General features: G+C 49.6%; 1 protein-coding gene and 1 long non-coding RNA gene across 4 annotated transcripts; one reads left to right on the top strand and one right to left on the bottom strand.

Annotated features, from left to right (window-relative positions):
• Positions 1 to 10,739: 10,739 nt before the first annotated feature.
• TBX3 (T-box transcription factor 3) lies at positions 10,740 to 160,575 on the top strand. 3 transcript variants are annotated; one of them, XM_053959207.1, is made up of 8 exons: positions 10,740 to 10,876; positions 23,424 to 23,524; positions 150,255 to 150,522; positions 151,758 to 151,904; positions 154,056 to 154,132; positions 155,472 to 155,629; positions 156,969 to 157,672; positions 158,321 to 160,575. In XM_053959207.1, the coding sequence occupies exons 3-8, from the start codon at positions 150,259 to 150,261 to the stop codon at positions 158,765 to 158,767; spliced, it is 1,797 nt and encodes a 598-aa protein (XP_053815182.1). In that variant the 5' UTR covers positions 10,740 to 10,876; positions 23,424 to 23,524; positions 150,255 to 150,258; the 3' UTR covers positions 158,768 to 160,575. The 3 variants fall into 3 exon arrangements, with proteins under 3 accessions (XP_053815182.1, XP_053815183.1, XP_053815181.1); XM_053959208.1 differs by lacking the exon at positions 23,424 to 23,524; XM_053959206.1 differs by lacking the exons at positions 10,740 to 10,876; positions 23,424 to 23,524 and adding an exon at positions 147,066 to 148,460.
• LOC128797026 (uncharacterized) lies at positions 11,314 to 14,970 on the bottom strand. Its single transcript, XR_008433982.1, has 3 exons — positions 14,874 to 14,970; positions 13,958 to 14,123; positions 11,314 to 11,864 (listed from the first exon to the last, which is right to left on the bottom strand). It is a non-coding gene; the product is annotated as an uncharacterized LOC128797026 (long non-coding RNA).
• Positions 160,576 to 253,763: the final 93,188 nt, after the last annotated feature.

Below are 253,763 nucleotides of genomic sequence, written 5' to 3'. Positions count from 1 at the left end.
TGGATCCATCCTGAGGGCATTGATTGATGGCCCTGTGCCAGCCAGGGTGACCCTGGTCTGGAGTCTCTGCTCCCTCCTGGAGAGCCTGTGGATGCCCATCCAAGAGGTGCTCAGGTCATCCAACAGCCAATTAAAACAATCAAGAGGGAGGAGTGGAAGAGGAGGCCTTAACTCTTTCCACCCCATCATAAACACCTTTGTGGAGCCATATTTTTCTGCCAAAAGGAGGTGTGTGAGGGAGGTAAAAACAAAGATCCATCTCTATAAAATTTACCTGTGGGATCTCTTTAAAAATTGAGCAAGCAGAGATCAGGAAACAATTAACTGTCTATGTAGCTGTCAGTTATTTAGGGCCTGGAATGAGGCTGGAAAGGCCTTCCTTTCCATTTTATATTTTATTTCTGAAATGCTCATCATAAAGCACCCATGAAATTCAGTGTAGGGTAATGAATATATAATAATACATTTCAAACTCCAACACTGCTTGGAAGAGTTGAATTTTCTATCATGGCTGTTGCTATCTGAAAAGGAGCATGGCAGCTGACAGCAGGCAGAAGGCAATAAATTTAGGAGTTATTTAGCATCAGCTTCTGAATAATGGCATCAGAAGGACGTGCTCTTCACTTGAAGAACCTGAGGTAGAAGTGCTACAGCTGGGAATTAAGAGCACCACTGGGATCAGGGATAATAAAAGATCTGTGATCTGCCAGGGGCTGATGCTCAGACCAATGCAGGGTCAATCCCAGTTGTTTCAGTGCTAATTTGCAGGCAATGTTGTAAGATCATGCAGCTTTTCCTAAAATGCTAACAAAAATGCATGAGAACCCAGCTTATTTTGCCTCTTGAGCTTTAATCCACACTTACTCTGAAGTCTTCAGGTACCAGTTTTGTGGAAATGCTGACAAAATAAAGACTGGTTGAGGGTTAAGTGTAGAAAGGTTACTTTTTGAACAACTCATCGCATCCACACTCAATTCCTGATCCAGACACAGAATTTCAGAGTGGCATTGTCCTGTACTTCAGTTTCCAGATTATAAAAGAGGGAAGAACTCCTTTTTTCACCCAAGAACACTAAAATACGTGCAACACAATAATGCTAGAAATGATCTTGGTGTCTGAAAAAGGGAAGACCAAAAAATCCCCTTCTCCCCTGCAGAAGCTACCCTGTTATTCTTGAGTGCAGCACACACTCCCCCCAGATCTTCCTTTACCTGCTTGTACTTGTTCAATTTTTGCTCTAATATCATCATCTAACCGATGCAAAGGCATTGAATCCACTTTCTGACTGTTGGGTAAATGATGGTTAAGTGTCAGGAGATTTATTTAATTGTCTAGCTATTAAAAAAAAAAAAGGTAGTGAAAAGCTGAGTGAAAGCTTTTATGCTTTTAAATGAGGTATTGTTGTGATTGGAGTTTAAACAGCAATGATTTCCTCAAAAATGCATTGTCAATAATCACTGGCTTGTTTGATTGTCCACATAACTGCACCACCCTCACTGCCAAGAAACTCATCTGACCCACCAATGGTAAGAATAGCTATTTTTTCCATTAAGTGTGCAGTAGATCTAATGCTCAGGGCCAGGAACATCTTCATTAGGCAGTACGGAAAGTGAACACATTGTTCATGAACCAGCCTCCAGAATAATGGACTAGAGAGACTTCAGAGGTGAGGGATGGAGGTTGTGGGAGTGGGAAAGGGGCTTAAAGCTTCACAAACCACATAGAGAGAGGATTTGAGTGGGATATGGGCAATTGATTCCCTTAAGTGTCTTTGAAGAGGCTGGTCTAGAGGTGGAGAAGCTCCAGATGACTCACTGTGATCCTGCTCAGTCTCATCACAGCAGCTCGATGCTCATTTTACTCTTTTCTGTGTATTTAATTCAAAAAGCCAAGAATTTAAAGGTAATTTAGCTGGCATAACCCAAACCCACAGCACCACCATGGCAGGTTCCTGGGGTGAGGTGATGACCTGCAGGTCAGGTGGCTGCTCCTCAGCTTACCAGGATGTTTCAGAGACTGATTTGGGAAATGCAAACAGGCCAAACCTTTTCTTTATGCTTTTGTTTGTTTGTTTGTTTGTTTGTTTGTTTTCCCCCATGGGAAATCTATTTCCCAAGTGAATGCCACTTCCCTGCTAGCTCTTGTCCCAAAATCTGTGCCAAGTGTGCAGCTCAGGATGGGTTTTTGCCCAGAACATTTGCTGCCTGGGGAGTGTGAAGGGCCTATGGAAAAACACGTGTTCCCAAGGGCAAAGGGAGATGTTCTTCCCTGTCCACCTTCACATCTTCCTGAATTTCCCATTCATTAATCTATTTAGGCACTGAGAGCTGCTGGTTCCAGGTGTCAGGCCTGGGCAGGATTAAGGCTGACACTTGCCCTGAGACTTGAGCAGGAATAATATCCCCATTTCTCACTGCCCCCCCGTGCTTGGGGAATCCCAGGCAGGGCCAGCAAGGAGAGCCCAGCTGTGTCCCTGGCAGCACCCCGGGCAGCAGAGCAGGGCTGCTGTGAGCAGGGCTGAGCTCCTGTCCCCCCTCCCTGCCCCCATCAGTCCCAAGGGCCACTTAGCCACGTTTGCTGCCTGCTTTTCCTGGCTGGACAGGAATTGCTCACTGTTGGAGAGCTGTCAGTGAAGGGAGAGCCATCCATCCCTGTGGGAAGTAATCTCACCCAGCAGGGGTGCACCACCTCCTCCCAGCCAGAACAACAGGGATTTGACAGCCTTGATGTATTTACTCTCTTCTGTGGGGCAGAAATGCTGCCACAGCAGGCAGCAGAGAGGGGGGAGGATGCTGCTGGTGAATTGGAAGAGAAAGCAAGGAAAAGCACAAAGTGCCAAGGAGCTGCTGCAGGGAGCAGGGGGTTGGGACTAGGTGGTCTTTTAAGGTCCCTTCCAACCCAACCATTCTGTAATTGTATGGTAAAGGGAAATGAGGAAAGAAAAGGGCATTTATTTTATTTTTGTGCTTAACTCATCTCCTGAGCTTGAGAGCTGAGAAAAGCAAAGAGCAAGTGCAAAAGCAGAGGTTGCAGCTCAGAGGGGCCATGGTGTCCCAGCCAGGCTGGGGATTCAGGGATGGGTTTGGAGAGCTGTCACCTTGTGAGGAACACAAATCCCTGCCCCTTGTGCTCCTTGTCCTCAGGCTTGGCTCCCCTCTGGACTTACACCATCATCTGGGAGGGTTTCACACAAGTGCCATTTGTCAGGTGCTTTTGCCAAGCCCAGTTTGGGTTCATTTTGCCTCTGCAAAGTATCGAAGGACATTTTGACTTTAAGGACAAGCTGTCAGGTAATTTCAGGTGCACAGTTATGTCACATCCTCTGCAGCTGTGCCAGTTCATAGGGCTCATCAAATTTAAACTCAGCCTTGTTACTAGGTTTGAACTCCTGGGCAACAGTGGGGGTTGATCAGGAGCTTGGGCTTTGGGAAGACAACAGCTAATGTGGCTTCTTCCCTTTTTCCAGTCATCCAAGAGTTAAATCCCCCCACAAAAATGGAAAATTTTCTCTTGCTAGAAGGTTCCTGACGATGTTCAGGTGCTTTCTGTTAGCAGGAATTAAGTACAAATTGGCAGGGCCTGGCTGCACCCATAGGATCTTATTGCCCTAGCCAGCCTCACCTGTGCTACTGAGGTTTTTCTAGAGGCTTTGGAACAGTGGTGTTACAATATATCATGATTGTTTTACAGTATGTCATGGATACTCACACTGGTTTTTCCCTTCTGCATGACCCAGGTTACTACACAAGCACAAAGGGGCTCCCCAGCTATTGATTGTTCCAATTGCAGTGGCAAGCCTTGGCTAGCTGAAGTTTGTTGGCCACAGCAGTTGGATGCATTTGTGGTATCAGCTCTGCGACCCCTGCAAAGTATCTCCTCCTCCTCTTGGCTTCCAGCTCTATGGGGGAAACACTGTGCTGTGCTGGCCAGCTTAGCTCTTTAGATCATCTGCAGGAGTCACAGAATCCTAGAAATTACAGAATGGTGTGGGTTGGATGGAGCCTCAGAGATCATCCATGAGCAGGGGTGTCACCCACTAGATCAGCTTGCTCAAGGCCCCAGTACTGTCTGACAGAAGTATAGATCCTTCCTGGAAGTTATCTATTCAGCTCTTATTTTGGGGAGTAAAAGCTGTGGTTAGGGGAAAGTATGGTATTGGCTTAACTCATTAAAAATGCTTGGGTTTTTATTTTAATTCATGTTGAATATATGAAAGAAAGGACTAAATGCAGTCCTTTGGGGTAGGAATAACTGTGTAAACGTTTTGCTTGTGATGAAATAGTTTATAGGAGGAGGAAAGCTTTGCAGTGTGCCTTCAGGGGTGGATTGCCAGGCTAGTTTCCTCTGGAAGGCTGTTCCACAGCCAGATTGTTTTCTTTGGAAATGCTTTGTTCCTGTTGTGATCCTTGCTGGGCTTTGTGACCTGTGAGTTGCTGGCAAAACATTTGCACTGGCAGGGGTGCTTCAGCCTCTGCCACTCCTGTGCCATCACCAGGTCTCCCCTCACCTTGGCTCTAGCAGAGAGGCACAAGTTCAAGTGGGAAACAGGCAGTGGTTTTCTCCTCTAGCAGTTACGTGCCTGAATTCAGGGTTTGGTTTCCTCCTTCAGCCCTTCTGGCAGCCCAGTCCCTCCACAACACCTGAAGTCAGACATGTAAAAAGTGACTCCTTGCTAAGCACGGGTTTTCCTGTGCATGACCAGCCTCAGCCCAGGCTCTGGCTCTGTCCTGCTCTGATTTCATCCCTCTCTGAGCTGTTCAAGTGTCAGTGCTCTGCCTCACCCACCCTCTGGACCTGTGCTCCAGGCACCGTGTGCTGCTCTTAATGGCTTGTCCAGTCCTGGGTTCTCGTGGCTGTGCACGGAGCGCTCGGAGGCCATGCTCTTGGTTTCCTGTCGTATTTCTTGGCTTTTGATGGCAGCTCAGCTGAGGAGTTATGAAATTCATATCCTCCCTGCCTAGGAGAAAATGGCAACTGGAAGATTTAATGTCCCAGAGGGTTGGTGTAGGAAGTTGTACCAGAGGGGAGGAGGAGGGGGCTTAAAGCTTCAGGTCCATCACAAATCTCTGTGAGTCAGGCTTTCCAAAGGTTGGAAAGCTGTGAATTATCCCAGCTGAATTACGTGCATGGCACAGTGTTACAGCACTTGTACTGAGCTCCCTTCCTCACCAGTAATCCCAGGATTTATATTTGGAGGAAATGGCCTTATTTCATTTGGTGATGGATTTCACTCACCAGCACACAACACTTGGGGATCAGGAAAGACAAACTCATGGTAAAATCTATCACCTCTTCCTCTGTGCTGCTTTGGAGTCACAGATTAGGATCAGGTCCTGGTATCCCCAGGAAACATTCTGTTTTGGGGTTTCCAGGGGAGGCTGGAGCTGACCCTTCTATACAAGGCAGGGGATGGAAGCCTGTTTTGTGTGATGACTTGGTGGGCACTGACCAGCTTCTGCAGGAATTTTGGGCTGGAAACATCAACCCTGGTCACTCAGGTGCACAGAGCACATGGTGTGTGTTAATGACATGCTATGGCTGGACTCCAAACAGTGTCTCAGCTCTGACCCTTCTCCAGAGCCAGTCCTTTAATAAGGAAAAACATTGGTTGGAGATTTTTTCCCTTTTCAATTGTACTATCCTTCTAAAACTAAAGCTTTACCATTTATATGGCCTAAGAGCTGCAGCCTGGCTTTGTGTGGCAGCAGTTGTGATGAAGCCAAATGTCAAGGATCAGCAAAGAGAAGCTGTTGGTTGGGCACATTTTACTGTTTACATGTTTACTTCTTTATCTTAAAAAAAAAAGCATTCGGTTTTATAACAAGTTGTAATGAAACAGTAGCTAAAAAAAGGTTCTTTTATTTTCTTCCTTTAAAAAGCAAAAGCTTCATCTCCCTCCGTAACTCACCACAAAGTGTTTCATCACCAAATTATCTTGAAGTCCTCAAAAACAGGAAAAGAATTTAGAGGAGATGGAAAAAAAAATAATTGAAATGCTTTTATAATGGAAGATTATGTGAGAGTAATTTAGGGAGAGGCAACAAAACCCATAATTAAAAATGCTGATGGTTGGATGGCAACTATTTTTGGACAAAGACACAGATTCAGTCCTAGAAGAATAGCAACTGCTCTGTGGCTCTTGGAGGTGGTTTTTCCCCTCGTGGATGTGTTGGCTACGGAGCTGTCTGGTTGCTGTTACCAGAGTCATTTTAGTGAAGCTGTTCCTGCCACGTGGTCTGTTCTCATCTGCCTCTTCTGACAGGAGACATCAGAAGCCTGAGCAGAAACTATTCAATCATAGTGACAGAACCCCTTTTTTTGGATGGTAAGATGTTCTGTTGGTTTTGTATCTGTAACTCCATGTTTGTCTCTCCACTCGCATCCAGCTCCCTTGATAAAATCCAGCATGAAGGGCGGCTCTGGGAGATCCCTGCCCTGCCCTGCAGGGCTCCAAGGGGAGGATTCCAGATCCTGTGTCCCTGTTCTGGCTGGTGAGCAAGCAAGGAATAGGATCATGGAATATCCTCAGTGGGAAGGGCTCCACAGGGGTCATCCAGTCCAACTCCTGGCCCTGCACAGACACCCCAACAACCTCTCCTTGTCCCTGGGAGTGTTGTCCAAACAGTCCTGGAGCTCTGGCAGCCTCGGGCTGTGCCCATTCCCTGGGGAACCTGGGCAGTGCCAGCACCCTCTGGGGGAAGAACCTTTCCTGATGTCCAACCTAAACCTGCCCTGGCACAGCCCCAGCCATTCCCTGGGTCCTGTCCCAGCTCACAGGGAGCAGAGATCAGAGCTGCCCCTCAGGAGGAGCTGCAGCCCCTAGTGAGCTCTGCCCTCAGTCTCCTCCAGCTGAACATTCCAGGTGACCTCTGCCATCCCTCTAGACCCTTCACCATCCTTGTAGGTCTCCTTTAGAATAGGTAGCTTGGTGGGAGACTAGGGATTATCCTAAATTTTGGGTTGTTACTAGTGGGAATGCTGTACAATTGAGAAAATATAACTGGTGATACTTACACCTGGCAGAGAGCTGACAAAATCTGTATCTTCCCAAAAGTTTCACAGTTTAGTCTTATGTACCTGGTTGGTGGTGTGGAGAACCTGGAGCTTGTTGATTAGGGCTTGATTCCCAAACCAGGCAGATCCCGTCCCTGCTTTGTGCTGCATTCCTTGACTGCAGAACAGGGCTGAAAACCAGCTCAGCTGATGACAGTGGTGAAAGGAGAAAGAAGCCTCTTCTCCTCTGATGTTTGTCAGGATGCAGGGTGCTGACCCAGATCTGCACAATCAAAGTGCATGTAAGCTGCAGAGGGCAGTTCCACTGGACAGCATCTGGGCACATTTAGGCTGGCTGGCAAATCACTGCCTGCACCAAGAGTACAGGCATCACTGTAAGATAAACAGACTGTCTGATGCTCTCTATTTAAAGCAAAGATGTGTGAGTTTTCAAGCTCAGATTCTCTGGAATGATAAAAGGACATTTGTCAGGTCTGAATCTATGGGTGGCAGTATGTGGCTTCCGTGGTGTTCATTGCAGGGGTGCAGTGGATATGTAGTATGTGGGTGTGGATAGGTAATGTATGCCTTGTGTCCTATATGCTTTCAAGTCCTGTGTCCTTAAAATCCTGTAAGATCCTGTGGAGTAGCTGGATTCCTGCCTTGGCTCCTCTCAGAACAAATTTTGTGTCTGCTTTGGGGTGTTACAGACTTTTTACTCAATGGATTTTATCTCTGTGCTTTTCCCTTTCTTCCTTCTCCATCCCAGTTTAAGAGGACTCCTCGCAGTCCCCTGCCCAGGGACAGGGGGTTTTGTAAGGGATTTTTAAGGGTCTTTGGAGTGGATCCTGTCACTCCAAGGGCACTGGCAGCAGTGCTGCTGCTGTGTCTGCACTGTGCTGGCCATTGCTGACATCCAACTTCTCCAGGAACAGGATGAAATCCAAGTGGCAGGGCAGGCACCTCTGAGGAGATAGCTCCTAACTGTTCCCACAGAGCTTGAAGAAAAAGATTTGACGGATTTACAGAGGAAAATGGCTGAGAAGGGATTGATAAACACACAGAGAGATCTAACTAGTGTGTCCCATCACTCTGAATAGCTGATCATAGCGAAAGTGCTTCAGGGCAGTGTCGGGAAGGATTTGTTGATGTGAACTCGTGTCTCCCTGAGAGAATCATGCTGTTTCGGGGAAGGGACCATCCAGGGAAGGTTGTTGTGAGGAAAAATGCAACAAGAGTGGGGTGGGCATGTGTGTCAGGAGCAGTTGGTGAGATGCTCACCAGTGCTGTCTGAAGGCAGAGCTGTGAGGATGCCAGCCAAGGCTTGAGAGCTGAGCTTCCTCGGAGCAACAGCACCGAGCCAAGCCCCACTCCCCAGTGCAGGCACTGGCCACAGCAAGGCCTCTGTGCCAGCCAGGGTCCCAGGCATGAGGAATTCTGCCCTGATTCGGCTGCCCTGCAGCAGTCAGCAGTGTGACCTGGCTTAGCTGAGCAGCTCTGGTATAAATCACTTCCTACAGTGCTGTCAGTGCCAGGAAAGGCTCAGGACAGGAGAGAAACCATGGCTTTGTCAGTGACCTCCTCAAGGGTCAGTCTGGAAGTAGTCAGATTTGAGCAGCTCTTGCTTGAAGACCTGGGGAAGTGTCCATTGATATGCATGAATAGTTTAAGGAGGACCCTGTGTCACAAACACCTGGGCTAAAGTGAGAACTCTGCAGTCAGAGTTTGAGCATCAGAGGGGGTGCAGAACTGCACTAAATATTCCCCAAAATTCTCCTTTGCCTTTGTTAGAGCTCACATAAACCATTAGATGCAGTGTTGGGGAAGCTTTACCTTATGTGAAGGTAGAATGAAATTTTACCGTGTGTGGAGAGCATCACTGTCAAGTGAATTGTGTCATTTTTTAATGTTGAGCTCCATTTCACCTGCACTGACATATTTTCTTGGACATTTAATGGAGTGAACATATATATTCGCAGCAGGGCACAATGCTTCAAATACTTTATTAGCATGTATCATATACTTATCGAGTCTTTAAAATATTTTAGCTTTGCACTCAACTATTCTGCATGAGAGTAATCATCAGAGTTCATAATTTCTGGTTGTTAATAAGGGAAAAAATCCAAAGTTCCATACCAGCGGAAGCATTGACACAAATATTTGTACCACACTTTGAAGATCAAAACTAAGAAGTCCTGTCTAAGTGCAAGGGAAAATAAGAGATACTAAGGCTTTGAAACTTTCAGAAGTGTGAGTATTTTATGTTTGCTTTAGTGGGAGAGAGGTGTCCAACCCTTGGAAAGCTTTCTCCTAAAACACAGGATTGCTGGGGATATTTGTGTGCATCCAAGGAATTTCTGTCTGACAGGCTCTAAGCTGGGATGGCAGGCAGGGTGACCACGGTGTCCCCTCACCTGGGAAGGCTGAGGTGAGGCAGCCCTTTGTAAGGATGTTTTCCAAAGCTTTTGTAAACAAGCTGTGTGTGTCTCTTACACTTCAGGCCAGGCTAACAAATTGAGATGAGCCACAGCAGCTCTGTGAAGGCTGGCTCTGCACACACAGGGGCCTGAGCTGATTTATCTTGATGTTTGGTTGAATTCTTCGCATTTTGGGTCCCTTCTGTAACCTTTTCACCTCGTTCTTTTTTAAGGTGGCTGCCTGGCTGTTACAATTTATCATGAACGCATCTCACTTCACTTCTGGCTCCTCTGACGGAAGGAACAGCCGGTCTCCGGGAGGTCAAAGACATTATTTTCCCCTAGTCTTTCTCAGTTTCCAGCGCATATTTGTCACTTTGAAAAAGCATGAATTCTGGATTTGATGCACTTTAATTGATTTCACCCTCAACAAGTCCAACTGTCCATCAACCTTTCCTTTTTCTTTCCTCTCCCCCTTCTTCATTTCTTTCCTCTGTCCCTTTGCTTTGAGAGTGATGCTTTCACCCTCCTGCATGTTGGAGCTGTTGCAAAGCCCATGACCCTATCAAGGCTTACTGTCACTAGCCATTGCTCTCATTTTCCTTATTCTCCAAGCTGAACTTTGGATGCTGAATGAGAATGGTGTAGGAGTACTGGTCTTGTAATATCTCAGTGATGTTACACTTGTCAAAGTAAAAGTAAAAGTGGTGGCTGATGGTCCCCTTATTTTGAGACAACTGTGTAGAACTGGAAATGTGAGGGAATTAATTAATTATATGCTGGCATTGATATTTAAAACAATTTGCAGTGTAATGGCAGAGATGAATGTGCTGTTTCTTCTTTCCCTCTGGAAAGATGTGTATCACCAGTGCTGTGCATGTATCCAGGGTAGTGTGGTTGTAAATTCGGTGTGTAAAGTAGCATTGTCACCTCAGAAATGGAGATCATGGAATCATAGAACATCCCGAGTTGCAAGGGACCATCCCAAAAATCCTATGAGGTGCCATCACACTCTTGTTTGCGAATTCTTCTGGCACGGAATAAATGTGGGTGTGTAACAACTTGTCCTTTGCACAAAAATCCTTAGAGTATGTCCTGGAAACCAGGGGCTGCTTATAGTGGAAGCTGAAGGAGTCACAGGTGCTCCTCTGGGTGCTGCCATTACATCCTGGATGCTGTCAGGACATGGGGCAGGGAACAGGTTTCTGTTTACAGCAGAGCAGAGATTCCAAGTTCTCTGCCCTCTTATGAGGTGTCCACCCGAGCTCCGCAGGGAGAAGGGTGTTGCTGGGGCTGTTGTGAGCTCACTGAGGAGCCTCAGCGCTCAGGGTGAGCACAGCTGGCTCACGACACGTTACCTGAGTGTTCCCAAGCTGCAGCCGAGGAATCCAAGCCCGCTCCCGCCCTGTGCCCGGCGCTGGGCTCGGAGCGCGCCGGGAGCCGGGAACTGCTGTCCATGGTCCTGGGTGAGCAGCCGGAGCGCTGGGGCTCGGCCGGGGCCCTGGGGACACCGGGGATCCCTCCCTCCCTCCCTCCCTCCCTCTCTGTGCCACACCGTGTCAGGCACGTCTGCACATCAAGGTTTGCCAGCGTGCATGGGGAGGGAGTGGAGTGTCCTCCAAGGACTTATCAAGGGCTTCCACTGGTGCTTGTGGACCTCATGCCGACCTCTCCTTCCTTCCCACTGCCAGAGGGGTGGGTTTAGATGAGCTATTAGGAAACAAGCTCTTCCCTCTGAGAGTGCTGGGGCTCTGGCACAGGTTTCCCAGAGAAGTTGTGGCTGTCCCTGGCCTTCTGGAAGTGTCCAAAGCCAGGTTGGGCAGAGGGTTTTTAAAAGACATATAGATGTGGCATTTGGGGACATGGGTTAGTGGTGGGGGAATGGTTGGACTCGATCTTAAAGGTCTTTTCCAACTTTAATGATTCTATATTCTACCAGGAATAGTACAAGCTGGGGAAAATACTGTATTAAGGGAACTCATGAAAATACTGGAGCTGGGAATGCCACAGATCCAATCTTCCCATCCCTGTGATGTACATTAGGAAAGTAGCAAACATTAGCACTGCATTGTGGCTGCTTATAATAAAATATCAGATAACCTCAGAGTTCTGGGAATGTTCAGCTGATGTTGGAATCATTTGAAGATGTAGGCTCAAGATTGATACTTGGATTAGGATTTAAATGAAGAACAGCCTTAAAACAGTCCAGTTCAAGTCTGGTGTTGAGAGCATGCAGCTCTAGGAACCCCTTTGCTGGAAGTCTGGGGGTTTGAGCAGTTTTTGTGTCTCCTGTGCTGTATCAGACAGCCCTGAAGAAGCCCTTGCTCCTGAGCAGCCCCACATCCTCAGACAGCCACACCTTCCTCTCCCAGCCCAACCCCAGGAGCCAGTGGGGTGGGAATTTTCTCAGGTGGCTCCATGGAGGCTGCACAAGCCACGGTTTGGCAAACATGCCTGTGGAAGTATTCAGAGCACCAATTTTAATAGATAGGCAAATGAGGAGGAGGAGGCAGAGCTCATGACAAGGCGATGCAAAGCAATTGTATTACACAGTTCATGATTTCAGTCTGAAGAGCTCTGAATTCCCCTCTGAAATCTTCTCTTGGGAGTCTTTGTCCTTAAGTTAAATGACTAATTAGAGCCTGTTCACACCACAGATCAGCCAAGCAAGGCAATCTCCTAAGAGCTAATGCTGCTTACTTGCTCCCAGAGGGAGATGAAGGTCTCAGGATCTTGCAGAGAGATTTTCCCCCTGGAAATCTGTGCCTGCTACCAGGAGAACTTAGGTGGGAGGGAAGCAAAGAAAAATCGTCCCCCATGAGACAGGGCCTGCATCATTCCTTTTCTCAGGCCAATTTCTTTGCCTTGTTCTTCTTTTGCTTGAACATCTTGTTTAGTGGGAGAAAAAATGTGAAACTAAGTGCCCCAAGCTGAGAGATGTTGGGCACCCAGCAGGACCCTGACCTCCCTTGCAGGTGACAAATTGGATGGCATGTCAGCTGAGGAGGGGAGGGAGGGGCACGGCTCACGGGGCAGGGGGTAAAGTTACAAAGCCAGCATCTGTTCTGAGGGTCTGTACGGGCTGCAGGCCTTCCCATTCCCTTTGGGAAGGCACGCGGGAATGGCCTGGGGTCACTGCAGGACAAAGGCAGGGGTGTGCACGGCGTGGGTCTGAGGGGATATAGAATAGGTGCAGATATAGAAATAGATCCTGAGGGGCTGCTTGTGGAGGGATAGAAGGTGGAGAATGAGTCTTTAGAAGGAGCAGTGATGTGTTCATCTGTGAGGTACAAAAATCTGGGTTTGGTTTTCTTATCTCAGGGCCCCACAGGAATTAGTCATCCCTGAGTAATGGAGGGAAGCAAAGCTGTTATTCATCCCTCCCAAAGTCCCTCCTCTGATCATCTCCTACATTCATATTCTCTGTCTCTGACTTGTATCTTCCTTGCTATTTAGCCCCATGAGCCATTGCAAGGGGAAAAAAAAAATTCGGTAGGACTGGCAGTCTGAAATCATCTGGAGAGATGATGTGCCACAGCTTCCATGGAGGAACAGGAGTCTGGGCAATGGTATCTCACAGCATTCAGCTGTGAGATTTTGCCCCAAATGCTTTCTGTCATCTCAGCAGACCCCATCCTTTTTACTTTAATTGATTCTGTCTGGCTTTAATCTGGTGTGAGAAGAGACCTCCCACCGTGAGCACTGAGAGCTGGTTTGTGCACGGTGAGAAGCACAAGGTTATTTTATTGGAAAAGGGAGACAAGGATGTTTTGGGAAGGACACTGCCTTCTGTAAACCCATTAACAATTGAAATGAAGCCTTTCACTTCCATTCAGGGTTTGTGGGAAGTGCTTGTACAACTGGAAAGCAAAGAGCTGTAATAATAATTTTGCATTATAGCCATGTGTAGGGTTTCCTGAAGTCATCCACAGTTGGGTTGGCTCCATGCAGTGGGAGACAGTCCTGGAGACCTGGCCTTTCCCTGGGGAGCCGGGGGAGAGGAGAAGGGAATGCGTTTGGCTGTGCTCACCCCAACTGCACGATGGCAGACATGAGAATAAATAGGGAAGTTGAAAAGGAAACCTCCATTGTGAGTCTGCTCAGGCAAAGTCTAAACAGTTCAGGAGTTTGTTTTATCCAATCAAAATATTTTGGTTCAGCGGTGGTGTTGGCTTGAGTCAGTGTGTCTGGGCTGACACAGTGTTGGAGAAACACTCAGGTTTGAGGGGCTGGATCCCTGGCACTAGGGGCTCAGGAGTTCTGAAGCCATAGGAGAGGAGGGTGTTGTTCGTTGTGGCCTGGGGAGGCTGGATGGGAGCAATCCCATTTCCCATGGCTTGGCTTTAGAGTGTTCAGATATTTTAAAGCCTCTCCAAAGCTGCTCTGCAGCCCTGTTGAGTCTGATCTGCTGCTTGGAGCACAAATAAGGGGTTTAAGTGGAATGGGAAGATTTTTGAGGGAAAACAGATGAATAAGTATGGAGAGTTAATTGTCTGCAAACCCCTGAAATGGCATGAGTAATAAAATATAGATAGGCACACACTTACTCCTATCATGCCATTAGTGGTCCGTGTCTCTGTGTCAGGGAATGATGTGCAAGACAATACTCCAAAATACAAAACTACTGCCTGCAGCACTGAAGGTTCAGCTCTTTGGAAGTATGGTCTGGTTGAGGTGTTCTTCCAAAAGTATCTTGCCAAAAAACCTGAGGATCTAAGAACAAAACAAGTAAAGCAGTTGAGGATAGGCTGGAATAGATCCTGTGTAGCTCCTGACCTCTCCCACATCTCCCCCAGATACAATTCCCAGTGAGAGCTCATTGTTCTTCTAAAAAGAGACTTGTTCCTACCTGTTAGTTTTGCTTAGGATGTGATAGAAACTGTAGAAAATAATACAATGTGGGTTTTGTTCAGATATTTCCTCCTTTCCTTCCCTATCCCAGAAATCTTCCTATTTTTTAACTTTTTAGGCATTCCACCTGACCCTTCAATATTTCCATATTTCAAGGGGATTTAGCCAAATGGTGTGTTTCCATGGCTGATATGCAGCAATAATGCAGGGTTAATACCTAATTAGTTCCCAGGGACATTGAGCTTTTCATGGATATTCAGTAACAAAAGCAACAACAAACAAGCTGAATTCCTAGGTCTTAATTCATCGGGGAGGAGGAAATAGGAACCTAAAAATGCAGGAATTATTCAGTGCAGTCTGAAAGCCCCGTTCTTTCTCTCATGAAGCCCAGAGGATGCTATAGTAGCTGACAAGGGAAATATAACCTCCTCCTCCTCCTTCCCTCCCTCCCTTCAGGGGGGCTGGAGATGTGTCTGCGTTTGCAGCCCTGACATCTCCAAACAGGAAAATTCCCAGTTCTGCAGCACACTTTAAACATCTCCCTGCCCGTTCCCCTCCCTGCCTCAACCCCCAGCCAAGCTGACCCTGGGTTTTTTTGACATCCAGCCATACCTGATCAGTCGTATCCCCAGCAGCTGGATGTGATCAGAGCTGGCCTTCCACCTCGCAGGATGGCGAGCATATGGGCCTGCGGGCTGCAGCCATTATGTTCCTGAGCACTGAGCTTGTCTGCCCCTGGCTACAGAGGGTTTTTTCCCCTCTCAAGCAATCGCAAATAAACCTTTCTGATAAGTAACAGCAAAACAAACAGGCCCTTTGGCTCTGTAGGCAGTGAGAAGGAGGGAGGAATAAAAACCTGACCCAGTAACAAAATCTTTGCTGTGTTTAGGCAGTGCCTCCAGGAAAGAGAAGCTGTCTGCCCTCAGCCAGACAGAGCTTTTCTGGGAGAGGGAATGGTTTCAGGATGATTAGCCCTCAGTGCTTTGCAGCCAGGCCCTGCTGTGGGAGCTCCAGAGCATGGAGGAGGTTTGGCTCGCAGCACAGCCCTGGAGATCATCTGGACCATCAAAGGGACACTTTGAGCTGACCCGTGTGGGCAGTCTGGTCTCAGCCTGGAACTGAAGCAGTTGAAAGCTGAGAGTTGTGAGGGTCCTCAGCCCTGAGCAGGAGGGTGGTGCAGTGCAGGAGTTCAGGGCAGCTGTGGGAAGAGGCTGGGGACAATCCCAAACAGCCTCTCTACGTCCTTTCCTATTTCCAAAAACTTTCCAAAAAGTGTCTCAGGTTCTGGAAGGACTCACAGGAGGCCTCTGGAATTTGTCATTCTGTGTTCCAAGTGAAGTGTAACCAAGTCCCCATGTCTTGGGGGATTCACTGTGGTGCTTGGAGAGCTCAGGAGAGGTCCCTGAATGTCCCCAGCACCTTAGTGTGACCTGAGCCCTGATCACTGTGGAAAGCATGAGGCAACAAAGAGATTTTTGCATGGAACGTGTTATAGAAATGGTGGAGTTTACCTTCCTTTCTGGAATGCCAAGGAAATAGGACTTCAGCCTTCCCAGACAATCCTGGCTTCCCAAAACTATGGAGCTTAGAGTATGTGCACGCCAGGGCATCCAGATGAGACCTGACATAGTCTTAAATTATGGTCTAAGCCTGAGGAGGTGAAGAACACCCTCATTTTGCTCTCTGAACCCTGCTAATACAACCCCACTGTTGCTGCCTCATGTGTGTGGTACTTGAACACCCAGGGCCACAGAAATCTGTGGATGAGCAGGCAGGGGAAAAGCTTGTTTTGAGATGTTCAAAAAATGTGATGAAAGGTGATGAACTAAAAAGCCTCCTGCTAACACAGGCACAACCCCTTTCAAGCCAGGAGTCTGTGTTCTGGGTAGATGTCCCATTTCTCCAGGGTTCTTTGAGGGGCTGAGCCTCTCCAGTGCTCTCCCAGCTGCAGTCAATAAATGATGGGCTTTTTCCACTTGGAAGCCAGACCTGTGAGGAACCTTTGAGCCCTTTGCCTGGGCAGATATGGGCAAGGTTATCACCCTGGCAGGGCTATGGTGAGCCCGGACTCTGCCTTGAAACGCTGCCAGAGTCTGCCCCAGGCTCGTGCTGAGAGGCTGGAAGCACATGAAGGGCCCGTGGCGCTGTCACCTCGGGCTGACAGGGGCCAGAGCACTGATGTCACCACACAGTTACAACAGATGGCACCAGGGACAAGCAGTGTTGCTGCCAATGCTTCTTCTCCTTCAGCAGGAATCACTCCTGCGGAGTGGTGGAGTTCTGCACCCCTAAACACTTGAGCTGTGGAGAGGAGCTGGAAATCCATCTGGGAAATGCATTCAGAGAGGGGAAAATGAGAGCATAAGCCATGGGATCAGCACCAAGTGGGCCAAACATCGCTGTCAGTTACGTCCCAAGCAGCTCTATTGAAGCAAACAGCATTAATTGTAGATTTATGCCAGCATTTCTGAGAGTCACTCCTGGGACAGAGCCAGTTCTGGTAGAGGATTAATCTTGTTGGAAAACTCCCTCTTGTTCTTTGCTTGGTGTCTGACGCTCGCACATGCACAAAAACAAATCTCGGTGACCCTCCGCCAACCCAGTTAACTAGCAGGGAATTTGGGGATGTGAAACCTTAGCTTCCCCTCCAGCACAGCTCTGCATCTGCCACAGCCCTTTTGGAAGGCAGGACAAGCCACCTGCTACTTGTTTTGCTCAAAGAGAAAATGGCTGTTGGGCACATAGGAAACAGCTAATCTGGTCCCATGGGAGGGAGCAGCCATTTGTCATTCCCACAGTCTCCAGCACAGGTACTCAGCACCTTGCAGGGCTGGGATTTTCTGTGGGTGTTCTTCCCAGCTGCCAGTAGTTCAGTGGTTGGCTTTATCTGATGTGGGTATTTCTCAGGCACTGGCATTTGGTCATTCATCTCAGGACACAGAAAAATACAGTGTGTTCTATTCCCACACATGCATCCCTTCTCAACTTAAAAATTGACAGAGAAAGCCGTGCATTGCATGTGCCGGGTGTGTGTCTCCTTTGCATAAGGACACATGTTTTACAATGGGACATTTGTGCAGTTCAAGATCTTCCAGAAACATGGATCTTCTCTAGTTCTGATCTGTCTGTGCCTTAAGGATGGTCAGTGGCATCCTCTCATCACACTTCCATAGTGTCATTGCACTCCATGTGACACTGGAGTGTGATTTTTTTTTTTAAAATATTTTTTAAATTCAGATTTGCCAGTGGAAGTGCTTCAGATACTTCCCTGAAGTCTCAGCAGCAGAAGGGATAGTTTAAATGTCTCGAGCAGCAGGCTCAGCTCTGCAGGCTGCTCAGCCTTTCCCCCTTCCGAGGGCAATAAATGGAATACCATTCAGTTTACTGCCTGCCCACAAGTTTCAAGTGGAAGAGGTGAAGCAGAGCCTGAGGCCAGCCACTCCATGGGTACAAATCAGTGTGGCTGTGCTGGCTTACCCCAGCTGTGGGGCTGGCCCTGCGGTCTTGTGTTCACATTATCCTGGGGCTCTTATTGCAGGAATGCAGGGTTGGCCAGATGTGCTGGTCACAGCATCCCCTCCCAAAGTGGCAAGGTACCAGCTGCCACTCCCTGCCCTTGGAGCAGCCTGGTGGGGCCTGCCTGCAGCATGGAAGGTGCTCTGGGATCCTTGGGAATAGCCACCAGCACATCAGGGCTAACCCTGTTCTGAGACACAACACTGAGAGAGTAAGAGCAGTCGAGGAACTTTTCCCCCTTGGAAGTGATGTTCATCTCCTCCCCCAACCCAGCATATGGAATTCTGGATCACATTTCTCTCTCTTGCCAATAAATATTGCAGATTTATTGCTCTCTACCTGGTGGGTAGTAAATTGCATTCCACCTCTGTTATAAGGCTCTTTGCTATGACACAGCCTTGCAGCTCCATTAAACCTTAATTACAGCAACACTTCATTGGGTTGCTGTGATGGCCCGAGTGCCATTGCAGTAGGGAGGAAGTATGGCCAAAACAGGCTGATGCAGAGGGGCTTTGTTTTGTTTTCTTTCCTCCCTTTTTAAGGATTATGGAGAGTTGAGCCCAGCAAGGGGAATAGAGGGAGCCTCAGCCTCCTGCTCTCTGCTCATTTTCCACAACAGCTGGCGTCACCTGCCGCAGCCCCGGCAGCTCCTCTGCGCCCTGATGAAGTGCTCAGCAAACAGCCTTGCAGGCTGCCTCTAGTAAAGGCCTGATTTGCATTTGTGCTGATGGGATGCATCCCAAAGCCAGAGTTATCCCTGGGTTTGGTTGCGTGAGGAGTGTGGAGTTTGGCCAAATGGAACACCAGGAGCAGCACAGCACTTGGATTTCTCTAGGCTGCAGCGAGACAAATGTAAGAGCAGCTCTGCAAGTGTGCAGGCTCGTCCTGCAGCAGGCAGCTTGCTCTGTGTCAGCTCAGGGCACTGTTTCTGGTGCCATCTGTCCTTCCCTGCAGCCTGACAGGGAGTGAAGCTTTGCTTCAGCAACCTCTGGCTGCTGAGGCAGCTCCTCAGAGGCCAGTGCTGCCTGATGTGCTCCCCAAGCTCCTCTGGCCCTGCTGCCTGAGGCCCCAGGAGAGGCTGGGAGAGGGTGGAGGGCTCCATGCCTGGGGACATTGCATGTGTGGATTGATGGTTCTCGTCTCCTCTCTGCAGCCAGGCATGGAGGAAGCACAGCTTGGAGCTCCAGGAGAGGCTGCCCAGTGCCTGTGCTCCCTCCAGACTGAGGGGGTTCTGCTTGGCCTTATGGCTTTTGTTTTGGAGATCCTTCCTGGTGTGGGATGAGTCCCCCAGCCCCTGATGCAGGTTCAGTAGGAGTGTGCATTGTACAGACACCTCTCCTCGTGTGGATGCTCAGGCCTCTCTGTGGGATGATGAGCTAACCAGAAGGCACTAATGGCTACGCCAGCCACTTGGATTTGGTGCCGTTCCAGAGGTGAGGCTGTATTGTCAGATCTGCTCATGACAAGGACTGTTTCATTCCCAGTTTGGAAATTATTTGCCTCCTTGGCCATACTGGTGTGATACCAAGTGTCAGGTGTGGAGTAGCTATGCCAGTAACCAAAATGCTGGGATTATCCTCAGGATTCCCTTTACCTTCAGTACTGATCTCGACTGGTGTGATCACTCTGTGTAATGCTCTTCACTCTTTTGTAAGTCCACTCATGTGAGCAAGGATGTTTGACAGAATTTTACCACACCTATAACTTTGTCTGGTACATCCACACAGGGTGTACTCGGGTATCCACAGGGAGCTGCAGGTAGGCAGCACAGAAATCTTCTACACCACTACTAGTGCAGAAAGCAGCTACCAGGAATCAGCTAAAACCCTTCTGCAAATTGAGTTGCTGAACTCTTTAACGAACAACCAGCACATGGGAAATACTTTCCTATGGAGAGCCTGTGTTCGAGCCTTGTTTGTCCTTATTCTCCCCTCTTGCAGCAACCTTGAGATGTCAGACGTAGGAAATGTGGCCACAGCTGTTTATGCACTTAGAGGGTTTTTTCCAAGGCCACATCCTTCTATTCTCCCATAGATTACTTGAAAAGATGCTGTGGGGACTCCAGCAAGCCAAGGTCTATGTGCCATGTGCAGGTGTTGCCAGGAGATTGACATTCTGAACATTTGAAAACTATCAGAGAACTCATTTGGTGGTGGGCTTCCCCCCTCTCCTCCTTCCTTCCCTCCCGAGCTCTGTGCTGCAAGACTTTTTGCTGGAGATTGATATTTCTAGCAGAGCCACATTATTCAAGCCATAGTCAAACAGGGCAGCACGTATTAGGAAGGAGATGGGCACCTCAAACTTTTCAAAGTGTTCAACTTCTCTGGGATGAACTGTCCCTCACCAAAGCCCTGTGCAGCCCTTGACTTATCTTCCTCTATAGGGTAGTTAAGTCATGCTCACCCTAAGTGGCTCAGAAAATACCGCTGCATCTTCTAGGAAAATGTCGTCACCTTGATGAAAACGGATTATTTTTCTATGTGAAAATGAGTAAGTTTTGAAGAATCTTTGTTTTAAATAACATGAGGGAAATAGTATCAGAGGTCTGACTTTGGTAGGTGCAAACCAAAGGAGTTTGTTCTTTCTTCTTGGAGGGAAAACTTTTAATTTTTAAAATGCAGTTTATGTGTAGGCAAATTAAAGATGTATAAAATTAAATGGGACTGTTTTGAAGGGATTGAAAATATATATTTTGATTAACTCAAATGAATTTAAAAATAAATCATGGGGAAATGAAATGTTGGTGGAGGATTTTTTTTGGTCCTCATTTGAAATGAAAAATAATTTGCAATCTTGACACTTTTCACAGAATGAAAAGTCCATTTGCTGATTAAGGTCCAGATTCATCCTGGCTAATTTCAGGCACTATTGAACTGCTTTGTGCCAAAGGGCACTTTAATCCACCTGAGGTTTAAATTGCCCTCTGGAGGTACCTATTTCTTCCTTTGATAAGACAAGGGCAACGTGACTGGTCCTACGTGTGCCTGAGATATCCACCTGAAGCTGGGTGCCATGGACAGGGTGCAGTGCTTGGCCTTGTTTTGGTGACCTCTCAGGTCCCTTCCAGCCCAAACTATTCCATGATTTTATGATTCTGGCTGCTCTGTGTGCTGCTCTTGTGTTCATGTGCCCTTCCATCTCTCCCCTCAAAAGCTGAGGGACTTGGGCTTGGGTTGGATTCAGGAGTTGGACTCCATGATCCTCCTGAGTCCCTTCCAACTCAGGATATTTCATGATTCTATGATTGATTTTTTTTTTTCTGAAGTGGGAGGAGATTTCCACTAAAACACAGTTTATCTACTTGTTTCCTGTTGGTGGGGAAAAAAAAATCTGGAGAACTGGCAAGATCTCCTGATGAGAAGGAAAGGAACAAGATTTGTGGTTAAGATTGAGGGAATCACAGGTTCATTCTCTTTTAAGAACCACATCCCCCGAGTCTCAGCTCCCACATCTGGTTGGCAGAAGGCAGGTCCTCTCCAAGAGCTCCTCCACAATGTACCAAACACTCTGCTCCATCTTTAGCACTCCTTGACCCAGAACAAAAGTGAAAATACTTGGCATGCCAGGAAAGGTTAACAAATAAATGATGCACAGCCTTCTCCTCCCCATGACATCATTTCCATGTGAGAGAACAATCTTTGTGCCACACCTGGCAGTCTGGTGACAGCAGAGGGACACATCTGCTGCAAGTCATTTCCCATGTTGGGATTACACAGCGCTGTCCTGCCTGGCTGGGTTCTCCACTCCCCTCTGGGTTGAGGAGGTAACCTCTGGGAGGTCAGGTCTGGCTCACTTTGTCACCAACCAATGTCATCTTGTCTTGTCCATGGGGGCTTTGGTCACCTGTCCAGTCAGCCAGATGCCTTTGCTTTTGGTAGCTGGACATTTGGGAAGTATTATTTCTTTTGAATATGTAGCCTGTACTGTTCTTATTTTGGGCTCATAAAACATAATGAGATATGGGTCAACATTTAAGCTGTGTGGAAAATTACATCCTGGAAGACTTTGTGGAGCCGAAAGCTTATCTGGTATTAACTCTCATTATACCATTGAGCTGTGCAGCAGCAACTGTGGCCTTTGGACTAAGACCTTATTCTCCTTTTAGAGAGCTCTCCATGGCTATTACACCTGGTGCCATGAGCAGCGTTCATCCTCCACTGCATTTTGCTGGGAATCATGGAAAGCTTTAAGTTGGAAGGGACCTTAGAGATGATCTAGTTCCACCCCATGCCATGGGCAGGGACACCTTTCCCTTGATGGAGCATCTCACCACACTGACATTGCCTCACTTCTTTGTCCACTATGGAGCATTTTATTCACCTTTCAAGTTTCCAGGAACTTTCTCAAACTTGTTGCAGCAGCAGCTCCTTGGCAGAGCGCGTAGGATGTGTCTGAGTGTCTCAGTCTGAGCATCGCAGGCGTGTGCTCTTGGAGGCAAGCAGGCAGCATAGGAGGCTGGGGGAAGGAGATTAAAATATAGTTGTTGGCTGATATGAAACAAAAAAAATGCTTAAATAAACCACAAATTACAAAAAAAAAAAAAAAAAAAAAAAAAAAAAAAAAACCTGTGAGAAAGAAAGAAAGTAACAAGTCTGTGGAGGATGGATGTTTGGAACTGTTCAGCCTAATGCATGCCAGATTCCTTCTCTCCTCGCTCCCCCCACCCCCTCCCACTGCCTTCCCCTTACCAAATGCTGTCTGCTAAACTTCTGAAACACCCTTTGCCTTTTTGACCCTTCAACTCATCTTGAACTTAGGAAAAATTGGGGAGGCGGGAAGGACTCGTTGCCTGCGCAGTGCATGTGGCTGTGCTGGGGCAGGGGGTGTGCGCCGGGGGTCTGCGAGCGGGGGGGCTGACATGGCTTTGTGTGCTTGATGCTCCCCTGAAAACAATTTGTATCCTGTTAATAGAATTAGTAAATATTTGTAGCTCCCTTTGAAGCCTGTGTCCCCAGGGGAAGTCTGGGGGTGGGGGGGCTCAGAGAAATTAGAGACAAGTTGCTGATTTAGTCATCCTGGCCCCTTCCCCCCGCCTCTCTCTTTCATTTTCCCCTCCTTTATGAAGACACTAAACAGACAAATTGGAGGTTTGAAACGAGGCTTGTGCTGGTGCCTGCGGAAGTGACAGGGGTGGTACTGGGGGGCCTGAGAGCTGCTAATGCAAAAGCCATTCACATCTAATGACCCCATTTGGGAGCCAAGTTCCTGAGGGCTGGGGGGGCCCTGCCAGGCACAGAGCCCTGCAATGGGCAGGTGCCCGGGGGGCTGGCAGGGCTCTCTGGCAGGGCACTGCCCCATGCCATGTGGGGGTGGCTCCAGACAGCAGGATTTGCCTTCCTGGGCTCTTTCAGCTCCATCACCCTAAGTAACCATAAAGGAAGATGTGTGTATAAAATTTCACTTCTTCCAATTACACAACCACAGGATGGTTTGTGTAGGAAGGGACCTTAAAGACCATCTCATTCCTACCCCTGCCGTGGGCAGGGACACTGTCCATAGACCAGGCTGCTCCCTCTCTCTTCTTCCTGGTGAAGGATTATAAACCATAAAGGACAATGGGAGAAGAAAGTGATCTTGGATCGGAAAACTGAGTCATGAAGGGCTGAGACATTTCATTTCCCGTTGTTATTCCTGATTTCTTTACAGAACTGCACAGATGCACAGGCTGAGCTTAGATCACCTGCAAGTTTTTAGGGGGTGGCCGTGTTCCAGCTCTCTGCCTCCAACAGCTGGCAGTTGGAGTCCCTGTGAGTGACAAGGGCCACCCAAAAGGAGGCTCAGGTTTGAACTGGGGGAAATTCAAAGAACTGTTAGCATCTCCTGATGGCAGCATTGCTTGGGAGTGACTTTGACAGGCTTTAGGGGGAAATTTGTACCAGTTATGTTACTTTAAACCTGTGTTGTGCCATTGTTTAGGGAAACTCTCACTGAGTTGACAAATCCACCCAACTCCATAGCTCTGTGATCATGCAAAGCAGCTGAGCTCTTACAGGTGAAGTGACCTGTAAAAACGTACATCTGAAATAAGCTTTTGCCTTACCCACAGTCTGTAAACAAACTGCTGAGTCGGGGGAACCAAGGAGGGGACACCACATTTCCTGGAAACCACTGGGGCTGGGCTGGAAACACCTTGTGCAATAGGAGTTGCTGTGCTCCAGGTGTTGTAGAATCAGATAAATGTGCATCTTGGTGCCTGTCCAAATTAAACTGGTTGGACTCGAAAGCCTGTGTTTTGAGGGTTCAGTGTTGGTAATATCAATGCTTTCTATGTTTTTTCCCTGTGAACCCTGGCTGGGAAGGAAATGATGGAGGCAACGCTTAGCTGGGAGAAAGTGTTGCTGCTAGAGGGGCAGCCTGTGCTGGAGAGGAGAGGCAGCACTAGATGGGAGCCACCTAAAAAGAAATCAACTGGCCATCACACAATTTTCCTGTGTGCCTTAGAGGATCCCCTTGCTCCTTGAAAACAGAACAAACCATTCCAAATGGTGGTGGGTCTGCCTGCTAGGTGAGGCCAAGCAGTGATGGCATCTCATGCAGCTGAGAACACGTGGGAGGTGAGGGAATGACTCCCCAGGCCTGGGTTGTGAGGTTGGAAACTTGCCTTGTGAATCTGGGGGGCTGTGGAAAGCAAGGAAGGAACCTCAGGTGGGTAATTTCTGTCTTGAGGGACGGAGCGAGCGAGGCAGGCTCTGCAGTTGTTGGATATTGGGTTGTCTGCGTGATGGGAATATTTAATGGGATTGACAGAGGCTGCCAATGTCACCTCAACAAGTCCTGGTGGAGAGAAGCTGGGGGTCAGGAGGGTGACCCCTCAATGTCTGCTGGTTGTCTGGTCCTCTCCAGGAGCTACCAAGTCACCCAGGATTACTGACTGAAATATGTGCTTCAAGTTAGGATGGATAAATCCATTTCTCAGCTGGAAGTTTGGTGTCTTGGAAGAACCCAGATAAAATTATTTCATTTGTTTATACATGATTGAAGGTTGGCCTTCAAAGTTTGCTCACCTAAAGAATTAAAACCTTTTAAAAGCCCCAACCTTTAGCTGAAACATCAACTCTGTGTAAGAAATTAAACCATAAGTTGTCTGAAGCTCATGAATTTTCCTTTCTTGAGAACAGGTTTAGAAAGAGAGAATTTTTGCAGTTGTTTCTCTCAAGTCTTGCTTGTTTTTTGTGCAAAGGCACCAACAGCAATGTTCACAAGCCTTTACTAAAGAAAACTTTCTTAGGAAAATAGTTGCAAACCACATTTAGTATGCTTCAACCAGCTGGATTTTCTGGCAGCTCCAGCAAAATCTAAACAAGGAAAATGGTTGTCTTTTTTTTGTTGTGTTTTGCAATATTTTTCTGTCCAGACTGGACAGTACAAAGCACATCCTCTGTGGGAAGGTGTCACGGGCTGCAGATGAGATAAAGTTCCCTGTGATTATATGGGGTGTTTCCCAACTGAGAGTCAGCACATGTGGAGGTCCACTCCTTTTAATGCTCACAAGCAGGGAAAAGGGAGGAAGTGGAGTCCATTAAGGAGAATAGTAAAACCAGGAGTCAAGTAATGAATGAGGGACTGCTCCAGCAACGTCATGTGAGCACCTCTCCCTCCCACTCGTTGCAGGAGGTATGGGCCAGTCCTGAGCCCCAGATCGTGTGAGCAAGGGCCTCTTTTGCAATCCTATATGTCTGCTGTACCTTTTCCAGACATGCATCTCTGGTTTTATTGAGCACACAGCTTGCTGTGGTCCTTAAGTTCCCTGCAGCTCTTTCCACTCCCCTTCCCACCCACAGCTGAGAGACCTATTACCAGGTAATGATGTGTCAAGCAATAGCAAGGTGAGGGAAATCACTGGAGGAAACGCTGATGTAGTGGTGGAAGCATCCACGGTTATTCTGTTTTCCTTCATGACCTGGTTTTCTACCCCCAAAGCCTTTCAGTTGCTGCTGTTTCTCCTTAGGTGAGTAGGTGGCTTTGGGCGCTGAGAGAACAGCAGCAGGTCTAGAAGTGTTGTACTGTTTGTCTTGTCCTAAGGTGAATTATGTTCTCAAATCCCCAGACTTGGAAAAAAATGCTTTGAAGTAGTGAGCTTTAACTTCTCTTGGGTCTGTACAATGACAAAAGAGTCTAATTAACTGTGAGTTTGTGTTTATCTGACTTCTTCCAAAATTGGGTCCAGTACATCTCAAAGCTCAGTCTAACTCTGTATGACCTGACCTTGTTGGGCTCCAGGCCAGCAATGGGTGACTTCTCCACGTTCCCTCAGGGCGCTGCCTTCACTCTAGCAGAGGTTGGAAGCATCTAAAATTGCAGTGTTGTAGAAAGCTCTGCAGAACCAGATCTGCTCCTGGATGAGCTCCCTGCAAAGTGTTGGCCATCTACAGCCTGGGCTCTGTGTGAGTGAAAGCGATCTGTCATCCAGGGCTGCACCCTCTCCTTGTTCTGATCTCAGCCTAAACCGAGGGAAAGGCTTGCCTGGCTTCTTGTTGCATCATGTGCCATTTTAATGGTTTCCCATATGTTAAATATTTTCTCAGTAAGTGGGAAATCCAGTGTTTCTAGTGAAGCTGACGTTAAATAAAGCCATTTTGAAAGTATTCCTGGATAGCAGATCTGCAAATGTGCAGAAACTCTTTTTTTTTTTTTTTTTTTTTTAACATCAAATGCTTAGAGTTGCATTCTGAGATTCCCTGCAAAGACTCAAGCTTAGACTATAAAATCTAGTTTGAAATTTAATTTCCACCAGTATCAGTGTGGAAGAGATTAAATGGGGAAGTCCACAAGGAGAAAGATTTTTCTTGGTAACAAAACAAACTCCACTGTGAGCTGGTGACAGGTTTTATCAAAAATATTTTAAAAGCTGTCATTTCATATTGTTTCTGCTTTACAAATTTAAAAATGCTGTAGAAGCTGGAGCCATTTTTAATCTCTTTAGGGAACTAATTTTACAAATCAGCCACTGTAGCTTTGATTATGACAAACTTTACTTTCTGAAAGCAGCGGCTGTGGTAAGGAGGAGAAAACACATTCTTATTTTGCAAAAAATTTTGGTAAGTTCAGTAAAAATATAGATAAATTATTCCGAAAGGACCCAATTGTCTTTCCAAATGCCAAAAGTAAAGAAATATTCTGGCTAAAAATTTTGGTTTTGAAAAAGAAAAAAGCCTGGTTTCAACTTAAAACACTTCTGATGCCAAGAATTTAAGCCAGCTGTCATTGTCTTTTGTATCCATAAACAAATGCTTTGGTCTCCCTAACAAATCTCAAATGAGGAAACGGAGAATGGGAAAAGCGAGGGCTGTCTGTCTGCAGTGCCTGGGCCAGCCAGAGGGTCTGACACGGATTTGGGGCTGTTTCCCTGGAATCCTGGCCGTGGGCAGGGAGCTGCCGAAGGTGAAGTCACCTGGGAGGAGAAACCCTTCCATCAGATCCAGGGAGAGGAGATCCAGCTGGGCCGTGGGTGTTCTAGAGAACCTGCCCCGAGGAGGTGACCGGTGTCCCACCGTTCCTGACCAGCCATTCCAGCTCTCCAAGGACACTGGGTGGGGCTCTGACCAACTTGGTCAAGCAGAAGATGTCCCTGCACATGGCAAGGATCAAGTTGGTACCAGATAATCCTTAAGGTCCCTTCCAACCCAAAGCAATCCATGATTCTCTGATTCCTGTTTCCCATAGCTGTGCTGTGACACTCAGTGGGAGCAGACTGGGCAGAGTGATGTGTCAGCAGAATTTTAACAGCTTGTTCTTAACAGCTGGAAACCAGGAGTGATTTGCTCCTCTATCTCTTTGGTCCTAGCTCCTTTATTTTTTTATTTTTCCTCTTTAAATGTTAACTCTGCTTTAAAGCAGGAATTCCTCCTGGAATGTGGGGGACAGTATCCCCTGTGTCCTATTTCCCACAGTGCCGACAGCAAAGCCCTGCAAATATGGATGAGGATTTTGGGTGCATACACAGCTTGCAGATCTTTGTTCTGTCCCACAGATTCTGAAGCCTCAACTGTTGTAATTTTCTACCTTATAGGATTCTCTGGTGCCTGCTAAGTTTGGGGTTTCCCTCTTTCAGGCTATTATGGGAAGTCTTTCCCACCTGGTTTCCTGGTAATGTGATACTTGTTGGAACTATGTAACCCTGAGATCTCTGTTGAAAAATGTAGTATTTCAACCAAATCAAGATCTGTGGCTCAAAGATGGTGAGGTAACTGTGGGTGAACAGGCTCTGATCACACCAGCCTTGTCTCCATAGGAATCCAGGGAAAAAAAAAAAAAAAAAAAAAAAAAGCTGACATCATTTCTAAGTCTTCTGCCTCTGTTTAGCTTCAAGTTGTTGGTGAAGGTTAAACAGAGATGTTCCCCAGATGGTTCATCTTACCAATTCTCTCTCCTTTCATTAGTGATCTGTGTTGTTCTCTACTTCTGTGATCAGCTTTAGGGTGGTTAATTGATAGGGACTGTTTGGTTTTTTAACTGCCTTTATCCCTGTGACTCCACCTGGATTCAGGGAATCACTGGCCATACCTGCTAGAAGGTCACAGACCAAGTGTTTTTTTGAGTGCAGGGTCTGTCAGCTGTACACAACTTCCACATGTTAAACACTGATGTAAACAGACTCTCCCCTTCCCTTTGGAGTCAAACCCAAGGTCAGGAGAACAGGAGGTGCTCAGCTGCGCTTCACTCACCACAGGACAGACCTGGAAGTGATGCTAAGTTACTTGGGAAGGATCCTGGATGGATCCCTGTTCTGCTCATCCCTGGGCACAGAAAGCCTGGGCAGCTCTGCCCTGCCAATGCTTGGAGCTGATAAAACATCTGCCTTTGCACTCAGGAGATGCTGCAGACTCGAGTGACTGTCACTGAGCTTCAGGATCGAGGCTGGGCAGAGCACAGGGTGGAGTGAAAAACCTCCCAGGGTAATTAATCCAGTCCTATTACTCCAGCTTTCGGCTTTGTTGTTTTTTTTCTAAAGCTGGCCTGCAAAACCCAGGTCTCAATTAATAGTATTATCCTGGGGATGACATTTCCTCAGTCTGTCGTCGGTTATTTTTTAATTCTCTAATTTGTTCTAATCTGCACATTGCCTGCACATCAAGTCAGCCATGAAGACGCTGCATTTCCAGGTTCCTTCCTCTCCATCCTCCCAAAGAAATTAAAGCAAGGAGGCTGCGGGACCACAAGTGCAGGAAATAGAATTAGGGAACATATTAATTGGGGCATCAAGTAGGATTTTGTTCCAGGCGGTTTCCTTCCGTGAGCCACTTTGATGCTTCCCCTTCGCAGCTCTGTTTCTCATTAAAAGTATCCCTTAATGGCAAATGTTGTTTATGCATGTTGCAATTATGTCATGCTGTAACCCCTATGCTGGCAGGCCGGGCTGATTGGCGGCGAGGAGCGGGAGGAGGAGGAGGAGGTCAGTTGTGGGGAGGAAGAGGGGGAGGTAAACAACAGACAAATAGTTGCAGCTTTGTGGTTGAAGGATGGCTGCTCCAAACCCCTCGGTGTGTCCAGCCAGGCTGGACACAGCGTGAGAGTCAGGGCTCGAGGCTGCTCCTTCCAGGCGGGTTTTAGGCCTTCTGTGCTTTACTGGGCTTGGGGTTTGCAGCACTGCCAGCAGAAAGGGACAGGTAATAGTAAAGCTCTGCTTTGCAAAGTGAGACCTGGGCTCCCTTTTCCTGTTTTAGCTACTGTTTGACTTAAGAGAAATAGGATTTTGGCTTACTTAGTGGGTTTTTGGCAGGAAGGGAGCACGGGCCTTTGGAGTTTCCTCTGTTCTCCATGGCTCTTGTGCCATGGCTACAAACCTTCCACGGGGATCTTCTTCAGGGCACCGAGATTGGCTCTGATCTCCTCAGACCCAGATCCTGGAGCGAGGCTGCTCCTGGGTGACTCTTGACAGCACGAATTCAAGGCTGTGAGAATAGCTCATTTGTGGGAGGGTATTTGTTTTTCCATCCAGGCAGCCAAAACCTCCAGCTTCCCCTCTCCCTTTGCTCGTGCACCGGGAGTGCAGAGGGTTCATTCTGCCCTTGATCTCTGAGCTTGTGTGATCAGCTCAAGGCAAACCTGATGGTGAACTTCACTTTGTTCTCTCATTTTTTAACCGCTCCTACTGCAAAATGGATTTGCCCCCGTGTCTAGATCTCAACAGCAAACAATTAACAGCCATAATGAAAGAAAACAGCTCGTGTGTGGGGAGAGCAAGCCAAGCTGTGTCCATGCCCAAGCAAGTTCAGGAGCCAATACAAATACCACTGCTGTGTTTTGGAAACTCTTGGCCTCTCTGGATTTTGGGAGCCAGCACACAGTGACTGAAGCTGATGGCGAAAGCAGTGAGCAAAAACCTCAAAGCTGTGAAAACCAGAACACGAAACAAATCTAAGAGAGGGAAGACAAAAAAACCTCTCTCTTTCCTTCCTTACTAATATCCTACCTAAAGAGACTGGGGCCTGAGCAGGCAAACAGGCCGAGAAAACCACAGAAGCTGGTGAATGAGGAGAAACAGACAAGTGTAGGAGTCACAGAGGAGAAGTCACTCGGTGCCTAGAGCCAGAGCTGCTGTGAAATGACTCATTTTCACTTTGCATGTATGATATTTGCATGCAAAACACATTCTGCAAACCGTCACATGGGGATTCTGCTCATGGGTTTTGATCCGGGATGAAATTTCACCCTTTCCTCCAGCAAAGTCGTTTATCTTTCTTTCAGGGAGGAGGGAGGAAGTGGGAGGGAACTGCAGGGAGAGAGAAAGAAATTGTCCTTCAGGCATAAAATTCAGGGATTTATCCCTCAAAAGGGTCACTCAGCTGCTTCCTAACATGGGGACAGAAGTGGGAGATGCTGGTGAGAGCACAAGGTCAGGGCAGAGGTGGTTCTTGACTCTGCTACCTCCGCCAACCTCTGGCCTGAGCTGGAGCGATCCCAGTGCAGTCCTTGGCCAGAAACTGGGAGCCTTTACACTGCTTTGACTTAAATCATTATTCAGCTAAAAATCTTCTTTGGAATGAAGTAAAACTCTAGAATTAGACCCATGGCATGTTCTGTTAGTCTTGACAGAGATGCAGGGATATCCCCTGAACAGGGCAGAAGAGCCACTTGGCCATTGATCTATTCCCTGTGAGAGGTTTGTAGTGTTTTCAGGATGTTTTCTGGTGTATCCATCATCAAAGGGACTGGGATCCTCAGTGATGGACAGACTGTGATGCAAAAATACTGATAATGCCAGCATGTGTGCTGGGCTAGAGGGTGTTGGCTCTCAGGGTCAGGCTGAGCTGACAAACACAGGGAATGCTGGTTTAGGAATAACTGAAGAGGTTCATAGCCTGACAAATCATCAACCTAATCCTGCAATAAGTCTTGCTGCTGTTCCTGGGCGTTTCATTGCTTTGGGGCTTGGACTGGTCTTGGTGTCCTTGTAGAAACAAGTTTATGGCAAGATGTATCAGCCATCACTGCTTGCCTACCAAAGGGATGGAGTTTCCCAAGACTAGGATTGCATTCGTGCAGTCTCTTAACATTCTTCTGTCACTTCTTCTGTGCCAGTGGCTGTTTCCAAAGCCTTACAATGCCCTGTGTGGCCTTACAGGAAAGGCAAACCTTTGGTGCCCTGCTGGTGCAAGTGAGTGAGCTGAGTCTGTCAGCAGCTGCTGCTTGTCCTCCCAGGGCTTCCTAAGCCAAAGGAGCACACCCAGAGGTGGGAATCCTGATGGCAGAGCTGTGCCGTTTCCATCAGCTCTATCTGGGAGTTGATAGCCTTTTAAATTTTAGTACCTTACCCACACAGGAGTTTCTCTGGCAAAGCTCTGCTGTCTCTGGTGCTTATGAGTGAGATCTGCTGTTCTTGTCATGGCAGACAGGGAGAGGCAGGGGTGAATGGAGTTGGCTGACAGAGCTGTGCTCTTGGGAGCCTTTTCCCTCTGGATAGTGGCAGTTTCTCCACTTTGGGAGCCTGAGGGCTGTGTCAGTCGTGGCAAGGACTGTGCCTTGCTCAGATGGATTCATTTGGGTATAGGAGGCCATGCCAGGGCAGGTGGTATTAACAGGGGATTTTAGGGTTTGGTTTCCAAGGTAGTGATTGAAGTGGAAGGCTCACCCATGTGAGCTCAGTCCTGCACATCAGGTGATGAGAGGGTGGGTAAGGATCTGCCTTGCATTTGCTACCTGTGTTCAGACCCTCCATCTGCATGGAATAACGTTTCTCTGGAGGTTATCCCAGAATTAAACCTGTCCAGTTGCCCTTAGGCTGTACCTGGAGTTTACATTGTGCACAGACCCAAACCTGAGCTCAGTCAAACTCGCCGTGTTCCGAGCATGGGCTGCTCTCCAAAACTGAGGGTGGTGAGCTCTGGGGCATCCCAGCGAAGGAAAAAAACTTGGGACAAGCCTTCCCCTTTGCCTGAGCTCAGCTGTGTGGGTAGGGAAGGGGCTGTGCCTGGGCTGGGGTCACCAGTCCGTGTCCAGGCTGCAGCACTGGCACTAAGGTTGTTCTGTTCTCTGATGCCATAACCCAGCACAGCTGTACTGGGGTCCCCAGACACCTGAAACAACATGGCAGCAGATCACTGCAATAGTCAAAAGTGCTTTGAAAGGACCTATTTTAGTGCCAAGGTGGAGGAAGGACATCCCAGAACAAGCACAGCTCATAAACAGAGGCAGAACTGCCTCTGGGGTCCTTCTCTGAGCCCATGATTTTTACAAGGACTTTCAGCATTTCCCAACTGTTGGAGATGTTGGATCCTGAGTTTGGAGGGTTGTGTGGGCAAAGGAGTGAGGCTGCAGTGTATCAGCTCAATTCTCCTCTAAAGATACAGTTTTCTCAAAGCCTAAGCAAGGAAGGAGGAGGCTTCACCAGGTAAACAACCTTAAATGAGGGCTATTTTGCTGGAAATGTTTATACATCATTCCTGAAAAATACACAAAGCATTGATAGTATAGCACAGAGGTCAGTTTGTGCAATCAGGAGTGTGAGTAGGTGTCTGTGTTTGTTTGTGAGATATGTCCTTCCCTGAAAGTAAGTTTTGGAAAACAGTTGCTGACAGGTGAATTTTTGCTTTAGAATTTCCTAAAATACCCTGATCCGTCTGCACCAAGTGACTGGGAAGAGCAGTGATAAACGCCAGCCCTCGTGTCTGTCTGCCAGGGTTTCCTGACAGAATGACACAGGCAGATGTGTTGGGGTGTGTGGATAATAAATCTAACTAAGCAGCCCTGGCTGCAGGCATGGGTTGGCACTGCAGCACGTTCTGGGTCTGGCATGTGCCAAAGGCTGGATCTGCTTGATGGCACTGTAGAATTTCCAGATCTCTGGGTGTCCAGTTAGAGCTGCTGCACAAACCAATGTCCTGGTACCTCTTTCTGTGGAGAGATTGATTTTCATCACTGGCCAAAAGAAGACAAGTGGGGACATCTATGGTGCGGTGTCCTTAATTCAACTCCTGACCCACAGCTGGAGGAGTATCAGAAAGCCAGGACAAAGTCTCTCATTTGGTAGTAGAAATTTAATCAGGTGACCCCAGAAACCCCTTGATCAGAGATTTTTGGCTTGTCCATTTTGTTGTGTTGTAACACTGGGGAGAAAGGCTGAACGTGCTGCTGTTGGCTCATGCCATAGTGATGCCTCAGGGTGCTCTTGAGGAGATAACACCAACACTGTGCCACTCTGCATCTGTGCCAGCTCTTTGGATGTAAAACTAATATGATTCAAAGAATTGGGAAAGTAAATTGGTCTGGAATTAACCTTGTTGCAATTCCACTATTCCTAGCATGCTGTGCCATTTTCTGCCTTTTTCTTGCCCTGAATCTCCACTGCCTCCACTTAGATACACAGAGCAACTCTGCTTGTGTGTGCCCTCAGAATCACGTGTGTTCCCATATTCTGCTCACAGGCACCAAACCTCACAGTCCCTGCGGTGCTGGAAATCTCTTCAAATGAAAGATTTTCGTATGAAAATGCCTCTGTAATTTAGCCTGCTTATGGAAAAAAGAGTGGAAACGCCTCAAGTCAACAACACGGCTCTCAACTTGGGTGGCCAAGGGGTAGCAGGTGGGGTGCTATGGCAAAACAAAGCCCAGCTTAGTTACAGAAACCTCTGTCAGAGAGGATTTCTTTTTTCTCACACACATGTACATACATGTGTGCCTTCATCTCCTGCAAGCACAGCGGGTTTGCTCGAGCACACAACTCACTCCTGTTGCCACAGACCCTTCTGCTGACTCAGTCCTTGGAGCCCTGGTGTGAGCAATGCCAAATTGCACTTGGGTGTTGCTTTTGATTTGCTTACTGCTGAGTATTGAAAAGAAATACATCTATATTGAGGCACTTCTGTAGCAGAGAGCTGAGATCCTGAACCCCAGCTTTGGATCTCCTGCTGACCTGGATGCACCTGCTTGGGCAGGGGAGGCACCTGGGTGAGCAGCCCCTGTGAGAGCCTCCTCAGCCGAGCAGGAGAAGCACAACTGAGTCAACAGCATCATCCAAATTCCAAAGTGTGGGCGGAAGGAAAGAATCACCCTTTGTTGCCGAACCCAAAATCCCGGAGCGTTTTTTGCCGCGTAATTTGCTGGCATCAGCAGATTCTGGGTGTTTTACTGCCAGCAGCCGGACTGAACTTCCTTGAAGTTGCAACATCAGGAGGGTTAATTATGTACAAAGTGCTGGCCAGTGCCGAGGTCTGGCACGCAGGGCTCCAGCTGTGCTGCAGAAATGATCCAGAGGTGATTGTCACGGCCGGAGTTTGTGTGTTCCTGGGGTCGCTGAAGGCAGGGCAGGGCTCTGGAAGGAGCTTCCCTTTCTGTGAAGGATTCTAGTTCAAAGGGAATCACATTAGTCTGGGGAAGGTTAGTATTCCCAGGAATGGAGCTGCAGCCCTTTAATCTGGTTCTTTCTCAACACTTCCTAGCATTGCAAATGCCATTTTCAGCCATTGCAGAATTATACTTAACAAATATAAGAAAGGAGTTTTGGGGGGAAAAGTGAAATATGTTCATTTTGGCGCTTGTTTTTTTGGTATGAGTACCTGAAGTCTTTACAGCTGAAGGAGTTGTTTAATGTTACTGAAGAACTGGTGAATTGAGTTCAGCTGAGGTGTGTGGAGCTTTGTCCATAAGGCTTGGGTTAAACCTGGTGTTGAGGAGATCCTCCCTCCACACTCCTCCAATCATTTGCTGAGCCCTCCAGAGAGGCAAAGCGTTCATTCTGCTCTTCCCAAACACCCAGCAGCACTGCCAAGCCTCCATCCTCCCCCTCCCAGCAGCGCTTCAAATACGGTTGGTGGATTTCCCAATATTTGTAAGCTCGTCAGTCAGGGCTTATCTCCTTGCTACATAAAAGGACAGAAAGCACACATGGGCCTTATCGGGGAGCCAACAGCGCCGGAGGCGAAGACATGGGAAGTGTTCTGTCAACAATTCAAACAGTGCAATTAAAACGTGGATCAATTCCTTTTTCACTTGCACTGGTGGTGTCTCATCTTTGGCTGCCAAAGCTGTGCTTGACACCAGACTTAGCCAAGATCGTGATGCAGGTTCTTAAAACATTAAATGTTCCTCTTTCCTCCTTTGCCTGGCATCTGCTACCCCCATCCCAGTTCAGCCACTTCATTTTTTTGGTTGGAAGAAACCTTTAAACTCATCCCACCCCCTGCCATGGCAGGGACACCTTCCACTATCCCAGGTTGCTCCAAGCCCTGTCCAGCCTGGCCTTGGACACTTCCAGGGATTCAGGGACAGTCACAGCTTCTCTGGGAAATCCATCCCAGCCCCTTCCCACCCTCACACGGAGAAGTTTCTCCCCAGTATCCCATCTAACCCTACCCTCAGCAATGTGCAAACTGTCCTTGATACTTTCAGTTTAAGGTCCTTTGCCCTAATGGGAAATTGTTGTTCTCCTTTGCCCAGTGCTTGGCACTGTGATGTCCCCACTTTGTATTTTAATAAAATTTTTTGTTAATTATGACACAATTGAATTACAACAGCAGCATACTGGCAGATGCCTTAAATGCTTGGCTGTCATTTGTCTGCCCTAGGTCAGATGTCAGAGCTGCCAAATGTCAGTGTTGCCAAATGGGAGGGGAAGGGACTTAAATACAATTTAAAGTAACTTTTCCGCCCTTTTTTTTGGTAAATGGACCATTTTCCTTCATGTTACAACGCTATCAGATACCTCCAGCCCCCATTTTCCTGTTAGAAATACCTGACAAGGGAAAGCCCAGTTGTTTGCACTGCTGATGGGTGATTTTTTTAAACAGTAGTAGAGTTTGACTTGATTTTTGGCTTAGATGTGCAGTGCAACCATCTTGTGTCTTCCTCACTCCAAAGTGAATGGCTGTTTAATCTCCAGCCCATGGAAAAAAAAAAAAAAAAAAAAAAAAACAGTCAGGACATGCAAGCCCCCTGAGATGGGCTTTATAATTGCTCTAGCTTGACACTCCAACTTAGTGTCCTCATGGCCACTGATTGATTTCAATTAACATTCCCATGCTCCAGGCACTATAAATAACCCTTGTCTGGCCGGCTGCTTCCCCACTGCCAGCTCAACCTTTCTCCTTTAGCTGCTGCTGCTGCTCATCTTGCTTCTTGGCTTGGCCTCAGGCTCAGTCTATAATTCTTTCCAAACTTCCCTGTATAAAATAATCATGTACATGAAGTAAAACAGGAGTCTCATATACACACTTAATAACTCTTGTGTACTGTATGAGTGGGAATTCCACTTCATAACCCCCAGAGCTTTCAAATGGTTCTCATTTTCGGCGGCATTCCTCCTGCGAGATCTAAAACTTCCCATTTTATCCCAAGCCGTTTCTTTCCCTTTCAACCCTTGGATTTCTCTGCTGGATTTCGGGGGACAGGCAGCTTTGTTGTCCCTTTAGGCTGTGGTTTCAGCAGGGAGCTGATAGCCCTGCTCCTGAGCTCTCAGCCAAATGTCAGGGTTCTCTTCCCAACGCCACATTTTCCAAATTAAAGCTTGGGCTCGCTTGCAATCCAGAGCAAAAGGCTCTGAGATTTAGACTAAACTGATAAGATAAGCTTACAGGGACCCAGGGCTAATGTTCTACACGTGTTCCTCTGTCTGCCTACCTGTTATCTTGTTCCCAGTGAAAAAGAGGAGAAAGAATATCGGGTGTATTTAGACACTTGGTGGATGTGACAGCTAGATAACATCTGTATATAGATATGGATATATGGATATATAGATCCATGGATGCAGGAGCACCACTGACAGATAAGAGCCAGCAACCTGCACATTTCTGAGGCCAGCAGGGACAGTTGCATCCAAGAGTGCAGAACTGGAGAGTTTCAGTTTGGGGGTGTGTTGTTTAGATGATGTTTCGAAAGCCAAAGCAAAATAGACACCTCTTTGATAAAATACACGTGTTTCTCTCTTTCCCTGCCAGCTGGAGATGGGGTTGGAGTCTCCCAATCTCAAAGTAAAAAAATAATAATCCATTTTTTGTCTCTATTGCATCTGGCATTTTTTCTTTTTTTTTTTTTTTTTCCACCTGGCCACACATCCAGTGGAAGATCTCCAAACACCCTGATCTATCGGTATTTTGAATTTGGAAGATTTGTGTTGATTTGGGGATTACTCCACAAATATGGGAGAAGTACAAGGGATGACAGGTATTGTCCTCAGAACCTCTGGCTTCAAAAATGTGTGGTCCCTGTAGAAATACAGCGATACAATATTGATAGAATAGAAATACAGTGATGTAATAAAATCAAAGGCAGGCACTTCTCCAGGTTGGCAGAGTCAGAAGTGCAGGAACACGCATGGATGGAGAAGCCCAGGGAGCAGGGAAGGCTCGTGCAGATGAGAGGTCACAGTCGGAGCCCCGCAGCCACTGCATGTGCCACTGTCCCCATCTCAGCACAGGTGACCTGCCATGCTGGCCAACCCCTGAGCCGTGCTGGCAACTTCCTCAGCCATGCTGGCAACTTCCTCAGCCATGCTAGCAGCCCCCTGAGCCGTGCTGGCTGCTGGGACCCAACCCTTCCTCCAGTGCCACGGCTCCGGCTGCGTGCGGAGCCCATGTGCTCCGTGCGTGTCGTGCAGTGGCTGCTCACCCTGGTAATTAAAACAGTGCTTTCAGTGGTACATTCTTGGGCTTTTTTCTTTTTTCCCCTCCCCTTTTTCCACGTTTGGAGCCTGGCCTCGGTCCCTCTGTTGTGCCCTGTTTGCTCTGTTTGCTGAGCTCTGTCAGTGCTGGATCTCCGTGATGGGCAGCTTTGGCCGAGGGAAAGGATCATGAAATTGTAGGAGTGTTGAGGGGCTGGACCCAAAAAGTGGAACCTCTAGTCCAGATATGGTCTCACCAGTGCCCAGCAGAGGTGGATAATGATCTTCCTTATTCTGCTGTGCATGTTTTTGGAACAACTTGCCCTGTGTGTGATGAGAGGATGCTGCCAGCTCAGCTCCATCCTAGTGCCCACTGCAGAACTGGTCCCAGGTGCTGAGCTTTGCCTGCTGCATTTTCATCTGAATCTCCAGGTGTCAGTGCTGAATTTCCTCCTTGCTGCTGGGACCACCTGCCCTCTTTATTTCTGTAAGGTTTGTGGTGCTTGTGCCAGTGCAACTCATTTATAAAGAGCAAGGTTCTGCTTCATGTTCTGGTGTTCATTTTTCTACCCATCCTTTGAGAAGGCATTTGTGGCACTGCCTTCAGCTTCTGGTTTGTACCTGGTGTTGGGCAGCAGCAATCAAAAAACTATAAATCTGTATAAAATAATTCAATACATTGGCAATTAAAAAAAACCTTTGAACAATGATTAATTTAGAATGAACATTAAAAACACCAAAGAGGATGACATTTTCTTTTGTGCTGCTACAGTGGTGATATTGATCACTTTTCATGCTGTTAATGCTATTCAAGAGGAAAAAAAAATACAAAGAAGGAATTTTTTCCAATTTTTTTTTATGGAGTTGTTGAAATTTGCCAATCTGATGGGTTGGGATTTAGCAGAAAATAGGAATAACAAGCCACTAGGTCAGCAATATCAACATGCATTTGTGATATGTTGTCATCCTGAAAGATTTGTCTTTTTCCATAAAAAGCAGTGCAGGAAAAAAAATCCACATAGGTCTAATCACACAATCTCCCAAAGCTATTAGTGGATATGCTTATAGATAAACAAGAAACAAAACATCCTGAGAGCAGTGGGAGAAATAAATAGATTTTCTGGAAGGGAGAGTGAGTGTGAGAGCGAGGGGAGTAATGGGGCAGATGTGTGTGAGTTTGCAAACTGGTTTTTGCATTACAGGATGTCATTTATTTAGTTTGAAAAAACATGTTTTTACGGTGTTATTCTGTGCCTTTCAGAGTTCTCATGCGCTGGAAGCCAGCTCTGACTTCTGTGTCAATGGGCACTTGGGGACTCCAAGCCCTGAGTTATTTGACTGTCAAATGCTGTTACTAAGTCACTGGAAATCACTTTTTTTTTCCCTTCACAAAATTAATTTGTTTTACTCCAAGATGCCCAGAGCAATCATTTATATTATAAAGCTGCAAGTGGCAGGAGGACATCTAAAAATAGCACATTCTAAAAGCTCAATGCAGACACAGGAGGAGAGGTTTTATCTTATTCATATTCTGCATTGTTATTTAATCTAAAAAACCCCAAAAAGGTCAAATGTGGGAAGTCACGTGGTGTACAGCTGTACAGACCATGATCTTGTCATTTGTGTCAAGTTAATCGATCTCAAAGAGATACTGGGCCAGATCTTGCCAACTGCTGTAAATTGCTCTGCTGGGCCAAAGTCTTACCAGGCAAATTGCTTTTAAATCCCAGACTGCTTTGGGTTGGAAGGGACTTCCAGATTCCACCCCCTGCCATGGGCAAGGACACCTTCCACCATCCCAGGGTGCTCCAAGCCCTGTCCAACCTGGCCTTGGGCACTGCCAGGGATCCAGGGGCAGCCACAGCTGCTCTGGGCACCCTGTGCCAGGACTCACCACCTTCACAGGGGAGAATTCCTTCCCAGTATCCCATCTAAATTTCCCCTCTTTCAGTTTGAAACCATTTCCTCTTGTCTTGTCACTGCAGGCCCTTGTCCAAAGCCCCTCTCCAGCTCTCTGTGATGCAAGGGGCTCTAAAGCTGCTACATTGGGATGTTGATATTTTATCTGAAAATGCACAAGTCGCTCATGTGCCAGCTTGAGCTGAGTTGTCTGAGCCCACAGAAACATCTGTGCTGTGGGAATCTCTGCATCCAGCAGATCACTCTGGGTTCCTTCTGTTCTCCAGGTGAGCTGGATGTGCTCAGGGTGCCACGGGCTGCAGCCTCCCACAGGTTTCTGTCCCAGATCCTCTGGGCTGATCCACTCTGGCCTTCTCACTCTGACTGCAAAAAGAAAACTGCCAGCCCATGCTGGTGGCATCTTCCAGGGCAGGAACACCCCTCGGTGCTGTTCCACAGCAGGCTGGGATGGGTTTGTTTCTAAAGGTTCAGAGTCCTTGTATTTCTGCCAGACTTTGGAGATGGGATGAGCTTTGGCCTTAAACTGAACCTTGGCCCTAGACCTCAGGTTTTGGCTGGCTTGAGGGCTTGTTCACTGGGATGTCTTCCCAAGCTTTTGGGAAATGTGGCCCAAGCAGATTATGAGGAGGTGTGGAGATGTGTCTAATTCCTGACCCACCTGCCTTGGCTTCCCTTACATGAATGACTTCTGTTACAAAACTTACACAAATCTAATTAAATAGTTGAGCCTCTTCTACCACCTGGAAATCTCATTCATAAGGGAAAGAATTTGACCTTTTGTCTCTCGTTCTGGACTTCAGCATCCCATGTCCTCCTTGGCCAAGCTTTGTTATGGCCATATAAAGCAGTACCTAAAGGCTGGCCAGACATCACTCCCTTCATGCCACACTTCGTTTATAAGCCTGGATTATGCTTTTGTCCAGGACAGTTTGCCTTACCCTAAAATCCTGGCAGTCTAGAGGAGAGGAAAACCAGATTAAGTGTTCCTGATAGCAGGGGAGCCAAGAGCCGGTGCGAGGACTGGCTTCTGCTCGCGGCAGACACCGCTGCCAATCTGGCAGCTGGACACAAGCATCCCAAACTGGCCTGGCCTCGTGTGATCTCATCCCCTCTGACTGCTCCAGCACGTGTTCAGGAGGCTGGGCTGGCACCAAGAGCTGGGAACCCTTGCAAAAGCAGAGGCCATGGAAGAAATGTTTAACAATATTTTACAGCTGTGGCAGCGAGGCTGCTGTAAAAATCGCTCAGTTGTGTTTTAGGTCTGTCACTCACCTGCTTTGAGCTACGTGTGACTTTTGGGGAGTTAGATGCTGTCTGTGGAGCAGGGGAGCTGGGAATATCCAGTGAATGGGGTCAAGTGCTTTCCCTACAAGGTGCACTCTGCAACGTGCAGAGTGCTGTGGCCTTGCCTGCACTTGTGAATGAGCCCCTGCTGTAGGTGAACCAGATTCACAGAAAATCCTGAGCTGGAAGAGACCACAAGGATCATCAAGTCCAACCCTGACAGGACACCCCAACAATCTCACCCTATGCCTGAGAGCTGTCCAGATTCTTCCTGAGCTCTGGCAGCCTTGGGGCTGTGACCACTTCCCCAGATTGGGCTGCTGAGGCTGCACTTGATGAGCTCCAGTGGAGTCCCAGTGCTGGTGGGGGGTGATTTGCCTGGTCAGTGTGGTGGAGCTGGAGACCCAGCTGCCAGGATCAGGTTGGGATCCTGGGATCAGTTTGAAGGCAGTGAAGGGAACTTAATGGAATGCTGTGCATTTTAGAGAAATCCACTTCTTGGAATCTCTTGATGCCAACATGAGTCACATTCCTTCTTCCAGGCAAGGGATCTGCAGCAGAAGGAAGGGAAGAAGGGAACTTTGCAGTAGATAGAAAATAGAATAAGGAGAATAAGGACATGGAGTGTCGGAGTGTGAAGGGGCGACCATCCCACCACTGCCACCCCTTGGGTGGTGCCCACCCTCCAGCCCCAAAGGGAGGAAGGAACAATTCAGCCAGACTCCACTTTGCTGCCCAAGCTCTCTGGGCTTGGCACAGGGTGAACCGCTTGGTTTTTAATGTCAGGGACTTTCCTCTGACTGAACCTTGGAGAAATGGTTTGTACAGGTTACTGGACCATTCTGACCTTTTGCCTGCTTTATCAAAGACCAGAGAAAAGATCCTGTCGTTTATTTTATGTGGGGCCAGAGACTGGCCATGCATGGTCATGGCTTTGATAAAAGCCGAAATCCCAGCTGAAACAATAAATTCATTTTGACAGCTCAGGTACATATTGCTCTTCTCATTCAGTAGCCAGCTCAGTCACTTTTCCATTTCCATCAGTGGCAAAGGGAGGCTTTGAGTTTGGGAAGTTCTGATGCTGTGACTGAGCACAAGGCACTGGGGCATGGCACCTCCATCCTGCAGCAGGACAGGGCCAGGCTGTGGAGCAGATCTAGGAAAGCTTTGCATGGTTGGTCACATGGATTCAAGCTGCAGAATACAGTAAAATTGCATGGATAAATTTTAATTCATAATTTAATGGATTCTAATATGTTGTTCTCTCTGGGGGTGGGGGGAATGTGTTTCTTGTGAGCTTTGGATGATTTGGTTGTACCTCTCATGCACTCTATTGTCCCACTGTTGAGACGTGGTGCAAAAAACTCTACTGCTTCCATTCTTCATATTTGGTTAATCTTCAAATGATATTTTTAACAGTGCACAAAGTTTTCCTGTTTCCCTTTGTATTTCCCTGAAGTTTTATTACCACTGCAAGCATGCAAAACACTCAGCAGGCAGAGTCACTGCTGTGACTCAGTCCCTGCTCCTTGCACAGTTCATTCTCTTCATTCCCAGCTTCTCCCCAGGTATTCATTGTACCTGCGACCTGTCTCATCAGTCCCAGCTGAGGATAATTTAAAGTCTTTTTGCTGTATCTCATTATCCTTCTGTGTTCCTGAAGGTGATCATCATACTTATCTGGCAGGTTTTTCCCTTTCTTCAGGAGTTTCCGCAACTGTGTCACCCATCTCTCCTCCAAATCCAAAGGCTGCAAACAAGGAGCATCTCTTCATTTACTGACTGATGTGTCCCTAATTTCCCAGGCTGGCCAGGGAACATGACAAATCACATCAAGTGTTTTGTTACCACAGGCCATGTGTTTTTCCCTTTTTATGGGATAACGGTAGTAAAAATCCCAAAGTTTCACTTTCATTCTTTCCTAGATGGGATGATTTCTTGGCTGATCATCTGAGATGAGTTACTAGGAATGTTCTATACTGGGATGTGCTGCGGATGTGGCTGGCAGTGGCTTGATGTGTCTCTCAGCGATGGAGATCTAGACAGCACCATCATTTCTGCCTGTGATGTGTGGTGGTGGGTTTGTTCTTGCGCTTGTTGTGCCTTTGGCTGCTTGTTTGTTGTGGCCACTGTGTTTTCATGTTTGATTCTGGGTTATCATGTAGCTGTGGAGACCCCCACTGCGCTCTGCATGTCGTTGTTGTGGTTTCCTGCTAACCAGTGTTTGTTGTGGGGGATAATATGTGGTGATGTTTTTTGGCGTCTTCCTTTGCTCTGGCTGCTTGATGTTTGCATTGTAGCCATAGATTTCCGTGGTAAAATGAACAAACAAGGTTTCCCTTTCTAGTCATTTGTGAAACTCAAACATGATCTGGTTCAGCACGACCACGAAAACTTGGAGATCAAACCAAGCAAATTGAAAGTGTCCCACAACACAGAAATTCCCTCCTTCCGCCTTTCCCTGTTGTCTCTCCACAACCAGATTCCTGCTGCCAATTCCAAGCAGAAGGGAGGTTTGCCCACTGCTAAGAGAGCTGCTTCTGATCCAACTGAGTGGGGTGAGACAGTGGTGATGGACTAGTACCTGAGCAGAACCTTATGTTTGGTAGTAGAAGTTTAGTAGGCTCTAAAATGTGAATTCACATCTTTTGTCAGCCTTATGACTCCATAAATCCATTATTTTTATCATAGAAAAATAAGGTCTGTGTCCTTGGAAATGGAGAGGAGGGGTGGGGGCAGTAGTATATGTTTATATCAAACGTTTTTGTGCAAAGAAAAAATGCAGTTTTTGAAAGGCTGTTTTGGTGATTTGCTTATGAGCTCCATTCCGCTCCTCTTGTTTCCCCCACGGCTCCAGTGCCAAACGTCTCCCTTTACCTGTGCAGATTAAAGCAGGGGGGATCAGGGTTTCATGAACCCAGCATTTTTCCCTAAAGATAAACCCAGTGGATAATCAGGGTGGGAAAACGTAGCTGTGAGGTACTTAAAATGAGACATTTGAAAGCTCCTTGTGAAACCTTTTCCCCGAGTCTTTTCTTCTTCTAAGAGTCAGAAAGCCCCCCTTTCCCTGCGCCAGCCATGATCAACAACACTGAAACTCAGACAGTTGTAATCAGCCCTAATAGGAGCAGAAAAGCCAAGTGCCACGCGTTATTATGCCTCAGCCCCTGTAGTGCCGGTATCCGGAACCTCACTTGTGCTGGGATAACAGTAAACAGATGTCAGGGCAGTAGTTGCAATACTGAGTTACCCTTTCGAAATCCAGCTTGCCCCATGGATTTTTGCAGTTCTTGTTAAGGCCCCCTCTTACTGAATGCTTTTTCTTTCTCTCTCTTTCCTTCTCCGCAGGGTTATTTTATTTTTTGCAGGATCAGCTCCCTTGGCTGATTCACCGTGTGGCTCCATAAATAGTTGGATTGGCATAATTGAGGGGTGAACCGGATTTGGGAGTGAGTGGCTGGTGATTGAGGAAGGAGGGGGAGTGTGATGGGATAAGCTGGGCTTACCACTGAGAGAAATGTTTGTGGAGCCACGGCTTTTCCACAAGGAGCCACAAGTCTACTGGAGAAGCGGAGAAATGCTCCGACCACTGGAGGAGTGAAACTGCTCTCCAGGCCAGATGCTGATATCATTGCTCTGAGAGTTTTGGCTCTGGCCCCGGCCTCGTGCAGACGTGTGTACCCATCCCTCAACACACTGAGCTCTTCAGTGGGATTGGACACGGGATTCTGTAGGGTGGCACTGCTCTAAATATCTTTGACACCAAGGCAAAGAACTCCATCAGCTGCTGTGGAGCTGAGTTGGTTCTACAAGTCATGTTAAATAACTGCCTAAAGTGTTATGGAATTGGGGTGTTGCACCAAACCCAAATCTGATGATTTTGAGGAGAAACAACCATTTTGTCTGTGGTGGGGTCACACAGATGTTTGCTCTTTTGAGTGCTCCATCAGGGCGTCCTTAGGCAGCTGCCCTGGACTTGCTCCTGGATTCCCACTGCTCCCCTCACGCTGTTCTTGCTGCCGCAGAGTGAGCTGAGTAAATTATAGACTCACAGAAGGGTTTAAGTTGGGATGGACCTCCAAAGATCATCTTGTTCCAATCCCCCTGCTGTGAGCAGGACACCTTCCACTAAATTGGGTTGTTCAGAGCTCCATCCAACTTTGAATGCTTCCAGGGATGGGGCATCTGCCACCTCTCTGGGCAACTTGAATCAGCTTATGCTGGGAAAAAAATGAGCCCAGCAGCAAAGAAGAAAAATTTTCCTTGCTGTTCTAATCCATTCTAGACCTTCATCACTGCCAAATCTTATCCTGAAGGGAGCAAGGGATTATAGCCAGAGCAGGAGGAAGGTGAGGAGGCAGTGGTGAGCTCCTCCCAGCAGGGAGAGGTTACATCTGTGTGCTGTGGGTGAAGGAGGATGAGTGTGGCCCTTTGCAGTGACTTGTCCAGCAGCCAGCCTGCCAACACTTGGCTTTTGGCAGCTTCAATTCAATGTTGTCATCAGCTCTGCCCACTTCTTTGCAGGCAGCCCAAAATGCTGTAATTTGGAGGTGTAGCATTTTTAACCATGAAAGGGATGTTTCTAGGAACATCATGACCACAGAGTGGCTTTCAACAGAGGGGTGTGGGCAAAGAGAAGGCATTTTGTTGGCTTCAGGGGCATTGTTGAGGGGCCTTCTCTGGAGAGGGTGGGCCAGGGTTCCTGTACTAGAGGTCTCTCTCCTTTTCCCTTGGTGTGAGTCTGCAGGGGGAAGTCGGAGAGCTGGGGATGTGCGTGTGGATGTGGGCAGTGACACATTCCTAGGGCATGTTCAGAATTCCTGTGAATGACCACAGCACTTTGCTGAGCAACTATCAGAAGGTTTCTCACTCTTCCTCGAGGGAGGATGCTGTGTTTCCAAAAAAGCCTCCCGATGGATGTAACGAAGTTCATCTTGTTCTGTTGTGACCGTTGCTTTTCCTGTGGCTGTTTTGCTCCTCATTTTCTCCCTGGGAAGAGGATGTTCTCTTGAGCAGCAATATCCCAAGCCCAGTTTGGTTCCTGCAGTGTCCATGTTTCGTGAGACTGTTTCTTATTTAGCAGCTGCCTTTGCAGGGGTGTGAGGATGCTCCACGCCGTGCCAGTGATGTCAGACAGGCTTTGCCCCCTGGTCTGGAGCTGCAGAAAATGTGTAAGAGATTTCACTGCTGCTAACAGGCATTGTGTTTGCCTTCCTCTTTGACGGTGGGGAGAGATTTGGGGAAAGAAGTTAAAGAACCAAAAAAGGCCTTCCAGTGGGATGTTGGGGTGGGAATGTTCCTGCCTGTGTTCCCACATTGTTCCCAGCCTTCTGCCAGAGTCCAGCTGTATGACACAGGCCTCCAAAATGCAAGGGAGATCCCCTGATGAGTGACACACGCAATGGCAACTCACTGCCTGTGCCCACGAGGCCACAGCAATCGGGTGGGTGCTGGAGAAAAGGGGGCTGGCCTTACCCAGCAGCATGAGTTGGACCCTGGGCTGCTGCAGGGTTGGACCCAGACCCATCCATGGCCCTGAGGGTTTGTAGAAAGGCTTTCACTTCTTGGCAGGCCTCTGGGAATCGTTTGCTGATGTGCAGATAGCTGAAGGTGTCATTGTGGGCAGGATGTGGGCCGGTGTCCCAGGGATTCTGGAGAGAAGATGAAGGGAATGCCGGGTTCCTGGGAGCAGAGGAGCCGCCTCCAGCAGCAGCAGAGCGCCTTTGCTGCTAATGCTTCCAGGGAGGGAGCCTGAAGAAATGCTTGGGTAGGAATAAGTAGAGCTGGCAACAAATGTGCATTTCATTTTATGAGCATTTCATGGTGAAACTTAAAACTTCCACAAAATTTGGGGGACTGGATAGCTCAGGGGATTAGTAATGGGATACAGAGCCTTTCATCTCACCAGTGCCTTTTCAACTGCAGCTCAAGTCAATACCAGTGACTGAAAGTTGTTACCATCTGATGGCTTATGTGCAATGAGTTGATGGTCTCAGTGCATTTCCTGGCAGTCAGGTATCCGTGGCTGACGCACACAAACACCCCAGAGAGCCTGGCTGCTCGCCAGCCCTGTTGGCAGCTTCTGCCCACGGCTTGATGAGTCTAAGAGTGAAATATCCTATTTGCTTTTAGCTGGGAGCTCTGTCAGGTACTGTCCTGGCATGTGCAGCGTGTGAGAAATGCCAGGTGGGGAAGCACTGGGTTTATGATGACATCTTCCATCTGCACTGTGGTCCACCAGGAATACTGCTTTGTTGCAAGGACCTCCTCCTCGGATGCTCACCCCTCAGCAAAGCTGTGATGTACAGGAAATTTATGTTTTGCCAACAGAAGGAAGACATTATGGCACAGGGCTTTGTGTTTAAAGTAATGTCACTGCTTTTCTGCCCCTCCCCAAAGTGCTTCTAAGTGGAATGCAGAGCACATTTTAACAAGCATTTGTTTATTAATGCATCTGTGATGTGAATCTAGCACAGGGCTGCACCATCATCATCTCCATTTCCAACTGGGAAAACTGAGGTAGGGAGAAACCAAATGAAGGAGCAGCTCTTCCAGGATAAAAAATTCAGGAGTTTGTGGGTGCTCACCCTGGTCCAGTAATGGATTTAGACCATGGGTGCACTCTGCTTCTCCCTCAAGATATCTGCCCTTCCATTGTGGATCTAAAAGCAGCACCTCAGAGGAAACCTTGAAAAAGGCTGTTGCTTCAGGGATGTGTCCTTCCCATTTTTTAACTCATGGTTAGGACATAGCTTGGAAAAAAGAGACTCCTAACAAAGGTTCAGGTGTAGATTTTGTTGCTTCTGTTCCAAGTGGTGGTGATGGGATGAAGAACCAGTGAAGATGTGGTTAATCCTCTGGTTAATGACCCCTTACCAGCCCTGGGGCTGGTTGTGGTGAGACTCCCTCAACACCAGCAGCAATCCATGGAGGAACCAGCCCCTGCAGGGGTGTGAGCATCCCTGAGTTACTTCCATGCTTTGGGGAGCTCCATCCCGTGTGTAACAGGAGGATCCCCTGGCTTTGGGAACAGTCTGGTGTCAACTGTTCCCTGCAGGAATCTCTGCACCCAAGTGGCAGTGAGTGGGATGAGTGTCCTGTGCCCTTCTGGCCTTTCCACGCTCACACCGAGCCAGGCACAGTAGGCCAGGGGTAAACAAATGAAGTCAGCTCCCAGTGGTGTTATTTTTAAGCACTTTGTATATATTACTTGTCCCTATGTATCTCTGGGCTGTTCTTTCTCCCCCTCCCACTGCCTCTCAATCACCCTCAGAGCTTTTTTTTTTTTCTTTTGGTTAAAACCAACATCTGTAGATTTGCTCTTGACAAAAATAAAGCCATCCATCTCCTTTGCCCTGCCACTCTGTCATGTAAGCTCAGGAAAACGGGCTGGTCAAGGTTTACAGTAGCTGTGGCTGCCTGCAGTGGGAAAGGCACTTATCTGTGAGGAGGGTTCGCAGTTCTCAGGAATGCATCCTTTCCTCGGATGAGGGGGTGGCTTTTGTTTATCCTCTGGCACACAATGAAATGATGGGAAAACATGCTTGGATGCACTGCAGTAGTAAGGTGGGGCAGGGCAGTGGTTAAAAATGGAACGGAGCCTTTGATCCCCAGCCAGAGCAGATGACTCCCAGAGTTTGGGCTTTAGGGTGGACGTCATGTTCTTTCTCTCCATCTCTGTGTACAGATGGAAGAGTTCCCCTCCTACCTTGTGAGGGGAATTAATTCTCTCAGGCGGGCTTGGGGGAGAGAGGAATTACAAGTGAGGCTGGAAGGAAGGAAGTGCTTTGGGATAAGCCATGCCTGGCTCAGGTGGGTGCTGGAGGAGGGGGTACAAGTCCGAGCCTTCCCAATAGCCTGTGGCTCCATGCAACCCATCCCAAGATCCCAAACTCCACGGCAAAGAGCAGCTGAGCTTCTGGGCCGCTGCCTTGGTGGGGGCTGCAGGGGCTGGCGGGGCCAAGCAGTGAGTCATGACGGCGGCTGGCGTTTGGGACAATGTTTTTCCTGTTAATCTCCCCCAGCATCTCCCCCAGAAAACACAATGGAAACTCCATAATCCAGGAGATAGCCTGGGGCATACCACAACTCCAGAGGGTCCTCGCTGGAGGCTCCGAGTCCTCCCCAGATTTCCCAGCAGCCAGACCAGGTAGTAAATAACCACAGGAGTCCAAAAGATCGAAGGGGCGTGATAGAAGGATTACGTGCCTGCGCTTAGTCCTGCTCTATCCCGGATCTGGAGTGGGACGCTCAAAGGCTCTGGAGCACTGACTCCTTGGAGCCAAAGTATATCATCTGTTAAGTCTCTGGCACGCCAGACTTGCTTTAGAGTGAGCAAATTGAAGGTCATCTCTCAGAACCTGGTTAATGCCAGATGCCAAAGTAGACAGAGAGGGAGGCAGAGGGATGATGGATACTCACATGTACAGATCAATGTGTGGCTCAAGGCGTGTTTGTTTCTGCCCTGGTTCGGTTTCTGTAGCTGAGGTATATTGTTTTTATTATTTATAGTGTTGGGGGGAGGAATCCTGTGTGTTTGAATTTATTTGCTGTGCTGTGTGGCTGATTTGGAACACATCCTGTTGCAGGGTTTTTGTTATTCTTTTACTAAGGAGCTAGGCAATCATTTGGCACTGACAACAGAAAAAATAAAAGAAAAAAAATAAAACCCCCCTCCAGATTCCATTTAACCATTTACCTTTTCAGCACTTGGCCACTGTGCACATGTTGGGAATGGCCGAGGGAACCTGTCTGGCCTTGATTCAAGAGGTGGAATTCTTGGGTGGAATTTTAGCACATGCCTGAGGGCGAAAGCGCTGTGCCAGCCACGGCCACGGCGAGGATGGCTCCGGCCAAGGCGGCAGTGCCGCTCCGGAGATGGAGCGCGGCAGCTGCTCCGCAGCAGCACGGGAGCCTGAGCCAGGAGGGAAAGAGGATCCATTTCATTGCAAGTCAGCTTTCAACTCGCTTCAGGGTTTGAATGTGAATCATTCACTCCACTGGGGAGATGACTGAGGACTCTCAGTGGCAAAAAAAAAAAAAAAAAACAAACCCGATGGAGAGCTGCAGAGGAACGTCCAAGGAATGTGAGTGGGGACTTGGACCCGAGGGCTTGGGCAGCCTGGAGGCATCCTTCAGGTGCTTAACCAGGAGTCCTGCTGTTCCTTTTTTCTTGAACAATTCGGGGTTCTGGACTGGTTTTCTCCTTGACTTAGTGTGCTTTTGTGTCTCTGGCTGGTAGAAGAGACCTGTAACAATACTCTGGGGCTTTGCTTCTGAACTGAGCCACAGCTCCCCTGCATGGAGCCAGCTGCATGTCTGCAGTGGAGTGAGAAGTCCCAGGAGGAGGGAAGGCAGTGTGAATTCCCTGTTTGGGGTACCACATGCAGACAGAGCTGCTTTTGTAGGCCTCTGACCAGGGCTTGGGGAGGTCCCAGTGCAGATGTTGACATGTGTCCTTTTGGTCACAAGGCTGAGCCTGAGTCAAGAGATTGGAGCACAACACATACAAGTGTAGGGCTAGAGAAGGAAACTTGCCTCTTCTGCACAAGACTTTCCAAAAAAATCAGAACTCTAGAGGCACTGAACGCTGAGTCCCATGGTTCTGGGCAGGAAATAAAGGTCATCTTTAATCCTCAGAGCCCCTCAGCAATTCAGTTCTCCCATGAATTCTTCCTCCATGGTGCCCCGTGTCAGGGATTTCCCCAGTCACATCTTTCTGCAACTGGAGCTAACAGCTCAGGCTGTGCAGCCAAAAGCCAAATGGAACACATGTCCTCAGAGCACAGGCCCTGGAAGCTTCACATTGTTAGTTGGCTGAGGCAGTGTTAATTCAGCTGCTTTGCTCTCCCTTGGCATGAGCTCCACTTGTTTTCCTTGTGATGTGCAAGCCTTGACACTTGGCTACTCCTGACTTTTCATCTGCACTGAACTTGAGACCCAAACGCAGGCACTTTGGCTGAGTGGACACATCAGGAGAAATCTGAGCTGGTGGAATTGCCCACCTTAGTGTCATTCCTAATTCTTCACTTGGACTTGGGGGATTTGTTTCTCACTGCTGTGCATTTGGGGAAGAGATACTGCTGCTGGTCCCTTCTTTGTGTCTTCTCTTGTTTCGTTTCCAAAATATTGGAGGCAGAGGAAGTGCACAAATGCTTGGTTTTTGAAAATGTGCAGCATTGCCCTTCCTAATGAGCTTTAAGGTGTGTGACTGTCAGCATCAACATTGTATATTTAAATTATTTTCTCAATCTGACTATTGGAATTACAGAAATTCCTACTGATTTCAATGCAGACTGGTACAAGGAGACAAAAGGTGGCCCTGACTCACTCCAGACTCCTTGGATAGGAATCAGTATGGGTAGGAAACAAAACTCCTGTATTGTTTTTGGAGTGACCCTCCAAGGTGTATTCACATTTCTGTGACCAAATTCAGCACAGTACTGTGGGTTTGTTGAGCATGTTCCCAGCAAAACTGGTCCAGCCTTTCTTCTCCCTCTGCTTTGTGTAAGAGGTTACACTGAAAAGGAAAACCAGATTTTGGCTAAAATCAAAACATCTTCCAAGAGTGTCAGCTTCAAATAATTTTCCCATCAGCTGACATTGGTGTGACTTCCTTTGGCTTTCAATGTTTTGTTTGCATACCATCAAAAGGCTCTTGTTTCAATGGACTGGGGTCTTGTCATTTCAGCAGCAGCATTTCACTTCATCCTGTTTCTCTGTTGCTGTAAGTTCTTTGGTGTTACAGTGAGCAAGGTGACCCCACCTTTAGAGGGAATGGATGATGCCTCTTCCAAAAGGAATTCAGAGACCATAGCTTTGGAGGGGTAGGGTAAAGCTTCCCACAGCTGTGACTTAGAGACAGAGCTTGGGGCAGGAACTTTATGGGCTTTGCTGATCAGCACCAAACTGTGGCTGAGTTCTCGTCATGGCAGGGCTTTGGTTTTACCAGCATGGCAAAGATGTGGTTTTTGTCCTAATGAAAAACTCTGGGACTTTCTACTTCATGGAGAACTTCAAAATCTTGGCTGGGTTTTCTTCAAATGCGAATCTGAAGTGAGTTTAGTCACACTGGAAATTATGACAAGGGTGTGAAAACCCTGACCTGCTCCTCAGGAAAGTCACCTTGGATTGAAGCCAATGGTGGTTTTGGGGGGTTTCAACCCACAGAAGTGTTTGAAACAAAGATGTTCTCAAGGCTTTGAGGAGCACAGACCCCCAGCTTTGGGGCTGCTGAGTGTCTCCCATTTCTTCATCCCAACACTCCATTTCAAGGGGTTTATTTAAATAATGTTTGTTTAAATGCATGAAGTTTCCCTGGAAGGGTAAAGAAGGATCCTTCCTCAGTGTCCTTGATGGGGAAGAAAGGCATAGTGAACTGTGAAGATTCCTTACACTGACATGAGTTTTAGTTGCTCACTCTTTGGCTTCCTGGTCCATCGGTGTTTCCAAACCAAACCCCAGAGGATGATTTTCTCATTTACAAGGCTGAATTGCGTGTCTGTGTTCCTGAATTCACTGCATTTGTTTGCTTCTCAGACAACACAATTTCTCAGCAGGTGCCTGTAGTAAAACCACAGACCTATGAATGAAAGCACAGACAGTTCTTTGGAGGCACTTCATCTCCCTTGTCGGTGCTGGTGGGGAAGGTAAAGGGAATTCTCCTGCTTTTTTCCCTGGCTTTGGTTTCAGTCTCTTCTCAGGGCTGTGGACCATTAAGAAGGGCATGCTCCTTCCCTTGTGCCACACTCAAGGCTTGGGTTTACCCAATCCAAAGATATATGATTGCATTCTGAATGAAAATTACATCTGAAACCAGTTTTATCAGTTTCCTGGAAGATGACAGGGAGAAAATATGTGAAAAATGTCTTTTCACCTCTGTTGGGATTTTTTTTCTTTGTCCTTTGTTGCCCATTGCATCAAGCTCCCTTATCATTTCACCATGAGAAAATGTTTTCACCCAGTAAAAGAGAGGCCAAACCCTTATGGTTCATTAAGGGGTGAGTGGTGTGACCTGATCTGGCTGTGAGGGAGCGTCAGCCCTGGGACCTGTGCTTTGGGCTGGCTTTTATTTGCTTGGTGGTGATGGTTTGGGGCAGGGAGACAAAGACACATTTCTCCTGCCTAACCCAGCTCTGCTTGCAGGTAACTGAGAGGAGCAGCTGGTGCCATTCCCAGCTCCTCATTTCCCCTCCACTTGGACAGGAGAGAGCAGCAGGACTCTCCTCAGCTGCACTGGGGCTCAAAGTGTGAAGGAATGAGGGAGCATTTGACAGCCCCTGACTCTCTCACACAGAAACAGGGCAAGAAACCTTCTCACTTTCAGTGACATCCCCTCTAGGCAATATATTTTTCCCGTTTCTCCCAGTGGATGCAGCTTTACTATCTGTGTAACAACATATTAGTTAGGTCACTTCACAGCTATGAGGCTGTTGTGCAGATTCTCTCTCTTCTAGGAATTCTGCCGATGAATCATCAACACTTAGGGCCGCAGTTTGATGTCTTTATTCACACTTAATGCTCGTACTTGGCTGCAGAAGTAATCCTGTGGAATCCAATGGGACTAACTGTGGAGCTAGATACCTTTAAATCTTCGGCCTTTTAACAGGAGTAATGGGTTACAGCCAGATTTGTGAATAAAACTGAAATGCAGTCCTGGCTTTCCGAGGGGTTAGGAGGGAGTACAGGGCTAAAATGTTCCTGATGAAACCTAGACCCATGTGAAAATTCCCTGCTAGCTGGCTTTGTTGTAAAGCCTTGGATGTGATCCTCTGGGGAAGGGCAGTCAGACCCACCTGGCCTCACTTCTCACAGGGACCACTGGAGTTGGGAAAAAATGACATCCCAGGTTGGGGTTTTTTGTTACTTTGTTTCATTTGTTCACTATTGTTGTAATTAGGATGTTTCAGGACATAATTAATTGTCTTTCTGAACCAATAGCTTTTTAATGCTGGACATGACAGGATATTCTGTCTCATACTGAGCACCACGGACTGTGGAAGCTGCAGTTTTGGGATATGCAATCCTGCTCTCCAGGAAGGAGTTTGGGATCTGATGAGGATGCTGTTTATTTGTAGGAAAGGATTGCTCTGATCTCCACTCAAATTCTAGGTGGATTTGCTGGAGTTGTCTGAACCTGAAGTGATGTGCAGACTTTAGCTTAGCTTTGTTCGAGGGTGAGGGAAGTGAGTACCATTAACCTAATCTTCCCACGTGGAAAGAAAAAAGAAGTATTTATTTGAAAAAGCAGCAGTGCTGTCATTGGTCTCAACACTATCTCGGTAATGTGGTGCTTGATGAACTTCAGATGTAACACCAATAGATTTGGATTGGATATTGGGAAGAAATTCCTCCCTGTAAGGGTGATGAGGCCCTGGCACAGGGTGCCCAGAGCAGCTGTGGCTGCCCCTGGATCCCTGGAAGTGTCCAAGGCCAGGCTGGATGGGGGTGGGAGCACCCTGGAATAGTGAAGGTGTCCCTGCCCATGGCTGGGCTTTAAGGTCCATCCCAATGCAAACCATTCCATCATTCTATAAACTTTAAAAAAAGGAAAAGAGCTCCAGATCCAATGAATCACAACATGCTTGTGCTTTATTGTTATTTAAGAAAGAAAAAATCAGCAGAGTTGGGGATCACAAATCTTCATTCAGTGAATTCCTGGGAGTCAACCTCAGCTGCAGGGCTGAGCCCCAGCCATGGAGGGGACAGTGCCACTTCCTGTGCAGTGCCCTGGTGTGACAAAGACCTGACAGGGACAGGGGGCAGCTCCTGGAGCGTGGCTGTGCCCCGGGCACCTCCACAGCCCTTTGCCCTGTGCCCAAGAGGAGAAACCCCAGCAAAGACACTCCGGTGCAGCTGTACAGCATTACCCTGCAGGGGAGGAGGGTGGGGAAATGAGGAACAGCCACACATCCTCCCTCGGACAGGGCTTGATTTACACTGCCCCACTGAGGGTTTGTTTTCTTTTAGACCAGATTGGGTTGTGGCCATGGGGCTGGACATGAAAACACAACTGGGCTCGGTCCTGGCGCTGCTGGTCCCCTGGCCCGAGCTCCTGAGAGGACACAGCAAGAAGACTTGAAGTCTCTCTTTCTTCAGCCTCTGCCTCTCCCCCCTCCACTCCCTTCCCCTCCCAAGGTGCTTTTAATCCCTTTGGTTAATGTGAAATTAAGATAATAAGTCAAAGAGAAGAGAGGGCTGGGAAGGGGGTAGCAGGGGGAAGAGGGAAAGAAAAGAAAATAGAAAAAAGAGATATTCTTCTGACAGATAATTAGGGAGATTGGTTTACTAGCCAGGGACTAATGCTGGCTTCCCAGCTCAAACAGTCCCTTGTGACTCATTTTGTGACTTTAATTTCTATGGGGTTCCTTAAGCAGGTGCCCTCTGACAGGTAGTCAATAGGGGACTTCTGGCTGAGCACCAGCGCCTCTTTGGAGGGGTCAGAGCCAGAGGTCAGAGAGCGGGGCCTGCAAGGTTGGCAGGTCAGGAGCCATCATGGTGACAGATGAACCTAAACATGTTCCCTTCTCCGGGGCTGTCCCTGCCAGTGGCAGCGCTGGCGTCCCTCGGGACCGGCCCCCTCTCTGCTCAGGGACATCCCTGTTCCCTCTGCTCGCACCTCTCAACTGCTCTTCATTAGCCAGAGGGGCTGTTCACAGCCACCATCCGTTGGGGAGAGGGTGCTGTCTCCATACCTCTCAACTGGTCCTCATTAGGTAGAACAGTCCCCTTTTGTCCTGCATGAAGCCCCTTTTGTTTCTGAGCTGCAGCAGGGCTGCAAGAGCAGAACCTGATACAAAACAATGCAGCATTATTTAGCCAGAGCCTAAAGTCAAAGAGGGAGCAGCATTTCGGGAAGCTCTGGCTGCTGTAGCATGTGTGTGTGTGTGTGTGTGTGTGTGTGAACACCCATGGATTCTTGCTGTGCATCCATCTGTCCTTCCTGCTCCAAGCTTGGTTCCTCTTGCAGTTTCCAGCTGGTGTTCACACTATCTGCCACCAGCCCAGGTTGCAGGACCCCTCTAAGAATGTATTTCTAAGGTGCTGTAGCTACAAGGAGCTGCTTCTCCTCTGCTCCGCTATGTTCTGGGAGAACTCAGTGCTCCCCCCTTTCCTGGACAGGTTGCCAGGGGGTCCCCTGCTCTGGCAGCATTTCCCTGCTTGCCAGAGGAATCTGGGATCATTCTGTTTTGCTTCCACCCCTCCCAGGCTGCCTCCCTGCTGCCAGCAGCTGAGCCTGTGTTGGCTGGAGCCAGATTAGTCATTCTGTCTGAGATTTCTTTCATATTGAGGATAATGATGACAAAAAAAGAAATTAATTTTCTTTATAACTGGATTTCCACTGTTCCCCAAAGAGCTGATGCCTTTTTAAAAAGCAGCATCTCTCACCTTTGTGTTGGTGGCTGCAATCCTGCTGCAAAGTAGGATCACCACAGGAGTGTCTGGTAGGTTACAAATCGGGTGGCAGAATTAAATGCTTACATGCCTGGAGTGCCAAGGTCGGGTCCCTGATCCCATTAGCCACTTCTTTTGCCTTGAAACAGCTGGAGCAGAGCTGAGCATCAGCTGCAGAATACCTCTTCCAAGTAGAAACTGCAGAGACAAACTGGAAAGAAATGATCCCAAATGTCATGCTTTTGGGTCCCATCCACTGCAAAAAAAGTGAGAGGGCTGGAATTAAACAGAGTCCTACCCCAGAGAAAGAAAACAAAGCCTGACTTGGGAGCAGTCATGGAGCCAAAATGCTGTTTGCAAAATTAAGGTCATCTTTAAATTTTTTTTAATAAGAAAAGGAAACCCAATGTGCATCAAGCTCCAGCAGAGCTTCAAAGAGGCAGGAGTGAAGACAAGGAGCTCATTGTCTGTGTGCCAGTGATCCAGAGAGAGGAACCTCTCTGTCCTATGCCAGAGTCTGAATATGAAAGTCCTCTATAAATCCAACCTGATTTGAGACTTAATTGGAGTAGGAAAACCAGGACAGCAGGATGGAGAAATAGGGCTTTGTGGGTTTCCTGGTACACCTCTCCCAAAGAGATCCTCCTGAATTAGCAGAAGGTTTTTGTGGCCTGTGGGGCCAGCAGTTACACCGACATCTCTGCCAAGGCTGTTGCGTCACGTCGGTCAAGGTTTATTTTAATACAACCACAGGCGGCCTCACGGGTTGCACACCAGTCACACCAGCATTTTGGCCACCTTGGGAAGCCCTTTCCTGGTGACCACTGAGTCCAAAGGGTGCTGTGGGAACTGGAGCCATGGCTGGGTTCTGCAGCCACGACCCATTGGGTGTCGGATGTTCACACCCTGTTGTACAGTTGAATCCTGTGCAGCCCAAGGAGAGAAGCTGGTACCAACCTTCCGTGTGACTCAGGCAACAGTGACACACAGCCTTGGGTGTCTCTGGCAAGCAGATGTTTCAGTGGCCAGCTAAGAATATTTTTTGGGGGGGGGGGATGGTGTTTTTGCTGTGGAAACCTCCAGCACCGTTTGCCGAAGGGCTGGAAATTGTGCCAAGTGGCTGAGCAAGGGTCGTATGCAGCAGTTTGGACCAGGCTGGTGCCTGCCTTTCATTCCATGCTCCCACCTTGCTGGTGGGTGGGATTTTTGGCTCACTGCACCTGCAGCGGGGTGGTCACCTGAGAGGACCAGTGCACGTGGCAGACTGGGAGCTGTTTGCTCCTGGAGGGTGGATTTGCTCTGTGGATGCTGGGATGGGGCCAGGCACAGCACGAAGCTCCAGGGCTGCTCCCTGTTTACAGCTCTCCCAGCAAGCACAGGCCGAGGCTGGGTGGGACTTGGAGTCCTGCAGTTGAGGGTTTTGTGTTTTGTTTCAAACCGTAAATATAACACAATTGTGTTTATGTAACACAGTTCTGCGAGATGCTGCACACGGGTTTTAAATAGAATAAGGGTTAAATTTAGCCTCTCTTTTTTTTTTCCTCCCATTGATTTTGCAGAGATAGATTTGTGTTTAAAAGACTTCTCACCCTGGAGTTTACCGGACTCTGTGCTGCATGATCTCATTGCTAGGATCTCACTCTTTCTCCACCCTTCCCTCCCGTTGTTTGCTATTCTGACTAAAGATGAGACAGAAGAAGTTAAACAAACTTTTTTTTAAGACAGGGAACGCATCATCCTATGTGTTTATGCAGTATTAAACACAACAAGATCATTATCTGGAGACACTGGAGACCGGATTCCCTTTGGATATAAATGAGTAAAGTTCCCATCAAGTACATGATTTACACCAGCGCGGGCTTTGGCGCCAGGGTGTATAAAGATGAGCAAGGGAAAAAAAATTCAGCTGTGCAGAGTTGGACTTTTTAAACATTTCTTATTAGCCTCCAATTAGCAACTGGAAAAAATGATTGGAAGAAGGAGAACAAATAAGCTGAACATCATCAGGAGAGCAGACTTTGAAATTATGAACATATTTTGTGTTTTTAAACTTCACTCAGTTCTTTTCCAGTCATCAGCAAAGGGTTAGGCCAATGACTGGGTCTGAATTTCCCCACTTCTCAGAAGTCAACACTTGTTATTTACATCCCTAATATGAGTGAAATTATATCTGGGATTCAGAGCTAAGAGCCAGTGATGCAGAAGTGTTTGCAAATTGGGCTGGCTTTGCCATATGGGATGTTAGGAGCAGCTTTTCTCCAGCCTCTCCCAAGGTTATTTTGAAGTTTCTGTTGTGATTCACCCATCCTGGGATCTCTGCAGTAAAGGATTGGAATTTTGTGCTTGGAGGCAAATCCTTGGGTCAGCTAAGCTAAGTAGTAAACAACACTTCATGTTTCCAGGGCACTCAAATAGCAGCATTCCCTCAAAAATCTTAAATACAAAGTGATTTTAGGTTTACTGACAACATTTCTGAGGAAGAAATTCATAATCCACCCAAGCCAGAGCAGGATCCCAACTCAGGCCTGTTACTGTCCAGCTGCTTCCATCCTGCTGGGACACCAGAAATACTGGGTTTTATTCTCCTAGGAAGGAAACATACTATCTGACTTTTGGAGGAAAAAAATTACTGATGAGCCAAATTCTTTGATCATATCTTATTCATGATCTTTATGCAGCCTGGAAGAGTCTTCCAGTTTGTCACTGGCTCTTCACTCATATTTGTGAACTAAGTACAAGTTTGAATTTTTTTCCAGCTCTGACAAGGATGGCATCTATCTGGAGAGCTGGAATAAGCAACAGGCAAAAGTAGGTTTGGGTTTTTCTCTAATATGGATCCAGGATTTAAAATAATCTGTGCACCCTGAGGACCTCTCTGTTACCTCACTGGTCCTTCAGGAGAGAATTGCCAAGGTTTCCTGGCAGCAGAGATTTGATGCATGAAGGAAATCTGGATAATTTCCCGCACTGGGAGATCTGGATGGAGCAGTTGTCTCCCAGCTGGTGAGGTTTAAACTGGTGAATGGAATGGCACTCGGAACATTCTCCTGGCTCACTGGGGACACAGCACACGTACGTGATGTTTACTGGTTCTGAGCTTGGCCCATGCTGGGTTTGAAGCCCGGGTTTGTTTTTGAAGGTGGGACGATGCTGTGGTTGAGTGGCACGTCATTCAGTGCCCATTTTTGCCAGCTGGACTGTCTGTGGTCTCTTCCGTTGCTCCATTCCAGGGCTCCCTAACTCCAAGCTAATTGGGTGCTGGCTCCAGGCTTTCTATTTTAATGCTGTTTGATGATAATCATCATTCCCGCAGGATGAATGGTTGAGAACAAAGACAGGAAACGTCCCCCTGATTAGATAGAGGCAGGAGAGCCATTGGAGGAAAAAAACAAATGACAAAAGTGACAAATGAGGGTCCTGTAACTTCTGCCATCCTCCTGGGGCATGTGGAAGGGCCTGGAAGGACACATGAGTAAGACTTATTTACTGGTTTGGAAAACCATGCCTTGGAAGTCTTCAGGTTTCATCTCCATCTGCAAACAAAGGCCAGAGGAGAGATAAGGCCAGGCAGCTCCCAGGGCTGGGCTGTTTTGGGGACAGTTACACAATCCCTCCTTCATTCCAGTCAGATCAAAAGTAATCATCAATGCTGCATAAGAGGGAAAGAGGCAACATGGAGATGTAGGTTTAGGTGATGAGCAGGGTACAAACTACACCTGCAGTGTATTCAGAGCACAGAGCTGAGCCCAACTGGAGCCTGACCTTGTTTCATGTTGACTTTTGTTGATGCCATGCCCGGGCTAAGCTTGGTGTGTTCCTTGGGAATCACTGGAAAGGCAAAATGGGCCTCAGCAGCGACCCAGATGTGTGCAGTGCTGCAGAGCAGAAGGGTGTGGTCTATCTGGCACTCCATGCATGGGTAAATGTGTCCTTTACAGTATTATCAAACAGTTTCAGAATCCTAAAAGGGCTTGCAAGTGTCTTGCTGCAAGGACAGGAAGGTTCTGTGGGAGTTGGGCTTTAGGTGTCAATCCAGAGAACAGTGAGCACATGGAGCTTGGAGCAGGTCGTGCTCAGCCCTGGGTCCTGTCCAGGTCCCAGAGATGCCAGGAGAGTCTAGTTTTACCTTTTTTTCCCAAGGACAGAGGTGCTTATGTCTTGGGGGAAGGATCAACAAAAGTAAACTCTTTGACTTCAGACAAATTGTCATCAGAATATTGTAGCTTCTTAAAAATGGAGAGGTTTTCATTTTCAGTGGTTGAAAACTGAGTGGGAGCTGGAAGTACAGGGGAGCTGGTTCTGATTAGCCCCAAATCCCCACATGCTGTCGTGCATTTTGGGTTTATTTTTGTTTGTTAAGCTTTGTTTCAATTAATTCTGTTTAGTGCTCATGTTTAGAGCATGGCCTTGGGTTTGTTTATGATTATTGTGCACTGAGGGGATGAGCAGAGTCTGGGCAGCCCTGAGAAACCCCTAAACTGGGGGGTTGGATTAGAGGGCACTCTGAGATGCCCAAGGAGTTTGACATTTCCATGGCTTGGAGAAAACCTTTAAAAGGTTTTCTGAGGCTGAATGAAACATAAAGGCCCAAATCTTTCCTTCTCTTTTTTGACTGTAAAAGAGGCAAAAACCTAATCTGGAGAAAAGCTCTAGGGCTGGTATTTTTGGTGATTCTTCCTCAAACCTTGACAATTTGTCCTGCTCCTTACCAGGCCCTTTGAATTAAGGGCTACTGTGGTTCTCAGTGCTGTCTAGGTTTGAAGGCAATAGAAATCTCCTGAAAGGAAATGGAAATAGAAATATTCTGATTTAAATACCTTTAACGTAAGCTCTGGAATGAAGCATATTTTCTAATGCTACAAGATTTTTGTTGATGGTGTTTCTGAAAGTGAGGGTGACTTTCTAGGTGTGCTCATAAAAACCCAAGTCTTCCCTCTGTGTTTAGTGATAATTTATAACTACTCTTTAAGATCTCTGCTGTGAAATAAATTAAGGACATGCCTGGAAAATACTGGATTGGCTTAAATGTGCTGCAGAGTCATTTTCGTTTCTTTTATCCTGCATTTTTAAATTAAAGAAATGTGATGATTTAAGGCGTTTGATCTCCGAATGTTGCAATTTTTATTAGCATTTGTTTCCAGTTGTGTGTTTTCCCGGTAATCGGTTTATGGAACCTTTCACCCCCGATCTCCTCCTCCAGGGTCGTGTGCCTTGCTCAGGTCCAGCCATCTGGCTCTTCTCTCCCACCACTGAGCAAATGGGGCACTTTTTTTTCTGGAAAGAAAGAAGAACAAATGCTGCTGCAGCCATTGCTCCTTGGCAGCTCTGTTGGGTGGCCTCAAGCTGGGTCAAGGACTTAAAAACTTCAGAGTGACCTCCTGGTCCCTTTCTAGGTAGGATATTCCAGCCTGAGAATGAGATGTACAATGTTGCTGGAAGTTCTGCCAAGCGAGTCAACCTAATGCATGATTTCACTTCTGAATCAGATATGCTTCCCCCTCCTTTGGAGGGCCTAGTGAATCAAGATGTGCCTTCAAAACCACTCATTTCAAAATCAGGCAGATCTGTTTTTTCCCATCTTGGGACCAGTTCAGGCTCTGTTTGGAGTCCCTCATGTTCACAGGCAACAGCCCAACAGTTGGCCTAGAGCAGCACTGAAGGTAGAGCTGGTCTGACTTCACAAGGGAGGTTTTGCAAAGATCACTGAAGTTCAGAAATCCCTAAGAATTTATTCTTGTCCTTTATTTCCAGTAGAAACACTTCCAAAAGTGTTTCTATGTCAGTCCCTTTGTTTGTGTATTATCTGTGAGTTCCACTAGCCCAAACTCCTTCAGCTGCTCTGATGTGCCAATGCTGTGAGGATTCTGCTCTCCCCGAGCGCTGTCCGGTCAGCTTTGGTGCATCCCACACGAGCTCCCACTTCAGCCATTCCCTGTGTTAGAAGGGAAAAGCTGTCATTTGGTTTAACCAGCCACAGCTCTGGGAGGTTGGGTTGCTCTCCCAAAGCTCAGCCTATGGTTCTGACCTGAAATAGGCTCTGTAACAAGTCGTTCCAGCCTCTGTGTGCGTTGTTAACTGTTTCCATGTTTTTGACAGATGGCTTGGTGTACCTCACAGCGAAGCCAACTTCCTGTTGAACAAACAATGAGGAAAGAGGAGGGAGGAAGAATGGGGTGTGGGAGAGAACACAGGATGCCATTTATATTTTATTTATGCAAGTGTTGGATTTATTTTTTTTATTATTTTTAAATCTTGGGTATGCAGAGGGCTGACAATTTGGGGAGAAACTGGAACTTTGAGGCTTCATTTATGAGGAGTCTTCAAGGTTTCCAAACCTCCCTCCAGAGACTGAGACTTGTCATTGCTCCTGTTTTACTGATACCATGGGGAGTCACAGTTCAAAGAGTGGAGTTACTGTCTTGTTAGTCTTTTGTAAGGAATTGTCCATCCCTCCCTGGCAGTGATGTTCATTTTGGAGAAGCTTTCAGGATTCAGGCTGCACAAGGCTTTGCTTTCAAGGTTTTATGCTTGTCTGAAATGCCAGAAGCTATCACCAGGCTTCATCTCCCATGAATTGCTTTGCTAAGTGATTCTTATTTCATGACCTCATGGTCCAGCACATTCTTTTACTGTCCTACAGAAGACTTTGGTGGTATTTCTTTTTGGTCAGAGCACAGGACTGCGACTTGGACTTCGGTCTGACAGGGTGAACTTGGAGAAGCCAGGGCAGAGTCTTGTCAATCTGTAATATAAACAGGAATGTTTGACTGCTTTTGCCAAGTATTTTTAAGATCTAGTGGTAGAGAAAGCCTGAAAGCCTCTCCAGCTAGCAGAGGTTATTTATGTTACTGTGGTGACCAGCACAAGACTTTCTTAGTCCTGTAGGGAAGTGCTGGTGGCACTGACAGAGCAAGAATTCCACATCAGCCACAGAGTGGGACCCAAGGGCTGCTAACTTGCTTGATGAATGGCTTGAGAAACAGCACAGTTTCTTGTCTATTATTGTTCAAGTCCTCATTGGCCACGACTCCTGTCCAGCCCCTCCCTAGCAGCGCACAGTGAGTGATTCCCAGGGTTTCTGATGGCTGGGTTTGGAGCTGTCTCTGCTGTCCCCTCTGAACAAGGGCTGCTCTTGCAGGATTTCAGCCCTGGCTGGCACTTGCCCTGCCTGGTCAGTGTGATCAGTTTTGAAGGATACAGAGTTCAGCTGACCCCAGCTCCTCGAAAAAAAGCTGACTCTGCTCTGTGCCTCGCTCTATGCCTTGCTCTGCTTTCTGTTTACTGTGACCCAGCTCTTCTGTTTATCTCTGAATCTGCTTTTTTCTTCTCTCTTGAAACCATATGCAAATTTGTTTCCCTCCTTCTTCTATGTTTCTGCATCCCTCCCTGTGGTGATCTTGTCCTTGTTTACAGTGGAGTTCTCCCTGGACACTGTGCAAGGTGTGGCTGATGGAAGTGAGTTCCTCCCACTTGCGGTTTGGCCACCATAGAACAAAACAGATTTTGTCCCTGAATCTGCGTAGGTCCTTGTCAGCTCCTCAGCACAGTCAGATGACACCAGGAAAGCAGAGCTGGTGATAGTTCCAATTCCAAAACCCCTCTGCTTCCTTGTTTGCTCTCTAGTAACTCCAGGGAACTGCACCTGGACGATCCCTTCTGAGATGTGGCAAGGGTCTGTTGGACCAGGCCACCCAGTTCTGGCCAGAGGCTCTTGGACAGTAATTCCTGCCAGAATAACATCAAACACCCATCCTGAAATGCTGCTGACTGCCTTACCCCAAGGCTGTACCCCAAATCAGGGTATATCAGTATATCTTGGGGTATTTCCCCCAAAAAACTGGCAGTTCCAAGGATGGAAGCATCCATGCAACCCTCCAGTTCTGCAGAGGCATTTGCAGGGATCCCAAGTGGTTCTCTGTCCCTGAAATAGCACAGCCTGTTAAACACTCCCAGCTGAAGGAAACCCACACTCAGTGGCAGGAGGTTTGGGAGGCACCACGATGCCAAGTCCCCTTTGCAATCCATCATTCCCCTTTCCACAAGTTTCCCAGGCAATGGGAGTGTTTTTCCATCCTTCCCTGCTAGTAACAAAGTCAAGTATAAAGTGAGTTATAAAGATGTTTAAAGCAGTTTTTGCCCTGGCCTGGCCTGGAAGAGCTGAGGTCATTCCCAGTGCACATTAGAGAATATGTGGAGGGTCTTTGGAGCTTTCTTCCAGGGAAACAGCTAATAAAGCTGCCTGTGTTTGTTGTTCATGCCAAGACACATTCCAGCATCTGATTATTTTATGTCATTACTTTAATGTGGAAAGAAAGAGCGAAGCATGGATTTTTCCAGGTGGATTGGCCCGTTTGGGGGAGGTCACAGCTTAGGGTAGGTGTGTTGGATTAAAACTGACCCAAACTACTCTGTCAGAAATAAACTTTGCGCAACTAAACTTCAAATTTTAGTGTCATTAAAGCTGAATAAGGAAGGGTATGGCAGCAGAACCAACAGCTTCCATTTGGAGGCGTTTGCAGATTTGATGTGGAATTGAAAAAGGAAAGAAAAAGAGACAATAGTGTTGTAATTGCTTAAGTGGCTCAAACTGCAAAGGAAATTATGGAAACTCGTGTAAAAGACCTCCCTGTAGCCAAATGTAACAGTACAGAAGGTACCAAAGAGGAATTTTGCTCCCTCAGAAATTCTGTAGTTTGAGGAAGGGATTGTTCCAAATTGGAATAAAATGTTAAACTTCCCATGTCCCACAGGCCTACTTAAAAAATGGATTTAATGTTACCAAGACACTTTGTCAAGGGGATTAGTCGCTTGAACTTTTTTACTGTGGTAAATAATGCAGAAATCTAACAAACATTTTGACATTTCTAGGAAAAAAAGTCATCAAAATCAATACTTCTCTTTAGATCTCTGCTTTTTAAAGGTAATTACCCTGTTTCAACTCTTTTAAACCAGCTGTGCTCTGTCTGAGGTCTTGGTCTTTGGATATGTGACCAGTCTGTACTCGTGGGAATAGGGAATAATGATTTTGTGAAACTGGATACATGAGTATGGACTCTGTATAATCAGAAAAAGTCATAGATTCATGTTCTGTAGGTCTGGTTTAATTTTTCACTTTTGTGTCACTTCATTGGCATTTCTCTTAATTCTCCCCAACACAGCCAGAATTGGAAACAGGACATCTAAGTCTGGGAATTTGTGGCCAGCTTCTTATCTCCCATTGGTTTTCCACCACTATTACTTCAATGACGGATCATCTTTTTTTGTTTAAATATTCTGGTGCGAGAGAAATGAAGACCAAAGGACTTGGGATAGTTTATGATGGGTTACTGGATATAAGTGGAAAATTAGAAGTGATCCATATCCGGTCTATTCAACTCTGTTATCCATTTAATCATCGCAATTCCAGGCACTGTAAATTTCTAAATGTTATTTGGAAATGAAGTGGCTCGTTACAACTGATGTTGCTAATCCTTCTGCTGGCAGTAGCTCCCCTGCTGAAATGACATAATTTGTGACTTGCAGTGATCAATGGTGTTATAGGCAGGTTAAATCTAAAGCCCAGTTTGCAATGGTTTTGCTCATTATCTTACAACACAGTTGTTAACTGCTACATGTGGCTGTTATGTTTGACGTTAGATGGCGAAGGGAAAATAAATATTTAAATCCTGTTTATGTGTGGTCCTGCCAAGCAGCACGGAGATAGGACTGGTGTCCAGTCCTCCCAACTGGAACTCCGTGGCTTTGGGTTCTAGCTAAGGTGGAAATTCCCGGGTTCTGCTGTGCACTATGGGGGCTTTCTCGCTTGTAAAGAGGATCCTAAAGAGAGCAGCCATTAACTTTCCAGGTCTGAGGACAGACAAGAATGAATAGATTTTATTCTCAAGATACTAAAGAAAACTAGCAGAAGAAGATTGGCTGTTGCCAACAGCTGTCTACGTCTGGTCTAAATTGTAATATAGGATTCCTGTCCACAAGTGGTCTGTGAGTAAGTTTTCATTGAAAATTCTTTTGAGATCCTATATTTCCTAAACTTCTGCTGGAGATGCATTGCATGCTGCAGCAGCTGCAGCTGTGAAGACTGTGGGCAGTGCTTGACGAGCTGGGTAAAATGGTCTCATGAGTAGACAGTATGTTCATGCAAATCAGCACATTTTCTGACTGGGTGCCTAAAAGTGGATTAATTGCAATCTAAATTGGAATATATTGACTTCAGGGTTTGGTGGAACATTGCAGGGATGAGCCCAAGGAGATAACAGATGTTTTGGATCCAGATGAAAACTTTAAAAATGAAAATATCAGATTTGTTTCCATCCTGAAAAACTGGGTCTGGTGTAGAAGGCAGATCATTGTTGATCTGTGGTGAGGCTCAGATGATTTAATCCCACTGTATTAGTACCTTCTTCTAAAACAGTGTTTAGTACAGCACTCATCCCTTATCCACATTTTTATTCCATTTGGATTTGTGGAAGTTTCTTATCAAAAGGAAAACATTCAAGGTCAGAACATAGATTTGAGAAGGGAAATGAAAAGCACTGCAAGCCAGAAGGGAGGTATTGGGTTGGTTGCTCAGCTTTCTTAATAAAGTGCTCGAGTTTAAACATGGCCTTGCTCCTTCAGCCCAGCTTCTCCTTCCTGGCTTCAGCTGTGGAAAAAATAACAGCAAAACTCTGTATTGTGATGGAGGATGTTGCTCACAATGCCATAGAATCACTGCATTCACCCATCACAAGAACAACACAACATTGGTCTGAATCTTGGATGGATCCAGGGGTTGACTAATTCTATGGATCTGTTTGGGTTTGGGTTTGTTTTTTTTTTTTTTTTTTGTTGGTTTCTCATGCAAAGAAGTCAAGTCTCAAAAAAATATGTGTTCCAGTGTCTCAGGAACAGCTTCACACCCATCCTCAAGCTCTAAGGACTGTAGGGAATGTGCAGGGTGGACACAACAGTGTGGGGCAGACATAAAAATCCTGGATGACCTGCAGTGATTTCTCTGCTGGGCAGGTAGAGATACACAATGCAACATGCCATGGATCTTGGAAACCTTCCAAAGCTCCAGGCTTGGACGTGCCTCCAGGTATTTGTGAAATGTGTGGTACTATGAGTGTGCTGGAAAACATAGGGCTTTTGGTTTCCTTCAAATTATTTCACTGGTATTTTCTTGAATTGCCCTGTATGTCTTAGAGATGAGTGGAGAAGAAGAAAATTTGCAAAATGTAACATTTCAGGACTATTTAGCTTTTTGATAATGATATTGGTAAAATAACGAGATTATTCAAAGCAATCACCAGCTCTTTTGTAACCTTGAGTCACTTTTGAGGAACCTGTTGAACAGCAACAGTGGATTTTGCATCCTTCATGTTTTTCCCAGAGCTCAGAATTTCTCTGCAGTGGCTGTTCTGCACTTACCCTGGGGACACAGGGTGCTCTGCTTGCAGATCAATCTTTCACACAGTCCTAAAGCCTGCTGGGATGTGGGACTCTAAAGCTCAGGCTTCCTAGAAGCTGGGAGACTGAGGTGATTGATAATGAAGCAGATTTTCCACTGAAAGCCAAATGGTTTATGCCAGGATTTTGTTGAGACCAGCATGCCACTGAGGAACATCCCAGGGTTTGTCGCATTTGGACTCTGAAGTTTTCTGCTGCAATTTCTGACCAGTTTGGGTGACGGTCCCATGCCTTTGGTGAAGCTGCAGCAATGAGTGTGTCATGAAAAGAAAGCTCTTCCATGCACCCAGATCTGACCCACTTAAGTGTGTCCAGATGGACAGATGACCTCCAGAGGTCCCTTTCAGCCTAAATTATTCAGTGACTCTGTTTCCAACATTCCAGAGGGAGTGTTAGGTGAAACTGGGACCATCCCATCTGGGGAGGAGGATAGAGTTATATCTGCAAGTCCTGTATCTTGACCCCATCCTCTGCCCTGGCCATCCATCACTGGGCACTGGTATTTTATTCTACCAGGATGTCAATCACCTTTTCAATTAGTGAGTGGGAGGGGAGAGTGTGGCTGATAGCACCCAATCTTCCATTTGATTTAGGATGAATCACACTTAAGAGGGCATCTGGGGTTAAAGAACACGGGATTCTGGACACACATATAAATCAACAGACTTGAGGTTTGCATTATTCACCTTCTGGAGTATGAAGTGATATGACTCATTGGATCATAAAAGAGATCAAATAGCTTTGTTGCTAATAATTCTTTCCTTGACCCATTCCCTGGCACATTAGGTTTGTAAACAGAGTTTTAATGGCATCCCTTGGAAGTAATAACATCATGCCTTTATAGCACCTTGGCTGACTGTATCCTCCTGGCTGTAACTGTGCTTGGGTTTAAGCCTCAGCCATTTGTGGGAACTAATGTGCTTTCATATCTTAAATTTGCAGTTATGGCCTTTTTGAGATTGATCATCTCCAGTTACTCTGCCTCCCACCCCTCCTCTTCCACAGATGACATTTGAACCCTCCCAAGAGCCCACAACTCAGCTTCTCCCAAATGATAAGCACACCCTGTAATATTCTGGTGCAGATAACACGCTTGAACTTCAGGGTGTTGTCGATGTCTAATGAGCTCATGGCACCGTTTACTGTTTTATGGCTAAATCGTGATTGTTCATTAACAAAAACAGCACTAGACCATGCGCCAACTTTGGACAGAGGAAAAGGTAAAGCAGAGACGTGTGATAAGGATGTGGCACCTGTGGCAGGACAGGCAGCACATTTCCTGCTGGCTCCTGTGCCCATTCCATACGGTGGCTCCTGTGGAGAAGCCTGGAGGGGAGGGAGAGCAGTGCAGGGCTCTGGTGTTGTGGCTTTACAGGCACGTGATATCAAACAAGAGTTGTGCTCTGATGTGATGGTGCTTATTGTCTTCCTGGGCGCCACCCATGGCAGCCTGCTTTGAGTTGTTTCATGGAATTATCGATGTTGGGAAAGGCCTCTAAGGTCATTGAGTCCAACTGCTAACCCAGCACCACCACGTGCACCACTGAAACAATGTCCCCAGGTGCCACATCCACATGCTTTTTGAGCACAGAATCATAGAATGGTTTGGGGACCTTAAACTCATCCCATTCCACCCCTTGCCATGGGCAGGGACACCTTCCACTATCCCAGGTTGCTCCAAGCCCCCCCCCCGTCCAGTCCATCCTTGATCACTTCCAGGGGTGGCCATTCCAGCACTTCCTTGGCCAGCTTCACTTGCCTCTGCCTGTGTCTGTCCCATTTGCTGCCTGTCAGGTGGTGCCCCCTTGCACCACGCCAGCTTTGCTCTGCCTGCCCAGGCTGCAGGACTTGCACACAGGGTTGGTGGTTGCCAGGATAGGAAATCACATTTTCAAGCAGTAAAAAGGGACAAAGAAGGTCCAAGTCTCCATTAGAGGGTCTGTCCTGTTGGAAGAGATGGAAATATCAGGTCCAGGGAGAGGAGGAAAGGGGTAAAGGAAAGGAAAGAAGGTTGGGAACTGTCAGTTAGAACGGTGCTGCTTCGTCACCGTCTCAGGTTCATCACGTAGTCTCAGTTGCTGCTGAGCCTACAGCAGGTAAGAGACCTTTGTAGAGATAAAAACTGGAACAAAGTCTCAGAAGTTATCTAAGAACTGGGAGTTTTTTGGTGGCTAATTTAATAATGAGCTGGTGGATGCTCAAAAGCAGTAAACTGTAGTTGATTGTCACTAAAGAGAGGTTTAGGTGCAATAGAGTTGAAAATCTCAAATTATAGCATGAAATCTTGCAGATACACAGACCGAGGAGTTTGAGGAGAACGTTAAAGAAGGAAAACAATGTGAAGGATGAGGAGTAGGTGGGGATCTGGGAATATCAGGATTGTTCTACTGCATCTGAAGGACATTCTGTATCAGTTTTCATGTTATCACTATTTTGGTCAGTTCCTATAGTTAATACATAAATTCTTGCATTGAGACCTAACAAAAGACTGCTCAGGGACAGCATATAAATAGCTTTTGGGCTGCCTTATATTTATATATGTTGGTTAAGCAAACTTACATGGATAAACAATAGCAATATAATGACCTTTTTATAGATATGGCTCCGTGCATGCACCAGAGCAGTCTGGTGTATTTATTTCAGCTCGTAAACCATGCGTGGTTAGTACAGGATGTGTACTCTTCAGCATTTACAGTTGTTTAAAGGGAGGCTTTCGTGGTGGTGCTGTCATACCAGGAAACACCACCAGCCTGGGGCACACAAAGTATTAAGTGTCAAGGGGTGGATGTATTAAGCAAGAGATTTAATTAAAAGGCCATCATGATATCTTGTAGCAAAAGAGTATCTTCAGTTAAAAACTGAATATAGGAGCTGAATAACCCTATGAGATACCTGAAATGCTTTGGAGGCGAGTTAGATACCCAGTAACTATGGGATTTTGGAGAATGGGGTATTTAACTCCTCTTAAAGTCTCTGGAGTGGTTAGTAGTGACCTGAAGGCTGAATTCATCCCTGGTCTTGTAAAATCGCTGCTTTTGGCTGGGAGTGGTCTTGGCTCAGGGAAGAAAAACTGCTCTCTGATGTGTCCTGGAAAGCAAACAGTAGGTTTGGGATGCACACGATGCTCCTGCCAGCTGTGCTCTGGAGGAGTGTGGCTCACAGAGCAGCAATGAACAGCCCTCGCAGCACTTAGATGGGGAATTTTGCCGTAAATCTTCTAAAACTCTTGGAAAGATGGAATGTTTCCCCTTCTCTCTTCTCTGCCCTTCTTTGTGAATATAAGTCCCCAGTGTTTAGGAGCACGCAACCCTCATGTCTGAGGACAGATGGTCAACTTGTTTTTGCTGAGGGATTTTCCCCCATGGGTGGTTTGTTCTGGAAGCAGTGCCCAGCTCTACCCAACTGCTGGACTCAAGCTCTTTCCAGAGGAGTAACTGCACATGGGGAAAACCAGGGCACAGCAAAGGAGTTGAATTCCCCAGGCCAGAAGTTGAGCATCAGGCTCTAGGGCCCATCTGGGTGTTAGGGGATGGTGATGTTCCCCCCAGGCAGCTTCTAGCTTGGCTGAAGCTGCTCTGGTAAGGTTGCCTCTGGGCCTTCCACATAGGTGGACACCCTGAAGCTGCTGTTTGCTCAGCCATCAGCGCTTTGGTGCCTGGACAATTCCTGCTGAGAACCTGCAGTCTTCATTTTATGAGTGTCCATCCTGCTCAGTGATGTTTCTCCATGGCAGCTGTTTGTGCCTTCCCTCCTCTTCAGCTCCCTGTGTGCTGCTCCACAGCCAAGAGCAGGAAGGCCCATTCCAGTGTTACCAGCCTCTTCTTTTGTGTCCTAGGGAATGGGAGCAACTGCCAAGCCCACTTTGCCTCCCGAAGTTTAACAGATTGACCCACATCTATTTTCTGCCTCTGTGTTTACAGAAGGTGGAGGATGGAGGGGAAGGGGGGCTGCTGAGCAAGGGAAGAGGGCATGGAGAAAAAAGAAATTACTAACCCTCCATCAAAGAGCTGCTTTCCTACTTGTGGTTTCAAAATGCTTCCTCCTTCCCCAGCTATCCTGTAATCACTCTCCAACATTCACCAGAGCAGTGTTTACATCCAGCCCTATTACCGGCAGGGGAGACAGGAGAAATTAAGGGCTCCCATGCCCCATTATCTCCCCCTCTTCCCCCTCCTCTCCCCCTCCCACAGGCAGACACACTTCTCTCCCCTTACCCCTTTTCATCAAACGCCTCCAATTCATGAAGGAGTAAAAGCCCTTTAATGGGATTCTGGAGATCTTAAAATCCAGGTGGTTTGTTTAAAAAAAAAAAAAAAAAAAAAAAAAAAAAAAGAGAGGGAAATAAAAAAAAAAGGAAAAACTTGGAAGAAAAAATACCACCAGCTCACTCTTTTTGGCTTCTTTGTTCCTTTTCCACGTTGTCTTGAACCTTTTTCTCCTCCACAACTCTGCTTGGCAGCTGGGGTGAGCTGAAGTTTGACTTGGATGGCTGGTGAGACCACACAGAGCTCACCCTGGCTGGAATTAATTTCCGATGTACGGCTGAAGAATCCCATGCACACACACAAACACAGCGAGCCCTTGCATTTCCTTTTGATTTCCTTCTGGTGCTTCCTTCCCCAGATACCCTTTTTATCAGAAGCAGAACGAGCTGCAGTGCCAGCGCCGGGGCTGCCGGGACGAGAGGCTCTGCCCCAGCATGGCAGCAGAGCCAGGGGAAGGCGGAGGCTCTTTAGATGTTGGGCAGGCAAAGAGACGTGTGAAAAATGGTCAATGTTGGACAACAATAAATGGGGATTATGACTTTTTTTAAAGAAGGGTAAAAAAAGGATACTCATCTGGTACTGGCACTTGACGGGGACTTGAGGTCTGATTCCAATTCCTTGTTTAACCACAGATTTCCTCTAAATAATTCTCGTAATCTCTTGATTCCCTAGCTGAGGTCAGGGGCCCATTGTTCTACACCCTGTAACAACACAATGGGACACAGTTCCTGCCCCAAAGAGCTTACAGTGAAAACAATCAAAGAATGAAAAAGAAACCCAGGCTTGCCTGGAGTTACACCCTGGTGTTAAATTGAAGATTAGAACCAGACCTCCTGACTCTCTAGGTTTCGAGTCTTCTGCAATTGTAACGTTTTTCTGGCTTCTATCTTGAGAGTCACACTGCAGTGTTAAAGACCATCAAAATAGAAAATACTGAACCTCTTACCCCTCGGAGCAGAGGAGAAGGAGCTGTTTATGATGGACAGCTCTGCTTCTCTAGCAAGGACAGCCTTGTTGATTCTTACACAGAGTTACCAGCACACAGAGGGAGCTTGTGAAGTTTGGGAAGCTGGTTGACCTTTGAGGTTCCTGGGTTTCCTATGAGCGATGGACCAGTGCTGCACTGGGCTGGGTGGCTGGGAAGGGATTGCAACAGGGCTGCATTGAAGTCCCTTCCTCAACGGGAAGGCAAATGGCCGTGGGCGTCCGGGGACATTTAAGCGGAGAATATTCACTCCCACATGTAGGAGTTGTTGGAACAGCTCCGTGCCCGGAACTCTTTCCCCTCCCAGGGCAGGGATGTGCTGAATGCGTGGGGCGGCGCACGCGCGAGTGAACTCGGCCCAAGTCCTCCAAGCGCTGGCACAGCCGTGCTTCGCTGCGGGAATACTCGTGGCACCACGGTCCTGGGGAAAGGGGACAGGCTGGAATGGGCCTCTGGTTGTACTGGCAGTGCTCTAAAGCATCAGAGCACGATGTGCGCTCTGTGACTGGAGGAGTAAAACTAAAGTAAAACTGAAGCAGGCTCAGCTGACACCACCCTCGGTATCGCTCAGCAAAGAGAGCATCTGGCCCTGCATGTTGCTGGAAATCTCATGGTGTTAGGGCTTTCTTAAGCACCTGGAATGACCTGGTAATATGGAAAGTGATGGTTTGTGTATGCTCAGCCATACATATACAGCCATATATACACTCCCCATTTTCCTTGGTTTCCCACACCATTACTCCTACCTCCAGCATATTCCAGTGGCACTGCTTGGGCTTTGGATACGGAGTTTCATTAGTGGGGGAAAATGTGAGTGCTCATATCCTGTTTTTCTATTTGACAGTATATATGAAACTTTTAATCACTCTGAGATCTTTGATTTCATCCAGATTCAGTTTTTAGGCTTGTCAGAGAAATGGACACGTGCACATCTGGATGAACACAGTATGCAGGATTCCTCAGCCCTGACTTTGGGCATCAAAGGAGATTTCCTCTCCATCTCCACAGAGATCACACCTTAAATGTGCTCAGAGATCTACATTTTTGCCTGTATTTTATGGTCGAGGGAGATGGCTATTTCTAGGTCCAGGTTCAACAACTTTATTCCAGCGTTTCATTGAGTGAAAAGTGTCCTCTGACTGCAAAGTGAGTCGGTTGCTGCATTAAAAAAAATACTTCCAGCCTGCCGGGGCACTCGGATGAATCACCAGAGCTGTGTGGGTCTGTTTGAGGGCTCTCAGTGATCCCATGTGGCCCTGTTGGACGTGCTGGCCTTGGCTCCAGATCCTGATCCTGGAGAAAGCTTGTGCTCAAGAGCTTTCTTAGCCACAGAGTTGCCACTGGCAAATTTGTTCCTTGGCACCAGGGCTGAGCTGTTGAATAAGACTTTATTCTTCAGACTTAGAGATGACAGGTTTGACGGTACAATGAAATCAGCTTCGTCCTCCTGATACCCTTAAATTTATTTTCTTTGTTTCAGAAAAATGTGGGGAAATTACTGGATTTCCAAACATCTCTTCCAAAGGGAACTGCACTTTAGACCTCTATTTCTGTAGAAGTCTTGGCAAAGGGTAGGAGGAGGAGCAGGAAAATCATTCTGGTAACATAAAATGCTCCAGAATCAAGAGATAGGCATCAAAAACTGATAAGATTTAATACTCAAGAAGTCTATTTGGCTTCTGGATTTTGGGATTTGGGATGTACTTGGGTCACACTTTCAAGATTTTCCTTGCACGACAGCAAGGAAATTTGCTTCCTTTAACTTTGTTCTTCTGTTGATGAGAGCTGAGACTCTCATGTAATTACTTGTTTCCTGGAGTTGGGGCCTTAAAGTAAATATCCAATATCCAGAGATTTGTGTTAAAGTCAGGAGTTGGCCATTCTGTTTCATTTTATTTTAGAGAAGCCTTTATTCATGTACAAAACCTAGATAGCTTTGAAATAGCCGTGGAAAGAGAATTATCATTGGTTGTTTTTTAGTCCTACTAATAGCTACTCTAACAGCAGTTGATTTTTTTTTTCCTGTGAGAATTCTACTGGAAAAAAAATTTGGAACATAGCAAAATATTTCTTTTTGGAGAAGTTGAAAAGCTTCCTCTTGACTTAATTCTGCCTTCCATTATAGTACAATTTATATAGAGTATAAGGGATGAAAGAGCTGAGCTCTGTTTGAAATATTCAAGTGGAAATTAAATAGTTCTTAATAAAAAGAAAGATTTGGGGGAGAGGGTCACAACAAACTATTTTGATTAGTTTTCATCTCCCCCAAAATCTGAGGGTTTGGGCTTTTCATGCCAATTACTTGAAATGTGGATATCTTAGAAATTTTTGCTGTACATTCAACTTTTGACCAGCCTTTTCTATTATTTCAGATGCAGATTATAATAGAAACACGATGATACAATTTGTTTAGTTATAAATATATTCCTTATTTTCTTGTCCTCTGCTTTCCAATTTTATTGGCGACCCATTTCAAAAGCAATTGTTGCAGGCCAATACCTTGATGCAACATTAATAAGAACAAAGAGGCTTAAATTATGGAAATAGCTGTCTATGTGACACATTAGTAGTTTTACTCTCCATTTGGCAGATCTATTGTGGATAAAATTGTGTGTGAAGGGATGAAAGGGAAGAAACTTGGATAAGAGTGGAAGGATCTGCTCCAGGATAATGAAGAAGACAGACCCACGCAGAGATTTATTTTATTTGCTTTTGGCAATTAGCATTAGCAATACTGTCTCTGAGAAGCTGAAATTGCCACAGATAATAATGGGATTGCTTTTGAGATGATTTACCCAGTTCTTATAACCAGGGGTTGAATTGTGAGGGCTGTGGGGACTCAGCACCACCTCTGGAGGTGCTCTCATATGTGCTGCTAATCACACAAACTTTAAGGCATCCAACGTAAGGAGCCCAGGGTAAGAAAAGTTGACTTTAGAGGCATCAGGTGAAAGCAGCCCTGCCCTGAGTGTTCCATCCCTGCTGCTCAATCTCAACACCCTCACAGGGAAGGATTCCTTCCCAGTATCTCATCTATCCCTGCCCTCTGGCAGTGGGAGCCATTCCCTTTGTGCTGTCCCTCCATCCCGTGTCCCCAGTCCCTCTCCAGCTCTCCTGGAGCCCCTTTGGGCACTGGAAAGGGCTCTGAGCTCTCCCTGAAGCCTTCTCTTCTTCAGGAGAGCACTCCCAGCTCTCCCAGCCTGGCTCCAGAGCAGAGGGGCTCCAGCCCTCGGGGCATCTCCGTGGCCTCCTCTGGACTCACTCCAGCAGCTCCAGATGGTTTGTCCGGCATTTGTCCTAAATACCTGTGGCTGTGTATGGTAGACTGTGCTTTTACACCAGGGTTTCACATAAACATCAAGGCTTTGGTGTATTTGTTACCAGGGATCAGCTGAGACGTGGCACCGCTTTTGGGCTGTGCTGGTCCATCTCCTTCACCCAACGATTCCCTCTGGTTCTGGCTTTGATCTGGGATGGAGAGCTGCTTCTGGTCTTGCTGAATGTCAGAAAAGTTCTTCTCTGATGTAGATCTGGCTGTCAGCAAGCTGCCTTGACTTGGCATAATGCAAATAACACAAGAGATGGGTCTGAGAGGTAGAAGTAGTCCAGTGGCTGGTGTTTGGCCAGTGTGGCTGCTGTGAGCTGGCCTTGGCTCAGCCTGTGGCAGCTGCAGTGAAAACCCTCAACACCAGGATGCTCACAAGGTATCTCATGCATTTCCAAGGCCTTGCCAGCTGTCCCAGCCCTGGTGACAACTTCAGCAAGTATTTCTCAGTATTTCTCAGTGCTTTTTCAGGTGCAGGCAGTGAGGGGCAGGAGGGTCAGTGGTGCCTTGAGCCACAGGACAGGCTCAGGGAGGAGCCAGAGCCATGGGTTTCCCATCCCCGTGGCAGCTCCTAAAAACGCCGCCCTGAAATGCTGCCAAGGCAGCAGAGCCAGGAGGTGTCTCAATCCCCTGGGCCAAAACACAAGCTGTTGTCTGACTTCAGAGCAGGAAACTCGGGGTGCAGGTTTGAGCTGGCTCAGTGGTGAAGTGCCACCAGCCAGCTGCTCATGGCACTGGTGATAGAGACCCCCGGGGCTCACATCGTCACCGAAGGCTCTTGGCGGTGGCATATGCAGCAGAAGCTGTGTCACCCATGCCTGGGAAGGTGCCTGTGTGGGAGTGTTGAGCAAGATCCTTAAGCTCAAGGGAATGTGAAATCCTTCCCCTTCCTGTCTGTACTCTTTTAGTGTGTCTGGACAGGAGAAGGGAGCTCGTGCTGTCTCTGTCCGCTCCTCCTCGGGAAGGTTTGGGGAGCTGGGAGCCAGGGACTTGTGCGCCCCATTCTGTCGCAACATCCCAACATCAACACCCTCTGATCTATGGTATCCTGAGAGTTTGCAGCTCTTGTGTGGAGATGGAGTATGAATAAGGGCCCCCCAGTGTATTGGGAATTGGGCCTGTGGGTCTCCCGTGTCAAGTGAGTCATAATGTATTAGATCCGAGGACTTCCCCCACGGGTGTTTAGTCTCAACAAACCCAGCTAATTCAGATTTAACTTAGCTCTTAATATGCTACATTGCTGAGTCTTCTAATTAATGCCACATGTTGCAGTCAGCTGTCATACTGAATAAATGTTTACAAAGCTATTAATGTACTGTATTTGTAAACCAGACCAGCTCCTTTTTGGAAATCATGTGGTATGTGTTTTCCCCTCAAAGATGAAAAAAGTTTTTTAGCAATAACGGATACTTTATTTTTGCAGCAACAGCCACGTCCCAGGAATTCCTTACTACCTTTCTTGGGCTGCAGCCATTATCCCAGGGAAAAAGGTGGGGAAAAGCACCGTCCTTTAAACAGAGATGCTGAGCTGAGCCCTCTTGCCATGGTGGGATGAGGGGCTGGTAGGGATCTGAGATCCCCGTGCTGGGGGTGGTGCTGGGAGGAGACAGAGTCCGTGTGTGTGTGTGTTGGTGGCTCTCCTGTCCCCAGCTGCTGCAATCCCTCCCCTCCAGTGCCACGTGAGCAAGGACACCCGGCCACAGCTGAGGGAACAGGGACACAACTGTGCTGTCAAGCAGTCTGCAGGCCAGCTGCCTTCTGCTCAGGGGCCCTTGCGGGGCTGGGGACACAGGCTGGGGACATGGGTTGGCCACCACCATCCCCACGTGGCCAGCACTTGCGTGCCACGGGGACCGGGTGACTGGAGCAGTGGGATTGTGGGGGTGGGAGCTCCAACCTTATCCTCAGAGCCACTCCCCAACAGCTTGCTCTGTACAAATTCATGTTTTCTGTTTTCTGAGTTTGTTTGGTTGTGTCTTTAATTCCCTCCTGGGGCTGCAGGGAAACAGCTTTCTTCTGCTGGGATTCCTGCACTCCTGTTTCATCTCTAATCAGCTGCAGAAACCATGGGAGATGCCAAAGGACTTGAAAGCTTAGGGAGGATGAGGCTGGGATGTGTGCACTGCCACCAGCTCCTGTGTCCCACTAGCCAAGGCATCTAGCAAAGGAATTTGGGCATGTTGTCCTAGCTGAAGTCCATGACCCTCACAGAGTCTATTGAGAAAGGTTTCACTCCAGCAAGAATGAAATAAATGGATATGGTGTTTTCTCTGCTTTTAACCAGGTGAAATTTAGACTAACACTATTTTGGAAGAATTCATAGTGAAGCCTGTACAGGTAAAGAGAAGCAAAGCAGTTAAGTGATTGCACTGGTGGGGCTCAGCCCCTTGCCCTCTTGCTCCACTGGCTCTGACTGACCCAACACAGGGATTAGCTCCACACCTCGACATCTAAGCAGGGGAAATCCAACCTCCTCCTAGTCATTGTGCCTTGGTGAGAAACTCAGTGCAATCTCAGTAGAATGAGTCAAGAAAAGGAAAAAATATTCTTACTTAGGTACTTTATTCATTCTTTTCTCTCTGTATGTCCTGCAGCCTGCTAATGATTCTGCACCTGCATGTGGATTGTATTTTCCACCCAAAAGGGAAGAGAGGGTCATTTCATCTGGAAAATGTTTGAGCACTTTATTAAGGAATGATGCTGCATAAGTTAAGAACTGCACCTTACAGCCTTCCTGTTTCATTTAGTGCCTATTTATGGCTAAATATGGCTGAGGGAGTGGGAGATCTTTGGTTCCCTGGTGCTGGCAGCAGGTGGAAGGTCCTATTGCACCGCAGGGCCGTGTGCTCCACGGGGCACTGAAGGTGCCATCAGAAATCACCAAACAGCAGGACTAAATATCCCTCCCTGTAAGAACTAGTCCAGGAAATGGCTTTTGTACTTTGCATGAGAGCCTACAGGCATCTCTGGAGGTTGCTTTCATCCTCTCACATCCCCTTGGATATATCTCCAGTCCTTGGGGTTTTTCTCCTTACCTGATGCTTGTCTCCCCCCTGCAGTGTGATTTCTGTTCTGTTCACCCACGAGATCTCCCTGTCTCCCTCCTCAGGTGCTGCAGCCCAGAGCTGAGGGCTGTGTCTGCAGATGAGCACAGGCAATGTGCCACTGTCCCATTGCCTCGGCCACTTCAGATGGGGGCACCTGCTGCTTCCCTTCCTCCCTGGGCTGGAAAGGGAAGAGAATTTGGGGTGGGAGATGGAGCATCCACGTGACTGGGGCCATGGCCAGGCTGTGCCTCACTCCTGCCTGGAGTGACCAGTACCTTCCAGTACCTTCCAGTCCGTTCAGACTCAGCTCCATGTGCTCCAGCTTGTGTGCAGTGAACCAAGAACTGAGATGTTTTTGGTGTTGCCTCTCCCTGGGAGCAATACCCCTGCTAGTGGAGTTAACACTGTGTGCCTGGGTGTTACCTGTTATCTCCCAGCTTGGTGAACCCCCAGTTGAGGCCTCAAGGGGCTGCTGGTGACTGGTGGGGCACACCTCTCAGAGCCCCACACTTGCAGGGAGAAGGAAGCAAGGCAAGCTGAGCTGGCTTTTCATTTTGGATCATGGTTTCAATGCAGGATCCCTTCAGGACCATGTTTTGAGGGGCTGCCCCAAGCTGCAAACCTTAAAACATCCTGCCCTTACCTCTGAAGCCAAGCACACACCTGCTCTTGCTGTGGAGCTGCCTCTTCCATGTCTTTAATCCTTTTTTTTCCAGCCTGCTTTGCCAGTGCAAAGTGTGCTCGCGATGTTAAACTTCCCTCATTAGGCTGAACATTCCTCTTTTTAACCTCTTTAACCTGCAGCATTCCCATTGGGAGCACCCTGTCTCCATACTTCTCAACTGCTCTTAATTAGATTGGGCATTTCTTGCCTCCACTGTATATTTACAATTTAGGAACAGGAAAAAATACCGCCTGCACTTAAGGGCTTTCTTCCCTTCGTTCGCTTCCCGTGCTTGATATGTTGGACAGCAGGAGGTGGAAATTTTAAAGCCCAGAGGAGCAGAACTTGTCTGGGAGGACAATCCAAGGCAGTTTAGGCCATTCTTTAGGCAGGACTGATTTCATATCTTGATGGATTTTTACATCACCTCTCACTTTTTTTATTTCCATGGCCCAGTGTGCGCATGTCCCTGCGCACACACACACAACCCTATTGTCTGTCGTCTGCTCTTCTCCTGCCATCAGCCTTTTATTATTGTTGATGTCTTTTCATTCCTGATGCCAAACTTGATTTGGACATCGCAGTACTGAGGGTTTCATTTGGAGCACTGTAGATGGAAAACTGAAGTCCTAAGTGACTGGAGCCCTCGGCCAATCTAATTATTATTGACATTTGTGTCTGATTGTTCATCAAGGGGGATTTGACTTGCAGGCCAAATCATTCTATTACCAGGGTTCCTTTCAACCTTTTCTCTAACATAAAAAAACACCCCCCACCCCAGTCAGCAGCAGCAGAATCAATGGCAATATCTGGTGATGTGAGAGGGGGGAGTGAAGCTGGAGGAGATCACGTACATCCCGTTTGAAATGTGCGAGCAAAAGATCCGAGAGCTGGCGGTGTTGCCTTACAGGGGGAAAAAGGATCTCATTAACAGACTACCGTTTTCATGGCAAGGTGAAGGAGGCAGAGGAAGGAGGGGCTGGCAGGGATAATTATATTAAGGTCATTTCACCTGTCAAAACTTTCCCTTTAGTGGTGTCCCTGGTGCCCTGGGATAACATCCAGATTTGTCCTGAATGGTGTCTCTGTTCCTGCTTAGGAGCCTTGACTGGTGGGTCGTGAAGCGAGCTGCATGAAAGGAGCCCTGAAGGCACCCTTTTGCCTTCTTTTCACCTCCTGCTCTCCTTTGATTTTGCTTTTCCCCCTCTTGAGTTTCAGGGTGGGTAATGACGAAGCCCTGCTGCGCCGCTTGCCCGGAGTCGCGCTCTCTCCGGGAAGCACCAGGGCAGCTGGCACAGCAAACGCCCCATGTGCAGCCAGGTTCCTGTCTCCCTGCATTTCCAACCCACTTACACCCTGCTGCAATGCCAATTTATCCCCCTTGAAAGCTCTTCTCTGGAGCAGAGAGGGATGGAGTGAGGCTGATTTTGCTCATTAGACTAATGGTGGAAACCAGAACGATGCAGACACAGGCATCAAAACAGAATCAAGGGAAATCTTCTGTTTATCCATTTGAAAGAGGAAGGAGTAAGGGGGTGGCTGGTAAACCAGAGCATCCTCATCCTGGTGATGAACCCTAGAATTACCTACCTCCTTCAGGGGATTGTTCCGAGCCATTAAGTTATTTCATTTTCCAGGAGTTTGGGGAGTGGATAATTTCTTCAGCTAATCTTTCTCTCAAGGTAGGTGGAGATGGCCTCACTTTGCTAACATTAGCAGGTAGAAGCAATTTGGGGAAGGAGGCAATGTGAGGAACACAATAGGGTTCATTCAGGATCACGCAGGTCTTACGTGTCACCATGGAAACAGCAGAAATTTCAGAGATCAAAGACTTTTCCACCAAAAGTTGCTACCTCAATGCGTTGGGTAGCTTGAGAGAGAGCTGAGGACGAGGAGGAAGTGAACCTAATTCCCCTGGCCTTCGGCAAACAGCTCAGTGAGTCAGATTTATCCTGCTGAAGTTGCATTGTTGGGGTTTGAGAGACGGATTTGGCTTAACATGCCCTGCCTTTGAGAGATGCTCAGGAGCAGCGGTGAGTCACGGACAGTTGTGACGTGCAGTAGGATTTGATGAGTTTCCCTCAATCGGGACATATTTGGATCCTGGGATTCTCTTTCAAGTAGGAAAATAAGCAGAACCACATAGTTGCTAACAGTGCATAGTTACTACTACTTCTTAATTAATTATTTCCTTTGAGAGATGAGCGAGAGGCGTTGAGCTGTGGACGCAGAGTGGAAGTGCCTGGTGAGTGGTGCCATTAAGGTTGAACTGTTGGACATCTGCATTTTGCTCCATTGAAAGAATCAAATGTCCCCCAGTGTTAAAAAGGATTCTTGGGGGCAAAACCCTGCAGTCTGTGGTTCTGAGAGTGCCAGGGGAATTGGTCAAACTGAGATGTGTGTAACTGTGTGTAACTACCTGTCACACCAGCCTCTGTCACTCCAGGCTTGTCCCATCATATCTAACATATGAACAGCCATGATAGCAGCCTGTTCTCTGTTTCTGTCTGTCTGTTTGGCCCAGTGCTGCTCTTCTCCCCTCCTGTCTCCTGAGCCAGCTTAATTCAGCAGCAACATAACTGGCCAGACTCATCTCTGACTCTCTAATTGCTTTATTTGTTTTTGATGAAGTCTTTTGGGAGGTATTTCTCAATAAATGCCACTTTCTCCTTTCTGGAGGCAGGCAGGGGTGTAAAGGTACCATACAATGCTTTGGCCCTAAATAAAGAGGGAAAAATACCCAGATGAGGAGAGTGCATCCTCACTCCTTGAGGATGTGAATCTCCAAGTTGCTGTTTCAAAAGTCTTTCGGCCCTATAAAAAGCTGGTTTAATCATAGCACAGTTTGTAACTTGGGCCTTGAGAAGATGAATGAACAAGTGTAAATGCTATTGCTCTTTCAGGAAAGGACAAGCCAGAGTTTTGATCATATCAAGGGCAATGGGAAGCAAAAATATGTGCTGGGGCTGGCACTTGAGTATCCACCCCGAGTCTCACTCCTGCCAGGTGTTCCTGCCGTGGCTCCCAAGGCAGCGACGTTTCCAGTGCAGTAACCTGAATCATTTTAAAGAGCAAAGCAGAGACAAAGCACGGCATTGTCGGCAGCAAAGGTTGAATAAGAAGACCTTTGGGAGCCCCGCCACTTCTCCCTTTTAATCTGATCAGCAAGCAGCATTCTTGTAATTCCCTCCAGGTCACTCTGAATTCCTGCAGTTTCTCAGCCAGGTTGAAGCCTTCCCCTCTGATATTAAATAATCTGCAGGCTGAGAGAAAACAACAGAGCAGAAGCAAGGCAAGGCTCAGTTTATATCAGAAACCAGCAGCAAACTGCTGCCACCTTCTCCCAACATCTCTGAGACTCAGGAATTTAAGCCTTACCTTGCACTGTGAGCTCTGCTTTTAAAATACTTTGCAAGGTCATTCTGAGAGGATGTATTGTGGTTTTTATCATAAAGCAGTGCTCACTCTTATGATGTATCTGTAAACTTCAGTTGTTCTGGCTTAATTCAGGTGAAATACCAGCTTCAGTGGTAACCCAGAGCCATGGGACTGCTCCTAAAGCTCATGAAGACAAGGTTGGCTTGGTTCAAATCTCACCTCTGTTGCATGTTGGGGGCACAGTGGAGCCCACAGACACAGAATGAGGCAGGAAGATGAACCAAAAGAATTAAAATCACTTTTGTCCCTCGGTGGGAAATAGTGATAGTGCCAGAATTCCTTACTCCAGCTGCCCTAGAAAAGCACTTCATTCAATTCAGCGACTGCTAACTCCAGCTTAATGTTGAACTCCAAAGATTTTAAGTGATGCTGGAGAGATGAGACTGTTTTGAGAAGTGAGGTGTTATTGTTTTTCTGAGGACTTGATCTAGAAAAGGAACAAATTTTCTTTCAAAATATACAAAAGAAATATTCCTACCATGGAAATGCATAGCCTGAAGACTCAAATGACATTGGGTCACTGCTTTCTTTTATCAATAACTTTGAAGTCTTGTCCCAGTTTTCTAATTTAGATTCTTGTGATAAGAGGTTCTCAGGGAGTCTGGGCAAAAGCCAAGGCCCTCTCCTGCTAATAATGTGTTGGGAACACGAGTACCAGTAGCAGTTCCAGTTTTGAGGATGGGCCAAGTCTTAAAAGTGGCTGTGGGGGCTCTGCAGAGACAAACCCTGGGACTTAGGACTGTTTTACATTTCAGCCAGCTCTTGGACCCAAGGGCATGAGCCATGTGCTGGGTTTGATCTTTAAAAGCATCATGCTGGTGCTCCATTCCTGGGCTCTGCCATGCTGGACTGGTGCATGAGGTGGATTTCACTGACTTGCTCTTTGAACTCCCTCCTCGTCTCATCTGTGCACAAACACTTGTGCAAGTTTCAAATAATAAGGTGGAGAATTAAATGAGCAGCTCGTAGCTAAGCTTATTTTTGAGCAGGTGCTCTTGGGGATGAGCCAGCCCTGGACAGAGCCCATCCTAGTCTGAATGACATGGAGATGTGTGGAAGGAATGGGGAATGATGATTTCTAGAGTGGACAGTGACTGAGTCCAGTTATTCCTACCACCTGAGAGTAGGCAGTCCTGGAGAAGATGGGAAGGTACAAAGGCTACCTGACCCCAGGAGTTACCCCCTCCTCTGTGTAGGGTTGGGGGATGCTCAGGAACACTAGAGAAGAGCTTGAAAAGGAGTTTTCCTTGCTCCAAGACCTAAGGCAGCTGCCAGCTGAGCACAGCACATCCACAGTTTGCTGGGTGTTTCAGCAAGAAGGAAAAATGGGATCCTTGTGTCCAGGGGAGCACCCTGGCTGTCTCAGCCACCCCATCTCCAGGACTGGTCACTGCAGGTGCACTGAGCACTCGGGCCTGCCCTGAGGAATGACAGTGCTGGGACATTTGTGCTGGAACTGTGGCTCTGGGAGCAGGGGGACCATCGGATCCGTGCTGGCTGGGCACTGCCCCGTGCCTGCACCAGCTGTGTGTGCAGGACCTGAGCCCTGAGAGCTACAGCTCATTCTGTAATTAATTAGTGATTCCTGGCCCCAGGCAGCTCCAGCCAGCTGGCAATAACAAGATTGCAGGAGCTGCCTCCGCGCCCTCACCACTCTCATTACGTTAACTGAAATCCCCTGCAACAGGGACAGGAGTTGCTGGCAGGGCAGAGATAAACCTCCTGCTCTGTTTTGGGTCTGTTTCCCTGTGGAATGAGCCCTTGGGTGTTTCCCCCACCCTCAGTAGCTCCTTGCCCCAGGGCATTGCCCCAAAGGCCTCGGCAGTGACAACAGCACAGCTCACCCCCATTGCCCATCCAACCCACTCACCAGCTGGGATGGGAATTCTTTGGGAATTCTCCACAATGCCCTCTGTAGGCTCTAAATGAACAGAGCACACATTTTCCAGTGCCAGGGGAAGCGGGAATGGGCTGGGGCTGCAGCAGGACACAGCTGCCTGGGAGCTGGAGTAGCCCTGGGGAGCACCTGGCTGTGGTTCCCTGGGTGGATCCCGGTGGATCCCAGCAGCGCTCCCGGCTGTGCCAGCTGTCCGGGAGAGCTCTGCAGCGAGGAGGTAAGCTGGGAGCTGTGCTAGCGTGTTTGCTGTCTCACACGGGGGTGCTTTCACACTCAGAATGGTTTTAATTATTTGTTGGAAGATTTTGAGAGCTCCCAGGGTAATGGAGAGGCCTCAGTCAGTGTTTCCTAGCTGAAGGCATCCATGGATGTGCATTCCTCGCCTTACTCACAGCCCAACCTTGCATCAAGAGTGGGGCCTGTGCCAAGTGCCTGGGTGGTTCCTTGGTGGCTCTGGTCATGGTTCTCAATAGTTGGCAGCTCCAGGCGTGTTGGAGTTTGCACCAAGCTCTACAGAATTTGTAGAGAAGTGTCTGCTTCTCCTAAACTATCACTTGTTATTTTGCCTTACAACAGTGCAGTAAACAGAACCTTGCAGGGGTAAAACGTTGTTTGTGGGAATAGCAAAGTGATTCGGAAAGACAGTGAAAGGGCTTCAGCTGCAGAGGTGAGTTGTGGCTGTAGCTTCAACCCTGTACTCCTGTCCCTTGTTACACTGTGCAATTCCTAATGTTCAGGATTCCCTTTAGTGGCAATTCTTGAGCAAGAAAAGACTCCCTCCTGTTCTTTTCCTGGAAGAAAGTATCAGCAGATGCTGCTGACTAACTGAACTCACACTTCCAAGCAGGAAAAATCAAAGGAACAGGTTCCTTTCCCTGCTTGGCCTCAGACTTCATCTCATCTGGGTGAACTGCGTTAGGAACTAGTCCAGAATTTTTTATACAGGTTTTATAAAGTCATGTTTGTGGTGGAGGCGGGAGGAAGGATCCCAAATGGGGGGTGATAGCTCCCGCTGAGGGCATCTCAGCTCCAATGTGATCCTTGCCTTCCCACAGCGCTGAATTGCCCAGCATCACTGCTCATCACCCCAGTATCTCCCTGCAAGGCTTGGAGCTCGGCTCTGAGCGTCAGCTCTGTCCCTGTGACCCACAGCTCTGTCCCTGTGACCCAGAGCACGTTGCTGGAGACCCCACACACCTTCCCCTGCAGGCTGGGCAGGCACGGAGGAGTGAGCGTGGGTACAGCGTGAAGGGAGAGCACAATAGAGCAGGGCCAGATGTTGGCACATCAGTGGGGAAGCAGAGTGGCCAAGAGCTGTCACCAGGACAACCAGAACACTGATGGATTGGTCCAGCCCTGTCCCCTGCACTCTGCATCTGCCTTCCCACCCTCAAGCCATCCCTCCCATGGGCTCTTCCACCCATTCCTTAGATCCTCTGCAAGGCACTGACAGAGCTGTAACAGGGCTAGCATTTCTCCAGACACCGCTGATCTGCAGGGGGCTGTTTCCATTTCTCTCCAGTACTTGAGGATATTTTATGGGGAGATGAGGCTCATGGTGTTGGGTGGCTTGGAGTGCACATGGACACAGCCGATGGGGTCCACTTCTCTTTCCTTGCACTCACCCCACAAATCCCACCCCAGTGTGGTTCTTCATCAAAGCTCACATGATGTGATCTGATACTTGCCTGTCCTTGGGGAAAGCAAAAGCACTGAGTGATTCCTTTTGTTTTAAGCTGTGTAATTGGTAAGGAAAACATATCCTCTTCTAGTGGCTTTTCTTTTATTGTCATGTTTAGGAAGTTTTCTCGCATGTCATAACATTTTGTCTGTTTTTACTGAAATCCTTCCATGAAGGAATGATTGTTTGCACAAACAGACTGACATGTTGATACAGGCTGACAACTGCATGGCTAAGACCAAAATAAAATGTAAAGTAAACACATTTGCATAAGTTTATAATATGACCCAGTTCTTACGAAGCGGAGGAAATGGGGAGATGTGAATCCAAGCAGCTTATCTTGCATCTCCCCTTTCTGCTGTGCCCCTCATTCTTAACCTCTGCTCTGTGAGTGCCATGGGAGAGTTGTCTGATTTTCCCATTCAGATTTGAAACAACAGGTCCCTCTTGTAGTTCACTTGTGGTTTTGTTTTGCTTAGGAGGGAGGGCACGGAGGAGGGAGCATTCCTGGTTTTCCCCTCATGTGAAACTGGTTGGTCTTTTCATCCTTTTCCTTCTCAGTTACGCTTTAAAAGTTTTCTGTCAGTGTATTTTCTATCACTTTGAAATTGCATTGACATGCTGCTCTTTTGTCATAAGTGTAGCATCACAAAATGCTGATTTGGTACTATCTATTTTTTATCTGCTTGTGGCATGATTTCCTTAAGGATCATGAGATTGGTGCCTCTTTTTCCAGATGAGAAAACCAGAGCGTGGAGCAGTGATTTCCTTTTGGACTCAGATCACTGCTGTCCTGGCTGAGTGAAGTGAGATTTGTTCGTTCTCAGCTGCCTGGAAATGATACAGCTCCCTTGTTGATGTGTGTGACTGGAAACAAGCCCTTGCCCAGACGCCCAGGAGTTCATCCAGCAGTTTGTGGCATCAGTCAGGTCAAAGTTGTTTGTTGGCTTTCACAAAACTACTCCCAAAAACTATGAATCCTAAAAATACCTTTTGAAGGGCCTTCTCTGAATCTGGCCGTCCCAGAGGGAGCCAAAGGGCCCTTATTCCTAAAACTGCAGTTAATCCATGCTGCACAGTTGGAGAGAAGGAATGAGGGAGGTCTTGGAAAAATAACAGTAAGTCCTTGGAGCAGAAAGATGCTTAAGCCCAACTGCCACAATGGTAAAGATGGACTCCAGCTCCATCAAAGGGCATTTTTTTGACTTGCCAAATTTCTGCCTGCACTCAAACATCTCTGTTGGATTTCCTACAGTAACCTAAGGCAGAGGAACTTCTAAATTCAACTCTCAATCTCGGAACCTTAGCCATCCCTCAGCCCTCTGCAAGCCTCTCCCAGCTGATGTCCATGGCCCCAACCATAGTTGTTGGTAGTAGAGGGGCAGAGTTAACTTTTCTATCAGCTTTGAACAGAGCTATCTTGGTTTTGATTAGGAGGAGCCCATTGGTGCCGAACGATCTGACTAACAGAGCCCTGCATGAGCAGTCCTTGCTGTGGAGAGAACACAATAATATTTTCCAAAATTCTTGAAGGGAGCTCAAAGCCCTGGTCTCCTAGGGCATGAGCAATTCAGATGCACCATCATTCCATGTGTGAGTTTCTGGGAGAGAGTGGGATTTAGGGGAATATTTATTTCTGAGTTTCCTTTCGCCTGTTTTGGGCAGTTTCTAGGTTGGTGAGTTGTCGTCCGTGCCTCGCTTGGATGGTCGTTATTTTAGGAAATGACACTCAGTCCTTGGAGCTGTGAGATCTCACAGTGACCCTTGTGTCACTGTCCTTAGGGGAGTCCCAGCTCTCCATCCCCATGGCTTGCTCAGCTGAGCTCCCTCTGGAGCTCCAGAGCTGATAGGGAATGCAGCTGTTTTCCTGCTGGCCCCTCTGGCTCTGAGTTCCAAAGGGAACTGGAGGGTCAGGGCTCCGCTCGTCACCATCTGACCCCGCTGTCATCTGGGGAGCTTTGCCAATGACATTGCAAATGAGAAGAGTGGCACAAGGATGCTTGGTCATGGCAACGTCACCCTGGAACGTTATTTAGGGCTTTTTCCCATGTTGTTGCACACAGTAGTAAGAGTCTAACAAGAAAAATACGTGTTTATGAAAATCCTAGACACGGTATCCCCACAGCCAGACCCTTCGTGTGTCTTTATTCTGTTGCATTTTGGATGTGCCTCTCTCTTGACAGGACATGTCCAACCTTTAAAAAGTGTCAAGATTTTCAAGACTTATAAGCCATAATTTTGACTTCCAAGAGGCAGCGATGGGGCTATGATATCCAAATTATCCATGAAATACACTGGTGCCTTAGCTAGTGCTGGATCCTTTAAAGGGTGAGGTTTGGGTAAATATTCTAGAAGAGTCAGAGCAAAAATACTGTTTGCAGGAGAAAGAAGACCTGGGAAGGGGTTGATTGATGCTTGTATTTTGTCATTCTGGGTATTTTTCTGTGTCACATATCCACTTTAGGACACTGGTATTAAGTTCTGATGTCATATGTTGCAGGTTTTGTGGCTTTTCCAGTTTTCTTAGAAGAGCTGGGAAGAGTTTTGGTGTATGTGGGAAAAATATGGCAGAGATGAGTCTGTGAGCACACAGGTCCCAGCAGATGTTCCTATGGCCAGGACACCCCAGGAGAGGCAGAGCTGAATGTGACTCATGGGATTTTTAGCTGTGCTCTCCCAGACTGACAGTGAAGCTTCATCTTAACTGAGGGAACTGGGCTGAGAGTGTTCAGCTGGAGAAAGCTCCAGGGACACCTCAGAGCCCCTTCCAGTGCCTAAAGGGGCTCCAGGAGAGCTGGAGAGGGACCTGGGACAAGGGATGGAGGGACAGGACGCAGGGAATGGCTCCCACTGCCACAGGGCAGGTTTAGATGAGATATTGGGAAGGAATTGTTCCCTGTGAAGGTGGTGAGTCCTGGCACAGGGTGTCCAGAGAAGCTGTGGCTGCCCCTGGATCCCTGGCAGTGCCCAAGGCCAGGTTGGACAGGGCTTGGAGCACCCTGGGATGGTGGAAGGTGTCCCTGCCCATGGCAGGGGGTGGCACTGGGTGGGCTTTAAGGTCCCTCCCAACCCAAACCATTCCATGATTCTCAGAAATTGAGAGATCTGAGTCTGTATTTGTGGGTTTTAAAGGTGATCTGGAAAGAAAGGGGAAAATGTGATAGCCAGAGCTGAGCCAGTTTATGTAACCACCACATTCTCTCCCTGGCCTTGCTGCAAGCTTTCTGAGAAACTATAGACCAGTCACATATTTCCCTCCCCTGCCCTGGTATTATTATTTGAGAATTAGAAATAATTAGCTGTTTTTTGCCTGTTGCATCTGTTCAGACCACAACTAACTGGAACTTGACTTTCCACTCTGTGGCCAGACACGAGAGCAAGACGTTCGTCTGAACGTTTGGCTTGTCTGATCATTTTCATAGCTAATGCATCAGATAAAACCAAGCCCAGCAAGAACGTGTCTCGTTCCTGAGTCTGCTCTAAAGGTTGGCTTGACAGTCATATATTTCTGCACCAGTGGAGCTGCTTAAGCCAGTGTAATTGTGCTGCTGCATACATGGGTGGGACTGATTATGGACTGGAGACGTTAATGGCTCGAGCGTGGTGTAGGACTCCAAGAACAAAGGACATGGAAGTTTGACTCCCAGATCACAAGTGGGAGATGATAAGGGCATTATTTGAGTCTTCTGGATATCATCTGATATATATCAGATCATCTGAGTCCCCTGATGAAGGAGGTGGCTAATAAACCCAGCCTTGCGGCAATTGTACCACCCCAGCTTTCAGTGTTCGCTGGTTCATGCTGGCAGGTAAAAAGATATTAAAGAGATGTGTACCTCTTATTCCTTAAAAGTTCTTTTTTTTTTTTTACTACCCTATGTCTCCCAGGTCATCTGCACTGGTTTTTCATGTCATTCTGCTGGGGAGGAACACAGGGCTTGAGCTGGCATCTGTGGGGAATTGCTGGGAAGCTTTGCCCTGATCGTGCTCACGCTCCAGATCGTTTACACAAGCTTTGCAAATCCAGTGCTTTGGGAATATGGTCGGGATATGCTAGAATAAACTAAGCATGCTGCTTCCATGAAGTGTGGGAGCAGTGAGTCACATTACACAGAGGGACTTACGTAGAAAAACTCCCTGCTAGGTGTCAGAAGAAAATGTGTTTTGTGCCTGCAGCCTCTGCGGTTGGGCAACACATGCTGCAAAAATGTTCTGGATGTGCAGGAAACCAGCTAGAGCTGGGAGCTCTGACCAGATCCCAGAAACACAGAAATCCTACGCAAACGTCCAGAAACTTCTCAGTGGGAAAAGAGGACACGAAATAGACTCCTGACAGTTTTACAGGGCTATGGTTTGCCCCTTTCAAAGGGGATTTGTTGGATACACCCTGATGCAAGTTTGGATGGAGCTGCTGCTCATGGCAGAACATCTGAGATCACAAACTCCCTCCTTCCTCCTTCCCCATTCACATCACAGAACCCCTTGAGGAAGGGAATAGCCTGATATTGAAATTGTCTGTAAGCTAGTTAGATCACATCCCTAGACTGCTGCAAGGGCTCTTGGATAATGTATGTATAATGTTTTTTTATGGCTTTTTATGAAAAAGGAAGTCAGGGCCAGGTTGGTGAGACTGGAAGAGCAGGGAGTGGATTGGCTGTCAAGGGTCAGCCTCCCAATAGCCCTGTGATCAAAGGCTGCTCTCAGCAGCATGAGTTTATAGGCAGCCAAGACAAACAATGAACGACTTTATCTCCTTTCAGAAAAGAAAAGAAAAAAAAACACTTAAGTTCCAGGAAACCATTTCTGGACTAGACAAATTTTGGTTGCTATTCCCCTTCTCTCTCCTAGTGCAGCTATTTCTAGATGTAGGATGATAACAGGGAGGCAGCAGAGCAAAGCCCAAGCATGAACCAGGCTGTGCCGTGTTCACAGGTGGTGAAAATTCGTGCAGAGCTGAGGAACTCCAAGCAGCAGGACCAGTTTACTCCTGCTGAGAATCTGGCCTTCACCAGCAGCTGTCCCTGGAAAAGCAACAGGAAACTGTGAATTGAACCGTGGCCATTTCCCCTGCTTCGATCCCTTCTCCGAAGGTGTTGCCTCATTTGTTTGCAGTTGGAATTTTGCCTGTTTGGCTGTCCCAGCTGGGCCTCCAAAGTCAGCTGGTCAGAGCACAGCTGGCCAGTTTTAAACATGCTGGCTGCAGTCTCAGCTCGCTGGATAAAGTGAGCAGAGGGGAAAAAACATTCTGGGCTCCTGTGTACTTGATTATTTGTTTGGGAGGGAAAGGAAGATATGAGAAGAAAGACTCTCATTCCTAAAATGGAAAAAGTTGCAAAACATTTAGTTGGGTTTGGATGTGAGGGAGAGGAATCTTCTCAAACTGCAGAGTGTTTTTGATTTAGGATTTCCTGTTGGATATGTTTCAGAAAGCTATTCCAGTCATAAGTGGCCAGATTCTCAGCTAGAATAGATGTGTAAAGCTCTACTGATATGAATCCATGTAGCACTTTGACCCCAGCCTAAGATCTTAGGCCGTGGTCTGGTCATGGATTGCGAAGATCTATCCCTGTTTATGGGCCCAGGGCAGGACTAAATCCAAACAGAAGTCGAAGTTCTGAGGTTCAGAGCTGCATGTGGGTGTTTAATCCCCTCCAGTGCTGACACCCTCAGTATTTGAGGGTTTGACTGTTCTTGGAAGATGCCTTAATTCACAACTGTGAGGTTTGTTTGGTGTTATGCTAAGTGGGCCTGGTCACATCAGTCTGGAGAGAGGCAGGAAGCCCCCCAACCTTCCAACCAAACAGCCTTGGGGGTTTTATACACATCACATGTTTGTAGCCTTCGACACACTGAACGTGGAAAATATTGTGAGAAAATCTTTCCAAGCCAGGATTTAGTGCTGAGAATAGAGGCAAAAAAGCCCTGGGGGCTCAAGAGAACATATTTCCATAGTCTTTCCAGATGTCCACACAACAAAGTAGTGGAGAGTTGGGAGGGCATTGCCCTTTCCAGTCGTGAGTGCTCCTGGGACAATAATGGGGACTGTGGCCTGGATGTGTAGGAACAGGACCATGGCAATGGAGCTGCTGCCCAATGAAGGATGAAGCAGCAGGAGAACTTCACCTTCTCTTCTTCCCATCCACCCTGGTGGACTCAAAGGGATACATCTAATCTCCTGTTCTGGATTTTGGGATAAAAGTGAAAATCGAGTCCAGGCCAGCATACTGAGGCCAGCAGCATAATCAATAACAGGATAGGTTGTCTGGTTCTCTGTCCTGGGTCTTACTCCATGAAGTTGATCGGGTTTTGCCAATGGCTGCAGCCTAGGGTAGAAGGGCTTTCTCCAGGGGGTTACTGAGCTCTGGCTGGAAGCTCTGAGCTGAAGCAGAGAGAGATTTGTCAATGTTTGTGCGGTTTTGATTTTTTTTCTTTTTGTCTCTTACCCTTCCTCCCACCACGGGAAGGAGCAGCTGCTGGAGACCTCCATATGAGGGGATGATTTCCAGGGCTGGGACAGGAGGGCCCTAGATTTTCTTTCCTTGGCTGGCGCTGCTGCTCCAGGGTATATTCCCAAATCCCTGACTTTGTTTCCACCTGTCAGCAAGGGCTGGGCTGTGTCCACTGCTGCGCTCTCCCCTTGATGTCTCATTCTCTCTGTTCACACACTGTGTGTTCCTCTGCCTTCCTCCCACCCTTCCGAGTCAACACTGCAGCAGCCTGTGAGTGACAGCAAAAAATGAGCGACTTTATTTTGTTGAACTTTATTGACTTACAGGCCTTTGTTTTAAGCCTTTAACATTCAGTCTGCTGCCTGCTGCTCCTGCCTCGTAGGAGCTGTTGAACTCCAGAGGCACCAGAGCTCACAGGTTAGTGCTAACACATCTGGTACCTTCAGAAGGTCTAAGAAAATGAGGTTCTTGCTTGCCCAGGGATTTTAGTGAAGTTCAAATCTCCCATTCCTAGAAAGTGCCTGTGAGTCCCCCAGCGAAAATGTGCTGCATTCCCCAGCGTGGTTCATTATTTATGCAGTATTTCTGCATAATTACCAGGCTCATGTGAAGGTCTCAAGGAGCTCTGCAGATGCCAAGGTGTGACCTCACCTGCAGTTAATGAAACTGTGGTGACCGATAGACCTGTGACTTGCCCAGGGCACAGAGCACTGGGCAACGTGAGCCGGCTCCCTACCTCCACCCTGATGAGTTACCCCCATTCTGCTGCTCCAGAGAAGCTGGAAATCCAGTTTAACCATCTGCTTGGGAATTCCCCAGTAGCTGGAGGGGATGGAGCATTCTCACACCCCAGCACCGAGGGTGTGGTTGAGGTGAAGGACGCATGCGTGGGATTGGTGCGCGCTGCCTGAGCCTGGCTGACCCCCAAGCTGTCCCTTGGGAACTGGGACAATTGCTCAGGATTCAGCGTGGCACTTTGGACTGCCAGCAGTTTCCCAAGGTGGGACAGTGTGTCCTGAGCATCCTGGAAGCTGAGTGACTGTGTTTGTGATGTAGCTGGAAGAAGAGTGTCTGATGTGAGGGTGTGGGGAATCTTCCCCATCTCTCTGGTTAGAGGGATTGTGGAAACCTGGGGTTTAGCTGCTCTGGAAGCAGAGGACAGAGCTGCATTGCTCTTGAGTAGAACAGACTTTATGAGGGGGGAGTACTCTCAAAACCAGCAAAATCTCCCTCTGCAATTAAGGACATTTCTAAAATAAGAGCTGTAAGCACCCTTGAACATTCTGTTGCAGCATAGCATTGTTAGGACCTGGTTCTCCAGAACTCACGCTGGAAGTTATGCCATCTTCCACTGTCAGACAACAATCTGGAAAGCCCCAGCTGTTGAACAACATGTGGCAGCAGCATGTGCTCCAAAACTGGGGAGAAACCCATAAAGCAGTGACAGCCAAGCTGTAATTTGGACCACCACTGGTCTCCAGGGTTGGGTTTTTTTTAGCATCTCTGACTGGTTTTTGAATTCATCCTGATTTCTTCACAGAAATAATTCAGTGGTTTGAAGGAGGAACCTGTGGTTCCCTGTTGAGTGGAGAGGCCCTGCTGCTGTGGCAGGACAGGGGGGCTGGTGCTGCTCTGTGGTCACTGGTGGTGCAGTAGGAGCTGAGAACATCACCTGGACAGAGGTGATTTATTCAGTAGTGTAGGGATCTATTGCCAAACCCCACAGATTATTGCAAAAGAACACCTCGGGAGGCCAACATTAAGGTTATTTATTGCAGTAAGGAGTTTTGAAATTTATTTTTCTGATAAAGCTCCCAATGAGAGCAGCTCAACAGAGATGACTGGATCTCAGTAGGATATCCCCATATGGAGAGGGTAGCACTTGGAGTCCTGCTCTGTGCTGGGTGTGGAGGGCCATTCTTATGACCCAATAGTCAATATATTGGGGAAATCTGTATCCAGCAATGAAGTCTGGATTGAGTTAGAATTGCCCAATGACCTATTAGTGCAATGTACTTGTTCTTTTTCCTGGCATGCTCGGGTTTTTCTCTACCCCTCATGGTTTTTTTCCTGCAGTTCACAAATAGTTGGGGAAAAGTGCTGCCTTTATTTTCTGCATGGCAGAAAACATCTTCATCTTCTGCTTTTTTTTTTTTTTTTTTTTTTTTTTTTTTTATTTTAAGCATAATTAACAGAGCAAAATTGCTTGCAGATTCTGCTTTTCAACGGTCAAAACACAAACTGTTGGTTTTGCTTTGGGGTTTTTTATGGCTGAATTTTGGGAAAGAGGGGATAGAAGAATTAAAATTACCTGCTTTTCTGTAATGGGTAAAAACAGGAACCATTTCATGAAAATTGACTGATGACAGTACTTTTTTTATAGGGAGGAGGCAGGATTAGGGTAAAGAGCAGAAAGAGCAGCACGAGTTAAAACTCCTTTTGCCAAGTGAGCGCACATCAGCACACTCAACAAAATTCCACCCTGCCTCTGCTCTTGCTACATTGAGTTGGATGCCATTAACCTCCCAACTGCACTTTCTTTTGCAAATATGGTTTTCATTTTTTCCTGTTTTGCTGCTGTTTAGGCCCTTATCAGTTCCTTGCTTGAAAAGAGATGCTTCTGTTTTTTCTTATTTATCCTCGCCTTCCACACTCAAACTTGAGCATTTCCCATCATTGTTGGGTTGTTTCATCACAGACCAAATCATTCCCTTGCCTGTCCCCCCTCCCCTGCTGTTGAGCTTCATGATGAGGAGTGTGGAGGAAGGAAAATACAGAGCTCATTTATTTTTAAGTAACTGTAACTAATGGCTTCATCAGCTAACGTAGTGGAAAATATGCAAACTGCTTGGAGGAGAGTGGATGTTAAAAATGTAACTACAACATTATTGAGACATCTTTCAGCTCTAATGACAGACTGAATAACAAACATGTCAGAAACTTTGTTGCTTCTCTAAGCAAAACCAAATAATTGAATTTATTTTCAGTGATGCTTTTTCCTTTTACTTATTCAGCTCCTCATCCATTTTGCTGTAGACCTTGTCAGATCTCTTTGAATAAACAGATTTTTTTTCTTAAATGGTAGAGTGAGCTGGGGACAGGACCTTTTCATACCTCTCTTTCTTCTCTGCCACGCACTTTTTTCTGGTTTGTCACATAAGACCAATTCTCAAATGTTTCTGCTGTGGCTCCGTCCCATGCATACCTTGGTTGTAGCTGTCTGTGCTCCTTGAGCACATCCATGAGTGGTGTGGACTGGACCCAATTTATTTATTTTGCAATAATTACGTTACCCTGTATCAGCTGATGGTCTGGTCCCCGTAGTCTGGAGCTGTGCGAGTTCTTGTGCAAGCCTTTGTGTAAGTTAGGGGCTGCTCGTTCTGCTGTGGCCAGCGGGGTCTTCTCTGCAGGACTCCCAGGATGGTGCAGGCTGTGAACAGCACTGCAGAGTCTACAATGGGATCTTTGCTCACAGTTCTCACGGGAAATAGGGGAATCAAATCCATTTGTCTAATGGGACAACCCTTGAGAAAGCAGGTATTCTCTTTAAAGGTATGCTTCCAAGGAGAAAGGTTGGTTGGATTTCCATCCTTCCCCGATGGAGGGGCTGGGGAGGCCCTCATGGCGCCGTGCCACGCCGCACCTGCCAGCCCCTGCAGCTCTCTGCTCCAAATTGCTCCTTGCCTTTCTTGGCACCAGGAGCTAAACCTGCAGCTCTCCCTCTCTGAAAGGGAACCCTGGAGCTGGCCCGCAGCTCTGCGCAGCGCTGAGGACACGGCAGCTCAGACACATGGTTCTTGCATGTGCGTTTCTTTTTAATTTAACGCAGAGCTGCAGCAAACCGTTCCACCCACAGGTGAGATCCTTGGAAAACTGACTGCCCAGAGCTCTGAAGCTTTCAGCCTTCACGCTAACGCACGGGCCCAGCTGGCTGGAGATTAAAGAGCGCAGTTGAAAACCAAAAAGCATTTGAAATTGCACCACTGAGCTGGCAGGAAATTCCAGCTTTTTGTAGATGTCGGAGGCGTTGGAACGGCGAGGAACCAGAAGGTAAAATTCCGGGGTGAATCGCATCATCAGCGTTTCAGCAAAGCCTCGGACATGGGTTGTGCATGGGGGGGCACTATCCCCACCCCTCCCAATCTTGGGAAGGGGGGAAGAGCATCCTGGCTTGCAGCCTGGCTCATGCCTCAGCTGTCTCTGAGCACAAGAGGCCTCTCAGCTCAGTGTGAATCCCAGAGCGGTGCTCAGCACTTGCTCTGGGGATGGAGCTTCCAGCCCTGTCAGCCTCAGCCAGCCCCAGGCGTGCCAGAGATCTCCAGGGCAGATTGGAGGCTTTTGTTGTGCCCAAGATAAACGTTCCCTTTGCTTCTTGGACTGACTTGCTCGTACTCTTGGAAGATAACTCACTGTTTAGCGGGGTTTTAACTGCTCTGAAAGGAGTCAGTGTTGTGTGTGGTTTGATCAGAGAGGACATCTGCCTGCAAGGAACAAAGGTGGGAGACCAAGAGGACTAAATGGGTTTTTGGACCTTTATCCTTTATTAGAGCAGGCATGTGTGGGCCTGAAATGAGACTGTTGGTGAACATTGATTCCGAAATCCTCCTGAAAATCAGTGCGACCGCTCGTTCCCTTCCCCTCCTAAATGGGCTGCCAAAGATTATCACTCCAGCAACAATGCTTACAGGCAGCTGAAGAACTCGAGGCCTCCTGTGAAGCCATTGGCACCAATGGGAGACTTCAGCTTCCTTTTCTCTCATCCCCTTTCCTCCCCCCTCACCAAGAGCAGATCAAGCCCTGCCAGCATGAGTGGTGGAGAACAAAATCTGCATTGACGACAGATGGAACGAATGTTATGGATGCATCCCAGGCCCTGAGCTGTTGTGCCACATAAATCAGTAGTAAAACTTTGTCAACTCAGAATGCTTCACAGGACCAGACTATCAGCCAGCTTAGTGCCTGGCTCTGCAACCCCAAAATTGTATGGTCCAAATAAAAAAAAAAAAAAACAATAGTGAATTCATGTGCCCTCAGTTGAACTTCCAAGCCAGCAGGGCTGGGTTGGGTCCAGCTCCTGGAGATGAATGTGTCTCTGTGATAAGTGACTTGTGAAAGATAATTCATGGTTTGGAAGCCTCCCACTGCACCAGTGGGCCATGGATGCTGCAGATGAAGTGTGAGGTCCCAGGCTGCAGATGCTATCGGAGCTGGGCGGGCGGCTGGATGTGAGCGATGGCCAACCCCAGCCATCAACCCTGATTAGATACCGAAGAATCAGGGCACCCAGAAATACTTCATCTTGCTCTCCTTGCATGTGTGCCAGTGCCTGAGCCACTCCTTCGCAGAGAAAAGCTGGAACCACACACAACCACCGTGTGTGAAAACTCGCTGCTGTCAGGAAAGCTGCTTCCTATGCACTGCATAAATCCCGAGTGGTTGGGATTTAAGACAAAAACAAAAGAGGCAAATAAAAATACTTGCTGTTAAAATTATGGCTTGGCAACCCCATAGATGTGCGTGGGGGAGAAGCGCCTGCAACCTTTTTAGAGGCATACTTGCCCTTTGGAAAATGAACTTCCATTAAAGTAACAAGGCTTCACCCTTCTTGGTGGGATTTTGGCAGCATGAGGGGGAGAGGAAAGGCTGAAATGATCCCTTCAGCTTTCTCACTCTGTCTCAGCAATGATAAAATGAAATATTTTAATGCAGCACTTCAGATCTCTGACAGCTGTGGTAGCCTGGTGTTTACAGAAGACATCCTGTTGTTCAAGGGAGACACTTCTGCCTCACTGAAATGAAGGGGTTTTAATTTTTTTCCCCTCCTCACTGCTCTTTTATGCAATTTCCATTCCAAGAGGCCATTACAAGAGTGACTCTGCACATTCTGAGGGTTGTAACAGCAACAGTTCTCCATCAAAAAGCAGATCCAGATTGTGGGAAAACTGCCCTGGCACCCACACGGGGCTGAGCAACACTTGGAAGGGAAAACAAAAGCCTTGATGGTCATGGAAACTCTCGCTGCAGCACAGAGTCCAGCACGTGAGTGTGTCCTCCTGGGATTGCATCCTAGCTTGCAGCACAGTGGGATGAATCATAAGGAAATGCCACCCCAGGGAACGAATTGGTCATTCTTTGAAAGAGCTGATGGCCCTTGGACTAGCGATGGAAGCAGGGAGGGAGGCTGCATCCAGCTCGCTGCATTCGCCGCAGCGCTGCAGGAACACGCCGGCGAGGCCGGGCATGCTTTGCTGCCTCCCCAGCAGAAAAAACATTTCCCTGTGTTTTTGGTTCCTTGATCTTTCTAAATAAACAGTTTCTTTGTACTGAGAAAGAAAGAAAAAAAAAAAAAAAAAGCCCAGCCATTGGTGCGCTGAAAAGATTTTTTTTGGGGAAATAGGGAATGTGGGGACTTTCACCTACTGGCAGCACCTTTGGTGCTCCACAGGGGTTTTGGAGTCTTCCTCTTCTGAGCAGGGTGATGGGAATGATAGCTCTGAGCCCTGAACAGCTTCTTCAGCTTTGGATCTCCAAACCTGCCGCGCTCTCGGATTTTCCCCAGCCTCGTCGGCGTTTGTGGCTTTGTTCAGCTGTCGCTTTGCCTCTGGATTGGGAGAGCTCCCGGGGCTCCCTCAGAAGCTCAGGGTCACTGGGGGGATTAGCAGCGGAGCCAGAATCAGTGGTTCACAGCCTGCTTACCACGTGCTGTGGGGTACCTGGAGAAGGAGGAATTTTGGTGTTTTGGTGCTGCTTTGCTTGGCAAAAGCTGTAAGACTCAAGGATAAAGCCTGGTTTACCTCTGTGAGATCTTCAGTGGAAACCAGGTGAAGATCTCAGGTCTTTTTGTGATCACACACCAAAGGGAATCCCTGTGAACACCACCCTGGCATCCTTTGTTCTTACGCAGGAGATCCTGGGAGCTGTGACTTTAGAGGCCCATGAAGTCACCAGGGAGCAATCCCTGCAGATGCTCGAGTTCATTCAGCTGGCTTGGGTAGTAGAAAGGGTGAGTCCCACAAACTGATGGATATCTTGCACCTCCGGCCACTGATTTAAGGGGAAATGTGTCGCCGTCCTCCTGTCTCCCCACAAAAAGCCTTAGATGGAAGAAACTGGGAGATCTTACAAGATCTCTATCAGGGGACTGGCTTTCAAGTGACAGCCACGTCTTTAATCCAGCAAAATCTTTCTGTTTCTATTGGTGCCCTACAATAAAAACAAAAGTAAAGAGAGGAAAGAATTAAGAACAGGGAGACTTGCTTTTAAAAGGCTTATAAAAATACATATAAAGCGAGACACGATGAGAACAAAGGGGTAATGGAAGCCGACAGACAGTTCTCATGCCATTAAACTGCATCTCAAAAAAAAAAAACCTCTCAAAAAAAATAAAAAAAAAAGAAGTTAATCGTTATTTGGAGGGGGGGGAGTGTTTTTATTGTGAACATGTGCAAATGGAGGCTTCAGCCATATAAAACCCATGCCCACAATAAGTATATTTGTGTAGCAATTAATGTGAGATCACAGGCTCAGCTTTTGCCAAATAGTCGTGTCAGCATGGGGTACATTATGTGTGTCAGGAATCCAGTTTCCAAATGTGGAAGACATTGGGCCACTCATAATTAAATGTTTTGTCATCGCGGGGCAGAGCCGCGTGCGCTTCGGCTGAACCGAGCGCGGCACCTCCAGCGCCATCGCCCAGGGTTTGCTCTTTTGGCAGCTCTTTAAGGAAACTTTATGCAGAAGGAATTTCAAGACACTTGTAATTAGATCTCCCCCCCCTCCTTCCTTTCTTCCTCCCCCTCCCTGAAATGCAGAGGGCAATTTTGATTTTCTCTCTCAGCCAAGAAAACGGAGTTTCAATTTCTCTTTATCGTAGCAGGGATTATCTCCCTGATGGGTTGCGTTGAGACATCATTTCCATGGGTTTCTGTTAGTGTTTCTAGTAACACTTCCGTGAATCCAATACTTTCTGGGAAGTTTATTACAGCAGCTGCTAAAGGCAAAGCAGAGACATCCAAATAGTGCAGGAACATGCATTTACCACACTTACAACTCCAACAGATTCAGTTACAAGAACTGCTGCAATATTTCTTTCTGTTTTCCCCTCCTTTTATTTCCTTTTTGTTTTTTTTTTTCCTTTTCTATTCCTTGTGGTCTTATGAAGACCCAGCAAAGGCTGTGGTCCCTGGTGCTATGTCTCTGAATTAATTTTAAGTAAAGCAGAGGCTGGAATGACGTGTGGGAAGGCTCTTGGCATGGATGGACTTGGCTGGAGTTTTCAGTAGAGAGACATTTAAGGAAAGGGAGAAGAGGATTGCGTGTGTGTATATGGGGGGGACAATATTTTTTATATACTCTGCACAAAAAGCCATCTCCAGAGCTATCAGGCTTTCATCACCCCAGCCTGATCCAAGGATGTTCAAAAAGTGAAACACATCGTAAATCTGGCAGGCTGGCTGGAACTTGGAGAGGTTTGAAAGGCGCTGGAGGGTGGGAGCATCCCGGCTGGGCTGGGCTGGTCAGCGCAGCCCGTGGCGGGGGAAGCCCCTTTCCACGGCTCTGGGCACTTCCATCGGGGTTTTATCTCCTTGCTGAGGAGATATCCCAATTACTCCCCCTGCCCACTTCCAGGGAGATGGGAACAGATGGGCCCCGCTGTAGAAATGCTGAGCAGCAGAGAGAGAAGCTTAAGAGTTCAGGGTGATTTTTTCTTTTCATTACTTTTTTTAGTTCTTTAATGGCTTTCTCTGTGGTGATGTGAGGCATCGCTTGAGAATGAGGAGCGCAGCACAAGTCAGTTTTTATTCCACCTTCCCCAGTGCTACTTCTTCAAGTGATCTTCCACTCGATAAGAATTGGGAGAGCGGTGTAAAAGATGATTGGGGGTGAATGGCAGAAGCACTGGTGCTTTCCCACTTTCAGTGCCCTTTTCTGCATGAGGTTAGATGTGGATGGGCAGTGCTGGATTTCGGAGCCTTTCTCCCTCCGCTGGTGGTTTGTGACTCAGTTGCCTTGGTTAAATCAGAAATGAGATCACTGATGCTCCAAAACTGCAATAATGCCTCTTGTTTGCAGATCCCGTGGTGGTGGGCTGGTATAGACAGCTGCCCTGTACCAAAACGTATTCCAGGAATTTTCCCTACTGTTTTCAGACCTCACACTTTCCAAAAGTAATAGGAACATGCACCCGTGATGGGGACATATTTTACTCTAAATGAGCAGAGCACCCACATTTCCACGTTTGCCCTTTATTAACTTTAACCACAACTCTTCAGGACAGACTGTAAATAAAACGTCAGCCGTATTAACTTTGGAAGATCAAGATCTTTAAGTGTTACTTAACGACACCTGCTAATTAATTACAGCCAGAATCTTAGCAAGGCTCTAAATGAGAGGGGTTCTCACCTCCCAAGCAGTATTTCATAGGAGGCAGGTAGCGTGCCGAGCTCATGGATACTTCGCTCTGTTTGTTTGTCTTGTAGGTGTTGCAGTGGGATGTAAATTCTTGTTATTATTAAGAAAAAATCCCCTTTTCTGAAAATGATTCATCAAACACCTCATCCTCGTTGCATGTAACATCTTGTTGGGCCTGGAATTGCTCTCTGCCGAGCGCTTGCACCGCAGGGAAGGCGCTGGGTTCGACAGGAGCCAGGGCCTCCCATGGCTGCATGGTGGAGAAGCCTCTGGAGGGGTAGAGGCCAACAGGGGTTGGTTTCAACTTGTTCCAAAGAGGTGAAACCCTGCTTTCCTCTGAATCTCACCAGAGATGCTCGGTTTTCCGTTTCCCCTGCAAATGTTGTCCCTGCTGGGGAAGTCCACTGAAAGGGAGGAACCCAGGGTGGACTAGGAGGTCCTCTTTCCAAGAGGGAGGAAAATTATTTGGAATTAGTGGTGAGGCCACCTAATCCTATAAGAGCTTCTCCTGGAAGGCAAAATCTCAATGAATAAATCTGCAGAAATCTCAAATATTAACGATGAGGTTGAAGGGAGAAGGGGAGAGGGTGGCAGCAGCCATTAGGGCTGGATTGCCTGACTTGGTGGGTTGCACTTTCCATCCCTGCTGGGGGAATTCCAAGCTTTTCTGTGCACTTTCTGTGCCTTCTACCACACTGTTGAAATTGCCTCTCTAGGTGGAAGGGCTGAGGGTGGTAAGAGTGCTGCAGATGCACAGCATCCAAAAATGCAAACGTTATGACACAGGGGAAATCTGTCTGAAACTCACCCAAGATTGGGATGGCACTGAGCATTTGTGCAGGAGGTGTTGGTGTTTCTGCTCCTCCAGGCACAGGAACCCCACAAATTCCCAAACCTCATTGATGAAGAAAGAGCTTTTGGGGCTGGAGCTGTTTCCAGTGCAGCACCTGGGGCTGCACTTGGGTGTTGTGTGGGGTAATCACAGGCAGCAGAGGTGATGGCATCTGCCTGCTCTGCATGCCCTGTGCATTATCCAGGGTGGGGATATCCCCCCATGCCAAGAAGGTGGATGTAAGGCTGAGCTTGGTTTCATGGATTGATGGAGTGCCTCTCTTTGTAGTAGGATGAGATTATCTGGGCCCCTTCTCCAATGCCAGCGGAGGGGTCTGACCCACTCTGAGTGCTGGCTTTGGAGTCAGGGAGGTTGGGAGACTATCCTGGGGGTTTCATCTGCCCTTCCCAGAAGCAGTGCTGTTCTTGTCCTTCATGTTGGTAGTGCTGCAGGGCAGGGGCTGCTTTCTGCATCCCAAAATCCCTTTGCACCAGTAGTGCTACTGCAAAAGCTGCCTGGAGCAGCCCAGCAAAAAACCTCACCTTTTCCTTCACTCCCTACCAAGACAGAGCTCGGTCTTGAGCTAGGAGCCAGGCTGTGTCCTCACTCCCAAATCCTGGCCCTGTGGATTAAGTTCAGTAGCACCTGGACACACCTTTCTGCCAGCAACCCCAACAGCACTTTCTGCAAAGGAGGGTTTTTTCCCCTGGTCTTCCCCTTGGTTGTGGCCAGTCTCCCTGCAGAAACCCTGGCTCTCCACTTCCAGGCTGAACTTTCGAACCTTCCTCCTCCAGCCCCAGCCAGGTCATTATTTTTGACACCCTTTCCCCGAGTTATTGCACAGCTGAAAAAGAGAGGGCCAGCCTGGCCATGGCTCCTGGCTTTTCCCAGTGTCTGACACTCCCTGCTAGCCCCTGGCACCCGTTCAGGTGAGCTCAGGGCAGCCCAGGACACGTGACAGCACAATGGACAAGTGCCACCAGAGAGGAGAGCTGCCTGCCTGCTGGTCTTCCCACTTGTATGATTTAGGGAGTATATTTTTCTTTATCTGGATCCTGCATTAATTGTTTCCCAGAATATTTTGCTACATTAATGTTGCACTTCTCTCTGCTTGGCTTGCCCTGGGTTGAGCAGAGGTATTTATGAGTGGTTTATTGCACATATTTTTCACCTTTTTGAAATGCTTGGCACTGTTCTGGATGCTGGAACAGATCCTTGCTGTTGAAAATACTGAACTCAGTTAGTCTGGTTGGAGACTGAAGGCAAAAGCAGTGGTTTAGCTGCTCAGCTCTGGCTTCACTGATGCTGAGTGATGGTGAGCCCTGCACTCCGGCAGAGCTGGAGATGGCCAGTGCAGGGGTCAGTCTCTTTGCCCATGCTGGTGTAATTCAGAAGTCAGAAAAAGCCTCCTCTTCCCCAAAAAGAGCATCAAGGAAATCTGTCCTCCCAGAGCTGGGTGCCAGGGCAGGGTGATGGCCCTTTGGCTACAGCTCTTCCCTGCACACAAGACTTACTGCAGTGTTTTGTTTGTTGTGTGCCAGTCCCTGAACCAGGTTCAGGCCCATGATCAAGTTACCCGGGCTCAGCTGCTCTGCATTAACCAGCCAGGGGGGTATTCCCATCCTAGGACAAAGAAAAGGTAAAATCTGTTCATTTAAGCATCATTGACAGAGGTTTAAACAAAACATCATTTGCTTTATGTACTCGTGTGCAGTAGCTTGATTTGAGCCCCTGGTTTTCCAACTCTGATGGTCACTTTGGTTTGCACCAAAAGAGAAGTATCCCAAATGTATTTATTTATTCACCTGCTGTGGCACTGGCAGACAAATGGAGGAATTCAAGCTTTGCTCATGGGAGTGGAGCTGGGCATTGCCATAGATATCTGACAACCATTCCTTGGAGGCCAGGGATTCATGTCCCCTTGGAGGGGAGGGGGTTTCAGACCCCACCGAACTCTTCTTTCAGCTCCAGCAGGAATTAGGAGGTTGATGGTGAGCATCAGGCTGTAAATCATATTGGAAAAATGAAAGCATCTTTAAGGATCCCATGCTTCCCTAAAAGATGTCCCCTCATTTTCACCTTGGAGAGAAAGGATGCTGTGCTGGAGGTAGGAACACATTGTAGAGCTGATGTAGGTGTGTGTTTTAAGGCTCAAAAATGAGTCAAGAAATAAGAAAAGAGGTTCCCAAGATGTGTGAGGTGTTTGTAATTTAAACAGCCCTCCTTCCAGGGCAGGTTCCCAGGTGCCTGTCAATCCCAGCCCCAAATGCCCCAGTCCTGGTGCTACGAGGGCGCGGCTCTGCCCCGCTCTGGGACAACTGTCTTGGAGCCCTGCTGCAACTCTTCAGCTAAACAGGAGCTTAACTGTGTCCTCCTGCAGGCCAAGAGCTTTGGAGCTGGCATAGTTTGAAGATGATTAAGCATCTGCCTACGCTGTCTATTATTGGAACTGCATGGGAGCTCAGGCTGGGGAACCATTTTCTGAGCAGCCTTCCCGGCTTCCTGAAATCGATGGTGAAAGCAAAACATGTTTACATTCCTCTGTGCCGACAGCTGAGCAGGTTTTCAGGTGCCAACTCATCATTTATCTTTCTTTTCTCTTTTCCTGTATCCCCCAAATTCCTGAAGAAACCCCAAGGTGATTGTTCTCCCTCTTGTTCAGGGCGTCCCTTGTGCTTTGCAGAATTTCAGAGCTGGTGGCAGACAAACAAACAAAACCCCCCTTTCTTGCAAACGTGTGTCATTTTTGACTTGGATACTTGCTTATTTCTGTTACTTTGGTGAGTGGTGGCTTTGTTTCTTTTAGGTCTATTAATCTGCTTTTTTCTTGTACAGAAAGACTGTACATAAATTCCAATTTATAGCCAAGACAGAATTCTAGTTTGGTGTTTGGAAATGCAGTACCGAAGCTAAAATCCTAAATTTTCTGCCTATTCAAACCCTTGGGAATTATCAGACTGGGAATTATCAGCCATCTCTGAATTCAGAGACTGAATTCAGACCAGGAGCTATTTACTACGTCAGGGAAAGCAAAGTTAAATATAAGTATAGGGATAAAACTTCGCAGGCTTTACAATTGTCAGACTTCCTTGCTCAGGAGCATTTCTGCAGTGGGTTCATGAGCCCTTTGTCCTTTTATGCTTTTCTTGTTTGCATTTGTATCATATTTTTGAAGCCCTGTCGTTCATTCCCTCCATCCACATGAATCCATGGGCTCGTCTGATGGAATGAGCTGCAGCAAAGTTCTGCTCAGCTCCATTATTTTTACTGGAATACCAGTAAAGGAAGAAGTACAGCACAGCATCTCACAGACCAGCTCTCAGCTCTCACTAGTGCCATAAATCAGAAATAAGAAGCTCACCTAAAGCCAAGGAAAAAAAGCCATTTTTGTAAATGGAAACGGCTGCAAGTCCCATATGGATGTCGTGGTAAAGGTTCCCTGCCCCAGAAGGACGTGGCCCCATCACCCCCACGCTGGGTTTTCCCCATGGGAATGGGGATGGGAATTCATTATTTAGCTTTTTCTGAGCCGTAACAACAGAATGGTTTGCAGAGCAGCTGAACAGGACTGCAACGCTCAGCCGACAGAAATGCCACGGCCTCCAGAGTAAATGAGAATTTCCTCTTTGATTTGAAGGGGGGAAAGCTGATTTTTACAAGGAAATTCAAAGGTGATCACAAAGCTGCCCTCTTCTCCCTGTTCCCCAGTGATATTCCCCAGCAAGCAATACTAGAAATACAGATGTTGGGTTTGCCTTTCATGTTTTCTTGGTAAATATCTGAATAAATATTTATCAGTAAACAGAGCAGATTTATTTCTGAACTGCACTTGGCTGGGTTTGTGCATAGTTTTCGGTGAGGGGTTTTTAGGAGTGGTGGAGGGATGCTCAGTCTCAGGGACTGAGCTCTGCAGAGAGAAGAAATGAAGTAGAATTGGGTTTTGAATCAGAAAATGCTGTTTAGTGTTTTTCCCTCATAAAATGTGCTGATGGAAAAAATTTATGTAATAAAAACAAACAACACCTCCTTCCCCCTCAAAAAAAAAAAAAAGAATAGGGAGTTTTCTTGCAAAATGTGTTATTGGATGTTTTCAGACTGAACAAACTTTATTTCATTTTTGAACTCATTTCAGGGGAGAATCCATAGAGAAATAATTGAACAGAGGCTCCAAACCCAGATAAAAGAACTTGCCCTGACTGAAACAAAACATTTCACTGAGCTTGAAAGTATTTGTGTGCTTGGAAAGCAGCTCATTGTGTGTGTAGGGGGGTTGTTTTGGTGATCCATGAAATATTTTTAAGATTTATGGGACCTGGTGGTGACTTTGAAGACAGAAAGTTCCTTTTTCAGCACAGCTGCAGCCGCTCATGTCCGTGTGCTGTGTGGGCACTGAGGAGATATGAAAGCAGTAAATATATTTTGTGAAATGTATTCTTTGCAAAGATAATAGATGTATTTTATATAAATATATGTGTATAAAATAAGATCTATATGCAGGTTTTGGTGGGAAGGGAGCATGTGTGGGTGCATCCCACAGCCAGGTGAAGAGGGATTTAACCACAGAGCAGTGGGGAAGTTGATGGGATTAACTCTTCCCATCACCTACATTACTCTGTTTGGAGGGAGATGTCCTGACTCCCTAATCCCATTTGAACCTCCCCAACAGGAATATTATCCTGACCAGTACAAAACCAGTTTGCTTCTGGTAGGCAGCAGGACTGTGCTGGGCTGCTGCCAGCATTCCCTGGGTTTGGAGGCTCCCCTCTCTTGTAAAATAGCTGTGTTCTCCTGGGAATGCAGGGCAAGCAAGCAAAACTTCAGGCCCCTCACGCCTTGCATCTTTACCTTTCGGGAAAAACTCTTCTTCAAATGAGATGCCAAGCAAAAGATTCATGTCCCCCGTTCCAGGAGCAGGTTTTAGGGCTGGGAGAGTCTTTGCTGGGTTCTCCAGAAAGTGATACACCCTCAGCTCGTGTTTTGAGGGAAGGGAGAGCACCAGGGAAGTGCAGGGCAGGGTATTTCCAGCCTGATGTGTCCGAGGAACACGGCAGGATTCAGCTCCAGTGATTAAACCCGAGTGAGTGATGGATCTGGAAGGTGGAGGGAGCCTCCTGTGTCCTCCAAACCTCGGGGCCCTCACTGAGCCTTTAGCAGGCAGGGCTGGAAAAGGGGTGGCAGGATGTTGTGAGGGAGGAGTATGGAGGAAATACCTGCTTTTACAGGAGTGTTTCCATCGCAGCACTCGTGTGTGGTGCTTGTTTAAAAGACACATTTCTCTCTGCACAGATTTCTCCCTTCAAACCAGAGAGGCTGAATGGATAAATCCTGAGATTCAGGGGCTGGCTCACATCTGTGTGTTTGAGGCAAAGGGGTTTCCACCTCTTTAGAGTTGAAATTGTCAAAGAAATCCAGTATTTCCACATCTTTTAGCACTTCAGAGCATGGCAAAGAAAAAACTGTTCGGGGGAGAGGCAGAGCTTTGGGCTGAGCCTTGAATTAGACAATGAAATAAGCTCAGGAATAGAAGGAAGTGCATCCAAATGGTTTTGTGATGACAGGGATGTGGTTGTGTCCCTTCCCTCTCTCAGTGCCACGGTCCTTAAGGAGCAGCAGGGCCCAGGGTGCCTGGAAGGGAAAGGAACTGGTGGAAAATGAGTGACCTGGGATTCACACCCCTTCTCTGGTGCTCACGAGGAACTCCCTGACCCTGGCAGACGGGGCTTTCGCTCAGGGCCCGTCCAACACAAACAGGAGAATTCAAAGCTACTGGATTAGGAGCTGGTGTGGCTTCCATTAACCCGGGGGTTTTGCTGAGCTGACTCCTGGAAGAGCCGTGCATCAAACGCAATGAATCAGGAGGGAAGCCCCCAGATCAGAGGAGCCCGCTGACCTCTGGAGTGAGACAGCATTCCCCAGGCAGCGTCTTGGGAAGGGGGGGGCAGCAAAACCAGGCTGGCCTCCTATTTATTCATTTCTTTAATGTCTTGATAGGCTTTCAGGCCCAAACTCGTTAATTTTGCCCATGTAAAGGCAAAAGGAAAGGTTTGGGTTTTTAGCACACAGATTTTTGTCAGCGGGGATGGCTGAGGGCTGAGCCTCTGCAAGTATTAAAGTAAAAAAGCAGCCAGGGAAGAAACACTGCCTTGTAAGCAGGGAAGGCTTTACTGCAAGACAGCCAAAAAAAATGCTGAGCCCTTCCAGGGAATTTGCCTGCTGTTTGTTTTCTCTTTGCACGCTGCAGATATATGAAAATACTGCTGCATTCCTCAAGCATCCATCTGAGCCTGGAAGTGCATCAGGGAGCCCAAAAGCAATGCACACCCACGTGCAAGTGTGTAAATAGATATTGTCACCCTGAGACCGTGGGGCTGCAGCTTTCCTCACTGGGACCAGATTCGTTTCATGCACTGATTGAGTTCATTCCCTGGCCAAGCAGCATTTCAACTACTGGAGGCAGTTCTTTTTTTAACCTTAAAAGTAAAAAAAAAAAAAAAAAAAAAAAAAGTAAATAAAGAAGGAAAATGCCTGAACTAACTCCAACAATGGTTGGGTGAGCCCCTTGCCAGCTAGGATGTGCCTGCACATATGGACACACAATAACTTTGCCCATTGCTGTCATAAAATGAAAGGCACTTACATGAGGGTGAGAGGTCAGGGGAGTCCTTGATTTAATAACAGGAGAAACATTATTTTTCTGTTATTAATTACGCATTATCCAGACTACATTTGCTGCACTTAGCTTCGATAAGGTTACATCTATATTTTTGTTAGGGAAACTTCTCGGGTCACGTAGGGGAAGGTGGCTGGAAGGCAGGGAAAAGAAATCTGCTCTAGAGAGCTGGGGAAATGCTGCATTTCTCTGTGGCCTCCCCCTTCTCAATCTGCTCTTCTGGGGACTGATCCTTGCACATTCCTGGGATAGCTCACTTGGTGAATGCTAAATGAATTGAGGTGCAGAAAAAGGTTGGGGCAGCAGCAGCTTGGAGTTCCCAGAAAGTCCAGAGGGATGGATACATCCTTACACCTGTGCTCTCCCTCCCTACCTTGTAGCTACTGAATCAGCCAAATTCAAAGTGAAAAGTTATGGTCAGTGAGAGGGAGACTTAAAAGTTCAAATCGAGGTCTGGTTCAGTGCATTCCTTCTCTTGTTTCCTCTCTTTCAGCTGCTTTGGAGGAGCATACTGGGAGGCTTTATCCCATTCCTGCTGGGGGGGACTCCCAGCCTGCAGAGATGATGGACAGTGGGGATCATTCCGGGGGAAATGTGGGGCTCAGCTCCAGGAATTGTCCCAAAGTGAGAAACGCAGGTGCCTCTGTGCTCCCCTCCCAGCACAGAACAGGAGATAACAGCCCTGCTCCCAGGGGTGGATCCATCTCCCCTTTCCCAGCTGAGACTTTGCCTAAGGAAGGGGCCAGGCAGCTGATGGGACAGCAGGAAAAAGAAGTGAGAGAAAATAAACAACCCTCAAGGAATCCACTCCATGCAGATGGATGGTTTGTATTACAGGGAGTGAAGAACCTCTTCATGTGGTGTCAGCACTTGGGAAATTTCTCCTCCAGAAGTAAATTTTTGAGGGAGAAAAAAGAAGAAATAGAAAGATTTGGGTTTTTAGCACGGCAAGGCTCAGGATTAGTATTTACCCACCTGAGACCTCCATCCCTGGGAGCACAAAGGGCTGAGGGAGATGCTTGCCTGTTACGTGGGAGAGCAGATCATTCTCCAGGCACTTAATTCCATAGGAGAGGGCGGCTGCTGCTCCATCGGCATCACAGACTCATTAAGTTTGGCAGGTGAGGCAGTGCCAGTGCTGGACTGGGGATATAATCCTGTGTGGAGTCTCTCCTGCAGGGGAGGGACAATTTGGTGTCCCTGGAATGTGCCCCAGCTCTGTCTCTGTCAGTGCACATGGAAAATGGGAATCAGTAGCCATTCTATCCAAGCTGATCTCAAATTAAGCTGTTTCTTTTCTCAAGCCCCTCAGGGCATGAGGGGATGCAACTCTAGCAAGAAAGCAAACACAGAAGTGTCTGCTAGTCTGGGTGATCTGTAGAAATGGCTGGGGGCTGGATGTTTTCAGCAGTAGTTCCTTTTTTCATGATCTTTTCCATACTCCAGCAGTGCTCATGTCAGTAGGAGCCGCAGGCTGAGAGATCTCTGCTGGGTTTCCCCCTTGGGATGTCTGACAGGTCTGGTACAAATTCAGTGATGGAGACCCAGCTGTGCCTGCTCTGGCTGAGTTTGTTACCTGCCCAAAGCTCAGCACTTGTCCATCTTTGTGTACCCATCTATTTATTCCGCTGGTCTCAGATGGCTTCCAGTATCTGTAGAGTGTTTGCTCCCTGTGGCTCATCCCTGGAAAGGAACAAGTGGAATTGTTTTGTTGTTTTGTTTTGTTTTGTTTTTTTTCTGGATGTGAACAGCAGAGACAGCAAAACTCTGGTTCTGCTTTAGTGGCTGAAAAGTAAAACTCCTGAGGGCCTGATGAGTGTTGGGACACCAGTTTGTGTTACTTGGCCAAATCAACTGGGAATCCTGGAAGTCAGCACAGTGACTTGCTTAATTAATTACCTTGATTCATTTGTGTGAACACAGTGACAGCTCCCTACTCCAGAATCCTGGTCCCAGAGCTGAGCATACCTTGAATGACCCTTTGGAATGTTTGCTGCTGTCTCCCACCATCAGTTTCCAGTAGTGAACTTGGTGTTATTTCTTTGGGAGCTGTTTTATTCTCCGGTTCCCTGTTTCTAGCAGTAAAATCAGAGCCAAAAATCATCTGTACAGCTCAGGGTGATGATGTCCTTGGGTCAGTGGTGTGTCTGTCCCATGCTCTGAAGGGTGATGTGTCCCCGGTGCTCTGCCTCATCAGGATCTCCTGTTTCATGTGGTTTTTGTTCCAGGATATGTTCATTTATATGGAAAATTATACATTCATTTTCATTGCTGGTATACGTGTAGCAAGGCAGTTTGTGCAGATAAAGCTTTCAAGTCAAGGTATTTCAAAACTTTCCTAAAAGTCTGGCTGTGGAAATTCTCTCCTTGAAAACACTTGTGCCTTAAATTAGGGGATTGATTCAAGCACAGTTCTTAAATCAACTTAATGTCCCTGCTACAAGGAGTATTCATGTAGCAGTCATCTCAGTCCCTGCAGTCAGAGCTTTTCTTCATAAGTAAATAGGAAAAAAAAAAAAAAAACAAACCAAAGAAAGCAACCCCTGAGCTGAATCAGAGCCCTCTCCTCGCTCCCACGCAAAGTGGAACGATTAAAAAAAGGATGCTTTTGTTTTAAGTGTAGAACCAGTCATAATAGGCACAACAGGGAAGTGCTTAATAGGGTTTCAGCTTGCAAAACAGTAATTAGAGATGATATTCCTCTGATTGCTCAAGGCTGAGTTTGTGATAGGTCATCCCTCAGTCGGGGCTGAATATATGTGATGTGGAGGCCCATACTTGCAACATTACAAGGCAGGCATGCTTTTCTTTAATCATTATTATTTCAGTTACAACCCGGATGAGTGATCCCAGCTGGTAGATAAGAATCAAACACACACAAATAGGGCTCATCTTTCTTACCATATGGAAACCTGAATTGCAGAAGTCGTCTCCATCTCAAAGCCTGCTCAGCCCCCGTCCACCCAGGCAGTGTTTCTGCCCTGTTTTTGCTGTAGTTAATTGATGAGCAACTCTCTAACCCAAGCACAACCTCTCCCTGGGTGTAGGGGCAGGGATAACTTCATTTATTTATAGCCCTTCGTTTATAAGGGCTTTGAGTCCTGCCTGGCTCTCCTTTCTTCTGAGCTCGAGGTACCATCTTATCCTGGCCAGCTCAGAACACATTTTCCATCTGCTCCTTCTTCCTCTTGGTAACAGCTTCACGTCCCAGCCACCAGGAATGCAAACAGTTTTCTCGAAGTCCAAGTGGAAAAACGGGTCCTGCTTTTATGAAAGATTTCCTTTACAAGTTTTAGGGGGGATTTGCCTTCTTTGAAGGGGCACCTGCACAGCCAGAGCAGAGACAAGACAAGCCCAAGGAATGCACTCATCTTCCTTATGTGAGCATACTTTGCCCTGTGTATTAAAAAGTAGAGGGGGTAGAAAAATCCCTGATGAAGGGGAAGGGGCAACAATGTCTAATCACTGCAGAGCCATCTTGAGCTAATTGAGTTTGTCTAAAATTCATCCAGCCTTTAAGGTTTAATAGAAGATGATGGTCTTAATGCATCACATGCCTTGGAGTAAATGGATACTCTGCTTTAAAGGCCCTGTTGATGTTATGTGAAGGGGAACAACAGTTGTTATGATTCTGAAACTCAGATTGAACCCAATTAATCAATGCTGAGATGATTTGAATCATGTGGCATGCATGGTCACCTCTCTGATATTCTATCCTTATCCCTCCCTGGACTGAGACATGATTGATGTCAACTGTACACCGAATTTTCAGGGGGAAGGCTGAGCCAAGTCATTTGGACAGAGAAACAAATTAGATCAAAAGTGTGATCCAGGGGAAGGGAGATCGGTTTCAGAGCAGAAGCTTAAATTTCTTTTTATACCTTGGGTGCTCTGTCTGAGTGCACAAGCCCTGGGGATTGCACTTGTGTGTGTGTGTGTGTGTGTTTTGTGGGGGTGTTTTGTGTGTGGGGTGCATGCACGAGCAGCAGCTCAGGACACTCAGCAGGGGATGGCCACACATGCCTTGGTCAAACCCCAGCGTGTAGAACTCATCCAAAGGCACGTTTGCATCTTCAGGCAGCCCTTAATGTAAAAATAATCTGCAGCCATCCTCAGATCTTAGGTTACAGCCAGCCGTGGTTACCTTGTGACTTTCCTTGGAGAAAAGGGAGCGGGAGGAGGCAGGAGGGGGCAGAGCTGGGGGGGAGCACCCCGGGCCCTGCACACCCCTGTCCACCTTTGGCTCGCAGCTTTTCCACCCTCTCAGCCTGCCAAGCCTTGGCCAGGGGGTCACAGGGAGGGGGGGATTTTGGATCTCGCCCTTTATTTCCTTGGGCTTCTCCTCCTGGATTACAGAAAGTAGTGGGAGGACTGGGTGGTGTGATATGGGTGTTTCTAAGGATTGGGGGTTGGGTTTTGTTTCTTTTTTTGTTATTGGCTTTTTTTTTTTTCTTTTCCTTTTTCCCTCCTATCATTTTTCCTTTTCCTTCTTTTTTTCCCTCTTTTGTATTTTAAATTCCTTCTTTCTTTTTACTTTTTTTTGTCTCCTTTTTTTATCCTTTCTTTTTGCTTGCTTCCTTTTTTGTTCCTTTCTCCCTTTTTTTTTTTTTTTTTTTTTTTGTGTGTGTTTGTTTGTTTGTTTGTTTGTTTTGGGCTTTCCCTTTCTTTTCCACAATGGGGTTTTCACTGCTGCTCTCCACTCTGCTCGCTAACCTTGTGCCATCAGTTTGCGAGTGGAAGGACTGTCCTTGCCGCAGGTTTTTCCCCAAAGGAGGTGTCCGGGGGACCGGAGGTTCCCGGCACCCGCAGCCGCTTTATCCCTGCTCACCGCTCGCCACACGCGCCGCAGTCCCGCTCCCCTGACAGCTCCACAACAACTCGGGATTTGGAGAAGACTTGCCCAAAGGCACGCGTGGGGTGAGCAGGGAAGCCGAGGCGCAGATCCCCGCTCCGCAGCCCCGCTCCCTCCGCAGGGACGAGCGGCTCCCCGGGATGCTGCGGGCGGCCGCTCCCGGGTCGTGCCCGAGCCCCGTGCCAGCGTTCGCGTGTCACATTTATTTCCTGCAGGGAGCTAAAATCGCTGTCGCTTCACCCCGTGGCGCCTGCGGGAAGGGGGCACTGGCTCGGCCGCGGTGTCACCTCCCCGCGGGGCCGGGAGCGGCGGGAGGTGCAGACGCCGAACCCCGAGGTCCCCAGCGAGCTCCTATTGAAGGGCTTTGAGAGCCTTTGTGTCCACAAATTTTCAGTGTCCGTCTCCAGCTCCTGGTGCTGGGAATGCTGGAGTTTGCTGATGCTAGGAACTAAGGATTTTCTTTTCTTCTTCTTTTTTTTTTTTTTAATAGGAACTTTTCTTAATTGTGATATTAAGCGATTCAGCCTAATTCTGATTAAAGCGAGCGTTGTAACAGCTCAATACAAACCCGTCTCATCTCTTTAATAGCTCTAAAAGCGTCTGCGGGGGAAAGATACCTTAAGGAAGTTAAATGATGTCAAGATTATTTTTCATTACTGCAGTTTTGAATAGTTAGAAAAGCAACAAACACTGTTAATCTGGTTCAGTGAGGGGGCAAAGCCTTTAACTACACATTTTTTTTTACTCATTAAGTTCATTTGTGCAAAAATTCTTGTAATATAATTGCGTGTTTATACTACCTTTGCTCGTTTTCCTCCTTTTTTTTTAACCCCCAATCGAAAAAAAATCACTGCTGCTGAAAATCGCTGATTATCCTGACACATTTTTTCCCCCCCAGTGGAAACGCTGATGATTTGAAGCACAAGGAATAGGAAATTCTGACGGGAGATCTATTGTTTTTCAGAAAGATCTGAACAATAAATGTCATGGAAGGCTCCGCGCTTGTATATGCGTTAATTAGAGGCTGCATAAATAGGTGCACAGAGGAATAGAAGTGGCTTCCTTAAGTTTCCAGAGCTGGGCTATAGTTTATGTTACAAACAAAAGAAAATTCGGGTTTGGGTTAGCGTTTTTTTAATGACAGCGCATAAAACCTTCTCACTTTTCTCAGTACCGTCCATCCAGCCCTTCCTGTCTCTCGCCTCGGGGAGGGGGGTGGAAATAAATAAAGGAAAAGTGGGGATGTAAGCGCTGCCTTAAGAGTTTGGGTACTTTTAATTCATCCCCGCTTCCTTTCCTGCCGAAATTCTCGGGAATTCCCACACCGGCGGGGAGAAGGGATGGGAGCAAAACCCAGGTTTGTCCAGAACACCTGGCCCGGAGGGCTGGAGTGAAAACGCTGAATTTTGGGTGCCAGGGTGACACTTCCGTCTCTTCGCAGCGTTTCCACAGAGTTTGAGCGGCTGCGGCGGGGGCTGAGCTGGGTGTGGGGATTTTCCCCCGTGTCCCCAGCGCTGCCCCTACTGCCCCGAGCTTTCACCCCCTACGCCAGCATCACCCCCTCCCACAAAAAAAAAAAAAAAAAAAAAAAAAAAAAAAAAAAAAAGGTGTTTTTGTCTTAAAATTCATACCACTTGCTTCAAAAATAAACCCCAAACAACCTCCAAGTCTTGGGGTGAGGGTGCTGTATCACCCGCATCCCCCCTCTCGGAAGCCGCCCTGGCTTCCTATTGATTTTATTCCTTGCCCAGAGCCTCCTAGAAAATGGCATTTGCCGGGATGTTTTTCCCTGCGCAGCCTGCGTATCGTCACTCAGCGGCAGAGCTCTCTCCATCCTCCCTCCTTTTGTGTCCTTCCAGCCCTCTGCTTAATTGTATTCCCAATTGCATTTCCTTTGATGGATTTACTTCCTTTTATAATTTCCCAGTTATGGACCCTGGTTTTGCCTTCCCGACACTTAATGTGGAAAAAAATGCCCTTTATGTGTTCAAGTTGAAGAGAAATCTCTTGCTTTGAAGGTCTCTGCCGGGATGTAAGAGGGGTTCTCCCCTTTTTAATCAGGCCTTGATATACCCCCCCGTTTTCCAGCGGTTTTGTCGAGTCTCCCCATTTCCCCGCTGATGTTTTTACAGCGTTAACCCCCCCGAGCTCCCCGAAAAGACAGGGAGAGCAAGGCGGGGGAAGCCTGAAGGAGAGGAGCGAAGGGCTGTGCAGGGGAGAGCGGCGGTCGGTGCAGGACAGTGGCAGAATCGGGGTGAGCTGGCACTGGCGGGGTGCTGGCTGCGGCTCTCTGCAGGGCTCGGTGCATGGATATATTGCGATGCAGAGTAATGCAGATGTGGGGGCGGTGCTCGCCCTGGGCGCTGATAACGCTCATGGGCATGGAAAAGGTTCAGGAGGCAAACCCAGGGACGGGCAAGGGCCAGGGGTGCTCCCCGCCGCGGGCTGGGGGCAGCTCCCTGCGGAGCCGCTCCCGGGACCGGCCACTCCCGGCGCTTTGGGAGCATCTCCCGGGCCCGTCCCGGAGCATCCCGCGGCCGCTGTCCCTGCGGTGCCCGCGGGACACTCCCGGCGCTGCCCGCTCCAGGGTCCGGAGGGCAGGACACGCAGCTCCGCCATGGGCAAGTGGGGCTCGACCCCCGCTGTAAAGGAGCAGCGTTCCAAGGGGCACCAAATCCCCGCTTTTCAGAGAGGGACGGAGCGGAGCGGGAGGAAATCCCGAGAGAAGGAGCCGAGGGAGGTGGGAGCGGGGGGCGCGGAAGGCAGAGCCCCCCACGGGAGACACGAGCCACGGGCGGCCCCGGGCGGGAGGAGCGCTCCTGTCCCCCCTTCGGAGGGGACGATTTCGTTTACGGAAATAAAGGTGGGGATGCTCCTTAATCCGGACACAGCGGTTCTTCTGCTGATCCCCCGTAGCGGAGAGGTCCCCGCGGCCCCTTCGCAGCGGTTTTGGGGAGGGATGATGTGTTGGTCCCTCTGCAGAGCTGCTACCTTTTCTCTGCAGGTGGGAAATGCTGTTTTCCCCCTCTCCCGAGTCCGGCGCCGTCCCGGTTTAAGACATTTGCAATGTTATAAGTCCGAGGTCTTTTTTCTTTGGCAACAATCGTGGGTTAAGCGGAGGTCGGGGGGAGGAGGTGCCCGGCTGGCAGTGCCCGGGGGCCGGAGCTCGTCGCCCTCCCCGCTCGCACGGCTCCGGCAGCGGCCCCCGGCCCCTCCGAGGATGCTCGGGTGGAAGGGATGCGGGCGATGGGGAGGTGGATGAGGATTGGGTTGGGACTCAAAACCGGTAGAAAACAACAAAAAAAAGTGGAGATGGGGAGTAAGGAAGGAAATGAGGGAGCAGCTCGGGCAGGGGGACACCTGTGCAGGCACAGAGCAGCTGGCTGTCCCCACGGGTGGCTCCCTGCGGGCTGTGTGGGGGAACCTGCAGCTTTGGGAGTAAACGAGACAAATTATTCCCTTCTCTTTTTCCCTTCACTGCTTCCATGTCCCTGTGCTGAGCAGGTATGATGTGGGGTTTGGGGCAGGGCATAGCTTTCCACAGGGGGCTGAGCCCTTTTTACCCCTCTGTGTGTGTCCGTGTGTGTGTCCCGTTGCACGAGTTCGTTCCCACGCGGAGGTGGGTGCCTGATGCCTTAGAGATGGAAAAAATATTTCCATACCCTCCCAGCACCCTTTTCCCAGCCTCACTCCCTCCCCTCCTGGGTGAGCAGCTCCAGCAGTGGCCAACCCACCCTCGGTGAGCTCATGTGGGAGAAGAGGGGTCGGGCAAAGAGGGGGCAAGAGGTTGTTGAGGCAGCAAATAAATCCCAACACCCTGTTCCCCCCACGTCCTTTCTCCTGCCCCACGTATCAACAACAACAATAACAGCCAGGCTGACACTCCAGCCGTTTGGGGAACAATCCTTTTAATCGGGGAATAATCCACAGGACACTTTAAAGAAACGCTGGAGCATTAACCCTGTGCCCCAGTATAATTCTTCCAAGAAGCATCTGGTACTTACATCACAACATGGGATTAGCTTTCTCCTTGGAAGTACTGCAAGATCAAAGGGGTTTTCCCGTGCCCTGCAAGGACCTCGGTGAGGTGTCCCTGGCAGGAGGGACACGCGTGGGATCCTGTGGTGTTTCTGACAGAACAAACTTAGATGAGCTCAGCTGAGCCTTCCGCCAGGGCACAAGGGATGATCAGGACTTGGCTGGGTGGGGAAGGGTTAGGGGATATTTTAGGGCTTATCCCACCCTCTTCTCTGCTGCCAAGAGCTACTTTTGGGCATCATGCCCCCACCTCACCTGCAGCTTTCAGGGGAGGAGACCAGAGCAAGAGCTGCTCTTCAAGGAATAGGACAAGAGGACACAGCCTTAAGTTGTGCCAGAAGAGGTTTAGATTGGAAAATAGGAAAAAAATCTTCACTAAAAGTGTGGCCAAGTACTGGAACTGCCTGGGGAAGGGGTGGAATTACTGTCCCTGGAAATGTTCAGAAAACATGTGAATGTGGCAACTGGGGACACAGTTCAGTGGTGAACCTGGCAGTGCTGAGTTAGTGGTTGGACTTGATGATCTGAGAGGGCTTTTCCAACCTTAACAATTCTAACAGGGGATTCTGTGATTCCCCTGTCCCTGCTCCCTTACTCATCCTGCTCCAGCTCCAGTTTAGGCCTCACTGGTGTTCCTGGGCTGGGTCATAAAAAGATTTACAAGACACTGTTAAACCAGCAATAAAAACAATTAACTTTAATGGCACCTTGGTTGGGTTTTTCTCTCTTCTCTTTTCACCTCCAGAGCGTGCAGCAGGCCAGGAGCAGTGCAGGACGTGGTGGGGAGAGACCCCAGAGAGGGAGGGGGCAGCCAGCTCCCAGCACCCCACCTTGGGGGTCTGGGAAGTGGGGCCAGCTCAGACAGCTTGGGTTTTTGGGATGTTTGGGACATGACCCCCTCCCCACAGCCCCAGAGGAGCTGCTGAGCTCTCCCTGCACCAGTGGTGGGACCTTTCACCACTCCCTGGGGATGCCCACAGGCCATTCCCGGCCCTTCCCAGAGCAGGGATGGAGGAGCAGAAACTGCTCCCATGCCTGGGGCTCTGCCCTGCCCAGCCCTGGCCAAGCCCATCAAAAACCCCACAGTCTTGGGCTCAGTCAAGGTATTTTTCTTCCTTTAAAGCACAGGAATTAATTTCTAAGAAACTGGAAATGCCAACTGTAGCTATAAATCAGAAATTGCCAGAGGATGAACATTATCCAAAGTGAAGCAATTTAGTAAAATCATCTCTTTCCTTCCATCTTCCTTCCCCCCCCCCACCCCTCTCCCCAATGAAAATTAAATTATTAGCTCAGCAGTATAAATGATAGTGCAGCACCAGTTGGAGATGTTGTTTGGGGTGAGTTCATTAAATAAATGGCATGGAGAAAGATTTGCAAAAATACAAATAAAAATTGATGTTTACTTCTGCTGATCACCAAGGGGGGGTTATCTGTTAATATTGTGACAGCAAACATATTTCCTGTAAGGACAGAAGAGAGGACCTTCTCTGCTTGGAGCACTTCTGTATTGGTATTTGAACATCTGGACACATTGTACCAAACATTTGCCTAAAATAGCATTGCTTCGTCGATCTTAGAAGTTATTAAAAATAAAAGAGCTGGCAACAGAAAGGAATCATAAAGTACATTTGGATTTCATATGAAATTTCCACCCTGAGATAAAACTGTAGTGTTTTACAGAAGATAAGAGACCCCAACCAAGTTAGGCTATGTAAGAAAAATCATCAACCCAAAGATTTTAAATGTTCCTAAGTTATTATTAGTATTTTTTCCAAAAGCTTTGCTAATGGAGAGAGAGTCTGTGAAGGTAAATCCCCCTGAGCAGGAGCCTGGCTGAAGCAGCACTGCTGCAGTTGACATTCCCAAGCCAGAGCCCTGGATTTATGTCTGAGACCCCCAGGAACTGGTGTTGGGAGGTTTCAGCCCTGAGTCCACCTGTGGGACATGGGTCGGGAGAGAGGATGGGTTACCCCAGGTGGAAATTTTCCTTCACAGGGGCACCCACATCCCCCTGGGATGAACGAGGACGTTTGTCATCCCTCCATCCTCCTGCTTTTTAAAGCGCAGCCGGCTGATTTCTCACGCTCTCAAACGCAGAGACACCTTATTAGCACACAGATGCCACCATGCAATTTGCTTTAGGTTTGTGCCTCGAGCTTTGCCTCTGTGGAAATGTCCAGAGAGAGAGAGAGAAAGAAGTGTAATTATCTGGTTACGGCTCTGCTGACACAGGGCAGGGCCACGCCGACAAGCCACAGCCTGTCAGTGCTCCTCACTAACTGTCCGTGGGGCTGCTCCTACCCTATCCCAACTGGGAAGTCACCCAGAGCAGCATTTCCTTCTTCCATTTTCACCCCACATAATTTTTTTTCTGTCTTTTTGCTTCTTAAAAAATATTTGCTGTGCTTCAAAAAATGCTTTGAAAGCATCACGGCTTGCAGCACTCGAAAGAGGGAGATAAAAAATAACCGGGGCTGAGTTTTACTGCAGAGCCACAAACCCTCTGTCTTTGGGGTTCCAGCACTGTAGAAACTTTGCTGTGGGATGCTGTGGGATTCATTTACTTCCCCTCTGTGCTTGGCGTAGAAGAGAGTGGCTGCTGCAGTCTCACTGTCACACCTGGGCAATGACAGCACGGACAGGTAGTTGCATGTAATTAAATCCTGTCGTGAGTTATCACTCCTCAGCTGTGCTCCCCAGCTGAGTCCGTGCTCTGGGCATGCCCTGGGCCCAGCCATTCCTCCCTCTGCCAGCCCTTGAACAGTTTTTTTCCCCCCACTGGGTGTGGATGCCTGAGTTAGTGGTTGAACCCCGGTGACAAGTCGTTTGTTTTCCAGCCACCTTTGCAAACCTCTCAGAAACCAGCCTTCGGTTCTGAGGCTGGAAAACGCTGTGGCAGCCCATTGGCAGCACAAAGAGCTTGTCCCAGCTCTCCGGAGGGAGCCCAGGCAGTTAATGCGCCTCAGCTAACGAGCAGTAACTCGTTAAGTTTCAGTGACTTAGTCCTTTATGTTGGCCTGTCTATAAGGGAGAGACCACACAGAAGCAGAAAGAGCAGCCAGCTCTGTGGCCCCGTTCGCCAGAGTCAAGGGGGAGGTGATAATTATTTGTTTGGACTCTCCTGTTTTAGGGGAGTTGCCGATTGTTTGTTTTTAAGGCGATCAGGAGTTGAACCGCGTTTGCCCTGTGGCTCTTAAGCCGGACTAGTGAGGGAGCAGAGGCAGCACTGGCACAGGCTGTGGGCAGCCTTGGAGCCGGGGGTAGGGGCAAGGAGCACAGGGGATGCTCGGGATGAGGGGATGCGACTGCTCTGGGAGTCATTTGGGAATCTCAGCTAATGATGATTGTGGCTTGGAGGTGTCACACGCAGGCTCCAGCAACTTTGGGAAGACAGGCACCCCTGACAGCTCTCTCCGTGGTGGGAGGGGGATTAGGGGATGGTTTTATAGCATTTAAGTGCCCTCCTCCCCCAGCTTCATGACAAATAGCCAAAGGGGGGAAAAAAGGATTCTGTTTCCTCACCCTGCTCTCGCTGGAGCTCCGAGTGAAAGGGAGACAAAGCCCGGGCTTATCTCCTAAGTGTTTCCCACTGCCTTGCTTAGCTCTTGGTCTCCTCTGATTCCAGTTGTAGGCCCCCTAATTCTCCTCTGGTGTTGTAGACAAGGCTGGGCACTCTGCAGGACCCACACGCCAGGAGACCCCACAGCTTGACCCATGTCCCCAGCTCCTGCTCCCATTTTGGGTGGCAGATCAGGAGAGAGCAGAGCATTGGAGCTGTGGCTTCATGGATCAGCCAGACTCAGGCTCCTCACTAGCAGGACACTAAAGGTTCACTGTCACCAATGTTCCTGCTGGTAACTTGAGCCCAAACTTTCTTATCACGTCCCATGGGAAGGCAATAGCAGCGTCACACATAACTCCTTGGGGCAGGAGAACAGCAACATGGAATTGCTACTTTAAAAAGCTGGCTGCAGATAAGCTTTTCTGCCTTTCCTTTGCTGGTTATACAAGCACTACTTAGGGAAAAAATACAAAAACAACACTGGAGACAGACTTGAAACAACTGCTCTGTGCTGGAAGAGCGTGCGTGTGAGATATGGAGCAGATTAGAGCTTGACATGGCACGTAAAAACACTCTTTCCTTTTAACACCTTTATTGCAAGTTTTAAAGGGCAATCAAAATACGTTCTTAGCTGTTTGCCTCCGTGCTATAAAAGGACACTCATACCTGTGAAATCTTATGACCTACAAATAGAGAAAATGGGGTATTTTTTGTGTCAGTGACCTCGTGAGTGAGGCTACGTAAATAAAACGTAAGTGAAGGGTTGGGGATGCGTTGTGTAACAGGAGGATGGTGGGGACAGTGCTGGTTTCCACCAAAGAGAGGGAAAAAATTGTTACGAGCACTTGCTTGAAGAAAATGAATCCAGTCCTGAGGGAGCATGGTTTTTCTGAAGTCAGTGTAACGATGCCAGTGTGTGTTGGGCTTTGGAGAAATGCTCAATCCTGCTTGGAGGAAGGCACCTGTGTGTGCTCTGGGATCCTTCCCTGCCTCTCAAATCTTCATTCCAATGTTTCTTTACTGCTTTTTCTCCAGAAGGCCCAGATAGGTGGATTTATGTATGATGGGCTTAGAAAGGAGTAAAAGAATGGATGGATATTTCAAAAAAAATGTCCCCAGCAGCCAAAGCTCTGGGCAGGAGGGAAGGGCAGCGAGATTTCCCTCCCTGCAAACTCTGCTCCCTTTGGTTTTATTTTTATTTCTGCTGCTTTGTGTTTTGTTATTGGATGTTTTCTTGCCTTTTTTCCTTTCCCCAAGTCAAACTCAATGAAAGTCTGAGAATGAAGTCAAACAAGTGAATTTTGTAGCCTTGCCTCCACAAGGTCATGAGATTTTGCAAGAGACCAGGGGCTGGAATGCCTTGAGCTTTGATTGCTGAGTCGCACAGCGGCTCGGGAAGGTGGTTTCCAGCAAATAGGGCTCACACAGGTACATGGCCCTGCTCCGTGGTGTTTGGAAAAAAGAGCAGGAGCAGTGGAAGCACTGGTTCAGCCGGATGGAGCCTGACTCCATCCCTCTGTCTGGAAACGAAGCAAATGCCTCTGCCCCCACTATCAGCTCTGTGCATCATATGATTCATGCTCGAGGAGTCCCAGAATTACAGCTGTAAGGCACATTGTGTTTAGGCTCACTGAAATCATTCTGTCATAAAAGGGCTGCCATTGTGGGCGCACTGGGGAGGGAAAAAAAAGAGGAAGAGTCACAAAGGCAAGGCAGGCACCCAGCCATCTTGTGCAATCAATATTCCTGCAACCGTTCCCTTACGGAAAGACTTCGGTTCTTTTGAAATGCCAAGCACCTTCTCCCCTCTGCATCAGGCAGCTGCCTTGCTCTTCCCCCTTGGGGAGGGCATGGACCCACTGTGGGCATCCTTCCATGCCCGTGCAGCAGCTGCATCCAGCCCTTCCCTGCTCTCAGCTTGCCGCAAATGTATCAATTTTCATTTGTTTCCAAATTATCCTGGCATGACTTGATTAAAGGCTGGTTGAAATGTACAGTGCAATCTGGTTCATCTCCACACTGTCCTTTTTTTTTTTTTTCCTGTGGATAACAAGGGGCTGGGCTTGGTGGGAAGGGTCTTTTCCAAGCCTGGCTCAGAGCATAGCTGCTGAGATGGGGGGCAATGAGCACGTGGAAAACATCCCAGGTAGTTGTTGTTCTCCTGTGTTTGGGAAGTGGGAAAAGGAACAGGCACTTCCCATCACCTGCCCTACACCTGTTTTGGGAAGAGGTGCCACAGCAATCCTTGTGTTTGTGCCTGTGCCTCACATGACACCTGCCAGGACACAGCATCTCCTCACAGCACGCAGGAGAATGCTTCAGTGCCAAGGAAATCCCCTCCTCACTCCTTGCACGGCACCTTTCAGCTCTGGAGGGCTCCTTGCCCAGGCCGTGGGCTGGGGGGCTCCCTGGGGTGGTGGGAGCAGGTTCTTAGTGGCAGGACCACTTCTCTCTCACCCCTTTCCAATTCAGGGCACTGACTTGGGGCAGTCCAGTTTGGACTGATATCCAGCTGCTGCTCAGCTGCATTTCCAGGTATCCCACCCTCTGTATGATCCTCCTGGATCCCCCTGGTCCTTGCAATTCTCTCCTAGGCCCGACTTAACTACAAGTTCTTAGCTGCCAGCAAAGCACAAAGCTTCCTTTCTGCCATGGGTGTTTCTCACTCAGCCCGTGGGTCACAGCTCAGGGAAGGCAGCCGGTGAAGGGAGGGAGAAGTGAGGGGGAGGGAATCGCTGAAAACTTTATTGCAATCGAACGCCAGAAAAATCCTGCTCCTCTGCTTTGCTGGTGCCAGGGATTCTTTGTCAGAGCGCTCTGGAAACGTCTGCCCGTGCAGGGAGTGTGGGGACGGGGAGGTGTCGCTGAAATGTTCCTGGGTTTACTTTCAGGGAGAAGGAATGGGAGTAACAATGTGGCTTTAGTGTTGTTTCGTGCTGGATTTTTTCCCCTGAAATAATCACAAAAAGACCAATGAGTTGTTCTAGGTCAGACTCTTAGCAGCACACGAGTACAGGATCAACGTTGTTACCATGCTTCTGTTTATTATTCTACCAGCTCTAATTGCTATTAGTCATAAAGTCATTCTACAGTTAACCACTTTCCAAATTCATCCTGGGGACACCTCTCCTAAATTATTTCCATGCTGGTCATTTGCCATTTATTTCCTTCTCCTCTGTTTTCTGTCTCAACAAGTTTTTAATCTATGACAGCACTTTATCTCCCAACCCCATGATTATAAAATTTCCTTCAGAGACTCTACTGAAGGGCTTTATCAAAAGCCCTTTGAACCTCTCCATAAATTAGAATCTCTGTTCTACTTTTCCTACTATTTTGTTAACTCTTTCAGGGGTTCAGAGGGATAAGAAAGGTTTAATTCACCTTTGGCAGGACTGGATTCCCATTTCTTTTCCCATACTCAAGGTGGTTAATTTACATCCCTATTTTGGCATTATTCTCTCTGTTTATCACCCCTCTCTCTCTTTGGCCAACACATCCAGATCCCTGGCTTGGGACTACAGGTTGGTGCTCTCCTAACTGGGGAATGGCTTTCACTGAGCTCCCATCTCCCCTCTACTCTTCCTGGCACTGGTGATGGATAAGGTGCAGCAGACCTTGCTGATGTTTAGTGAGCAGAGCCCTGGCTGCTGGGGAGCTGTGCTGATTTACCCCAGCCCTCAAGTGACACCATTATGTTTTTGCTGGTGACAGGGACTTTATTCTCAGATAATCTCCTCTTGATATTTCTCCATTTGCTGCACTTTGGCTGTGGCCTGGCTTCTCATTTTGATAGGAGGTGCCTCTTGCTCCCTGCTGTTATGAGCACATCAAAGGGGCAGGTAGGAGCAACCTTGTCTGAAGGACAGTGTTGGACTGGCACTCTGGAGCCTTGGATTATTCCTCCGTGCCTCTATTCTTGACCAGATAAGTAACCCAGGGTGAGTCAGATCAATTCTCCTCAACCCTCCCATTTTCCCTCCCACACTCTTTCTGTCTCTGCAGCTTAGATTTTAATATATCTAGTGCAGGAAATTGTCTCTCGCTGTTTGCACAGTGCCTGTTGCAATGAGATCCTGGAGGAAAAATCATAAGTCAACTTGGAAATCTTCTCCTTGAATATCTGAATCTCCTTTCCCTCTTGATGGATTCTTTCCTGTAACTTATTCTCTGGCTGCATGTGGGTAATACACAATTATTCCTTTTTCTTCAGAGAGTTGTCAGGAAAAGGAGGTTGGAGTGGCTTTGCCCTTCCCGTCCATCCCCTTCCCCTTGTACCTTTTGAATGGTGGTTTCAAAGTTGAAAAAAGGGTGAAAGTTTCCTAAAACTTTTGTGGGAAAGGACAGCAGTGGGACAGAGGAGGAGACCATCAATGATCCCCACCAAAGCAGTGGTTATTGGAGCAAGGTCTCATTGCTGGGCAGAGGATCCATGCTGGGAGCAGCTGCTCGGTGCCCACAGCAGGTATAAACCAGTCCCTGGTGTCCCTGAGGACGCTGGAGACACTGCTGGACAGAGTCCATCCCTTGTGCACAGCCCTGGGGACAGAGCAGGGATGAATTCCTGCCTGAGCCTCCATGGGATTTCATTAAAATGGGAAGTGAGCTGTGGGTGCTGGGAGCCAGGCCGGGCTCGTGGGGTTCTGGTGCTCGTGGCCCTACGTGCTGCGTGTGACTGAGGTGTCTCCTGGCAAGCAGCAGCACTGAGCCTCCTGTGGGGCTGTTTGGAAATTCCTCCCTTCCTCCCACCTTCTGCCTGCACACTGAGCTCTTGGGCAGAAGAGGGGGAAGCTATTACCTGCTTTCCTATTTTCCCCTCTAGATATCTCTCCAATGGAAGTGCGGAGAGGTTGAGATTTGGGGCTCATTAGCAGCATACCCTATTATCAGCTGAGTGTCACAAACCACCAGTTTTGGATGCCCTGATTTTTTCTGAGTGGGTGGTTTGGAAGAAGGATGGAGTTGGCTTTCTGGAGCGCTGCAGAATCCTTACACCAAATATTTGGCTGCTCAGCAGCCCTGAATACTGAAGCCCTTAGGGCATTTTGGAGTTGGGAGTGTGGAAAACGAGGAATCCTCAATGAACAGACTCGTGAAAATTACAGGTTTCCCTCTGCCGTGCCTCAGTTTACTCATAAGTAAATTGGGCAAAGTAATCCTTAGGCTTTCGCCCCAGGGGGCCCCAAGTCAAAATTCTTTAAAGTCCTTGAAGGCACTTGAATGAAAGACTCTGGACCCGGTAATTACAGAGTGTTGTGCTTGCATGAGGCTATGAGATAGGGAAACCTCTGCCAGGCAAGGTTTGGAGAAGGAAATCAGCCTGGCTCTGCCAAACCCTCCAAGGGGAAAAATGGAAGATTTACTGTTGCCAGCATCAAAATCAGCTGTTGTCGTTCAAGGCCATTGCAAATGGATTTGTGGCAAGTCTGTGTTTGCACAAACCAGGAGGGAAGAGCAGTCTTTGCCAGGGTGAGGCTGCTGCTGCTGCTGGTGGGATTTGCATAGGAGCAGGTTAGGAGGCAGCGCTGCCTGGCCAAAGTCAGCTCAGCCCCATCAACCCAGCCAAGCTCTGTTCATTTCCCTAAGCTCAATTTTTGGCTTCTTTCCTTGAAAAACATCTCGAGGAGAGAGAGAGCGAGAGAAAGGAGGTCAGCTGTGTCAGAGGATGTTTTGCCTGTCTCCCTTAGGACTCAGTTATGGATTTAACACGAGATTTCCTTGAAGCCCTGGGAAAAAAAGCAGGCTTCAAATTGTAGGTCAAAGCTGTGACTCAACCCTTGGTTTCTGTTTTGCTTTGGGAAGGAGGAGCAGTTGTTGGGGCCAGTTCTGCCCTGTGCAGGTGTATGTCCAAGCTGTGCTGGCTCCAGTGTGGTTGTTGGATTTGGGAAGGTGGTGGGAGCAGGGCTCTCCTGCCTGCACTGCTGTGCCCCATCACTCTTGCCCTTGCTGAAGAGGGAGATGTGGCCTTCAGAGGTTGTTTTTCCTCCCCTGAGCTCCGCCTGGCACTGGGCTAGAGAGGAGAGCATAGGGAGTCTGATATTGTGACTGATATTCCAGTTCAAAGGTATAAACACGCCTCGGGTCTTCCTTTGCTTGACTACAGGAAAAGCTACAAGACCCCTCACGGCTCATTCTGCTGACACCTCTTTTAGAGGTGCCATTCAGGAGCTTTGTGCATCAAGGAAGTTGTCAGCACAAGATGATAAATGATGAGGTGCCGGCGCTATTGCTAAGGGCCCATTAAAAACGAGACACCTTTGAATTCACAGGGTAATAACAGGCACGGGGTATGGGTTATTGGTCTCTTTTTCAGCAGAGAAATGATAAATGTTCCTGTGGAAAGAAGTGCCACACCCCTTCAAACAAGCCACCCTTCCCTCTGCCATCAAAATTCCTAGGTCAGAGGAAAGGATTTGATTTCACTGCTAATACTCAGCCAGCACAAATATGTGCTAGGTGTGAAAGCCACCTGTTCTCAGCACAAACCTGGCAGGGAGATGTGCAAAGAGGCAATTTGGCTGTCACTCATCTTCTCAGGAACTTTGGAGTGATGTGTGTGTAGAGGAAAACTCTCACTTGTGGTGAAAAATGCAAACAACTTCTTTTACCATTTCCTTTCTTAAGTAAAAATTAGAACCCAAAGTTGCCTCACTGCACACAAAAAAAAAAAAAAAAAAAAAAAAGGAACTAAAAAATCTTGGGTCAGTGTGTTTTTACTCATCTGCTTGCAAGGGGCTGAGCATGGCCTTTGGAAATCCCACTGCTGATGACTTGGCTCAATGCTAATCTCGAGGTCTTTTGATCTTTATACATTTAGGGCTTGACCTGAAGTCTGGAGAAATTAATGGGAGCCTTTCTCTCTCTCACTGGGTATTTGCTCAGGGACTGATTAATTGATTTTTACATTTGTTGACTGTGCCTAGATCATGGACTCAGAGTACACCATGAAAGTTTAATGAAATATTAAAATGGGATATTTGTTGACAAGAGTGACCCTGTGTGTCATGCAAGAAAAACTGCACGTTTGGAAATGTCTTCTGAATGTCCTTAACTCCCTCCAAATCTGATGTTTCTCAGCCATGTGCTCCATCTTCAGGACTTCTTTGGCTGGAGGAACCATCTGATCATGGCAGGTCTCAAGCAGGCTTAGAAAATGTCTGGGGTTTCTGAGCACACCCTTTTCCATGCCTGGAAATTATGCTTGGGCTTAACACATGCAGCCTTCCCAGACGTGGGCATTGAATGTATGCAGATGAGCTGTGTCTGGGCGAGCAGCAGCAAACCCAGCGCTCCTGGGGTGCCCTGGATGTGTTGTGTGTGCCCTGGGAAGTGGGATGGAAATCCAGCGTGTTTGGGACCTGGCAGGGCAGCGCACGTTCCCATCCGGGAAATCCTGGATGGACAAGGAGTGGATCTCCACCAGGAGGGTGCCAGAGCCAGGCTTTGGTAAAGGGAGGTGAGAAGTGGTTGTGCTGCCAAGGGCCTCTCACCGAGCAAAGGCAGCTGTCAGCACTCCCCCCAGCAACCTCCCCCTGTGCAAACCCCAGTGATCCCAGCACACAGGAGGGGGAAGTGGTTTTCTTCTGAGAGGCAGGGTCCACAGCGTCTAAGGGCACGAGGAGGAGACCTTGACTTTGACTGTGTGGTTGATAGCAGATCCCCAAATGTAGGTAAAGCACCCTGGGTGTGAAATTGTGGATGGCAATGGCTGAGGAAGGACCTCCATGGAGAGATTAACTCTTTGTGGTCACGCACCTGGATCGATGCCTCCCTTGGAATATCACCCCATCAGCTCCAGAGTGGAAAAAGGTCATTCAAAACAGTCTTGTACTCCATCCTCTTCCCCCTGCCAGTCCCAAAGAGCACCTTTGTATCTTCCCTGGAAGGCATTTACTGCACAGAGTAGCCGTATGCAAATTCATCTGCATATTCACATTGCACAGGAGAAAACATAAACCTTTCTTCTTAATTTTCCTAAGGGTATTCCTGGCCTCATCAGTTCCTGCAATGTCTTCCTTGGCAGAATCATCCCAGAAAGCCTCAGCTGTGGAAGGGAATGCAGTAGGGAGAGGCATCCCAGCTCTTTCCAGGCTGTAAAAGGTTGAACTCCTCGCTCTGTCCCCCGTTACCCCTTTGTGATATCCTCGGCCATCCTCGCTGGGATGAGAGTTACCACAAACGATGTTATCTCATGATTACTGCGTAGCAATGGTGTGTATCACAGGTGAAGTGGTGAGTTATTAATCCTAATTATTTTAGGGAAGGCACACTGAAGTTGCACAACCTATTTTTCTGGCCAGAGACTAAAAACTCAGCTATTAGGAAACAAGCTGTGAAATCTCTCTCCAGGCATCTGAAGAAACCTCAAGAGATTTTTAGAAGTGCCGAACCCTTAGATGTTCCCAAAGATTTTAGAGGAATCTCGAGTGCTTGCCTCTGGCTATAACCCCATTCCAGGGCTTAGGGTTGTCCCATGAGCAGAGGTACCTGTTTGCAAATCCCCACACTTGCTTCATTTGGGGCTGGTTCTCTACACTTTCCTAGCCTGGGGCAGTCAAGAGTCCTCCTGTGAGGCATTCCCAGTCTTTTCTGTTGAAACTGACTCTGCATAATTGGGAAATCATTGCTGCAATGAGCCTAACAGGGACATGACAAACCTCTGGCTTTTACTTTTCTGTTAGAACTGATGCCTTTGGCTCCCTTGCTGTTGCACGAGGAGGAATCCAGCTGGAGATCTCCAGCAGAAGGTGGCACTTAACAAAGTGAAAATGCTGAGAGCAGCTTAGGACCTGTTGTTTCTTCTCTGCCTGATGTCCCACACCTGTGCATGCCGTGCCTGAGCACTTTGCTGCTCAGGAGCTCCCTCCTGGGAACTCGGTGGGCTTGTGGGATCCATCAGGAGACCTCTGTTATGTGCTGCCATGTCGTGGGGCTTTTATATTTGGCTCTTTGACTGTAACTTCGGGCACCCGTGCTGGAGCAGGGCCTCCCAAGGTCCTGCTCAGCGCCGTTTGATGATGCTGAGTGATGAGATGTTGGGCTGTGCTGCTTGCTCACAAGATGCTTTTGGCTAGGGGCTACTGAAACGTATTCCAGTCGTCTCCAGCGGGCCCTCAGCGACACCCCCATGCCCTGAGCCGGCATGGCTGCAGCCTGCCAGGCGTGCTGAGCGCGGGGCTGAGTGGTGCTGGCTCCAGCAGGCGCCCCACTCGAGAGCTGGCTTTGAGGAGGGCTTTCAGCAGGCACTAGGAGGTGGCAACAGGCCCTTGGGGTGGGAGATGGAGAATGCAGCCTTTGTCCTCTCCACGGATGAAGATGGCAGCTGGGTCCAGGCAGATTCCAGAGGCATCTGGACAGCCTCTGTCATCGAGGTGGGATGTTTGAGGGGAGACAGGGCATGAGGGGGGTTATCTCCTCTCTGCCTTCTTGTCTGGGAGGGGACAGCGGACAGTTGGAGAAGGTTATAGCAGGAGGCTGGAGTGTGGTGAACGCAGACCTTGAGCACCCTGTGCGACCGAGGAGGTGCTGAGAAGGGGCTCCCCGGGGTCAGCTGTGATATTCCTGGGGCACAGGGCGGCTGGGGCAGCCTGTCAGTCGGGTCCATCCCTCTGTGCTTCGTGCGGTGCCATAAGAAGGCAAGGGAAAGGGAGAAGGAAGCAGGAGGGGCAGCGGTGGGGGAGGACAGAGTGAAAAAGCATCAAAAAAGCCGAGTGAACCTGCTGACTGCCCCAGACTCCGCGGCACCACTGGCCATTTCTGTAGGCTATAGGGGTTGTCAGAGTAGGCTGTAAGGACAGGTGTAAATCTGTCCTGTCATTCCACCCTTCCAACATCTTCTCACCTGAAGGGCTCCCATTTGTTGCAGAGAGCAAGCAAATAAACCCAGCCATTGCTTTGACTCGCAGAGGGCATGAAAAGACACCCCGTGCCGCCGGTTAACCTCCGTCCCCTGCCTTTCCCCTCCCGTGTGGAGCTTTTACAGCCAGCCTGAAAGTAAATCCCCCCCTCCAGCTGTTTGTTAAAGCAAAGCAAATAAGGGCTATTACAGCTCAGACCAAAATCCACTTGTTTGCAGTCTGATTTTTAACTGTCATTCCAGCAGAGAGGGCAGGGGGAGGGCTGCAGGCTGGCCCCAGCCCAGGGCAAGAGGGGCCATTTGTCTGCCAGGAGGAGAGGGGTTTCGGCAGCTTCCAGGGCGCTCTGGGGCAGGCAGGGCGATGCTCCGGGGCTCTCTGAACCGGGGGAACATCTGCGAAACGACCCCGAAGTGTGTGTCGGGTGGAGACGTGACCTCTGGCTGCGGCTTCACTGCTCAGCCAGGCGAGGCGGCTCCCTTCTCCCAACTCCTTCCTCTCTTCTTCCTCTTGCAAATTGTGCCGCTGATTTTTGTCCTCAGACCTGGAGCGAGGATTCCTCTCCCTCTTCAAGGAGCCATCCGCAGCATCGGTCTCCCCATGGTTTTCATTAAGGAGTGGATGGTGTGTTTCCCATCAAGAACAACTTTAATCTTGACCGAGTTCTGAAAGCTAAAGGTTTGCAGTTTTCTTCGGCCACCTTTGATTATTACTTCTTCTTGTTTTCCAACTCGATATTATAGATTCTCCCTCCTGGCTGAAGTCCTTAATGGCCCGGTCCATCCCCACTCCCCCAAGTACCCATTCTGTGGATGTAGCAAACTCTAATTAATTATAACTTATCTCATGACTTGTCAGCATCACATGTTTGATCCTGTTTAGAAACCATATTCCCAGGGGACGGAAAGACTCGGGAGTAGGTTGATGCTACTCAACAGTGATTTAATGGACGCATTAATGCCGAGACAGATAACTGTGTAGCCATGTTAAGTAATACATCAAGAATCTTTCCAGAGAGGCAACTTTACAGGTCACTGCAGAACTGCTAACTGATATTAACCCGCTTTGCATTGTGCTGCGCATACGGGCGCTGGGAGTTCACACACTTTCTTTTGTCTGTGGCTTTTTTCGAGCAGCCTCTTCCCATTCCCCCCTGGAAGCGATGGAGATATTAGACGCCTAATGACAATGTTTCACACGCGGGGGTGGGGTGAGGAGGACAACAGGCTCGTTAGCCGGGTTGATTTTAAGCACACCCAATTACTGGCCCGGAGGAGGCCGGGGCAGAGGCTGCTGCCCGGAGCGGGGATGCTCCGGGCTCTGCTGGGCTGTCACCGGCCCCGCGGCGAGCGCCGCTGGCTCCGCGCCGCCCCGCGCGGGAGATGGAGGCACCTCCCGGGCACGGACCGGGATGCGCTCCTTTTCCAAACCCTTCTCTCCCCAAAACCCAGCGGCTTTTGCCTTCCTGCTCCTCGAGAGAGAGAGGTTCCTGCGCCGAGAGAGATGCCCTCGCAGCTCTCGGCCTCTCTTCTGCCAAACTCCCTCCCGGGTTGGGGGCACGCCGGGGACTTGCAGCGGTGGCCCCGGAGGCCCGGGAGGTGGCCAGGAGTACGGCAGCAGCGCCGGGGGCTGCTGCCCATCCCGGGCGGCCCGTTCGTGTCTCCGGGGCCCGTTCTTTGCTCAGCCCCGGAGGAGGCGTTAGGGTTAGGATTAGGGTACTCGCAGGACAGGGATCGCCCTATCTACAGGTAGCAGAGTGCAGCGGATTTTACCGTTCGGCAAGGTCCGTCTTCCGTCCCTCGGGCTCTCCCAGCCCCACGCGGGATGCTGGGGGATCTGGACCCGGGCTCCTCCCGGTGTGCCACAGCCTCATCCTGTCGGGCCTCGTCCCGCTCGGGTCGCTCCGACCCCCGAGAGATCTCTCCAGAGACCCGGCACCCCCTCACAGGGGTCCCGTCCCCACCTGCGAGCCCGCAAAGCGGCTCAGGGGGGACACCCACACCCAGCTGGGACTTCCCGTGGGCTGAGGGCTCCCCCTCTCTGCTCCCCTCGCTCCATCCCGGCTCTGCACTGGTCCCGGGCAGAACCGGGGCCACCTCGGCGTGCTGCTCCCCCCGCCCCGGAGCCCCCGTGCTCGGGACACCGACACGGCGGGGAGTAACATTTGCCTTCAGTGCGGAAGGGTTTCCTCCCGTGAGGACTCCCGTCCTGAGACCGGAGCGAAGGCGCTGCCGGATCCCTCGCTCGTTCCCGTCTTTTTCTTGCCGCCAGCCGGACCCTTGAGGGCAGGAGGAGAGAGGAGTGTGCCTGGGAATTCACCTCGCTGAGCGCCAGGGGAAGCTCCCCTGCTCAGCCGAGGGACAGCCCGGCAGTGCTGCGCTGGCCTGGGGCCGCCGGGCTCCGCCGCCAGCCCGGCGGGGCGGCCCGGAGAACCAGCGGGTGACGAGCCGTGACTGCCTCGAGGAGAGCAGGCCGGGGAGAGCGAGAAGCAGCCGGCGGAGCCGGGCTGTCGGCGGGGCGGCCGGGGAGCGGCGGCCAGGCGGTCCCGCGGCTGGGCAGCGGGGACCGCCCCGTCCAGCGCCGCGGTGAGAGCTCCCTCCGGCCACGGGCCCGGCTCTTGGCCGGCTCTGTGGGGGAAGGCAGAACCCGAGGCACCGCGGAGACCCAGCCCTTGGAGCGCGGGCGAAGCCCCACGTGCCCGGCTGGGGTCTCGCCGCGGGCAGCCGCGGCTGCGGGAGCTCCGCCACCGCCTCCCAGCCCGCGGGACGGTTTCACCCACTCGGGAAAGGGGGGCTCTCGTTTTTTTTTCTCTCGGGCCGTTTGCAGGGCGGAGGGAAGGGAAGGTGGTGCAGTTTGCCCAGGTTGCGAGGGGAGGATTGTGTGCCACTGTTGATTAAACGCTCTCCCCGAAAGATGGTATCCGACATGAGATAATGAGGCTCTGTGACCGGCCCCAGGTTCCCTTTAAGTTTTCCCATGGACTCGAGCTGTCGCCAGTTCACAAAACGACAGTGTAAGACAGCACCACGCTACTCAGATCCAATTTACGGCACACAAAAGCTGATCCCCAAATCCCCACTAACAAACCGGGACCCGCAGACAATTCCGATAATGTTTAGTTTTTATTCATTTCTCGACTAATTAACTGGAATCCCACCTCCTCTTCCCCCCTCTTGACAGTGCCCAATTAATCCGCAATGTATGTCAAAGGTCTGGAACCCACTGTAAACTGCTAAACCTTTGCAAAGATTTGTGTGTGTCTATATTGATCTGATTAGGACCGCGATGCTTTTTCCTCGCTATTACTGCGTGAAAAATAAAACTGTCGCGGGTTTGGGTTGGGTTTTTTTTTGGTGGCTTTTTTTTTTTTAGTGTCCCAAAAGCTTTACTTTCTCCAAGTCTAATAGGATTTCTCCAAGGCGCCTTCAAACCTTGCGTGTCCATGACTAACAGTGGCTCCAAAGGGAATCAAGCAAAATAAAGTTATCTGCGAGACAGGAGTGGGGCGTGCGTGTGCGCGATGGAGGGTTAGACTCAATTTGGATATGTTGTAAATTGGCTTGTCTTGAAAAATAAACAGGAATGGGGAGGGATAGGAGTAGGGATTTTTTTAAATATATATATTAACTTTTTTTTTTTGCGCCAGCGGCTGGGCTGGGAGCGCGCTCCCCGGCGGAACGGAGCGATCCCCGCCGGCCGGGGCTGCCGCCCACCCCGCTCTGCTGTCGCTGGGGCTGGGGCAGCTCGTTTCTAATCTTCGGAGGGAGCGAATATAAAAGAGGAATTTATTAGCTTTCAGGCCATCAGAGGAATAAACATTGATTTTATTGACCTAATTATGGGCCAAATGACTCCTTCCATCGATCACGTAAAATACTTCATTTGGAGAAAACCAGGCGCAGGCGCCCGGAGGCGGGGAGGAGAGCGGGTGGATGTGCTGCAAGAGGGGGAAAAAAGCAAAAGCTCGAAAATGTATGGAGAGGTTTTAATGCAGTTAACGTGCCTGTCGCGCTGGAGCTCAAGCCCTGTCTCCTAGACGTTATAGTGCGGATGTTTTGCAAACTAAAGCTTTTATGTCGAATTCCAATCCGGCCAGTCAATTTGGCTAAAATAGCATTAAAGAAATGGACAGCAGTTTATTTATATTCCCCACACACACGCTGTATTTTACAGACAGAAAAGAATTACTTGAAATGTATTTTACAAGCACAGGACAACACGTCGTTTCAGCCCGAGAGCAGCGATTTCTCGTAATTAGAGTAGGCTCGACACTAATAAAGAAGCAAACAGGCTCTTTTTTATGCTTAAACCCAGCTACTGTCCCCGGCGCTTTGCTGCGCGGTGGGATCGTGGTTGGGTGATGGGAGCGGGCGGTGGGCGCACCTGCCCTGGGAAGGAGGCAGCGAGGGGCGACCGGCTCCTCTCCTGGTCTGATTCGGAGGAGCAGGGCTCATAAAACGCGAATTTTATTTATTTTATTTTTTTCTTGGTGGGTGACAGTGAGACGTGACTTTGGATTTATTTGCTCGAGGGTTTTTTTTTGGCGCGGGGTGATCACTGTATTTCGGGGGAGGAGGTGGTACGGGATGAGAGATGCTTTTGGCAGGGTGTTCGCTCCCTTCTTATGTCACCTGAAATATTAGATCTCGTACACCTTCACCCAGCCTTCAGTCTGGAGGGGGAGGGTGGGTATTTTTAGTCCAGCTGTTTTGAAGAACGGATCTTTCCCTTCCCGGTCCCTAAGTTTAGCTCAGCGCTTCTCTTGCTCCGCCGCGTTATTCCTCCCTTTTGGCGAGCTCAGGGGCTGCTAATATTGGCGGCCAAACTCTGACCGCCAGGATCTGAACTTTCCCCCGTCCCCTTCTCCCTCCTTCCTCACCACCCTCCCCCGGGACAGGTTATCCTGCGTCACCCGCGGGTTCCCGGCGCGGGAGCAGGGATGCTGTGGCCGTGGCTCGCGTTGTCTCTCAGCCCATAAATGCCTGGCTGTCACTTCCAAAAGCTCTTTTATTGCGATCCGTTCGGATGAGCGGTGCCACTGCTCCAGCCGCTGCCCTATTCCCGGGCGGGGCCGGGCCTGGGGGTGCCCCGGGCCGGGTCGGGGGAGCCGGGCCGCCCAGGTGAGCTCCGCTCCGGCAGGTGAGAGGCGGTGGCCGCGGCGCCATCCCGTGGCCGGAGCCCACGGAGCCTCCGCGGGGCGAGCCCGGCCCCCGGCGGGACCCCCGCGCCCCCTCCCCGCCCGCGCTGGGAGCGCGGCGCTCCGCCGGCGTTCACCCCTCCCTCCTTCCCTCGCTCCGTCTCATTAAGATAGGGCTTTATGCAGAACATCTGTAAGGGAAGGCAAAATAAATGACAACACTTTTACACCACTTCCTACTTAACTTCTCTTTTTATGTGGCTGCTCTGGATTTTCCGACGCTTTGTACTGCTCGAATCTTGTTTGGATGTTTGTACATGTAATACTCTGCCCACTCCAGCTCTTGGGACGGGCTTGTCTTGTATGTTCTTTTTCTTTTCCCCCTCTCCCACCCCCGTCCCAGTGTGCAGAGGCTTCACAATCTGCTCTGCTTACTTCGCGGTCGGGGGACGAGCAGCAGGATTTGTGAGCCAGGGCAGGGACAAACGGCTCCACAAGTGTCGGACATTAATCACACCTTGTCTTTGCAGAAGGTGAGCTCCAGGCACTGTGCACCCACTTATTCGCTCTTCAAATCCCCCCTTCTCCTTCCAAGCCGTCGCCTTCCTGTCTCCACTGAACAGCATTTTTCCCTGACCCGGGGTCCGGACAATTGTCCTAATGGTATTTAAAGAAAACAAGGATTAAACATTCATTAATGCTTTTCCCCCTTATTTATACTGTAACATCAGAAAGTTGAGTGCCCCGCTCTCGGAGTGTGTGTCAAGCCTCACTCTAAGGAGAAAAAAGCTGTTTAAGGTGGGTGGCTCCCACGGACCACGACATGATTTGGGCTCCTGGGTACTCCTGGTGAACAAGGAACCAATTTTCGGGGGGAATTAACGCTCCCAACACCCCCGAGAAGCGGTACAAAATGAGCAGAAAGTAGCTGTGCTCTGTGAGAGGGCATTTCCTTTCTTATCCCGAGGATTAGGAGCGATGCCCCGTCTGTTTTATCCTCCCCCATCTCCCATCTACCTGGAATCATTCCTTCCCACCGCCGCTTTTCCGAGATCGCTTGCGAGCATTTTAGCTTCCCCTTAAGCCCATGCCATTAAAGAAGCGGCTGAAGCAACAGGTGAGCAGGGAATTTTCAGGGGTAGGAGGTGGCGGCCGGTGGCCCCGCGGGGGCTGCCGGCACCGAGCCGCCCAGGCGCGCATCGACCGCGGGGAAAGATGCTCCGCGCCGCGGAGCCCGGCGCCGGGCCGAGCCCGATGGCTCCCTAGCAAAACCTCCTGCGGGAAAAAAAAAAAAAACCAAACCTTTCCCCTCTAACCCCGGTTAGAGCAAGGGGAAGGAGCCGCTCCGGGAAGCGCAGCAAGAGCTGCACAAATGCAGTTTACACCTGCGACACGGGGCTGGTTGTATTCTGCTCCGCTCGGCTTTAATTGGAAATCTTTTCCGTCTGCCCCAACTCCCGAATCATCTGGGTTTAATAAATTTTCGCAATACTCCTGCTGCTCCAGAGAAACGCTGTGGCAGAAGCCGGCTCTGCCCGCGTTTCTGAATCCCAGCAGAACAGTAATTACCGTAGGAGCAAGAGTGGCCTGGGACTTGTTTTTGGTCCAGGGGAAAGGACGGGGAGACGAGGAGAGAGAAACCTGGCCGTGAAATGGGGGCTGTAAAGCTTAGAGATGTATATACACACACATGCATGTATGTACAGAAAAGCAAGGAGCAAGTGCAAGATCGAAAGCAGAGCCCAGCTTTGCTGCAGCCACGTGTGCCATTAAAAGCAAATAATTCAAAGTACTTTTAAACTATAAAAACATGGGATCTTTCCCCTTCTATTACTTTTTTTTTTTTTTTTTTTCGGGGGGCACGGGGGAAGAAGGATACAGATCCCGTCTCCCCTTCTCAGATGACCTCGAAGGACCGGTTTTTTCACTTTCCCATGTGTGCGCGTTTGCGCTTTCCGGAAATCAATCTGAAGTTTGTTCAAAATACTAAACTAAAATAAAACTGCGCTACAAAACCTCCCACGCCCCAGAGACAGAGAGGAGCCCCTGATTTATTTTTCTGCTTTTTTAAAAAATGATTATTATTATTTATTTCCGTCTTGTTGTGCTCCCCACGGAAATGATCTCCGGAGGGTTTTGCTGGATCGTGCGTGGATGTGTGAGCGTGTAGAGGAGATTTTGGTGAAGCGCAGTGGGAGCCGGTGCCCCGACAGGCCGGGGGCTGGCGGCGGGGCTGTCAGCATCCCCTAAAGCAGGGCTGAGGGGCTGAACTACTGGCTCAGCCCCCGCGGGAAGGTGTCCCCTGGCAGTGGGGACAGCTGGGAAGCAGTAGGGAAGAAGGAGAGGACTTTCTCGGTCCACCACACCCTGTGGAGTGGCGCTCCGAGGGACCCCGCAGCCCCCTGCCCTGCACGTCGAGTGACAGTTTCAGGCTGACCAAAGCGGTCAAGTTTTTTAGAGGAATTTGTCGCTACCCAAAAGTTTCCCAGGGCTGAGCTGGCACATTTCGGCCGCCTTTTGCAGCTCCCGTTTGAAGGGATGGCGGGTGAAGCCCTTCCCTCGCCCTTCGCAGGCAGATGCCAAGGGTCAAACGCACAGAGGGGCTCCACGAGAGGAAAAAAAACCCGTTCCCAACCTTCCCCTCCCGCCCCGAACCTCCTAACTAGGACATTGAAAAAAAAAAAAAATAAAGCTCTTCCGTCTTTCACACAAAAAAAATATTGGTGGAGTTTGTTAAATTTTTTTTTTTTAAGCTGGGGATAATTTAGGATTTATTTCACGCTAGAAGGGAAGAGCGAAATGAAGTTGTTGGGAACACGGTCACGCTGTGGGTGCCCACGGCTGCGCCCCGAGCTCCTCTGCTGCCCAGATGCGCGGGGAACATCCACCTTTAGCAGTTTTCAAGTCCTGCAGCCCATGGCGAGAGGCGCTGGCGGGAGAGAGCGGTGCCGGTGCGGGGTCCCGCTGCCCGCAGGGACGCGGCTCTGCCCCGGCCCGGCCGCTCGGGGCCAGGGGAATTCGCTTGGGCACGTCAGAGGCTCGGGGCTGGCAGGAGTTGTCCGCTGCCTCCTCGTCCCTTTCATGTATGCCCTGCCTTGGGGTGTGCGTGTGGGGGTTACAGCTCTTTAATTGAAACCTAGTAAGGAAAATAGTAATGGATACCAGGCTTCGATGGAGAATACGTGTCCGCGGCTGCATGGTGAGTGTTAGTTCAGCAGACTTTAAGAAGCCGATTCTTCTTCCCTGTCATTTCTTTATTGACAGCAGCCCCTATTAGATTTACCATGTCCTTTTGCAACAGCTGGTCCTCCCCCCGCCCGAGGTATCAATCGATGACCGGGTGACTTGGTGGCATCTTGAAGAAAACGGGAGCAAAGTGTGTGTCAGTGGCGGTGCCAGAGGCTCCCACTCCCCTCCTTGACCTGCAGCCCAGCGTCTGCGTGTGCCCGGTGCTGCTCAGCACCTCCCGGGCTCCGGCCCCGCTCCGAGCCCCGGGGGCAGCTGCGCCCGCCCCGCCAGGCCGGGGGCGCGGAGGAGACGCCCGGGGGGCGTGTGGAGATGGGAAAGGCTCCGGTTCTGGGTTGTTAAAGAACACGGCTGATGGTCAAAGCAGATAAAATCGGTTTCTTTGCCGGGTGCTCTCGAGTGCCTTGTTCTACTGGGTCTGCGGGGAGGTGGGGGGGCAATGCCGCGTCTGGAGAGCTGGAGGGCTTCTGCGGGAGGAACCGGCGCTCCTTGGCCCTCTTGTTGTGTTGTGTGTGTGTTTAAATAATTGAATAAACCTATCCACTCATTCTCTCTTTCTCCCTCGCACGCAGAGACACAAAGACAGCATTGAAAAGATAGATCTGTTTGACTATAGGAAAGGACAATTAGCGCGACTTCCTGAGCGGCAAACTGGATGTATGGCTTGGGTATTAAAAAAAAAAAAAAAAAAAAAAAAAGAAAAAAAAAAAGCCTTATCCAAATAGTGAACTCTATTTACAATTTCTGCTCAGCCAACGATGGTGGAAGCAGAAGAATGGGTGTAGAGAGGGCAAGGGAGGAAATAGGACTTTCATTTTGTTTCTGCCAGCAGCACATTGGTGAGAAGAACAAGACCAGGGGGTGGAAAGGGTCGCTGGATCTGTGAGTGCAGAGGGTGTTGGTTTGTGGCAAGCAGAAGCTGAATGATGCAAAAAGGGCTCAGAAACGGTAAAAAGGGATGTGAGCCTGGGAGGGAAGAGGTCCAGCCCCAAACCTTGCTGTGCCCTGACATGCCTTGGTCGGTGAGGCTGGGCCTGGCCCGAGGCAGAGGGGAGAGCTGCAGCAGGCAGCTCTGGGTGCTCCTTTATTTTCTTTTCCAGTCCAGGACAAAGTGGAGGCAACTGGAGAATGTCAGAGCAGCCGGGATGGGGATGAGATGAAGGCAGGTCTTGTGAGGAGGGGAGGAACCGGCGCAGGGCTGGTGATCTGAGCACCCTGATGTTTTGGGCTTCCACCAGAGCCAGCAGCTGGCAGGATCCCAACCAGGGTCTGGGTGCCCAGGAGGAGCGAGGGGAGTTGGGAGCTGTGAAGAGCTGCTCACTGCCAGCTTGGTGGTGACCCCGTGCTGGGGGACAGCACTGCCTGGCCCCACAGTGGCTCTGTCACACTCAGTGCTGCTCTGCTCCCACCAGGCTGGGCCACGAGCAGCCTTCCCCTGAGGATTGCATCCCAGTGAGAGGTGGTGGAGGAGAAACCTCTCCAAGTGGTGCTTTCCTCTCTTTTTTCCCCCAGTATTACAACAAGCAATGCTGTCTCTGGGCTTCCCCCAACTCTGCAAAGCCCTCACCTCGGTTGTGTTGGGAAGGGGGCCTGATCCCCCTGGTGGGGGATCTTCTGTTCAGACATTTGGGAACGGCCCCTTTGATTGCAGTGGGACACGATGGGGCTGAGCCTGCTCAGAGGGAGACATGGGAGATTTAATTCTTGATATTTTTAATGCCTCACAATGCTTTTTTAGACTCTGGCAGGTTATTTTTAAAAGTTTTTGGGCCAGACTTTCCATGAAATCCAATTTGCAGTTGGAGGAAGTGTTCTGCCAAAGGGCAAGGCAAAGAACTGCTACAGTGATTCCCCACTCTCCCCATAGCAGTTTGTATGATCCAAGTGTGTGGACGAGCTCCCTAAGGGAGCTGCTCCATTACGCTTGTGGCCTGCAGTGCCACTCTGGGATGGATCTGTGTCAACACGGCCCCCATCTCCTGACACCTTTTGTGGGGCTGGGGAAGGGCCTGCCCGGGGCTGGGCACACTTTCCCTGGGAAGAAGCGTGTAATCACCACTCCCCAGATGCCCCCCGTGCTCCAGCCAGTATTTACTGCAAACCTGCCAAAGTAAACCAGCCCGCTGCGTTTTATTTCGGATAAACACAGCGTGGCCACGCTGGGGTGTTGCCTTCTGAAGGGCTGGAGACGGAGCAGAGGTTGCATTGCCGTGGGAAAGGGAGGGAGGAGAGGGATAAATGCTGCAGGATGCAGAGCTGCTGGCAGGCAGGATGGGTCTGGGCCCCTGGGGATGCTTGGAACAGGCAGCGCGATAAGGAAATGCATAGATAGGATGCAAAACCCCACTTAGGCTGTGCACGTTGGCCCTGCTCACCATGCACCGAGGCTTGTTCTTTCCTGCAGAGCACCCAGCTCTTGGAGGGGGTGTCAGGGACACCTCAGGGGCTGCTGTCGGAGCGGGGATTGGCGGTGTGCCCCAGGGCACGAATCCCTCCCGGTGCCACACACCCAGAGCGCATCTCCGCAGAGGCCGTGGAGCACACACAGCCCCTCCACGCACGCACACACGCCTCGGAGCTGCTCCCGCAGGCCTGGGAGAGGACGTGTGGGCCCGAAAGCTGGGCTGCCTTTATTTTCCTCTCGCCTCCTTCCTCCAGCTGGCTCTTCAGGCCACCGGGAGAGAGCCAAAGCCTCTCTCCTCCCACACCTCCAACACATACGCACGGGGAATGCTCGCTGCAGCGCCGAGCTCTCGTGCAAACGCTAAAAGTTGCTTAGGAGGGTGAAATCCGAGGAAGCGGAGCTCTCCCAGCCGGTCAGCCACCACAGACCCGGGGTCTGGATCCAACCAGGGAAAACCCATCGAGGTGCTGGCGATGGTGGAGTGAAGAAGAGCTGGGGAAGGTGGGAGCCGCTCCCCCCGCCCTGGCCTTTAGCTCTTGAGCTACGAGATTAGAGAGCCCCGGCCTGGCCGCTCTCCGGGGAGACAGCAGAGACCTTTCATGCCTCTTTGAAGAGCCAAGATAGTGTCGGCCTTGGTGCAAGCCCAGGCTGTAGACAGGCCGGGAGGCGCGGGGGCAGCCGGCTATCTCAGCGTGCTATCACCCTGGCTCCCCCCGCCACCAGCCCCATTCCCACCTCCACCCGCTCTCGCGTCACCGTCAGCCGCCCTGATCTCTTTTTTTTTTTTTTTTTTTTTTTTTTTTTTCCCCTTACTCCCGTACCATCCCTTCGCTTTGCCATTCATTTCTGCGGGTCTCCTTATTTATTTACTTCTGCGTCTCGCTTATTTATTTCAGGCAAAGAGGAGGCTAACAAGTAGCTGGAAGCACTGGCCAATATTTAACTAAGATGGCTGGCCATCAGGTCCCTTTTGTTTGCTTGCAAATTAATCATCCAGCGCGCAGTCGGCGCCAGGGTAGATTTATCACACACAGAAGGGGGAATGAGGCGGCCGAAGGGAGACAAAGACTGTTCGCACCTTCCCGCTTTTGATCTTAGATTAGTGCAGCCTCCCTTCATAATACGAGTCTCCGGGGGGCTTCGTCGGGGAGGTCACTCGGAACTGGCGGAAGTTTGCACGCCATTAGACAGACGCTGGAATTGGAAATCATAAGCGGCAAACATTTTATTTTCCTGCGCGGGTGGGTGCGGAGCGCGGCGCAAGGTGCGGGGCAGGCTCGGAGGGCGGCAGCGACTCCGGTTTGTGCCGCGGCGCCGAGGGCGCGTTCCGGCGGGGCGGGCGCGGGGGCCGGGGCGCGGCGGGGCCGGGGGCGGCAGCGCTTGTCCCGCGGGAGCCCGCGGGCACCTCCCGGTCGCCGTGAGAGAGCGGCGGCCCGGTTGGGGTAAATTGCAGCAAACTTCTTGAGGCCGCCGGGCGTTTGCTGTGGAGGCTGATAAAGGGAAGGCATAGGCTTTGGGGGTTCCCACCGCGGCAGGAGCCCGAGAACCGGTTCCGAGCAGAGGTTGGAAAGACTCGCTCTCTCGGTCGATAAGCAGCCGCACAGCGCAGCCGAGCGCTGCGCTGGTAACCAGGCTCCTGGCTTCGTGAAACACATCAGACTTCTCCCCCCTCATCCTTTTTGAACGCATTACTCCCGCTTCCTTTCCTCCCTCCTCCTCTTTTCACCCCCACCCCCGACTAAAGGGGATATATTTTGGTGAATGCAAAGCGATCCTAGACGCTGGTTACTACAGGGACTTCACCAAGCTGGCGCCAAGCGCTCTTAACCATGTGCGTCAAAAATGCAATGTTAGAAGAGCTAATCACTTTAGAGGTTCCGCTCCCATCTGCGCGCAGCCAGCGCCGAGCCCCCGCGCTCCCCCGCTCCGCTCCCGGAGGATTATCCTCCCCTGTTTAAAGGAGGGTGGGGGGCGTCAGGAGATTCCCCCCTCCCTCTCCAGGGCAGGGTAGTGATTCGGCACCTCCCAGCGCTGGGATACCCTGCCTGACACGCGTGGGCGCTCCGTGCACTGCATGGCCACGACACGCACAGTCACAAGCCCCCTCTTGCTGCCCTGCACTGTCACACACCCATTCCCAGCAGCACCCACCCCCCCCCCCCGAAAGGAACATATCTCCCCAGAAACTTCCCAGGTGGATCCTGCCCGGCTCTTCCCTCTCCGTGGGGTCGGATCAGACCCACGCGTGACGCCTTCCCCGGGGGGTGGCTGGCTCCATGCGAGCCCGGGTTAACCCGGAGCTGGGCCCCCCCGCCCGGCGCTGCCCCGGCCCGGGCGCAGGGAAAGCCGCACTTCCCGTCTCCTCCCCGCGCACCTCGTGGAAGAGGAGGGGTGTGGGAGCGTAACCCTGTCGGCGCCGGTGCCAGCCGAGTGGCCTTAATCGGCAACGCCAAAGAAAGAAAGAAAAAAGGAATAATAAATACATTAAAATCCCATTTTCCAGCGGCCTCCCGCTTCCCTGCGCGCACCCGCCTCGATCAGCAGCCGCCGGGGCCGGAGCTGAGCCAGCGGCGGCCGCCGCCCGCCCGCCGCAGCCTCCAGCCGCCCACCACAACAATAATAACGGCGGCCGCGGCCGCTGGGGCGGCCGGAGCCGAGCTCCGAGCGGGGGGAAGAGCCGCAGAGCCACCCCCGAGCCCCGGAGCTCACCCCCAGATTCGCGGGGGGAAGGAAAGCGCCCGGCTCCGGGCCTGGAGGTGTCGTTTAAAGAAAGCAACTTTGCCGGGGAGGGGAAAAACAGCGCGGGGGCAGCGGCAGGAGGGTGACACCAGCCCGGCGGCTGCGGGGACCGGCGGCAGCCGCGACGCGGCGGGGATGGGCGTGCGGCGCGGCGGCCTCCCGAGGTGGCTCCGGGCCGGGGGGGACACAGGGGGACCCCGCTACGGTACCGGCGGCGTTTAGGGAAGGAGGGCACGCAGCTTTGGACCCCCCGACCGCCACGGGTGGAGGCCCCCCCGCTGCCGGCGCTCGGGAAGCTCCTACCGGGGGAGAGCGGCCGGGCAGTGCCCGGGCTGCCGGGGCGGCGGGAGGCCGGGGCCGGGGGGCGAGGCGGCCCCCAGCACCCCCCTAGAGGCGGGCGCTGCCGGCCCCTTCCCTCCTCCCTCCCTGCTCCCTCCCCTCTGATCATGTTGACATATTCACACGGCCCGAAGTACTAGTGATGCTTTGCTGCAGCGTTACAGTTTCCGACACCTTCTTTTTATAACTCGGCGCTGTCCCCCTCCACCCGAGCTGTCAGAACCCCGCCTATGGAGCCTCACAATTGGTCCGAAAGCGTCAAAGAGCCAATCAAGGCGGCTCCAGCTCCCCTGTAACCCACAACACATCCCTACGATCGGGTGCACGCAGAGCACAGACTCACAGGGAATTCTCAGAGCCGAGAGGCTCCTTCTCCCTCTCTCTTCTCTCTCTTTCTCTTTTTCTCTCTTTCTCCCTCCCCCCTTTTTCTCTTCCTTTCTCTTTCCCTCTCACTTTCTCTCTCTTTTATGGAGACAACAATATAATTCTGCCAGATTTTTTTTTAAGGCACAGCGAAAGAGAAAGAAAGGGGGAAAAATAAATTAAAAAAAAAAAAAAAAAGGAGGAGGGTGAAAGAAAGAAGAGATCCTGATGGAAATCAGGGCACCCTGACCAGCTCCTGCTTGGGGAGTGAGGAAGGCGAGGCGGAAACGAGATTTCCCTACAAATTTTTGCTGCTGAAGGTTGCTCAGGAGCCTTCCTCGGCCGGCGAGGGGGGGTGGGTTTGTTTGCTTCTTTCTGCTTTCCCTCCTTCCCCAGCCTCTGCTCTGCAGCCTGAACGTACGGAGGAAAGGTGGAGGGGTGGGGGGGAGGGCGAAGAGAGCCAGCCACCCAAAAAGAAAACCCAGCTTCGAGCCGTCACCGTCCGCCACGGAAGAAGAGAAGGGGGATTGGGACTAAGAGAAAAAAAGAAGGAAAAAAAAAAAAGGATTTCGGCTCGTCCAGCTCTTCTGCGGCAACAGGAGCAGACAGCGAACTCGGTGGATTTTTTTTCTTCTCTTCTTCGGCGTTTCTTTTCCAGCACAAGGACTTCCACTCAGGAAAAAAACGCAAACAACTAAAAAGCAAAACAAAGCCTCAGAGACCGAACACGAGAAAAAGCAAGACTAATAATGAACAATCCTGTTAATCCGCTGTCCCGAGGGCTGGGGATGTGCCCCGGCTCGGGAAGTTGTAGGCTGTAGAAGTTCTGCCTCTCCCTCATGTACTGTGCTGTTTAGGGCTTGTTTTCCCCAACCTTTTTTTTTTAAAAAAAATATTTTTTTCGGTGCTTTATTGCTGTTATTGTTATTATCTTAATTTTTCTTCTTCGTGATGTGCTGTTAGAAACCACTCCGGGACTACTCCAGCAGTAGGAAGACCGAGGAGTGGAGTGGATGAATTTACCGATGAGAGATCCAGTAATCCCTGGGACAAGCATGGCTTATCATCCCTTTTTACCGCACCGGGCACCGGACTTTGCCATGAGCGCAGTGTTGGGACATCAGCCTCCCTTCTTCCCGGCTCTGGCTTTGCCTCCCAACGGGGCGGCCGCCCTCTCCCTTCCCGGGGCTCTGGCTAAACCCATCATGGATCAGTTAGTGGGGGCTGCAGAGACTGGCATTCCCTTTTCTTCCCTGGGTCACCAGGCAGCAGCCCATCTGAGGCCTTTAAAAACTCTGGAGCCAGAAGAAGAGGTAGAAGACGATCCGAAAGTGCATCTGGAAGCTAAAGAGCTTTGGGAGCAATTCCATAAAAGAGGCACAGAGATGGTGATTACCAAATCGGGAAGGTAGGTCTGGGTCTGGGGTTCGTGCCTTTCTCCCCCCCCCCCCGTTCCCTACCCCTCAGTCTCTGCACCCCAGCAGGGCAAGGCTCTCTCTCCGCCAGTTTCCTCCGTAAACCTCCTTTCACCTGCAATTATGGAAAGCTTTAGGCAGCTGAAGATCCCAGCCCGTCTGGGGCACCAGGCTGCCGGGAAAAGCCCAAGCGCGACCCGGCCCTGCTGAGCATGTGCGTGTGCAGGGGGTGAGAGGGTCCCTTCATGGTTCAGTAGCTTAATGCTTGCTGGAGAAGACTGGGAGCAGGGAGAAAATAATTTGGGGTTGGCAAAGGGGCTGGCCTGGTTTTCAGCCTCGCTACACGCAGTTTTTCTTCCTTAAGAAAGGGGAATGAAGAAAAAATCCTTTGGAGAGGCGTCTGGCTGCTGGTGGGGCAGGAGGGCAGATAGGCTCGGTGTGTCAGGCTGTGCCTCTGTCTGTGCTGGGATCTCGGCTGGGTTTGTGCTGACTGATTATGTCTGAAAACGTACAGAAAAAGATGACAAAACTCCCCAGCCGTCCTGCAGCCGCTGCTGGAGTGGCAGGGAAGGGTTTGCAGCTCCGCTCTGCCTATCCCTATATTTATGTAACCTTCACGTGGGAATGAATGAACACACACGGCGCGTCCACGCTCGGCATTTCTGCTTTTTATAGGTTTACCCGTCTGAAATCTCTCTCTATATTCGCTACTCATTGACATCTGGACTCTTTTACAACTCTATCTACTGCTGTGATGATACGTAGGGCGAAAACCTCCTTTGCACCCGGGTGTTTTTCTAAGGGGCTCTCTGAGAAACCTCCCAAACTCTCCACATGTGATTTGCCAGGAGAATTACTCGAGGAAGCCACTCCTGAAAAGTCTTCTTAGATGGCCTTCAGCTGCCTTGCTGGAGCTTCGCCTATTTGCAAAGCACCAGTTGCAGGCTACAGGCTCAGGGGAAAAAATAAATAGAAGCCTTAAAAGCAGCAAGGAGAAAAAAAAAAATCTCCTCGCCCGTTTTACTGCTTTCCCGAAGTTTTTTCTGTTAATTGTGGTCAAAAGTTTTTGCGTGAAAGCCTCGGCCAGTATTAAGAGCTCTTACATGTTGCGAAGTCATGTGTTTCCTTTTAAGTTGAGATTTGCTGAATGCCAACCACTCGATATAATAAACAGCAAATTTGTGGTATCCTGTTGCAGTTTGGAGCCGGACCTGGGAGCGGAGGGGAGCGGGGTTTGCAGAGAACCCTCGGCACACGGGGGGATCCCCAGGTGGCCGGAGAGCCCCGGCAGCCCTCGCTGGGGTTTTTTTTTATTCTCGCCTGCGAAGTGTAAAACACCTCACTTTATCGGGAGGTTGGGTTGTAATAGTTCAGACGATTTATTTTATCGGGGTGCGATCAGCTCGCATTTCTTTGTTTAGCAGGCAAAAAGGAAACTAATGAGGGATCAGAGAGCCCCAAATGGGCCTTTGCTGTTTAGGAATGGCAGAGAGAGGTAGGAGTCTGCTGATTTCTAGGGAATGCGTACCTTCCCCATCTAGGGACCATTTTCTCTTGCAACTTTTAAGCATTTGAGAAACCTTTTTGCTGGGGGCGGGGTGGGGATGAGGAGAGGAAACCTTTTTGCTGGACACAGACTTACTCTGCTGCTTTTGAGAGCTGAAGAAGTTGCTTGGTAGACACGCTACCAAAATTCAGAAGCTTGTTTAAACGCTGTAATTAATTTTATTTTATTTTTCTCTTGTCTTTTCTTCCCCCCACTTCCTCCCTCCCCCCTCTGCCCATAGGAGAATGTTTCCTCCATTTAAAGTGAGATGCACTGGACTGGATAAAAAGGCCAAGTACATTTTATTGATGGATATTGTGGCGGCTGATGATTGTAGGTACAAATTCCATAATTCCCGGTGGATGGTAGCCGGCAAGGCTGACCCTGAAATGCCAAAGAGAATGTACATCCACCCGGACAGCCCGGCCACCGGCGAACAATGGATGTCCAAAGTCGTCACCTTCCACAAGCTGAAGCTCACTAATAACATCTCTGACAAGCACGGATTTGTGAGTGCCTTTTACACCTTCCTTCGCCCCCCTTTTCCCCTCCCTCGCCACCCGGCCGGAGCGGGGGTCCCGGGGGGGTGTGCCCGGAGCACGGCGGCTCCTCGGCCGGGCTGGTCCCGCTGGCAGCTCCAGCGGGTGGCCAAAATGCGGGGAAAACGGGGAAAAGGATCTCCCCACGCACCCGGAGACAGGCATTTGCCCGGTTTATAACAGTCCCTGATTTTTTCCTCCTGCTGGGGTCAGGATTAAAGCCTGGAGTTTGCTCTGTAACCTCCCCGTGCCATGCAGCGTTAACTTTAGGGATACATTTCCAGCGCAGAGCAACTCGATATTTCTCAGAGCTGCGGTGACTTTATATATCTATATATATTTTTAATAAAGTCGATCACACTTTCTAAGCGTAGGAAAACGATATGCATATGTGTATAAAGGGCTTAAAGGCCTAAGTACGCAAACGTTTAAATCTATATTAATCTGGATAATGTAAAGCAAGCCGGAGTGAAAATAAACAGGGACTAAAAGCAGAGGTCAAGTTGCCCATTCATGTCTATCCACTCCTTTACATTTACCGGGTGTGCAGAGATAAAAACTTACCCTGAGAGTGAAATCAAACAAACCTGCTGATAAGTGCTCTGTCGATGCTGGCCATTTCTTTCTATTCCTGGGAAAGCCTCCGCCTCGGAGCCGGGGCTTGCTGGTGGTGGCCGCGGCCGGGGGATCTCTAATGTGCCGAAGATTGCATTTGCTGCTGTGATTTGATTAGACGATACATTTTTGCCGTTCGCAGAAGGCCTTAAGTGAATTGGGGCACGCAATTAGACCGAGCCGAGGCTCTCGTGGTGGTGTTGCAACTGTAGCTGCTGCTCCTGCTTTACTTGATTTTATTTTTGTTTTACACTTTGAAATCAAAAGGCGTTGCTGCCGGAGCCCAAACAGCTTCTCCCCCTCTCCGAGCAGAGCTCTGAGGGGATTCCCCCCTCTCTCCTCTCCTTCGAGAGGTCCAGCGAGAGCCTAGCCCCGGCGAGCTGGAGCTGTCAGTACTTTTAGTTGGATGCTGCGAGGCATGTGCGTGTGTTTGGAGTGTGCTTGGCAGGGAGGAGGAGTGAGGGGAGGAAGGAGAGGGAAGGCAAATTAGGAGGAGAAAGTGCCGATGGCTGGGGGAAATGCTGCTCCTGCTGATCGTCTTCTTTCCCCCCCTCCTGCCCTCTCTGCTGCCGGCCGCTGCCCCCCACCAGACCATTTTAAACTCCATGCACAAGTACCAGCCCCGGTTCCACATCGTCCGAGCCAACGATATCCTCAAGCTTCCTTACAGCACGTTCAGGACCTACGTTTTCCCGGAGACTGAATTCATCGCAGTGACCGCATACCAGAATGATAAGGTAAGGAGATTAAGAGAGGATTTGTTTTACGTGTTTTGGCTTTTAAGAGAACTTTTACTCTGCATTGTTCCCTTAAAACTCACGAAGCCCATCCTGCTCTTCTCTCTCTCCCCTCCTTTATCTTTTCCCCCAAAACCTCCTTGATCCAACTTCGGGAAGGCGCTGGGGGAGGGGGTCGAGCACTCTCCTAATACCGACCTCGGGGAAGGCAATTAAAAGGAGGGAGGACTGGGGGTGAGGGGGAGAATGTTTAGAGGTTTTCTACCATTTTTTCCCCCCCCAGTATATCTCCCCAGTATGAGGAAAGGGATGGGGTGGGGTTTGCTGCTATTAGTGTGGATTTAATCTAAGATGCATCACGGAAAAAAAAGTAATAAAAAAGACTCGGCTCCGTGTGTCGAAAGACAGAGTAGGGAGAGCAGCGGGGCTGAGATTTTGTAATTCTTCCTGGCCTTTGTGCTGTTTTAGCTCCTTTAACAGCAATTGGCAATAAGGCTGGAGCGCACGTCTGGTTTCTATTATTATTATATTATTATATTTTTTTTTTGCATCCTGCAGTGTTTTATTATTTTTTGTGGTGCAGAAATATGCTCTGGTCAGAGAGGGGTATCTCGCTTGAATTTAGCTGGAAGGGCTGAAAAAGCCCGTGTGAGAAAGTTTTGCAGCGCTGCAAACGTTGCCTTTCCATTGCTGCTGGTTTATTGTCACTTGCGATGAAGGTGGTATATTTGGGAGAGTGGCAAACGGCGAATTTACGATTATTAAGTCAAGTGGAAGGAAGCGAAGGAGCCAAAAAAGGGGCTTTGATTTTTTTGTTGTCTGTGAATTACAGCTTTGCTTTTGCGTGTGTTCAGCGCAGAGGCTCTGGATGCGCAGCGCCCGCTCGCTGCAGCTCCCCTGTGCCCCTCTCTGCCCCTCACATCCTTCACTGTAAAAAATTTGGGGGTGAAAAGGGGGGGGGTCTGTACCCTTCTGCTCTCCGTTTCCAAAAAACCGCTTCCCCCTCGGGGCTCGGGCTATTTCTCTCTCTCTGCAGCCAGGCACTTGCAAGGAAACTGAAAGAAAATGAGTGTACAGAGAGTAGACTTTGCTTTGGGACTTAGCAGCAGGGCTGGCCGCCCCGGTCTATCAGCTGGGGGCGGCTCGGCTGAAGGACAGAAATGAGCATATTTGTGTGATTGCCATGAAATCGGCCGGGAAGCGGCGTGCGGAAGCGGCGGGGAGCCCTCGGCTCGGCGCGGGGGGAGCAGAAGGCACGGCCGGGAGCACCTGGATTAAAAGTCCCGCTGGTTTTAGCAGTGGCGTTTTCCTGCTCCCTCCTGCTCCCGTGTGTGCGGCGGGAGGTGACTCAGGAGCCAGGGCCGGTCCTGCCCGCGCTCGGGCGCAGGCGGGGTTTCCTTTTCGGGGTCATCCTCTGCTCCTAAACTGGGGGGTCGCTGTGCTTCCAGCCCGGCCCGAGACCGGGAATGGAGCGGCCGGGAGGCGGCATTCCCGTTCCCACTGCTCGCATCCTGTTCCAGCGGGGTGAGCCCCGGCCGGGCTGTGAATTCGGCTCCATGCAACGTACGCGCGGGCACCCGGCACTAGCGGGATGCCCCGCACCCCCCATCCCTCCCAACAGCCATTCCCTGCCATAACCTGGACCCCGAGGATACCCAAACCGAGAAACTTCCACATGCACCCCCCCCAAAAAAATGAACTGGCTCCTGGCACCCCTGGCGCCCCAACACACACGGAGCATAATGCGATTATATAAAGTATTTTATTATAGCAAGGGGGTGGGTATGATTCCTTTGCGGTTTAATTATGGTATTTAAAGAGTTTTAAGCACAGGAATAACGTGCATGGATCTCATTGCACAGCTCAATTCATTCCGGTGCGGTGGCAGCAACACGGGGCTCTTTCATTGCCACCACGGTCCAGGTCACCGGCCAGCCCGGCGGGGGACTGGGGGTGAGCTGCCTCCAAACAGCTAAGGAGAACACATGGATTCACCCAAAAACCAGGCACCTTTGCCCCCTGCCCTGTCCTCCTCCTGCCAGCACTAGGGGAACTGGGAAGAGTAGGGTTTGCTGTTGTTTTATAATACAAAAAATCTCCTTATTCTGCCTCAACCCCCCGGCTATTTTTTTTTTTCTCTCTATCCTATAGATCACGCAATTAAAAATAGACAACAACCCATTTGCTAAAGGTTTTCGGGACACCGGGAATGGAAGAAGGGAAAAGAGGTGAGTCTGGCTTGATTCTTTACAGGCTCCTCATTTGGTTTTCATGTGTTAAGCTCAGAACACGAGCAGAGGTCAAAATCACCTTGCCTTGCCTCCAAACCACACTTCCCCCCGCCAAAATCCATAAGGATCTTGGCGTTAATAGCGTCAAACGGATTGCATGGGAATTCTTTCCTGCTTTCCACGTTTAGTTTTCACATCACAGGGGATGACTGGCCAAAGGGAGTGCAGTACATTAAGCAAATATTGCTAGGAAAAAACTTTCCCTTACAAAATTGAGAGAGAATATTACAGTGTAGTTTGGGTCTGGGACTGGAGAAGAGGGACAAGTGAGGGCTGAGCACTGCTTGAATCTCCTCTGGCGCTTTTCTGGGGACTGTCTGGAAAAGAGTAAAATGGAGGAGAAACACAGAAATAAACACAGAAATGGAGGAGAAACACAGATATGGAGGAGAAACACAGAAATAAACTGTTTGGACAGAGGTATCTCATGAATATGGAAGTAATTAATGATAGAAGATTCTTCATTTTTTCCAAAAGCAGCAGGACTGAGTTTGTGCCCCAGGTAGGCAGACAGAACTCATTATAATGGGACTCAAGACTTTCATTTTTAATGTAAGAAGAAAATACATGGGAAAAAAAGCTACAATTTTTTTTCCTTTAATGGGGGTTATGTCTGTTTTGTTGCGTTACAGGAGACAGGATATTTTAGCCATTTGCACAGGGGTTTAGATAATGAATAAATAGATCTGTTTCTCCTTTTTCAAACCAACAACAAAATAAAAAAGTGGGGGGAACGTGGTGTAAACCAAGAAGCCTCTCTCCCTGCCCAGCACACACACAAACATGCACACGCCAGCTCCTCTTGTCCATCAGTGTGAAAATAAAGCCAGCGCTGGAGCCACAGGACGGAAATGATTTCTAATTTCTCTAAATATAAATAGATTTTTTACTCCGGGTTAATTGTTGGTGAAAAGATTACATAAAGTGCCTAACAAAATAACCACTTCCTAGCAATCTTAGCAACCATTAAAATGGCTCATATCTCTGGAACATCCTTGCCTTTTAAAAGCTAATCTCCAGGGAATGCTTCCCTCTCCCCTCCGCCCCTTGTCTTTAATATCAGCCCTCGCTGAGGAGCTGCTCACGCTTCCAAGAAATCTCCTCTCATTAGCAGCCAAGCCCTGCCTGCCAGAAACGAGCTCTCCTCCTGAGGGGGCCGCGGCTCTAAATTCCCCTGTGCTACTCGTGCCCCAGTAGGAGCTGCAGGAGGGGCTGGGGAGCAGGGGGGTCCCGGGGGGCACCGGGGACCCTCGCCCAGCGGGTTCTGTGCCCGCAGGAAGCAGCTGACCCTGCAGTCCATGCGGGTGTACGACGAGAGGCAGAAGAAGGAGAATCCCACCTCGGACGAGTCGTCCAATGAGCAGACGGCCTTCAAGTGCTTTGCCCAGTCCTCCTGTCCTGCCGTGCCTGCCGTGGGCACCTCCAGCCTCAAAGGTGAGAGCTGTGGCCCCTGGTCTCCTCTGCGAGAGCCTGGGTGCCCGCTCTGTGGTGGCACATCCTGGCCTGTACCACTGCCCTCTGGCACTGGCCTGTTTTCCTTCCTTCCTTCCTTCCTTCCTTCCTTCTTTCCTTCTCTCTTGCCTTCCTTCCTACCTCTTCCCTTCTTTTTTCATGTTTTGTCTCTTTGCTCTCTTCTCTCTGTTCTTTCTCTCTTTAGTTTTTCTGCTCTCTTTCCTTCTTTCCCTCACTCTTCTTCTTGTTTCCTTTCTTTTTGTCTTTCTCTCTCCTCCCTTCTCTCCTCTCACTCTCCTCTCTCTGCCTTCCTCACTCTTCCTCTCCTTCTCCCTCTCCCCCCGGCCTCCCTCTCCCCTTGCTGCACATTCATCCCTCCCCTCCTTGGTTCAGAAAGGAGCCAGCTCCAAGTCAAGGGAGCAAAGACAGACCACGGGGCAAAAGTTCAAAACTGGAGTCACTCCATTAATATCCCTCACTGAATCTGTTACCAGAGGAAGGATCTTTCCCCTGGATACAGTCGCGAACTTTGTTATAGAAAAGTCACCCTGGGTTTCTCCGCGCGGGGCTGGGAGCTGTCTGCAGCTCTCTCGTATGTATCAATCCATCCCGGGCCGGGGGGGCAGGGGGAGGAGGAAACAACCTCTTTTTTTGTAGTTGCTTTACTCGTTTTTTTTTTAAAGGCCTGCCGAGCTGAGGGGAGGGGAGCTGGGAGGGGACCCAAAGAGCAAAGCAGAGCTTCGCACCTGGGGCGCTGAAATTAGGAGATGAAGTGCAGAGGAATCCAGCGAAGCCGTGCATGTGTTTGGGGAGAAGGGGGGCCCAGGGGTTGATGAAGACGGCTGCGGGGTGTCTCTGTGTGCGTTTGCAAAGTTTGCCCGTTGAAAGGGATGAAAACTTTGGAAAACTTCGTAGGAGACACATCCCCAAGGCCCTTCAGCCCTGCCCCGAGGTTGCTGCTGTCCCTTTCTTTCTCTACCCCCGCTGTAGCCAGGGAGGGAAGGGGGGGTCCCTGGGGGCTCCGGCAGCCCCGGGGAGCGGAGCCGCTGGCCCCGGGCCCGCCCGGCTGGGGGGTCGCTCCTCTGGGCCGCTGCTTTGTTTCGCAGCCAATTTTGCTGCGTTGTGTAAAACTCGGGCTGGCTTGGATGGGGCGGGCGGTGGGAGCCGGGGGCTGTATTTATTTATATAATAATAAAAAAGGGAAGTATTTCCACACAAACCTCTGGCCGATCAGGAAGCGTCTCTGCCCCTTCTCTCAGCCCGGTGGGGATTTCGGGATGTGCAATGCCGATCCCAGCCCCGGGCCCCCTTTGTCTTGCAGATCTCTGCCCCAGCGAGGGAGACAGCGATGCAGACAGCAAAGACGATCCCTTGCTAGAAGGAAACGAGTCGGGCAAAATCAGCACGACCACCGCCGCCACCCCAGCTCCGGCCAGCTCTGCTGCCACCGCGGGGGACGACCCCCGGGACAAGGGAGGCAGCCCCTCCAAAAGCCAATTCTTCCCCGGGGACTCGGCAGGGAGTCGGAGCCGAGAGAGGACTGAGAAAGCCCCTCCGGACTCCCGGCACAGCCCGGCTACCATCTCTTCCAGCACCCGGGGGGGAAGCCTGAGCGGCGAGGAACTGAAAAGCCCCGTCAGGGATGGCCCCAAAGTAGATGAGAACCGACTGCTGGGGAAAGAGCCCTTCACCCCCCTGACGGTGCAAACCGACAGCACGGCCCACCTGAGCCAGGGACACTTGCAGAACCTCGGCTTTCCCCCTGCCCTGGCCGGCCAGCAGTTCTTCAACCCGCTGGGGAACGGGCACCCGCTGCTGCTGCACCCCGGGCAGTTCGCCATGGGGGGAGCCTTCTCCGGCATGGCCGCGGGCATGGGGCCCCTCCTCGCCACCGTCTCCGGGGCGTCCGCCGGGGTCTCGGGACTGGACAACACGGTCATGGCCACGGCGGCGGCCCAGGGACTCTCGGGAGCATCGGCGGCTGCTTTGCCTTTCCATCTGCAGCAGCACGTCCTGGCTTCACAGGTACTGCATCCCCCCCGCGCCGCCCCTCCGGGCCGGGGGCTCCGAGCCTGGGGACGGGGGAGGGCAGCGGGCACCTCCTTTAAATTCCCCGCTTCGATGTCCCCCCCACTGCCCCTCTCAGGGGCCAGTCACAGGGCTTGGCGGCGAGTCGGAGGAGGGCAAGCTGTGGGCGGGGTGGGTGGCCCGGCGTGATCTCCCCGAGCTCTCCCACCCTCCCGGCTGTCCTGCAGAGCCCCGCAGCCACCGGGGCAGGGCCGGGTGCAGCCCGGCGCTGTGGGGCGCGTCCCGGCCCGCGGAGCGGAGCCGCTGGCGGGGGGGATGTGCCCGGGGCTGCCCTGCGGAGCGGGATGGGGGGCGGACCTGCGGGTAAAGGGCGCTTGCCCCAGCGCAAGAGAATGCCCCGGTGAAGGGGAGGAGTGGGGGAGAGACCCCGCGGCCATTTGGCCCCCGGTGGGCCCGGCGGGAGCGGGGCGGTGCAGGACAGAGCCCGGGCAGGGTGTGCCCCGTCGTGCACGTGTTTTTGGCCTGGGCAGCGGGAGGACAGCTCTCCATCCCGCTGGCAGCTGCGGGCGCGGGGCTGCCGTGCGGCATCGCCGCGGTGAGCGTGCGGGCCGGTAACCCTTTCCTCTCTCTCCTCCCCTCCCGCAGGGCCTGGCCATGTCTCCCTTCGGCAGCCTTTTCCCCTACCCCTACACCTACATGGCGGCGGCGGCCGCCGCCTCCAGCGCCGCCTCCAGCTCGGTGCACCGGCACCCGTTCCTGAGCGCCGTGCGGCCGCGGCTCCGCTACAGCCCCTACCCGCTGCCCGTGCCCCTGTCGGACGGCAGCAGCCTCCTCACCACCGCCCTGCCCGGCCTGGCCGCCGGCTCCGGCGAGGGCAAGGCGGGCGGGCTGAGCGCCAGCCCCGGCTCCGTGCCCCTGGACTCCGCCTCGGACCTCACCAGCCGCTCCTCCACGCTCTCGTCCGGCTCCGTGTCCCTGTCCCCCAAGCTGGGCGCGGACAAGGAGGCGGCCACCAGCGAACTGCAAAACATCCAGCGCCTGGTCAGTGGGCTCGAGCCCAAGCAGGACAGATCCCGCAGCGGCTCCCCGTAACCCCCCGGCCTCCGGGAGCTCATTTCAAATCAGTCTCGCAGTGCACTTTGTTTGAAAGAAACCACATCCTCCACCCCGCGAGTGTTTGTTTTTTACCCCCTTCTTTATTTTGTTTTTTTTTTTTTTTTTTCCCTCTTTCTATTTTTTTTTTTTTTAACATATAAAATCCCGCGGCGTTGTGTGCGTGCTTAGCAACAAAAAGGTATCTGGTGGAGCAGGGAAAAAGGGTCGGGGATGGGGGAGCGCTGGGTCGGAGGCTCCTCACAGAGATCGAGGCACCAGTGGGGTTTGTGGCATCCTCCTTTTATTTTCTTTTTTACCAGTGTAAAAAAAAAAAAAAATAAAACCCCAAACCAAAACACACCGGAAAAAAAAAAAAAAAAAAAAAGAAAAAAAAAAAAGAAAAAAAAGACCTAAAAGAAAAAAAATAAAACAAAAGAAATCAAACAAACTTACGAATAAAAATTAAGTAAGAGAAGTGATTTTTTTTCTCTCCGAAAGAAAAGCGTGTAAGTAACTCGCGTATTGGTTCTTCAACAGTTGTTTCCTGGGCGGGTTGTTAACCACAACCCCCTTAGTCGATATTAAGGGAAGCTGTGTGTTTAAAATATTATTGTGATGTCCGAGAGCCAGTTGGTGGCTTTTTTTTTGCATGTTCCAGAGTAGTCTGCTTTTTTTTTTTTTTTTTTTTTTTTTTGAGGGGGGGTGGTGGTATTTTTTATTTCAGTGGGGTTTTGTTGTTTATTTTTAATGCTCGTTTCAAATCCCAGGGAAAAAATTATTATTAATAATAATAAAAACAAAAATAAGACCTTTGTCCCTCTACCTTAAACATCCTCCCTTGTAGCAACAAAAATAAGACGTGTAGTTGGAAAGAAAAAAAAAGTGAATTTATTTTATCTAAAAACCTCTGTAGCTCGACTGTAGATTTATCACAGCTTTCCCTCTTTAATTGTATATGCAATAACAAGGTTTAACATACTGAGAAGAAGAAAAGAGTGGACACTATTATTAAAACAAAGTATTTATGTAATTATTTGATAACTCTTGTAAATACGTGGAATATGAATACTCAAAATTAAACTTTAATTTATTGACATTGTACATATCTCTGTAAATACGACTGCAGCGGTCTTCTTTTTTCTTCCTTCTGTTTTTATTTTTAGTCGTTTTCATTTCAAGTCGGTAATTCCTTTAAACATAGATCCCGACCCAGAGGAGAAATTCCCCCATTTGTGAGGGCTCAGTTTTTACATCAGAGCTCAGCCCAGGAAAACCTCGTCCTTTGGTCAAGGAGCCGAATGCAAAAGGCAAAGCAGAAAGAAACCGAATTATTCAAAGACCTTAAAAAGTTCAAAGAGAGAAAAAGACAAGGCAGTGTGCCATGGTAGCTTTTAATCCTCGATTTCTTCAGTGTTCAAAATGTCAACAACCACAAAATTATATATGTTTATACACGACAACAGGCTTCTCCAGTGGCTTGAGAGAGAGAAAAAAAAAAAAAAAAAAAAAGAGGTGAAGATTCTAGGATTTTCTGTACTTTCTATTATTTTTGCCCGTTTCCTCAGTGCGTCAGAAAACAACCCCGCAATGGAGTTTCACTACTGTGCTTATTGTTGTCTTTGTTTGAGTGAGTGCATATTTTCTTGGGTTGAAAGTCAGGTGCTCAGAGCTGGTTCAAAGAAAAAAAAAATGAAGGTATATTTTGTGTTATATAAATGTTCAGAAGTTCTTGCTATTTTTTTTTCTGTAATTTTCCCCCCCTTTTAAAAGTCACTGAAGTTTCAATAAATTTTTATTGAAATGTCTTGGGCGTACTGTGAAATGCCTTCATCCCAACCCTCCCCGAAGTGCCTGGGAGGATGGAGGGGTTGAAAGATATATATCCTTCTTCTGCCTTTCTCCTCCACCCCCTTTCCCGTTCCCAATATTAAGATATTTCTCCTGCAAGGAGCTAGTACGAACCAGTCGAGATGGTGTCATTGGAATTGTTGGGGGGGAAGGACGAGTTTTAAGCGAGCTGTTTAATGTACCTTTGCCGTCTTTATCCCTCTCGCTTTTAAAGTCGATCCAGAGGCTACTAAAGTCACCTCTTTTAATGGAACAATATTAAGTGGCGTTTGAAAAGTTAATGAGAAAGGCTCAGCTATGCTTTTATCTGTCATAAATTAATAACGCAAAAGTGAAGAATTAGAGAATAGATCGGTTAAATTTTAATGCAGAGCCCTCCTTCAAAGTTTCCAGGTAAAGTGCTCAGGAGTTGATGCTGCTGCTGGGCTCGTTTTCCTCTCCTGTCCGGGCAGAGGATTTGGCTTTCCCAGTTAGTTATCACCTGGAAATACATGGGTTTTTAAAATCTATTTTTCTCCCTTTCATTGGAATCACCCCTTCTCGCCCTTAGGCTCGTGATATATCGCGATTAAGCTGGAAAACGGCTGGAACGGGGACAGACATCCAGGCTGGACCAGTGGCCTGGGAGGTCACTGAGAGGAGAGCTGAGGAGAGCTGGCAGCCCCTGCTGTACCTCTGCCAGCCTATGAGCACATCCTTTAGCAGAACATATATATTTCTTGTTAATGAGATTTTTTTTCTCCCATCCCTTCAACAGTTAGTGGCCCGTGTATTGAAAAGCGATTCATCGTCCGCCAGTAAGAAATATTATAAGGATGTACTTCCAGCCTGTATCCTGTTTTATGCTCTGCCTGCCCCTCGGCCCGCGGCCCCCGGTTCCTGCGCCGGCGAGATAAAGGGAGATCCAGGGGGTAAAAGTGGCCATGAAGTTGTGGGTTTTTTGTTTGGTTTTTTTTTTTTTTTTTCCTCGATTTTTATAAACTTAAAAATTCCCCCACGAACATGAAACTGTTCCCCTTCGTGGAGAAACAGGACCCTTCCCATTTCAGCTTGGGGATGGGGGTTGTGTTTAAACCCACGCTGTTTGAGCGGGAGGAAGGTTTGGGCTGAGCAGGAGTTTTTGTCTCCCTCTTCCCCCACCTTCGGACGGCCCAAGGTGATGGCTGCTGGCAATGGCACTTGAGCTGATGCTCCCCTGAGCTGGCCTGCGCGAGGAGGGGTTTTAGGGATAGAGGTGGCTGCGGGTCTGACAAGAGAAATGAAAAACAAAAAAAACAAAAAAAAAAACAACAAAAAAAAAATCCACACGAAGAAGGAGGCAGCGGCTGTGCAGCCAGCCCGAAGGCTGCAGCTCCACAAACCACTTTCCACACGGATCCTCCACACGGGTGGGAGCTGGAGCCGCTCCGGCAGAGGGAATCCGGTGCCGAGGGGGGCAGGTCGGCGGGACAGAGCCCTGGGACAGCCATCCCTGCCACGGGGAGCAGCTTTCCCCTCTGCGCTGAGCTCCGGCCTCAGCGGCAGCGCCAAGGCACCGGTCCATGAGAGACCCCCGGCCCCTCGCTCCCATCCCTTTGGCTTCAGGAATCACGCGGGGACCTCAGTTTTTTTCCCTCTCTCAGCTGCTGGTTCCCCAGATGGCTCTTAGAGGGGGAGAGCCGCTCTGATCTGTGTATGAGTGGGGAAAATGTCCTAGCTGCCGAGGAATTCACTGCTGATGGTCAAGAGGAAAGCAGCAGACACCCACCTCCAGACCCCCCTTGCCCATTTCGTTTTCCTGCCAGCCCAGGAGCCCGGTAGCCGTCCCACAAGCCAGACAGGCACCGGCAGCCCCGGGGCGCCGCAACCCCCGAGCTCAAGATTTATTCTTTTTAAGGCTGAGGGTGCAGCCTGATCGCTTCAAACCCCACTTTTCCACGGGCCTAATGCTGACCTCCCCCTCGCCATGCCCTTGCAAGAAATCCGTGTACCGCAGGTGTAACTCTGACTTGCAAATGGCTTTATCTCTTGTGTATCTTATTTGTATATAGTAACGTTAATGAGTAACTCTTGTGGCGCTTGTGGAAGGAGGTAAACAGCGAGCAATCTCTGTGGATTATCCTGTCTATTACTCACCTGGCGCCTGTCTTGATATCCTCAATGGTTTTATGGCTGATGCAGGCGACCCGGCGCTGGGTGGGGGTGGCCGGCGGCGGGGGGGCTCCGGCGAGGCGCCGGCGCCACCTCTCGGGCAGCCTGAGCAGCGGCCCGAGACCCCCGAAGGGACCCACGGCCCGCGGGAGGGGGCACGGACCGCGCCGAGGGGGAATCGGGGCGCGCTGGGGGGAGCCAGCATCCCACACCCCCCAGCCGGACCCCCGGCCGGGCAGCGCGGCGCAGCTCCCGCAGCCTCTGCTCGGAGCCGAGCTGCGTTTTACCCACGGGCGTTTTAGCCCCGAGTCCAAAGTCTCTGGGAAAGCGGGGCTGCGGCCGCCCCGCCGGGACGGAGGGGGAAGGAGCAGGGAACGCTCCCCGGAGCGGCAGCGCCCCGGGGGGCAGCGCGACACCGACACCCCGGCGGGCCGGGCACCCGCCGTCGCCGGCGCGCTCGGCCCACGCTCCGCTATTAGTTAATTATTGATTGATTACAAGTGAAAATTTATGACCCTCTCTACCCCCCGCCCCCCCGCAGCCTCCCGGTCCCTCGCACGCACACACGCTCCTGCCCTCTGCAAACACTCCGGGGGAGGCGGGAGGCGTGTTGTTGTTTTTGGCCTTGACAGCTTCCAGGAATATGAAATATTTAAGCCCTTCGGTCGATCTCCCGTACCCTGGACGTCCTTTTTTTTTTTTTTTTTTTTTTTTTTTTTTTTTTTTTTTTTTTTTTTGGTTTTTTTTTTTGTTGGGTTTTTTTTTCCTTCCCCCCTTTCATGCCCCGGCTCGGAGGCTCCCGCGGCGGCCGAGCCCCCTCCCCGCAAACAGCCGGTGTGCGGGCTCGGAGCACGCCAGGCCTCGCAGATCAAAGGGACCTCTCCGGCCTCTGAAAAGGGGAAGAAAAAAAAAAAAAAAAAAAAAAAAAAGTTTGATTTCTTTAACGATTGTTCGTAAAAACCTTGGAAGCAGGGACCATCCCGCCTCCTCCCTCGCCTCGGGCTGCAGGATTGCACCGGGAAACGATTTTGGGAAGGCAGAAAGAGAGTTTAGGAGAAGGGAAGAGAAAAGAAAAGGGGGAAAAAAATTAAAATCTAGAGGAGTTGCTTGAAATTTAGCAGCCGTGTGTCTGCAGGAGTGCACACGCCGTCCCGGGTGGGAGCCCAAGCCGCAGCCCCCGGTGGGCAGCGGGGTCGGAACCACTCTCGGACGGGCTCTCCCCAAAATGGGGGAACTCCAAGCCCCTGAGAGCGCCCCTGGCTGTGCGGGGAGCACTCCCCAGTTCCTGCCGGCACGCCCGGGGCGAGGGGCGCTGCCAGAGGGCGACCGGAGCGCGGACGCGCGCGGCCCTGCCCAGGGCTGGGAGACGGACGGACGGACGGAGGGATGGCTGACGGACGGAGCGGTTGTTTGCCGTCTCGGGAGGGTAAATGGGCCGATGAGGCGATTGCCTCGAGGCGCTGGCGCTTGGCAGCGTGCGGGGACCGCCCTGCTGCCCCCCCGGTCCCTGTCACCCGGGCCGGGAGCGACAGCCGGCCGGGCGGATCCGCGCTGGAGGCGCCGGGACGGCGGGGTTGGAATCATCTGATGGGGGAAACAGGGCGGGAAAAACCTCCCTCCTTCGGCACCTCCAGCCGCGCCTCGCAGAGAAATCCCCGTCCACGGGGGCACGGTGGCAACCCCGAGCCCTCATCCTGTGCCCCACGGCACAGACAGTCCCGGGGGAGTGAAGAGACCCCCAGCAGGACATTCCAGCCTGGGCACCTGGGGGTTGGCACCGCGGTATCGCCCTGACCCGCCGCGCAACCGTCTCCCTTTGCACCTGAAGTTTTCTGGTTGCGGGTGGGGAGAAAAAAAAACAGCGGTTCCCAGGGAGGCAACCCCGGAGGGTGATGCCTCGGGGTTTTTCTTGTTGGCATTTTTGTTTTGGTATTTTGGTTTTTTTCTCCAGCCAGCCCCAAACTTCCCACGTGCTTCTCCCCAAACCCCGTATTATTAGGGAACAATTAAGGCGTGTAAAAACACGGCGAGGCGAAGCCCTTGAGCTGGAAGTGGCCGTCCTAGGTGCTATGTGAGCTCCTGGCCCCATCCTCTCGCCCCGACGCGGGGGCTGCTGCGGGCAGGGCGAGCCCCGAGGCCGGGCCGGGGCCCCGGAGCTTCTGCGGGGCTCCGGAGCCGCGCTTTCCTCATCTGCCACCCTCCTTCGTGGAAGCTCGACCCGCAGCCGCCTCGCAGACACCATCTTTGGGCTTTCCCTCTGCTTATCCATCTTTTTTTTTTCCTTTCTTTCTTTGGTTTCTTGCTTTTTATGATCTGATTATCCTAGAATAAATGCTTAATAATTATTATACTTCTAAGCGCTCTCAGCCGAAACAGAGTTCGACCTTTAGCTCAGGTAACCGCAGCCATAATTCCTGCTGAATTTCACCTTGGTCTCACCAAACGAAGCTTTCCCTCATTCACCCACATAAAAACCTTCCTAGAGCAGGCATTGAAATAAAAACCAAACCAGCACCGAGCGGGCTGGGCTGTGCGGAGCCGACCCGACCCCACGGACACCCCGACCCCCTCCCCTCCCGGGGCAGCTCCCCTCTGCCTCCGGCTTCTCTCCTTTCCGAGGTCCTTTCAAGCTTTATTTCCTTTCAAGCCGCCCGAGCGCCACTCACAAAATAAAGTTATCAAGGAAATAAGCTCGGGAGGAAAAGCCAGTGGTGTTTTTCCTCCCTGGACCTGCTCCTTCCAGTGAAGGTACGAGCGGAGCGGCTCCGGGGAAGGGGGGAGCCCGGCCGAGCAGGGGGCCGCGGGGTCCGGCTTGGAGCATCCCATGGGCTGGACTGACGGGTCGGTAAAACAAGGAGGTGTTCTTGAGGCAGGAGGAGGCGGCAGGGAGGGAGCTGGAGGGATTTCTCCAAGCTTTCGTGGAGTCCCGTTTTAGGTCCCTCTGCCGCAAAGGGGTCCCCGTCACCGCGCTGCCCGGCCGCGCTCCCTCGGGGACGTGTCACCGCGATCTTCCGGCAGGATTCTGTCCCTTCTGCCGGGACACTGCTCCTAGGCGCTCTCGCGTTTATTTTCCACAGGTTCCTTGAAAATGCATTTTCCCAGCTTTCCCTCGCTGTCCATTCCTGGCCTTCCCCGTGGATTTTCGAGGGGCGCTTTTTTATTCCTCCGTTCTGCCGAGTCCTTTTTCAGCCAGTTTTCATTTCTCCCGTCTCCGATCTAAAAAGCAAGCAGAAAAAAAAAAAAAACCTCAAACCTAAATACAATTATAAACCAGGTCAGGAGGCTCCCCCGCTTCCCTTGCTGGAGCGGGTGGGGGTAGGGGCTACCCCTAGGAAAAGTGAAAAGCTCGTTTTAATGGGCGGTCATTGCTAAATCTCACCTTAGGGCCAAAACGACTCGCGACCCATTGCCCTCCTTACGATGTATTTATTTGTCTCAGTGGCACCAGCCGTCAGTCATTAGTGGGGGGGTGAACCCGAGAGCCGCCCCACGGTGGTGGCGGTGGTTCTGTGGCTTTTTTGGTTTGTTTTAAATACGACTTTTCAACAGGAACCTTTCCAGAAGAGGAGGAATAACCTGTCCCGGGAGGGCTCCTTGGCGAAACACGGGGGGAACACGCGTGGGAGCGCAGCGAGCGACGACCTCTCCGAAAATGGTTTTGGTCCGAGCAAGCGGGGTTTGGTTCGCCCCCCAAGGGGTTCGCTCCCAGGAAAAGCGGCGCTTGGGCCAGCAGGGACGTTAATTAATGGATGACAGAGTTTTCCATTAGTAACAATAACGGGGGGGCAAACCAGTCCAGAAGCCCGAGCTCAGCAGCAGCCGCCCGAGCCCTCGGGCAGCCGGGCGAGCGTCGCCGACCCCGGGAGCGGGAGCGCAGCCGGGCAGCAGCTCCGGACACGCGCCCGGCCGTGCTCGCCTGCGCTCAGGTCTGCGGTTACGGCCACTCCAGGAGCTCCAGAGCCGCTCTGTAGCTGGATGACACTTTATGCACAGCTTTCTCTGCACGTGATATTCAGCAAGCAGTTTTATATACATTTCATATATTTATATAGCTCAAATACATGTGTGTGTGTCATTATGTAAAGATAATGTAAAGAAGTGTGGCTGTGAGTGCATTTATTTTTCACTCCACACAAGACGTGTGCGGTGTGGGACGCCGGGCACGGTGCGACCTGTCCCCGCTGCCCGCACGCATCCCCTCCGGCCCCGGCTTTCCCAGCTTTAGTCCCGCCTGGCCGAGCACAGCCCGGCTGGGGCTCGGAGGCTCGAACCGGTGGATTTGGGACCTATGGCTCGATTCGTTTAGCGATACTTTCGCTATCGCGTGTTTTGGGTAAATTCACCTCTGGCAACAGCAGTTCGCTGAGCAGTCCCAGGCTCCCCCGTCACCCCCGGGACAGCTCTGGGGTCCCTGACCATCGCCGTTCAAGGAGAGGGAAACGGGTGTGAGTCTCCCCGGTACTTGTGTTCACACCCCTTCCACAGGCGGCTCTGCTGTGTTCCCTCTGCCAAATATTTACCCAGGGGTAGGGACGAGAGAGAAACGACAAATTTCATCCTCCCTTTTCCCCCAGCTCGCCATCCCGCGGCTCCAAACTTCTGCTGTCAGGAGGCTGCACCGACGGGGCGGGAGCGCTTGGCCTGGCCGGCTTCGGGCACGGAAGGAGGAAGAGAGGGATGGAGAAAGGGATGGATGGATGGATGGATGGATGGATGGATGGATGGATGGATGGATGGATGGATGGATGGATGGGATGGATGGATGGATTGGGGACGAGGTCGGGATGGGGAGGGGGAAGCTCCAGCCTCGTGCCACAGCTCATTTCGCCCTGAAATCGGGAAATCACGAAGTGAGGGAATCATGAAACCACGGCAGCAGGCAGGACCTGGATGCCCGGTGCCAGCAGCCCGCAGGAGGAGAACGGGGCGCTCCTTGCTGCTGGGGGTGTCCCCCGCGGCCGCTGCCGGGCTGTTCCCGCGGCCGGTGCCGTTCCCGGGAGCGGGGCCGATCTCTCCCGGGCCCGGTGTCGCCTCAGCCGCTCCTGGAGTGCCACCTGGTGGGAGCAGCCCGGCAGCACGGGCAGGGCTCGGCTCCAGCGGTCCCGCAGCCCCCGGGAAGCGTTTCCCAAGGCTGGCAGGGGCAGCGGGGCAGCAGCGGGATCAGGGGTGTCCTGGGGATCCCCAAGAGCGCGGGCATGAGGAATGAAGAGGACGCGAGCAGCAGCAGCCAAAAGGAAAAGATGTAAATTGAAAGTGTTCCTTCTTCAGAGGCAGAGAAGGAAGAGGCACTGCTGGAAATGCTCTGAGCCCCCTCCCTCTGTTCACCTGTGATCGGGGAGGGTGAGAGCTGCCTCCAGCACGGACAGGATGGCTCCTGGGGAGTTCCACACACTCCAAAGGACAACCTTTGTGCTGGGCATTCGGAGGGAAGCAGCTTTGGGCCTGGCAGTTTTGCAGGCAACCTCCCGGAGTTTTCCAGGTGTGTGTGAGTGCAGCTGCGCTCTGAGAGCAGTGCAGGGGTTTCACGAAGGGAACTGTCACCCTCCTGGCCCTGCCATGGGCTGGTTTGGGTGGCAGAGACCTCCTTGCTTTGTCTCCTTGGGTTTCTGATGCCGTCCCTCACATATCCACATCTACTGAACTGTTTTGCTCCGTGGTTTTGTCTTTGCTCGCTGCCTGCTCACTCACAGACAGGTCCCAGTGCCAGCAAGCACAAAACCAATGTGTTTATATTTTGTTTCATAGCTTTATTCGTACTCCTTCAGCTTGCCTTGCACTTTTAGTATCTCTTACACACAACTATCCCTCATAAGCACTTTGTCTTATTATATCCTTGTTTTAGCTCTGATTCCTGCTTCATTACAAAACCATTCTGCACCAGAAACTGCCATTTCACACAAAACACTTCACTCTGGGCCAGAGATTAACTGGCTTTGGTGACACCAGGGGGCACAAAAATGTGACAACAAGGACTTAAAAGCAAGGAAGACATGCATCAAACTTCAGGGTAAACAATGGGGACGATATCGATTGCCTTTTAATGTGCACAATGGGGAAGAAAACCTTCCCAGAGCAAAAAAAAAATAAGACACTCGCCCTGCCTGAGAATCTTGGAGCAGACAGTAAAACTTTGGGATTATCTCAGAGGGGACCTTATCCCAGGGCTTCTGTGGGGAAGTGGTTTTCCAGGTCTAGCAGAGCTTCCAAATAAAGTGCTGTCCTACTTTCTGGCTGTGTCTAAAGAGTGATGAGAAATGCCCATTGTCTCTGCCCAGGCTGGTGCGTGCTCTCATTAAGGCTCTGAATTGTGTGTGTGCATGTCGGCGTCAGGGCTGTTTGGAAGGCAGGGACGGGCAGGGATTTTGTGGGAGGTAATCCCGGGCTCCAGCGGGCTGAGACATTTCTGCAGGAGTTTTAAACTCTTGGAGGCTCGGTGCTTGCAGGAGTGGTGAGATGGGAAGGTGGTGGCGGGTGGGATGGTGGTCCTGCATCACAAATGTTTAATGGAGCTGTGTGAGCAGAGCTCTGGGGGAATCCCCCCCTGCAAGGGCAGAGCCTTCCCCGGGAGCAGCAGGATTCATTGGAGCTCTATCCAAGTAACCCCATTTTGCTCCTTGGGTGTTGGGTTCTGATCCAAACTGACAGGGGTTGGAGACCTGGGAAATGGCCTTCCCTGCCTTCCCTTAATGAGTTACCTCAAGTCCAAATCACTTCATACTCAGCGAGGATGGTGTAACAAGAAAAAGTGTCAGGAAACATGAAGGCACAGCTGTTCTTTCCACTTGGGTAGCTGCGATCGGTTTGAATAATGGATATTCTGTTCAGCTCCTTCGAGGGGAACTTGGAGTCTCCAGCTCCTCGCTAAGAGGAGACACGCTGATTTATCATTTATTTATTGGATTATAACCCTGTTTTACGGCTAATCAATCGCTGCTTTTTCGGCTTCCTCTTAAATCACATCACGCCGGTGCAGTCGGGGGTGAGGCCACTCCAAGCGCACCGAGGTTTCTGTTGGAAAAAGTGTTTCCATTGGAAAAAGTGTTTCCATCACATTTGGAATTGCTAATGTGGGCAATTGATGGGGGAAATAACAGGCAGGGGCTGGTTTGGCCATGTCCTCTGGGGCTGGGTGAGCTCCCTGGCGGCCCTGAGGACACACTGGTGGTGGGTGCTGTTCTCTAAGCTGCTTTGCAGTTTGGAGACCCTGCTGTTTGCACTGAGATGAGCTGTGACAGAAACAACGCCCGCTTTGGGGCTAAATCCTATTTCCCACAGAAAAATGGAGGGGAGGGCACAGCCTGTAAACTCAGATGAAAATTGTCACGTACTCTTTGCACATCACTTGTACATCCCCCCCCAGATGCCTCCCCGCCATTGAGTGAGACCCAGCACATCTCTGGTGACAGCTTCACACAAATTTTAGTGCCAGGAGCCCTCAGAGCAGTGTGGGCACCTCTGTGAGGGCACTCACTGCCTGCCTGGAGTGCTTGCCCTCCTCCTGTGCCCAGGTCCAAGCGATGCCCATCAGGCTAAACGAGAACCAGCTGTGGCCAAAAAAGAGATAATTAAAGTGTGAATTTGCTGTGTGGAAGAAGAGGGCCTTGAGTTTCTATAGACCTGATTCAGGCCAGGGAAGGATTGCTCCTCAAAGCTGTGCTGTTGGAGGAGCCGTGAGAGGTTTTTGGGAGAGGACCTATGATGGGGAGCTCTGGGATCCTTCTGAGGGTAGGAAACTGTGAGAAGTGAGGGGGACGTGGTGTAGGCATGGATGGAAATGGTTGCTGTGTGATTTCCTGGCTCCCCTCAAGAGCTGTGGGGGGGTTGTTTCCCTGGAGGGAGTTGTGGATGTGTTAGATGTGCCTTCCCTGTGACTCAAAAGGGCTCCAGGGTCTTGGAACTTCTGGTTTCTGCTTCTTTGGGGACTGGTGGGATGAGCAGAGACAGAAGCAATGTGATTTACATGGAGCTGAAGGGTGGGGGAGAAAGCAGCTGCTGTGTGCAAATCTGAAATCTGAGTGTGTGAAAATGTGGGAAGGGCTCACAAAGCTTCCCCGTGGTGCTGCTTCTCCTCCCTGCTCCTGCAGCTGATGCTGGGCCTGCTGCCCTCCATCCATGGCTGAACTTCCAGCCAGGAAAAGCATTCAATCTCAGGGGTCTGAGGTTTTCCATGGAGCCTGTGCAGGTATTGAGATGGTTTTACTCTTTGCTGAGACTCTTCCAGACTCACCCTTGCTTCTCTGTGGGATTCAAGCTAGACCTAAGCAAGCCCAACCTGGTTTTGAGTCCCCAGGTGCCAATGTGTCCCCACAGAGAGCTCGTAGCCAATCTGCACCCGAGGGCAGATGGGAAAGGGTTTGGGTTGTGCACGGGGTCCTGTCGTATCAGTCTCTGTGCTCTTTGATTTTTGGAGTTCCTTGGCTGGAGAACAAAGGAGGAGTCCTGGGTTTGGGGAGGATGTTGAAACCCAGGGATGAGCATGGCAAAGATTCTGCTCCAGAATCAGGAGCGTAGCTGCAAGGGAAGGAACTCGACAAACGAGTGGAATGCTGCCTCTGGCTGGCCTGGCAGCCTTTTATCATCCTGCACTCATTGCCAGCCTGGCTGGGCTGCTCGACACCTGCTTTCTTATGTGAGAAGTCCCCAACCTCCCCACAGTGGTTTTTCTTTTTAAGGACCTCAGTCAGGTACAGCATCCATGTGTAATTTTCCACTCTTGGCAAGGCACACCCCAGCCAATCTGGGACAGCCATCTGCTGATAATGACTGTCCCTTGGAGCTCTGGGTGCTGCAGGGGAGACTCGGGCAGGAGCCAGCACCCAGGAATAGGGTGGAAGCTGTGATGGGAGCTTATGGTCCTGGTCAGGCTGAAATGGAGTAGAAATAAATGCTGGTTTTTAGAAACTCTCCCCAGGAGGTGTGATCTTTGCCTTTAAAACAACCTGTTACCCCCTCGAAAGGTTTGATGTAGAAAAAGAAAAACGTTGGAGGGGTGGGATGCCATTACAACCGTCAAAGCTGCAGACACTTCTTGTGCCTATTGTCACAAGAATGTGCCCATCTTTGCCACAAGACAATACCAGATATTTGATCATTGAGGAAATACTGATTTTTCCAGGAAAATTACTGCACCAGACGAATTTTTCATTTGCTAGTGAGATGTTCTACATAGGAGTGAACACCACAACATTTTAGGTTGGGTTCTGTTCCTGATAGTCTGCAACCTCCTAAATTTCATAAAGTCTAGAAGCTTAGTAATACTTATATATAGATATAGAATATCTAGGAGCTGATTCTCCTTGCAGGAGCTGCTCAGCTGTTGCCAATCCACAGTGCAGATGCTGCCCTCCCTATCCACTGGTGACCCATCAGTCCCAGGTGGTGAGGAGGGTGCTCATCATGGTCATGTCTTACAGCTGGGGGCTGAGGAACCACTCACAGCTTTCCAACGGGCAAATAGACACACACACAAAAAAAAAGACTCAAAAAATGCCTCTGTCTTGGCACTGAGGGAGCAGAGCAAGGGCAGGGGAGTCAGGACACAGCCCCGGCTGGTTTTGGTCTCTTCTGCTCTGGTTGTGCCCAGAAAAAATGATGTTGTTTCCCTGGTGAGCTCTGCAAAGAACTGTTTCCTAATCCCTGCTGCCACCTCTTCCTGCAGGTGACGGGCAGGCCTGGCAGGAGTCCCTTGTGGCATCTTTGAGTGCAGGAGCATCCCTCATCCTCCTGAGCCCTGTGCCACGCTGGTGACACCTCAGTGAGGGCTCTGTGCCCGTGTGGAGGGAAATCATTTGAATTTCATTGATCTGAAATCACTGGTGCAGCCTTGTCTAGATCAGGCAAAGCTTTTCTAGGCTTGGGTGGGATTTGTAGGAAGTGCTCATCTCATTGGAATTTCTTTAGAATCAGAATCTCTGCAGAAGGTCTGGGTTTTTTTTTTTTTTTTGCAGGACTTAGTGCATGGGAACAGCTACCTGCACATTATGGCAAATACAATTTGGAAAAATTCTGGTTGTAGAGGCACAGGTATTTAGGCCCTTAATGGAGATAAAACCTCTAATCCTAGTAGTTAGTCCTGATTATTCTGGCTTGGCTGTGAGGTGCCAGGCTTTGAAACACGGATGGTGTCTTTGTGATTAACCAGCCTGCTGCCCTTGTAAAAGCATTTTTTTTGGATTAAAACTTTCCATGTTCATAAAGGCTTTAAACGGGGGGGAAAGGCAGCGTGTGCTGCTCCTGCTGTGTGGGAGGAGGGGCTGGGGGGGGCGGCTGCGCTGGAGATGCTGCTTTGTGCTCTGATGCAGAAGGACTCGGATCAGGCTCTCAGAGTTTGCATAAACCCCAGGTGAAGGCGCGGGGGTTTCAGGGACCTGTATGAAAATGCGCCGCTAGATGGCCCCAGGAAGAAGGTGGATCGGGCTGCGGGGCAGCGAGGGGAGGCAGCAGCCTCCAGCAGGCACCTGGGCCCCGCCGCAGGGCCCCGGGGCAGGGCTGGGGTGGCACAGTCCGACCGCCGAGACACCGCTGGTGGGAAAGAACAAGGGCAGCGCTCGGGGCTCCCACACTGCCTTATCTCTCACAGCACCTACGGCTGGCTCTTGTGCCATGGGAGCGTGCTCCAGGCTGCACCCAGCTGTGCTGCCTCCTGGGAGGACTGCTGTGGGCTCCCTGTCCTGTGTCCCTGGCACTGCTGTGGGCTCCCTGTCCTGTGTCCCTGGCACTGCTGTGGGCTCCCTGTCCCTGTGCTGTGTCCCTGGCACTGCTGTGGGCTCCCTGTCCCTGTGCTGTGTCCCTGGCACTGCTGTGGGCTCCCTGTCCCTGTGCTGTGTCCCTGGCACTGCTGTGGGCTCCCTGTCCCTGTGCTGTGTCCCTGGCACTGCTGTGGGCTCCCTGTCCCTGTGCTGTGTCCCCAGGACTGCTGTGGGCACCCTGTCCCTGTGCTGTGTCCCTGGCACTGCTGTGGGCTCCCTGTCCCTGTGCTGTGTCCCTGGGAATGGTGTGGGCTCCCTGTCCCTGTGCTGTACCCCCCGGGACTGCTGTGGGCTCCCTGTCCCTGTGCTGTGTCCCTGGCACTGCTGTGGGCTCCCTGTCCCTGTGCTGTGTCCCTGGCACTGCTGTGGGCTCCCTGTCCCTGTGCTGTGTCCCTGGCACTGCTGTGGGCTCCCTGTCCCTGTGCTGTGTCCCTGGCACTGCTGTGGGCTCCCTGTCCCTGTGCTGTGTCCCTGGCACTGCTGTGGGCTCCCTGTCCCAGTGTTGTGCCCTGTCTTGGCACTCACCCATGAAACGAGTGACAGCCCAGCACACCTGGCACATCAGGGTGACTCTAACCTCTGTGTATCTGAGTGTCCTCATCAGTTTGGAGAATTAACCAGGTTTCTTGGAGCCCTGGTACCTCACAAACATCACCTTCCATCTACAACCAACCTGGCAGCCGTAGCAAAAGCCCCACGCTGGGATAAATGACAAAACCAGCCCTGTGATGAGCAAACCCCTGGGCTCTGCTGGCCTGGATGGTGGGGCTTGGGCTCGGGGCTGCTCTTCAGGGGACTGTCTTGTACTTTCCTTTCCCCTGCTGTGCGAGGAACCCTTTAGAGGGGACGTGAGGTGTTCCCTTTTTGGGTAGGGCTTGGGGCAGCCTGGTGTCCCTGCCCATGGCAAGGGGGTTGGAGCTGGGTGGTCTTGAAGGTCCCTTCCAACCCAAACCATCCTGCGGGTCCAAGTTCTGGTTACTGTTGCTGCTCCAGCTGGATGTAGGATCACAGGGATTTGGGTCTCCACACCCAGAGCTCCAGGTCCTCTGGAAGGAAGGCTGGTGGCTGTGCTCAGGAGACTCTAGGGGCTGTGGCTCCTTCCTCACACTGAGCCTGTGGGAAGCAGGAAGGATGAGAGGCTGTGCATCGTTCCAGCGCTTCTGTCTGGTGTGCTGATGAGCTCCTGGGGAGGATTTAATGAATGGAGCTTCTCTGATGGAGGAGATAGGAAAAATTGCTAACCTGAGGAGGTGGAAAATAGTGCTGGGCCATGTCACAGAGGGAGCCAGGCCTGGTGGCCTTTCAGGAGGGGATGGCTGCTGTGCGAGCCAGCTTAGAAGGGGAAGCACAGCCAGGGACGGAGCCGAGTGGAGCTGCCACCGAGGCACGGCTTTCTGGGATGTGCTGGCACAAATCTGCTCTGGAATGAGCTCTGGGAGGCTTTGCGGCGCTGCAGGCAGGTGTGAGCACTGCCAGGGAGCGCTGCAGGGCAGGCTCCCCTCGGGCTGCCGCGGCTGCTGCCCTGCCTCGCACCTCGCCCCAGCCGGGGAAGTACCTGCTCTCCTGCAGACGGGGAAGCTGCGTCCCTCTTCCCTGTGATATGGAGTTCCTGTGGCGCCCCAGGCGAGTGGCACTGCTCTTCCAAGCCAAGCTTTGCTCCTGAGGCAAACTGGGATGAGTCCAAGGGCTTGTCTGGTTTCCTTTCTAGGTTTCCTCCCTGTTTAGTGGGATTAATAACACCTAAGGGTGTCAGAGTTAATTACTCATCAGGCTTCAAGCGCTCTGAGAAAACCCTGTGCCATCCATTGTTTGAATTTGAGGCGTTGCTGCCCCCTGACTTTCAGAGGAGTGACTGAGGTCCCTTCTGTGACTTTGCTTTTTGAAGGACACACAAAAGCCCCTCTGAAATGACTACTGAGGCCAGCAGGGACTGATGGGGCACAGGAGGGAACCAAAAGGTTCTTAGGAGCACTTTGATTTAGGAATGGGTCAAAAAGAGGATGTGGCTCCTCCACAAGACCCCTTGACTTAAGGAGCAAACCAACCTTCACAAAAAACCAAACCAAACCAAAAAAAAAACCAAAACACACACACAAAAAAAAAAAAAAACACCAACCCCCCCCCCCCAAAAAAAAAAACAAGAAAAAAACCAAGAAAACATCTTTAATCCCTTATCCAGAACTCGGTAAAACCAATGGAAAACCTCAGAGTCTGGGAGATATTGGATCACTTCCAAAGGGTGGAAAAAAGTGGAGAAAGGTTGAGCCCAGGTTGGGACAAGCTGGAGTTTTGTGGCCAACGGCTGTCAGGACAGAGCTCAGGTCTTTCAAGTGAGAAGTGCAGATTTCTATCCCTGTGTTTGAACTGACACAACTGAATTTGCTCAGTTTGGGACATTTTATGCAGATTTGAGCCACAGGACAAATATCCCTTTTTTTGGTCTTGCTATAACCAGTATGAGCTGAAATAACACCTGCTAGGGAGTGTCCCTGGGTAGCCATGGACAAATCCAGTTCAGCATGGCTCAGAAAAGGATTGACAAAGCTGGGACACCTGACCTCTGCAGTCGGGAGCTTTTTCCCTTAAAATCTTCATCTTAACCCTCCCCATCCCTAAATATCAATTCAGAGCCTTTTTCCCCTTTCCCAGCCCCATTTCTAGAAAGCATCCTGTAGAAATAGCTGCTCACTGAGTAAATTCCTTCTGACAGGTAAACTGAAAGCTGCTGTTGAGCCCTTTTGGGCTGGGGATTGAGCAGAGCTGGGATGTGCTGGATTCTGCTGCTTTTCTGTCAGGGAGGTTCAGCTCCAGCTGCAGCATGGCAGTACCTGCTGAGTCAATGAGTCTGTGCTGCCGTGTGTGATGGGAAGTGCAGTGCCCTGGCTGACACCTGCTGATGAGCTCAGCCAGGATTGTTTTACCTGTGGGAGGAGGAATTTCTGGAAGGGGAAATGCAGAAGGGAGCAGGAATGACTCCTGAGCACTTGGAGTCAGGCTGAACCTGTTCTGTGGGGTGCTGGCCCTGCTGAGGCACTTGGACGATTGCTCCACTCGCTGGTTTTGTGGGAGCAGGGAGCTGAACCTACCAGCACATCCCTGAGGATTTTATTCCCAGACTTGCTGAGTTCATTAAGTGGCAGCAGTGGTAGGTTTGGATCCCTTGTGACCCAGGAGCTATGGAGGATGTGTGCTAGGAACTCATCCAGCTGACTGCAGGTGCATCTTGAGGCTTTTGGTGTCTTGAATTTCAGGCCTTTTAGCAATGTGGGGAAATTGGGAGCATCCTGTGGTGTGTGTGATGGATGTAGGGGGGAAGTGGATATTCAGCAGGCCCTCTGGGATGGAGCATGGCTGTGCCTGGAGGAGCCTGGGCTCCTGTTGCCTAAAATGGCTCCTTTTATTATTACAGACTGTGCCATTCCCACCCTACGTGATGGCAACTGTGTCCAGTGTCTGAGTCTTTGCTGCCAAATTCACAGAGCCACAGAATTGTCTGGATTGGAAGGACTCTAAAGCCCATCACATCCCACCCTGTGCCATGGGCTGGGACACCTCTCACTATCCCAGGTTGCTCCAAGCCCCATCCAACCTGGCCTTGGATAGTTCCAGGGATGCAGGGGCAGCCACAGCTTCTCTAGGCACCCAGGGAACAATTCCTTCCCAATATCCCATCCATCCCTGCCCTCTGGCAGTGAGAACCATTCCCCCTTGTCCTGGCATTCCAGGTCCTTGTGAAAAGTCGTGGAAACCCTTGGAAATCCCACAGCAAGATGGGGAGGAAACTCTTGGGACGATAGAAAGAAATGAGAAGACCTCTGAGAGCTGCCAGGCCCCTGTTCCACGGCTGTTTGTGCCTCGTGTTGGGCTTTCTGCTTCGGCTCTCTGGGGCGGGGAGGGCTGGGGCAGGAGAGGAACGGGCTGTGCTGGCCCTGGGCTGGAGGGAGGAATGCTGATCGCTGCCAACAGCGCTGCCAGGGCCAGGCTTTCCTCTCCCTGCCTTGCCTTCGCTGCTTTGGAGGAAAGCTGGTGCCCCCCAGCCCTGCCGCACTGGGGGAGTCTCACCCGGGGGGTCAGGACTGGTAGGTCCCACCCGTCCCCTTGTGGATTGCTCAGGGGGGATGAACCCAGCCTCCAGGTACCCCCAGACTGCAGCCTGGGGTCAGGGCAGGAGAAAATGGGCCCTGCCTGCCCCTTCTCCCCTGCAGTGGGTGCAGAGGGCTGGTCCACGGGCTGGCTGTAAATCAGAGTGCACGAGGAAGGCAATTTTCTGTGAGTGAAACCTGCCCTCACCGAGCCCTGGGGGAGGAGGAGAACTCCGAGTGTCAAGGTGGGACGGAAGAGCACCAGAACGAGATTTAATTTCCTTCCCAATAATTTTCTCAAGCTGTATAAACTTTCCTTATTTAAAACAAATACTCCCTGAAAACACATTCTGTGTCAGTGGCCCTGTGAAAACACCCCCAGTCACAACCTGTGCCTGTCCCTTGCTTGCAGCCTCAGCCAAAAGCCAGCAGTTTTACATTTTGCTCTATTAATTCGGGCTGTAAATTTCCTTGTGCAAAGTCTCCCAGGCTGGGGAATGAATTTAAGTAAACAGGGTGTACAATAATAGACTTGTGTTAGGGCAGGTTTTTCCAGTGGCCTGTAACTTTTGGGCTAAGTTGGTCGAAGTCTTGCCCTGTTTCGGTGGGGAGCGAGGGAGCTTGTCCAGGAGGTGGAGGAAGTCAGAGAAAAGGCCTGGCTGGTAAAAGTCTGGATCCAGACAAGAGCAAAGAATTCAGGTGAATCCCTTACCTGGCCCATGGCAGAAGGGTTGAACTCAGGGATTTTAAGGCCCCTTCCAACCCAAACCATGATCCTATGATCGTATTATTCTATTACAGTTTATTAGATCCTATTATTCCATTTATGGTCCTATTATTCTATTATAGTTTTTTGGTTCAAGTCTTCCATAATAAATTTTTTTTCTCAGTGATAGCATCTAGGAGATACAATAAGGAGACTGAGGGTTTTTTTTTTTTTTCCTTCCCTTGACCTACCAAGTCCTGGATGCCCACTCTAAAATCAGTTTTATTTGCTTTGGTGACTAAAGGATTAGTTCCTTATCAGTCATCTTCTGTGGGAAAAAGACGAGTTTCTCCTGTAAGTGTGATGAAAACCAATATTCTGTTTCAGGTTTGTGGGCATCCTTGCTCTGAGGCTCCTGAAACTCTGTCTGCTTGGTGTACAGCTGTGCTGGATCCGTTTCTGGCTCATATTGCCAAGGCATCTGAAGGGATTCTGGGGATGTTATGAGGTGTTCATGTTTCCTGCTGCTCCAGGAAATCTCTACTGTAAATGCAACCTACTTATCTCAGGTTGTTGTTCAATCTTCTGCTAAAACCAGGCTCAAGGTGAACATGATCTAGAAGGCTGCAGCTGAGGAAAGACTGATCCCACGTTGCAAAATAAGCAATTTTCCTGCCTGATATTTCTGTAGTAGATGATTTTATTTTCCCCCATGAACTTGCAGTTAAAATGCACATCTGGTTGGTGTCTTTGAGTAGTCTTGTAAAGGGAACTTGATCATTAGATAAAGGGAAAAGGAACTTCTGGCTTATAGGCAGCCCTTTACTGAAAAAAAAAAAAATAAAAAAAAAAAGAAAATAGTATGGAATAACCTGGCAGAAAAGCCCATGAACAGGGGTTTCTTTGGACTCCCCTGGGTTTGGGGATGTCTGGTTATCCAACCTTTCTCCAGCTGGCTCTTGTAAAACCACAGCAAAGTGGTTCTGACTTCTGCTGGGGAAAAAAAACCAAGAAAACATCTTTAAGCCCTTACCCAGAACTCAGTAAAACCAATGGAAAACCTCTGAGTCCAGGCCATGTTGGATCACTTCCAAAGGGTGGAAAACAGTGCAGAAGGGTTGAGCCCAGCTCAGGTTAGATTTAGAAGTCAAGGGAAATTCTCTGCTCCTGGGAATGGGAAAAAAAAAAGGTCTTGGCAAAATCTGGGTCTTAGTTCTGGAGGAAGTGATTGACCCAAAATGGAAAAGGTTTGGATTTATGGGATAGAAGAGGATAAAGCCTTGTTTACTGGGGCACTTGAGCAGCTTCTGAGCCAGGAATTTCCTCTTGGTCTGTTCATTAGATAAAAGGAGAGTGCCAGGGTTCCTGCTGCTGCCACAGCCTCTGCTCTGATACCTCTATTTCCTCTCTTTGAAACAAGTGTTTGCACCCAAAATTCCCTCCTTCCCCCAGCCAGGGGAGTGATCCTGCAACAAGGCTCAGCCCAGGTGATTCTGTAGAAGATACTGAGCCTCACTTCTGTGGGCCTGAGGGTCCTGCACCCGAGGTGGAACTGGCAGCAAAAGGACAAATTTACCCAGCTGAATGCAAAGACTTTTTTTTAGATAGAACCAAGTGTTTGCTTTGGCTTTCAGAAGCTTGGAGATACCTTGGATGGAGAGCTGCCAGCTGGCTGCTCCCCAGCCCCTGACTCAGAATGTAAAAGTGTAGTGAGAGTCCCTGTATTTTTTCCCCCCCACTTCTTGACAAACTTTATAACTGGCTTTTTTTTTTTTTTTTTTTTTTTGAGAGGAGGAGGGAATTCTCATGGTTTTAAGCAAATCACAACTGACTCAGCCTAAGCCCAAGGGTAGAATGGCGAAGGCTTGATGGATTAAGTGTCCTGGAACAACTGGCTACACAGCTCTTTCTTGTTTTCTGACTGTGAGGATCATCCTTTTGATCAGATCCATTTCCTTGCTGCTTTCCGGGTTGTAAATCCAGATTAGTCATGGCAGGGTGGCAAACAATTCATATGGAACAGGAGGTTAAGCCCAGGGAGCGTGTGGTGGTCTCTGGGTGCTGGTTACACCCTGGTGGGGCAGCAGGGACACCTTGAGGCCACCCGCTGGTAAATTTGGAAGGGTTGAGAGCCTGAGATTCCAGCAGCCACCTGGATTTCTGTAATCTGTGCAGAGATGTCTCTGACTCACCTGCTTGAGCGTCTGACTTCCACGTGTTGCTGTAAGACTCGGATTTGTATCCTAAATCCAGGGGGAAGAAGCTGTTTTGGCCATTTACCATCTCTTCTACCTTCACAGCTCCTTGTCTGTGCTGCTGAGGTCATCCTTACCCTCAGGACTCCCTGGATACCTGGTCTTGGAGAGCATCAGTCAGCTCCTGCTCATCCCTTGGGTGCTGGTGATCCCTGCTGGAAGCACTTCCTTGCTTCTCTGGCTGAACAGGAAACTGGGGTGATTTTATAGACCTCCACATCTGTGAGAAAACACTGAGGCACTCTAAAATCGGGGTCACCAAGGTTGGAAGACACCTTTAAGATCATAAAGACCAACCATCAACCCAGCACTGCCACTGTCACCCCTTTTTAAGGACTTTGGGGACCATGAGGAGGGCAAAAGCTTCAAGTGCAAGGCACAAAGTGTACTGAGGGATGAGCACAGGAACACCACAGCCCTTGGCTTGTCTCTGACTGAGATCCCTCCCCAGCTGCCCCAGTCAGACCAACAGGCTTGGTTTGAAGGCCAGTTTGTGTTATATTTCCCCAAACAGCTCCTGCTGTGGCTTCAAAATGATGCCTGTCCAAAGGTGATGCTTTGTAAGAATTGAGGTGACCGTGCCCAAATGACTGCTGTGTCCAAGCCTGAAAATGTTCTTTTAAGGCAATTCTTTAAAGCAGTAAACTTGCAAAACAATCAGCTTGTAGTGGGGTCCCAAAGGTGGAGCTAGCAAGGGCTGCTGTGTGAATTTGCAGATTTATTTGCAATAAACTGATTTGCCTGATTAGGGTGGCTTATGAACACAGCTGCTGCTTGGTGCACGGCTTCTGACATCAGCACTGTTATACCAGGGGTGAAATTGGCCTCCCCTACATTGTTACCAGTTGCAGGAATTTATCATCCACCTGTGCTCTGATTTAGGTGTGTGTAAATCCCAGGTAACTGCATTAACATCAATAAAGCTGCTTGAATAGATCTCTATCTGAATTGCTGCTGAAGCCTTCTCCTGTTGCTGTTGGCTATGCAGGTGCAGGGATGTGGTTGGCTTCAGCTGGGAAACACGATGCCATCCAAGTGTGTGTCTAGCATGCAAACAAGAAAATGCTGAGTTGAAACCACAATGCTCATTTAAAAGCAGGGGGGAGACGCTGTCAGGCTTTCAAGAGATGATTTCTCTTTGCCATCTTGAAATATTTGAACAGACAGAATTTTTCTAGTGCATGTTTGCCTGGAAATGTTTCCCTTGGAGGAGGAGAAAATGTCCTTCTCCTTTGTGGTGGTCAGGGGAAGGTGGGCTGGTTCCAGATTGGTTTTGATGGCAAAGTTGGGAAGAAAAATGAGCGGTTTTTATTTCTCATTTACCTCCTCCACCATCACTGCTCCTCTGCTTTCACCAACTGTATAAAAGGACAGAGAACAGTAGCTTGCTTTTCTTGCAGATGTTTATTTTGTGGGCTTTTTAAACACAAATTTTGGAAATTGGAAACATAGGAAGCAACCTTGAGGATATGGGGTGGAGCAGAGCCACCTTGCACTGGTGTATGGATTTTGGGTCAGTTGTCTTATGGCAGCAGCAGAAATTAAAAGTTACCTGGAAAAAAAAATTGTCCCAGGGAGTTGAGGGAGTTCAGCCCTCAAAGAATTTCTCCACTGAGCTGGTGGCTGCAAACCCAAAGCATTTGGGACTGGCAGCTCTTTGAACCACTTGTGATGCCATAAAGGCTCCCAGATAAATTATCCATACAATTTCTGAAGCTCACTGGCCTCTCTCGGAAAGCTCCCCTGAGGAGATTCTGGGATGTTTGGGGGGGCCATGGGGCAACTTCATGGATAAAGGTGCAAACCAGTATCAGTTTGGATTGTTTTTTCACATGTGAAATGCAGCTTTTTTTGACTGGAATGTCTCCTGATTAGCTGAAATAGAAGGATTGGAAATACTGTTCAAGGCAGTTCATTTCTGGGAACATGTGCTCATATTCTGGGGACTCCAGCACTGAGCTAACAATGGATAGGTGCAGGGGAGGAGGATTATTGGCAGGTTTATAATATTTTTTTTTAAATTAAGATGTTGGCTCCTTGGAGTCAGAGGTGACACCTTATTGAAGGAAAAGACTTGTTGCCTCCTGAAGTTTTCCACTGCTGGCAGGGAGGGATGTTGGCTGCGTGCCCTCAGCTGGTGACAGTCTGGGCAGGAGGAAGGGGGTGCCAGCCTGGGGCTCTGGGGACACTGGGCACCATCTCTGCTGTGTCTGTGCAGAGCCACTGTGGCTCCAGTTCAAGCCTTTGGCCAAATTCTCATTCCATTCAGACAGCTGGCAATGGTCAATATTGGGGTGTGCCACCTGCCTCCATTTCTTTACCACTGTCCTCTGAGCTGGAAGCAAACACAAGACAAAGCCAAGCACCTTAACCCCCAGACTAAACCATGGCCTTCCTCATACTCTTCATCCCATAGAAAACTGGAATACTGCCTTTGCATTGAGCAGAGAATGTACTTCTGGGTTGTAACCTTTCAGCTGATGGGCCTTTAATATGAAGAAAGGTCTGAAAATATCGGTTTGGATCTGATCCTCATTCACCTTGCAGGGCCCCTGCAGCAGCTGGTGCAGGAGTTGCAGTTCAGGTGTCTCATGTGCCTATTTTCCATGAGCAGGTTTCCCACCTGGGCTGTGTCTCCCATGGCAGATCGTAGCTGGAGGTCCCTCTTGGGAATTCTGGCAGTTTTTCCCACAGGCTAATGCAAAGTACCACAGGGGATGGGAAGTGGGCAGGAATCTGTCATACAGAGGAAAGCAGAGGGCCTGGCTGCATCCTACATTGGAGGGCTTTTTGGTAATAATGCCTTTTGTCAATAATGGCTCGATTTCTGTTAATTTGGGGGCAGTGTGTGGCAAACAGCTTTCCCTGGGGACAGGGGTTGGAGTGGCTCTTGTAGAAATGCCACCTGTACAGTGGTGTGAACAAGGGGGCTGTTAAAATGAAGGATTCCTTTCCAGCCTCAGTGCTCCTGGAGGTGTACCCAGGTTTGCTAAAAATAGGCTCCTCAGCTGCCTGGAAATGGGCTGCCCCGGGCGTTTGACTCCGTGCAGCTCCCCTCCTCCTTTCCCTGCTTTTGAAGTTGAATGCTTATGGATGTTTTTTAGCTTATCACAAACCCATCACAACTGGCAGCACTCCACTGTTCCAGGGCTGAGGGTTTTCTTTCTCAGCCTCCACCCATGCATGTACCTCTCGGGAAAAGAGCACGTGAAATTCCCCGCTGCTCCGACAGGAGCTTGTCACTTCTCCATGCCTTAAAGATCGTGCTTAGCATTTCTTTCAGCGGGGCCTTCCCACCTTCTGAAGGACCTCAGACACTGGCTGTGCCCTTGATCTCGGCAGTTCCTGTGACAGACTCGTTCTTGTGGCCTTTAGTCTCTGCTTTGAGCCCTTAGGCTTGTCCTAAGGGGCTGGATGAGCTTGTGAAGGGGATGGAATTTCCAGCAGTCCTCCTGTTTTAAGTGTTTCCCTCCCAGAGATCACAGGGAGAAGAACACTCGCTGTTGATACCTGCTGAGACAGAACCATGGAATTGTTTGGGTTGGAAGGGACTTTAAATATAATTTAATTCCAATTCCCCTGCCACAGGCAAGGACGCTCTCTAGACTCCCACCAGATTTAAGGGACACCTTCCACTAGATTTAGACAGTTTTTGCACCATCAGCAGCAGCTGGAGGTGTCTTGTACTAATCTTGGTTTTTTTGTGTGGCACATGAGGGGACAGGTGTGGCAGGAAATAAAGGACATTTGGAAAACGTGGCCATGCCCACAGCAGGGCCCTGTGGGTGTGAGGCACCGACACAGGCGGTGCTGGCACCAGGAAAGGGGAGGCACAGCAGCTGTGGGACTCAGATCTGTGCTGGAATGTGTGGGCTGGGTGTGCATGTGAGCCCTGCAAGAGTAACCACGGAGCGCTGGAGGCTGGGAAAACCCAGTGGGAAAGATGGGTGGGCCCTGCTGTGCCTGCCAGGTGAGCCCATGGATGGCTCCAGCTAAAGCCAGGCTGCTCTGCTCACCTCGGGCCTGCCTGCTACAGCCAGCCTTAGGGGGGCTGTGCTCTAAACTGTGTTTTAAAGGTTGAGGGAGCTGGTTTGTGCACACCTGTGGGCTTCCAAGCGGCTCTTGCTGAGGCCTGAAGGGGTGTGCAGCTGGTGCTGGGCATGGCTCCCTGGCTGGAAGTGTGGCACTCGATAAAGGAGCATGCAGGACACGTTTTATGGTGCAAAAGAAAGGATTGATCCTGGTTTATTTCACGCGTCCCCTTTGATAGGGTTTTTAAAGAACATCCCCTGCCTATCCCCAGTTGGTCAGTAACAAGCTGTTACCCTGTATTAACTGGTCACTCAACCCCCAGTGTGTACATGGAGGAAAAGTTGTTTGTGAGAGACAGTTTTCGTTTTCCTATCTAACGGTGTAAAACCAGTTTATACAGGTGGGTAATGTTTATCATGGTCTTGGAGCGCCTTCTCAGGGAAAGCAGGTTGTTTTCCACAGTCCTAGAGCTCTTCCTCAGGGAAAACAAGTTGTTTTTCACTGCTGCAGAACTCTGTTGTCACAAAGAGCTGTCAGCTTTCTCGTGGTGTCTGTCAGCTCGAGTCAGGATTCGGTTTGTGGGCCTTTGGCTGCTGCTTCAGCAGCACAGAAGTGGTGCAGGAGCTGAGACACGTGGGCTGAGCACAGCTGGAATGAGCTGTTGGGAATGGTTGTGCTCTCCCCACTGTCACCCCCAGTCCAGGTGCTGGTCAGCAGGTCTGAGCCAGGGCTCATCTGTGGGGTGAGCAGACAGAAAAGCAGCCCAGGCAGGCAGTGGGATGGTGGTGCTGCCTGTGGAAGGCAATCTGGCTGAACAGGCCATGTGCACGAGGAGCTGCTCCTTCCCCTTCCATCCCAGCACAGATTAACCCTGTCAGAGGTGCTGGAAAAAAAGATCTCTTCCCTGGGGAAGGAAAAAGATCTCTTCCCTGGAGAAGGGAATCCCTATCCCCCTGGTGCAGGCTGGCAGTCCCTGCACACAGAGGATCCCCTATGAAGCCTTTCCAGCAGGTTTGTACCAAGAAAACGATTCAATTTAGGGAGAATTCCATAGGGTTTCTTCAAAAATCTTCCAGAGACAGGGATAGAGTAGAACACGTAGGAGAAGAGTTAGGGGAGAGTTAATGTGCAGGACCTTCTCAGAGGGTTTTATTCCATGGGGCAAGGGACATCCCTGTGGTGTCACAAGAAATCCTACAGATAGAGGTGAGCAAAATCTCAGGGGGTCTGTGCAGGTGGAGCTGGAGCCAAATGTTGCTGAATTCCAATGCTTTGTGACATCCATGCTGCTTCAGCTGTGTCCACGGGCTGCAGCAGTGGATGCCCCATTGTTGTGTCTGCCCTGTGGGGCTGAGACCCCTTTCCTGCTCAGGGGGTGATGCTGACTGACTTTTCAGGGGTGTCATTGCTGTTAGTTCTTGAGGAGACAGGAAAATTCACAAATGTGCTTGGAAACAGTTTGTCTTCCTAAGAGCTTTGCTCCCTGGGTCAGGCTCTGCGATAATATCAGTGTCTGTGCTCAGGGAGGGATGTTTTGGTGGCTGCTGCTCTGCAAACAAGACAGATAAATAATAGCAATCCATGTAGACAGAGGTAATTAAAGTGACAGCCCCACTGACAAATAGCTGAGTAAATGGATGGGGCGATTTGCTAATGAAATGAGGATAAATGGATATATATGGACGTGCAGGGTGGGGGAAATGACAGAAATATGAATTTGGTGTATTCCCAATGGGCACTCTCGGGGCTGCTGTGCAATGATTTAGTCAAACAAGGCTTTGTGTCCTAAATTATGAAGTTGTTGCAGATTGCAAAGACTTTTTTTTTTTCCCTTTGGCTAAGTGTGGGATTGATCCAGAACTGGAGGAAGAGTGCAAATTCCTGAAAGAGGCAAAGCTGGATGATAATCCCAGTAGTGGGCCAGTGACTGTAGGCCAAAGTACAAAATGCCTTCAAGGCAAGGAGATGTGCAAGCAATTTGATGAAAAGTCAAGGGAATTTTCTGTTCTTGGGTCCTCCATTTAGTAATGGTGCAAGGTGCAGGAATGCTTGGAAGTGTTGGCATTGGGATGAGCCAAAGTCAGGGAAAACAGAACTAGAATAGCCAAGTTATGCTCTCTGCAGGCCCCCAGATGATGTTGGAGTGGACAGAAAGTCCTAAAGGTGGTGTGAGTACCTATTTAAGGCTGAGGAGCTGATGTTTATCAGCTTCTCTAGACCCTGATTAAGCTCAGCTTAAGCTGCTTTACATCTGGGACCAGTGTTAGAATGGCTTAAGCTCACTCTTAGACAATGAGGAGGTTCAGATCTGTGGCTATACACAGCTGATAAACAGCTTCTCTTGGCTTTTTGCCTCCCCTGTGCTGTATGCTGGGAAATCCATGAAGTTTTTGACAATTCCAGTCAATTTTGGAGCAGAATCTGAATAGCCAGAATCTTGTGATCCTACTGCTCATCAACAAAATACTTGGCAAAGATAAATATTAATCTATTAGTTGCTGTATTTTTAGCTTATTCTGGCCATCTGATATTATTTAAAGTGTTATTCCTACCTTTGCAGCCTCTTAAGGCCCTACAGCAGTCTTGCAAATGCAGCTGTTTCTGGAGAAATACCATGGAAAAATCGGAATTGTTCCACTTTTTAAGTGAAGCTTGGAGTGGTTTCTCTGGCTTTAATGGAACAGGCACCAAGTGCTGAGCAGCATTTCAACTTCATGTGCTCAGGGTGGGGAAGAAATGCTCCTTTAATATGAAAATGACACGATGCTTCTTTTCCAGAAATAGCATACGGTGTGTTTGGAGGGTACCCATTAATCTTCATTAAATTATTGTCCTGGAAATTGGGGTGAACAGAGGTGCCGAGGGGAGGGAGTGGGAGGAGATGGGGCAGCTCTGGAGCACGTGTACCCTGCTGCTTTGTGCAGCTCAGAACATTCAAAGCGCTGCCTGTCAGGACTTGAAGCTGAATTTTATGGAGGGATAAGATGGAGGAGGCAGGAGAAGGAGGCAACATAACTTCCCTGCAGGCAGCATTTCTGCTCAGAGCCTGCTTTGTTTTGGTGTGCTCTTCCTTCCTTGAGATTAATTAATGTGCAGTGGTGGGGAAGCTTTTGAAGGCTGCCTGATGCCACAAGCCACATGTCCCTTTGTCCTGCAGGAAAGGCAGAGCAAACAAATCTGTCAAATTGCTCTCAAGATGGAAAGAGAGCAATTCCCAGCCTGGGTGGTCGTTTTGTTTCCAGAGAGGGAAATAGCAGGTGTAAAGCACCTTTTGGGTGCAGAGCTTTCAAAGCATTGCCCTGTGTGGGGCTGGGCTGTGTTTGCAGCCTGGTCTGTGTCCACAGTGCCAGGATTCCCTTCCCAGAGTTTGAGTCACGCCCTGGCCGTGGTTTTGCTTTGGTTACTCTGTGCTCTGCTCTGTGTGTGAGCAGCAGGTATTAAATAATGCCTTTTGCAAGGGAGTGTCTTGCATCTTCCTCTGAGAGGTTTGTTTGCTTTGTCCCTGGGCTGAGCAGAAATCAGGGATGATGATTTCCCCAGGCCAGGAGTTCCTTTACTTCCACTCAGCCTGTGCAGCATGCAGTGCCTGCTCTTGAGGGATGCCATCTGAGCAGGGCCACACCTCTGAGGCTTTGTGTTGATTGGCAAAAGCTTAGAAACACTTCTTGTCACCAATTGAAACTTCTCTCCATCAGTTTTGCACTGCTGGTTCCTGTCTGGACCCAAATCTAAGTGTTCAACATTCCAGACAGGCTGGATTCAAGGGGCAAAGCGAGGTCATGGTTCATGATTTTTAAAAGAGTTTTCAATATATATTTCAGAAAACAGAGTTTACAAAACTTGGTTCTGTGTGACTTAAAAATATTCCTCCCGCATACTCTGTTTATTGTGATTTTGTTCTCAAGGTACTTTCAAGCTTTTCTAAAGCTTCATGATTCAAACAGAAAGAAGTGGATGCTATTTCTTGTCAATCTCAGTGTGTTTTATTATTTGTCATGAAGTGGCAGGTAGAAACCAGCGCTGAGTTGGGATTTTCCAGCCCACAGCTTGTACTGCTGGCACTGAAAGATTGGATGTGTGTGGATGGAAGAGCCTAAAACTCACTTTTCCCACAGTAGCTGGACCTCCTCAGGTTTGCGTTCTTCTTCTTGGTGCCTTTTCCAAATTCCTCTTCATGCTGAGTAAAGGGAGGTTGTTGCCACAAGTTAGGCAGGGCTTGCTAACAAAGCCTGAGCTTGGAATTTAGGAGTCTAATCCTTGTGTAAGGTGCAATGCCACAAACCACTCCAATTACCGAGCAAACTGGTGTGCACATGCTTCATCCTGACCCCAGCTGGAGTCTGTCTGCTGAGCTGGCACAGCCTTTTACTCCACACTGCTGGGGGTAGCAGCACAAAATCTGTGGGGTTTATTCAATTTGACCATAAAGTGAGTATTAAGAAATTCAGGATGCAAATTTTGTCTTCAGTGGTTCAGGGTGCCCCTGAGATGGATCTGATGCAAGCAGTCTGTCCTGGCTTCTTGCTCTTGTTAAATATCTTTCTCATGCTTTTGTAGAGTGGAGGGGTTTTTTTGTGCCAGGCATAATAAAAATATAACCTCTGCCCCAAATCCTGCTGCTTTCATGTCAGAGCACGGTAAATGTTTGCAGATTTTGATGCCCAAATGCCAGTATTAAACCTCCTGTCAGCTGTGTTCTGTAACTCAAGCTTGTTTAGGTGTAACCTGCTCCTGTAAAAAAGGAATTTCTCCCACACTGTAAACTAATTTTTTTTTTAGATCAAATTATGTAGTATATGGAATTTCCCCTCTGTATTACAGACATAACAAGACCGTTTTTAAGTCACTCTCAGCTGAATTAAGTGTATTTTGCCTCTACATTTTGGGGCAAGTGTCTCTGGAGAGCTCACAGCCCTGGTTAGTGGTGCAGAACCTGCCTGTCGTGGCAGACTCTGGTCCCTAAGAGGCATTGCAGGGCCATAAATGATAAACCCTCCTCTTCCCTCCTGGGGTTCCCCATCACTTGGGAAGAGGAGGAAGGGCTGGGATGCAGGAGATGCTGGGAAATGTGGCTGGAGGGGGTGGAGAGGCCATGGATCGCTGCCCATCGCAGCTGACTGGTAAATATGGGAGGGAATGGGAATGTGGGGATGACCCCCGGCCAGTTCCTTGCTAAAGGCTCATGGCTTCATGGCACAGGCTGGTTTTGAGTCCTCAGTGGCACAGCCTGGTGCTGCAGGTGCTGGGAAGCTTCAGGCTGCTTCCAAATGACCAGGAGCAGAGGGAAAACGGGATCAGGACTGCAAATGAGTGAGAGTCAGCAGCAGATTGAATTGATTTAATGCCTTGTGGCATTTTCCTTAGCGCTAAAGCAATTAGCTCAAATATGGAGCCTTGGGTGAGCTTTAATTCCCTTTAAGGTGTATTTTCAAGGTTTCTTGCAAACTCAGGGCTCAGCTGGCATCCCAGCCTTCCTCCAGGTTCGTGTAGTCTTCCATGCTCGGGTTGTGCTGAAAGGAGCTCCTTCTGGGAGTTGCAACATCCCAGCAGTGCTGGCACTGGAGCTGTGTTCCCTGTCAGTGGCAGCTTGTTACTGGTTTATTGTCTGAAATTGGGATGGGAGCTGCTGGGGAATTGTCAAGGCTTAGCAAAAATCAATAGTTTTATTTTCCTTTTAGCAGAGCCGCCTCTGGACCTCTCTCTAAGGTTGGTTTCATGTCCAAATGCAGGTCCCCAGTGCTCCTTAGCACGCTCCGCTGGCTCTGAAATGCCTTCTGTGGTGGGCAGCATGTCTGACGTGAGCTGATGTGGTTTTGCACTGCTCCCTGCTGCTTCCCTGGGCTCCAGGGGAAGGAAAGGAGCTGAACTGGCCATGTTCCACTTATCTCTAGCTGTTGAAACATCCTTTTGCAGGTGATGAAGAAACATATTGTTAAGACTTGAGGCCCTGCTCTTTGCCAAGGATATCGTGTCCATTTATCTTCCCTTAAAATGTTTTTTGTGTTTAATCTCTCAGTTCATCCTCACAACACCCATCACTCTGACAATCAACGCCCAGTTCTAGACTCAGCACTAGGGGCTGGAAAGCAGAGGAGTGCTCTGCACCAAAGTGACTTCTTGAAGCTGGGGTTTATTGCAATTAGTCATGAATCATAAAATAAAAGCTTTGCACAGAACCAGTGCTCCCATGGAAATTCTGGGAGTGCCCTCCTGAGCTCCAATCTCATTTGTGGTGCTCTTGGTTCTTTTGATATTTGCTGGCACTCCAAGAGGCCTGGCAAGCTCACAGGAATTGACAGGAGATTCTTTAGGGAAATATGGACCCAGGTGATGTCTTCAGCCTGGTGGAGTTATGGACTGGGGCGAAATGCAGAGGAGAAATCTCTGTGCAGGGACAGAACTGGTTGTACTGTTACTGCTTTGAAGATATCTGCAAGATCTGGGGGAGGATCCATGGCCTAGGAACCCCATCCCAGTTGGAGGAGTTGGGTGGAACAGTTTATGACAAGATGCTGGAAGGGAAGCTCCCTCTGTGTCCAGGAGAAATTAAGCTGTCAGTGAGAAGCTCCTAACGCTGGACTCGGGGTTCAGCCTCTGGAAACATTAAATCATAGTTGAGGTGGCAACAGTGCTAAATCCCAGTAAATGTCATCTCCTGCCAAGTGGTGGCCTCTTTTGTGAGAGGAGATAAAGCTCCTCCAGGCTGCTCACCTTGCTGGTGGGAAGCAGATCCTCACTTTGCCTTTGTTTCCTCCTCTGTGGAGCACTTGCGCTCGTTTAGAGGAATGGGGAGATATAATTAGTGTTTATGAAACACTTGGGGATTGTGTAAAACAAATCATAAAAAAGGGGAGCCCTGCCAGAGTGCTGACAATATTTACACAACATCTGAAGCCTGCCTGTGTTGGACTTTATCATAAGGAAAGACGTGCAGGTGCCAGAACTTGAGCAACTGTTAAATGCATCCTTCTGGCTCGGCGCTGCCATCCATGAATCCTGTGGGAACGCTCAGTCCTTGAAGCTCAGACATAATGTTCCTGCTGGTTATCATCCAAAGCTCTCTGAAGGGGGAGACCACCTCACTGCTGCTCGTCTGGAAGAGGGATGATGGATCCTCAGGGAAGCCGAAGTATTTGAGGATTGCGAAAGCGCTTTAAATTCACAAAGCTCTCTTTGCCTTGTTCTCAGTTTGCTGCTCTTGGCTTTCCCTCCTCCTGCTCTGAGGAGGGGTGGGATGGGGAGGGTTTAAACCTTCCCCTGGAACAAATCCCAGTGGCTTCCCTTTCACAGTGTCCTTCTCATTTTAGGTGGCACCTCCTGCTCTCCAGGAGGAAGCTGCATCTTCCAAGAGTTCAGAGTCTAAACACCGGAGGTAAATTCTGCCTTCCTTTGAAAATCTGGGATTGAAAGTCTGCTCAGGGATACCACCAGCATCTCAGAGCTGATTGCTGCCCATCAGGATGAGCCCTTGCATTCACATCCTCATGCTACAATGGGGTGCCTGATGCCCCACTGTTGCAAGCACATTTCTCTCTCTCTCAGGATTTTTTATTGAGGTGCACAGAGAGAAATGAAAGAGAAAACAATTTCTATTTCTGCTCCTTGTTTTTCTCTTGTGGAATGTGTTTGGAGAATTGTTTACCCAGAGTGAGTGCTTGGTTGGACCATGGTGGATTGTTTGGTCCTGACAGCCAGTCGGATCCACCTGTGTCTGGGCTCTGGAGAACAGGGTCACGAGTTGTGAGTGAGATATGATAGTTAGAGAAAGTAGCATGCAATATTTAGTATCCTCTTTTATATAGCATATTAATGTATTATAACATAATTATAATAAAGCAATCATTCAGCCTTCTGAAATGGAGTTAGACATCATCATTCTTCCCATTGGGTTCGCCGACATCTACAACACCCCACCCCGGAGCCGTGCCCAGTGGGATGAGGCACATCCCAGGCTCTTGCAGAAGGAGGATTTATGGACTCATCCCTCCCTGAGCTTCCTGCCTTTGAACATCCTATTTCACCCTGACATTCCATGGGAGCCAGCTGTGCATTCCCAGCTGATAGGCCTTATCTCCCTGGAGGACTTTCCCCAGGATGGGATCATACTGCGGGATCACCTTTGGCACCAGGAAGATGCTTTTTCCGGAAGGGTGGGTGATGGGATTTTAGGATCCTTGGGGGAAATGCAGCCAGGATCAATGTGCTGCTTGTTTCTTGTGCCTGAACTGCCCAAAATTCCATCTTTATTCCCTGTTCCTGTGCTCAGTGCTGCTTGCCTGGATCTGATACTCAGCTGCCTGCCTCAGATATCAGCTGGCTGTTTATCAGTGACTTCCTCCACCCAGCTGCACCTTCAGGGTGGCTTCCAGATGAGTGCCAGGCAAGCATGGAATATCCCTGCCTTTTAATAGCATTTTTGGGATCAAGTCAGATCCTTTTCAACCCTGTGCAAATACCAGCAGGCCAGCAGTAAAATGTCCTTCAAAAAACATCTCCCAGATGGAAGACAAGAAGCCCCTCTGCTCCTGAAATGTGGAGTTCTGAGACTTGTCAAAGGCCACAGGGATGCTGGGAAGGAGGAAAAGGGCTGCTGCTTGCAAATTCCTCTGGTTTTTGAGCTCACTTCTAGGATTTAAATGTAGGAATATGGTTTGGTTTAGCTGGAGGAGATTTATGGCTTTTGGAGGAGATGGGTGAAGCAGATAGATCTGAAACCACTTTTGAATTTCAAACAAACAAGCGCTGGACACGTTTTATTATCTTTTAATTGAATGGTGTCTTGTACCTCCCATAGACTGCAGGTAAGTGCCTGGAATATTGAGGCACTGTTGGGTTATATTGATCACAGGGATAAATCACGAGGGATGTGGAATGAAATAAATTCATTCCTTCTGTACATTTTGGTGTATTGCTTAGGAATGAGGAAGCTGTGCCTTCCTGGAATTTCAAATGCCTCTGGATGTTTGATCAGATCCCATGTGAGACCAAGTGGTGTGTTTTGGCTCTGCATTCAGATTCTTTTTTTTTTTTTTTTTTTTTTTTTTTTTTTTTTCATTTCTTGAAGTTAGTAGAGAAGCACAAAGTCCTGGCAAGAAGTGGATTTCTTTCCATCCTGCCTAATGCTGAAACTCCTGTCTAGGTTTCCAAATTTTAGTGGGAACAAGACTAATGTCCGTTTTAACAAAAATAGAAGTTGGACTAAGGCACTTTCTGCTCTTCTGTGTTTGGGGAGGGAGGGAATTGAGAGGGAAAGCCAGTGAGGCTCAGCAGCATTTCTAATCAAATCCATGGTCTGATGATTGTCTTGATTTCAATTAGTGAAAACACCCTCCAAGAGGCTGAGGCCAACTGCAGATGCTCCAGGGAATTCAGAGCCTCCTTCTCTCTGAAAGCTGGAATGAATCTGCTGGAAGCACCTGATGGATTGTGCTGGGCATGTGATGGCAACGCAGGCTTGCAGTGGGAATTACTGATAGCTGGTGCTTAAATGGACTTGAGCAATCCTTCACCCATAGCTGCATGGCACTGTTAAAAACACTGAGCCTTGAGGGGCAGCTCAAGCCTATTTTTGATGTGCAGGGAAAGCAGGAAGGTTTAAACAGAGCAAACTGAGGAATGTTTGTTGTTTTATTAGGATTTGCTATTGAAATGGTGTTGGCTTAAAATTTAGTTTCCCTGGAAGCTCATTGGCTTCAGTGGGAATGAAGGACAGAGATGGGAAAATCCCCCCAAGCTGTGAAACTCGGGGGGGGCTGCAGCTCCATGCCAGCATTTAACAATTTCCCTCAGGAAGGCTCTTCCACACACTGGATGAATGTTTTAGTCACAGCTAGGGTACAACAATGATTCCAGAGGGTTCAGGGTGTGGGAGGCCTGGCTCCCCAGGATAAATTGGGATTTCAGGCCAGGACCTCGGAGCACATCTGTGTTGCTGTGTATGGCTCTCGTATGGTCTGGGCTGCTCAGACAGAAGCTGTTCTGCTTCTGAAAAAACACTCCTGGAAATGTCTTCAGCTGCAGCAGGGAGTGCACCAGGAGCTCCTGTGTCAGCTCAGGAGTTCTTTTGGATCACTTTGGATCTTTTGGATCAAAGCTTTAGGTTTGACTGTCCAGTTTTTACCCCAGGATCTCTTGCCACAAAACACTGGCACAGTGTTGCTTGTCTTGGTTAAAAAAAAATTAGTGAAAACTTTGATTGTGTGGTCTTAGGCTCTGGTTTAGTCTCTTCAACTGAACTCCCACGACTCCCTGTCAGTGGCTGCTGCAGGCTCTGACACTGGGTAGAATTTGTGACAGTTCAGCAATTCTCGTGTTGTTAATTTGTCAGACAGGAGGGTTTTGTCCACTGCTGGTCTTCTACTGCTTTCCCCACCTTGAAGAGGGGGAAAATCCCAAACCAAAATAATATAATCCCACAGTTTTGCAGCAGAAATTACCCCTGAGGCACTGAAAGTGTTCTTGGGGGTATCCCTTGGACACCATGGGTGTCAGTTCTTACAACACACCCAATTCAGTGGCATTTCTTAACAAGAATGGGGATATAAATGTTTGTGAATGATCACACAGCAGTTGTGTTAGCTTAGAAATGGATTTAATTCAGCATGAAATCCTGTGAAATCTTAAAACAGAGTTTCTGAGCTCATCTTCCGTGGAGAAAAAGGTGGGAGAGCTTCACACTTCTACAGGAATTGGGGTTTTAGTTTCTTCACTGGCCTTTATTGCCTTTATGTTCTGTGGTTCTGTCTCCTCTCTGACATTTACTCTGAAGAGGCTGTAGCAGTTTTCACACTTTGTCTTGATAATCTGCTGCTGGTTTATTAAATAACTTTTTGGCTTTAATTGAATTAAACCTTCATGGACGGAGAATTGGAAGAAACCTTCACTAAGCCTCTTCCTGTGGCAGGGGGTTGGAGCTGAAGAGTCTTTAAGGTCCCTTCCAAGCCAAACCATTCCATGATTATTCTCTATCCTAAAAACCTGGCATCTACAGCTGCTCAAGCAGGTGCTGCCCTCTGCTCTGCCTGGATAATTGCATTTCAGCAATGCCTACAACACCTTGAAATCCCTTAATACACTTCACAGCTTTGCTGTGCTTAACACACCTGAGTCCCTGTGTGTCTGTAATGATCTCCTCACCTCTGTCATGCTCATCATTATTTATGAGGCTCATGGCAGGGGTGTATTGGTATTTTCTAGGTGTTACCCAAGCTCTCAGCCCTGCAGGCCACGTTCTGATCTCCTGACTTAGAGCAAGGAGTCTTTGTCCCACAGAAAGAATTAATTGTGAAATGAGCTCTGCTCGGTGAGATCAGTAATTTACTGTTTTGTTTGGAAACTACCTGGGCTGAAAGCATTTTAAAAATAAAGTTGGCTTCAGGAGCTGGGCTACATGGCACAGATAATGAATCCATGAGCTAATCAGTGGTTCCTTTTCAGATACACATCCACAGTGCTGTTATTAAGATGGAGTGCAGGCAGCAACACTCCTGGTGCTCTTAGGACTTGCTGCTAGGGTTTTGTGACGAGGTTAATTAGGCACCATACAAATTTCTAAGTTTTTTGAAGAAAATCAGAGCTAGTTATTTTTAGAAATGCTTCCAAACTGCCCCTCCAGAGGTGAAAGAGTTGGGGTGTGGTGCAGCTTTGTCTTGGAGATGTCAGAGTTCACAGAGGCAGAGGGGTCTCTTTGCTAATTTAGAGTAATCGAGCTGTGAACATTTTGAGTTGTAAGGGAGCTGGAGAAATGAAGCTGTGAAGCTTCTGTGATGTCAGCATTTTAAACAACAAAAACATACTGACCCAGGATATCATGGATGGGCAAAGTGTCTCTGTCCAGGGAGAAGCTTCTCTCCTGTGGCTGTGCTCCGTAGCTCGTATTTGTCTCATTCACAGACAGGTTTTGTCCCTGTCAGTGGATTTATCTTTTCCTGCCAGCTTAGCAAATGCTTTTGTGGGGCTGCAGCTTCCCCCCGAAGCTTTCTGGGACCTGCAGATGAAGGCAGAGGTTGCAGCAGAGCTGTTGCAGGCAGTGGGGTGGAGGCTTGGCCTGGGTGCACTAAAAGCTGGGTGTGAGCTCTGACAGGTGACTGCTCACCAGGAGACTGCCCTGCTCCGAGGCTGTTAATTGATTCCCTTCCCTCCCCAAAATGAAGCTGCCTGCATTAAGAGAGCAGTTGGCTCTGCCACTTGACCCAGAGGAGCATTTCCATTAAATCTGCAGGATCTGTATCCCTGGAGGAGCAGATGGTTCCTGCCTCCTGCCAGGGCCTGATGCAGAGAACAAAGAGCTGCTTTCCTGAGACAAATGCAATGGGCTGAGCCAGGTGTGAGTTGCTCTCCACGGGGCTTTGCCTCTGCAGAAGAAGCAGAGAAACACTCAAGGGGCTCTAAGGAAGAGCTGTACCTACACAAGACATTTTATTTGTTACCTGACTTCATTGGGAGCTCTTTTCTTGCATTTCTGTCTCGAGGCTCAGTGCTGCTGGGGAAAGACCAGATGCTCCCTGTTTATACATGCTTTACTGAAGTGTTTCCTTTTGTTTGGAGGATCCTCTTTGAAGCTAGAAATGAAAATAGCTTTGATTGCTGCCTCTTAGATTATTTTGAAGCAGTGTGGTTAGGGGAAGATGTCCAGAGTTTAATCAGGGGGTCCCATATCTCTGTCAGGAGAGCTGCAGGAGGTGGGAATTTGCTGCAAGAGCAGCTGTGGGTGAGAGGATGGGGGAATTGTGCTTTTTTCAGTATCCTCTGGTAAAGCACCATTTGGGGAACACCCTGCCAAAGTGGGGTGTTCAACCAGCTCTGAGACCGAGTAAGAAACTCCTGGACCTTTTAACACTTGAAATTTCTCATGTGACTTAACAGTAGAGCCTTGAGGTGATTTGTGATGCTGCTTGTACCCAAGGCACCTCTTTAAATGCAACCTCTCCCTGTGTTTGTACCTGTGCTGTGCAGCCAGGGGGATCTGTCCTTCTTTTTGTGTCAGAGTCTGATACTGGTGCTGTTTCCTCCAGCTGCAGCAATGCTGGGAATCCCTGCTCTGCTCAGCAGCCCAAGCCATGAGTCACAGAATGGGGTGGGGAGGGTAGAGGAGTATTGAAAACCCTCTAATTAAAGGCAGAGATGTTCAACAAAGCTGGGTATAAGAACCCAACTGCAGTGTCCTGGTGTTTGTGCTCCTTGTGCTGCACCCATGGCCTCTCTGATTCCCTCTCCCATGGATGCAGTTTGTCCCTGGGATTGTCTTTTGTCACCACCAGGGGTTCAGTCTGCAGGGATGGCACAGATGGAAGCAGGGCAGTTGCAATGGGAAGAGGCCAAAAGGGTGCTGGTGTCCCTGGCAGCAGCTCTGCTCCCAAGGCTCTTGCTTAAAGCCCCTCTCTCTCAATAGAAATTCCCTTTGGGAGCTCTGCTTTCACAGGGCTCCAATTCCAAGCTGGTTTAAGGCGTTTGCTTTTCATCTATCACCTGGGAATTCTGTGCTGGCAGGGGAGATGGGAGGGCTGTGGGTGAGCTGGAGCTTGCCATGCCTGCCTGGGGCCCTGTGCTGCCTGGGAGGAAATGTCTGCTCCCTCCCAGCTTTGGGAGGAGGGAGAGGAAAACTCCTTGGCCTGTCTGTGCCAGCTGCAAGCCTGGCAAAGTGCTGGGGCTGTGCTCTGTGCAGGACCCGAGTGCCAGGGCTCATCTGCGCCTTGTCTCCCTTCATTCCAGCCTCACCAGGCACATAAAAGATGTTCCTCCTCCTTCCCAAAGGTCTGCACCGGCTGGCTGGCAGCAGGGATTTGCAAACAGCACAGTTTTACCTCAGACGTGAGCCCAGATCATCATCGTAAGTGATGCCAGCTTGTTTGGGCTGGGCACTGGCAGGTTTGAAATCTGGATGGAATTCAGGGCGAGACAGTCCCTGTCCTGAAGGGTTTGGTCTTTTCTCACCCTCTGGAGAATCTGACACAGCAGGGACTCGACTGAGGTCACGTAGCTGCTTTTGTGGCAGAGGAGGGGAGCGTGTGTGGAGGCCCAGCAGGAGCTGGGAGACAGGCTTGCAAATAAAGCACCTTATTCCTCCTGCCCCCAGCACCTCCCCGGCAGGTCAGCGGCTCCAGGCAGTGCCTGGCAGCACCTCCTCTCCTCCCTGGCTGCTTTGCATGGCTGGAAGAGGCTCAGGGAATGTGGCAGTGGCAAGCAGGGCTGTTTGAAGCCAGGTTTCCCTGGGCACATCCTCTCACTCCACCTCCAGCCTCCACTGAGGCAGAACTTGGGAACAAAGCACATTTTCTGCCCTTTGCAGGGCTCTGCCTTGCACAAGAACAAGCTTGCAGCAACCCATGTTCCTGGCAAGGGCTGGGAAGTGGGTGGGATAGCACAAACAGGCTGGAGATGGAGAAATCCAGCCTCAGAAAGGAACTTTCACTCTGTCCTGCAGTGCCTCAGGCAGGGATTTGGATCTGAGGAATAGATCCTGCATCAAAGTTCAGAAGAAATGCATAAAACTGGGAGATGTGGGGAGCAGTGAGAGTGTAGCCTCAGGCTGAGCTCTGTGCATAGATGCTGTACAACTGGCATTACAGGTCTGGCTCTGCAGAGCTCTTGTTCTCCCTCCTGCTCCTCCTGGCTGGAATTTCTGCTGGCTGCAAACACGCTCTTGCCAGGGAGGGTTTTCCTCTTGTCCCTCAAGCGAACCTGGGCTTGGATCTTGGGCTCGTGTGGGTCTCCAGAGCTGGCTGAGAGGTGAAGAACCTGGGTTTTCCACACTCTGAGTCCTGTCCTGCATTCAGGTCAGATAAACAAGGTCCTTGTCCGACCCTGTCTAACAGGAATTGTGCATTCAGGGGAAATGTGGAGGATTTTGGATTGTCAAGGTGTTGCCAGCTGGCAAAAAGCAGCAGAAGGAAGAAGAAGCCAGGCAGAAGATGGACAAGGATGTGATGCTTTCCCTGTTTCTTGCTTAGAGTCAGGGGTACAGGAGAGGGAAGCAAAAAATAATCCTTAAAATATCGAATTCCAGGGATTCAGTCCTTCCTTCAGTCTTACAGGACCAGAGCAAACCCCAACCCCAATCCTTTGTCCTTGCTTTCCCTTGTGCAGGATTTTGCCATTCAGCAGGACCCAAAGCAAAGCTGACCTGTTCCACACTGAGGGAAGGATGTCAGAAAAGTGCTACAATAAAATCAAATTTAAAACCCTGATCCTTTCTGGAGGAGCCAAGAATGGGGACAACCAAAAGGAACTGAAGTTTTTTTGCTTCTCCTGAGTTTCCATGGGGTCTTTGGATAGGAAAGCAGCTTTGTCTGGAGTGGCTCCCACTCTCTTCCCCCATTTTTAGTCCCTTGGCATTAATGTGGATTATTTTGAAGAGTAAATTGCAATTGTCATGAATGCAAATAAAATTTGGGAATAAAACACTTGAACTGCAGAGAGGAATTTTGATCTGTATGTGTGTGGAAAAGCCATGTCCAGGAGAGATGGCACGGGCTGCTTTTCAGCATGGGAACTCCTGCTAGGGGAGAACAGGGATCTCTTCTTTCTGGGGGTAAATCTCCAAACAAACACTTCCAACAGAATGGGATTAAGTTTGGATTTAATCTGTTCTCTTAACATTTAGTCTGGAATTACTCTGCCATGAATCTGGAGAAACAAAGGGATCATTTAGAGTTCACTGGGGATCCCATAATGCTGGTACCACTGGAATTAAATGGGAATTCAGAGGCAGGTTATCTTTTCAGGCCTGCCTGCTGCAGAACTAGAGCAAGTCACCAAAACAGGCTGAAAGGACAGGCAAAATCATGCATGTGAACGGCTTTGAATGCTGCTACAATCCCTGGGAAAAGGACTGGGTTGTACTGTAGGTCAGCATTCCAGGTGTTTAAAACTGAGCAAACCATACCCACATTGTTATTTGAATGTGGTACAATTGTGAAGGGTTTTCTGGGTCTTGGCAAATGTCCTCGTGCAGAGAAGCAGATCCTGAGAGTCCTTCTTGCTATCCTTCTGCCCAGAGCAAACCCTTTTAAAGTCACACATTATTTCATCTCCCTGCCTGTACCAGCTGTGCTTCTGCCCGAGCTATCGGATCTGGCAAGCCTGGGGGAGACTTTCACCCCTGGATCCCTTCCCAGCCTCTCCCTTCAGCCAAGGCAACACCTGGCTGTGCTTGCAGGACTCCTGTGCTCATGGTCCTCAGCCTCTGCCCTCCCTGGGGAGCCCACAGGCTGCAGAGGCAGAGGGGAGAATCCTGTGAAGGCACATTTCCAGCTTCCAGCATCTTCCCAGCTCCCCTCCCTCACGGAGATCTGATGCTCCTCCAGATGTGGAGCCTGTTTGAGGCTCAGGGGACACAGCCTGAGACAAGGGCTTTTTGAGGGGACACGGCCTGGGGTGATGGTTTTGAAGGGGTTGGCTCATTTTTCCTGCCTTGAGGATCCTGGTTTGTGCAAGGTGAAATTCTTGCTGCTCAGGAAGGGATTAGTAGAGGTTTGGTTCCTTGCCGGCTCTGTCAGAAGGCAGGTGGGAAAGAGACTTTAATGTGAGATTTAACGAGGTGCCAAAAGTCACTGCTGCAGGAGGTGAGGCCCCAAGTTGGTCTGAAAAGAGATGAGTCTGCTCAGAGAGGAGGAATTGTGCAGGTAAAGATGTGGGGCAGAATCCAGGCTGTTATGTCCTGAAGTGAGAAGCGGCTCCTGCAGCATCGCCAGGGCCCATTCCCATTCCCCCGGGCCCATTCCCCCGGGCCCATTCCCATTCCCCCGGGCCCATTCCCATTCCCCCGAGCCCATTCCCATTCCCTCCGGGCTGCATTCCCCCCATTCCCATTCCCCCGGGCCCATTCCCATTCCCCTGGGCCCATTCCCATTCCCCCAGGCCCATTCCCCCCATTCCCATTCCCCCATTCCCCATTCCCCCCGGGCCCCATTCCCATTCCCCCTTTCCCCATTCCCCCCACTCCCATTCCCCCACATTCCCATTTCCCCATTCCCATTTCCCCATTTCCCCATTCCCTCATTCTCCCATTCCCCCATTCTCCCATTCCCATTCTCCCATTCCCCCCTTTCCCCATTCCCCCTTTCCCCATTCCCCCCATTCCCATTCCCCCCCATTCCCATTCCCCCACTCCCATTCCCCCACATTCCCATTTCCCCATTCCCATTTCCCCATTCCCCCATTCTCCCATTCCCCCATTCTCCCATTCCCATTCTCCCATTCCCCCCTTTCCCCATTCCCCCTTTCCCCATTCCCCCTTTCCCCATTCCCCCCATTCCCCCCATTCCCATTCCTCCCATTCCCATTCCCCCCATTCCCATTCCTCCCCATTCCCATTCCCCCCATTCCCATTCCCCCACATTCCCATTCCTCCCCATTCCCATTCCCCCATTCCCATTCTCCCATTCCCCCATTCCCATTCCCCCGGGCCCCTCTGGATCGCGTCCCGGGGCTGCAGCGGGAGCGGCGGCCACGAGAGGGCACTGGAAGGATGCGGATCTCGGGCGATGTCGCGGCCGGTCTCGAGCCATCCCTGGAGTTACCAGGGAAAGGGGCTTTTTCTCCTCTGCCCCTCCATTTGAATCATAAATCAGCGCCTTGGAGCTTGAAACAAGGCTGGAATGGCGCACGCCCAGCACCACTGCTTTATGCTGGGTTTCTTTCCTACCAGGAGATTTTTTTTCCTGCAGCTTTCACAGGTCTGTTGAGTTTTGCTCCTCTTTCTTCAGTGCTGTTGAGAGTCCCAAGTCTTCCAGGGAACAATCTGGTTTTTGTACCCTGAATTCCGGAGATAAGGCCCTCAACTGAGACAAAAGGGACACACAGAGGAGACAATTTCAAAACTCTATTTTGCGTATTTTGTCCTGGTTGAGAGGTTACAATTTCTGTCTCATTTCCCTGAATTTATTTTGAGCAGGGGATACTTGGTTTCCTGTTCCCAAAGCTAGACAGGGAGAGGTTTCCCTAAAAATTACTGCCTGTGGTGGAAGGTGCTGCAGGAACAAATTGTCCTTCTTCAACTGAGTGTCAGAGGAAATTCGGAAACAGTTTGAAATTAAAATTATTATTTTGCCCTTTCACTTTGGCCTTAGTCTTATAGTGACTCAATTTGGTTCTGATTTTTTGGACTGCACATTAAAGTAAATAACTCTATCTTGGAATATCTCAGAATTTTCATTCTGCAAAATATCTCAAGGTCTGCCTTTTATTTTTTCCTTCCAAGTTGCAATCAGGAGGAAATGAAATCAACAGCTTGGGATCTCTTTTGGAGAGAGAATCCTGTTTTCTGAGCTCTTCCTGACACTGCCTTCTGATTCTGGTGTGTTGAACTGGGATGATGGCTTGGCTGGGCTGGAATGTGTCCCTAGGAAGTCTCTCACTTCATCCTCTGCCTGACATTTGTGCTGAGGCCAAGGCAAACCTCGATGCAGTTTGAACGCTGATCCACACTTTGAGATCGGCAGATGGGAAGGCTCAAGAAATATTTTATCTGGCAGAAGATTTTTGTCTTGGAATAAGAGCCCGTGAGCTGGGGGATGGAGCAGGGATGTTGATGAGAATTTGCAGGTAGAGTGATGCCTTCGGGAGGTGGAACAGAGGCTAGATGGAGTTAAGAGGAATAAAGTGGATATTTATTGATGAGCTTTCAAAGACCACACCCTGGCAATACCAGAGCCACAATCTCTCCCTGGATGGCTCCAAGATGGAAGCAAAAGAGAGCTGGGTCGTGAGATCTCACATTTTTATAAGTTTTAGTACATTTGCATATATGACTTAACTGTCCAATTAATAGCTTCAAATGATGAAGTTTCATCCTCCTTGCTTGCTTGCCCACCCTCCTCTTGGGCCTGAAGTTTGAAGAGCTTGTCCTTGAGTCTCCAGCTGGAATAGGATTGTTTTGTCTTCACCCCCCTGTGAACAGATCCCAGTAACACTTACTATAAAGCTAAAGCTGCACACCAAAGAGAACAGAAAAGCTCAAAACCCAGGCTATCCGAGAGAGGCAATATTTCTGACCTTTGACTATGGAGAACATTGAGAGCTGCACTGAAGTGTGCAGCCCTTCGAGCGGAAGAGCAGCTTCGTGCTGAGCAGCAGAGCCCGGAGCAGCGCGGGGCCGAGCCCGCATCCCGGGCCGGGAGCAGTTCTGCTCCTTGCCCTGCGGATGGCAGCGCTCCGCCTGCCAGCCCCGCCGGCCACCGCCACCTCCCGGGGGCTCAGCACGGCTCGGGAGCCGCGAGGGGAGAAATGACCCGCGTGCTTTTCCGTGGGAGCTCCCGCCTGGGGTGGGCAGTGTGTTGGCAGGCTGAGCTTTGCAGGTGGCTGCTTGAAGCGCAAAAAATTCTCCCCTTCCTCACTTTTCCACCCAGTCTGATGGTTTGTCCCTGGCTGCAGGCTGGCACACAGAAATCTCCTGGCCTGGAGATTTCTCTTGGTGGTCAGGCTCAACCTTTAAAGCTTCCAGGAGAAACTCCTGGAGGTCAGCAAGCAGCGGGAGAGCAGTTGGTGCTCCAGGGAAGGCAATCCCTGCGGGACAGGCTCTTCCTAGGAGGGTGCCACAGGAGAGAAAATACTTTGTTGGCCACACCTTTGATTATCTTTAAATGCACTGAGTTTATTCCAGCAAAAATCCAGCACTCAGACTGGAGAAGTTTCCTCCAGTCTGCTCAATTTGTTAAAAACTGAAAGCACAAATAACCTCTGGAGAGATCTTTTTTTCCAAAGCACGGATCTTCAGTTCCAAGTCTGAAATGTCTCCCTCTTCGTATAGTCATTTATCAAATAATGTAACATTAAAGCAACACCCATTTCTGGTAATAAACCAAGAAATGGGAGTTTTGCTTGCAAAATAAGTTGAAGTTTTGATAATTTAATTTTTTTTCCAGTTGGCAAAACCCAGCACTTCCTGCAAAGTGGCAAATAAGCAACTGAAGAAAAAAACAGAGCCTCCTCTGTGAGGTTTAAATCAAAACATGCACGCTTAAAATAAAAAAAATATTTCAGAGTTTTAAAGGCCCTGGAAAAAGAAGGAAGAGCAATTCATCTGCCTTGGGTTTAGAGTGGTGGCTTGGGTTGTTCAAAGAGACAGCACGTGTGTGGGAATACTCCCCTGGAAAATGAAGATATTCCCTCATCAAAGCGGGAACCTGCAAACGTGTGCTGCATAAAGGGGGAAATTCCAGGCATTCCTGGGGAAATTGCAACTTCTCCACTGCAGGACTGAGCCCGTGAAAGGCTTGTAGGCCATCCTGGGAGTCTGTGTCCAGGGCTGGAAGGAGGTGCAGGAGGGAGACAGGGGTCAGAATGCTCCTGTGTGAGGAGGGAAGGAGGAACTCGCCGTTCCTCGTGGATTGGACGTTTCTTCCCAGCACAGCGGTGCACTCATGCTGATAACCACAGCTCCACCTGGCCATCAATTATTCATAGAGACCCCCCCAGCCCTGGGAGGCTGCAGGGATGAGAAGCAGCAGTGTTTGAGCTGTTAATTGGATGGGTAAGTTCCCCTCTCCTGAGGGCCGAGATGAACTTCCCATTGACCCCACAAACGGTTTCTGGAGGCTGGAACGGAGCCCAGGGTGCTCAGGGCAGGTGCCTTTGACCAGCTTGGGCTGCACTTTGCAAAGCTGCTGGGCTGGGGTTGCTTCCAGGCACACCAGGGGAATTTGGTGAGAAAAGGAAGGATGGGATCCCAGCCTTGCAGAAATCAGGGGTGCCTCAGTTCCCATGGGATCACCCAGCCTGGTGCTGTGGTGCAGTAATGAGCTGCTGCTTCCCACAACAATCTTTGGATTCTCCTCTTGGGGGAAAAGGGAGGTTTTTGTCAAAGCAGAATTGGGCAGCTCTTGGCTCTGCTCCAGGCCATTGTCCTCTCCTTGACTCGTCCCTCCAGCCACCTCCATCGTCCTGACTCTGCTGGCAGAGCTGCAATGAAACTCAAAATTCCCCTATTTTCCCCTCAAACCACCCAATGGAGTCCGGCTTGGTGGAAGTGGACAAGGAGCCCTGGAAGGAGGGAGCTGTGTCCATGGAGCCGTGGGAATGGGTGAGAAAGGAGACAATCAGGCTCCGGTGTTTGGAGCAGATGCCCAGTGATGCTGGAGATGGGTTTGTAGGATTGGGAGTGGGTCAGGGCTGCATTTTATCTATTGGCAGCTATTTTATCTCCCTTTGGGAAGGGAGGGCAACCTTCCAGGTGGATTGTCTTTGTCTTGGGACATTCTTGGCCGTGTGGTACTAAAAGTGCTTGTTCCTCTGTGTAGTGGGAAACTTATTCCCACTCGCGCTGAGTATTCCCCAAAATCTGTCAAACCAATGGGATTAACCCAGTGACAGCTGTCAGGCCAGCCTTACTGTAGAACTGATCCACGTTCTCCACCTTCCCTGTGGCCTCCCTGCTCTTTTCAAGGCTCCTTTTCTTACTCTTTGGTGTTTGAAAGTCCCCAAAACTGCATGTCTGGAACTGGAGAGCAGCTCACACGCTTCGACAGATGAACGATGTCCCTCTTTGTCTGTTCACTGCAAAAATATTCCCCTGCCTTCCTCGCCTTCATCTGTCCAGTAGCTTTAAGTGGCTTTCCAAATGTGTTTATCTGGAATTCTTTACATTTTTACCCTCCATCCCGTGCCTGGGAAGCGACTGGGCCCTTGGATGCTGGAATCAGTGCTTAATGTACGTCTGGCGTGCAGACTTATCTAGAGGAGATGATCCTGTTGAAGGAAGAAGAGCGCAGAAATCAGTGCCCCTGGTGAAAATGCAGGTGATAAATGTACCCTGTGAGCACATTCCTGCTCCCTGTGTCCCAGCATCGCTCACAAATCCCTCCTAGGAAGAAGGAGAGGGAAGCAGGGAGCTGTAAATTACAGCTTGGCTTAATTGGCTGGCTCAGGTACAGGAGGCTGGGCTGGGAATACACAAAATATCTTTATGTAAAAGAAGTGGTTCTTAGCAGGGGATGCAGTGAAATGGGGGTTTCAAGCAGTTGGTGTCTTGTGGTTGGATCCTCTGGTGTCTGAGAAGGTGCAAACTCCAACTGAATCTTTTCCTGCCATTGGGGCTGCCTTAATATTCCTCCCTCCCCTGTGGATTCTCCGGTGTCTAATAATATTCCTAATAAGCTGCAACGTGATCTCAACAATTTCATTCAGTGTGGGGCATTAATAGGTCTCAGGGCACAGGAGAGGGCCCTATTTTCATAAAACTTGTAGGAACTGTAAGACCTCTGCCCCTTCCACCAAGCTGGGTTGGAATTGGCCAACAAATTTGGAAGTTATTGGAGACGGGGGAGATGAGTATGTTTGTTTTATTTATATTTTATATATGTATCCCACGTGCAGACTGACTGCAGAAACCTCATTTCTTAAGAGACCCAGCCTAAACCTTATGTTTTGCCTCTCTATTGTAATAAACCGTGTCTCCTTTTATTTACCCACCTGTAGGATTTGATGATTTCCCCTTTCCCCCCAGTCCTCAATTTCCCCATATCCTGTTCCCAAAAGGGCTGGGGCCCTTCCCAAGGGATGGTTTTGTGCTGTTCCCCAGGAGGGCTGCCCCGAAGGATGCGGATTTGTAGGTGCACATATGTTACATTGCATTATTTGCTCAGCAGCAAGAGGGAAAAGGATACACAGAGAGAGCCTCTGGCCTTCACCAAAAACACTTCAGATTTGTGAGGTTGCTTTTGAATCTGTCAAAGGCACCTATATCCCCACAGGGGAAAAACCTTTAACAATGCAAAAAATAGGAGCAGCAGGAGAATTTCCATCCATTAACCCAGGAGGCCGCTTTTGCTGAATTGGAAAGGATCTTTCTTTTGGGGACCGATGCTTTTGATGGCACCTGAAAACCCAGAATCTGAACCCTCTGAGCCACTCTGCTTTTACTGCTCCCCCAGCCCGTGTGTGCACACAAATTTTCCCCTCACGCACGCAGCGCTGTGTCCATGCTTCCCTCTCCCAGCATTCCAGCCCGCTTGGGTTGACCTTGTCTCTCTCAGTGATTTAGGTTTTAGAGAAGGAATGGGTAAGGATTTGCTTTGACATTTAAAGGCAATCCAGGTAATTGATAGCACTGGCAGCGTCCATCTCTCCCCCCATATATCTGCACAACAGTATCTATTTTTGACGTAGCTGACACGCCATTTCCTTTGGCAGCCCAGGGGCGGCTCATCTTTAAATTAAACTCGTCTCCGACCCCTCCAATCTGCGAGCTGTGCAGAGGCAGACACGGGTGGGGTATTTCATCTGGAGACTGTGCAGGCATATTTGAGCAGGGTGATGTATTATCAAAAGGGCTCTGCATTACTGCTAGCTGGAACCAAAACAAGCTCTAAAGTATTAACTAATGACATGGGAAGTCCCTTAGGTATCTAATCACCTTTAATGTTCAGATTTAGAAGACAACTTTAAAGGAAGAAAAAGAGATTAGCGGGTCAGGTCAGAGCACCCCTTCCCCCCTCCCTCCGCCCCCAAAATACAATTGGCTTTTTAAAGTCAAAACCAGATTCATATTTCACCTCATCAATAAATACACCATTAAAACCCCAGCCTTGGAGCTTGCATCTTGGAGCAAAGCTTTGCTCACATTTGGAGGGGTTTGAACCTTTGGTTTGTATCAAAAGCAAAGATGGGCTCGGGGGTCTGGAAAACAAACAAAAAACCCACCCTTTGTGAGGTTTGAGGTGAAGTTTGGTGCTGGCTGGCTGGAGGAATAGAAAACCCCTGCAATGTTTCAGCTGTAGATTCCCAGGTTTTCATGCCTGTAAAGTGCTCGGTCTCAAAACTGTGTGGCTCTAAGCCCTGTTTTCCTCGTGCCAGAGCTCCTTACCTGGACAGAGGTGCTGTAGGACATTCCTGTCTCCTATAGGAAGTCTGTTTGGGGGAAGGAAATACTGCTTTGGCCTCCCAAGACTCAGGCCAGCATGTGGCTTGCAGAACTCTGTGGACTGGAGGAAAAAAAAAAAAAAAATCAACCCAGAACCCTCATAAGAAAAGGAAAGCTGTTGTCAGTAAATTCACTTTTCTGCATGGATGTGGACCCAGCTGTGTTCCTCTGACTTGGGGCAAAGGATTTCAGCCCTGGGCCAGGTCCTGCCTCCCACACCAGTGTCCCTCTGCGGCTTTGAGGGAGAGCAGTGACATTTGGTTTCACCTGGGTATGTTGCTGTTTACAGCAGGAGCAGCTCTGCCTTCCAGAGCTGCTTCTCCAACTTCAAATCGGGGTTTCCAAGGAAGAGGAACGAGTTTTGGCACCCCAAGCCTGCTGAACTTTGCTGCGATGTGGGTTTTTGGGCTGTTCTGAGACTTTCTGGCAGTAGCACACGAGCTCAGCATTAGCCACACGCCTCAGCGACTTTGGATGCAAATATAAAATTTGCAGGGATTAAAGTGATTTGCAACCCTGGATTTCACTGATTTTTTTTATTTTATTTTATTTTAGTTGTGTTTTGGCATCTATGCTAGAGATTTGAGCTTTCTGGAATTTTTTCATTCATTCCTTACTTTTTAAAGGGTGGCTTACCTGAACCCTCCAGTATTTCCCCCAAATTAATGGAACCTGGAGATGCTCAGCATCCCTTCAAGTCAGATTGAAACTAAAATCCTGAATTAACATAAAATCTGATTTCTTTCCCTTTTCCTCATTCTTTGACACTCTTCAGAAACTGTTCAGTTACAAACCAAATAATTTGCTCATATCCTTTTATGGTTTTTTATGGTTTTCATGCAGAAGAAATTACTTAATTAGCTTAAATTGTTATTCCTTTCTTTTAATAATATAATCTTAGGGTAAGAGTTGATAATTCTGAAATACAGAGAACAGAATAAATAAAATTGGGAGCTGACTAATTCTAGGGTAAGTGTGCTGAAGAGAAATCAGACCTAGAGCCTTTTATTCTTTATTTATTTTTTTTTTAAAGCCACACAGTCACCCTCAACAAAGGCTGTGGAATTGTATCCAAGGTTCTGCATCCATGCAGGGATTGTGATGACGACAGAAGTCACAGGAGCTCTGCTCTCATCTCATTTGTTAGGATGTCACCTCTCCAGACATATTTATAATTTTGCAGCTTGTGGTTCCCAATCATTTATTCCTGTTAGATAAATACACGGCCGTGGGCTTTGGTGACATCATGGTAAAGCAAGGGAGTGAAGGCTGAAGACTTTGGCATTGTGTGGCTCTGGCTGGCAGCTTTCCCCACGCTTGTGTGGTCACCCCTGTTGGGTGATTCCAGTGGGGATGGTTCTGGGCTAAAGTGGGAAGTGTTTGTGTTTCCTTCTCCCTGCTTTCTCTTAGACTGGCACTGGTGCTGTGGTACCAGCTGATGGTCAGGGCACCCAAGGGGACTCTACATAAAGAGCTGGAGATGTTTCTTGGGACAGGAATTGAGGGTTTTGGCAGCCAGCACCCAAACTTGGAAGAAGACTTGAGAGAATAGTGCTGTTTCAGAGCTTTGGATTTTTTTTTTTCTTAATTTAATGCCTTGTGCCCATGTGTATCTGGCACAGAGATGGAAAGGACACTTTAGGTGCTATTGTAAAATGCAGGCGAACCCAATGGGAAGAATGCTGATGTCTGACTCCAGTTCAGAAGGCTGAATGATTTCTTTATTATAACTATGCTAAAATACAGTAATATCCTATATAAAGGAGGATACTAAAACTACATGCTGCTTTCTCTAACTACCATATCTAACTCACAGCTCGTGACCCTGTTCTCGTGAGTCCAGCCACAGGTGGGTTGGATTGGCCATCAGGGCCAAACAATCCTCACCAGAATCCAACCAAGCAATGACCCCAGGTAAACAATTCTCCAAGCACATTCCACATGAGAAAAACAAGCAGCAGAAATAGAAATTTTCTCCTTCTCTCTGTGCACCTTTATGAAAAATCGTGAGAGAGAGAGAAATGTGCTTGCCACAATCTGCTTCATCTACAAAACAGGCATCTTAAATCAAATATTTAAATGGATAACGATAGGTGAGACTCTCTTTGCAGGTACATATCTCCATAGGCCCGATTCTTACAGCTCTGGGAAGAGGCTGGGGGATCATGTGTGAGAAATGAGCCCTGCAAGTGGGAATCCACCCTGAGCCCGTCCAGCAGTGCTCCCTGTCCTTCCCTTGGGAGGCACAGCTGGAACGAGGCACTGAAAGCTGGCTGGCACAGCTGCTGCTGCCTTCATGCCCTGCTGGAGCTCAGCCTGTTTCACTCTTCACTTTGCATTATTCAAGCCCAAATTTAATGGATGACTGGAGTGGCAGGGAGGTGATGGTGCCCACCTATGTGAAAGGCTCCTCCCAAAGAGCTGGGTGGGCTCTGATCCCCTGCCAAAGTGAGATCCCATGGAGAGGGGAGGAACAGAGGGATGCCAAGGCAGGAGAGGCTCTGAGGAAAGTGTCCAGGCAGCTTCCCAGCTGTATTTTCCAGGACACACTTTTCCTTGAGCTTCATGCTGCTTGGAGGTCTTGGAGGCCCAGCTCTGCCCTGGCCTTGCTAAACTGACCCTAGGGAACACAGATTGTTCCAGTGTGAAGGCACCAATCTTCCTTGGGGTCTTCTGTTTCCTGGGTGTGTCTAGCAAGGATTTTTCTCCTGCAGAAATCAGAAAAACCGGGAAAAACTGGTGGCTCCACCATCCTGTGCTAGCATCACTTGTGGAGCTCTTGGAGATCTGATGTTTGCATCTGTCCTGCAAACCACCAGGGATGCTGCTGTTCATCTCCTGAGAGTGCTGTGAAAACCACGCTGCTCATGGTACAAATATTCTTAGCATTCAAAGAAGGACAAATATTTTCTGCCTCTCCATGCCAAAAACAACAGGGGTGGCTGAGGGCTGTTTTCTGCTGCCATCTCCTCACTCTGGGGTGAGGCTCTGGCTCTAAATAGGGCCTGACTGTTTGTTCTGCCTCTGGATGCTGAATGGAGGTGTGGAAATCTGTGGGGAAGATTGCACTGGTTGTGCCATCTGTGCCAAGATGGGAAAAGCCAGCCCTTTGCATTCCTATTTTCCCCCCCAAAAAAGATGCCCAGGTGCTGGTTTTCCTGCCAGCAGTTGAGTGGGATGGATTCAGAAGAGGTGGCATCTGGGTCCAGAAGGACCAGTGCCAAAGCAGTGCCAAACCAGTGCCAAAGCAGTGCCAAAGCAGAGCTGACAGTGCACGTGCAATGGAGAGAGCTCTGTGAGCTGAGCACAAGGCAATAGTGGAGATGGATGAGACTCTGGGAGAATGTTGTGAGGTTCAGATAAAATCTGCAGTTCTCAGGGCAGGGTCTCAGCGTGGTGGTGTCGAGGCTAAATGGAGTTTACCCACTTGGGACGTGAGTGACGTGTTGTTTATCCATTTCTCATCTACACCAGGCAATGGAAATAATTTCTTTTAATATCCTATCTTGACATTGGGAGGGAGGGGGGATCACCCCACTGGGGGCTCAGGAGCAGGTGCATGGGGGGCTTGGGAATGCTGCCATTCCCTGTGGTGTTGGAGAGGGCTCTGGGCTTGCTGGGAAGTCTGGAGGGGGTGGGCTTTTAACCCCAAATTGCTCCAAGGGTGTGCTGCTGAGGGGATGTCTGAACCCCCCTGAGTTATGTTGTGCACTGTGCAGAGAGCACCCTCACTTGTGTTCTCTCTCTCCTGGCATCTTCTCTCATAATCATTCATTCTCTCTATAAACAGATTTCCCAGTAATGGTTTTCATTTTCTTTGAAGTGTCCCATTCATTCTGCTGCTCTGCCCATTCATGTGCTCAGGGTTCCTTGAAAGGAAGACAGACACAAACATCCAGAGTGCTTGAAATATGCTGGTGGGGGAAGGGGCAGGCAGAGGCATTTCTTTTAAAATATATCTATTTTGGGAGACTTTTTCATACTTTTTCATTTTTTAAATCCTTTTTTTCCCACCTAAATAATTCCCTTTTTGATTATTGTGTTACTTTCCCCCCATACTGATCCTGATGCAGTCTGGTTTTTAAATTCCACCCCCTGCAATGTGTTCCTGCTGCTTTAAACTATTAATAAATTGAAAGCATGTTCTGGAGGCTGTTTTAATCCAGCCCCAAAGTTAAGCAGGTGCTGAAGTGGTTTGCTGATGGGGTGCATTGCTGAACTGGGGCCTTCAGGCTAAGACATGACTGTCAGCAGGGCTTGGTGGCCAGGCTCGCAGGAGCACAAAGGAATATTTGGCCCTGAAAACCAGGAATTTTATTTCTCTGTGAGGGCAGGGGACTGGAAGGGCTGTAAAGAAGGGCTGCTGTGCTTTAGGGCCAGCATAAACCCCAAGTGCTGGTTTATTTGTCACAGCCTGTAACAACTCACCTGCACAGGATCCCTTCCCACTGCAGGACTAACCCAGTTTGGGGGTGAATCAGTGTAAATGCTGCTCTGTTTTGCCCCAGTGTCCTCTGCCATCCTTCTGTGGTGTCTGAAGTTCTTGGGGCTTCCTCAGGGACGGGGATCCTCCTCCCTTGGGTGAAAAGTGACTTTGCTCCTACACCTGGTGTCATCAAACCCATTTCCTTTCAATGACAGGCATGGCTTGCAATTGGCTCTAATTCCATCCTCAGAGCCTTGTCCCAGCATAAGAGGAGGAGACCTCAGGATTCTGATCCTTTCCTAGGGAGGCTCGGTTTAGGTTTAGAACAGAGAAAAACCCTCACCCTCTATGAAACATCACTCTTGAGTCACAGCCCTGGGAGCCTTTGCAAAACCGAGTGGGTTCTCATCTGTGCTTTTCTCTCTTGACACTTCTGCCCACACATCCAGGGCTGCACTTGGCATTTTTGGGCTGTTTTTGTGGCCAGCCTGGGTTTTTCTTGATTATTATGTCGTGATGGACCAGGGGTTTGGTGTTGGGTTGGTTTTTGTTAGGACATGTTTGGTTTTGTTCTATGAGGCTCCAATAGGTTTTTTGAATCCCGAGCCTCACAGAAATGGAGAATTATGATTCCAACATCATGCCTAGTAGCCATAATAATAATAAAGAACCGGAGGCTCATATTTGTGTGAGAGAGAAGCCCAAATTCTCGTTCAAGAGCCTGAACCTCTGCGTGGCTCTGGGGCAGGCAGGACCCCATTTCAGGTGCAAGGTTTTTGCCCACTTGACTCCGAGGGGTGGGGTCTGCAGCAGATTTGGGTGAGGAACAGAACTGGGGGAAGGAGGCAGGAGCAAACCAGCCCCTAGCATACCACAAATGTGTTTTATATTGTAATATCAAACATTGGCTTCTTCTGTGTTTTCTGTTAAAACAAGTCATAAAAGGACTACTTAAAGGGGACTCCATTCCTATATTTTATATATACCCACAGAGAACATGTGGAGCGCAGATAATGGTGACCAACCTTCCCCCCCACCGCCTCCTTCATCTCCTCGATCTAATAAGAAAAAGAACAGAGCTGGTGTTAACACAGGAGGGGTTGTTAATCTATTCGGAAACGGATTTTCGGGGCCAGCCATACTATTTTTAATTTTTTTTTGGCGGGCCTGAGAGGGGAAGGGAAGGGATGGGACGTTCATCTCGCTTCTCGGGCCGGAGGGAGGAGAGCAGGAGCGATGCCCGGGGAGAGCTGCGGGGCAGCCGGGGCTCAGCGCCTCGGGGAGCCGCTGGAGGGGTTCTGCAGAGGGCGGGAGGGGTGGGCACTTGCGGTGGGATGTAATTGATAGCAGGGAAGAGCTGTCACAATAGCAGGATAGGAAATCGGCTATCCGGGACAGAGCCAGCTTTTAAAAGCCCCTAATCTGCCAGCCTATGTATTAAAGGGCTGATTTGAGGGGAGGACACGGCGGAGGGGGGTTAAAGAGGAGGCCTGACTCCTGTTAGCTCCTTCTAATGAGGCAGTTGAATAGCATTTAAAAGGGCTCCTGGCCTGGCATGAAATCTCACAAAGGAACCTCCTTATTTTAATGCACGCAACTGACTTTGCTTTACAAACACTTTTATAGTGTCCAGACACTTACAAATCGACCTTCAGTGATTCTCGAGTTAATACGAAGTCTTGGGAAACATTAATGCGCTATTAAAAAAAAAAAAAAAAAAAAAAAAAAAAAAAGAAAGAAAAAAAAAGAAAGTCTCTCAATAGATCTTTCTAGTCTTACAAACACTCTCAGAGTTCTTGAGTACTCGGCTCGGGGTATAAAATGTAAAGTCGTTTAAGGCTATTAATGGGGGGAGGGAGTCGATCCTGCATTCCGTGCCCGAGTCTCTCATTTGAGCTATTAACCTCCCGCTTGTAGTTGTTTGGTTTGTTGGTTTTTGGTTTTTTTGGTTTTTTTTTCCTTTTTTCCCCGAGTAAAAAGCAACGGATTTTGGCTTCGAGCAAGCATATTTAAAACCCCGAAGAAGGGCTTGTGTGTCGGCAAGTTTATCTTCCCCTCTCCAGCCCCCCCTTGATATGTCAGTTGGTTTAATAAAAAAATCCCCTATTACCATCCCCTACAGACCTCGGCTCTCTAATTATCCAACAATGAGAGAGAAGAATTTTAGGGGTCCAATCCTGCCAAGCGAAAAACTGGAGGGGATGGGAAGGGCGAGATCGGGCGCTGTCTGAAAGGAGCTTGGAAAATACCTCTTTCCTTAAAAAAAAAAAATAGGAAAAAAATTAAAAGAATCCGTGCAGCAGAAGGGAAACGGTTTAAATTGGCAAGCGAGATTAATGAGGGATGGAGAAAACGCGGAGTAAATGGTGGTGGAATAACTGGACGCGGCAGGAAATGTGTGTGTGCAGGGTGGGGATGTGCAGAGTACGCACAGCCCGCGCCGATCCTGGGAGAGAGATTCTGGGCTTTGGGAGCTGGCATTCCCAGAGGATTTGTCCCGCAGACACGCAAAGGAAGGAGGAAAAAGACAGACTGAGAAAGGAGTGTTGTGATGAGGAATGGGCCGGGATTTTGGGGATGGGTTTTGGAGGAGGGAGTCGCTTTCCGCGACCCGCTGCTCCCCGGCAAACCGCGCCGTTTCGAGCACTGAAACTCGTTTCTCATGACTGAAATTTCCGCTTTTTCCCTTTTTTACCGCTCGGCTGAGCTGGGGAGAGCAGTGCCGGGAGCCTGGCTGTGGGGCGGGGGGGGGTAAAAACCAACCCAACCCCAAACCACCCCACTCTCACGGCCCAAATTATCTCCTCTTAGCGCTGCTTTCGATAAGGCCAGACAGAGGCGGCCGGCCCGGGGGGGCGCGGACCCCGCGCTCCTCTTTTGTCTGGTTTTCCCCCGGCTCTCGCTTGGTTTTTCTTTTTTTCTTTTTTTTTTTCTTTTTTTTTTTCCCCTTCAGGGAACAAAGAACCAATTTAAAGGCTGCTCTGGGCAAAGCGCTGGTTGTGCGCAGAGGCGCAGCCTGAGCGCGGAGGCTCCGCTCCAGCGCAGCCCCGAGCAGCCGGGAAAATAAACAACGCTCTGTTTTATCTCTTTGCTTTCCCCTCTCTTCGGTGAAATTCGCGGGAGGGGGAGTGGATCTGAGCATGCGACAGCTGCTTAAAATCTAATATAGACAAATAGACATCTTGTATAACATTAAGTTTTAGTAGGCAACTCATTTATTTTGAAGTGCGCTTGCGAATAGTTTGGCAAAGAGCTTTTCTCCCTTTTTCCTGTTCCTGGAGAGGAGCTGGAGAGTTTGCTGGGCTGAACTGGGGTTTGGGAAGGAGCGGAGCGCTCTGCCCGTGAAGGTTTCCCAGCCCTCGGCTCCGTCACCTCAGCTCTCCGGGCTGGGGCTGGATCCCTTTCACCCAGGCGAAAAACGAACAGGAACAACCCCCAAACAAAATTAAATGTAGAAAGAAGATCGCGAGGATAAATGGGATATTTAATATTTGGATAATTAGGGCTTCTGCAAAGAACTTTAGAGAATCTTAACGCTTACAGCGTTCCAAGTGCAAAGTTTTGTGGCGTCCCCTTCTTTATGCTTGTGCGATATTAAACTAAAAAAGCCTAGTCCGGGATATCTTTACTTTGTAAATTCCTTAGGAAAAGTGGATTCCGCCATGGGAAGCTGCCATGGGGATGGAGCAGGGCGCTCTTGCCTCGGCAGGATGGTCACACGGACTGTGCCGTGCCTCTGTCAAGGAAAGCATAAGAATATTATTAATAATTATTATTAGTATTATTTTATAGGAATGTAAGTATTTTATAGGAGCCAAGAGAACAGAAGCAAAAAGCAAACCTGTGACCAGGCAGCCACGGGGAGAGCGGATCCAAACGAGAGGGTTGGAGTTCAGCGGGAATAAAAATAAAAATAAAAATAAAAAGGGCAAATAATAACTAGAAAATCAAGAATTATTCGTGGAGGTGTGTGCTGGCTGCTGTTACCCACCGAGCGTGCCTCTGTCTCTCCTCTCCAGCGACGGAGCCGCCGTCCTCCCCCAAATCCCTTCCTGGAGCAGAGACTTTAGGGCTGGATACGGGAAAAAGGGGGAAACTACAATTGTTTGTGAGCTCGTAGGGATAACAGGCCCCTCTGCCGCACCGCTGCCTTCTCCTGCCCTCAACGTTTATTTACACGGTCAAAAATTCCACGGGTTACCGAAATTTTTTGTTTAATTCGTTATGTATATTTACATTTTTTCCCCTCGTTTGTACCAAGACGACCTGGTGAATTACTAGATGGAAAACAGTCTGGGTGCCAGGATAAAGTTTTCTGCCGGATCAGGGGTTTGTTTGTTGGGGTTTTTTCCTCGCAGTAACCAATTTCTCGAGCTGCCCGTGCGGCGGCAGTGAGTGAATTCCCCACTGGATTTTACCGCTTGGGAAAGATGCGATGTGGGGCTAAAATACGGCTGGGGTCCTTCGAGGGGGTTTTAAAATAATAATTAAAAGGGGGTTCTTTATGATAATAATTAAAAACCCTAAAGTACACGCATACACAAAAACCTGACCCATTTAGGAGGGGGGAAATGTAGAAAGAAACCTACAGCGTGATTAGAAAACGCGGGTTTGGAGCCAGAAGGGAAAAGAGAGCGACGAGAGCTTTGGGGGCAGTACGAAGCCCCGGTGTCTGAAGCTGCACGAGGCTGTTCAAATCCCCTCGTTGTGCCCGAGGAACGGAGCAGCCGCGGTTCCGCGGGCCGAGAGCAGCCGGGCCGGGAGCTGGAGGTGATTTATTGTGTGTTTGTTTGAAAGCGTTCCCCCCAAACAGAAACAAACCATTGATCTCCCTGAAAGGCGCAGAGCCGCGGCCCTGCAGCGCGGATGCTGCGCGGGGGGCGCCGGGCTGGGCTCGGCTATTTTGTCCCGCCGCTCGGAGCCAGGGAATATCAATTTTTCCTCCCGAACCCTTGGCTTGGCGGGGGAGGAACGCTCCTCTCGCTTTAAACCCGGCTTTATTTTGCCGCTTAAGAAGGCGAGGGAGCCCTCCCGAGCACGGAAGGTGCTGCCGGGTCTGTTATCCCTCAATTATAACTTCATTAATATCTCCTGCTCACTGGGCAGCAGCGCCTCCGCGGAGCGGGAGCCGGCCCTGCCTGCGCGCCGGGCGGCGGAGGCAAAGCGCGCAGCTTAGTGCCAGGTATCTCCCTTCTTGTTCTTCTTCTTCTGATCTTTTTTTTTTTTATTATTATTAATCCATCCGCCGTGTCTGCTCCTCTCGGCGCATCCCGGATCCCTCCCTGGCGTTGGGAAGCGCCCCAAGCCCGAGGTGTTAACGAGGGGGGACTAAAGGGCTGCGGAGCGGAGCGCGGAGGGGCGCGGGGCGGCCCCGGCAGTGCTCGGAGGAAACGCCTTGGGTTTCTTTACGGGCTCATTTTCTCCGAGGAGGATTTTACTGCACGCGTAAAGAATTTTGAAAAGCAGCGGTAAATATTTTCTCTTCTGGCAAGTTATTTATTGGCATGAAGAGAGGGTTTGTGTTTTTTTCGGTTTTTTTTTTGGGGTTTTTTTTTTTTTTTTCTCTCCCCCTCTTTATAAAGCTACATGTGGTGACCATATAGGATCAGGAATAATGTGGCCTTTCTGGGTTTGAAGAACTGCTAATGTCATTAAAGGTCTTCCTAACACGCCAGCTAGGAGTTCAAAAAAGCCTCGCCTTTTATCCTGAGCATATATTTGGTTGTTTATAAAGTGCAGACTTCCTTGTGCTTCAAGTGCATCGGGAGGATTCCTTAAAACTCCGTAGCCGGATCTGTTTTCAACTATATTCTTCTTTGGAAATTGGAAATCGGGCTGTTTAACTGGTGTCTTTCACACTTCTTTGCTGGCTGCTATTTTTATACATTTGACCGCAGATGAGCTTTCCCCCCACACAGAAGCAAACAAAGAATTATCCCCTTTGCCTCGTATTGCAGAAAATATCTGCGCCGACCACTAATTGTCCATTAGCGCTAATAAGTGGCTAAAACAATAGCAGGAGATAACCCGAGCAACCTGTCCTCTTTATTTTAATTTGACTTTCTGAAGTCGGGAAGGTTTTGACGAAGACCCGACTAGACGTGTCCAGGGAATCTGTGTACTAAACTTTTGGACTGTTGATTTTGAGGGTCACTTATCTAAGCTAAGTTCAAAGTGTCACCTGCTTTAATCCCTTTTCTGTCATGCTCGGAGAGACTCCACACAGCACAGTTCGTTTCTCAGAACGCCTGGAAAAATCTTTCTGTCTCGATTATTTTTTTTTTTTCCTCCCCATTTTCCACTCACAAATACGTTTAAGAATTTCTCCCCTCAATTCTAGACTTTTAGGGAAAACTCATTTGAATTCAATTATTAATATTTTCCGGGCATGCTCTTTCAGTGTGCCATTTGTAATATATTAGGATGAGTTATATGCTGGGTTTTTTTAAAAAAATAAAGGAAGGGGGGAAAAATGGCAAAAAAAAAAAAAAAAAAGAAAAATCCGGAGAAAAAAAAAGGCCTATTCTGTTAAATAGAAACAAGATGTTCAAATATAGAATACATGAATTTGAAATCTGGTGTTTTCCACTCTCGGATGCTGATGGCGTTAAAAAAAAAAAAATCTACTTTGCTGCTTCTGCAATTTAAATCTTTAGGTAGAAACATAAATTATCCACCGGGATATTATTTTTAATTAAAATTCTCTTTCCTGAAGGAGTTGTTTTTAACTTCTCCTCGGTTTTCCTGAAGATTTTTCTTTTTCCCTCGGATTTCACATTTTCATTTATTGAGGGATTCTTAAGACGTGTCTTGCAGCGGGCTTGGTGTTTTTGAGACTTTGACAGAAACCAGCCCGCTTGGTTTGGTTTGGGTGAATGGTTTTGGGGAAAATGCATGGTTTTGAAAGAACTCAGAGGGAGTGGAAAGCTTGGAGCTCCTCAGACACGTCAATGAGCAGTGTTCACACACACAACAAATCCCGTGTTTTTTCAACGAGCTCTTGAATGTCAAGCTCCTCACTAGGGCTTTGGAGGGACAAACCTAAATTTATGCCTCTCCCAGCCCGTTAGAGGCACCTAAATAGAAAGGGAGAAGTGCTGAACCCTCACAAATGCGGGTGAGGACAAGGAGGACAGCTCTCCTGATTGCCCTGAAAGTCGAGCCCTTTTCCTCTCGCTGCCTGCATGTGACTTGAGCTGCCTTTATCATTTCCTCCCAGAGAAGAGCTGGAGCACCAAGGAAAAGCTCCTCTGTATCCCGAAAATCAGGGACTTGAAGCACTTGGTGGAGTTCAAAAGGTTTGGGAGGGGCAGGGCACCACACCTGCTTTATGTCAGATGGGGAGAAGGGCTGAGAGGAGCCACCTCGGGCACACAGCCCAGCATTCCCGGGCAACCAGCCCCAGCTCCCGGCTTCCAGAAGTGTTCCTGGGGCATCCACACCACGAAACTCCTCCTGCTACCTGGGAACAAATACTCGCGTGCTGGTAGAAGAGAGCAAGTGGTGGAGGAGCCCAGGATCAGGGGGAGCTTGGCAGGGGACTTCAAAGGTTCGAACACCGCCAGGTTTTGCTGGTTTTTGGTTTGGTGTTTTGTCTGTCAGAGGTGTCCCCTCCTGCACTTCAGGCTAAAGAGGCAACAGCACTTGAAAAGTAGTAAAAATAAAGAAAAAACTAAGGAAAATCAGCCTTTTTGTATCCTGGGAAATTCTTTTAGGAAGGGAATGAGGGATTATTTTGGGAACTTGAAGCTGGTGAGTACCAAGGCAATGTCCTGTTTTCTCCAGGAGCACTGGGGTCCTGCTCCAGTGCCTGCAGCCCTGCTGACCTGCCCGTGCTGCTCTCTGCCAGTGCCCAGCAGATAAGGCAGGCAGATGGGGACTGAGGGCACGGGCAGAATTCTAGGGGCAGGTACATCTGCTGATCCATCTCAGTGGTTTCATGGACTTTTTTCCTCTTTCCTGTAATTTTGGAATCAGTCATTCTGCTATCAGCTTGCTCTAGAGATGGATGAGTAACACCAGTGAGATAAAAGAGTCAAGCCTCCCTTTCCTGCGATTTGGCTGCTTTTTGTTAACAGTGCTGAGTGCCATTATTTCCCACAAGAGACATCTGGAAAATCATCGATGTGTGGTGGAGAAAGTGGCTCTTCTCTGCTCCGTGCTCCCCTTTGATCCAACATGGAGCACAATTCACTGCCTCTTGAGATCAATAGCTGCCATCCCAGGGTATTTTTCACTCTCCTATGCTGTGGCTGATTTGAACCACTTTAAGAAAATATGAATGTTAGCTGCTTCTTGTCTTAGATCGTGTTTATTTATGAATTTGTGACAGCAAGGCCGATGCCAGGAGGAGAATGGCATGGACCAGCTGGATATCATGAGTACAAACATCTGAGTTGTTCCTCTGAGCTGGGTTGGCTTCACCTTTGTAACAGCACACGTCTGGGGATTTGCAGAAGTCTGGGTGGCCGTGGCTGGGCTCTGCAGCCTCCCAGCAATCAAAGCACAGATCTCCAGAGCCAACAGCATCAGCTGCTAGGATTTGAGCTGAAGCTGCCTACCTGGAGCAGGGATGGTTCAGAGCTCTTTGGACTGGGGATCAAAAAGGGGGGAGCAGAGCGGGAAGGGATTGGTGTGTTGGAGTTCAGCAGGAGCATTAAGTTGTGCCCTGCTCTTCCTAACGAGGAGGGGCCACTCTGTGATTTGTGGGCTGTGTGCAGCACTCTGCTGCGTTGGATGTGGCTCCTGATCCAGGGATTTGCCGTGGTCAGGCAGTGGTGGGCTGAGGCTGCCCCTGGTTTGGTGTGGGCACGAGTCGGGGCTGAAGGGGCTGGCATTAGACCCAGCCTTGTGTTCTGCACAGCCTGGATGCCTGAGATCTCAGCCCCTGTGTCACTCACTCCCAGAGTCTTCCCCACCCCTGGTTTGTGATTCCTGAGTGAGAAGACACCTGGGTGGGTGAGCGTGGCTGTGTGAAGCTTTTCCTTGAGAAAGGCAGCTCTCGGATATGTGAGAAGTCCTGACCTATACATTCACTGCACGGACTCGGAGATGTTTGCCTGCTCGGTACCTCTGCTTTCCAGCACTAAATCCTGTAGTGCTCGACCTGAAAGGTCCTGCTAATATGGGCAGGATCAAGCAGAGGCCTACAAAGAGCAAGGGAGGTCATTATTTTCACAGGAACTGCAAGTCGGACCCTAAATCTTCAGAAGAGAGCAGTGCCTAGAAACCAGCTGTCTCATATATCTGCTGTGCTGAACTGGTAGGAGGGAGGGGAGAATAAAAATGTGTTTTGCAGTATAATATTGCTTTGTGCCTCTAAAAAAGGCTTCTAATTTTATGTTTTAAAGGCAAACATTGCAGCTAATTGAAGAGCAGAGAGGGAAAAATGGATCTCCTTTTCTAAGTGCCAATAAGACTGGGTTCTGGGCCAGTGGTTCTGTGAGAGGTCTCCATTTACTACCTGTCCTAAACCTCAGGTATTTTAGAAGGAAAATGCCTGCTATATATTAAAGAGAAAAGTCATTAAATGGATGTCAAAAAAAAGAAGCAAGACAGAGAAAACCCATATGACTGAATTTATGGCTTGCTTAGGAAGCACAAGGTAGCACTGAGAAAACATGAATGGGAACAAGGGGGCATCCATGCAGCGGAAAAGGCTTTCACCACTTGCTGCCTTCCCAGCGCTGACCTCGGAAGAGGTCCACCAGGATGGCAGTGTCACTGTCCCAGCCCTCCTCCTGCCTTTTCCCTCAGCCCCTTCACTTGAAGAGCAAAACCCTCCTCCTCCTCCTCCTCGTTTTCCCTGGGAGTTGGGTTAGGCCCCGTGCCCAGAAAGTCGCTGGGATTTTATTGCTCTGTTGAATGCACCCATTTGCCTCTGGAGGAAACTGCTCAAGCAGCCCTGAGCCAGCAGGAAAGTCAAGGCTTTGTGGGCATCCAGGCAGGAGCCAAACTAAACGAGCAGGAGGCAAAGGGAAATGCTCTCAGGGACAGTGGATTAGGAACAGGGGTAGGAGGATGCAGGAAGAGAGAAATGTGGAATTTTAGCCATCACCTCGGAATTTTAGCCATCACCTCGGTGAAATTTAGCCATCACCTCAGAATTTTAGCCATCAGCTTGGTGGGAGCAGTGTCCAGAGCATGTGGTGTCAGGTGGTGACACATCTGTGGCAGATTAGATCTGTCCATGGGAAGAGCTGTCCTATTCCCCACGTTCCTGCGGTTCCTGAGGTCCGGGCAGAGCACGGAGCCTGAGGATTCCCTCTAAATCAGGGAGTGGGACTGAGGTGGGCAGGAGACAGCAGAGACACTGAGCTCAGTACTGCTCTCAGCTCCTGTTGGCCTTCAGGCTTTCCCTTTGGACATCCAACTGGAATGAAAGATCTGAAAATCCCATCCTAGCGGGCATCTGTCCTGCCCAACCCATTTCCTTGTCCTGAAGTTGAGCTGTGAGGTGCTGTGGCCCTTCCATGGGCTCAGCCTCAGGGCTGGGCTGGGCCATGGCATGGGCTGATGGCTCCCCAGCTCTGCTCAGATCAGCCCAGGGGCCCCCAGAACTGGTGTCCCAGCAGACGCTCTGTGGTGCTGATGCCCCCCTCTATCCCACTCTGCAGTCCCCACAAGCTTCAGGTGTTTTGGAGGAAGGAAATCAGCAAGCACCAGGTGGAGCAGTGACTCCCATCCCACGGATTTGTTGGTTTTTTTTGTCCTTAGCTTTGTGCCTGGTTTGATGGCCCAGCTCAGCTCCAGTGGCAGCCCCTGGGGAGAGGGCTGGGCTGGTCCCTGCCTCTCCTCCCTCCATCTGCACAGCTGCTGACTGCTCAGACCTCGCAGGGTCTGGCTCTGGGCTGGGCAGGCTCAGTTGAGCTGATGGTGGATTAACCCCATAAAAATATGGCAAAGAAACTGGATTTTCTCTCAGACCAGGCACTGAGCTGGCACTTTATGGCTGATCCCACACGGTTCTGATCCTTTCTCTCACTTGGAGTGGTTTTGATATGGCCAAGACAAGCGAGGTGGCTTCTAACCCTTTCTTTGTTGCCAAAGGATTGTGGAGGGGAAAATGGGAAGCAAGAGCAGCAAGAATCCTGCTCTGAACTTGGTGGGGTAGACAAAGAGTTTGGGAGGGAGCAGATTTGTTTTCTCATCTGCTACTGACGTGCCCTGTGGTCTCAGGCGCTTCACCTCATCTTCCTGTGCCTGCCTTGTCCCATCCTCCTGCCACGGGAGCTCTGGAGAGACAGGGCCAGCCCCTCCCTGTGTGTCTGTGGGATGCTTCACACGGTGGTGTCTGTCACGGGGTGGCCTCTGGACTCTATCACAGCCCTACTACTATTAATAATCCAGAGGATTAGAAAGATAAGCCAGTTACAGCAAGGCTCGGGCTTGTCAGTGCTGTCCACTGGCTTGTGGTATCTCCTAGGTGGGGGAACTGCTCTGCTCTGTTTATTTACAGCCCATAACTTTGCAAATGGGCTAATAGAGGCTCAGGTTTTACTTCTTTGCAAACCCCTCAGCGTAGGAGACATCTGTGCTGACAGAATTATCTTTTTTCTTCTTCTTCTTTTTTTTTTTTTTTTTTTTTTTTTCTTCTTTTTTTTTTCCCTCTTTACCTACAATGGTGCCTTTAAAGAGAGCTGGGCTTTAATTGGAGGCTCAGATGGATCCCTCCCCCTTGGCCTGGGGGAGGATGCCTGACAAGTAGCCTGGAAGTAAAATACAGGCAGACTGAATCCGTGTATCTCAGCCAGGAAGCCCAGGGTGCCATATATTTAATATCTGTTTCATCCCCAAGACTCCAAATTACTTTATTTATCTCTGTGTGAAGCGCAATAAAATCCTGCCTTCTTCCATGGGCTGCATTTCAGCAAAAGGCAGCTCGGGGTTGAGGTGCCTGGTGGGGGCCACACCGGCACAGGTCCCTGCTGGCTTGGCATGGCCGGGGCTCCCGGTTCTCCCGTGCCAGGGGGCTCCGGGCTCCTGCAGCTCCCGCGGGACGCTGCCAGCGCTGCCCAGGCGGGCTGCGGGATCCCTGGGGTCACGGCAAGGTGAAAGTTGTTTATTCCCTGCTGGAGGATCTAATCCAAGCTGGAGCACAGGGACAGCCCCTTGCTGACTGATCTCCCTCTAGGGGCACTTTTCCTTTTTTTTTTTGATGCGATACTAAGTGGATTTTGTCTCCTGGCTGATACAAGAGGGCTTTTTTTTCCCCCCTCTGGGAACAGTCGTGGTGTTCCTTTTGCAGAGGGGAAGACAAGCTCAGAGCAGGGGTTTTAAGAGCCAGCCTGGCCCTGAGGCTGAGCCGTCGCTGTCCCCGTGCACCACCTGAGCATGAAAGCCAGGATGGGACTCCATAACCTAACCATAACCATAACCATAACCTAACCTAACCATAACCTAACCATAACCATAACCATAACCTAACCAAACTCCATAACCATAACCTTTTAGGAGCACTGATATAAATTTGGGTTAAATAATAAGCTGCTCCTGACTATCCAAAAGCAGCAGGATGCCTCTGCCCCTGTCAGACCCAGAGGTGAGGCTCAAAAGTGAATTCCAGGAGCCACAGCATCCCCACACAGGATCCAGGATCAGAATTCCTCATTTTGGAATGAAAGTTTGAACAATGTATCCCTCAGCATGGATCCTTGAGTTGCTGCTCCAGCTCTGGTGATGCCTCAGGTTTAGCTTTTCTATTTTTCACATTCTGTGCTGCTCTAGTGTGTGGGTCTGGGCTTCATATTAGGGGATGGTGAGATCTCTTCAGAGTAACCTAACCTGTGTCCCCAGGCACAGCACAGGGATGATGCTCACAATTCCTGCTCCTTCCTCCTACCCAGGCAGGGCTTCCCAGCCACGAGGTTTGAGTGAAACCAAGCAGAGGGTTCCTGTCCCCAAAAATCCAAGGATTTATGAGACCATGCAGCTCCTTCCAAGCTGTGGGACCTGACTTAGCCCGACCCAGCCAAGCTGAAACTCGGTCACACATCTCTCTCTTCTCTTTGCTGCTCTGGGACTTTACAAGGGGGGTTTAGGAGAGATGCTGTGTGTGTGGAAAGAAGGGATGAGGTGCACGTAAGGAGCTTTACAGTGTGGCAGATCTCACCTGGGATCAGCACAGCCACGCTGAGCATTTTCAGTGCTGCAGGAGAAAAGAACTCCCAGCCATGCCAGAGAGGCTGGGCTGCTTGTGCCATGGGAAAAGGGAGGAGAAGGAGCTGGTGAGGAATCTCCCTGGGCTTGCCTTGCTGCTGGCATGGAGGGACAGCTCCCTGACTCTGTAGCTGCCTGCTGGGTTGTGTGTCAGCCCTCTGCAGTGACCTGAAGTTCCTGCACCTTCTTCCCCCTCTTTGCCATCAATCCAAGAGTATTCCCTGCCCCACTGGTGAGATCCCAGCCCCCAGTGCCCCCTGGATGCTGTGTAAGTGTTATTATTCCATGTTCCTGGAGAACAGCTTTGCCCTGTGCTCCCTCCTGGCTGCTCTCAGCACTGGCAGGGGTGGAGCAGCCCTTCCACAGAGTGAGCTCCCCCTCCTCAGCAGCCTCCTCTGCCACAGCAGGCCTCAAAGGGAGGTTTGGAAAGGACAAATGAGTGGTGAAACAGAAGAAATTTGGCTGTCAAATTCGTTCTTGAGAGGGATTTTCTGGTGCCTATGCAGAGATTTGTTGCTATGTGTCAGCTTTTCCAGTGGTGCTCCTCTGGGGATTCTCTGAAGCCAATGATTTGTTCCCAGTCCATGTGGCACAGGAACTTTGTTTCTAGGAATGGCAGCATGGAAATGGGACCAGACACCCCAAAACTGAGAATGGAGACAAGAGAGAGAAATCAGTTGCTGGAGGCAGGTCCAGGCATGCAGGACTCATCCCCTTCCCTCAGGGGAACAGGCTGAGCACTTGCTCTGCACCAAGCTGGCATCTTTGGGAATGACCCCAAATGTATGACCTGTACCCTGTAACACCGAGCTCATCCCTAAAACAGAGGGATTTTCACCTACAAAATAGATTCCAAAAGGGTTTATTTAGTTCCTCATTCCCCAAGTTTGCTCCAGGGTGGAACCCTTCACCACAGCTTTGGATGTGGAGCAGTGCTCAAACCGTGCTCCAGGCTGTTCCTACTGGCTTGGGGTGCTGTTGGGATCTCTGGAGGGTAGCAGTGGGGCTCTGGGCAATTTCTGGACCCAGATTTTAGGGATCTTATGGAGATTCTTTATTGGCATCTCCCCAGACTGGACTCTCTCACCCCAGTGTCTCCAGACTCCTGCTGCTCTCCCCTTTGACAGCACTGGGGCAAGTTAAGAAATAATTCCAGGGGTTCCCTGGGGTGGTACAGACCAGCTGACACCCAGGGTGACCCTCCCTGCTGCTGCTGCCCCCAGAACACAGGAACCATGTCTGGGAGAGCTTGTCCCCACCCTGGGAGCAGGGCTCTCGTGACAAGGGCACTGTTCACAGGAGAGGGGAGGCTTCGGGGTTTTCACACTGGGATTTGGGAATGTTCCCCCCACCCTGTTCCTCCTGAGTAGTTGGTCAGAAGTGTTTATCAAGGGCTAGAAAGGAAACCTGTGTGTATAATACCCCCGACCAGAAAGCCAGAAAAATCTCCATGAAACCACAGGGTCAGCCTGGCAGATTTGCAGCATTAATTTACTGCTGGCTTAAACAAATAGAGGCAGGTTTGCACTCCTGCCTCCTCCTCTGCCATCCCACACTCCAGAGAGCAGCCAGGACAGCAGCCAGCTCTGCTGTCAGGTTCTCTGCCCAGCTCTGGATGCTTCTTGATGCCCACCTCTGCCCCTGTCAGACCCAGAGGTGAGGCTCAAAAGTGAATTCCAGGAGCCACAGCATCCCCACACAGGATCCAGGATCAGAGTTCCTCATTTTGGAATGAAATTTTGAACAATGTATCCCTCAGCATGGATCCTTGAGTTGCTGCTCCAGCTCTGGTGATGCCTCAGGTTTAGCTTTTCTATTTTTCACGTTCTCTGCTGCTTTAGTGTGTGGCTCTGAGCTTCATATTAGGGTGTAGTATAGAGTAGCAAGACAAAACAATTCCTTCTCTAGCTGGGCACCAAGGACAAATGATCCAGATCTCAGGCCCAAGAGCACAAGAAGAGCAGGGGCTGAAGAGAGAAAACAAGAAGGATGGGACTGCATGGGCTAAAGCTGGAATTGGACAATGAACTCCAATATGCAAATGGAACAGAACTGATCAAAGTGAGCCCCCGTGAGCAGTCCTCACCATGGAGCAATGATTCCTGCTGGAATCCCCATCCCTCTGAGGGGCAGGGGGGCTCAGGGGTCTCCCCATCGAGCTGCTGAGTGAATTGTCCCCATCGAGGCTCTGAGCTGCGGTGGATGCAGGGAAATGCTGCTTAGCTCTGACCCCACTTCCCCTCTGGTGATGTTAATTCACCTGACCTGTGCCTGCTGCTCTCCCGTTGCCCTGCAGCTGACGGGGAGCGAGGGAGGCGGGCAGGAGGCAGGGCAGGGCACTCCTGAGCCCGCAGGAAATCAGTGCTGCACCCCAGGGATACCTTGGGAAGGCTGCCCTGGAACAGGGGCTGGACAGAGCTAAAGAATAAAGCAGGGATTTATTAAAAACCTCAGTGGATCCACCTTGGGCAGCACCAGGGCCCAGCCAGGGCTGCGCCCAAGATGAACCAAAATGGTCCCAAAATGCACGACCACTCATTGGAGTTAATTATCCAATTCCAGCTTTAGGTTATGCAATCCCACCCTGCTTGTTTTTCTCTCTCCAGCCCACGCTGTTTGTGCTCTTGGGCCTGAGATTGGGATCATTTGTCCTTGGTCCCCAGCTAGAGAAGGAATTGTTTTGTCTCCCTGCTCTGTGAAGAGAGCTCACCATCCCCTAATATGAAGCCCAGACCCACACACTAGAGCAGCAGAGAATGTGAAAAATAGAAAAGCTAAACCCGAGGCATCACCAGAGCTGGAGCAGCAACTCAAGGATCCATGCTGAGGGATACATTGTTCAAACTTTCATTCCAAAATGAGGAATTCTGATCCTGGATCCTGTGTGGGGATGCTGTGGCTCCTGGAATTCACTTTTGAGCCTCACCTCTGGGTCTGACAGGGGCAGAGGCTTCCTGCTGCTTTTGGATAGTCAGGAGCAGCTTAATATTTAACCCAAATTTATATCAGTGCTCCTAAAAACCCCCTCACTGAGGGGCATTCTGCCTCTTTAGGATGATAAAACGTGGTCCTTCATGTCTCCTTGGACCTCTCTTTTACATCTGCTCTCTGGAATTGTGTGATCTGAAGATGAATGTGACAAGAGTATTTAAATGTGTGATGAGAGGGGATGAATGGTTTGGATCAGGGGCCAGCTCTGAGCTGTGACAGGAAGGGTCTGTGGTGGTCCAAACCTCTGATCCACGTCTTGAATCTGCCTTTAGGGAGGGATGTTGTGACTTTGTCGAGTCTGTCACTCAAATCAGGATGCTTTCCTTTGGAAAAGCACCTCCATGGGAGTGGATGGATGTCACACAGCATGAGATGCTCTGGGATTGGATGTTCCTGCAGGAGCTGGAGCAGAGAGCAGCATTTGCACTGCTTCCAAAGGCAAGAGTTGGCAGCTTGGGATATCTTGGGAAGCTCCTCTGTATATCTACACAGATTTTATCATATACACCTTTTTAAAGTTACAAATACATTTTAAAAATCCAAACAGATATGAAATTTCTCATCACCATATCAGAATTGTTCATTTAAAAAAAGAAAAAAAGCATTGATTTTTATAGTGGGGCCAGTGGGTCAGCACTGGCCTCTGTGAGAAGGTGACTTTGCTGTGTGGGTGCCAACTCCAGGTTATTTGTCTTTGCAGGAATTAAATCTGGCCAGATTGTGTTAGCAGCCCGCTGTAATCTCCTTGAAAGCCCCCAAAAATGGGGTTTGGGCCCAAGGAGAAAAATCCAGGCTTTGGAGCAGAAAGGAGGAGCATCTTTGCTCTCCTTTTGCCTTTAATTTCTTTTCTCATCTCTTTGAGTACAGCCCTTCCCTCCCTGGAAGGTGCTGTCTCTACGCTCACTTTTCCAATTCCAAATCCCAACACTGGGATAAACCTCCGTGGAGTTTTCCAAAGGGCTGGAGGTGGTGTCAGGGCCATCTGCTCTCCAGGCCATTAGAAGAATTTGCAGGGTAAAGCTTTGCCATGTGTTCCCTGCAGATTACACACACCTTTGGCTGTGCTCTTGTTGTTAGCTGCTCATTATTGGGGGGTTTGAAAAGCTTTCCTTATAAATGCCCTGGGTCCCAACCACACGTGTTGTATCAGTGGTTTTATAATGACCCATTTGGAATTATTTAGGCAGGGAACCTTGGAGTTTTTTTCCTTTCAATGTGTCCTTGTAAGATGCCCAACTTCTACAGTTAGTCTATGAATGTACCCACACTATTAGATCCACTTGTTTATAATAGCAACCAAATGTCTTCAAATATTCAAGCCTCCTTTTATTTTTTACAGCACTGGCAATAAGCCTTTACATGTTAACTCTTGGCCTCTCTGGGTAACCTCTTATTTAAAAGCAACTTAATTGACTTTACCAGGCCTGGGCTATTTTTCATTTCTTCCTAGAGGACTCATTACTGGAGATGGATGTTTATAAACTGGATCTGGATCCTTCTCTCCCTCTCTCTCTCTTTCTCTTACACACACACACACAAAACCAACCTATTTTACCCCTTCCTGCCTGTTTACATTAGCAGGCCATAATCATATTCATGGCTTCACATAGTTTGGCCAAGATTTTTGTAGTGGTGACCCAGTGGAAAGTGCAAAAATCAAATAGGTGAACAGCAAGTGCTGAAAGAAAAGAGAAAACGCTGAAATACTCAGGATTTTAGGGATTAGTGTCTAAATGAGATGGGCAGGAGTGGAATAGAGGTTTGATTCTTTGGAGCAGGTCGGTTTGTGATGTCAAACAGGTGTAAGGCAGTGGTAAACTGAGCCCAATGCTGGGTTTTTTTATTCCTCTTTTCCCTTTGGGCGTAGTGGTATCATAATTATTTAGGAAAAGGGTGACAGTTCAGGTCAAGCTACAATCCTTGGCATAACAGAGCCTCCAAAATTCTGCCCAATAACCTGCAAAAGCTTAAGGCATGAGAATTTCATCTGTGTAAACCTGCTAAGGGCACACTCAAACCCAGAGCCTTGGAGTATTTAATGCAGCAAACCCTCAGCGCAGCCCGTGCTGTCAGAATTTTCCTGGTGCCATTGGATCCACTCTGATTTCCATCAGTGGAACATCTGGTGCTTTGTGCTCATGTCCCTGGCTCAGTTTAAATCCACAGACCTGTTCTGGCAGAGGGGCTCCCAAGCCCTCTGTGTTTGTTCAGGGTCGGAGCTGCTCTGTGTAACCACTGGGAAGGCCACACTGCTCTTCTGTACCTCCATCTGCACCTCCTGGAATTCCTAGGGGACGTGAGGGAGGTAGAAACACCTATTCTTCATCCTCTTTTTGCCCTATTTCCACTTTACACCTGATCAATTAGGGGATTTTTTCATCATTTTAGGTCTCTGGTCAGCAGAGAATTGCAACACCTTCCACCCTTCTCAGGCCAGCAGAATTCCCGGGGAGGATTTTCCTGCTTCTTGTTTAATTTGCCCACGTTTTGTTGTGTCTTGTCCTCTTTCCTGGGCCAGGTTCTTGTTCACCCAGCAGGTCCCCACCAGCTGTCACTGCTCTGGAGAACGGCCCAAGGGATTCAGCTGTGGGATCCCAGATTTTTGATGAGGCGCTTTTCCTCACAGACCCCTCACGGTCGATGTTATTTTCAGAGCTCCACAAGATGCCCCTGGAAGAGCTGAGAGAGAAAAGTGGGCAGTCAAGCTCCAAGATTGTCAGATTTATCTTATTTACTAAGATCTGGTGTCTCCTGCACCACTACCCCAAACTCAAACTGATCCAGATGGATTTGATGACACCTGCCAGAAGCACAGAGAACCCCAAAACATGTGGGGCTTCCCTGCCTTGCTGTTGAACCCTACCCTCAAAGTTAAGGGTCTCTCTTACCCTTTTCAGCACGAGCTGGTTTTTAACAAGAGTTTTTTGTTGTTTTCCAGTGTTGCCCTGGGTGTTTCTGGCCCTGCTCAGCAGGAGGGTGCAGTCCCCGTGCCCCGCTCTGTGTGTGAGCAGCGCTCCCGCTGTGGTCCCTGCCCTCCTGCCACCCCTCCCTGCAAACTCCAGCCTCACCTTCTGCCCCATCTCTCCCTGGGACTAATAATTCATTTTTACTGGATTGTGGATAAAACCACAATTAAAGAATCTGGATTTTGAATAATCCTTCAGCCACCTTTCCCTGAATTTCATCATCACTAATAATTTTGGGCTCTTTCTCTGTCCTTTCTGCCTGCTTTTCTCTGTCATTTTCCCTTCCCTTTTTAATCTTCTCTTGCCTTTCATGAGCTCCCTTAACTGGGTAGCATCTGCCAATTTTATTAATGGGCTGTGTAATCCATTTACTGGGTCATTAATGAAAATATTAAATGAGGCCAGACCTAACAAAAGATCCTTGGAGTACTCTGCAAGATACCTCCCACAAGTGTAACACTTGGCTTGGTGCCTTTCTGGCAGGTCTGAATCCACAAAGAAATGTTCTTATTATTGTTATTATTATTGTTATTATTACTGGCACGAGGTGACAACCAGAAATCCCAGCCAAAGGCCGGGTTTCTGTGGCCATAGGCACGGTGCACACATGCTCTGGTTATTTATTAGAAAACAGCAGAGTCTCTCTGTGAGGGGGGGTCTGCTTTGCTCCAAGAGCTGCACGAAGAAGAGGCAGTCCCAGGGTGGTTCCAGCATGAAAAAAAGTGACCTCAGTGAAGGATGGGAAGGGTGACAACGGGATCAAGGCCACTGCCAAAGGTTTGCCCTCTGACAGTGGGCAGAAATCACTTGTCTCCATCTGCTTGAGTTTACCTTTCAAAGTGTGTCAGCGCTGGATGCTTCATTACCAGTCCCAAAATTGCCCTTTTAGTAAAGCCCAGAATCCTAAGGGGCGTGGAAAAAAAAGAAAATACAGGAACCATTCTGTGTCTTCTGCTGCTGCTTGCTGGGCTGAGTGCCCCGTAGGAGACACGAGCAGAGGGGATCAGGTTGATTTGTAGGAATCCCAAGTAGATCCCAATGAAGGGGACGATGAGGGGAGCTCGGAGCTCAGCAGGTGGTGGCACGAAGCCACGGCAACCTGGACAGAGAGCAGAGGGGGAATAGAGCAGAATGCCTAGTGAAAGAGATTCTGGTGGACTTTCTGCTGGAAAATGTGAATTTCCAGAGCTGCTTTCAGCACTGGAATACCCATCTCCCAGTCAAAATCCCACTGTTCAGGCTTTTAAGATCTCGAGTTAATCAAGATCGATGCCTGGGTATGTAAATTGTGTGTATCAGGTGTTTAAAGAACTATTCGTGTGCACACACCCCGATGTTTACTGACAATTCTTTTCATATCAGCACATTTATCAAACCTCCTGGATGCTGCAGGTTTAAGGCCTTAAAGTTGCATTTTGGGAAACCTATCCCAGTGGATGTGGATAAAATATTTTTCTATATTCTCCTTTCCAGGTGCGTTTCCCACAACATCTGTGTGTACACCAGGACCCCTCCGTGGCTACATGGGGCAAACAAAGTCTTTTTTGTAACTTTGCAGCTCAATTTGAGCAGCTTTCAGGAATTCCCAGAGCTCTTTGCAGACCCTGAAGTCCAGGCAAAAAAACAAACAGGAAGGGTTAGGGGTTGGGGTTGGGGGGGGGGGAGAAGGAGAGGTTTCTATGGAAAAGAAGAAATTTCTGACCACGTTCCTTTTATTGGCCTGGAGGAACCCTCGAGATTAACAACCACCAACCCCCCCTTCCCTGCCAGCCCCCCCCTGCAACCCCGAGACCTTAAACAATCCGGTAGAAGGTGTGACTTCAAACTTGGTGGTAGGGATAAAGAGAAAGGAAGCCGGAATGTAAGCACTTGTGTGATGTGATTATTCCCAGAAATGCCTCGACATCTCCCCGCTGGCCCAGCCCGGCCGCCAGCGGGGCCGCGGAGCTCGCAGTGAGGTGCTGACCGCGACTGCCGCGACTCTGTGATACCTTATCGGGCCAGGCAGTGTCCCCTCGTAGTTACAAGCGGAAATAGGGCCGGGAGCCAGCCGGGCCCTCTGCCAGGGCTGCTCGGCATCCATGAGACCTCTGCCGAGCCCCCCGCCAAGGTAAAGGGGCTCCGCTGCGCCCCCCGGCCGGCCCTGCCTGGGCACCCCCGGCTGGGCTGGGCTGGCACCGGGGGTGGCACCGGGGGTGGCACCGGGGATGGCACCGGGGGTGGCACCGGGGATGGCACCGGGGGTGGCACCAGGCACCACAGCCGGGGCTGGCACCGGCGCGCCCGAGCGGGGATGGGGAGCGGGGATGGGGAATGCGGGGCCTGACGCATTCGCGTGGGGCGGATCCCACAGCACGGAGGTTTTGGGGGCCCACCCGTGGGTGCGGGGAAATTGGGGTGCAGGGGTTGGGAGTGTCTGACCGCTGCTTCTGGACTTGCTGGCCATCCCCACCAGGGGAGAGGGTGGAGATTTTGGGGTAGGTTTGAGTGAGAAGTTTTGGGTGCAAATGTGCCTAAAGATGCTCTGGTAGAACTCACCATGGCGCTTCTTCAATGCTTGATTATGAATTTATTCACCTGAAGTGAGACCCGGTTTGCCAGCTCTGATCCCATATGTCAGGAGAGAAAAACAATACGCCTATTCTCTCTCATATATACATTTTTTCATTATTTAAATAATTTCATTTACAGGGGAGGTGGAAGCGAGAGAGGGCTAATGTAGAACAGGTGTTTTGATTTCACGTTCCATTTTGAAAAGCAAATCTTGCCTTTTGGAGCCTCTATTCACCCTTGGTTGGCGAAGAAATTAATAATAGGGGTTGTTTAGGAATTCATCAAAGAAAACCCCATCCCCTTTCTCCGCCTCCCCTTCCCTGAGCCGTCGGTGGGATCCAGCACCCCCTGATTGGAGACGGCACAAAGCTTTGGTGTTTGATTTTTTTTTTCAATTATTATTTATTCTTTTTTGTTGTTGTTGTTTATTTTATTTTCCAGTGCGCTGTTTGGCGCTGTGACTTAGAAACTTGGCACGGAATAAGAGGGGCTGGCTCTTCCTCGCCCTGGGCTGTGAGGGATGGGGCCAGCGGGGAGAGCCATGGAGCATGCGGAGGGGCGGCGGCTTTCCCGCGGCATTCCCGCTCCATTCCCGCAGCATTCCCGCTCCATCCCCGCAGCATTCCTGCTCCATTCCCGCTCCATCCCTGCTCCATCCCCGCTCCATCCCCGCAGCATTCCCGCTCCATCCCCGCTCCATCCCCGCAGCATTCCCGCTCCATTCCCGCTCCATCCCTGCAGCATTCCCGCTCCATCCCCCGCAGCATTCCTGCTCCATCCCCGCAGCATTCCCGCTCCATTCCCGCTCCATCCCCGCGGCATTCCCGCTCCATCCCCGCAGCATTCCCGCTCCATTCCCGCTCCATCCCGGCTCCATTCCCGCTCCATCCCCGCTCCATTCTCGCTCCATTCCCTCACTATTCCCTCTGGGAGTCGGGATGGGAATACACGTGGGTTTGGAGAGCTGCCCCTGAACCCCCCCGGCCCTTCCAGGGATCTGCCCCACGTCGCCACCACTGCTCGTGCCCAACAAGTAGCTCAGTATAAATATATTTTTCTATTTATATATAAAATATAAATATAGAAAACAAAAACATGGAAATAAATATATAACTATATATATAACTCTATACCTATATAAATTTTTTTTTAATATATGTATATATATATTTCTTTGCTATTTCTGCTTCTCTCCTACCCTGTGAATAGTAAAAACCACAGACCCGCGGCCCGAGGGCTCCGCGTGTCCATCGGGTGGCACAAAATGTGTCTGGATCTTGTGAAGGTGCCAGGGGCAGGGGGTCCACTCATCCTCAGCTCTCAGAAACAACTCGGGGACACGGGGATGAGCGAAATATTTGAGTTGGTTTGGGTTGTTGTTTCCTTTTTTTTTTTTTTTTTTTTCATTTTCTAATTATCACCCATCAGAAAAAAATGTATTTTGATGATTTTCCCGTTGCCCGAGAGCTTCAAGGTTCCTCCCGGCTCATCTCCCGGGGTTTACAAAAATGAAAAGCAGTGGTAGGAATGAGGTAAATGGTTAAACCGGAAAAAAAAAAATGTTTGCACTTGGGTGATTTGGAGTAAGACGGGGACTGGAGAATTAACATCGAGTTTGTAAAGCGAGGGTAACAAGTGCCACGCCGTTTTGGGGGGGCTGGTTTTAGGACGGGGTTTTAAATAAGCCTAAAACCTGAGTAACTTCTGGCTTATATTCACCAGTGTGAAGATAAAATGAATTCAGGATCCTAAATGATGTTTGCGCCTAAACTCAACCAAATATTTGGCAGATCAAGAGCCCCGCTTTGCTCTCGATTTCAGGGCTTGGGCTGCTGCTGTGGGAAAGCCGTGGGTAAATGCATTTCCGAACTTGGATTTCTCCAGCCTGATCCCGCTATAGGTGCTTGTGCCCAAGCAAATTCCTGCCTGCCGCTGCTTCCTGCTCCGAAAAAAAACAGATTTTCCTGGAGCCCAGGGCAATTTTCTCCATCCTTCTCTTTGCGAGGCTGCTCCGTGCTGCAGAAACCCCGGCTCATTTCCCCAGATAACTTTAATATTTGCCACGAAGCCGAAGGAATGAGCTGGCCCGTTCCTCCTTTGGCTTTAAAGGTTGTTTCAAAGCTTTGATTTGAGCTCAGGGTGGTTGGAGGGCGCTGCCCGCACCCCTTTTGAAAAGCCAGGGGGGAAATCAGAAATGAAACATCTCCGAGATGGAGAAAAGACCTGTGGAAACTCTCCAGACACTCAATCCCGCCCGGGAGCCCTCCCTGGCCAAAAGCACGGCCGGGTTTGTCCCAGCAAGTGCACGGCGAGAGAGATTCGTGATTTCAGTTAGCTGGAGAGGAAAAGAGAAATGTTTTCTGTGTGGAAAACAAGGAATTCGCTTCCTTTTCCAAAGGAGAGGTAAAAAGAAAATGTTGTGAGTTTGGGGTTGTTTTGTTTTTTTTTTTTTCTCTTGTAATTTCTCTCACGAGTGGCTCTAATTTGGCAGCGATCGCTGGTTTTTAATCCCGAGCCTAACGGGAGCCGAGCTTTGCGCGAGGCCAGGCAGCTCCTTCCCCTCGCAGCACTCGTCTTCCTTGCTTATATTCCCTACAAACTGCTTTAATCCCCCTTAAAAAACAAACCCGAAACGTTCAGTGATTCTCTCTAATGCCCCCCAAGAATATCTCATTAAAACCAAGCCAGCCCCACCGATAAACCCGGATTTAGGGCGAGCCACTTCGGACGCAGTTTGGGGGAATTTGTTCCTTTTTTCCCCCCCGTCTTTTCGGAGTAAATCTTTTCCTTTCCCCTTAGAACGCTCCTGAATTTCTCCCCCCTCCTGCTTTTGGCTGGGGGGAACGGTGTAATTTAAATCCGAACAATAGGGGCCGTAAACCCAGACTCTAAGAAAGTTGTCGGCAAGGACGGAGGAACCGCAAACACATTTTTTCCCCCAACCATACAATGTGGAAACTCTTAAAGGGCGCTATCTGTAGACATCTTGCAATCACTGGTCTTCCTTGTCATCTGAAGGAGAAAGGGGAAAATATATTAAGTGAAGACACACTTTAAAATTACTTATACATTTTAAACATGCTGGCAAAGGGAACTGCCTGATAAACTCTTGCCCAGATTTCCTTTTTCTCGGGTAAATTATTTCAAGTTGTTACACAAATATCTCCCGCCCCTCTCCTTTCCCCCCCGCTCCTTTCCCGGATTTAATTCGAACGAAAACAAATTCCTGTAGCCCCAAAACCAGCTCGGACGTGGGGCTACGGCAGGGCCGGTCCTGCAGCCCCGCGTGGGTGCGAACACCCACCTCAGCTGGGCTTAGAAAAGGAGAAAAAAACCGACTTAATAATAACTTAAATAGGTTAAAATGCTTCATAACAAGGCGGCACAGCGCCTGGTGCTGCAGCCAGGTGGGAGCTGAGCTGTGCTTGCTTTGCCCTGAGCCAAAATTCCCCCGAAAGCAGTCGGGACAGCGAATTATTTCTGTGCTGACGAATTTGCGAGCCCGGCTCGCTGTGCCTGCCGCCCAGGGCTGCGGCCAAGCGCACGCTGCCGCCTGAAAAGCCGCCAGCTCCAAAGGCGGAGGTTTGGCTCTGGAATAAACTCCGCGACTTTCCCACCGTGCGGCCGCGCTCCTTGGCTTTGCAAACGGGATTGATCCGGACGGGAGAGCGCTGTGAAAAGGAAGCGAGGCTCTGGCAATTTTTTTTTTTCTTATTTTATTTATTTTGATTTTTTTTCCCCTCGTTTCTCTGGGGTAACATTGAAATTTTTTTCCCCCTTTCTTGCTTTTTAATAAAAATGGGGAAAGTCCCGGGATTCGGTAGGGAATGCGCTGCCTGGTCAGGGATATCCCGTGATGGGGGGGGATATGGGGTACTTGGGGGATGGAGGAAGCGCTGCTGGAGGAAGGATCCGGCCCCGATCCGGGGGAGCTGCGGGGGTGGGGGGTGACCCAAAGGAAGCTCTGGGGAACGGAAGGGCTGCGTGGATGAAGACTCGGGTCTGCTAAACCCATGAGGCAGGATCGGGTCCTTCTCCTCCAGCGGGACCTCCAAGCTCCCTCTCTCCCCCTCCCGCACTTCCAGCATCTTCAAACAGCGTCCGTCGCACAACCTGAGGGTAACGGGGCGGGGGGAGGGGGCTTTCTTCTTCTTCTTCTTTTTTTTTTTTTTTTTTTTTTTTTTCCCCGTTAAGTCTCTTTCAAGCTGGATTTATGTTTGTGTGATGAAATGCCCCTCTGTGTTTAACATTCCCAATGATCATTTGTTTCCTTAGCTCCATTACTCCTTTATGAGAGCGCCTTTCGCCCGGGCATGTTTAATCATAACCGCTTACGCAATATTTTCTTTGGGATAGATTCACTCAGCCTTATTACATATCAATTATTTCCTTACAACTCCGTTCCACACCAGCTGCTTTGTTATCTGGGCCTGCCACCCCTTCACCCACCCCCCCCCGGCGTGTGGTGGGAAGGGAGGGAGACGTTTGTTTTTCCTAGGATAAAATACTGCTAATAATAATGCAGATTGAGTGGAAGGAGAAGGGGGAAGCGGGGGGAGAAGCCGGGCCGGGGATGCTCCGCGGGGCTGCGTGTCCCTGTCCCAGGCAGGAGGGCTGCGGGTCGGGGTCCCCTTCCCCCCTCGGAGGGGCTCCCCGTTTCTCCACGATTTTGCGGCTCATTTTGGAGCTGCTCCGCTGTGTTTGCGCCTCCCAGGCTTCGTGCTGGCTCAGAGCAGAGATTTCTGCTTCACAATCCCCGGGGGAGCTTTCCCCACCCAGCCTCCCACCGGCTCCTCCGGCAGCCACCCATCTGGAAAGGACATTTCCAATCGATTCGAGCCCTTCCCGCCCGGACTTGAGTTCGAAATCATTTCAGTGCGAGTTTTATCGGAATTTTACATCGTAAACGCGCTGCCAGACTTGGCTCCTCTTTGCGATGCCGGTTTTCCTGGGCTGCCCGGGACGGGCTCCGCTTGCCGCACCCCAGGGCGCTGCACGGGGGCTGCCGGGGTGGGCTGGGGGAGCTTTTCTCCTCGTCCAGCTGGCAAAGACAAGAGGGAACAATCCCAACAGGAGGGAACCGTCCCTCACAGGCAGGGAGAGCCAGGCCGAGAGATCCCGCGGTGCTCCCTTCTCACCTTCTGCTTTCCACCCTTCCAGCCCCAAGACTCGAGTGACAGAGTTTCATTTCTCGTTTGGGGAGCGCGACACAGCGAGGATTTCTTTTCTTTTTTGCTTTTTTTCCTTCTTTTTATTTTTCTTTTTTTAATTTTTATTCTCCCTGATGCCGAAGAACCCGAGATCCTTTGGTTAAGTCGTGTCTTTATAGGGGAAATATATATATCCATTTATGTGGGCCATAAAGCTGCGATGGGGAAGGGAGAGTGACCTGCTGCAGTGCTGGGTCCTGCGCGATCGTGACTCGCTGGGACAGGGGCTCTGAACCGGGACACCCAGATTTGGAGGGTGTCAGGAGTCCCGGCAAGATACACCTGGGAATTGCGGGGGGGTTAATGCTGGATTTCCTGGCTCTGGCGAGCTGCTCTCTCCATCATCTTTACGCGCACACGCGGATATGTGAACAGATGACTTGGCACCGGCGAAAAACACTTAAAATAATGCCTCTGCCTCTGGCCAGGCCTGTGTAAATATCTCACTCTCCCACATGCCCGCCTGGCTTTTCCTGATGCTGCGTTACTTGATCACAAATACATAATTTGCGCGAGTGTGTGTATACACGGAGCCGCTTTGATCTCGGCGCAGAAATGCCCCCCCTCGCCTTCGGAGGGGCTGCAGCCCCGAGAACAAAAGCGGAGAATAAAAATGCTCAAATAACACATTTTCAAATGGGAAGCGTGTGTCGGCTTCCTTGAGTGGTTCTGGCACTTGGAAAGGGGTGGTGGTGGCGGGGGGAAAGAGGCTTTATTGAACATATAAATTTAAACTTAGTTACCGCTAACAGTTGCCTTATAAAAGGGGTCCATATAACCCACATCCATTTTTTTCCTGGAGTCCTCAGGCGCGTTTCCCAGCGCAGCCGATCTCTTGGCAGCGCCAGGCTGCGAGGAGCGGGGCTGGCTGCGGGCTTTCGCAGGGGGAGATGTTTATTTTTCAGTCATTGTTGGCTCCCTCCCCTGGATTATTTTACTGCTGCAGATTTAAGCCCTTCTACTTATTTCTCGATTCTCTGGCAATGCTCTCTGCAAGCTGCTCCCAGCTCTGCGCTTTCTCCCTTCGCTGCGTCTCGGGGTGGTGAAATTACAGGGTACGAGGGAAATGTGTAAATTATAGGGTTTATTAAAATGTAGGCGAGCGTGGCTCTCTAGGCGAAACAGATGCAGGATGGCTTGAAGTCAGGCAGCCTGACAAACTGCAGAACAGCGGGGCAGGGGAATCATTAGAGGGACATTTCCCGCAGGGAGAGAGGAAGCGGTCCCGGGGTGCCGGGGGGAGGCTCTCCCTCCAGGAGCCCCCTAAAACCAGCACAGATTCCCCCTGGGGAACAGCGAGGAGGTTGATGCCAGTAAAGTGGATGATGCCTCTGGGTGTTAGGCCCCTAAATGCCGCATCCCTTCTCTCCCAGTCCCGGGAAGTCCGAGGGGCTTCCCCCACTCCCTCCCCACCCAGCCACAGACCGGCCTCGCAGGTGATGATTTATTTAGGCTAAAGCGTAATTCTCAGTTTATAGTTTGGCTTCTCCAATATTAACCTCAACTGCTTTTATGTGAATCTCAGGGATGATGAAGGGACTTTCTGCGGCAGGAGAGAGCTCTCAGAAGGACCTTGAGGTTTGGGCACTGAAACTCCCTTTTCCCTCTTTCCCTCGCTACAGGGAAGAGCAAACTGGCAAGGAGCGGGGCTGGGATGTCGATACAGAGTGGGGAGTGGAGAAAAAAGCCCTGGATGAGGTGGGCTTGGTGCTGTCCCGGCTCACAGCCTGCAGCGGGGGCTCATCCTGGGAGATGGAGGTGGATAAAGCAGGCTGAGATCACACCAGCGTGGTGAGGGCTCGTGGCAGGAGCCCGTCCAGCTTTCCCTGAGGTCAGGTGGAGGATGGATGTGCTCTCCTCGGCAGGGCAGGGATACATCCTGCATCTCTCGGGAGCTGTTGTCACCCTGCCAGAGGAAGGACAAATATCCAGCGATCCCTTCTCCTGTCACGGTGGGACCTGCTGGGAAGAGATCCCGTGACGGGAATCCTGCGGGGGTTCTCTCACCGCTCTTGTTTCGACACCTCGTGGAGCTAATGAAGCCTTTATTTATTCGCGTGGTTTCTGTTTGTTTTGGAGGGTGTCGGAGCAGCGAAAAGTAGACAGGGGTTAACAAAGGAAAACGTTATTTACTAATCCCCTCGCAGCCTCCATTCGAGGTAACCCAAACACCATCATGAAAGGAGTAATTAGCAGGGTGCTGAAGTATTCATTCAATTCTTGTCTTCAAGAGGTTGGTTTGGGGACCTCAACCAGCCTGGTTGTTTCACCACAATGGGGCCGTCGTCCCCTCCTGCTCCTCGGGCTGTGAAATGGGGAGGAAGGCTGCCCACACCTCTCTCCCCTGTAAAACCAGGCCTTCCTTGGTTTTACAGTGCTGGTTATCAGTCCTGCCTCTCAGTTTATGTCCTGCAAACTCATCTGTAAGCTCAGCTGTCGTTTTTCCTCCCTCTCTTTTTTTGATTTTTTTTTGTTTGTTTGTTTCTAGCCACTACATTAATTTAAGAGGAACACATGTACTAGGAAATGGTCCTTAGGCGGCTTTGCAAGCAGCCCTCTGTGAGGGGAAGTTGAGACAGGTCTGGGTAGGAGAGACTGGAAGAGCAGCTGGAATTTACATAAGGATGTGGGAGAGCTCGGACTGAATAGTGGGAACGGGGAAAGAGGCCGTGTCAGCAGGGAACAGGAGGAGAAGCCTCCTCCACGAGCTCCATTCCTCCTCTAGGGAAGTCCTTGCTCTGGACAGATGCAGGAATTGCTGAGGGGTTTCTTCTCTTATTCAGGGAAGTTTCCTAGCTGAAATGCCTTTGAAAGACAAGCAGATTTGCAAATAAAGGACTGTCAAAACCAGCTCTTCAGTTCAGCTTTCCGTGCTCTTGAAGCAGGGATGGGAGTCAAAAGAGGCTGGTTGCTGAATGGAGAAGTGCCTGATGTGCTGCGGGGACAGCTTATGCACTCAACAGTTGTGTTCTCAGTGCAAAGAGGGGGCTTTTGTGCTGCTCGATATTTCAGCAAAAGCTGAAGAGGAAATGAAGCAAACCCGTCTGCATTTCCAGAGGGAATTCTGCAGCGTGCAGACTGGAAATATCTCCCTCTTTTCCCTTGGACTCCGTGGCTATTTTTATGTTACTTTAAATCATAATCCTGGGTTCTTGGACTGCTTCTTCTGGGGTGCTAGTCTTTCTAAAAACAGAAAGAAAATTCTATTCCTAGTAGTATTTTCTTTCTATTTTTGACTGTTGGTTTCTTATTTTTAACGATTTTTTTCTGGGGTGTTTTGTTTTGTTTTGTTGGTTTTGGGGTGGTTTTTTTGGTTTTTTTTTTTTTTTTTTTTTGAGCCAATGAGGTCACCTTTTCTCCTTTGCTGAGGGGAAGGAGACCTTTGCATAAACGCCTATATTTTGCCTCCGTGCTTATCTCAAGCATACATAACTCTCCCAGTGCTCCATGGCTTGTGAGCCGCTCACCCCTCGGTGGGGAGGACCAGGTCCGTGTGTTTGGAAACACCAGGACAGCCGGGCAGGCAGGAGCTATCAAGTGTGAGGGTGATTAACTGGATGGAGGCCTCCAGGCTGGAGCAGCACCAGTACAGGGCTGTGGGGATGGAAGAAGACAAGTGTCAAGTGCTGCCTCTCAGCTGTGCACGGAGCTCAGCTCGTGTTATTCCATGATCTAATGCCCGGTCACCCCCTCGTGCTCGGCTTAAATGTCCCCAGCTAAGGAGCTAAACAAAGCAAAGGTGCCAGCTGAAGCCTCCAGTTAAAATTGTGCTGTTAGAGCCTTAACTGCACTCGTGTAGGGAGTCCTCCTGACTGATGGGAAGAGTGCAAAAGGCAGGTTGTGTGCGGGAGGCAGCGATAAAACAGGATTTATCCAGAGGGAGGGAGATCCTGCCTTGCTACCGAGCAGCTCTGAGCTGCTGCTGCTGAGCTCAAGTGCCTTGGACTGGTGCCTGTGCTCCCTGCTTCCCTGGGCTGCTCCTTCTGCTGCAGATGGATCCATCAGGCTCTGACTATTTCCACTCCTGGCCCATCCATGTCACGCTCCAGAAGAAGGAAAAGGTCCTCCTGTAACTCAGGGGTGGTTTCTCTCTTTTGTCATCTGCCTTTGGAGCTGCTGCGTGGTGGTCACGGAGTTCGCTTTGCTTGGTGGGTTCAGGGTGTCTCAGCCCCACATCTGTTGCCACAACAGTTTTTTTGCTTCCATGGTTCCTTCCTAGTTGAGGTGGGCCTGGAGGGCTGTGAGATTTGCCATCCCAGAGCAAAACCAGTGTGGCCACTGAGCCAAACTGGACACCAGCATGAGCGCTGTGTTTACACAGTTCACTGGTGTGCACACCAGTACGGGTACGCACCACATATTCTATCCCTAAAAATGCCCCAGCCTGCTGTAATGATCCTGATCTCTGTGGAAATGAGCAATGCATCTCTGCTGTCTGCTGCTGTGCCTCCAGTTCCTCTCGCAGCCACCTGGGAGCCGACATCCATTTCAGATCCAAAGACAGACAAGACTGAAGGGTTTTATTGTGTGATACACGAAGGATGGATTGAGAATTCCCAGCCAAGGATCAGCAGAGGTGAAAATGAAGCAAAACTGAAGCAGAGGAGGGATTGATACTGGTGGGATATCAGTGACAGTGGAACTGGCTTTTCCATCTGAAAGGAAGAGCAAGGATGTGGGAAGGGAAGAGGTCTCTGAGTCCACTGTGGGAGAGCAGAGGCTGAAAGGAGGCCCCACCATGAATTCTTCCCTTCCCACTAACTTGGAGCGTTTTCTCTATTCTGTACAGAACGTGATACTCTCTCAGGAGTGACCCTGCTGACCTCCCGCCTCCTGATAGGATGGCGAGTAAGTGAGTGCAAAATAAATGGCACCAAATAGACCTTTTCAAAGAGAACGAGGGGAATAAATCAGGTTATTCTGGTGCAGCATTGACAGCATGTCAAAACAACTCCCCAAAGCGTGAAACTTGGCTGGGGAATGGTAATTCCACTGCCATGATCCTCACATGCCAGATGTATGGCTTATCATCATGTCTGTCTGTCTGTCTGTCTGTCTACCTGGCTGCCTACCTGCTGTTCCTGCAGGATCCAGTCTTGGAGCACTCATGAGTTTTTTGTGAGCTTGTCTCCCATTCTGGAGCAGAAAGTGAGGTCTAAATGGGTGAGGATTACTCAGGGAGGAAAGTCTGTTAGAATGTAATAGCTGGGGACTCAGTGTGGCCAAATGATCTGCTGGGCAATGCCGTGGCAGATGGGTGGCTATATTTTATTTATATTTTATTGACATTTTATTTACAGAAGCGCTGTTGTCTTGCTGAGGCCCATCAGGCAGGTGGGTGATAGCAAGCCCTGATGGATGCTGCACTCTCAGCATGGTGAATTATTGTGTTATCCAACCTTGTATTACCTAGAGCACCTTTCCAGCTTTCCACAGAGCAGTGACAAACAAATCTAGAGCTCATCCTACAAAAAAGAAAACCCCACATTGCATGGTGCTCTGTCGAGCCCCAGCCTTCAGGATGCACACAGAAGATCACTCCTTGCAAATTCCCCCAGGAAACTGGCACACGAAATCCAAACCCTGGCAGGCTCTGAGCATTGATCTGTGCTGATCGAGGAAGAGCTGACGAACGAGGTGGGAACACCAGGCAGAGCTTCTCCTCTGTGGTTCTCAGGACACACATCCCTGGATTTGCTGCGCACAGGAGCCTTTGAGAGGGAAGGCAGTTGTGGATTTCATGCCTGTGTGCTTCACAGTTATCCCAGCAGGAGCAGAATAAAGAAGGCTTAGAATTCTGCTGAAGTTAGTTAGTATATTGGAACATTCCTGGAGATTTCTGTAAGTCCAGAAAAACTGTAGAAAATTATCCTCCCCAGGAATTTCCAGGGCTAAAGGCTGAGCTCACTTCCAGTAGTGCAGCTGCTGTAAATTTCTACTAATTAGCAGAAGGCTGAGTAATTTGGGAGTAGTTAATGTTTTGGCATTTGTGTGCTTGTTTGTTTTTCTCTTTGGAGGATAAGGGGGAAATGGCTCTGTGCTGCACATTGGATCTGGTAGCAGGGGGGTGTTTCTGGTGCCACTTTGGAGCAGATTTCCTGGCTGTGCAGAGCCCGTTTGAGCAGTGCAGCTCAGGACTCGGCCAAGGTCTTGAGCACGCAGCCTTTGATCCCAAGCAGACCCACCAGCAATCCTGTCCAAAATCCATTGGGAATTTTGTGTTTCTGGAGGTGATCCTGGAGTTGCAGCTTCTCTAGGTGGGGGATTGTAGGGATCTGAAGGAGCTTTAAACAAAATTGCTGCTGCTGGTGAGATGTAAATGGAACATGAGCACCAGAAGAACTCGGATCAGGCAGGTATGAGCTTTAGAACGATGCCTCATCCCTAAAGTCTCCTTGATCCACAGGTACTGGTTTTGCCTGGGCTGAAATTTAGCGATTTAGGACCGAGCTATGCAGGATTCTCTGTTCCAAAAATAGATAAAAGCTCTTTCTTCTGACTTCAGGTGAGCCTGGAGTGACCGGTGTGGTCTGGTGGAGGAGGAGTGAAGTGTCCTGCAAGACAGGAGCAGAGCCCAGGTTCCGTAATTTCCCAGCCCCAGGAGTTCCACCTTGTTTATGATACCAATACCCCCTCTCACCTTGGTTTATAAACATCACACCTCAAATGAGAGCAAGGGGAGATGTCCCACCTGACCCTGCTGGGGGTGGAACTCCTGGCAGTCGATGGCAGAGCCCTGCTACTGCAAGATCAGGGAGGGCTGGCAGAGCCTGGGAAGGGCCACCTGCCTCATGGAGCACAGGCTCTCACAATTACAGGTGACCATGGAAGAGCTGCTTAATCCAGAGGGGTCCCCAGCACATCCACCGCAGGCTGCAGGCCATAAAACACTTCCCAACACCCTATAACAAATTTAAGACCCTTAGTACAAAAGACCAAAAGCCACAAAACCTTGAACATGCAGGAGAGATCAAGGGCATTGCCAGTGTCCTGGGTCCCAGCAGTAGCAGGGAAATTGTGAGGTGAAAATGTCCAGACCATCTTAGGAAGTGGACCATGGCCCACCCTACAGAGGAAAAGCAAGAAAACCCCATCAGTCCCTGCCAAATCTGACCCGAGGGGAAATTCTTTCCTGAATACAGGCCAAAACCCAAAGTAATTGCATATGTACTCTTTAAAAATGGATTTTATTTAGGAGAAACACATTGTCATCATCATCCTGTAAACTGCTCCAAATGTGTGCCGAGGACTTTCCGTAGAAGGAGGAATGGAAAGGCTGCAGAGCTTTGCAGAGATGCTGGGATGAGTGAGGGACCTCCATCCCACACAGCCTGGCTGCTGCTAGAGGGAGGACCCCGTAACACCCCAGGTTTTTTGGGAAATGAGGTTTGACTTCGCTGGAGCTGCTTTTTTTTTTCCTTTGCAGGAGTCCCCCGCCAGCTGTGCTACATTGGATTGATGGCTTAGAACCAATGTCAGCCTTCTGAAGTGAGACAAAGCTTTATGAAAGGTTTCCTCAAGGTCCCAGCCTGAGGAACCCGGCTCAGGGTTGGAGATCCATCGTGGCTGGTTGAGCACAAAGCAGCCACTCTGTGCCTCTGCTGAAATCCTCCCTGGTGCACAGGGCTTGTAAAAGCCCCAAGCACCACTTCAACCTGACTAACGAGGCCGAAGGACTTGTTCTTAAGGCAAATTTGCTTCTGCTTCCTGCGGTCCTGCAGCCTGTTTCTCTCTTTTCCACCCTTTGATTGCACTCTCTGCTCTCAGTTCAGGCAGCAGTGGCAGTCAGAGCTATCTCAGGCTGCAGTTCCACCGTGTCTGTGGAAGCAGATGGATTTTAGAACGTTTGCCAGAAAGATTTATCCAAATTAGAGCTTCCAGCCTTGCTGAAGCAGCCAGCTCTGTGCTCTGGATAGAATTAAGAGGGGCTGGGAGGGAATGGATAGAGGTTGTTTTGGTCTCTTCCCATCCTTTTGCAGAGCTGTGTGATGCTGAAATTCCTTATTTTCATAGAGGATGAGCTCACCATGAAATCTCAAAGCACTTGTCCCACCCAAATGGCATCACAAGAGACATCAGACCACTCTGTCATTTTACAGATAGGTTCAAAACTGTAAAAAAAAAAAGGGCTCAAAATCACACAGAGGTGTTGGAATTTTCTGTCAGAGACCGTGAAATTTTGCCTTTCCTAGGAAGGGAACCAGGGCTCACGTGACTGGATGCTGATTTGGGGAACTCTGGAAGTGTGGCATGTGCTGCTGGCCCTGAGGACACACGTGTAATAAGGACATCATGCACTAGGGACTGCACAGACACCACTGATCCCTTTGGGAATCTGCTGGCTGGGATGAGCAGCAGCTCTTGCACCCAGGGCTTCCCAAACTCTCTGAAATGTGGGGATTTGCATCCCACTGGAATCGAAGCAGACACCAAATCTTGACGTTTTCTCACAGCTGCGTCATGACGCTGGTGACACATGCAGAGAACTGATATGTTCAGGTCTGTATTTTCAGGTCTGTTTTCTGTCCATTTCATGGGCAAATATTTGGAGCAGGATGATCCTGGCTGGAGATTTCCATAGGGTGAGGTCTTGGCCCTGCAGCCGTGGGGTTTGCCATGGGATGATCTGTCCTTCCTGTCCATCCCAGTGACCTCGGGCTCTGTTCTGGCTGAGCTGAGGAGCCTCTCTGGCCACAGGAGGTGTCTCACAGGCAGCTGGGGCAGCAGCTGCGCTCTGGAATCCAATCTCCACTGAAACCTGGTGGCAGGAAAGCTTTGGCAGAGGGAGGGCTGTGACCAGCACGGAGTTCCCAGCATCCCTGCCTGTCCAGCAGTGATACCCAAGGCAGGACAACTGGCTCAAGCTGCAGCTTCGCAGCCCTGCTCTGGGTGGACATCCCCACTCTGATTTCCCTCTCAGGCTCGTTTCTGAGCATGCTGAGCTCTCAGGCAGCTTGGCTTGGATGGGAGCCTTGCTGCAGGCTCCCTTCTCACACCAGGAGGAGCATCAGCAGATCCAGCAGACCCAGCTCTCACTGGGCATTCCCAAATCAGCCCTCTCTCACCCAGTAGCTGCAGAAAATACAGCAACAAGATTTAATGCCAGCTCAGCTGGTAAAGGTGGAGAGCCAAGTGTTGTGGAGAGAGTCTTGGCATCTTTTTGGTTTTTTTTTTTAATAGGAGGATTTCATTCCTATGTATTTGGAAAGAGCAGGTTAAAAGCACAAGTCAGTGTAAAGTTAAAGCGTGCATACAAGAAATAAAAATAGCCTGTGCTGGGCTTGGTGGAGGGAAGGGCAGCTTGCACCATTTCCATTAAAAATGACATTTGAATGGAAGGTGAGCGTGAAACTTTGACAGGACCATGCTCATCCCCTCTGGAGCCTGCTCCTGCAGAGCCAGGGTAGAACAGCTTTCCCTGCTGATGATCCCTTGCTGATTTTTGTGTCTCTCTTGAGTGTGGGGCAGGTCCACTGAGAAGAAAAATAACCAGATTTTTTTTTTCCTGAAATCTCCCTATCCAAATCAGCTCCTGCAGACAAACAGCTCTCCTGCTGGAGATCTCATTTAGGAATAATAATGATGTGCTCCTCTTTCCTCCTTTCTGTGATGGGAAAGGGTATTAAAGGATGTGCTCAGGTGCCATCCTGTGTCTGAAGATGACATGGGATATTTGGGCTGTAATAAAGCTCAGCTCCTGCATGGCGCAGCACCTGCTGAGCCTCAAGGCCGGGTTTGAGACATTGTCTGGGATGTGAGCCCCAATCCCCCGGGTGGCACTGAGCTTTGGCCTTTTCCCACGGGGCTGGGCCTTGCCAAGCTGCTCCTTCCAAACCCACTCAAGGGAAATCACACCAAAAACGTCCTGGAAAGGAAAAATGCGTGAGAAGAAAAACAATGAAACAAAAAAAAAAAAACCCAAAATGACAGAAAAACCCTGTAAGCCCACACATCCCTTCCTCTTCTCCATGGTTTGGAGTGGGTGGTTTGGGGGGTGGGAGATCTGTTTTCACTCAAGAGCGAGGCCGTCCTGCCATGGTGGGGCAGAGCTGGGTCCATCCCCACGGGCCCTGCGCCCCGCTGGGCTGAGGTGGCTGCAACCCCATCCCCACGGGCTGGGCTGGGCCGGGCAGAGCCTTGGGCAGGCTCCAATAACCCTGGGCAAGGTTCACCCTGCTCTGGCCAGAGCCGGCCCCGCGAGCTCCGAGCCCGAGCAGTTGTAGGGGTCAAGCTAATGCTGACACTGGGGCCTTTGATTGTGTTTGATTCATGTCCCAACACCACTGGTAGGTCAGATGGGCTGTTAATCCAGATTCCCTTCCCCCTTCCACAGAGGAAAAAAAAAAAAAAAAAAAAGGAAAATGAGAAATAAGTTTAGTGGATGACTTCCCAGCTCGCTTCAAGGCTTGTGGTGCCAACTGGCTGCAAGCTCTGGGTGTTCAGAAATGCATTTCCTCCTCCTCAGTTTGGTTTTTTGGGGGTTTGTAAAGTTTTTTGGGTTTTTTTGTTTGTTTGTTTGGTTGTTTTTGTTGTTGTTATTTTGTTTGGTTGTTTTCTGGTTTTGTTTTGTTTTGTTGTTTTTTTTTTTTTTTAGTAGCCTGCTGACTAAAATGCATTGGAAGGAAAAAAAAAATCTCAGCTGATGTGTGGAGCAGTCTGGTGGCCTGTTTCAGGGGGACCTGGGCTGCCTGGGAAGCTGTGGTAGAAATGGGGTCTCTCTGCTTTGCCATTTGCATTTAATCCCAGGGATTCCATTTCCATCTCATCTTGGCAGCTGGAGGTTGGAGGAGGAAGGTTGGGTGCAGAACTCAGCATCACCACCAGTTTTCTGTCTGTACAGCGCTTTTGTCTGCTTGAATGTGCTTTTGCATGTGGTTTTATTATTTTTTCCCAGCTGATAAAATGTATTTGTGTGATAAAATGTACTTGGTGTCGCTAAAAGGCCGAATAATGAGATTGTGTGCTCAGGCAGGACACAGAGGGTGGCCAGCGGGACACGCCACCCTCGGCGGGCAGCCCCTGGGGATGATGCTGCGTGGGAGAAGGGCTCTGTGATTCCCTGGCATGCGGGACTTCCCCGGCTTCCCCAGCCCGTGCGGGTGGGTGGGAGCGAGCAGAAGCCATCGCCGCGGATTTGGGAAGGAAGAGGCCGGGCAGCAGCAGCCGAGGGGGTACCTGGGGCGCGACACCCCCGCTGGAGGCTGAAAATAGCGTCAGGCAGGCCCTGGGCTGGGGAAGGCTGCTGTGGGCAAATGACCAATTAGGGAATCTTTGTCAGATTCGGGAAAGCCGAGATAAGTCCCTTTTATCAGCCTATAAAAATACCACTTTCACTTATCTGGAGCTACCTACGCCGCCCAGCTGCGGGAGCCGGGAGGGGGGAGCGGAGCCGCTCCGCAGACAGAGGAGGAGTTTCGGATGGGCTTGACAGCCAGGGGGGTTTGGAAAACCCTTTTCTGCTGGAGAACGAGCCCTCTCCCCTCACCTCTCTTCCCCCCGGAGCCCACCAGCTCTCCTAGCCGCAGTCTGCCTGCGTGGGGAATCCAAATCTTCCATTTTCCTCTTATTTTCTCCCTTTTCCCCGGGTGTGATGCCGCGGGGTGGGGGGGACCCGGCCAGGTGGCAGAGGAGCCGAGGAGTTTCTGGGGCAACGCCGAGCGGGGAAGGGGCACCCACGGGCACGGAGGAAGCCACGGGCTGCCGGCTGGGTGGGAGCTGGCTCCACTCCCCCTTGTGCACTGAAATTCCCGTATTTACATGGAAATACTCAGATCCACGGGGCTCCATCCTCCCCCCGAGGCCATGGGCGGACACGTGCGTGGGGCTGGGTGTTTTCTGGACACCCCAAAAATCTCTTCCTGCATCCGTGCCTGTGCATCTGAAGGCATCTCCGCCTGGATCCCCACACGCAAACAGAGGATCAAGACGTGGAGAGAGTGCTAACATGAATTCCTACTGTGGGAAAACATGCTGCACTTTGATTATTTTTTCTGTGGTTTCCAGGCTCTTTGGGCTGTAGGAAAACGAGCAGATAGAGCGTGGAGGGGGAAAAGAAACCCATCAGGCAACCCAACTCACAGCGCTGCTTTCTAGGTTTTTGAGAGGCTGTTGGAGAAGAGAAAAATGTGGGGAAAATATGGTTTTCGTTAAAAAAAAAAAAAAAAAAACTCCAAGCAGTTTTGCTGGGCTGGAAAGAGGGCAGAGAGGCAGCTGTTCCCCCCTCGCCCTTTATCCTCCCCAGATCCAGGCCCGCAGCACTCCCGCCTGCTATTATATATATATATTTTTTTTTTTTAGGGCAGAACAAGCAAATCTGGCTGGCACACAGTGAGAGCCTTGGCTGCCGTGGGGTGAAGTCGCCTCTCTTGGGGCTTGGGCAGGCAAAACTTTGAGCTGGGGTTTTTGTGGAGTGGTTTCTCTTTCGAGGAATAAACAGGCGGATGCAGAGGAGCAGGACGCTGCCTGCTCAGCAGCGGTGCCACGGGGCGTGGGGCGACCCTTAGGGGGGCTCGGGGAAGGGGCCCGGTACCTTTCGCACAGATTTGCTGGAAGGGCTTCCAAATTCTTTTCCAAATATAGCCCCGGGGCGGCCGCCCGGCTCGCAGCTCCTCCGTGTGCCCTTCACGCAGCCCAGGGGGACGAGCGCGACCCCGGCAGCCGGGGACGGGCTGACCCCCATGGAAACACGCGTGGAAGCTGCAGGGCCGATCCCCATCGCTCTCCGTTTTCCCTGGGCTCCGAGCAGGCTTAATTTTTTGGGAGCGAATGGGTTTTTTTGGTCCCTTCTGCCCTGCTGTCACCTCTAGTCCTTCCCCGAGGGTGGCACCGTCCCCGCTGCCCTGTCCCGGGCCAGCAAGGCGGGACGAGGATTTCTTTTCCTATCCTAACCCAAATCTGGGAATTCCCGCCCCAAAACGCCCTGGCAGGAAGGGGTGCGTGGGGAGAACATCGGTGTGTCCACAAGGGCGTTCAGCTTTGGGGGGGACACGCAGCTTTGGGGACAGACACCCCCCTTTCCCTCAGAATTCCCGTCCTGCAGTGAAACCCGGGCTGGGGAAAGGAGGCAGAGGCTGGGGGGCATCTGGGGTGAGGGGACCCCTCCCCGCCAGGCCTGGGAGCCTTCAAAGATCATTTCCCCAGCGATAAATGGGATTTCCACCCGCACCCCCCCGGCCCACAGCCCCCGGTTCCATTATAAAAGGCTCCGCTTGGGATATTTCTCCCCCATCACGTTTTTATAGCGAGATCAAGGACAAACTCGTTGCGGGTCTTTGAGATTTTTTTCTGTAGTTTTTTTTTTTTTTTTTTCCCCAAAATATTTTCGGGGTAAAACTCGGAGAAATTTGCGGCTCTTCCGCCGCAATTAAGAGGGAGAGGGAGCGCGATCTTGATTGCTCCTGCTCGTTCTGCCCGCTTCGGAGGTGGGGAAGGGGAGGGGGAGACGGGACGACGGGAGGGAATTGATTTTAGATTTCTCTTTTATGTCGGGTCTGGTTTCTGGTGATTAAATTTCTCTCTTCTGTGGACTGAACCTCGGGATAACTGATTAATAACATGCCACTTGGCGCCAACACGGGGTCTCGAGGCCTTTAATCGGCAAGATGCACAAGAGAACAGAGAGAAACACAGAGCAGGACAAAACTCCACCGACTATTTCAGCCTGCTGCTCTCTGCCTCGGCGGATTTTTTTTCCCTCCCCCTCATCTTTTCAGTATTTCCTGCTAAACTCGTAAACTTTATTTGATTTACAGCTATTTCATGAACCTGCTTAAACTAACATGTGTTCCGTCTTGTCCGACTGAATCATAAAAACAATCTTGGATCCAAACGAGATTTTTTTTTTTTTTTTAAGGAAGAAACAAGTTATTAATGACAGAAAATAGACATTGTCTTGAACGGCGGCTCCTCGGGCCCCCGGAGTGGGGAGGTTGGTGGCTCCTGTGCCCGCAGCCTGCGGGGGGACCCGGGCTCGGCTCCGCAGGTCCCACCCGGGCTCCGAGGGAGCTTTTTTTTGCGCAGAGATTCGAGCCC

This window comes from Vidua chalybeata, chromosome 18, assembly GCF_026979565.1.
Source record: "Vidua chalybeata isolate OUT-0048 chromosome 18, bVidCha1 merged haplotype, whole genome shotgun sequence".
NCBI classification, from domain to species: Eukaryota; Metazoa; Chordata; class Aves; order Passeriformes; family Viduidae; genus Vidua; species Vidua chalybeata.
The sequence above is the reverse complement of the archived record's forward strand: the minus strand, read 5'-3'. Positions and strand labels throughout refer to the sequence as shown.

What these genes read in the sequence shown, in the direction of transcription:
- TBX3 (XM_053959206.1), top strand. Translation starts at nt 148,066, where the DNA reads ATGAATTTACCGATGAGAGATCCAGTAATCCCTGGGACAAGCATGGCT. An exon ending in AATGGAAGAAGGGAAAAGAG is followed by an intron (nt 154,133 to 155,471) that starts GTGAGTCTGGCT and finishes CTGTGCCCGCAG; the next exon opens with GAAGCAGCTGACCCTGCAGT. An exon ending in AGCACGTCCTGGCTTCACAG is followed by an intron (nt 157,673 to 158,320) that starts GTACTGCATCCC and finishes CCCCTCCCGCAG; the next exon opens with GGCCTGGCCATGTCTCCCTT.